This window comes from Aspergillus karnatakaensis (assembly GCF_047715665.1).
Source record: "Aspergillus karnatakaensis strain CBS 102800 unplaced genomic scaffold BJY04scaffold_56, whole genome shotgun sequence".
Lineage (NCBI taxonomy): Eukaryota > Fungi > Ascomycota > Eurotiomycetes > Eurotiales > Aspergillaceae > Aspergillus > Aspergillus karnatakaensis.
In genome coordinates, this window is record NW_027395768.1 from 1 (window position 1) to 254,100 (window position 254,100).

Here is a 254,100-nt window from a genome sequence, read left to right on the forward strand (position 1 = left end):
CCCTAACCCTAACCCTAACCCTAACCCTAACCCTAACCCTAACCCTAACCCTAACCCTAACCCTAACCCTAACCCTAACCCTAACCCTAACCCTAGAATCCTCGTAAAGCAAGATTCTGAACCTCAGCGTTAATCTATACTATTTCCGCGATCCTTAAAAACAGCCCTTATTTCCTTATTAGGTTCCCGAGTCTTGAATACGCTGATTCAACCAAGCCTATAAGAAACCCCTTTCTCACAGATACTTATAAAAGAAATTATATATATATACTATCTAGTAAACTAGGAACTAGTAGGGAAATAGTAAATAAAAGAGTATCCTTATTAAGTATACTACCTAGTATACCTTAGAAAGGTATATAAGATAATATATAATATAAAGAATATTTAAGGATACTTATTACTACTATATCTAGTCTTACTTATTCTTTATAATTAATAATCTATTATTATTTAAAGTTATCTTTAGAATAGTAATATACTTATATAAACTACTCTACAAGTATCTTATATATAAGATACTTAGCCTTGTCTACTTTAACTAAGCTTAACTTTAACTATAACTAGTCTTTATACTAGTTAGATATAAAGTTATTTAGAAAAAGGATTAAGTAAGTTAAGTTAAGTGTTGCGAGCTTATGAGAGGTTACTAGGGTTAGGAAGATGTAGAGAGGTCTGTTCTTCCGTAACAGTATAAAATATAAGGTATTTTAAATATTAAGAATAATATATGATCTAAATAAAGAAGGATATAATTTACTATTTTAAAAATATTAATATAACTTAAATAAATCTTAAATAATTTAAAGAAAATTTTTATCTTTACTAATTTTTAGGAAATATATATAGATAGTAAGTAGCCTTACCTTTTATCAAGAAAGACAGGCATATTATTTAAAGTTTTTAATATTTATATTAATCTTAAGACTAGTATCTTAAAGACTTTATAACTACTAAATAGATTATTATCATAGGATAATATATCTTATTATAAAGCTTATATAATTTTTAATATATTTCAAGAATAATCAATTCTTTTTATAAATTAGCTATTATACTTACCTAATTCAAACTTAATTAAGAATATATAAAATTAAATAAAAGAGATATTCAAGTATATTACTAGATTAAAATTAATAATCTTAACTATCTTTAAATAATTATTAAAAAAACTATAGTTTGTTATTAATATAGATATTCTAAAATACCTAATTAGTAAAATAATAATAAGGATCTAGGTAATATTAAATATAAAAAGTAATTATATAAACTTTTAAAAAATTACTAGCAAGGTTTAATACCTTAAAAATTATATTTTAAGACCTTATATATATATAACTACTTTATCTTTTTAAGTCTTGTTTTATATCTTTACTTAATTAATTATTATTTATTTTATTACCATTTTACCTGGTAAAATATAATAAGTAAAGATATTAAGCAGATTTATATTCTTACTTATATATGATATATTATATGGCCAGAGAGGGTACTTTTTAATTATAATTATACTTAATTTATAAGCTACATAACTTTAAAAATTTAGTATATTAGAATTAAATATTAAATCTAGTTATCAAAAAAATTAAAAGTAAAAAACTAGCTAGAATAAAAAAAAGTTAGATTATTTACTAAAGTTAATTAATTACTTCGTAACAAGAAAAAATAAAGCTGTAAAGAAATAGTACTATAACTCTGCCTGCCCTGTGGGATAGAGTTTATATCCTGTATCTGATACTATGCTAACTATTTATATAACCATGCCGAGCTGCAGCCCCGCGCGTAACAATACAAAAGAGAAACCCATGGTTGATAGCCGACATTTCATGTTTCACAGACTATGGCTTGGATAATACGACCCATGGAACCCAAATCCGATAGCAGAATCACACACAGCACGCCCAACCTCTAGCATAGTTCGTGCGTCCAAGCAGAGAAGATAACTTGTGCCTGTGTCTCCATTAAGAACAACACTCACAAGATAGCCCGCATCTTCGGCTTGTTCTTCGCCGTCGGGGATAAAGATGGCCTCTCCGGGGGTATGGCGGTCCTGCTCCCATAGCCAGGACTCTTGCGTTTCCAGGTCGATTTTTGCAATTGCATCAAAGAAGGATGACTAAAGTTGGTTGGTGAGCTCATCAGCGAGGTGTAAAGGAGGATTAATCTCATAGGCGGGATAACTCACTTTTCCCTGATTAACAATGTTATAGACATATCGGGTCTTTCTTGTCTTGAAATGCGGGTTGATCGTTGGCAGATCCCCGACACAGTCATCATCAATTCTCAACATTGGCTCTGCCTGTGGAAGACAGGTAGATCCAGATGTCCTCTCCTCGGTGGCCGTGTGGCTTACAGAAGGCAGACGATAGCGAACCAAGCTGGGGCGCGAGAGCTCACTGCCATAGTACCTCGTCACATTGGGACCGGTGGAGGCCATGGTATCATAGTATGCGCGCTGGATCATCTCGTCTGTGGGATACTGGATGATATCGCAAATAACGTCGGTGGACGCATCATGGCTCGTCTCCTGCCATGCGTTGACAGTATGGAAGCTGAAAAAGGCCGGACTCACGTAGGTAGCGACGACGCCTTTGCCGTGCAGCCGGTCCACGACATACCATCGAGCCTGCACATTGTGATCAAAATGCAAAGCGTCTGCTATGTTTCTCTCCCAGAGTAGTTTGAGCCCGCCGGCGCCATAGAGGGCGGGCCAGATACACAGAATCACATAGTCGGTGCTGAGGAAGAACGAGTGCAAGTAGGCAGCCTTGACATCGGGACCTGTGATGGTTGCGATGATCTCGGTCTGCCCAGTCTGTGCGGAGGTCCTGAAGATGCGGTACGTTGCGTATCTGCCAATGTCGAGATTGTAGTTGTATGCGTCTCCTGTTGCCGTATCGAACTCTGCGTGGGCGCAAGAGAGCGGCCCTTTGAGGTCGGAGTGCAGGTCGCTTTGGCGGGTTACTCCTATGGGCTCCAGTGTCTCGGGGTCGATCTTGAGGGAATATGACTTAGTCTCTATAGAGAAGTCTCTGAGAGGTGGGTAGTATCCTACATGTTTCAGCACATTGGCATCGGTCAACGAGGTGAGGCTGCGGAATCGAGAGCCATCAGGACGCGCTCGCAGAATTTCCGGCACACCAGGGGCCTAACGTGTTGTCCGGTCAGAGAGTCAGAAGTAAATTGACCAGTCGCTTGGAGAAAAGAAACAGCTAACATTAGCATGTAGAGTGACGCCGGCATTGACAAGCCCCGGGTCCTTGGAACTGAAAGGCGCATGGAATATCGACTTGACCTTCCGGAAGATGCTCTCACAGGGATCCCTCTTCTGCCCAAAGGTCATCCCCTTCAATGTGCCAGACTTTCGCGCTTCCTCAACAAGGGCGTCGACTTGCCCTCGTGAGTTGTATAGCACCTTACACGTCCCCGTAGTGAACTGGGGCACCAGCTCAAATCGGTGCACGAAGGAGAACCCGTCAAACCAGTGGCTAAGCTGGAAGTGGCTGCCCTTGACTTTGTACGTCCCGGGACCAATTCTGTACAACGTACCGGCGAGCTGGTTCGGAAGGGATCCAACGACCTGGAGCTCAACGGGGGTGCGCGTCTCGGCCATGGCTTCGAACTGGGGGAAGATAATATTGCTAGTCAGCTAGCGAACGCTCGCCAAGTGTCAGACAGGAGCCACCAACACCTGCATCATTCGGCCAGTCCCTGAAGGGTGCTCTGAGACCTTCTTGGTGCGCCATCTATGTCTGCGCGGGGGGTGTCAGGCAGAAAGTAGTGAAGATAATGTATAACGAGGCGAGTAAACTCAGAGAAGACTACACAAAAAGGTAAATACCAAGTAGTGCGACTCCAATAAGGATACCAACGATGTCCCTTCCCCACAAAGTCCTGTTGATTAGGATAAAACACGCCGGCTAACGTGCGCTCCAAACTCGGAGTCTTTCTCCATGGCAGCCAGGAGAGTTTGAACCCGTCGGTCGGCGACTTTTCTTTTGGCCTAGAAGCTGTCGGAATTATGGCGGGCATTGTTGATTTCTGGCGGCTGCTCCGCTAGGCAGGCAGAAAGATTCTTAGTGATTACTTCACACAGAGAAAGCCTTTCAAAGTATAGTGTATGGGAATCGTTTCCTTTTGTTCGCGTGTACTCCATGGCCTCATTGCTGGCTCTTGCAACGATGTCAAAGGATTCACAGATAGTCCAGGTTTCCAATCCAGACCCGGAGGTAGACCGGGTGACCAGGATCCCACTGGATCTCGGTCAATACAGGGTCGCAATTGCAATCACTGCGGCCTGTATCTTTACGGGAGCCGGGTTACTACCAGAGATCCTATATCTCATATTGCTCAAGGTTGCAGGGCTTGAACCTTGGATAGGTACGGAGTACTCCCTTCTCGGGACCGAGTGGAGGAGAGCTAAAAAGACGAGCCCTACAGTATTTACGATACTCGCATCCGCAATTGGCGTGTTCAGTGTCCTGACTCTGCTTCGCCGGACCTGGGCCCTCGTTCGCTCCGACTCTACCTGTCGACCGACTGGCAGCAAGCGGCACCATGTGAGTCAAGTTGTCATCTATGTCGCATTCAACTGGCTAATACAATCATCTGTCCGCGGGCATAGCTCGATTATTTCCAATGGAACTTTTTCACGGGGTTCTGTTACATCGCGGCCCTGATGATCGCGGCGATTAGCACGAGCCGGCGCGAGGACGACAGCGTCGCGGACACATCGACTCGACTCATCAGTCTGCCCGTGCCAATGCTGGTCCTTCAAGTTAGCAGCCAGTTGCTATGCGCTTGCGTGATGAACCGGATGCACGCCCGGTATCCGTTCCGCGTCTCGTCGATGGACAGAACAGCGCTGGTGCGACCGGGGGTCTACACCATCGTCGAGGACGTGCTCGCGGTGGACGGTGGGCAAGGAGAGGAATATCGCCGACTGCTCGATGCTCGATATTGCTCGAGCAGGGGGATTCGTGTTCTACTTGCGCGCCTCGACTTGGCTTGGGGCCTTTCTGGAGCGATCGTGGCGACGGGGCTCATCACTCTCATCGCGACTCTCGCAAGCAGGGATACGGTATTCCTCATTGGTGGGTCCATATATCCGGTGTTCTGGGGGGTATTTTGCTAATTCTCTGATTTTGCTTTCTTTCTAGGCTGGCTGGTACCCTGGGGTTGGGCCGGACTGCTGGCTGTGGCTACGCGATGGATGTGGAATATTGCGCTCATGCATGAAAAGGGTGAACACTATGGGAAGAGGTAGGGCGTGTGTCATATGAACATCGCCTTGGCTACCTGGGCTAGCACTTCTTGTAATGCGAGCAAGCTCATCATAAGATTCTGGGGAGGGGGTGCGGAGTCCCCGGCGGCGGTTCCTGGGAGTGGGAGAGCCCACGAATGGACAACTGAACTGAACCAGTGCTTGTGGCTAGATGAGGGGTCCCGAATGTAATTGGTAGCATGCAGCAAGGATCCCGGTCCTGTCTCGGTGATAAAATGGCCAATTGGTTAGGGTTATTCCGGCGGCACAGTCGGCTTGCATGCGGAGTGATTCCTGGGGTCAGGAAATCACCAAATCAGCACGCCAGGCGTTTCCAGGTGGGAAATGAACAGTCGGCCCCGTCATGCCCCTTTCGGGAAAGGTACCATTGGCCGCATAGACCGTCGAACAAGCCTTGCCTAGAAATTGGCTGGCGTTCCGGACCACCTGCCTTAGCGGCGCACCGATGGTTGCCCCGCGCTTGTTGGGATTTATTGAACGAACGTTTTCTACCCAATAGAGTCTCGCGCCAGGTGGTGGTGTTGGAGACCCCAGAGCGGTCATTCCGGGCAATGTTAGCGAGACCAGGTGCACTGCACCGCACTGCAGCGCGCATAAAAGGTCACACCACCGCATCCAGTGTTTCAGAGCGACAAAATTTAATACCACGATAGCAATGGCAGAAGAATCCGTCGAGGCTCAGTTGCGGTTGGCGTGTGAAGAATGCCACGCGCGCAAGATCCGTTGCGAACTGTCCGCAGCCACCAATGGAGGTCGCTGCAAAGCATGCGCGCTGAACCAACGACAATGTCTCTTTTCGCTTCGGAGCAGGACAGGGCGACCGCGAAAGCAGCCTCTCTCTATCTCCTCTAAACCCCACAAAGCGTCGCCTTCAACACGGCACCACCGTCCTGCCGCGGAAACTGGTCCATCTGACCCCCAGCAAGCCTCCCTGGCGCAGTTGGGCCCAGGGCAGCACATGGGCAAGAATTATCAGCAGCACACCACTGGCGGGCCCCTGCATGACAGTCAAGGGCGCATGTGGGGCCCTGACGACGCTGGGTGGAATAATGGATCTACATGGCAGGCACAGGAGCCAGGCCCTGGGCTTGCATCCCCTCCAGTATCCTTTGATACCTTTCTAGCACCTGATCTCCGCGGCTGGGATACTCTTGGCCAGTTGATCATGCATGGGACGGGTATCGATTCTCTGTCGGACCGCTCAATCGACCCGATCGTCCTGAATGAGACCGACGGAGACGGAGAACAAGGCTTCCTGGATGCGTTGAAACTGTATAGCGGACTGCACAACACCTGCAAGTCAACAACCCTCGATCTCCTCACCGAGGCCGACTGTTACAAGGTGCGAGTGATATGCAGACTCTTTGATGAGCTGAGTCAGGCGGCGCATGCACTCCAGGATAATACTTTGCATGCATCGCCGACGGTGCGCTCCGACATGTCCGAAGCCAAGATCATCGCGGTCGCACTCGGCGAGGCCATCCAGGTGTGCATCGATATCATCCAGCACAATTTCCAAATCCACCAATGTACTGCTACCACCAATCTCTCGGAGCAGCAGCAGCGTCGCCCTGCGAGGCCTGACTCCCGGAATAATCAAGTGACTAGAGTATGCATCTGCCTCGCCGACGTGGACGAGAAACAATTGGGCGTTCGACAGAACGGCCTTGAGCTCCTTATCTGTTTAGAATTCTCGCTGATTCGGTTCCACCATGTCATGTCCAAGGCCGAGTCCCTGGATGCTGGCCACCCAGAAGTCACCTGCGACGGTGGGATCAGTTCTGTCCCCAAAGTGGACACTGCACGCTCACAGGTCTCTGCACTACTGAAGCATTTTCGCAACCTTCAAGACTGATGGGTATAGTCCGTTGATTTGGATGTGGAGTTCGCAATCACTACTCCGTACTAAGTAGCATAGACATACAATGACAATGACAATCAATCCAGGCCGTCTCCCTGTACATTATCTCTCCTAGTTTCCTTCCTCAATCGCTCCGGAAGCAGTTTGCTCTCCTTAACAATCTTGCTGGCAAGTGCTGACAAGGGAGTCGGGCTCAGGATGTCAAAGACGGAGATTTCTGTCTGGAATTTGGTTGCCACCCAGGCTCTAATTTCAACGGCAATCAGCGAGTTCACTAGAAAGCAGTCAGAATCAAGCTTCCAAGTCGCTGTCCGGAACGAGTTTGAGCCTTACCGCCATACGTGTGCAAAGGCTGCGCACCATTGATATCTTCCACGGGAATCATTAGCATCCTCGCCATCCGAGAGACAATCATATCCTCCGCAATGCCCGCGGCAGTCTCTAGCGACTCCGCCTTACTAAATGCCTCCAGGCCAGCCTGAAGCGCCACATTGCCGTCTTCTACACCACCAGGCTTCCACAGCGTCGAGAACTTGGCATCCCGCGCCCAGGGAGCCCGTCGGAGGACATCGCTCATCTCCTGGCTCGCGCTCAGGCCAGTGATGATCCGCGCCGGCACCTGCTTCCCCTGGCCCTGGCCCTGGCCCTGAGACCGAGTACCCGCCACAATTGCAAGCCCCACAAGGTGATGGACCTCCCTCTCGGCAATCTGGAAAGCCGCAGTATGCGCCAGATCCGCTGCCTTGTCGGACTCGGCAATGTATCCGACGTCGTGGACGGCGCCAAGATCAATCGCCGTGGCGGGAAGGCCCTGCTGGCGCCGGAAGAGAGCCAGGGCGTCTTCGAATGCGTTTCCAGCCGCGTAGTTGGCCTGCCCTGGGTTGCCGATCACACCAGAGATTGAAGAGAGCATGATGAAGAAGTCGAGGTCCCGCGGGACTAGCTCGTGCAGGTTCCAGGAGCCCTGGATCTTGGGACGCGTGGCCGTGATCCAGTCCCCGTAGGACATTTGCTCGAAGACGCCATCCTGATAATTGCATCCGTGTTAGGAGACACATGGGCGCTTCAAAGGGGGGCAATGAAAGGAGGATGGACCTACCTTGAGAACCATCGAACATTGGATCAAACCCTTGACTGGGGGCATTTCAGCAGCACACTGTGCAAGCGTATTTTGGAGACTGGTCCTGTTCGATATATCACACGCATACGCCCTTGCATCGCAATCGTGCCGGTGCAGCTGATCTAGAAACATTTTCGCATCCTCCCTGGAGTCGCCTGATCGAGATATGAACGCAAGATGTCTGGCCCCATGCGACAGGAGCATATCGGCAATACTGCGACCAATCCCACCCAGTCCACCAGCTAAGAGATACGTCGCGTCGGGGTCAACCGTAAAGGGGGGTTCTACTCGGGGAACCACGGAAACTAGATCATCGTCTCGGGCCTGGACGACAATCTTTCCAGAGACCACACCGGATTGTAGGGCCCGGAATGCCTGCTCGACCTGCGGGTAGCTGTACACGGTCAGCGGGGCCAGCGGGTGGAAGCGCTTCGTGCGGAAGAGATGGAATATCTCGTCGAGCGCCCGCGAACATTCCATGTGGACGGGGCTACACTGGTGGTACATCTCGAGGTTGAATCCGATGTAGCTTACGCCGCGGAGGAAAGGTCCCATGTCAAGGCCGACGTTTTCCAGGATATCGCGTTTGCCGATCTCGACGAAGCGTCCGTGGTCTGCGACACAAGTCCACGACTGCCGGAGGAGCTCGCCGGAGGTCGAGTTTAGGACGACGTCGACGCCGCGTCCGGCGGTCATTCTTCTTAGCCCTTCGGCAAAGGTCACATCTCGCGAGTAGAAGATGTGGTCATGGGCCAGACCGTACTTATTGATGAGCAGGTCCTTCTTTGCCTGAGACCCGACGGTGGTGTAGATCTCGACGCCGAGGTGTTGGCAGATCTGGATCGCCGCTTGTCCGACGCCGCCAGCGCCGTAGTGGATCAGGGCTGTTTCGTGGCGGGTCAGGTTCGCCTTGTTGACGAGCGCGATCCACGCGGTCAAGAAGGATACTATGGCTGTGGTTCCCTCCTCGACAGTCATGTGGGATGGGACGTGCTGGATGATCGTTGATCGGATGCGGACGTGGCTGTTGAAACTCCCCTGGAGCATGCCCACAACTTTACGGCAGTCAGCGTTTCATCCATTGGTCTGCGGACCATGTAGTTATGGAATAACAAGATTACCTTTGTCACCCGGCTTGAACTGCGTAACCTGCGGCCCAACATTCGTGATGATTCCTCCAACCTCACAGCCCAGAGTGGGCGTAGGCACCTGACCCAGCGCGGCCATGATGTCCACAAAGTTGAGCCCTACAAATGGAATGGTCAGTATCAACGAGGTGCGAATGACCAGGGGGACAGACCGGTGCAGAGAACCTTCATCTCAACGTAGTCCGGCTTCAACTCCTCGCGAAACTCGTCGTCGTCCACAAACGCGAACGTGTTGAGCAAGCCCGGCTCCCGCAGGACCATTTTCAACGGCCGAGTCTCTTGGAAGAGAGGCTCCTGCCTCGCCTGCGGCACTCTGCTTTTCAGGTTGATTGCCGTGCTCAGCTCCTCATCTTCAAAGACTCGTGGCACGTATACGCAGCTGCCGTCCGCGGCGAATTCCCAGTCTCGGGTTTCGCGGTCAGAGGGTCTAGCTCCCAGGACGGTCCAGAACACTTCGTAGACGATGCTGGCAGCAAGCTCATTCTGTGATTTTGTGTGGAGGGATAGGTCGAGATTGCCAAGGCGCTTTGATGGATCCTCTGAGCGGACGGTGCGCAACAGTCCGCTGGCGACTCCAAAGGGGTGCGAGGCTGCTGCACTGGCCACTTGGCCCTGTCCGGTCACCCAGAGCACACCTGCGCTGTTCAGGATCAGGCTCCTGACCGTGACAAACTCGGGTTCGGACAGGGCTTCAAGCAGTGGGTTGTCAAGCTCGAGGAATGAGACTACAGCCTTTCCCGTGAGATGCTCTGGCACTGTGTCAAGGGTAGCATGGCTGACAGAGAAACAACCCTTGGTGAGCAAATCCCCAAACGTTTTGCTGAGCACATTACTCTCATTGGGACAGTCAGCTCTATGGAGAATGACCACCTCCGAGAAATCATATTCGGCGCTGAACGGCACAGAGGTAATCATCACCGAGACCTCTCGTATGTCCGGGTCCGCGGAATCGTGGACGATGTGCTCGATACCGGTGAAGCCTGATTCTCTTATCATCGAGTCCCATTCCCTCTCATCTCGGGGTGTATGCCACCATCTTGCATCAGACCCCAGAATAAAGGCTGTCCGCGGCTGATTGGCCGTTATGCCTGCAACCAGAAGCTTCCCATGTGGTTTCAACAGTTTCTTGACCCGTGCTAGCGCCACCGCAACATCCACTCGGGGCATCAGGTCGGTCATGATGATGTAGTCGTACGAGCCAGCCTCAAACCCTTGTTTCTCGGCGTCTTTTTCAATATTGAGCCGCTTCGAGTCAAACAAAGCCCATTCCTTGGACATGGCTTTGGCCTGGGAGAGTGCCTCGAACTCGAGCGCTGCCAGAGTATATGTAGTGAGGCGTGCGCATCCCGCTGATTTGGGTACGACGCGCCGCAAAACCGACGTTGCGCAGGTGATTGACCCGTCTCCAATCTCGAGTATGTGGCTATCGGGGTTGATGTCTGCCGCACGGTCGATGAACTCGGAAATCACAGAGTCAACAAAGGGTCGATTGACCGCGTCATCAAGAAAATTGGAAATAAGCTCAGACGTGACGAGGGGCTCGGCTTGTTTGCTGCGATCCAGTATCTGCGGTAGGATGCTTCCCATTGTATCGATCATGTGCATCACTGGGCAGAACTCGAGGGTCCGATATTCGCCAATGGATTCATCAAGTGGTCCAGCTGCGATTGTCTTCAGGCAGTCGATGTACCGTGCCTGTTCCCCCCCTAGTTCCGGAAGGGCCGAGGACACTTTCTGGGCGCACAGGATCGCAGCCCGATTCCAAGCTCTGGCCTCTTTCGAGATGGCTGGCAAAAGTTTTGGAAGGGAGTTCCAGAACCCTCCGGCTGTAATCCGAGAGGACAAAACATCCATCCGCCAGTCCATCCGTGTGCAGATGTTGCGAGGAGCATGGCGCAGCTGACTGGAGGCGAGCTCCGTGCAGACGAACCCCTTCAGGATAACCTTGGGCTCACCCCAGCCATCGTCCGATAGGACAACATTGCCGCTTTGCTGCAGCCGCACCTTGGGGTTCAGGGTGCTGTACCCGCTCATGCACGAACCAACAGGAGGAATCGAGGCCGAGACATACAGCGACTCGATCAAACTGGGCGCCATGGCAGGAGAATTGTCTTTTACCGTCCCAGAGCAGATCATCATCTGGAAGACCGCGTCTAGCAACGTCGGGTGGATAGGAAGCGGGTATTCGATGCCCTCGGGCATCCGGGCTGAGGTGGCCTTGATCTGCAGCTTGCCGTGCCCGAAACCGTCCCCCGTGTGGATCTGCGTGATGTTGCGGAAGGCAGGACCAAAGAAAAGCCCCAAGTTGGCCAGGCGGTCGTAGAGCCGACTGGCCGGTTGAGCCTTTGTGGGTTTCTGTAGGATCGCGGCGTGCTCGTCTCTGTAGGCCTTCCAGCTTTGGAGAACTTCAACGGTGTGGTCGACCTCGTTGGGGCTTCTGGCGAGGATGCTCCGTACAAGTCCCGTACAGTGCTCTATCGCGGCATTATCATGGGTCATGGACAGAATGCTGAATTGTGTCCAGTGGGTGGCTGTAGAGCCGCTGCTCCGGGTGCCGACATTATGCGGTCGGAATTGCATGACCGTTTCAACCACCGCGACAGACGAGGAAAACACCATTGGTCTGGAGAAGGTGACGTCCTGGAATTCGTAGCCCTGTATTGAGTGCGCGTGAGGTCCAGCCACCTGCTTGCACGCCTCCAGCACCATGGCGAGCATGGCGGCGCCGGGGAAGATGATGATTCCCTGGATTTGATGGTCCATAAGCCAGGGGATCTCTGCTGGACTGATAAAATTAGTCCAGCGCGGGGCAACGGTGCTATGGTCGTCTGTTGGGAGGCCCAGCAAGTCGGTCCGCGGGGTGGTCCTCATCCGCCTAATTCGTGTGTTTCGAGCCTCGTGCCAGTATCTTCGCTTGTGGTTGAACGGATAGCTAGGCAGATTGACCAGGGGTTTACACTCCGTCCATGGCGAGTAGCTGTTGGAGTTGACTCGCCCCAGGTCCAGGGGAAAGCCCAGGGCCCACAGCTTACCGGCTGCATCCAGTGCTGTCGTCGTCGCACTCTCTCCTCTCTTCAGGAGAGACATGTAGGTGACCGAGTTGACATTCACATTCGGAACATGTGCCACAATATCGCGCAATGGTCCCTGCAGGGCAGAATGGGGCCCTATTTCGACCAGAGCGTTCACACCCGGTGATCCCTTGCGTCGGATCTTGGTGCAATTCTGGCTCAGCAATGCCGTAACTGCATCGGAGAAGCGGACGGGGCTTAGAAGGTTCTTCAACCAGTACTCCGCATCGAGGCTGGAGAAAGGAATTTGAGCGCCAGAGACAGATGAGAAGAAGGCGACACCGCAAGTTGGAGTAGTGGGAGAGACATCCTTGATTGATGCCAGGTACTGATGCGCAATTACTTCCATATGCGGGGAATGGTACGCCGTTTGCACCTTCAGTTTCCTGCACCAGACATCGTCGCTCTGCAGCAGCCTCTCAACCTGCGCCACCGCACATGAGTCACCGGAGACGGTCACGCTCTGGGGACTGTTGATGCATGCCACTACAGCTGCTCCGTCCGTAAGCTTGTCTAAATAAGGTTGGACCCCGGACTGTGACAGGTTGACCGCCAACATGGCCCCCGGTCTATCAATCTGCTCGGAATGCAGGCCGCGAAAATAGGCGATCTTCCACGCTGCCTCTCTGCTGATCGCTCCGCAGGCGTAAGCTGCGCCTGGGGTGTGTTAGCTAGATACTCCATATCCGTGATCTCTGGGTGGTACGTACAGATCTCTCCACTTGAGTGACCGACAACGGCCTTTGGGCGCACCTGCCAGTGCTGCAGGAGGTCTACAAGGGCAACCTGTACAACGGTACACAGTATCTGGGAGAACCGGGGCTCATTGATGCGGCTCTTCTCCTCCGCCTGGTTGAGCTCGTCAAAAATGGAGAAATGGCTTCCAAGGGAAATTATATATTCATCCGCCCGTCGCAGGCTATCGCTGAAGACCTGCATCTGCTGCAGCTCCCGGCCCATCGCAAACCACTGCGCTCCCTGCCCAGTGAATACCCATGCACAGGAAGGAGCCTTGAGGGACCGAGTTACCCTTGGAGGCATGCTTTCCAGCGCCCTTCGGAGATCCTGCAGCGATTTCGCGACGGCGAATCCGCGATAGTCGAAGATTGTCCGCCTCTCAGCGAGCGTGTACGCAAGCTCGAGCCTATTGTGCACTATTGAATTGTGCCCCTCATCAGGCCCTTTTTGTTCTGGGTCAAGGCTTTCCCTGACAAAGTCCGCGTATGTCTGGACAATGCGGGTGACCCCGTCCTGTTCCGGGGCCGAAAACACATACACCTTTGGTGTGGCGGTTGACACATTATCCACAAGGTCAATAGAAATCCCGGAGTCTGGCGTTGATGGAAGCGAGCTCACATGGAGTCGTGTGTTGTGGTTTGCGGTAATGTTTCGCTCTGCTCGGTAATTCAATCAGCATATACGTTTCAATGGGCGTGAATATATATTTTTTCACAGACCAGCAAGATAGTGAAACGCGTCGTCCAGGATGGCATGTGCATTCGTGCCTCCATACCCAAACGAGTTGACGCTCGCCCGACGTAACCCCGGCGTTGGCCACGGCATAAGCTCAGTAGGGATGCAAATGTTCCATCTTTCCAGATCAAACCGCGGATTCGGCGCCTCATAGCCATGCACAGCGGGGATCCGACCCTGCTCGAGAACGAGAACCGCCTTGATGACACCGGCTATCCCCGAGGCGCCTTCCAAATGTCCAATGTTGCTCTTGACCGAACCGACAAGCAGTGGGGGGCACCCATCTGCTGCTCTTGCGACTCCAATGGTTTCGCCGATCGCGGACAGCTCGAGTGGGTCGCCAACAGGTGTGCCTGTCCCATGGGCCTCGAAATACGCCGTTTCAGAAAACCCGAGTCCGGCCGCCTTGTAGGTCGATCGGATGAGGCTTCTCTGGGCCTCCGAGCTAGGCACTGTGATTCCTGGTGTTTTCCCGTCTTGGTTTATTCCCGTGCCCTGCATTCGGTGGGAAATAGTTAGGAAATGCAAACCCAAGAGGTACGTATATCGGAGGCATACCCTGATAACTGCCCTTATAACATCATTGTTTCGAATGGCATCCGTCAGCGGCTTCAGGACTATGACTCCCATCCCCTCGCCCCGGCCGTAGCCATTGGCACTGCTATCAAAGCTGTGGCACTGCCCGTCAGGGCTCAGGAACCCCAGCGCCGACAATCCACGCCATACATCGGGCTGGATCATGAGATTGGTACCTGCAACGACGGCCTAGTGTTGACGAATATTAATTAGTACCTCTGCTGACTGAGACAGGGTTTGAGGCGATACCATCTTGCTTCCGCCGCTGCGAATCTCCTGACAAGCCAGGTGGAGGCCGACGAGGCTCGAGGAACAAGCCGTATCAATGAGGAGAGAAGGGCCGCGGAGGTCGTAGAACCACGACAGGCGGTTGGCGGTCATTGCGCCGCCACAGCCGGTCGACGCATACGGGGACATGTATGCATTTTCCCGCCCCGAGGTGACTTCGTAGTCCTTTGTGAAGCACCCTACCATCCTGTTCGCGTGTGCTTTATGCTTTAGTGTTCTGCTGCGTTTATGAATGGTGTATTAACGTACACCGCTGTTTGACTGCCTGTCACGGCCCGCAAGGGAATCCCAGCTACAAATGAGCATGTCAGCACCCATTATGTACCAGGATGCGAGATCGAATGTCTCCTCCGACTGACCATTTTCAAACGCTTCATATGTGACCTCCAACAGAATCCGATGCTGCGGATCCATCCCTTCAGCTTCAGCCGCAGTGATGGAGAAAAACGGCGCGTCAAAGGCCGCAATGTCGTCGTCGAGAAAGTGGCCCTTCTTGGTTGTAATCTGCCAAAGCCAGTTAGCACGGCGCATATCCAGCCCTGGGAAGCAGAAAATCTCTGCTTGACCACCGAACTCCACATCATTTGGGGATAAGCACTTACAGCGCCCTGCCGATCAGCCGATGGGTGATAGTACGCCTCTGGGTCAAATCGATCGACGGGGATCCGAGTCCTGGCCGACTCGCCGTTGCGCAGGATATCCCAGAATCCACTGGCAGATCGAGCCTCTCCAGGAAAGCGACAGCTCATCCCGATGATGGCAATTGGTGGCCATTTGTCGTCCATGTCTAGTGTGAGGAAGCTACCCCGAGTGATAGACGGGACTATTCGAGTTCTGCAAGGTGTGTCCCAGTCACAGTGGCGTGAGTGGCAATGCGATAGATACTGAATCAGGTAAGATACCGTCGGGATAGAGAGCTGATATCGTCAACGGGGCTATATAGACTGTCCATGAACAAGTGCTTAGGCCGTCTCCAGCTCCAGCATACGGCACAATCCTGCAATCTACTATCTTTATCCTCAGATCCCGCCAATATCCAGATCTCGCCCACCCCGCGTTAGCCTCAACACCAACCTTAGTAGGTTCCGAAGGAACCCCCTAGCGCCATCCAACCGCCCACTTTTCTCCGCTAGAAGAGTAGAAACGGCCCGCGAAAATAATGACCGAGCTTTGACACCAAGAGCCGCTTTTCCGAAGATATCTAACACCGGCAGGGGCAGGCTCAGGAATCTCTCCGCCCGGACTCAAATGTCGCCGCCATGCCCCGAGGCTCAGTGGCCAAAACAGGACCGCTGATCAGAGCGCCTCCACCGAGAGGTCATATTGATGGGGAAGCTACCGAGGCAGTGATCGGGTAAAAAAGAGCCCGAGAGCAAGAGGGTTATGTGTCTTGTGACGAATTGACACCAGTAATGTCTGATCCATCCAACAGGGGACCTCAAAGGGAGTCATGTCAAAGTGGCTTACCTTTGTAGAAACATAGGTAAAGGTCGATTTACCTAATACCAGCGAGGCGCTTCTCGTGAAAACTGAACTGCGGACCTCTTTTATGGCTTGGTTGTAGGCAGTGGCTATAAGGGCCTTCTATACCTCCTGTTGTTCTAACACTGGTATGCTGCCGGGCAACCAAGGGGACCCATACATGCTTACGCCGTATGGTCGTCGCTGTCACGAAGTGAATAATATACCAGCAGGGGCAGTTCGCGAAGGAAACATCTCATTTCGTAGCTGTCATTGTGGTGACATGCTACGAACAAGAAAATAAACTAGACAAATACAAAACCAATCCTTCAATTGCCGACACCGAGCAAGTGGAATCCTTTTAACAACCATCTAGCATCCACAGCAGGACACTTTCCCTTGTCACCATTCAAAATTGACCCTTCACGCAGCCCCATCACCCCTAGCCGCCTCGGTCCTTGCATACGCGTCCTCCAAATCCGCAAGCCGCTCCTTGATGGACTGGGGCTTTCGCTGATATGTGCACAGTGTCGCAACGAGGCAAGCCGCCGCAATCCCCGCACATATGCGCATGTCGGTATTGAAGGTGCTAACGTAGACCTGGCGAACGACAAGCTGCTCCCGCACAGGGAGCCGGTAGATCGCGGCGGGGGTCCGGTAGAACTCATACAGTTGTTCGGGGGTGAGGACGCCAGCGAGCGTGTGCTGGACGTTTGTGTTGAAGACGATGAAGCTTGAGGCGATGCCGATGCTGCCCCCGAAGATGCGCAGTTGAGCGACGATGCCTTGGGCGACGGCTATGAAGGGGGTGTAGGTTAGCTTTTTTTTCTTTCTTGATGTTTAGACGAGTATCAAGGTGATATTCAGTTGATCGCCGCAGTCTGATATACGCATTGGAAGACAAGAACACGGAATACATACCATGATCCTGAAACTCAACCTGCATCGTCGTAAGAAAGGTCATTGTCGAGAGACTCAACCCGATTCCGAAACCCAGCACCGATTCGAGTCCCCACTGCTTTGGTGCAGGGTCTACCGAGTCTGTCAAAGTCGAGAGCGAGGCACTCCCAATCAGCATGAAAATGCTCGCCAGATTCAACGTCCAGAAGGCATTGTTTCGCTTCGCAGACGCGGCCCCGCCGATGGCAGAGCCGACAGCTGTGCCTGCCATCAACGGGAGGAGCAGAATCCCAGATGCGACTGCGTCCTTCAGGTTGACAATTTGCGCGCGCAAAGGGATGTTGACGATGACCAGAAGCATGACAAAACCTGTTAGGATGGTGCTGCTATTGCGGGCCTGTCAGTGGGGTGCTATTTGATATTTCCAAGCAAACTCACACGAAGCCGGCAACCATGACACGGCTTGACAGTAGCCGAAACGGCAATTGAGGCCGAATCTGCTTGAATCTCGGTTTGGACGAGATGGCCCACTGCCAGTAGACGAGTGCTCCCCATGACAGGGCGGAGATGACGAGGACGATAATCACGGGAGCGCTACTCCACGCATAGGCTCTGATGGCGGCTTCATTCAAGATGAAGACAAACAGGACAGATCCGACAAGTATGAGGAGTGCGCCGATATAGTCAAGGTGGCGGAACCGAACATTCTTCGCGGAATGGAAATCGTTGGGCCACACGAGTAGCAGGGTGACCAGAGGAACAAACGCACATGGGCCGCTAGACAAAGTCATTAGATCTGCGTCTCTTGGGCTGTTGCAAGGACGTACTTTATCCAGAATCCCCAGCGCCAGGTACGGTAACTCGTCAGGGCGCCCCCGATGAGCGGCCCGCTAATCCCCGCAAGGGCGACAACCATGCCAATGATGCCAGATATCGCGGGGAGTAAGGGAGGGGGGCTGATCTCGGGATATATGATCATGGCCATGGCGTACAGCCCCGATCCGCCGATTCCCTGCATCGCACGGAAGCCGATGAGCTGGCTCATATTCTTCGACGCGGCGCATCCCATGGACGCGCCGAGGAAGATCAGGAAGCACATGCACAGGAGGAGTTTTCGGCCAATAACATCGGATAACCTTGCCATGATCACGGCACATCCTGGACTTGTGTTATTTGAAGATGTCTCGCGAAGAGCAAAGCAAGAAGTGGATATTTACCAACATAGGACAGGGTGTACGCCAGGACTATCCACGAGGAGGTCTTGAATCCATCGAATTCATCAGAAATGGTATATAGCATGGTCGATACAATGGTGGTATCCATCAAAGACAAGAACAGTCCGACGGCGATGCTGCGGGAATCCATGGTCAGTGCTCCTCCGTCACCGAGCTATCTTTCGGTCTCACCAAAGAAGAATAATCACTAGTCTCCATGTTGCAATTGTCGGGCGCGGAATCGCAAAGGATGGAGACGCCTCTTCGCTGGTAGCCGAACCCATGATGGTAGAACGATGTGGAAGGGAATTAAAACGGACAGATACAGGAGCATTATGGACAGTGGACGATATATCATGGCTGACGAAAATGATGGTGCCTAGACGAGGCCTCAGCCCAGCGCAAGTGCTTGAACTGCTAAGCTCCATGCCAGGGACAGCCATCTCGCTAACACGCAGCAGTGATTGGCGCCGTCGTGAGGGGAGAAAACCAACCGGCGAGTTTCTTCGGCCAGTTTTCGGCTGCGGCGCGACTGTGCCAGGTCCCAGGCTATCCTCATACGATCGTATTTCGCCTTTGACGTATCGGGGAGCCATTGCTAGATCCGCCGATGGATGTGTCGGAGTTCATGTGGCCGAGGAAGCCTCTACAGACCGACGACCAGGTACTCGTAGCTATACCATGTTTTGTACCATAAATAAGACAATACGCATCTGGAAAGGCAGCACATGGCTTGAAACCAATACTTCAGCGACAACCGAATCAACGATAAAACAGCAGAATGCTTGCAAGCCCACTGATTTTCCTGCTTCTGAGTGCCAGCACGTGGGCTACACCCCTGCAGAAGCGCGATGCAGCCACGGTTCTGATCGACTTGTACGGAATCAAAACCGACATCGCCGCCCTCAGCACCACTCTCGATGGCTTCGACGGGACCTTGGACGGAGCTGTCGACGTCGAATATGCCGAGATCGACCTGGAGGATGGTCTGAACCAGGCGATAAACGATGTCGTCGCCTCTAGCACCTTTGCGACTGCGAGCAGCACAAGAGTCACAAACTCTGTGACGGGCCTCAAGCCGGATATTCTTGCCATCCTTGACAAATTGGTCGATAATGTGCGTTCTTTACTTGGTTCTTCTCGTCGTTATGATGACTGACCGGCGACATAGAAGCCCGGCTTCACCTCTGCCGGAGTTGTCAGTGTTGTGAAGGCGAATCTACAGTCCCTTCAGAATCTTACCAATGTACTCTCCACAGGCGTCCAAGCCAAGGTTACCACTGCGGACAAGGCTGCCATTGCGTCAGAGACTGTGGAGGTTGATGCAGCGTATGCCAGTGCGGCTGCGGTCTTTTCCTGAGAGGAGGGGCATTATCTCCGATGACTTTGGCCTAGGAGAGTTGAACATTTGTATTCTCCTTTGAGGACGTGTCTACGCACGCTTTAGTGGATCATGTCATATAGCTAGAGCCATGAGTAGGAAGTTCAAGTGAGGTACCAGGTCCACTAGCATACTTTAATGATCTAGTCAAGATCGAACGAACAACAGACACTGCCATGGAACCCCCAATGAAATGAAACTCAGCAACTCCGAAAGCAACCCTGTCGCCAGATAGTTTACAAGTCTCCTCGCTATTAGAAGGTCTATCGTTAAACTCACATGGTCCTGCTTGTGAACCGTCAACCACAGATACTGCCTCTACATCGGTACTCATCAGCAGAGTGTAGAATATCGGTCCATTACGTACAAACACAATATATCAACATGTCCCTGATACTTCCAGCTGTCTAACTGTCACCGCATCTGCGCCATCCGCATAGCCCACTCAACAGCCTTGAGCACCGCCTGCACGTCATTCATCCGATGAGGGACCTTATGCACACCCTCAAACTCCACAACGCGAGTTAATTCCTTGCTGCAGAGCCTCGCCTGCAACTCACTATGCCGCCGTAGCGGGTCTGACCTGCCGATGATGTGGACCGTCGGAATGGGTATCCGCTGCGTGTTGACCAAGGGGTGATACACGCGCGGGAAGCCCTCCATGCCGCCGCGGGTATTCCATTGCGTCCGTGCTGCAAGATCGTGCTCTGCACCGTGGTCCACCAGCTGCCGGACGAGTGCGAATAGCTCTTTTACCAGCGCGGCCTTTTGGCCTGGCAGTAGTAGAATCGCGCGGTGGTTCTTGAGACGCGATAGCTTGTGCGTCGCGGTTCCTCTATTGCCGTCCTCGATGAAATCTCCTCGCTCCAGCTCCGCCATTGTTGTCTTATGTTTTTCACTCTCTTCGTCGTGCTTTACCCGTTTGTAGTATCGTGAATACTTGGCGACGAGATCCGCGTTAAACATCGGATCCGGCGAAATCGAGAGCACGGCGCAGAAGAAAATCGCAAAGCGAAAGGGCGGTGGACGGTCGGGATGACGTATCTCATGGTGGTAAAGGATAGAGAGAGCAAGCGAAGCTCCCTGGCTGAAGCCAATGACTCCGTCAAAGGGGCCATCGTCTTCAATGACGTCCTTGACGAGATCATGCGCGTCTCTCGCCTGTGACGAGGACAGCCCATCGTACCAATTATAAAAAGGGCCTGGCACATTACGAGGGACTTCTATGGTGACGAATAATAGAGGCAATGCGGTGAGCATCTCGTACCTAACTGATACTGGGCCCTGGTAACTGACTACGACGTACCTTTTGCGGGTCCGCATGATACGGGACCATCAAGAAAGACATAGTCGTGGGACTCGCCGATCATGGAACAGATCAAGGACATCTGCTTCTCGAATATCTCGGCCGATGCACCCCTAAGCCCAGGATGTCAGCGGATTCCAGTCCTAGGGAATAGACACAGAATGTACCACGGGTGGAGACAGAGGATCTTCATCTCGTCTGTATTCAATAGATCAGCGAGGATGAGGAGATTAGGCATGGTATATGAGATATTGTATTTAGGAGTTCAGACATGACGGCGTTCAGGAGTTGCCGGTCGCCCGGGGTCTTTAGGGCCCAATCGGCATGTATTAAAGGGCCCGAAAAGTCACCATTTTCATGTGAGCACGAGTTATCAGGGCAGTAAATACCTGGGCTAAGCCCTACTTCCTGACGTTCTCTCGGACGGCAAGCTGCTGTGCTTGCAGGGCTCGATCGAGATCTAGGATATCATAAGCGGGGGGATACTGCGGACTGATGCGTATATATATCTGCAATGACAACAAAACGACGCCTACTTTCTTGCAATAATAATATACTCCCGTACAACCCTGGCCCTCGCCCACCACCCCATAACCCACCCCATCATGCGCACAGCCCTCGTTATAACCGGTGACCCCCCCATTGCCTCCCACCTCTGCATATGCCCCCGCGTCCACGAATCAAACCCGGCAAAACAGTGCTCTGTGATATCAATCATCGTAATCTTGTCCCTCTCGTATCCACACTCAACAAGCATGCGAACGTAGGCATCCCGGGTCAAGATGTTTGCCCACGGGACCTGCAGTCCGAAGAACACTGCGCGGAGCTTCAGCCAATTGGTCCACGATATCGAGTCGGGGATGATAATATCCGTCGCCATGAGCGAAGCGCCGAGCTGGTTGCAGGCGTGGGAGAGAATGTGTTTGCGGGTCGGGGCAAAGTGGTACAGAGTGTCAATTGCAAGGAGCCATAGTGCATGGGTTTCCACACTAGATTTGTTGATTGGCTCGAGCGAGGAGACCTGCTTTAGTGTTTCGTGCAGGCTCTCCGGCCACGAGGATGGATTGGCCGCATCAGCGCAGTAGATGTGGTTGTCACCGTATTTCACGACAGGAGCCTTGTCAATATGACTCGTGCTCCCCAAGGCCTCAATACGCTTCACGGCCTCGGCAGCTTGGCAGCCGTTCAGGGTGATTCCGATATACACGTCGAGGGCGTCTGCAAAATGTTGTCGGAGGTATCGTACGGGTTCAGCACAGCCACAGCCTACCTCCAGGACGGAAAATCGCTGCTCGGTCCGGTGGGACGAAAGACCAGCTACGTTGAGCACCTCTTCCAAGAGGGCCTGACAGGCTTCGGGGAGCGAGTGTGGATTGTCCTATTGTAGTCATCGTCAGCGTCAAGGCACTACATAGGGTTGAATCTAGTGTAGGCCCCTCCACAGGCCTCCCAGGTCAATGGTGCAACTCCTACTAACCTTCCAAAACCCAACATTCATCCACATTGTCGGGGCCTCAAAGTCCAAATTGAGTACCTGCTGCTCCAATCCGTAATGGTCCTTCATCTCGAAACGCCCGAATCCGCCACTGCGACCAGCGGGACCAGATAGGCGCATCCGTTTCTTTCGTAGCTGTACCATTTGGCCCAGGAGTGGGTTCGTGGGGCAATTCCATATTGCTGGAACTGCGGAGAATGCGAGCACACTGGCAAGGAGGCCAAGAATGAAGCCGAGAGCAACATCATAGAAGGGATGGCCTTGAATGGTGGCGGTGGCCATGTCGAGGATATCTCGTAACGTAGGAGGCGTCGGGAGCGTGACTTCGATTGATAACGCCATCTGGTATCTACAGAGGTTGGATACAGACAGAGGGTTGGAAGGAATATGGGCAGGCGCATACTGGCTGCGTGTACTCTGTTGGTGCGAACGCCTCTATATTCAGAACGTCCTGGTTGTCTTCCCACGGCCTCGAATCTACGCTCATAGCACTGCGACAAAAGGGGATACACCCCTTACCTCGATCGACACACCTGCATCTGTCCCAATCCTTGATTTTCGTTACTCATGTTCTGCAGGCAGACCGCTAGATCTTAGATCTTGTGTGACGATCAACACATTGTCGATCGATCGGAAATGGTCCGATTTCACACCCAACTATATCCCGAATAGGAGAATGGCCTGTCGCACTCAGGTTTCCACGTACGTAATGGTACAGGTGAGATCAGTACTTTCTGCAGCCATTAAACGCATCGTATATCCACATCAGACTCACCGCTGGGCTGGCTCACAACGTGTGTGGAAGAGCGATGCTATTGGCGGGATAGACTGCCGAATGTTGACAGGCCTATAGTCTGCGTATGCACCTAAACACACTGGGAAATATATATTCTGCAAGGGAGGAGTTCCTATAGGAATTTGGCCAACTGGAAATACTCTGTGATTTTCCTTTTGCATCGTGTATCTTTCAATTTCACTGCATGCACCCTACCTGTAGTAACTTTCCCCAAAGAGTGTGTCTCAGCCCTGGCCGTGCAAGAGGCGTGTGGACGAAATGATGCCTTTATTGTCAGGTTATAGATGTTTGGACTGATGTTGACCTGGGCTGTGCTTTAGTGCAAGTACAGGCTAGAGCGCCTAGCAGGTTTTGTTAACAGGCTTTGTATCATTTTACATTAGAGATAGACACATGACAAGACATCCACGGTGATATTAAACCGTGGGAGACACTCTGGCACCCATAAAACCTTATGTATTAATGCTAAGAGAACCGAAACCCATCATTGAACAAACGCCTCATCAACAACTCGAATCCTCAACCTCATCCCACCAGCCGGCTTCGCACTCAGCGAGCCTCCGGGAAGCTTGATATCCGCAAAGTCCACCAGAGCGACCTCAAAGGCCCTGACAAAGACAGCCACGAGCGTCAAGAGCTCCGCCCTCGCAAACCCCTGCCCGATGCAATTCCGCGGGCCCTGCAAGAAGGTTAGAAGGGGCGGCTTGTTTGCTGCTGCTGCTGCTGTCGCCGCTGTAGTAGCAGCAGTATTGATGGTAGTACTACCGGCACCCGCCGTGATATTCGGTGTATGCACATCAATCCAGCGCTCGGGAACAAACGACTCTGCGGAAGGACCCCAGAGGTCCCGTGATCGGTTGACGGACCATGGGGCGATGATAAGCCGTGTGCCCTTGGGGACGGGCGTGCCCAGGATTGATGTGTCACGGATCGAAACGCGGACGGCGACGGGGGCCGATGGGTAGAGACGGAGAGTCTCGTTGACTACCCCGTTTAGGAGGGGGAGGGACTCGAGGATGGAGGGGAGGTTGTTGTTGTCAGACAAGAGTTCGGCGGATGGGAGGGCATTTCGGAGCTCGGCGCGGAGGTGCGTCTGGGTTTTGGGGTCCTTCGCTAGGAGGTATATAGCCCATGTGAGGGCGATGGCGACAGTTTCGTGGCTGCGCAAGTGGAGGATATCAGCAGAGACCTCAATGATCAGGGCAAAGAAACTCACCCAGCCGTCAGAAAAGTCAGTGTCTGATCAACAAGCGAGTCCTCAGTCATACTCTCCTGCTTCAGAAGCTGCGATAGGATATTGTCATTTGGTCTCTCGGTACAGGTGGCTTTACTTGTACTCCGAATGAAAGCCCTGCACACCTCGTGGACTTTGGCCGTGGCCGCGACGAAATCCCTCGAAATACCCGCTGGAACATAGTTCAACGCCCATTCCGGCCCGTAGACACTGACGCCAAAGAGCAGGGCATTCGAAAGCGTCGGAGCAAAGATGCGCTCGAAATTGCTGGCCAGCTCATTGTCAGGATTCTCAATCGTGTTGAACTCCCAGCCAAAGCCGGCCCGCCCGATAATGTCCAGACTCACTCTCTGCGCCCAGCTACAGACATCCGTCACCCCAGAGATCGAATTTGGACCAGCGTAGTCGCCATTGGGGTAATGCATCACCAACTCACGCGCAATCCCCCGCACAAGCCCCCGCGAATGCTCCCAGAAAAGCGGATACAGACCCCGAATAGACTTGACACCAAACCCCTGCGCCATATGCTTCCGCTGCATCTTGTGGACATGACCCTGGGCGGTAATTAGCCCGCTGCCGAGGATGCGGCGCAAGAATCCGCGGTCCCCTTCTGGCCACTCAAAGTCGTAGGCCCGTTGCACCAGGGTCTCGGTGAGCGCGGCGGTGCTCGTGAGGAGGAGCTGGTCGGAGCCAAAGAGGCCCTGCAGATGGAGTATCCCAGCATTGGACGTTTCGTTCATGAATCGAAGGTAGGAGTCCCCTCGGGGCATTTGAAATTCGGCGAGAGCGTGGCCGAGGAGCATGTTGCTTTTCTGAGGGGGGTTAGCAAAAGTGCGTGGTTAAGACAAACACCGGTTGACAGCAACGTACACGCGGCTTCGGAAGGCGGCGAAACGGACTGAACCATCGTGGGTAAATGGCAATGGAATAAACAGCATAGCAGACAAAGTTGCCCACGAGAGCGCAGAGAAAACACCATCTGACCGATGCGTTTTGCACAAGGACGACAGCCAATACGGCCTGGATAATCGCACCAGCGGGCAATATGTGCTTTGGAACAGAGACCATCATTCTTTCAGTTGACATAGTTAGATGGGCTTCACCAGGGCCCTGGGGTTGAGAGAAGGAGAAGAACTCATCAGGGTATGGTGGAGAGTGACCCTCTCATATTGGAAAGTAACAACGACATACCCCTTTCTCTCCCTGCTTTGCTCCATCATGAGCGAGTAGCTCCCCACAGGGCTCAATCATGCCGGTGGGAAATCCAACTATGTGGCCCCTTACTGTGTCTCGTTGTCATGAGGGAATCAATTGCATCAAGCAGGTCTGTCTTTTATCAGGCTTACCTGGATACATGTACTTTACAGACCTAGCATCAAAGTGCCTAGGACCTCTATCTTCAGGGCCGGTTCGAAGGAATCGCTATTCTCATATCAAAACAACCTAGTTAAAAACGACAAATAAACAGACACCCTCCCTCCTACAGCTCAAATTTGATGGTATAGTCATCTTGAATTTCCTCCTTTCTAAAATACCGCTCCCCGTGATAGCTGGTCATCCATTAGCAAAACAAGTTCAGGGAGATAGTCACAGAAGCTGCAGGAGGTTAGGTACAAACCTCCAGTTGATCAGCCCCATGGCAACGTCCTTGCAGCCATCGATAAAGACATCTGCCAAAAGCTTCCGCACCCCGTCGTTCTTACTCTCCTCATGCAAAAGCTGCTTCTCGACCGCACGGATGCCTCGAGCCTCGTCCTTCGCTAGCTGGACGCTCCATTCTATCGCTGTCGCGCAGTCAAGACCGTAGTTCATCATTAAGACTGGAACGAGGCCTTCAATCTGGCCATCTCTCTGAGGATAAGTGTGAGTTGATCATATCTCGGTGTAAAATGCGGTGGAATTGGGCATGAGAATTAATACTTACTGCCTCCTTTGGCATGGATAGTATATCGTTCGTACTGCCAATCTGTCAGTCTACTCGACAGTTACAAGGTCATAGAGTGGGATGCTTTCACTTACATATGGACAATGTATGAAGTATGTTTCCAGAGCTTCGCGAGATCCGGATTCCGCAGGTTTGACACAGAAGTGGTGGCGTTGTGGATGAAGCTTTCCATAGCATAGTCAATTATGGATTCGTCCTAATATTTCGGCTCTCAGATCACCGGGACGGTAGGCTACTCACAACAATGTAGCTATGACCGGATAGACCGCCGCTGTCAGGTCTCGACGGTGCCAGTACTGAGCGATTGTAGGTACAGTGTCCTGCGCGTAGATGGAATCGACCGTATCGACACTGTCAACAAATGGCAGCATGGTGGCCAGCAAAATTTCGCACACATCTTGACGGATTTTCTCGTTAAGCTATCATTCAGCAACATAGGCGATGGCGAGACAGGGAATTGCCATTTACGCACGTACCTCTGCTACAGCTGTCCCGGATGGCGTCACCTACTTCGTCCCAGCACAGCAGAGCCTTTTGCTGTGCCTCGGTGAACTCCGACAACTGCGGACGGCTACCCTTGCGCAAAAGAGCATGTTCGAAGTATTCTTTGCTCTTTTCCTGGTAGGCGACTCGGCTTTGAGTATCATGCGTCAAGGAGCCGCAATCAAATTCTGGAGTTCAGTCTGGTTGTCAGATTGCGCCTTGATGCCAATTGCCTATGAGAACTGGAACTCTGGGGGATGGGATATGGAGTGGTATCCTTACGGTCATCCCATATAAAGTACTTCGTTACCCCAAAGGAATATCATAAGCAGTTGCGGATGATATATAGTGAAACAAACGACATACCCAAGCAAAATACTTTGCAACCGTGCATAGCCTTTCGAATGGAGCATCTGCGCACACAATCGCCGCGAATCTGGTAAAGTTCGCTGCCTGGAGTTTCGCGCAGGTCCGCTGCTCATCGACCCATCTATATCTGTCAGAATCGTGTCATTTAGATTCCCATGGTGGCCGTACCTCTGAAGCCAAGGGTCCAGCACCTCCTCTCGAGCCTTCTGCCAGTCCGGATGGAATCGCGGCTCCCATTCCGTGAACAACTCATTCAGGTTTGGAATGGTTGCTTGCTCACCTCGTAGGGTCCTGCAAAAGTCCTGGTGAGGCAGGCTCAACTTCAGGGCTGCTGAGGTTGCTGAGGTTGCTGTCGAGGAAGTCGTCATGGTAGAGTTTAATGTTTCAAGTTTGATGGCAGAGGACTGGTTCCAGGCGATGGATGGTATACACATTTTGACTCTTGTGGTTGACCAGCTAGCACTACACTATAGCCATGTACTCTTGCCAACCGCTTGAATCATTCCTCCTCCCTTGCATGGCCGGAATCCTGGTAACGGTGGCGGCTGTCAGCCACACTTGCCCTTCTAGGAGAAAGAACAGGTCCCTTGGCTTCTATATTTTCTACGTCATTATGTGCTCAAGGAATGGCTAGTAAGCTTGCATGCTGACATCTTTTGTATTCAGAAATAGGGCCGCGGGTTGGTAGCGTAGTGTTTTATATAGAACTAATAACGCGTGTGTTCTTATTCTTAGCTTGTGTAATAAGATATTTCAAAGTTTTTAGGAGGCCAAAACCTACTTTAAACTCACACAAGCTTGTGAAGGATCTTATGATTTAGTTCAGCTTGCTCGAATACATACATTTATACTCTACGCTTTAGAAACCCTACAAATCCCATAAATTTGAATAAAGCATGATGCGCCCATTGTTGATCTCTAATCACACGTCAAGGAATGGTACTTTTGAGTTTTAATAATCTAGCAAATGGTACCTATTGAACTTGCGCGAATTGTGGCCCATTATTGCATACCTTGCATCTGCAGAGGAGTTGTCGGGCCTGTTCGGCTGAACCATGAAGTCGTTTGCAGCACCGGTCCTTTTACTTAACAACAGATGTAATATTGTTGCCTTTGAGGATCTCAGACAGAAATAGCGCTTGTGAGAGTAGGACGCAAGGGAGTGGAGTACATGCTACCAGGTGTTCTACCAAGCTCGTACGTCAGTGAATGCACACCGCTATCTTGATAGAATGTATACAGGTGGGTCATGATTGAGATCATGGATGTACGTTCAGTCGGATATGTAACAGTAAGTACTTAATATTCGATGACATGTGGGATGAATTGGTCCGCCAACGCACCTCGAATCTACCCTATATCACTCGCAAACGCTCCACTGAAGTTCAAGTTAACATCTGCTGCGAGGTTCGGGAAACAAGATGTTTATCCTAGCTGTGAGTCCTCTCCAAGCGAGTGAAAGAAAATACTAAAACCCTACCAGGCGTCCGCCCTGCTTCTGTGCTGGATCACCGCCAGGGCTTTCAGGGACCCCCTAAAACACATTGCTGCGGCTCCAGGGTCTAAGATCTTTCCGGTGAGTCCTCCGGATCATTCGTTCTCTTCTTTTATGGTAATAGCGCAACCAGATATGGGTGCTTTCGACTCTATCCAACAGACAGTGGCATCTAAGCCTGAATCGGCTCCATCGACGAAAGGGTACAGTAGAAAGACAGGTCTATCTGTTTCCAGAAGTTGCTAATCGTCACGTCAGGAAATGCCGTTCGAATCGGACCCCGCGAGGTCTCCTTCTCGACATCAACAGCCTACCACGCAATCTACGACCAGCCCGAAGAACGGTTCCCCAGCACCGGCTCCTATGGGGCACAAGCAATCTACCTCTTCCTTGGAATTGCCAACATCTTCACGGTCAACAACGAGGCTGCCCATCGCAAGCTCAGGAAAAACGTGCAGTCGGCTCTCGCCCGGGTGCGGCCGCAGGAGGATGCAATCAACATGCGGTTCCTTGAAGAGCTGGAGGCAAAAGTTGAAGCTGCGTGCGATAGTGGAGAGACGATTGATCTGTCCACAATGCTCAGCGAGATGACGTGGCAGATTGTCGGTGGGCGGTACTTTGTGAAGCCCATTGGCTTTGACGCGAAGCGTATGTCTCGGGAAGATTCAAGGTTGCTGGGAGTGCTATTGCTATTGACGCTAATCTGCTCTCGCAGGCAAGATTGACTATTACAAGGTGTTTGGCTCCTGGCTCGGCCCAGCGCTCGAAATCCTGCTCATGGGGATGAACACGCCCGTTCTGAACATCTTTATCATTCTCGTCATCAGAACATTTGCCAAGTTGACCTTTCTGCTCAATGCAGATGGCTTGAACCCCGACGAGGCAATCCGGCGGTAATTGCCCATTACTAATAGAACAGCTTGATGAACGAAAAATAGATGCTGACAGACAGGCACTACTAGGTTCGTCATCACCCAGGACAAGAGCCAGGACACAGTCGCCAACTATGTCACAGGCGACTTTCCTGGCAACCGGAGCTGCCAGGATCTCACCAGGAACGAGCTACTCATCAACATGGTGACGCTAGTGTAGGTCTGCATCGCATCATATTGGGTGCTCTCTCTCCGGGCTAACAGTTTACAACTTTCCTTGTAGTTTCGCAAACTATCTGACCCTCTCCGAGTTCCTCCCATCCTGCTTCGGTCTGATGCTGCGTGAAGGCGGCCAGCAGGAGGTCCTCCAGAAAGAAGTCGACTGTGCTTTCCAGAGCCTGGAGGACATGAACGAGAATTCACTGAAACAGCTCCCGTTCCTAAACGCCTGCATCAAGGAAGCCCTCCGCCTGGCGCCCACGATCAACGCTCGTTTCCTATCCCGCACATCGCCTGGCACAGAGATTGACGGCATTTATGTCCCCAGCGGGGTGAGCTACTCCACCTGTCTTATCCTTAAAATAACCCATAATACTAACCAGACCCTCTTCGCCCCCAAAACAGGTCAAAATCTCCGTCGATACCTACTCCATGCACCGCAACCCCGCCTACTGGAAGAACCCCGACAACTTCCACCCACAGCGCTGGTTGGCCGACCACGACCAGGACCTCAATGTGGCAAAGGATAACAACGAGACGACGGTCCAGACGACGACGGAGGGAGCCCCCGCAGCCTGGCGGCCCTTTTCAAGCGGACGGCACGTCTGCCCCGGGGCCGACTATGCCAATCGCGTGTCGCAGCTTGTCATCGCGAGGCTGGCGTACAAGTACTCGTTTCGGCTGGCGGATCCGGAGTTTATGTTTGAGGAGCGGGCCATGTCCGGCATGCTTTGGTCGTATCCAAAGGTTATTGTTTATGCGGAGAGGCGCAGGTGATGGATGCAGTGTGCATGGGCGGCGTATGCTGTTGTAGGGGTGCATGGTAAGTAAGAAAGGGCTTTCGGGATAGAAAGGGTATATGGGAAGGTCACATAACGAAGTCTAAAACACGTGGCTTAGGTTGTCAGTTAGTACCGTAGGTTTGATTATCTGCTCGATATATTGCATTGGATCATATTATACTAATGGCAAGCATTGCAAACCAAATCACCTTATACTCGATGGCTTCGGCCTGTCTACCATAACTCCAACTTTGAGCGTAACCCAGAATTAGTTTATTTCCTGCCAAGGTGGTGTATTTATCGTAAATATAAACTCTGACCACCAGCCCACCCACAATGTCAGGAGAGAGGCGCGGAAATCCAGGATCGAAGTAATGGAGAGAGAAAAAAAACCATCCGCTGTCTAGCAGCTTAAGCAATTGAGAAAATAAATACAATCATACCCTCTCACTCCCAGTATAAAGAAATGCATGCGGTTACCAGGCGAGCAGGCACCGTGGTAGATGGGCACTGCGTACCTCTTACTCTACTCCGGACAGAGTAACGCTCCAAGGTGCTGGTACCTCGGTAGGTAGGTAGCCTTGCTTGAAGCGTTCAGGCCAGGATCAGGTGTGAGATCACCAACTCCGAACATATGACATGTCTGGCGCCAAGGTCTCGCCATGTAACTAGATGATCGGATTGAAGCAGCGGTAAGAGGCGCCGGAGTCGGTGAAGCTGGATGGTGTTGCCGTTTACCACATTCAATCACCCCTGTGCCCGGCTTGCATGTGTTTATGTAATAGAATGATTCTTATTGGTTTGTAATGCCCGTGCCGTGCTGTGGGCAGGCTCTCATGCCAAGGTGATCTTGCGTTCATGTAGTGGGTTTAGGAATACCCTGTCATCAGTTGAAGCCCTGCGAGATCTTGAATTTCACACCTGCAGGGACGATCTATCATCCCTTGTTTGAGTCTGATTGCTTTATGCGATCACTCGAGTAATGTTTACTGCTCCACAGCCCTACGTCCCCAATGCAAGGGGGTATTATGCACACACGCAGGAATAAGGTGATGTAACTAATCTAGATCTGACAGACCATACTAAACGTATATGTCACTTACATTCCGGTGCACCCCTTGCCTGAAGCAGAAGCCGCCAGAAGCTGCAGGGATAGAATAGTCAACACAAGGGCGTCATAGGTGAGTAGCGTTGGTTATGCTAGTTGACTCGCAGACACGGCGAGGGGAGAGAGATCAATCTTGCGCCAGCAGTATTCTTGATATCTTCACTACTACTTTGACCTTGAAGACCCTTTGTGTCTTGCGTATGCCTCTATAATGGCGGCCGAAGAGCACCGGGTTTGTATCATCGTGGGAGCCGGATTTGGAGGTATCGTGCAGGCCTGTACCCTCCTCCGCGAGGATATCCTATTTCCCCACGAGATCCAGATCCTTGAGCGATCCGGTGGCTACGGCGGGGTATGGTGGAAGCACACCTACCCCGGTGCGGCGTGCGACATTGCCAGTGAGATTTACTCGATTAGCTGGGCTCCAAATCCTTGTAAGTGAGATTTTGCAAGCACACAAACTTGTGTCGGATGTTCCGTGCTAATATATGGATGGCTACGGCTGTATTGGCTACTAGTTTGGACTAGACGCCTCGCGGGACAACCTGAGATCCAGCAGTACCTGGAGAAAGTGGCGCTCGAGCACCATTTGGATACGTGTACCGCGTTCAATACCGATGTACTACAGGCAGAATGGGATGAGGAGCGCTTTCTCTGGATTGTTCGGACGAAGAACCTGGAGAATGGGATTGACAGAATGTGGACGTGCAGCATTGTGAGTCTCAGGCCCCTCCCCAGTTCATCCACCGTGGCTATAAATAAAGTGCTCAACCCAAGACTCAGCTGGTAAGCGCCGCAGGCCTATATAGTGTCCCCAGTAAGCCCGATATACCAGGGATTGATACCTTTACCGGACGACAATGGCACACAGTGGACTGGCCCAAGGAGGCCGATCTGAAAGGGAAAAAAGTAGGTATCATCGGGACAGGGCCGTCGGCCGCGCAGCTCATTCCACATATTGTCCAAGACGTCAGCCGGCTATACATCTACCAGCGCACCCCCACGTTTTGCGTGCCTCGCCTTAATCCCGAGACGAGTTCATTGAAGCGATGGGCTTTTGCGACGTTCCCGGTCCTCGGGAGGTTGGCGCGTTGGGTTAATGCGGAGATGGTTGGGCACTGCCTTTTTTCCTTTTCATCTTGGGGCTTGCCGTTGACAGCGTCTTTAGACCCGGTATATTCACTGGAACGCTGCGACAGAGGGAACCTGGCTGCAAAAGGCCGTGGTCGCCGTTGCGAACAACCATCTAAACCGGCAGGTGCATGTCGAGGAGATCAGAGACAAACTGAGACCGAAGGACAAGTTCGGGTGCAAACATGCCCTTGTGCTCAGTGACTATTACCCGGTCTTCAATGAGCCTCATGTTGAGCTCGTCACGGATCCCGTCACAGGATTGACCAACAACGGTATCACTTCTGTGGATACAGTTACTGGCATAGAGGAATCTCGAGAGGTTGATGTCCTGATCTGGGGTACTGGTGAGATAATACAATCCTTCATTCCAGACGTATTATTAATGCAAGACGTAGGATTCAGGACACAGGAATTGGGCGGCGCCTTTCCAGCACGCGGACGGAAGGGACTGTTGCTGGTGGAAAAGTACCAGTCGGATATGTCCTCGCTCTATGGTCTGATCATCTTTTCACCCTATCATGAGTATCTATCACTAACTTAACTCTTCCTACAGGCATCGCCGTCGACGACTTCCCCAACTTCTTCAACCTCCTCGGGCCGAACAGCCTCGGATTTGACATCCACTTTGTTGAGCTTCTGGAGACTCAAGCACGATACGTCGGCTCACTCGCGAAATATCTCCAGGCGAGACAGGCTGAGGCCGAAAAGAAGATGGACAAGTGTGATGGCCGCCGGTATGCTGTGATGGCAAAGGCAGATAGGCTACGGGAATGGACCCTGTCCCTCCGCGAAGGCCAGGCGAAGCATCCGGCGGCGATTGCCAGTTGCCGAAGTCACTACAAGGTAAGTGTGTTTCACAATCTTCACGGCTGAGATGGCTGATTCGTTGTACTTAGTCGAAAGATGGCCAAGTCCATTTCTATCCATATGGTTGGACGAAGTATAGGAAGCTGGTCTCGGAGGTTGATTTTGGCAGGGACTGGACGCTGCTCTCTACGAATAAGGATTGATATTATTGTTGCACAATCGAAGTAGAGTATTGCACTCAATGAGAGACAGTTCTTGCCTTTGCCGAACCCACTGCACCATGACATCGATTTGCATATCAATCCAAGCTGTGTGTGCAGGTCGTCCATACTTCGACTGCTAAAAGAGAGGATAACTGTACCAAGACATAGCCCTTGCTTGCATGGTCCAAGATCAGCATCAATATACGCACCATTTGTATGATTTTGCTCGTTCCCAGGACTCCATTCGTAGTATCAGGCTGCTCAATCCAAGTCTCGCATACACCGCTCTTTATCTGGCTCAGTTCAATCTTCTCTTTATGCAGTTACTTTGGTCGTGCCTATATAGGCCTTAGAGGCCGTACGTATTCCTTTTTTTTTATTCCATTGATTCTTCTATTCTCATAGAACTCCGTCCTCAACGATGGCGGCACCTATCCCGAAACAACAATCCTCGATTCATCCCCGACACGATATTATCCCCTCCGAATACCCATACATCTCCAACTCGGATTCTCGCTTAGCAGGTAATTTTCATCACAACCCCCAAAGGTGGGTAACAACGGAGACATTAGAAACTCCCCTCTTCTCAACCACCTTTCCACCCGCACCCGACGAAGCCACCGTCCGCCCTCTAGCCTGCGCGGCATGGGCACTTGTCCTGGCACAGTTCACTGGGAGGGATAATGCTTGCTTTGGGATATTGTCAGTGGGCTCGGACGGCGAACCCTTCGTAGAGACCTTTGTGGCAGACTGTGCGAGCACGTTGACTGTGGGGGAGTTGGTGGATTGTGCTAAGAAAGACCAGGCTTTTAATGATCAGGGGCAGGATACTACTGCGCTGCCGCTACGCAGCTACCTCTCCTTTAGCTCGGATCCTACTACAAACACAGGAGGCGCAGACTGGCCGGCGCCAGATGCAGGGGCGCTGCTTGTCATCTCGCTTGCGGTAAACAGTCGAACTGTCTCGCTCCGAGCTTGTTTTAACTCGCTGGTCGTAAAAGGTCAAGAGATTAGGAATGTTATGGGGGTGTTTGCGGAGGTTGGTGAATCTATGTACAGTGAGGATGACAGCTAAAATATACCAGGTTTTTCATCAAGTTGCCTCACCTGAGCTCCAGAACTCCGCACTTGGCGACCTGAATTTCCTCACACCCGAGGACAAATCATTGATAAATAGGTGGAATGAACAAGAATTGGAGCCGGTCAACAAACTCCTGCATATCCTGTTCGAAGAGGCCGCAGAAGCGAACACCAAGCGAGTGGCACTTTTGTTCCGCGGACAAGCAATCACGTATGCTGAGCTCGATACCTTGTCCAGCAAACTCGCATGTCGACTCAGACACGGCGGCGATCTCTTCGCCGAAGGCAATTTTATCCCCATCAGCATTGAAAAGTCCCCCGAGATGATCATCGCCATGATCGGTATCCTCAAGGCGGGCAAGGCCTTTGTTCCGTTAGACCAGGCATATCCCAAGGCGCGTCGGGGGTATATTCTGGCGTTGCTAGGTGCGAAGGGGGTCCTTGTTTCGGGGAGTGTGGACGATGCACCCCTGTTTGACTTCACCGTGGAGAAACTCGACGAAAGGGGACTATGTCAAAGTACCGATCATCATCATCAACAACACCCACAGAGCATGGATTCGACTCACCCCACATATGTGCTCTTCACATCCGGCAGTACCGGCGTTCCCAAGGGCGTTGTAGTCGAGCACCGAAACGTCAGCACGGCAATGACAGAACTAGGGCGACGATTCAACCTCAACCAGCAGACCAGAATGTTCCAATACACATCGCCGGCCTTTGACCCATCAATTCTCGAGGTCTTCGGCACACTCATCCACGGTGGCTGTGTCTGCATTCCCACAGAGACGCAGCGACTAAACGATATCCCCGGCGCAATCAACGAGATGCGGGTCAATACAGCGGTCTTTGTACCCAGTGTCTTAAAGCTCCTTCATCCGGAGCAGATTCCAACTGCCGAGAAGCTGATTATCGGTGGTGAGGCGCTGCCGCAGGCTCTTGTTGATCTCTGGGCGCCGCGGGTGCAGCTCATTAACGCCTACGGTCCGACGGAGACGTGTGTATGCTCCGTGGCGAATTTACGCGTGGGACCTGGGAAATATAGAGGGAGCATCGGGACTCCCATCGCCTGTCGTGCATGGGTGGTAGATCCGTGGAATCCTCGACGGCTGATGCATATCGGCGCGGTGGGTGAGTTGTGGATCCAGGGCCCCATCGTTGCGCGGGGGTACCTCAGAGATGAAGCGGCGACTAGGACGAGCTTTTTTGCTTCTCCAATGCCTTGGTCTGATAGTGGTAGCCCTGCTAATGGCTATCGGACCGGGGATCTGGTCCGACAGCTCCCAGACGGAGCCCTCGCTTTCCTGGGCCGCAAGGATAAGCAGATCAAGTTGGACGGGCATCGAATTGAGCCGGAAGAGGTCGAAGCAGTCATTCGCCTCACTGGGTTGGTTAGCAATGCTAGCGTGCAGCTCATCACAACAACTGACTCGTCGTCCCCCACTCTGGCGGCTTTCGTCGTGCCCGCTGGCGTGGAATGTAGCAATGACGACCGCTGCGAGCTTTCTAGACGCATTGAGAGCAATAGTAGTGTTACGAGTCGCCTTGGAGAAATCCTCAAGGCCCAGCTCCCTGCCCGAATGATCCCGCAGTACATGATCGCCGTCACTTGTATTCCACGACTGACATCAGGCAAGGTCGACCAGCGCCACTTAACCAAGCTGTTCGAGGACGAGATTCAGGATGGCCACCATCACACCGCGTGCAGGTCCAGATTTGAATGCAACTCGGCTCACCACGAGAACTCTGAAAGACACGCTGCCATGAGAGACCTCTGGTCGCAGGCCCTCGAGGTCCCTCCACACCACATCTGCGCTAACGCCAGATTCCTTCATCTCGGCGGCAACTCAATCAAGGCGATGAAGCTCGTCGCGGCAGCCCGCAGCAGTGGTCTGGTGCTGACGGTCAGTGACGTGCTCGGCAAGAGCTACACGCTCGATGAGATGGCTCGGACGATGAAGCCAGTGGAACCAGTCTCAGCAACGCCAGCAATGGTTGTAATTCAGGCCCCTCGTCAGCGGCGCAGCACCTATGCGCCAACCTGGATCCAGGCCGTTTCGGTGACTACCGTCGGGGCCTTTCCAGAAGGAAACTATACCCGCATCGTCGTTGACCTCCGTGGTCCCCTGGATCTGGCCCGTCTGTATAAGGCTTTTCAATGTTTAGTCGCGCGAAATGAGATCCTTCGCACGCAGTACAGCCTCAAAGACGGAGGTATAGAAGCCACCGTCCTAGATGCATCCGAAATATCGACACCATTGGTCCCCCTCGCCTCCCTCTCCGACGCAGTGCAGCACTGGGAATCCGCGCCAGCCACATCGTGCTTTGACCGGCAGCTTGTGGATTTCACCTATGTAACCCTAAGCGAAAGTTCAGCGCGTTTCGCACTCGGTCTGCAGCATAGCCAGTATGATGCGTGGACGGTGCCGTTGCTTCTCCGGCAGTTGCAGAGTCTCTACCAGCAACCTGGCAGCGATGAATTAGCCTCGCTCCGTCCTCCAGGTCCGCCATTCTCCGAGTACGCGACACGACTAGCCCGCGAAAGCCACAACCCCGAAGCGGAACGATTTTGGAAGAAGCTCCTAGAAGGCGTTTCCATGACCATCTTGAGTAACAAGGAGACTGATGGTGTCACGGGCGATGTCGATGCGGATGAGCCAGACGGGCACTTCCACCACTCCTTCCGTCTCCCTACCTCGAGATTCACGCCCGCGACGATAGTCTATACCGCATGGGCGCTCGTCCTGGCCCAACACACCCAGAAAACAACCAAAACAAGCAAGGTAATCTTCGGTGGCGCCGTGAGCGGGCGAAATATCGACATGGACGGGATCCTCGACGTCGTGGGCCCCTGCATCAACATGATCCCCTTCGCCGTGGACGCATTTGGCGGGAGCAGTAGGAGAAACCGCACATACCTCGCCGCCCTACAAACAGTCCAGGAGGCGATGCTCGCGACGGTCCCGTACGAGGCGATGCCGATGCCGGAGATCATTGCGCGGTGCACGAATTGGGATCCCGCGGGGGTGTTTGGGTCGATTGTCCAGCATCTGGACATTAGTTTTGATATTCCACTGCTGGCGCCGTCCAGCACGCTCGAGTGGAAGTTCGTGGAGACGAGGAAACACTATGGGCGGTGTCGCGCGACGGATATTTACATCTTTTCAAGCACTGGTACCGAGGGAGGTAAGAGGACGATGGAGGTGCAGTTCAAGTTCAACCCGTCGCGTGTTGCACCGTTATTGGCACAGGTGCTGTTTGATGACCTCTGCGGGCATATTGAGGCGATGGGGCGAGATCCGGCAAAGAAGATTTCCATTGGCTTGTGATTTGCTTCGATGATATATTCCTGCACTTTGCCATCGTTCTAAGACTGAGTGGGATCTGTAATATGCCTCTGCGAGCTAGTTCAATCCATGGTCAGAGCTATGCCGAAATATAAAGTCTAGGTCGTTGGATATATATTCCATTCCGCCCTATCTTCATCTTTCCTCCACGACGTATACTGGACTGGTATATGGGGTTTCGGTCCGTCACTCATGCTAGAAGTCCAGGTTCTGAGACGCACTCCCATATAACCACGGTTCAAGGCTTGGCTTTATGCAGGTGTATGACATGTGGGCCATTGCAGTCTGCTCTCATTGGTGTTGACCTGATTTTGATCAGTGGAGCCCGTGCAAATTTCACTTATAAGTACATTGCCGCCTGTCATCCGCCTGCAGATGGCAGTCCGTCATCGATTACCATACCTACAATGTCATCCTCTCGCCCTGATCAAGAGAATAACGCTCATGCACCTACAGCGGAGGCTCCCCCGATCCTTTTATCGCAGTTTTCCGAGCGATTCACGGGACAGCCCCAGGATGATTGGTCCGGGATTGCTGATCGCAAGCAGCGCAGGAAGGTCCAGAACCGCTTGAATCAGAGGGCTCTACGTAAGTCCACCAACTGCCTTCTTGAACTTGGCTGACACTGCTGCGAACAGGTCTGCGAAGAAAGCTAGACAAGGTTAACACCAACACGAGCAGGCTATCGCCTGAGGTGGAAGAAGAAGAAGAAGAACACTCGCAGATTAACCAACGGTCACATAATTGTAAAAATAAGAATAATAACATGGAGAGCATGACAACCCCATCTCTCCTAGCTGCAATCGGGCAAGCCCACATTCTAGGGCCCGAATCGACCAGAACAAAGCATCTCCTACACCATTTCGAAACCCTAGTCTACACGCAATACGCGCTCCCCTCCCCGCGGACCGACCTGCTCCTCCATTTAATGCAATTCAACTTCATGAAGGCCCTCGTGCAGAACATGGCTGTCCTCGGTCTTTCGTCGGAGCAAATGGTCGAAGACGATGCAATTTCGCCGTTCAACCTGTCGGGCCCGTGGCATGCTGATCGAGATTATCACAATCACCGAGACTTCGACGCCTCCCTGCCTCCTTGCCTCCGGGCCACGATCGTTCAGCGCACGGTGCCGCACCATCCATGGCTCGATTTGCTCCCTATCCCACAGATGAGAGATAACCTGATCCTAGCCGGCGAGTCGTATGATGAGCTGCAGCTGTGCCTGGACATGAAGGGGCATGGGCGCGTACATGCCGATCAGACGGGGATCATTGTTTGGAGTGATCCATGGGTTGCGGCGGGCTGGGAGGTGACGGAGTCGTTCGCTCGCAGCTGGGGATGGGTTCTGCGCGGATGTGAAGAGCTTGGTCGTTCTACCGATTACTGGAGGGCGCAAAGGAATGAGAGGCCGCTGTTTACAAGACGGTCCTGGCAGGGCACATGGTAGTTGAAAGATTTAATGTCAATAAATGGGCGGAATGACATGAATGATTCCACACCGTCTATTCACCGCCTCAATGCCCAACCATCGACTGGAAGATGGGAGCGAACCTATCACCAGTCGGCTTAGCCTCATCCACGATCTTGTGCATCTCCTCCAGCTCTTCCTCCGTCAGCACAATGTCCCGAGATGCCCAGTTTTCCTCTAACCGTGAAGCCTTTGTGGTTCCTGGAATAGTAATCAACCCCTGCGCAGCAACCCATGCGAGGGCGATTTGTGCAACCGTGCATCCCTTCCTGGTTGCCAGCTTCTTGATCTCGTCGACAATCGCTTTGTTCTTGTAGAAGTTCTCGCCTTGGAACTTGGGGACTAACGAACCCGAAGGGAATTAGCACATGTACAGAACCTTGAGCGGGTGCCAGGGCAAGCCCAACGTACCGGTGCGTCGAAAGTCAGTAGGCGCAAAGTCATCAGGCGACTTGAACTGGAAGTCATCGACCAGCCACCCGTGTCCCAGCGGGCTGAAAGCTACAAAGGCCACGCCTAGTTCCTTTGCTGTTTTGATCAGCCCAGTTGTCTCATGCAGTGTTTCAAATGCAGAGTACTCGGCTTGCACGGCGTCAATTTTGGCGACTAGAAAGGTATTCTTAATTAGCAGGCCTGTTTCTTACGTTTGGAGGGAGACGAACTGGCATGTGCCTTGCGCAAGGTCGCGGCAGAGCATTCAGATAGACCAATATACTTGGTTTTTCCCGTGCGACGGAGTTCATCCAGAGTGCCGATGGACTCTTCCAGAGGGGTGTCTATTCGAATCGTTATTAGGTTAGTGACCACCACCCTTAGGCGACAGGAAGGTTGATCTCCCTCCGAGATCTCCGTCATATACGTACTGGGATCAATGCGATGTAGGTAGTAAAGATCAGGGGCGAAACCAAGCCTGTCAATCGTCCCTTCGATATATTCCCTGATGTGAGCGGCCGAGTTGGTGACCTTGCGTTCTGGGCCAAAGACATCGAATCCACACTTGGAGGCAACTGCATGAAGGCGCGCACATAGGTAAGCCACTGGAGCGGACACAGCAAAGGACAAGTAAACGAATATCTCTCACCGAAAACCCTGTCGCGGACATTATGCTTCTTGATGAATTCACCAAGAATCCTTTCGTTCTCACCCTGCTTGTAGGCGACCGCGGTATCCCAGAAGGTGCATCCAAGCTCGATGGCTTTCAGGAGCACTGGCTCAGACTGCTCATAGTCAAAGTCCGTTCCCATGGAAGAATTTAGGCCCATCGCGCCGAACCCGGGGACGGGGACCTGCTTGTCGGCAAACTGGAGTGTCTTGACCATCTTGATTGAGTTTCTGGATCTTGATGAGTAGTCAGTTGGAGCAAAAATTCCCTTCTAGTGGAACGTCGTATCGTACGTCCAATATGTGCCTTGCTGAGAATTGAAGAGCGATGTTGCAATAACCCTTGAAGCCGAACGCGAAATCAGCAGCTGCATGCCGATTCTTATAGCAGTCACTAGCTCCCGAATTGCGGGTATTCACTCATGATTTTCACCTTCAACCAATTTCTATATACCTGGTAGTGGCGTCATACACCCGCATGCTCTCCACCATGATGGAGTCGAGATCAGCCAATTATGTATGTGTTGCTCCATGACCCACTTGTCAGCAACCTGCATTGCGCTTGCCCATTTTTAGTCTAGAGTATGGGGCTGGAAGGCTTTATTGGCTAGAGAGTGTGAATGCGGATGGACAAGCAAATACGGATGAGATGCAGTGTAGTGTAATGCTGACGCTGAGATTCTTTCTGAGAATAGATACAACCGGCGACGTCGGATCTCAAACTGACTGCCCCTCCGATACACATACAGCGGTGCCGGTTGGCTCTGCAGTAGGAATACCCTTGCTTGTTATCTAGCTGGTGTTGGCGGGCTGGGCGATCTGGGAACGGAGACAGAGGAGGGAAATCCTGAGTCAGATGAGTAGAAATCTTTCTCATGCTCAAACTCAGACACCGGTTAAAGAGGCCCCTGCTAAGAGATTATATGAGTTCGGATCAGCTCGTGAGCCAACGGAGTTGTTGAGTACTTGACGCGCAGATGTTGAATGGCAATCTTCGTCTTATCTTTTGAACACTTTCCAATCTTCCCCCCGTATAGTACATGGCCTATAGGTCTGTCGTGAATATAGCTGTGACTCGGTCGAGACAGGAGCAAGCATTATGATGTTCACACTTTGTGTTTCCTGTACTGCATATCTCCACTTGATCAGCAAGTAACCCTTACAATCGGCTCTGGCCCTTAAGCGTGACCCTTCCCTTGCTGGTGACAAATATTCCAACTGGCCAAAGACTTCATTCGACAAGCAGCGCAGCCGAAAGGCAGTTCAATTGAAGATCGGGGGCCTGTGAATGGTTAAAGCGTTGTACAACGCCAACTATCAGTGCTCGAAACAGCTGGCTGCATATTCTACAGCCATGGACCCTTGCAAACACCTTCACGCGCACACACTCATCCATTACCTTAGCCTCTGGTTAGAACATATAAAGCACTCGCTTTCCCACCCCTGCTTTTGTCCTCCTACTGTCCACCACCAGGAATGAACAACGACTCAAAATGCGCATTTCATCGATGCTCCTTACGCTAGCTGCGACCTATAACTGTGTTCGCGCCCAGGATGCTCCATTCAGCTGCGCATCCCAAAAGTACGTTGTGTTGTGACAAGCCACGTCAAGTCCGGTCTAGGACCAGTTCTAACTTGATCTTTGATAGCATTGTTGATGCGTGCGTCCAAGACAGCCAAATCCAACTTGATGCCTGCAGCCCACTGACTGGGCCTGTCGCTGCGATACGACCACCGGCATCATAGTGTAAGTCCTGCTCTTAGCGTCATCTTCCCGTAGATAGTACCCTTATATGACTTCACGCCACTTGATACAATCAAAATCTAATATCTTCCATTCAGCTGCTACCATCCGTGCCCTGACCATCCGGACCTCATCGTGCTGCAGCAGCAAAATGACGCCTACTGCAAGGCCGCTGGTACTTGACGAGCACGCGGAACTGTTTCGTAATCTCTACCGGGGCTAATACAGGCGCTGCGGTGGATACAACGGATTCGGACCATGCGTAGTGACAAGGTTAACAAGCATTCGCGTTGGAATTCGAGGTTGGCTTGCACTGGCTATTCCCAGGGGCTTTGGTGGGCTGGAAATGATATTTGATAGCCAATGTCGTGGAATTCGGAGGCCCGAGGCTTTGGGCTAGGTATATAGCGTGAGGAAATAGCGTTTTCACAGCTAGGGTGCTACTTATCTCGTCCTTTTGTGGCATCTATCACTGGAGCTTCTAGTAGTAGAACATAAAGCTTTGGTGGTGGAGTTAGGGATATCACCTCCCACATGCCTCAAGGATCCTAAAACGATCTCACACCCCGACTCCGGTTCCTCCACGGCACATGGTCATGATCTAACGGAGCCTTACGTGCATGGTTCCAAGGTGGTTGTTCGACACCACAGCTGAACGGGTATGCTTCTGTTATGAAGCGTGGGGGGCTTATCTCTCGCAGCCAGGTGGAAAGGAGAAGCCTCTGTCAAAAGCTCTAATACATTGTCCTAGAGCGTTGTAACAACCGCATAACTACCCCAGGGTTTAGAACCTCGCTTCACAAGTCTCGCAGAAAGTGATAGTTCTATTTCGAATTTCAGGGAGTCAAGCCGCAATTCACCAGAAAGAGAACCCTCGGTCCATAGAGTAGATGGAAAGGATATCAACCTCCCGGGGCATTAATGGGTAAACTTCCAATAATTCAATAGACCTTGGGCCAAGAAGCTCCTTTTACTTTGCCCCTGTCCATGGGAAATTCATGCAACCCAAGAATTTCGGGTTTAACAAACAATTGCCCTCGATCATCCCGCTTGAAACAGTATTAGTCTAGCCGTGGCTTATACAATGATAGCATTTCTCCGGGTGGCGGTCCCCTGTTGATAAGGTCCAGCTCTGCCACGTGTTGCAAGGCGCACCACTCGACTGAAGTCCATGATATATGAACAAAAGACCAGCATGCACATCCCTGGTTTGGCTTGCGAGATAATAGGGCAGGACACGAATCGTCACTCTCGCACGGGAAAGGACAGGGCAATAGGGAGATTGAACATTGAACAGGGTGTTTCTGAGATGTTGATCAACGGGTTCAGACACGGGTCAGGCGTACCTGATGCTGGTGGCCTGGCGAGCCGTCAATGTTGGTTAAGGCGTCCGAATGAGTCATTCAATAGGGGGCTGTTTCAGCACGCCATTCCTTAGCCCTAGCGTCTTTGGATCCACCACGATAAGGCGTGCGGTTGCCCACTTATGCCCCGGACTATTCATGGCGCAGCAGGCCTCGAAGGAAAAGAGTCATCGCCGAGGTGGGCTGACTGCACGATGCTCTGGTATATAAAGCTCTTCGATCTCAGCCAGATCGGCTGAAAGTTCAGTTTGGCACTCAAATATCCTTCTCGCAATGGCATCTTTAAATCTTCGACCCTGCAAGGTCATTATTGTCGGCAGTGGCTTTGCCGGCCTGGCTCTGGCCCTCATGCTGGATAGGACGGGCGTTGACTACGTCCTCCTTGAAGCGTATGATGAGATTGTCGCTCAGGCCAGCGCTGGTATTATCATGTTGCCAAACGGTCTGCGAATCCTCGACCAACTGGGATGCTACGAGAGCCTGCTTGAGCAAACTCAGGATGTGGCGAACACTATGGCCTTCTGGAATGCAGATGGAGAGACAATAGCATCGGCGGACGGCATGGCGAACATGTCCACCGAGCGGTACGGCTCCTCTCTTGCTCTGTAAACGACAATTAATGTTTCGCAGACACGGGTATCCAATGATATGGTTCGAGCGATCAACTGTGCTGCAGGCGATGTATGACCAGATCTCGGACAAATCAAAGCTCTTGCCACAGAAACGGGTCGAGACCATCCGCCAGCTGGAAGAATCTGTCGAGGTGGTCACAGTGGATGGATCAACGTATCGCGGAGACCTTGTCATAGGAGCCGATGGGACACATTCGCGCGTGCGGCAGGAAATGGTCCGCCAGGCAACAGAGCTCGGGGTCGGCGAGGAGTATGGGGATGGTCGTATGTTTGTGGATGTCCCACACAAACAGAATACTGACAGAGGCAGACATTGCTACCACCTACGCCTGCCTTTTCGGTGTGTGTCCGATTATCCCTGAACTTCCATCGGGCTTCTTGGGGTTCGGGCTGAACAAACACTTCTCCCTCCTCGTGGGCACTGGGGCGCCAAACAAGACATATTTTGCTCTTGCGCAAAACCTGGGGAAGTCGCTTAGAAACGACGAAGTCCCGCGATTCACCGAGGAGGATAAGCAACGGCTCGTACAAGAACACTGGCATGACAAGATCACTCCATCGCTTACGCTCGGCGACTTGTACAAGTGCCACCAACGCGTCATCCACACTCCCCTGCGCGAAGGGATCCACAAGAAATGGCACTTAGGTCGGATCATGACGATCGGAGATGCGAGCCACCACGTAAGTAGGAGAGTTTTCACCTGAAAACACGATGTTGCTAATGCGGATAGATGACGGTGGTGATCGGGCAAGGAGGCAACCAAGCGATCGAAAGCGCCGCTGCCCTGACAAACAGTCTCGTCCGCACCCTGTCTCGCCCTCGCGTAGATCGCCTGGCGACGGAGGAGATTCAAACCATATTTCAACAGGTGCAGGAACTCCGCGAGCCACGAGTCAGAATGGCGATGGAGATGTCAGCTCAACGCCAGCGACAGGACGCAATGGAGACCCCCGAGTTGGAGGATCTGATGGTGAACAAGTTTCCCAAGATGTTTCCCGGGGCGGTGGTAAAGCGATGGGAGTCAATCTATTGTCCGGCAGTGTCTCTACAGATGTTGAAGGTGCCAGTCAGACCCAGGGTGGTCCCATTTGATGACGAAAGGGAGAAGGATGGGCAGGGCAAGCTGTAACTCCAATCTCCAGTTGTAATCTCACCCTCGTGCGGCTGAGCAAATGCCATTCCTCTCGCGGCTAGATCAGGCGCACAACCAAGCTTTGATTGGCTTGTAAATTGGAGCAATCTCATTGGAAATGGGGACGGTCGGCCCAAAGGCTGTGTACTTAAACCATCCATTCCCCCTCTCCCTCTCTGCTCATTGCCTTCACGACTCTTCGTTCTTGACTATTCGGAAATGGAGTTGGTGATGGGTCTACCCTGGCTCCAGAGCGTGCTAGGGCTCAGCCTATACGGGATCCTCCCCGCGACGCTCCTCTATCTCATCAATGCCCTCTTCTTGCGCGCCCCCAAACCGACCGGCGTTGCTTACATCCGTGAACCGCCTGGGAAATCCAGCTTTAGCCTGAAGACGCGGCTGGCATATCTGACCGACTGCCAGTCTCTCTTCCACGAAGCCTACCACAACGTGCGTTTCTCCCCGTAGGCTGATCCGGACAAAACTAATCGGGTGGGCAGTACTTGAAAAAGGGCAAGGCTGTGTTTGTGCCTGGGTTTGGGTCGCGCGACGAGCTTCTACTCCCGCCCAGCTCCATGCGATGGGTGATGAAACAGCCCGAAACGGTGATGAATCCTAGTGAAGCCTTTGCCGAATTCGACCAAGCCGATTACAGTCTCGGTCACTCGAAATACATTTCCGATTCCTGGCAGGGACTGCTGGTTAAAACCGAGTTGAACCTGGTTCTAGAGAATATTGTGTCGGCGATGAACGATGAGCTGGGGGTGGCTTTTGACAAGCATTTTGGCACCGACCAAGACAACTGGAAGAGCATAGATTTGCTGGAGACCGCGCGGCAAGTGGTCGCTCAGGCGGCAAGTCGCTTCACCGTCGGACTGCCGTTGTGTAAGTTGGAATCTTCTCTGGACGACCAGGTTCGCTGACAGGACATGTGCAACGACAGGCCGCAATGAGCAGTATATCAAGGACAGCTTTGATGCAATCGACGGGTGTGTGATCAATGCAGGAGTAACAGGAGGGACTCCTCCCGTGCTACGTCCCATCTTCGGTCCCCTCGTTGGTCTCAAGGCCCGACTGGCGAACCGAAAGGTGCGTAAACATTTCGAGCCTCTCTACCGCGAACGCCTAGAGACCCTCAAGTACGCCAAAGACGACCCGAACCATGTCGAGCCACGAGATCATCTCCAGTTGATGCTGCGATATGCTCAGAAGGAGAGGCCTCATGAGCTGTATGACCTGGAAAACATCACGGCCCGACTGACTGCGACCAACGTTGGCTCGATGCATCAAACCAGTCTCCAAGTAACGAATCTTCTCCTCAATGTCCTCGCCTCCGACGCAGAGTATAATACCATCTCCCTCTTGCGGGAGGAGGTGGCTCAGGTCCTCGGCAACAGTACCGAGTGGACCAAGGCCAAGGTCTCTAAGATGGTCAAGGCCGATAGTGTTGCACGCGAGACCCTGCGCCTCCACTCCTTTGGAGGCAGAGCTGTATTCCGCAAGGTCCTGGTTGATGGCGTTGAAACAGACGCCGGAATCAAGTTGCCCAAGGGAACCGTCTTCTCCTTTCTGAGCCAACCCGCACAGCTCGACGAGGAGACGTACGAGGATCCTTTCAAATACGACCCGTTTCGATTCTCTCGCGTGCGCGAAGCTGCAACAGACCCGGCCAAGAGCAACACCCTTAGCTTCGTGAGCACGAGCGCAGACTTTCTTGCCTTTAGCCATGGCAAACACGCTTGCCCTGGGCGGTTCTTGGTCGATTTTGAGTTGAAGATGATCATGGCGTATGTTCTCACACACTATGATCTTAAGTTTCCCGAGGAGTACAACAACAAGCGACCGCCGAACCGGTGGATGGCGGAGGCACTGGCTCCTCCTGCTGGAGTCAGAATCCTTGCTAAGAGACGAAAAGCCTCTACATCATAATTGCCGTTTAGTATTATTTATTCTGTTAAAATAGATTGAGTCTCTTACCCGTTTGATGAAGAGGTTTTAATAATCGCAACAGCGGTAGTTCCCTTGACGGTGTGGGCCCCGAACCTTACCCCCAGGCAAATAGATTGCCAGACGGTCCCCAACCCCTGTCGCATTGTTATTCGAGGAGAGACCAGAAATTGCGTAAAAAAAGACAATCCAAAACAGCAACTTATCTGTCTCGAGTCTTTGATAGTGGAGTTGGAGTGGGTGTTTGTCAGAGATATATAAAGAGTGTGGTGAGGAAGAGAATAAACAGTCAAGGTCAAGCTCTGCTAGGGGGGTAAAGGACAATTTGTTTCGTGAACCCAGATGGATTTCTGGGCTTTAACTATACTCTGAATGGATCTTTGTCTGAGATGTCTCAGCATTGCGAGTCGAGATGTCTTTGTACTTGCGTGTATGATATATGCAAGCTCCTCAATGAAATGACAAGTTCTCGCTCTATAAGATGTTTTCTAGAACATACACTTAATCACTCTATTACCACCTGTCAACGGCAGCCATGCAATCGGCACTGCTACAAATGCCCATCCGAGCTCTGAGAGCCCATGAATGAAAGATTGCCAACATCTAGAGCTCCTACAGTCGCTGGTGACTCAGGAAGATTCGACCTCTTTCAGATGCTTCACACAGGTCCTCGATACAAGGTCTGCAGCCCGTTTACGCCTGAGTCGGCGCTTAGAGATGTGCTGACCACTGCCATCGATCGCCCTAATCGACCTGTCCTTCGTCACCTAATTGGAAGGATAATGTCTGACTGTGAGCTATCCTGGCATCGTACAAAGCTGCCAGATCATGCTCTTACAAGAGCAGTGGCTGGCGGGCATTCCGACATTCTGCAAGTGATACTCGGCGCCGACTTCGGCGTGATGCAGCCCGAGGACACAATTAAACACACAATCACGACCCCCAACATTGAAGGTGGGAGGAAGAAGGCCGCCATTTCCGGTCTGCTAAAGGACATGATGAGGGATAAGAAGCCTCACAGAGCTTTTTTTGGTAGATTGCATAAGTGCAAGGCAGATGATACGCAAGTGACATGCGCTCTTCAGAAGCAGCGAGCAGGAGCCCTCAGAGAGCTGCTAACGGTCTGCGAAACCGAACGAGCCCTCGGTATTCAATCGATGTGCCTTCCCCTCTGGCTGCAGTGTGTAGCGGGCTACTACTGGAGCTCACGAATTATTGATTTTGATGACAAGGCTGCCCTTACTGCTGAGAGATTCCTGGTGCTCTCTGGGGCGGAGTGCGTTAATTTCCTGTCCGAGGAGCTGCCCCCTGCGCTGCGATCAACTATCCTCCGCCGACTCGGACTGTCTGTTGTAAACCATGAGGCAAGGGATATCTGTCTCTCTACACGCGATGGAGGGAACTTTTGCGTGCACAGAGATATTCTCTGCTACTGGTCGTCACGTTTTACTCGCGTATCCGCCGACGCATCCATCGAGCACATTCCGTTAGAGGGCTCGATCTCGTCGCGCAGTTTGGAGATGATGGTGAACTATATGTACTCAGGAAGGTACACCTGCTACAAATGCGTCCCTCGAGGTGTTTGATGCTTCGAGACTGCTAGGCATTGACTACTTGGTCTATTATTTCAACTGTCTCGTCCCTAGACATGGCTATTGTGCTGACACCTACCCGAGGCTAGATGACTTTGGGTTCAAGTGGGAGTTGTGGTACTAGTTAATTCTTTCTCAATGCATTGATCTATGCTTGACCAAAGCTGTACTCGCTCTTGTCCTTCCCTGCAGAGGTTTCTATATCGGTCAGCTAATATCCTTCCTTTTGATGCCCCCCTCCTCCTTTCCAGGTATACGTATAATATGTCCTGCCATGAGTCATACCAAAATCAAACCCTATACCTAAAGTTCGGTGCTTTATCGCCCATGGCCGCCCACTCTTCTCTATCCCCGTCCTCGCTATCCTGCATGGCCTCCCGCTTGGCATTCAACCTCTTGCACGTAATATAGTAGATAACTATAGCCGCCAGACCTAACGCAGTAAAAGCCAAAACAAGCGAGTGGCCGAGGCGGTATCGGGGGGAATCAGAACTCCGATAGAAGTTGGAGGCAGCCGCGCCACCCATGGTGCCAAAGCCAATCTGGATTGCGATGCCGACGGCTCGTTTTGCGTCCGGTGCCCAGTTGTTTGACGATAGGGCCAACAGTCCGGGGATTGCTATTGCGTGTCAGAAAAAGGTGTAGTTAGAGGGAACTAGCGGGGGACGCACCTGGATACATCCCACAGGCGGCGATAAAGCAACCCGCATATATTAGTCCTGGAATGAAACGTGGAGGCGCGACAGCAATGATATACCCGATCAGAATCGTGATGTAACAGGCGATCGTAAAGAAGCTCCGCTGGGCGGTCTTGTCGGCGTAGTATCCGACCGCAATACAGCAGATCGTGGCAGCAGCATAGATGGGAATTGTCAAGAGTTGGGCAAGGGCGGCAGAGTAACCTAGGCCCCTGATGATGGTGGGAAGGAAGAGCGAGAGAGCATACACGGCGGTTGCCTAATACCGTCAGCTATCGATCTCCCATTGGGGGGTTGAAGACTTACCACTCCCCAGTAACCGAGACAGTGGAAGTACGTCTGTTCAAATGTGTCAGTCCGGCGAATTCCAGAATGACGGATGGCATACTAACCTGCCAGTCCAGGAGCGCGGCCTTAACCTGCTTCCAGTGGGAGTCTTTCTGTTCGCCTGATTGAGTTTGAGGTGTTTGACCAGCAGTGGTGTAGTGCAGGCTCGCAATCAGAGCATCTTTTTCATATTCTGTCAGAAAGGTGGCCGTTTTAGGGTCGTCCCAGATGAGCCAGAACGATGCTACAGCGGCGATGACCGTCAACAGGCCCTCGAGAATGAAGCTATTAGATGTCAGTAGCAGATCTAGAAGAGTGTAGTGGGATCATGAATCTTACATCCATCGCCATCCTTCCAGATTTCCAACTCCGTCCATTTTGACGATCAGATACGCGAGCAGGCCGGAGAATGCGCCTGCCATAGAGGCAGAGGCAAAGATCAATGCGAGTCGAAACTGTGCATTTGACCGTGGATACCTTTTCTCTTAGCGATTCGATCGTTCCTAGATGACTATCACATACCACAGCGAGACATAGAACGCCAATCCCGGAACTATGTCTGGTCAGTCGTGGTCTGAATGATGAACAGGTTAGAGCGCTCACAAAGTCCAGCTTCGGTCAGTCCTATCGCATCACTGTTGATAAGCATTCAGAACATGCAGATCAATAAGCACCGTACCGAGAAAGAATCGAGCAGCCAGGAGTCCCGAGTAGCCTTGTACAATCCCGGTGAGAGTCATGACGATTCCTACCCAAGGTTAGAACCTCCACCGGTCGCAATGCCAGTCCACGTACCCCACGCCATGACGATCGACGGTAACCATACGCTCGGCTTAAGACGAACCAGCAGCAAGTTGCAGACTGGTTCGAAAAAGGAGTATGGGAAGAAGAAGATCGTCAAGCACCTGCGACAGATGTTAGTTTGGTGGTACTCTACCGGGCGCATACCAACCAGTTGTACTGCTGTCCCATCAAACCAAGGTCTTCCGACAGTCCCTGAATGTTTGCATTTCCAATGCTCCCTGACATTTCAATTAGCCTCTGCCCCGATCCTGAAAAGAGATTGGAGGAAGCACCTCGGTCCAAGAAGCTCAATAGGTAGAGGAGCGCGAGGATGGGAATGACTCGAATGTCGACCTTTCGTAATATTCTGTTGAACTCCTCCTGCGGCACTGTACGAGCCAGCTCATCGTGGGCTTGCTGGGCTGAGATCTTTTCCAGTTGCTCGACCGGTGTGGACTCGCCGCTGTGGCGACCCTTGGATTCCATCACGAGGAATGTGCAGCTTAACAGAGATACAAGATCGCAAAGGTCCTGAGATGTAAGATAAAGCTCCCCCGGCCCGAGGAAGTGATGATGGATCCTGGAAGTTGGAGTAATAGAGTCTTGGAAGTGCGGAGAGGCTGGGGAAAAGGCGGGGATGCCGGAGGCCCTCCGATGAGTCCGATCACCTGCAGACTGCAGTACTTGTTCCGGGGAATGCTCCGGTGCCTTTTAGCATAAAAGGCATATCCTTTGTTCAGATAACGCGGGGCGGATAGATTAACCAAGATTATTTATATGACACGGCCCATGGCAATGGTGGCCTTGAACAAGATATATACATGATGTATAGAGAATGTAACAACAAAGTATCCTCCCCTCGATATATATTAATGCATTTGCAAGGGCTTTGAAAGAAAAACATCTAGAGGACGCGACACAGCCTACCATTTTCATGCGGAAGGCCGTTCTCAGTCACCACCTCCCACCGCTCGCTCCCAACCGCGGTCGCAGCATAGAAAACATCAAAGGGATCTAGCTTCCGCTTCAAAGCAAGGAGGCGAGGGTAATTCGAGCCGTAAAACTCTTGTTGGAAGTTGGGTTCCATACGGTCGGACTCTCCAAGATAGGCTCCTGCCCCAGGACTCACGTCTCTCCACCGCTGCATGTGCTTGTACGTGAAATCATGCCGGGCAGCCTTGATCTCCTCGGTGGTAGCATTGGCTGCCCAATTGACGCTGGAAAGGGCGTGCATCACGGCTTTTCGCCACGCAGGACCGACCGCGTTGTCAGGGTTTCCGCCTCGCTCGAGAGTCGGGGCCATGTTGAAGGCAATCAACACTAGGCCTGCGTCGGAGGATGCCTTGATGGCATCAAAGGTCTTATCGAGGATAGACTCACTCTCAAAGTTCTCCCTGGGGAACAGACGGGAGCCGGTGGCGACGTGCGTCTTCTGCACCACCTCAAGGGGGAAGGATTCGAGCCATGCGTCGTAAAAGTTATCGAAGTAGGTGGTAGTTGGGGTAAATGTGATATTGAGATCGTTAAGCTGTTGGAACCATGGCGCAAGAATGGCGTTGGTCTCCTCCAACGTCTTGTTGGGAGCAACAAATGGCTGCATGAGGAAGGTGAACTGACCGTTGGAGGGCAGGATGAAGAAGTAGGAGTAGATTCCGAGGTCGGAGTGCTCAATGAAATAGTCCAGGTAGGCTCGGACTCCCTTCCAGAAGTTGCTGTAGGTGATCTCGCCGCCCGTGGAAAAAGTAAAGGTCGAGGTTGTAACGGGGATGGTTGGGTACGCTTTGACGGTGACTGAGGTCACCACCCCAAAGGTGCTGCCCCCACCACCGCGAAGAGCCCAGAACAGTTCCTCGTTCTCCGTGAAGGAGGCCGTTCGAAAGCGTCCGTCTGGAGTGACAACTTCCATCGATAGAACCTGGTCGGCCGCCATGCCGTGGATGGAGCTGAGCGGCGAATGCCCGCCTCCTTGAACATAACCGCCTGTCATATGATTAGTATCTCGTAGAGTGAGTGGACTCTTCAAGTCTTACCCATTACGCCGACAGTCTAGAGCAATGATTAGTGTAAGTAATCAAAGAGGAACAAGCTCATGCCAACGTACCTGACCCTCTCCGCCAACAACCATCAGCCCGTGGTCCTGCGCAGCCTTGTAGATCTCATAGGCTGCAACGCCAGATCCCGCCTTGAAAGCAGGTCCAGTCCAATCCGTGCCCGGAGCGCTGTAGTTTTCAATGTGCTTAATTCCCTTGAGGTTGTGCGTCCAGATACTCAGGGACCCTGCACCACCCGACTTGCCGGAGAAGTCGTGGCCGGTGTTCTTCACGACCAGCCGGACACCCGTGTTGCGAGCAAAGTTAATGCCCAGCTGGATTTGAGCGACATTGGTGGCGTTGATGACATAGTGGGGAAAACCACCCATCGTGCACTTTGCATCGGGGTCAGTGGTGGGCTCGCATGTGAGACCCTGATACACCGGCGACAACATCTCAATCGGGTCATCCAAGCTGTGGCAGTGTTAATCATGACCATTTCGCAAAGGTAGAGCAGTACATACTGGAAATAAGAACCTGTCCACTGGGAGGTCAGGTACTCGCAGTCAGCGGCATCGTAACCAGGACCACTGTAACATGTCGATGCACGAGGAACACCCTTGATCAAGGCACCTCCAGTGACCATGTCCAACAAACCCCAGATAATCCTCGATGGCCACAGGAGGTCACCCGGAAAGACCTTGCAGAGAGAAAATGACCGCGGGGAATTATCGACCTGGCCATTGGGCGAGTCAAAGTCGAAAAGGGCAGCATCAGACTCATTCAGTTTCTGCAGATCGGCCGGCAGCAGCTGCACAGTCTCAAAGTCAAAGTACTCCTTTCCCTGGGAGGAAACAGTGCTGGCCAGACGCCCCGAAGGGTCACTGGCGGTGGTCGTGAGGCTCGTAGCGAGAACGAGAAATACGAATCTCATTTTGCCGTTCAAGCAGAGGCAGGACAGGGATCAGAGAACTTCGCTCGTGGTACCGAACGAGCGCGAGAGTCTCGCTAGATTTAAGTTAGGCAATATGATAAAAAGGGGAAAGATCTATGGCGGGCATCGAGATTGGAGATCCTTCGGGGTGGCTTTTGCTTAGAAAGGCCCCAATCATGTCTAAAGTGCTGGGACGAAGGTTTCAAGTGCCGTGTGGATTCAGGGCGCAGCCAATATAAAAACATCCATGCTGAACTACCCTGAACTACCAACCTTGATCCCCACTGAATTCATTTCCGTCCCCAAATCGCCTTCCCCCGGGGGGCTGCCTTGGATTCTTCCGTGAATCCACCTATCAAACTGGCCCGGTATCCGAATTACGGAGATTGGTTAGGAAGTTGTTGGAGTAAAGCCGGCGAGCCCGATTGGCTTCGGGACAACAAACTTCTACTATTATACTAGAGTCGAACCTTCTGAATTGCTCCGAAATATGCCCTCTCGGGCCATGTCGATCACTGCGAGTGCAACCTTCTAAAGACCAGCACAATGCACTGTTGACACCCACAGATACGCTTCAATCAGTCTGTCTGAGCGTTTTTGCTGCAGGATCATACCGGTTCGTTGCCTGATGCTTATTGTACCTCAGGGGAAGCCTCTATAATATCTGATACTCGCCCACCATGGCCGATAATGTGCAAACCGAAGCGCTCGCCATCATCCTGCTGTTCCCGATCCTCAGCACATTGGCGCTCATGCTGCGAGCGTACTCCCGATATATTATTAGACAATTTGGCTGGGGTGGGTTATTGCTCCTACTGTTCTTTGACGACCGTATGCTAAAGATTGTAGATGATGTTTTGATCATCATCGCATGGGTATGCCCCTCAGTCGCTCCCTTAGGCCTGTTCTGACCCAAATCTAGCTACTTGCAGTAGGGCAAGGATACACGGTGTATATATGTACGTTCTCCGTCGACTTTCCTGCTCAAGTACTAATGATCCGACCCTCTGTAGACACGAAACTCTCCTACTCCGGTTACCACAGCTGGGACATCCCCGAACAAACGATCGACGAGAAGATCAAAGTCCAGAAGTACAACCTCGCCAATCAATTACTGTACAACCCGATCCTCGCTATCGTGAAAGCATCCGTCATCCTGTTCATCTTCCGCCTCGAGGACCGTCGCCCCATCGTCCGCTGGAACCTTCACATCCTTTTCTGGGTCAATCTGGCGCTCTCACTTGCCATCTTCTTCGCCGACCTTCTCCAATGCACCCCCCTGCACTACATGTACGACTACCCGGCAATGGACCTAGCAGCGCAACAGGCCGCTGGCGCAGAGAACGGCATGAAGGACGGTAAACTAGTCAAGGGTGGAAGCTGCATTGACCAAGTTGGATTCTTCCTGGGATCTGGAGCGTTGACAATCGTGACGGACATATGGGTGCTGTGTATTCCGACGATTGTGGTGTGGCACCTGCAGATGAATCGCCGGAAGAAGATCGCCATCATTGCAGTATTGAGTATGGGTGTCATGTAAGTTTCGAGTAGTCTTCCTGCCAGATGCAACTCCCTAACTGTTCCCAGCGTCACTGCAATAGGCATTGCCCGCCTAGGCGTCTATGCGAATCGATTCCGACCCAACAACCCCGACCGCAGCTACAACATCGGCCATACGATTTCCAGCGCCGAAGTGAATGTCGCCATCATCACGGCGTCAGCGACTGCTCTCCCGCCTCTGATCAACCGCCTTGCACCCCGGCTCTGGTCCAGCATGGACCATACGACCGACCGCCAGCGACGAGCTGGCTGGACAGTATCATCAGCCAGCAAAAGCGGCACGCGCGGGACCCGTCGCGGACGGGAACGAGCTTCGTCCTACATCATGATGGGCAACGTCAAGGGCAACGAGGCGCCGCATGTCAGCCAGGAGCGCATCATAGTGGAGGATCGGTTCTCCATCACCTCGCGGAGGGATGGCGGAGATAGGGGTTCTTCGTGAGGGGGGACTGGTCGACTGGGGAAATCGAAAAACTATTTGTACATATTATCCCACTAATGCTCTTGATACCCTTCTTAATGAATTTATTTCCTTAGACATTTCTCATCACTTCTACCCGAGTACGCTTGGGCTGCGTTTCCCCCAAAGCACTCACTCGAGCCTTGTCAAGTCCCTCTCCTTTCTACTTGCAACACTACAAAGCCTTGTCAACATTGGTTGGCGTGGCGGGATCATAGCCGGTGGTCATAATAGCCTTATGGACCCTGATCGGTGTTACGGCAACCATGTCGGAAAGGCTTTTCAATGTCCTTGACATATCCGCCATGGATAACTTCACCGGCTTTGCCCCTGGAATCAGGAGCTTCATTGCCGGAGTTGCTAAGGCACTCTTCGAAGTTGGAAATTCCCTCACGGTGACAGACCCGATAGGCGGCTGACTTGGTGGTAGAGTGACTTTGACAATGGTAAATGGACCGTGACATGCACTGGTGATCACTCTTTGGCAACAGCATTTGCGTCAAGCACAGAGTACAAGCAAACGATGGCTGGTGCAATTCATTAGCCTCGATGGTGGGGAGCTCAGAAGCAGATCGAGTCTACTCACATCCATGTCCATCGGGGTAGAAGAGCACAACCAGCCAGAGCCCTCCACTGGGCGATCAATTTGCGCTAGGGGTCTCTTGCCTAAATCCTCCCGAGGTAAGTCCAAAGGTCGTCGCTAGCGGTCTTCTAACCTGGAGCCTGGACCCTCTGAATGTGAGGAATGTGCAACTAGAAAGCTCTATGCCTCCCTCGCGTCCGCTACGGGCCACTCATGAACGAAGCGCCTTGTCGAACCACCCTCGCCATTTGCTCCGCACTCTTCCCACCGGGCTGTATGTTCAGCAAGGGCATAACACGCAAGAACTGCTCGCCAATCCACTTATGCTGCCCAGGTCTGAGAAGATTCGCTTTGAGCGAGCCGCCGTCTTCTGCGAACAGCATCAACAGCCGACTGAGGGGGTTCATAATGTGCCAATGGCCTTGGGCGATGATATGGCGTCGATTTTGGTCCTCCTTGGACGCCGGCGATGGCGAGGATCTCATTCTCGATCTTCCAGGGTCTGGTGACGCGGGCTGGCCACAAGAGCCGGGAAGCAATATAGCCGAGTCCGTGAAGTCGCTCATGCCAGAGGGTTTGACCCGATTGCCGAGAAAAAATGGTACGCTGTAGCAAATGCCGTCTACCAGTTCTTGGAGCGTCTGGATATACTCGAGCATGGCGTCCTCCCTTTCGCGAACCTCCTGTTTTGTAAGAACCGATTGTCCAACGTCTAGTTCCAGGTTCAGCGAGCTCAGACCAATTCTGACGAGCAAAAGGCGCTGAACGCGCCATAGGTTCCAGATCTTTCCAATCAGGCAGGATGAGTACACTTCGCAGGTGGATTGATAGGTAATAATGGACGGGTCGAAGTCACGGCCACTGATGAGGCGCAGGGGTTGCCAATGGGCCGGGACGGTTTTTGCCCAAAGCAGGAGCTGATCGTCGATGCTCTTTGCCCCGGCTCTCCACGCTTTCAGATCTGGCTGTGGAGATGGCATAGTTCCAGTTCGCTCCAACAGTTGCCTGTAGCCCGCTTGGAACTCGGCAACAGAAGCGCCTATAGTATCAAGGGTGGCGCTGGGATTGTCTGGAATGCCGGCCATACCGCGGTCGGAAATCCAGGTGTACACCACACTATTCAGCGGTCGCTCCTGACGCATCGCCGAGGATATCTCGGAGTGGATTATAAAGTTGCGAACGTATCCGCTGGTTGTGGGATTCATGTAGTCGGAGGTCGTGAGTGGGAGCAAAGACATGGCTCCGTTGTGGTGAATCCGCGTTGCCCGCTGTCTGCTGTACACAGCGGCAAGGTTATCGTGCAGTTGCAGCGACAAGATAGCCAGCATAGTTGCCGGTTTACCGCGCTCGTCGCGATCCTGGAGAGTATCGCGGAGAGCGGCTACGGCCTGGTTGTAAAAGGAGTTTCGTCGCGAGGGGAAGTTGTTTCCTCGCCAGAGGGAGAGGATCTCCGAAGCCACCGCAGAGACAGCCAATGACAGAGGCGAGCTCTGCTTCTGCCAGGAGTAGACGGGGACCAGCATCTCGAAGTAGCCGCGTGCTGACTCGATGTCAGCCTCCATGCTGGCGTAGTGCTGAAGGAAGAATGGCACCGCCGTGTCGGGCTCGGCCACTGGTCGCAAGAACTTGAGCGACTCATCCTTGATCTTGAGCTTCGTCTTGTAGCCTCCGCATTCCAACTTCAGGCGCTGACAGTTGCGACAGCTGGGCTTCCCTTCGTCGCATTTGACGCGTCGTTGCTTGCAGGTGACGCAACCGTTGGAGGGGCCACGGTTCACCATACTCGATTCAGTGGTGCTTTTGCGACGAGGCGATGGACGGGATTCTTATGTGAGGTGGATTAGTGGCTGCCTACGCGCGTGTGGATGGTCTGGACAAAGGGGGAGATGGTGATGATGATGATGCCTTACGGGGATGACCTCATGCGACTTTTCTCATCAGGCGCCACAATTCTCTCGCGGGAGGCTTGGCATGGCCTTAATTTATCAACCAATCAGAGAGCTCGGTCGCAAAGATCCTCTCAATGCAGTCCAAGTATACTCCATGGAGAGGACAAGTATAAGTAGAGGCGATGTGACTGCCGACAGATCCAACATAACCCTAAACAACCTCATGATGAAGCTCTCGACTTGCATCTGCCCCTTGTTGGCCTCGTCAGTCTACTGTCGCTCCATGGCCAGAGCAACCAACACCACCAAGAGCGATCCCGACGATTATCCAACCTTCCAGCTCAGCAGTGACTCCAACTTCAACTTCAACTTTGTCATTGCCCTGGGTAATGCCGTGACCGGCGGGTCGGATATCGGTCCTGTTCTCGGTGTTGCCAAAGACGCCGCCCCAGGTGATCTCGACTCCTACAGCCAGGAGTGGTATAAGCTCGCCAACCAGACCAAGGCACAAGCAGAAGATCCAGACAATGCTTTTGATCCAGTCAATGTCAGAGACACCTGGTTTTCTGCCTCTCACTACTTCCGACGCGCTGACGAATACGTCCACGGCAACTGGAGCAATCCACTGATCAACACCCTGTGGAACGAACAAACCGCAGCATTCGACAAAGCCATAGCAGCGCTACCAAAGCCCGGAAAACGCATCCAACTCCCAGCCAAACAGGGCGGGTTTCTCGTCGAAGCCATCTGGTACGAAGCACCGGACAGCAAACACCAGAAACGACCAACCCTGATAATCGGAAATGGATTCGACGCCGCCCAAGAAGACTCCTACCACTACTTCGTTGCACCCGCCCTAGCTCGAGGGTGGAACTGCATCACATACGAAGGACCAGGTCAGCCAACCGTCGTCCGAAACCAAAGCCTCGGCTTCATCCCAGACTGGGAAAACGTCCTGATTCCCGTAGTCGACTACCTCTTTGCCGAAAAATCAGATGCCGTTGACACAGACCGGCTCGTCCTCGTCGGCAACTCCTTTGGCGGATATCTAGCAGCAAGAGCCGCAGCATTCGAGCCCCGTCTTGCAGCCGCAATCCTAATCGGCGGTGTCTGGGATGTCTACCCCGGTTTCTCAGCCCTGCTCCCACCGGAGCTGAAGCGACTATATGAGTCCGGAAACCACACTGAGTTCGACCATGCGCTTCTGTCCCTACGCGACGCGGATAAACTCCCCACCGAAGCCGCTTGGGGCATCGACTACGGCCTGTGGGCGTTCCAGACCCAATCACCCTCCGAGTTCTTCACCAAGATCAAAGAATATCACATCAGGGATATCGTCAATAAGATCAATATCCCCGTCTTCATTGGTGATGCAGAGTACGAAAATATCTTCCCGGGGCAGCCGCAGCAGGTGAAGGATGCCCTTGGGGATAGAGGGACGCTGCATGTTTTCAACGGGACCGCGGGGTATCATTGTCAGTCTGGGGCTATACAGGAGATGACGAGAACGTTGCATGCTTGGCTGCATAAGACTCTTCTTAAGCCGGAGGGTGGATATTGAAGCTGAGATTTCGATGTTTACATATTCTGGTTCTGGTGAGGTGCGTTGGGAAATTGCTGTAGAGGTGAGAAACTTGGGGGCGCTCATTGACGGAACAGTTTGCGTATTTGCACGTATAGCTTAAGTCTGTTGTCATTATTATCATTCTATGTACCATACTACTTGCTAAACATGTTGTATACGTCGTTCGAGAAGCTAAAGTCATAACTTGTTATCATTTACATATCCCCTGCTTCAGAGGATAATCTCGAATATATATAACGAGTTTGACTCCAAGCCTGTCAATCAAGCCCCAGCTCTTACTGGACAGTACATCTAGGATAACATCCTGACATCTGTCAATCAACCCATTACGGACCGTACGTTGCATTTCTCGAAACATTCATCCACGATCTTCCGTAGAAATATGAAACCAAACATGAAAGTACCGAAGCACGATCTCCATTGCGAATCAAATCACTCAGTGTCACAGTCCGAAAGAACAACCTCATCAATAAGCACATGGTTAGATGTAAACCCATCATGAAAAGCGCAAGATCCCACAATGTTCAGCACGTCGTCGCCCTGAGTCGGCTGGAAGAGCCCAGTGAGTCGAAGCCACTGGCCAGCATTCCAAAAGAGATCGGAAGCAATAGCACCAGCCTCGGGGTCTTTGCCAATGTAAGCTTCGACAGCGCAATGAGTGCTGCTAGGGATTGGCTCGTCGATGCGCACATAAAGGGTGAGGTTGTGGGGTGTTGTAGTGTCGAGGTCGTAGAGGTAGGTACGGACGGAGACTTCAGGGTTTTCGGTAGTGACTGAGAGGTCGCTTTCAAGCTGACAGATACTGCTGAGGGTATTTGGGCTATGAAGGAACTTACAGGAAGTTGTTACCAGCGTACGCGACGTTGGGGTTGGTAGTCACGTATGCGATGCTGGGGTCGGATGTGTGCCAGCCAGAAATGCTGGCTTCGAAGCCGGGGTTTGGAGTGAGAACGCAAGACATGTTGACTGCTTTGGGTAGGATGATCAAGATATCTGTAAGAGAGGCTTGGTGGTTGAGCTTTATGAGCTGAGAAGCAGTTGATGGGGATTTACTTTCAAGGGCAGGCTGGCAAGGGAGGTTTATATAGATTTCTCTGAGACGGTACGTTGTCTGTGAGTACTATCCGCTGCTGGATTAAACCTCACTAATGAAAGTCTCAGATTGAAGGAGAAACAAAACCTGCAGCCTGATGATGCCCTTGATCGGCCCCCACAGGAGATGCTACAAGCTACCACAAGTAGGATGCAAGGAACAAACAGACTGTATCACCATAAGCGGCATCAACCAACAATTATCGGAAAGCATTCTCTCGCCGCGGCTTCAATGCCCCCTCGTCATTGGTCTTCTGATGTGAGGTTTCATTGTAGGTATAGAGCACTTACCCCGTGGATAAGAGACCTTTCTGTGCCATGACACTAGGGTAGCTTGAGGTGAGTTGAACCTCGCACCCTAGGTCTTACACTAAATCCATCAAACAAACTCTGTTGCCTGAAGGATCACCAGGGATGGGGTTTGCTCACCAATAATCTACCGTTATTAACTGCCATGCGAAAGATCCTAATAGGCTCGGCTTGTCGGACGACAGAGTATCCGTAGCTGGGGAAGCAGGAGTCTGAGCCGAGTGCCCTAAATAGGGTCCTGTCATGGTCCGTGCTTGCGAGAAAGATCAGTTGTACGGGAGGTTTCCAAGGCCAACAGGCACCTGCCCGAGCTTGCGAGCTCCTGCAGTTACTATTCTGATTCCATTGTGTCTCGCGTAGGTATCAACATTCTCTCTTTGTTTTGACAGCAGTTAATTTGCTCCATTCCAGTACTCCAAATCCACAAACTGCTCCCAGCCAACGACAACCTCATCAATGTCAACAGCTTCCTCCAGCTGATAGCTCCACTCCACCCGATCAGACGTGTCAGAACCAGGCCCCGAGTTGCCATACTCAGCATAGAAAATATTCTCAAAGTTGGGCGCCTTATCCCAAGGATTCCACCCCTCAGAGTGCACAATATCCTCCAGCTCCGAATTCTGAAAGACCGTGCGCGCATGATCGCGCCACGGTCTACCCAGGAAAACACTACCCTCACGCACATCCACCCCCTCTGCAGCGGTGATCTGGGAGTTATTAATCACAAACCAACCCTCATCCTCCTCATCCCTCCCTGATGCTGTAATATACCCACCAGACACCCTCCTGTTGGCGATCTCACACTCTTCAAACCATAGAACACCCCCGCCATAAATGAAATCCACCGCCCCATCAACATACGAGTTCTTAAACAGCACCCGCCCCTCACGGTTAAACAGCGTATCTTGCCATCCGGTGAACGCAACGCCATAGAACCCGATCGCATCACTATTAATAGACACAGCATGCGAGGGCCCTTGATCGCCAGCCGTATTTTCAATCAGGAGATTATAAACAGAAACATTGTCGGACCAGATCCGCAGCGTGCCGCTACGTTCGTTGCTCCCCGCTGCTGAAGACGGCACGCCTGCGGAGAGGGTGACCTCGTTCGCGGCAAAGGATTGGTCGTCGGCGGTGTACCCGTAGATGGTGATCTTGCCCGCATAACCCTCTTCTATGACTGTTTGGCCGGTATAGTTGCCGGGTTGGATAAAGATTGTGGTCTCGGAGGTTGAGGAGGGGTCGATGGAGTCGATTGCTTGTTGGAGCTGTGTATGGATGTTAGTCTCTCGGTGAGCTAGCTGCACGTTTGAAAAGAGGACTAACAGAGGAGTAGTCCCCTCCAGATTGAGAGACGACTTTGGCGCCTGCGGGCGGCTCGGTGCGAGGGACGGCTTGGACGAGGCCAATGGCCAAAGTGCAGAGAGTCAACGCTCCTCTCAACATTGTGCTATAGTTGACAGTAATGATCCTGCTCGAGACTGAAGTTGCTACTTCGTCTTTACTATGAGAGGTCGTGGGCTCAGCAACGAAACAGTTCCGTTAAATATATCCTGCAGAATCGACCCACGTTGAAACAAATGCTACGGGCTATGCGCTTTTGTGGACGGAAAAATAACGACTACCCCACACGATCGCCCCGGACCAAACCCTGAAGAAGTCTGTTTAGGCGGAAATCAACGTGCAATTTACCCGCGGCTATTCTGGGGTAGATGTCTTCATGTACAGGGAAGATGGGGAATTCATCCTGCTGGCATGTCGTCCTAGTGACTCTTCAAATAGCCGACAGACAAAGGGTTCGTAGGACAAAGGAGTATACAGCCTGGACGGTGCTATAGATTTGTTACAGGCACTCCAATCCGGATTGCAATTGGCGTGAAAAAATATATCCCTGCTCAATCTGTTGCAACACCTAACACTATACTACCGCGATTCTCCTCGCTGGTCTGATCCCGCCACCATATAATGTGCCCAGCTAAGTACAAACATCAGCCCTGGGACCCGCACTGCCCTGCACAATCCCAGGCACATCATCAGTAGCATCCAGTGTATAATCATAAAACTCCGCCGGATCAAACGCGGTACCCTGATTCTCAGCGATCGTGCCGCTCGTCCCATCATACTCATTACCCTCCGCGGTGAGCGTCGCATCCCCATCAGCCGTAAGCGGGTCCTCACAGTCCTCAAAGTAAACATTCTCAACGCGCGCGTTGGTCGCACCGCGAATATAGTGCCCGTAGCTCCCACACCCGCGCAGGTAGTTGTTGTACAGGTGAGCGTGCAGCATGTTGTCTGCGCTGGGGTTGCGTTGGTTGGTCTCGTCAAAGTATACGTGGTGGATCGTGCCTTGCGTGATGATGTTGTCGGTCCAGCCGATGCCGAAGGCCTTGTTGACGCCTTTGATCCAGGTGTTGGAGACGGTCCAGTAGTCGGAGTCTTTGCGGAGGTCGATGCCGCCGTCGCCGATGACTTCAAGGATGCCTGTAATCTTTTTAGAAGAGTGATTACACTCACAGGGGTGGTACTGACAGTGGTCGATCCAGATGTTTGTTGAGGTATCAACCTGGATTCCATCCCAATCTTGCTCCTCGCCGCCGTCGGTATTACCTATAGAAGAGAACAGTCAGACCAAGGCACCATACAATATCAGATAGATGAACCCACCAATTCGTAGATTGCGAATAATAACATTGTGCCTGTTAATGATCCTGAAACCTCCGCCAGAAATCTCAGCATCGCCGCCAACCCCGATGATGGTCTTATCATCGGCAACATCAACCTCCTTTCCCTTAGGCGAGATGTCAATCGTGCCTGAGACCTTGATCACATATTTCTCGTCGGCGCCTGCATATTCTTCCAGATCTGCCTGATTGGTGACAGTCACGACAGTGCCTCCATTACCGCCAGTCGTGCCGCCGTTCAAGGAGGCAAACCCATCAGCGTTATCCTCGCATGCAGCCGATACGAGGCGCATAAGGTAGGGGGGAAAGATAGTAAGGAAAAAGAACAGCTTCATGTTGAGTTGGTTTTGCTTTGTCGTGTGTTGGTAGAGTAGGTGTCCTTTACAGTCCTGCGCGTCCTGGTATACAGCTAATGGGGGTCTTTATACGAGACACCCTGCCGAGCCAGGATGCTTCGTGTGGCGTTTCATGATGAAACCACCCACCCCTCCACCCCGGTGCTTTGCTAAATGCAGATGTCCGTGTCCCATTTGAATGGTAAAGACAGACATGTGAGCACCAAGACTGGGGCCCCGCATGTCGATCATTTTGGTCCACCCCTATTACCCGGTGCTGAAACAGGTTTCCACTAATTGGGTGAATATGCATGTCTCGCGTCAGAAGCGAACGGACCTGATATCAGCACTAAAGCTGACGTGCATGGCTGCAGAAATTGCCACAGCGCCTCAGATCCGGGGTAAACAGGCTATATCGTCTTGCGAATTTTATTCGAGGAAATACCCTTTACCTAGTGGCTGGCCTTGCGTGCCCCGTGTGCAGCTGGGGAGCATACCTTTCGGACCGAGGAATGCAGGGAACGGACGAGCTCCTGTGGGGCTTGAGTTAAGGGTCCATGGCCTAGCTGAATGCTATTAGAGAGCTCTAGCCAGCTTTCGTCACTTTAGACAAATTTTCCAATCGTAAGTAAAGATGTGGGCACTTGATAAAGTCAAGCAGGCGTCACATCATCAGGAGCCGGCCTGGCCTTCGAAGTCAACCGGATACGGATGCAGATGCGGATCAAGCTCAGTAGATGTTCGTCCCAGGAACTCTGTCCATAATAGCGATTGGTAGGCTCTCATTCTTTCTGTCTGAATTGCGACATTGTCTCCAAGTATGATATGCTTTCGCTGCGAAAACGGCTCTTGTAAATGCCTGTGTGCGGTTACCTCGAGAATGTTTATAGACGGGCCGATGTGCCACTCAACCCTACAGCACACTGCACATCTAGATAAAAATGACAGGCGACATCGAGCTACAGGAGGTCCCCTCGGCTGCGGCTGATCCTATTAAAGGACCGTCAGGTAGCGACTCCGAGTGGACAGCAAAGGAGGATCGAAAGATTGTTCGAGGGTATGTCCTACCTTAGGCTATGATAGACGCGTCTAGCTAACTTCTCAGGCTCGACTTCGCCCTGCTTCCCTTCTTGGTTGCTGCCTTTTTCATGCTCCAGATGGACCGTGGCAACTTGTCCAACAATCTCACTTCTACCATCACTGAGGATCTTGGAATCACGCGCGATGATATCAACGTGGGCTCGCAGCTCTTGCTTGCCGGCATTGTCATTTTCGACCTTCCCTCGAATATGCTAATGTACTATGTGCGTCTCACCTTCCACCTTCTATGCACTCTGTCTAACTCGCATCCCTCCCCTCAGTCCGGCCTCATTACTGGTTATCAATTCAGATCCTAGCATGGGGATTGGCCGCAGCCTTCCAGGCACTCATTTCAAATTATGCAGGTTTCTTAGGAACACGGTTCCTACTGGGATTCTTTGAAGCAGGGTTTGTCCCTGGTGGGATGTATCTGTTGACAACTTGGTAAAAGCGAACAGAGTATAGCACGAGGGTGGCATACTACTATACCGGAAACCTCATCGCCCAAGCCTTGAGTGGTCTGCTCGCAGCTGGTATACTTCGACTGGAGGGACACGGTGGGTGGGGAGGTTGGAGATGGCTTTGGCTAGGTATGCCCCTTTTCTTTTGTTTCAGCAGGGATGTAGTTGATGTGTTGGTAGTTGAGGGTTGTATGACCCTTGCAGTGGCCGCCCTGTTTCTATTGTTTCTTCCTCCCAGCATGACCGACTGCAAGCCTTTTATTGCCATGGGACGTTGGAGCTACTTCAACCAGCGCGAGCGCAACGTTCTAGCTCAACGACGGAGTGTTGATGGATCTACCTCCGAGACGACCAAGCGCAAGATCACCAGCAAAGACATCTTGCAGACATTCAGCAACTTCCGCCTCTGGATGCACGTTGCCATTACCATGCTCAGCACATGTGCCCTTCATGGTCTGACTCTCTACACACCCGCAATGATCAAGTCATTCAGCTTTACCTCGATTCAGTCCAATGCATTGACATCGGTCGCATACTTGGGGCTCTCGTTGTGGCCGTCGGTTTGGCGATGGCGAGTGACCGCACCGGACATCGAGGCCCTTTCGTTCTTGTATCTGCCTCCTGGTTGCTCATTACCTGGGGATGTCTGATGACAGTAGCGAATATCAACGACAAGTGGCATAAATACGCAGTCCTGATTTTATCCAATGTGTGTGGTGTCACTACGCAGTAAGCCTCCTCATACAAAGCATTGCAGGCTCGATTCTAACGCCCATTACCTAGCATTCTCAACACTGGTTGGCTGCTCGTCAACACCAAGTCGGATCAGTCACGGAGTCTGTCTAGCGCGTGAGTTCCTTCACGCCGGGTTATGCACCCTCAGCTAACAGGTATCCTAGAATGATTGTTATCGCCGCTAATTTAGGCGGATTATCTGGCGGCCAGATATACCGCGCCGACGACGCACCGGAGTACCAGCGTGCTATCCGCATGATGACGATCATTGGGGCTGCGGCGTGGGTGGTCACTGCGGCACTGGGACTGATCTACTATTTTGACGCGCGGAGGGCTCTCAAGGCTGCTCTTGAGGTGCGATAAGACGTGAACACATAGATAGACAGTATAGGCATGCAATGAATCAATGGTCCTCTTTGGTGCGATCATCGTGGCTTATGGCGCCATTTCCAATTGACCCACATCCCCTACTAAATACGGAGAGATCCGTCCCTCTTCCGTTCCATCCGTCCTGCACTCCAACAGCTATGGAGAGGCCTGCGAAGCGTGTGAGACAGGCATGCGAGACTTGCCGGTGGGTGGTCTGTGGCATGGTCGAGAGCAATGCTGATCTTATGCGGCTGCTAGACGCAAGAAGTCCCGGTGTTCCGGGGATAAGCCCGTTTGTTTGACTTGTGGGCGGGTTCGCCAGCAATGCTACTATGCGGATGAACGGAGTCTGTCGCCTCCTGTGGGAGGTGATCGCGATGCTCTTGGGGATAGTGTTGAGAATGCACCGGTTGAACCTTGGGTAGGTGCTGCTATATGCACCTGATAATGCGGTCGCAGTCTAACGATCCTTAAGCACCAGCGCGTTGATTCGCTCCAGTCTACGATGACGGACATTCTTAACCACTTGAAGTAAGTTATATGATATCTCTATATTGTCCAGCCTGATGCTAAGCCCCCCAGGAACCCTTCCACCCTACATAGGGTAGATCCAGCAGCTCAGACACCGCACATAACAACTCCGGCGTCACCGCTACTTCCTCCTTGGAAGGTAGTTGAGGATGTTACGGAACTGTATCTGACCTATTGTCACTCTCAGCCGCTGCCTCTCTTTGAGAGCGCTTCATTTATTGCCGGCATTCGGCAACCCAACCTGGAACTGATCTACTCCGTTCTCGCCCTAGCACTGCGCTTCTATAGCTATACAGATTCGCCGCTGCATCAGACCAGCCCCGAACGGTTTGCGGAAGAGGGGCGCATCGGCAGATTCTTCGCCGGCTGGCAGAAGGTACCGTGGAGCTCTCGACGTTACAGGCACTGTGTTTGCTATGTCTATATAATACCAATGGTATGGCCCCTTTACACCTACCGCGTCTCAACTGGCTAAGGCTATCTTTGACATACAGAGGGAAATTTCCAACTGGCCCGGGTACAGGGTGATTTGGTAGAGAGCCTCGCCCAAGCGGCTCAACTAAACTGCAGCGCCGGGCAGGGTGTGCTGGTGAAGAACGACGCTGCTGCTTCTGGAGTATTGTCTTGCTAAGACGGCTGTCTGGATCTAGAGACCATTTGGTTTCTATGAGATTTAAAACCACCTCAACCTTTCCGATTAGTTCTGATTCCCCATCCCCCCTCCTATGCCGAAGACAGCGGACATCGTGCTCAGCAATTTGAGTCTGCCCATAGTAATGCCCCAGGCAGCGGTATTGCTTCCGTGAATATCAGGCTTAGTGAGGTTTGGGCTAAAGCGCTCTCATACATTCATGATCTCGACAGCTCTACCGGCGACAGTCCCGCTCCCTCGTCGACAACGTCCAGGCATTCACACATCAGCGCCTCGCTACTAGATCTAGCCAACGAACTCCCGCAGTCGCATCGCTACAGAAGTCTGCGGCCTCGTGAACTAGATGCAGATGATCTCAACAGACAACGGGACTACTGGGCGCCCTGGTTCCTTAGCCGGTTTATGTACCACACTATCCTCTGTATTCTCAACCATCCTCTACTCCTCATGCTGCAGCTCCGAAACAGGGCTGTGATCCTAGAGTCATTTCTGTCTCAAACTATATCTGAGACCTCTCACCATACTGCTTGGCTTCTATTCTTCATTGACTTTTTTTAAACCAGGAGTTTCAAGATTACAGACCCCATCCTCGGATACTGTGCTGCTATTGTTGCCACTATCGAGCTCCAGCTAAGCTTCTCTGTCGACGATCAGATTTCTCGATCAAGGCAGCAGAATTTTGAAAAGTGTACCCGGTTCATTCGCCAATTGGGCGTTGAATGGCCTCGATTGCGAAGCTCGGTAAGCGGATTTTTCTTTCTCTTTATTCCTCTAATAAGCTGATGAATTATATCATATAGGCAAGAAATCTCGAGCGACTCGCACATGAAGTGTTTATATCACATCAGTCAAGACTGAGCTCAGAGCAGAACATTGACCTGCGCCTGTTCTTCGATATCTTACGCTACCTTTCGCCTCGCACTCCAGATTGACAAGAGGTCAACCACTTCGGCCCAACGCTTCGTGTTGAAGACAGTACCCTACCTACTAGCTCTGAGGTTTCCAGTCTCTCCAGCCTCCCACAACCCACTCGGGTCCCTTCTTCCACGAACGGTTCTGGTACTGCTAACAACTTCATCAGCGAAACGCAAACGGGGGGAGGCAATGGTCATGTTCATCTTGTACCGCAGCCCGATGTGAATGCTGGCTTTGATTATTTCCTACCTGCTGATCAGTTGTTTATGAATCACCTGAGGGAGGACGATGGACTCGCGGCGCAGTTTGGGCTTCTCGGTTCGCTTCAATTCTAGAGTCGTCATTGTTTAGACTAGATAGCCCCGATGTGAATAATGTACGAGGCCTCCTATGATGCTGCCGGTAAATAATCTTTTTGCGTCAGTCGGACTAGCTAGCAATAACACATAGTACCTGGGACTACCCTCTCTCGGCGGCCCGTACCAGACGACAGACGAAAGATACTATCTCGCCATTCATTCGAGGTATTATGCCATACATATCCACTTGCTTCTTTCCGTATCCGAGCCTACACTCAGTGTCGACTGTCTGTAAGCGTGCTCCATACCCACAGTCGACATCCGCATCCGCATCCGTCTCTCGCTGTCCAGCCCACGATCACGTCAAACTAGTCCAAGTGACACAATACGCATCAGGAAATGTAGATAGAGCTTAAAAGTAGCCGTTCGCGAACTGCGCACAGCCAGCTTGGCTACCCGAAATCTCACTGCTGAAATGAAATCCATCACGACTCTCACCCTCCTCAGCACCCTAACCACCCTAGCCAGTGCAGACTGGCAATTCCGCTCGCGGCCAGACCTCACCCCTCCAAAACTAAACATCACAATCCCTGCCACTGCCGATACAGCGCTAGGTTACATCTTCGTCGCCCCCTACCCGGGTTTCGATGGCGTCCGCGCAGGGCCCGAACAACCAGCCGCATACATCTTTACTGATGAAGGCGATCTCGTCTGGTCCAGTCTCGGTTACTTTACAGGCTGGGTGGGCAACTTCCAGCCTGTGCGGTATAAAGGCCGTCCTGTGCTGCAGGCGTTCCAGGGGACGTTGGATCCGTTCCACGGTCATGGATATGGTACTCCTGTATTACTAGATGATCACTACCAGCCTGTGACGCAGGTGCAGAGTTTGACGAATAGGTTAGTCAGTATTCACGAATTCAAGATCGTGAGCGAGATAACTGCCCTCGTGGAGGTTTATCAGCCCACGGCCGTGGATTTGAGCCCGTATGGCGGCCGCGACGACGAACAGCGGATTATCGATGGGATCTTCCAGGAGATCGATATCGAGACGGGCGAGTTACTTTTCGAGGGCCATACTCTCGACTGGGCTGGTCCGGATCGTAAGTCCCTTTCCAACACTTCGAGGAACCAACTATAGTTATGCTAACTATGTCAAAGACAGCGTAATCCCCCTCCGCTCCGGCTGCGCCTTCACAGGCCTCAACACCAGCGACGCCTGGGACTACTTCCACATCAACAGCGTCGACAAAGACGACGAAGAAAATTACCTCAGACGGCTCACTGATCTGGCAGGTCGGCGGCAAGTACTCGGATTTCACATACCCGGAGCCACTCGATTTCGGGTACCAGCACGACGCCCGGTTCCTCAATCGCTCATCAGATGGCACCATCGAGACGGTAACTTTCTTCGATAACTCCGCTCGCTCGGATCGCCAGCGCACTGGTGGCGTGGATCACCTGCACCCGCATTCCAGGGCGCGTATCTTGCAGTTGAACCACACGGACCAGACCGCAAGCGAGATTAGAACATTCATCCCTCCGGATTTGCTCTCCGTGCCGTCTCAGGGGAACGCGCAGGTTCTGGATAACGGTAATGTCTTTGTTAACTGGGGTCAAGCCGGTGCCGTGACGGAGTTCATTCCTGACGGGGCGCCGATCTTCCATGCGTACTTGGATTCGGGGGCTCTCGCGCCTGGTGTGCAGAGTTATCGTGGGCTTAGGGGGGAGTGGCATGGGTTTTCGAGGGAGAGGGTCGCTGTTGTTGCGTTGCGGGATGGGGAAGTTGTTACGGTATATGTCAGTTGGAATGGGGATACGGTTACGGAGGTGTGGGAGTTTTAATTTCTGTGTGATGGAGCTGCAGCCGGTAAGGGCGAGGGCGAGATTTCTCTGGGATCGGTGCAGAGGACCTTGTTTGAAACGAGTTTGACTGTTGCTGCGTCAGACTACAGTGTTCGGCTGGTGAAGGGGTCGTATTTGCAAAGGCGTTGGGTGCTTCCGGGGAGCTGCTCACAACTTCGGAGAAGGTTGAAATTGTGAAGGACGTGAAGAAGGGCGCGTATCAGGGTAGCAAACCGGGTCGTGAGGATCTCTAGGTCCGGCGGCAATCTAGTTAGTATCCATTGAGGCATATGCTGTACTTATTGATACATAAAACGAAACGATTGGGAAAGAACCATCCAGCGCAATCTATCGAGGATCAGTCGACAGCACGCCGAACAACCCATCCCTATACAGCACTGCAAGCTCCTCATGGCCTATATCCTTCTTCCCCAACATGACAGACACCAGACCCTCCTTGAACTCATCCTGCCATCCCCCCTCTCTACACTTCAATAGGGGATAAAGGGCCCTCCGCCCACACTCCCGCACACCGCGCAAAGAACACGAGACCGGATCAGTGAAAACAACCTCCCTCTGCACGCGGAGCCTGCTCAGCTCACAAACCCAGGCCCATCTATACAGAAACCTATCATCTAGCTCCAACCACTGCAACCGGGAACACGTCCGGAGCATCTCCCAGCACGTTGTCGATTCCGCGTTATCAAAGATACCGTCTTCCAGAAAAGCAGCCCGACTATTCACGAGCAGCGAAACCCGAGAGATCTTACACCGTGTCTCGACACTGACAGTTCCAATAGCATCCACAACAGCCGCGGGAGAATCAAAGGCGAACCAGTTATCGGTCCAGAAGATCTCGCTCGCCTCGAGATATATCGCGCGGTTAACGAGGAGGATGTCAAGATTTTGCCGCCGGGTGCAGAGGCATCCCCCTTTCGTCTGAGTCTTAGTTTTTGGTTGAGTTTGAGTTTTCACTATCTGTGAACCAGGCAAGGATAGAGATGAGGTCAGCCGTTTCAGCCAGCATGAGTCGCAGATATTGTGCTCCCAGGCTGTTTTCTAGGATGACGGTGTTGCCTGGTATGGAGCTGAGCAGATGTAGCAGCCTGATAGCTCGTTCAGGGTGCGCGGGTACCAGATTGTTGGGGTGTAGCGAGGGGACTCTGGGCAGGATTCTAGATGGTCTAGGTTGAACTTGCAGGGGCGGACGAGGATGAGACGGTAAATTTGACGGCGGAGTTCGAGGGGGAGGGTGAAGATGCTGGCCATGGTGAAGGCTTTGGGCGGTTGATGTTGATGGTGCGGCTGAAGAGATGCTTTTAATGGTGTTGTTGGCCAGACGACCTAAATTGCTTGGTGTTTGGGATTAATGAATGTCGCGCGGGTTCCTGGCTAGACCAAATATATTAATTGACTGTCTAGAAAATTAGTACCTCTATACCAAGTATTATCCAAGTGAAGTAAAGTAAAGTGAATAGAACCTGGTATCACAGAGGAAAAAAGAAAGAAGACTAAGCCACCATCCATATCCAGCAAATAACCTCTATACCGTAGTCGTAGCACCTGCATGCTCATGCTCATGCTCATACTCATGCTCATCCTTCTCCAAAACACCCTCATGACTCCCACCCTTGACCTTCGGGATTCCCCTCTCAGCGAGCACATCACTATGCAACCGATACGCCTTCTCCATCTCCCAGAAGAACGGGCTCGGCGTCGAAAACAATGCATCAATCGACTCAAGCGACCGGTTCTTAGTCTCCGGGTAGAAGAGATACACGATCGGGATCCAGAGAAGATTCAGGCCAGCAAGCAGGAAATAGCTTCGACTCTTTAGGCTGTCGAACATGATCGGGTTCACGAGCGTCGTCATCCCGACACCGATGGCCCAGCCCGTAATTCCGAACCCGTTGCCTTGTGCTCGGAGATCGGAGGGGAAGATCTCGGTGGGCACTAGGAAGGCGACGGTTCCCCAGGTCGAGGCGTAGCCAAGGTTGAAGAGGAAGAGCATCGCGACTGCGGCTGGAGCGTAGGAGGATGCGCTGGAGGGGTTATGGATTGAAGCCTCATACACGGAGCCAGCCTATATAAATAAGTAGCAGCTCACTGCAGGTTGCAGAGTTCGACTTACTATGATCTCGACGATGAAGAGACTCAAAGCACCAAGCATCAGACACATTCTTCGGCCGATGCGGTCCACGATGTGTGCGCTGATGATTGTGCCGATGATTCCGATTGTGTTCAATCCTCCGGCGAGGCCGTTCTGGGTGAGATCGCTGTACCCAGCTTGACTCAAAAGCACCGGGGAATACGCAGTAACAGCGGTAATACCTGTCCATGAACCCATGATCTGCAGCCAAACGCAGAGCCAGGCGCGACGACCAAGATTCGATCCTGGTCGGCCGCCTTTCCCAATCAGGATCTTGACGAACTGGATCGGCGAGCTTGGTCGGCTGTCTTGTGCCATGGCCACAATCTCCATGTACTCGCGGTCGATCTCCGCTTGGCTAGCTTTGTGGCTACGGATTCGTGTTAGAAGGTCTCGCGCTTCCTCGTTGCGTCCGACGGAGGCGTAGTAGCGGGGACTGTCTGGGAGCATCTTGATGAATAGAACCAAAAGAATAGCTGGGATGCATTGGAATGCGAGGAGGAACCGCCATCGAATGTCGGAGTAGCCGTTGTTGATGAAGGCGAGACCGAAGGACAGCCAGTATGCCACCGAGATCCCGAGATCTATACTATCAGTGTTTAGTTTTTCAGTCACGTAGGATTCGACATACAGTTGGCAATGAAAACGTAGCCCAAGAAGCCACCACGGTGTTCGGCGGAGGAAGTCTCGGACACCAGCACGGGAGTAATACCAGTCAAAGCTGTCTCAGTCAGTATCTAGTCCACACGTATGCAATACTAATGGTCACGCACCTCCAGTACCAACGCCAGTAACCACGCGAGCCACCAGCATGAAATCTGAGCTTGTAATCGCAGCCTGCAAAGCACCTCCAATGACGGCAAAGATGGATCCGATGAACAAGCCGTTAATACGGCCAATCCGATCAGCCAGCCAGCCACCGGCAAAGCAGCCAAAGATACAGCCGAGATAGTAAATACTAACAATGCCGCCTTGATGGGTGGTGTCGGTGACAGTCCCATCGGGTTCTCCGATGCCCACCTCGGTGACATAGTACGGCGACGCATTCACGCCACCCATGACCCCCTGGTCATAACCTTCGAAGAAAATACAGATAAGAGAGAAGACTTGAATGGCCACATTCAATTGCCGAGGCGACAAGCGCCGCCAGATGGTGGTGTAGCCCATGGTGCGCAACGAGCAAAGACGCGAAAGTCGATATTTCAATCACCAACCCGACCCGGCTGGCGGCGAAGAGATCATCTATTTATGAAAAATTCGACACGAGGAGATCCCACACTTTGGTGAGAAGGTGCCGTTGCAATAGCCGGGGCCAGTCCACTCATGCGCCGAGCAATTTGGAGAAAACGGGGGTATAGGTGAAACGCGACCGGGTGATGCAGGAGAACCGACGCGCTGGGTACGAAAAACCCGGGGGAGGAGACCTGCGTGGAGCCATTATTGCGACTCGGAGTCGGAGTGTGGGCAATGGGCATGGGGCAAGCGGCAAGGGGTGTTCGTTCTGCAGACTGCAGACGCTGCCGAAGACGGACTGCCGGAACCACTTAGACGTTTACCCTTGTATCCTGTTAACCGTTTAGACGTTTATCCCTGTATCCGATTGACCGTTCTGCCGTTTACGCGTCTTCACGGCCAATTCTTTTGCCCCCTCGTCCAATGATCGAGGCGCTGCACTCCATCGCGGGATTTCTCCGATGCCAGGTCATCAATCTGCTATACCGAGTTTGCGATATGCTCCTCGCTATTTAATCTCTGCGAGTTTGATTGTTCGATCGCAAAGTCACTCCTCCTCATTTAGACCGTAGTATCATGGCTACCAACGGCACTCTACCCAGCCATGGGCTGGACATCACAGTCCTGGGCTTGAACAGCGGAACTTCTATGGTAAGTCGCGCCGGAGAGATGTCCGAACTTAACTGATTGATGCAGGACGGCATTGATTGTGCTCTATGCCACTTCCGACAGGAGTCTCCCGAGGCGCCGATGCATTTTGAGCTGCTCAAGGTATGTAAAGAGAAGGATTCGTCGAGACTGCAATGCTAATCGAACGGTAGTATGGAGAAATCCCCCTGGAACAGACCATCAAGAAGCGCGTGATGAACATTATCTTGCACAACAAGACGTCGCCTTCAGAGTTGTCAGAGGTCAATGTCATCCTCGGAGAGACTTTCGCTGCGGCCGTTGAGCAATTCTGCAAAGATTACCAGGTCGACAAGTCCACCATCGATGTAATCGGCTCCCATGGGCAAACCATCTGGCTGCTGTCCATGCCCGAGGCCGGCGAAGTGCGCAGTGCTCTGACCATGGCCGAAGGCTCTTTCCTCGCCTCGCGCACGGGCATCACATCTGTAACCGATTTCCGAGTCAGTGACCAAGCTGCTGGCCGTCAAGGAGCGCCGCTGATCGCCTTCTTTGATGCACTGCTCCTCCACCACCCGACTAAGCTGCGCGCTTGCCAGAACATCGGCGGCATCGCCAATGTCTGCTTCATTCCTCCTGACTCCCACGGTGGAATCGATGCCTGCTATGACTTCGATACCGGCCCTGGCAATGTCTTCATCGACGCAGTCGTCCGCCACTACACCAACGGTGAGCGCGAGTACGACAAGGACGGCGAGATGGGCGCTCGCGGCTCTGTCGACCAGGAACTCGTCGACGACTTCCTCACCAATCACCCCTACTTCCGCCTCGACCCGCCCAAGACCACCGGGCGTGAAGTTTTCCGAGACACATTGGCCCACGAATTCATCCGCAAGGCTGAGAGCAAGGGCCTGTCCCCCGACGACGTAGTCGCGTCCATCACACGCGTGACAGCTCAGGCAATCGTAGAGCACTACCGGCGATACGCCCCTGATGGTCTCGAGATTGAAGAGATCTTCATGTGCGGCGGCGGCGCGTATAACCCCAACATCACCGCGTTCATCCAAAAGAACTACCCGAACGCGAAGATCATGATGCTCGATGAGGGTGGTGTGCCTGCGGGTGCGAAGGAGGCCATTACATTCGCTTGGCAGGGCATGGAGGCGATTGTTGGACGGTCGATTCCGGTTCCTACGCGGGTCGAGACGCGACAAGAGTACGTGTTGGGCAAGGTTTCGCCGGGCAAGAACTACCGCAAGGTCATGCGGCAGGGAGTGCTTTTTGGAGCTGGACGCGACCACCTGGCGCCAGTGAGCGAGATGATCAATTATATTGATGGGAAGGTGTATGATAATAAGTGGTAGATAGCATGAATAATGAAGTTATGACAGTGAAGACAGTGTGTCATTTTGTATCTGTTGCACATAGATTAAGAGGGGTAGAGATATATATTTAGGCTCTAAGCTTAAGACTTGGCCAAGGATCCTTCGCTGGTACCTTGAAATACTTAGGGAGTTCAGTCTCAAGACTCGTGCCTGCGACAATAGATTTCATTGTTATTCCTACTATATCAACTTCGATCCCTACCTCCTATGAAATCCTATCCTCTCTTCCCCAGACCCCTCATGATTCCTGTTCTCCGTATTTCGTACAGGGAGCCCCGTGGGCCTCCGAGCTCGGTCGCAAAACAATCCGCATTAGGAGTGCGTGTATTACATAAAGCCTTAACAGACTAACCTGAAATAGAAGAAACCCTTTCCCAAAGCGGACAGGCGAGAAACCGAGTGAAGTCATGAATCGCAGCCGATGCAACCCGAAACCTCAGCCAGCTCAGCTCAAGCTCGCCCCTTAAGCGAATGCTTCAGATCCTGCCATGTTGGAGACATCATAACATCACAATCATATACCTCTGAAAATGTCGCAGCGCCCGCGCAAATTCCAGCGCATCTCCAAAGCTTGTCTGCCATGAGCCCGACCCCTTCCCCACCTGGCGATTAAATGATGATAGTCTCCTGGCTAATACACCCCATAGGCGACTTTTGCAATCGCCGGAGCATCAAGTGCAACAAGAACAACGGCGAGTTGGCGCCGTGCCAGAACTGCGCCGACTTTGATGTCCCCTGTACTTATGATCGCCCCCAGCGCCGACGCGGGGCTCGCAAAAACGCCTCTCCAGCGGCCGCTCAGGCCGTTTTGCCGACACAGCCGCTGCCGGCACAGGATGAGGCTGGACGTGCTCTGTCCGGGTCGGTTGCCAGCACTGTCGGCCAGTCGCGCACGAGTAATGCTTCGTGGGTGGGACTCAATGGGGCTCAGCCTGCGATCCTGGCTGCTCCTAATGATGCTAACATGTTGACACCATGGAAAGCGTTTGCCGCTGCCTGCCAGGGGACTATTCGTGACTTGGCCCATGTCTACTTTGAGATCGTCTATCCTATGTACGTGTCACAATTGATGAGTCCATCTCACTAACAAGATCAGATTTCCCCTTTTCCACTGGCCTTCGTTCTCCAAAGCGTTGGAGAATATGGACTATCTACACGATGACGGTCTATTTGCTTCCACTATGGCACTGTGTGCCCTGGCCTCTGCTCGTGCTCGGGATGGAGCTCTATATTCATCCCGCTGGGGCTCCCAGCTACATACCAGTCCTCCTTCGGAAGTCTTCTGGGCGGCCGCAAAGGAGTCTATCCCTCGTGACTTGAATGCTGCAAAAGGCACCGAGTATATGCGGACTTCTGCTATATTGAGCATTGCTAGCATTCAGAATGGACAGATCCAATGTATGCAGCAATACCTGGGCATGTACCACACGTTGGCTGGAATGGACGGGCTGCATGACGAAAAGATGTGGCCGAAAGACTTGGATCCTATCACGGTTGAAATTAGGAGGCGATTGGTTTGAGATTTTCAGCATCCTACTGTGACTGTTCTAACTGCTGCAGTTCTGGTCTATTTATACTCTGGATGTGTACTCGTCCATCGTCTGGGGTCGAATCATCCGCCACCGAGAGGCCCAGTCCAACGTCCAATACCCAGACAAGGTCAAAGACGAGTTCATTGCAAAGAACGAGCTCGGCGTGTCGCCCACGTCTGTGGAGCAAAACGGCGTGCTCGCCCCAGCAGTCGATTGGATCGCAGGGTGGAACTTCACGACGGACATGTACCGCATTCTCGAACACGCCGTTGACAGCCAGCGGCGACGGACGCCACCGAACAATGGCTTAACCGATGTATGGACTATCTTCCGCCCGGCGCAGGCGACCGGGTCGTGGTTGATGGACCATGTCTTATCTATGTATGCGGCACTGCCGCCTGAGTTTCGAGAAACGAGACCGGTCACGGGAGATCTCGCGCATGATATCTTTGGGTTTCAGTCAGCTAATATCCAAGCTACCCTGCAATTGCTTCGGATGGTCCTTTCTTCGAACGAAGATCAAGGCGTGGATGAGAAGTGTGATGTCGCTGGGCAGGTGCTGAGTGTATTCTCTCAAACGCCGGTGGAGTATTTGAGAGCCATTTCCGCTCCTTTGGTATGATATCTCTGTACCATCTGCTGTTCTAGTGGGTTACTGACGTCGGTAGCTACACCACCTAGGTGGCATTGGTTATATCCTTGGCTCAGTCATGGAAGGGAGTCTCTCAGAGGTCTCCTACCAGCGAGTCCGCACCCTCTTGTAAGTTTTCATCTAAACAAACTCTCATCCCTGTCTAACATGGTAGATTGCAAATGGCCGACCTCCTCCACCGGCTAGAAACCGGGCACCGCCGCTCCCCTGGTGCCAGCGAACGCCTCAAGGCCCAGGTTAGTCGGATTGACGAATACATGAGCACGAAACAATTTACGAACACGCACCCTGCGCCTCAACAGCCCACAATGATTCTTAACCCGGAACCCGTTCAAGGAGAATTGGTCACCCCGGTGTATCACCAAGGCATAGGACCTATCCAAGGCCAACCCCCGATGGCTGGTCTACAAGATTCAATCGCACAATTTCAATTACCACCCGAACTACTAGACGACTGGCCTTGGCCATTCGATATGGGAGTGTCGGAGGGAGTCTTTCCACATGCATTTGTGAAGTGAATTCGCAGAATGGCCAGCCTAATAGAACGAATCTACGCCATGCATCAAACCGCCAACGAAAAGTCCGCAAAGAAATCCTGCCAAGTCGTCGGAAAATAAAACAGATTCAGCCCAGGGAAATCCCACTCGCTGACAAACTGCTCGGGCACAAACGAGGTCAATTCCGTCTGCGCGTCAAACAACTCCCAGAAGGGAGCCGAGTCTTCAACCGCCCCCAACCCGCTCTCCTGCAGCGTCCGACCGTACTTTTCTATGCTTAATCGCAAGATTTGCAGGTAGACATTTCCATTACTCGCTGCGTTACTCGTGGAGACGCTTTTTGTGAGGTCGTCGAGCAGTCTGTTTCCGTGGTTGAGCAGTTCCTCGTGCTCCTCTTTCCCCTCCGGTAACAGACGCGACAGTTTTAGCAAAAGCAGGAAACAGAACGCGCACTTGGCCCAGACAAAATCCATTGCGTATTTGAGTTTCGCGAGGTATGAGTCTGGCTCGATGGTGATGAGGCTGAGGTGTTTCCGCGCGCTGGCTTTGGCCATGAGCAGGATTTTACGCTCGACAGGGGACATTGCCCTGCCAGAATCAGCTTCTGGAGGTATAAAGATGATGGAAAATACGAACGCGACGTTCTCGACGCCCATGGAGCGAAGGGCTTTGCAGTGCAGCATCATCTCCGACCAGCACTTTTGGACCCTTAGAGCCGCTAGGAGAGGCGCTCGCTCGTCATCGTCGGGCGCCAGGGCATTCTCTGCGTCAATCAGCATTGGTCGAGTTGCAATATCCCTGTGGTGGGCTTCTACCTATAATTCGGTGCCAGTCACTGCCTCGTTAGCGATGCTGGCGCCGGACTTGAAGCGACTTACTCGAACCACAAATCCAGATCTAGCTTGGCTTCCTGCACAAAAGATGTTATGTCTGCTCTGGCCAAAGGGATCTTTCCGCCTAGTGTCTCGTTAATGTGGACTATATAGCGTTAGCCCGGTCTCCGATTTTGGTGCTGGGCCTAGGACCTCGAATGACATTCAACTGCACATATTAGCAAAGGACATCGAACAGCGACAGGCCATATACCTCCACCTGAGAAAACAGCCTGAGATCTAACACAGTCGATGACGGCTGATGCAGCAACTTCCGACACCGTCTTGCGTTTCCTGTCATGCGAATCCCCGGGGGTTTTCCGCCGTCGAGACTGAATCTGCGAACCATCAGCACGTTACACTCTCGTATCCCATATGCTAAAGACAAAAACATGTCTTACATATGCTCCAAAACCAACAGTCCAAACCAAGTCCGCGACTTGCGCATCAGAATATTCTCCTCTTCAATCCACCCCGGGATATCCGGCGTCCCCTCAACATCCTTCATAGTTAACTGATGCGTCAGCTCCTCGAAGGCCTCATCGAGACCTAAGTCGAGCGCCATTCGGGTTGCGAATGAGAGGATCAAGGAGCGCTCCGCAGAGTAGCAGGCTATGACGAGCAGCGCTTGCACGGACTCGAGACAGTTCAGCGCTTCGTTTTGGATCACCACGTTGATCCATTTCTTTAGCTCGGCTTGGAGGAGTTCCGAGAGTTGGGGACCGGATTCTGGAATGAGATGAGCTTTTGAGAGAAGATGGGGGTGGTCGGAGGCACGTACGGCCCTCGACGCGGCTTCCGATGGTGCAGATGGCATTCAGGAGAATGCTACTTCGGTATCGCACTGACTCGAATGTGTCGAATTTCGGATCAAAGACGGGGATATACCTGTCCTGCAGGACACCACAATATTAGACATAGACCTCAATAGTAATAGAGCTAAACAGCACAGCACATACACAGCCCTGGAAGAACCTATTCCCAAACCACATTAGCATAACACCCCCCAATAAACAAACAACGCCTTCGACTACTACGAAACACTCACGTCGTAAAACACTCCAGCGCATACTCAACCGTAATCATCCCCTTACTGATGAAATCCGAGATCGGCTCTTCGCGAACCTCAAACCCCGACCGCCGTTTCTTCGCCGGTCGGTATACCCCCTCTGCACCCTCAGCTGACCGCACTCTCGTCTGGACCGGAAGAGGAATTCCGCCTCTGCCTCCGGACACGGCGAGTCTCGGGTCTGACGGTAGGAGCCCCCCGGTGTTGGGTATGGCCTGGCACGCCTCAGGCGATCCGAGTGGGAGGGTCTCGCCGCTGAGCAATGGTTGACTCTGACTCTGGCTCTGACTCTGCAGCTGTGGTTGCGAGTGTACTCGGAGCATCTGCTTCATGTCCTCGAGCTGCTCGTTCAGGCGGCGGACTTCGGACTCGACTGACTCGAGGCGTCTGTATTATGTATTAGTAGGAGGGTAATGACCAGGTGTATTGGGGTACGTACTCCGTCGCGGGATCCTTGGGGATCTCGAAGAAGACGCATTGTTTCTTGAGTTTTTCGCATCTGTGCAATTTGTCAGTATATCTCGGTCTTTTCATCAACACGTAGAGATAAGTACCGTGTACAAGGCCGCTTCCCATCACATTTCACCTACAACAGTATTGATGAATGTGAGTACTGGATACGCGGAACGCCGTCAAGAACCGGGCCAGACCAACCTTGGATTGCCGACACGCGCTGCACGCTTTCTGGTCCTTGTTAGTTTGGATTCAGAGAAGGGTAAGAAGAACATACAGGGATGCGCTTCATAGACGGCGGCGCCGCCACAAGGTACGAGTCTTCAGACATGGAGGACATATTGATCTGGAACTAAGGAACTGGATCTGGGGAAATGGAAGCTGGAGGTCAAGCAAGGCTCAAGCAACCCCGGCTATTGAAGTTGGAGAGTTGGAGAAACGTGGGGTGGGGCGACTCGGATTACCCCCGGCTTGTTAAGTTGCGTATCCATTCTGCGTTTTTACGCTTTTACCAGGCTGCTTATTGGTCTGCGACTTCGAGTGGAGGATGGTGTCATTCGTGGGTTTAGTTGACTTGCTTGTTTTACCGTATCATGCCGTAGACAAGTTTCTTCACTGCCACGAGGGCATCTAAGAGCTACATACATACATAATTATAACCATGACCATAACCATAACCTACCCGCCCGTCAAAAGACTAGACTAGAAGACATACACGAAATCCTCATTCTCAAAGTCCGTCAGGTCCTTGAACGCGTTGTCGTCTGTCGTCTGGCCCGACTCGCCCTTCAGGTCGTCATCCTCGGGCTCGCCGACTTGCTGCATCGAGCGGTCGATGATCTTGGCGGGTTTGCCCATCGCCACGCGGCGCTTCTCGTGTTGTCTGTTTAGGTAGACGATGTACATCATGTTGAGACTGGAGTTGGTTAGATTCGTACTGCCTGCGAGGGGGAAGAGGGAGAGGGCTTACACGCAGAGCACGACGAGGACGCAGAACATTGCGAGGCTGGAGAGAGATAAACATGTTAGATTAGACCAAGTCGGGAGGGATGCGCGATCTTACTTGGAGAGGAGACCGCGGCGGTAGAGGGGTGCTTCCTCGGTGGTGTACAGGTTGGGACCGACGACCTGAAGGGTTAGTTAGCAGTTGCTCCAAAGATATGGTGGATGAGTACATACATTACCGGCGCACTGCCCAACAAGGAGAATACCGTTGATGACCTTCTTCTTGGTCTCACCGGCTGTGTTTCCCGCCGCCCAGGAGTAGATCATTGGTGCTGTGGATGTTAGTGACAGTCGCACGGGGAGTAATCGTCGAACATACTGATAGCAGGGTAGACAGAGATCTAAATCTGTTAGCACGATATTCCCTGATGAACACCAAAGAAGACTCACAATATAATAACCCGCAAGCAACGGCCCCTTGTGTGAGTCGCCACGAGGAATCTCCAATAGCATCACACAACCTGCGATAGCAGGAAGGCAGAGAAGCGCCACAACACCGCCCTTGGTCTTGTATCGGGTTGCGAGCCATGCGCCGCCTAGCGTCGCGATGAGCTGAATCGCGCCAAAGGGCATGTTGAAGAGCATGGTCTTGAGCTGGTCGAAGCCGAAGGACTCGATAATCAGAGGGCCGAAGGTTGTGATGCCGCCGCTGGGAATGCTGCAGGACGGACTGTAAGTGTCATTCTGTTGGATGTAAATTGAGTTGGACTTACGAGATGGAGAACATCAGGGCGAACCAGAAGAAGGACTTCAGGTCGAGGAAGGCTTCTTTGACGTGCGCCCATTTCCACTCGTGGGTCTCGATACCTTGTTGGTTCATGCGGAGTCTATAGCTGTGAGCGTCGTGTCGTGATTGATGGTAGATTTTAGGTTACCTCTCAATCGCCAGGAGCTTGTCTTCTTCGTTCAAGAACTTGGATTGCATCGGGGAGTCTGGGAGGAAGAACCTGGAGGTTGTTAGTTGCTGTCCGGGATGCTATATTCGGGTTTGTGATGCACTCACGCAACGACGAAGGAGAACGCAACCGTGATGACACCGAAGACGAGGAAAATGATCTGGTAGGGTGCGAGACTGGACTTGATGTGGCCGAGACCGAAAGCGATCAGACTGCCGAACTGTTCCACTTTGTCAGTGCTAGAAGTGTCATGTCTAAGAAAAAAGACTGACCATGTTGACCACACCGTTCATCGCGTACCACGAACTGAGACGCATGGGCTGTTCACGACGACGATACCACATCTGCGTGATGGCAATGAAGGCGGGAGCTTCCACTCGTTAGTTTGGGATATTACCACTGATGATTGACAGAAGACTCACGAATTCCAGCCTCAAACAAGCCCAAGAAGATACGGCAAGCCAACAGTCCGCCGAATGTCTTCGCTGGGGTCATACAAGCAAGGGAAATGCCCCAGAAGAAAACCATCACCGCAAGGAACTTGGCCAGACGGATCTTGACCAGGATATAAGCGATCGCCGGCTGAGCGACCAGCTGGACAAGATAGATACTCGAACCCAGCCAAGAGTACTCCTGACCCTTGAGGTTGGCATCCTCGATCAGCCCAAAGACGGATCCGTAGGACAGTGTTGACTTGTCGAGTTGCTGCAGGAAGTAGATACCAAGCAGGATAGGGAGGAGACGCAGATCGATTCGGCGAAGGACGCGTTTGTTGTTCTCGGGCGTGAGGATGGTCGAATGGCCCAAGTCTTCGATCAACTCGAGCGCCCTGTCCTTCTGTCCGGTGTGGACGTCGGCAGCAGGAGCCTCGGGCTGGGTGGGTGGAGGAGCATACTCGATGCGTTCGTCCGAGTTGGACTTGGGGACTGGGGCTGTAGGCTCCGACATATTGAGACTGCTCTTAAGATGTAGTTGTAGAACTGAAAGAGTTTTCACCAGGTAGGGCAGTGATAGGGGTAGATGTAGATATGCAGGTAGAAAGGCCAACAATCAGCCGTTGAGATACAGAGCAACAAGATGCATAGTCCGACGATCACGACTACTCCAGGAAGAGCGTTCAGAGGACGGGGGCTGGCAGGTTATATCCCTGAGGGAGGCGGGTGCAGTATAGAACCTGGGGCACCCCGCGGGGAAACTGAATTTCCACCGTCACGGACGAAGACAGCCATGTCCGACGGTCATCTGGTGTTGAAACCATGGCTTTACCTCATGGAGAAACCCCGGTCGAGTCAGTTGAAGCTAACAGCAGTCTAGCAGGAGGCAAACCTGAGTAAAACTGAAGCTGAACGGACGATCTCCGACAGCGCATCCAATGGAATGCTACCTCGACGGCACAGGACCCCACCGACGGCTAATGACAAGGTGGTAGTGTCGGTTCTCGGTCTGCAAAACCGTTGCTCAAGAGAATGCACCGGCCTTGGCTTTTTGTTGGCTGATGTCTTCAGTTGTGAAGAGTCGGAGATGCTGCCGAAACCCGATGGCAGGCAGAGTATACCCCCATTGCGACCCCTCAGTCTTCCCCTCAGGCGGGGTGGGGAGCTATTCAAATAAATACAGCTTCAATTCACCTAGCAAGCATTATCGCATTTAGAACACTTTCCTAGCTTCAATTCACATCACATTTCATCATGCCGCAAAAAGAGTACACCCCCAAGGGGTATCAACAGACACAGACCCAGGACTCCAATCCTGCTGTCTTTCTGAACTCCAACGCAAAGAAGGGTTCTTTCGATTTCTCCTTCGAAGCTGTTCGCGAGAACCTCTTTCGCGTCACCTTCACCTCCGCCGACCACCCTCTTCCTCCCTACCCCAGCGTCACCAAGCCGGAGACCAAGCTCGACGGTGTCGCAGTCTCAACAAGCAGCGGCTCGTCGCAAAAGTCCATTGAGGTTGGCGACGTCAAAGCTACCGTCGAGTGGGAGCACACTCCGGTGGTGTCTCTGTCATGGAAAGGCGACGACAAGCCCCTCTACCGCGACCTTGCCCTGCGCTCGTACGTCGCTGACGGCACTGGTATCGCACACTACACCGAGCATGACCGCAAGGCGCTGCACGTCGGCTTGGGCGAGAAGTCTGCTCCTATGGATCTCAGCAGTCGCCGATTCGAGCTCTCTGCCACCGACAGTTTCGGATACGATGTCTACAACACCGATCCTCTCTACAAGCACATCCCCCTTCTAATTAAGGCCGACGCCTCCGGCTGCGTCGCTGTCTTCTCCACCACACACGGCCGCGGTTCATGGAACGTCGGTTCGGAGGTCGATGGTCTCTGGGGCCACTTCAAGGTTTACCGTCAAGACTTTGGCGGTCTCGAGCAGTACCTCATTGTCGGCAAGACCCTTAAGGATGTTGTCCGATCCTACGCCGAGCTGGTCGGCTTCCCTCTGCTCGTTCCTCGCTGGGCCTATGGCTACATCTCCGGTGGCTACCGCTACAGCGCCATGGACAACCCTCCCGCCAACCAGGCCTTGATCGAATTCGCCGACAAGCTCAAGGAGCACGACATTCCCGTCTCTGCGCATCAGATGAGCTCCGGCTACTCCATCTCCGAGCACGAACCTAAGGTTCGCACCGTCTTCACATGGAACCGTTACCGATTCCCCGATCCCGAGAAGTGGATCGCAGAGTACCATTCTCGCGGTATCCGTATGATCACCAACATCAAGCCCTTCACCCTCGCCTCGCACCCCGACTTCCAGAAGCTCATTGACGGCAACGGTTTCTTCAAGGACCCCGAGACTGGTGAGCCCGGATACATGCGGCTGTGGAGTGCTGGAGGTGGTACTGGAGGTGATGGATGCCACGTCGACTTCACCTCTGCTGCTGCTTTCAAGTGGTGGTACGATGGTGTGCAGTTCCTCAAGAAGTCCGGCATCGACGGCATGTGGAACGACAACAACGAGTACACCCTCCCCAGTGACGACTGGCGCGTCGATCTCACCGAACCCACTGTCGCAGATGCTGCTAAGAAGCAGACCAAAGACAACACCGTCGGCCTCTGGGGTCGTGCTATGCACACTGAGCTCATGGGCAAGGCCTCTCACGATGCCCTTCGTGACTTGGAGCCCAACGTCCGTCCATTTGTTCTCACTCGCAGTGCTACTGCTGGTACTATGAGGTACTCTGCCAGCACATGGAGTGGTGACAACGTTACGAGCTGGGAGAGCATGAAGGGTGCCAACGCGCTGTCTCTCAACGCCGCCATGTCCCTGCTACAATGTGAAGGTCACGATATTGGTGGTTTCGAAGGTATGTCCAATCGTCTTCTACTCAGTTCACCTGTATAATCTAACATTCCTCTCCTAGGACCCCAACCCTCCCCCGAACTCCTCGTCCGATGGGTCCAAATTGGCACCTACTCCCCCCGCTTCGCAATCAACTGCTTCAAGACATCCCCCGACAACAACGAAGTCGGCGACGTCATCGAACCCTTCATGTACCCCGAAGTCACTCCCCAGGTCCGCGCCACAATCAAGCGTCGCTACGAGATCCTCCCCTACATCTACAACCTCGGTTTAGAGAGCCACTACCACGCTTCCCCACCCCAGCGCTGGGTCGGCTGGGGCTACGAGTCCGACCCCGAGGTCTGGACCAAAGCTCTCAAGCGTGGCGAGGAACAATTCTGGTTCGGCGAGACCATCCTCGTTGGCGGTGTGTATGAGCCCGGCGTCAAGGTCGGCAAGGTGTACCTCCCCCGCAAGGCGAACGATAAGTTCGACTACGGCTTCGTTAACATGAACGCCCCCTATACATACTACGCCTCTGGACAGTGGGTGGAGATTACCTCCGAGTGGAAGGAGAGCATCCCTCTCCTCGCTAAGATCGGCGGAGCCATCCCCATCGGAAAGTCCGTCCAGACACGCATCCCCGGCGATGAAACCGCCGCCTCGGTCGCCATCACTGAAATTGATGACTACCGTGGCGTCGAGATCTTCCCGCCGAAGAGCACCTCTCACGGCACCGTCTTCACCAACACCTGGAGGGAGGACGACGGTATCTCGGTCCAGCCCAAGGGCGCCACATACACGCTCACCTATGAGACGACCGAGGACCGGATCATCGTTGGCTTCGACAAGGATGAGTCTAGTGGATTCACTCCCGCCTGGAAGGATCTGGATATCATCCTGCACAATGGCGATGAGCGCCGCGTTATCGAGAGTACGGGCAAGACCGTGGAGTACAAGGGCACGGATTCGCGCGGTCGTGAGGTTTACACCCTTCGCTATTAGGTGGTGGATATGATATGGTTAGACTAGTGGATTGTTAGCATTTGCATGGTCTGGATGAAATAGATTGATAACGGCCGTCACGGGATCTGTGGCGTTGGGATAGAGGTTCTATAGATGTGTCAATGCAATGACTTTATGAATATGTTTTGTAATAGCCATACCTACCACTCGCTCTAGTAACGACTTTCTTCATTGTTGTAGAGCCATCTGCATGCTCACATGTTTGTGCCGGACATCGAACATGAGTCCACCGACGTGGCAAACTCTCGGGATTCTGGGTTGGGCCACCAAGTATCTTGAAGAGCCAGCCAGCAGACCATTGGTCTGTCTTAATGAAGTTCTTATTGAAGCGCGGACTAGCATGGGAATATCCTGTCTTGAGACTTTGCGCCTGCTCTGCCCGTCGATTCTGGTCTCACACGGCACTCCGGGTTCACCTCCACCAGTCCATCGTAAGATAATCAATCCCAATCAATAGCAAGCTTGCATTGACCTGATCGACATTCCTGTTACCCTTATCAATCTCCTCTCGATGTTGCTACGTTATCAATCAGTAACCTTTGCCACTACGGTCCGTATCCACTTGGGGTAGCCTTTGTGCCTATATAAAGGACATACAACCTCTCTCGATCAATGATTCATCCTCATCGATAACACTATACAGCGGGCAATCTCGTCGCATATCCCCCAGAACAATGAAGTCCACCTTCTTCCTCACCTTCCTCGCCCTCCCACTGGTTGTTCTTGCCGCACCAGGCAGTGTACGTACACCACGTATTAACCTTGAACTTCAAACAGATCTAACAGGACGTTTATCCAGAAAGCCGTCAATCGCAGCCCTGTCCGCCGGCAAGGAATCTGCGGTAGCGCTAGCTGCACCCCCGGGCCCTATGGCACCCCTTGTCCGGATGGTTGCTGGTGTGACACTTTGTATGCATGCCAACAGTACTAATTATGGATTTGTCATGCACATGAGAATGTCCGAAAGTAAGCTGGGCGTGGAAGGACTCGAGGCCTGTAAGCTCTAGGAGTTCTATCGTGCCTGAGAGATGGGATTAGTTGTTGGCTTCTACTGTTCAGAAGGTCATGGATTCTATCAATAAGTCATAGGGATTAGGGATATCTTTAGAGGTGACATGTAAAATTAGACGCTCTTCTGACCCCTAGAAACAACCTTCCAATTTCATCTCCACATCTCTCAAAAGGGCTGCCTAAATTCTTGGATAACAAAGAACCCTGGCGATCCTAGCCTGGCGCCAATCAATGCTTATTTTTGGTCGTCATGCGATGGATACGAGCGCCTGTATCTAAACAATGCGAGAACGTGTATCTTACCCATGCGAGATACGGTCACTTCCAATGCCTCCATGACTCCCTCGCAGAACCTCTCTTATACTGGGTAAAGTCCGTTGTTTGATACCTCTCTTCGTTTAGCCCAGGTAGCTGAGTTTGTTTCCCTCCTACTGGCTCAGCTTCAATGTTTTGTCTTCAAGCGCCATGGACCCTACATTCAGGGAATCTCGTATTCTGGTTACCACTGCTATATAATCCGCACAGCACCTTCAACATAACAATGTAGACAGCACTTCCATCTCATATCGATTTCACTAAATCCAATATGCCCGAGTGCATCGCCCCCGAGGAATCGGGCTGGACATTCTGCCCCAACCTCCCAGCCGCCGCCCTCTTCACCTCGGTCTACGGATGCTGCTTCTTCCTGCATCTCTATCTGACCTGGAAAACCCAGAAGGTACGTCCTATTCGCGATCTCCATCAAACCAACCCCTCTAACCCCACTACCAAACAGAAATTCTGCTGGGTCATCACCATCGGCAGCGCTTGGCTAACCATCGGCTTCGGCCTGCGCGCCAAAGCCGCCCACCACATCTCCGGCATCGGCGACTTCATCCCACAGAGCATCATCATCTTCCTCGGCCCGCTCTGGCTCAACGGCTTCGTGTACATGGTCATGGCGCGCATGGTGCATATGCTGCTTACGAGCCAGAGGGTGTATAAGATTAGTGCGCGGCGGATCAGCCTGATCTTCGTGACGCTGGACGTGGTGGCGTTCTTCGTCCAGGCGAGTAGCAGCGGGCCGATGGCAAGTAAGGAGAAGGAGACGGCGGATATGGGGGTTTATATCAGTGCGTCCTGAATTTCTATTTGGGGGCTTGAACTTGAACTGACTTGTTATGTTGGCAGTGATGGCCGGCGTCGCGATCCAACAATCCTTCATCACCTTCTTCATCGTGCTATCCGCACGCTTCCACTACAAACTCCTCCTTGGAACCCGTGGCACAAACCGGTACAGCTTGGACGAGCATCTCGTCGCGGGCACACCGCACACGCCGACTGAACCCAACAATAGGGACGGCAACGGCAATGCCATCGTGAAACCAATCATCCACACCCTCCCCTGGAAACGCCTCCTCTACGCGCTGTACCTGACTCTCGTGCTGATCACGATCCGGAATATCTTCCGGCTGATTGAGTTCTCGGATGGGGTGCATGGGTATATTGCTGTTCATGAGGCGTTCTTCTATTCGCTGGATGCGCTGCCGATTTTCGCGGGTTTGATTGTTATGGCGGTTGTGCATCCTTCGGTTGTGTTGAAGGGGAGTGAGAGTGAGTTTCCGAAGAGGGAGAAGAAGGGTAAGGAGGGAGGGAGAAGGAGGAGACATAGGAGTCGGAGCCATGGGAGGAACAAGGAGAGGGGGAATGGGGGTGAGCAGGTTTGATTCCTGAGTCGGTGTGGACGTGTAGATAGTACCTAAGATATCGGCTTGGGTTTCTCTTTTGTTGTCTTTTGAATCTTTCTCGTCGGGTTGGATAGTTGTGGTGTTGCCTTTGTCAACTGCTGTCGGAAATTGAGTATTCGAGTTAGGCCGGTTGTTCATACACCTGCATACAAATATAGTCTCCTACAACCTCAGCAGTAACCCCTCAGAACGGACTCTTATAGTTCCTAAACGCATCCAAAGACTGCGCCCCCGCAAGAATACTCTCCAGCAGCGTCCCATAATCCCACCCCATCGCCGTCGCCGCAATGGCCGTCAAGCTCGCCTGATCCTCTCTCCCCGGCCGCCCAGGCCCCGTCATATTCTGCACAAGTCAGTCGTCAGTAGACAGTCTCACATCCATCTCCAAAGACAGAACTTACCGGCTTCATATTGATATCAAACAACGCAAACTCCCCTTCCTCCCTAAACCTGCGCACATCAATCCTAATCGGCGCCGTAGCCCCAATCAACGCCGCAACCCCCTCACATTCACGCATGATCTTCCCATACGCCGGGTCTTGCAGTTCATCTTCCGTAACGACCCTCGAGTTTGCCGTTACCGCAACAACACCATTATAAGGCGCGATCCCATCCGCGTGGTTGAATCTCGTCACGGGGACCATACTCCAGTGCCGTGGGTGCGCGGCCGTCGGAGGCATAACCGTGATCGTTGCCTCTTCGCCAGCGAGAAACTGCTCGAGCATGACGAGCGGGGATTCATCGAACAGAGTCCTAACGTGCACGTGGAGAGAGGGTTCGTCGCGGCAGACTTTCACGCCGTGGCTTCCTCGGCCGCGGACGGGTTTGCCGACGATGGGGTACGATTTAATCTGGGAGATGATTTCGGAGATGTTTTCTGGAGTAACGAGCCAGGAGCTCGGGAGAGTGAATTCTCCCAGTTGCCGGAGTTTATCGTTAAGGTAGGCCTTGTCGTCGAAGTTCTCGACTAGAGCGGGGGGTTGCCCGACGATATGGATCTGCTTTGCAAACGGTGTTAATTTCGGGGATGTCTGGAGTGGATGAGAATTGAAGAGGATTGTATTCGCCCAGAGATGCGTGGCGCCTTGTTGAACGGCCGAGTAGATGCCCTCTTCTGTGTCCGGGAAGGCCCAGCCGGCGTCTGAGGAGACGGGCGCTGACGCGTCGGACTTGATGACTTTGATTCCCTGTTGTTGCAGCGTGTAGGCGATGTCAGCGCCGGAGTCTTGGTAGCCTGGGATTGTTAGTTCGCGTATTGTAAACTCTTTAGAGGGGAGGGATACCCCCTGGCTTGCGAGGTTTCTTGACACCATTGATGACCGGGGGGTCGATGGCCTGGTATAGCACTGCCACGGTCGCATTTGTGCGGATCTGCTTGCTGCCCGGGGTTGAAGGGCGCAGGGCCCTGGGGACGCCAAGTCTCGAAGCAAGCATATTGTGATGATGGTATCTGAAGAGAGAAAAGAGCGTTGTTGCGTGTTACGTAGAAAAGCGTTGCTGGTAAAAGGCTCGGTTGGCTGCCGATGAACGGAGCTCCAGTCCGATCCTCGCTTTGCGCGATTGTGTCTCCATCGGCAGAAGCTTAGCTCTGACAGTGCGGAGTAGTCCGGATGACATCAGACGATTCGATAAAAAAGACTTTGAAATATGTTGTTTGGTTTAGTTGTCAAGGTTTGACCATTTTGGGTGTGTCGGTATTTTGTTGGTGTTGTCGCACCAATATATATTTTACCTGCCACATGATTCACCACCCTGCTCATCTACCCCACGCTTGCTATAAAGCAACATGGGATTGTACCCTACGGTAGGACGCGATATCACCAAGTGACTCATTCAGACAAGAAGGACATAGAATATGCATTACATATATACAAGATCTACCCCCAATAACGATCAACAACCCTCCTCACCCGCTCCACACCAGCAGCAATCTGCTCTTTCTATAACCACAGTTAGCATCGCCTACTGACAATCTATGCACTTGAACAGGACTTACTGTCGGCGTCGCAAACGAGAACCTGAAATGAACCGTCCCCGCCTCCGCCCCCCGCGCAGCAGTGCTCACCTTATCCGCCCCCTGCCACGGATGATAATACGACCCAGGCGTCAAAAGCACCAACTCTGTCGCCCACGCCGTCCACAGCTCGGTCGCAAACGCCTGCTCGGGGTCTTCTGTTGATGCCCCCTGGATTTCAGAAAAGCGCCGTACATCGTGGAAGTAGAATTTCGCCCACACGAACATTCCGGCGCCGGGGTCGACGAAGCTAAACACGGGGCGGAGATCACCATTCGCACTCTTCAAACATGCAACTAGCCCATCGGCTTTAGGGACTGGTGACTCCGCGGCGGGAAGGACTGTGAAATGCGCGCCAAAGGCATCGAGGAGCCAGTCCCGACGGACCTGGTACTGGAACTGTAACCGCTGTAACCAGTCTAGATACCCATCTACACCCCATTTCTTCAACAAACCAAGAACGAAAGCTTGACTTAGCCCAGCAGGGTCCTGTGTCTCGACCTCTGTCGCGCGGAGAAGACGTTCGGTGAACATGGGGTTCGCGATGAAATAGCCGAGACGGAGACCCGGGAAGAGGGTTTTGGAGAAGGATTCGAGCCGGATGACGCGGCCTTGTGTGTCCATGGAGAGGAAGGAGGGGATAAGTGTTTTCAGGAAGTCGGGGGTTGATTTGGAGACGAAGGTTGGCGGGGTTGAGGGGTTGTAGCTGGGGTATTGGAGGAAGTAGTAGGGGTCGTCTTCGACGAGGATGATATCTGAGGAGGTTAGATAGTTGAAAACACTGGGGCAAATGGAGACATACCGAACTCGACACAAACGTTGTAGATGTCTTTCCGTCTTTGGCGTGAGATTGTGGTTCCTGTTGGATTTGACCCGACAGAAACAAGATAGAGCCTGGAGCGGTCAGTTTGCATTTGGAAACACAGAGAGGAACTGGGATTCTCTTACACTCTAGGCCTCCTCGCCCCTTTTACCCCCTCGTCCCAGTTTTGCAACAATTCCCTGAGAAGAGTGGCTGAGATCCCCTCAGCATCTGCTGAAACAGGCACGGCTTTGATACCCAGCGGAATCCACAAAGCCTGAGCAGACGGATACGTGTACTCTTCAACAATCACAAAATCGTCATCTTCACAGAGCATGCCCACGACCTTAGCCCAGGCATTGGTATTTCCCGGATGCAGGAGGCATTCGTACTCAAACGGCGGTGCGTGGACCTTCTCCGTTAGCTCTCGGGAGAGCTCAATCAATGCTTTATTTCCAGTTCCAGAGCCTAAATGGATTAGCAAATGGTCTGTGTTCGCGAGTACCTGGGGATGCGTACCATATTGCAAAAACTGGGTTAAATCTAGATCCTTGGGATCTGAGCCTCGACCTAGAGTGACGCTCAACAGGTCATCTGAAGCTGCGGTGGAGCCATCCGTGATGGATGCCGACGGCGGAAGACAACTGAACGTCGCTTGCTCAAGAGGAAAGGTTGATGGATGAGGGAGGCCTAGTCAAAGAGTCAGATCAGACAAATCTAAAAGGATCAACAAACTCAACATACCTCCAGCTAAACTAATCATGCCATCCTGTCCCATAAACTTGATAATGTCTTTCAGCGGGGAAGGATGGCGCGCTTTGCTCTTCCTGTTAATGTGGTGCGACAGGTCGACTGGTGCGGAAGTCCCGTTCGGCGCCATCTTGCTTCCCAGGAATGATCTAGATTAGTAGCCAAGGCAATAGAACGAACGCGATAAGCAATTCATCCCTGCTCAGACAGAGAAATCGAAGACACCTTGTATGTGGCATTTCCCGGCCCGAGATCCGGCCGTGGATGAGGAAGGTCTCCAAATAGTGGACCACAAAGCTGCACTAGCTGCAGATAGCACGCAATCTGTTACGTTTAGCTTTCACTTTCATTTCTATACCCCACTGCCGAGATGTAGTCGCTGTGTGATTTCGCCAGGAGAAAGTCCTGATCACCACACCTATCTGTGGAAAGGACACGCAAAATGGGCAACACACTCTCATACCACGAAACCGTATGCGAAGTGTCACTAGGCAACAAGGGGAGCATCTCCGGAGTGCAACTCGACGACAAATCCCGCCGGTACGCGGGTGTCCCGTACGCTCTCCCGCCGACAGGCGAGTATCGCTGGCGCAAACCCCGCACGCTTCCAGAAACATACACCTACTCCAGCACTGATGGAAAATCATATGACGCGACGAAGTTCAAAGCCGTCTGTCCGCAAAAGGCATACCATGTCGGCGGTGCCGAGGGTGGAGAGGGGGCATACAGTGAAGACTGTCTCTTCGTGAATATTTGGACACCTGTGCGAAAGGATGGCGACGACAGAAAATGGCCGATTATGCTCTGGCTGCATGGCGGGTGGTTTCAGATGGGCGATCCATCGCAGGAGGCCGGGATGGATCCGACGGAATTAATATCAACCGGAGGATTGAATGCGATTGTTGTTGCGATTGGGTATCGACTGAATGTCTTTGGTTTTCTGTCTGGTCCGGATCTTTTCGAGGAGAGTGATGGAGGAGCAGCTGGGAATTTCGGCCTTTGGGACCAGCGGGTTGCTGCTGAGTGGGTGTGGGAGAATATTGGCTATTTCGGTGGTGATCGAGAGAATATCACCCTCGCTGGACGGAGTGCTGGCGCTTATTCCGTGGAGGCGCAGATGCTTCATGAGTTTCGAAAACCCGATGAGAGGAAGACGTTGTTTCGGCGGTTTTTCATGGACTCGAATGCGATTCCGGCTCAGCCGAAGTCGCTCAGCGATACGAAGGGGCAGTTTGACGAGCTTTGCGAGTATTTTGGCATTGAGGGAACCCTACCGGGCAAGGAAAAACTGTCGAGACTCCGGCAGAAGACCGCGCAGGAGCTTGTGCAGGCCATTCCCAAATTGAAGAACCACACATTTCGGCCAGTCACCGATGATATCTTCATTCATTCTGGAATGGTTGAATATCTGAAAAGCAAGACCTTCGCCGACGAGTTCAAAGCAAGGAAAGCTAGACTATTGATTGGAGAGGTCCTCAACGAAGAAACTCTTTACTCAACTTACAACAGCCCGACAGAGCCCACGCTTGAGTCTCTCCGCACGCAAGTGTCGAATTACTACGCACCGGAGGTCACAGACCGCGCATTAAAGCGGTATAAGCTGCCAGAGTCGGATTGTCTGGAAGAATGGCAGAAACTGTTTGGTAAGTATACGATCTGTCATGATAGACCTCATGCTGACCAATAAACAGGCCAAATAATCTCCGACGGCCAAGTCCGAGCACCGTCAAGGGCTCTGGTGAATAATCTCGTCGCAAACGGCGTGGATCTGAGGGACATCTGGCGGTATCAGATTGCCTACCGACTATCCTTCATTGACGAAACAGTAGCGCCAATGTCCTTTGGTGTAGCACATGCAATGGATAAGCCTTTCTGGAAGTAAGTCTCTAAACTTATCCATTGCGCCGGCAAAGACTAATGAACCTTCTAGTTTCTCAATATGCTACGGACCAACGCTGCAGGAGAGGATGCTGATGAAGAGCTGGATCCGGAACCTGGTTGCGTTCGTGAACGACGAGAAAGATTTCGAGTTTGGTACTAAGACTATTGATGAGATGAAGGTTATTACGCCGAAGGGTGCTATTGAGGTTGAGAGGGACCAGCGGTGGGAGGAGCTTTTGGAGATTGGGGAGACATTTGCGAGTAGTCGTACATAGAGATCGAATTGAATCAAGATCGTTGAACAACTAGTCACATTGGGCATTCCTCAACAGTTCAGTATATGGATAGCTCAAGGGACTATGCGTTGAACTATGCATGGCAGTATTTGGTTATCTAATCAGCCTGGCATTGAAGCACAGGTGGAAGAATCGTTATGAAGACCGTTTTGTATTATGTTCAAACAGAACTATATAGCTCAGAAAGCCGCGTCATGAGCAAAAGAGAGTCTTTCATCATCTGTGGACAGTGTGGACAAACTCCTTGGTAATTATGTCTAGTACTTGTACTTGAAGTGAATATTCTCGCGATCCGTCATATCAGCCTCCGCATTCAACTTTCCAAGACGCTCACTTTCCTCCTCTGAGATCCCTTGCTCGGCGATGATCTTCGCGCGCCTTTTGTTCTCCCAGATATCTAACCCAGATCAGTACTGTCCGGCATAAAGGATGCTACAAAACTCACAATAGAACCGCCAAGCACCCATTGAACAGAACTCGACAAAGTACAGAACACCACACGCGGTAATGCCTCGGACATACTTCGGGGCATCTGACGCGACAAACATCTGTGCGCCAACAGCATTTCCGACACAGTACGCGATGAAAAGAATAGTCGAGACGACAGTCTTCTTAGTTCGGCCTGCGATGTTGGAAGGGAGGAAGGTCCAGATCACTGTATATTTGTTAGCACGCCATAATATTGGAAGGTAGCTATCAACCCACTCAATCCTGGCAAGGTGCCAAAGACCTGCATGATGTACATCCCCCACCGCGTCCACTGCATCCTGTCGGTTGGGAGCTGCGAGAGCGCTATCATTCCAGTGAAGGCTGGAACAAGGGAAAACATCATAAAGAAGACTAAGGATGTTAGACTTGGTTGGAACTCGGCGAGGTACACTTAGACTTACAGCGTAGGTTGGGAGTCTTCAGCGTAACAAAGCCGACTATCAAGAACCAACAGATACTGATAGAATAGTACGGGGTAGACCCCTTGAGTAACGTCTCAAGCGAGCTGAATCCGAACGATTGCCAGATCAGCTTGGAAAAGGTCGTGTTGGCGCCATTGGGCAGGGCATTGATGATGGTGACGAAGAAAAAGAAATAAGTCTGCGGGTCTGTTGGGTGTTAGCAGTGGTGGCGGGCGGATAGAGGGCGAAGGGATGTACCAGCGAAGGTAGACCAGACTTGATCCCACTTGAACTCGGACCTCTTCTCACGATCGGAACCGGTTTGGTTGGCCATGACACGGGCAATGGCTGCGCGCTTCTCCTCCTCACTCAGCCATCGGACTTCTCGTGGCGTCCCCAGGATGAACCATGTAAAAATCCCGCAGGTGATAGTCAAGGCGCCGAGGAAGAATGAAATCGCTTTCCACTAGAGCCATAATTTAGCGCGATCCACTGTAGGAGTTAGAGAAATACCCACTGCAGCAAGACCATCTGGATTCTTCTGGGCATGCAGCCCAATGCCGTACATACTCAGACCCGTGATGATGTTCATTCCGGCGTTAGACGTTCCCCAGATGAGAGAGCGGAGGGTGTGCTCCTGGGACGTATACCAAGAACCAGTGATCAACATAAAGGTCGGCGAGATAGTACACTCCAACGCACCCTGCAGCGTGCGCAGGACCATAAGATGGGCAAAGTTCTTTGCAAAAGCAATACATAGGACGACCACGCCCCACGAAATCATGACGATGGAGAGGAACCTCCCTGTATGAAACTTCTGGATCAACCAGTTTCCGGGAAACTCGCACACCATGTATGATAGGTAGAAGACGGTGCTCAACCAGTTGAATTGGTCGCCGACTAGGTTTGTGTCCTCTCGAATGCCAAAGACAGCCTGCACGCTGAGGGAGGTCTTGTCGGCCTGCTGCGTGCCGTAACAGAACCACATGAGCGGTAGCAGCCATAGATCGATCTTCCAACGTAGTCTCCGTAGGTAGCGATCGGAGTATTCAGGGGCAATATCGAGGACGCCGGCGTCGACATCGTCGATTTTGTCGGCGGCGGCCAGTTCGATGGTGTTCTTGTCGTCGGGAGCGAGTTCTTTGGTAGTTTGCGACATGATGGATGATTGTCAAGATTGTTGTCCCTTCAGACCTAGGAGGATAGACTCGAACTTGTATATGGAGTGCTAGTGGCAAACGATCTATCGTGGTTTGCGGGAGTATCACGGCCGGCTCTCATCCCGCCGCCGGGGGCTGATAGAGGTTACTCCACATTCCTGATAACCCCAGAGATAACCTGCCATTGACATCGTGGCGGATATCACTTTTGAGTCCGACTAGATAAGCCGGACTTATATTTGATACCCACAGACACAAGCCAGCCTGTAGGAGATGATATCATGGCTTCAAGCCTCGTAGCACCTACAGTCCGTGGAGAGAATGATAGCTCAATTACTCAATGCTTAGGTTGGCTGCAAGGATTTCCCTCTTCGCTCTAGCTGTATCTGTCTTCCTTTTGTCTGTGAGCATTTACTTCCTGTCTCGTCTTCTCCGATTTCCCAAAATGCAGCAATCCCACAAATATGGGTCGTAGTCGATGCCAACCGACATACGTTCGGAGGGACCTGGAGAAAGGGATGAACGACTCTTCACTAGAAGGCTTTCGGTTGGTACCGTGGTTCAAATGCAATGCCCTGCTGGAAAGATGATCACAACTGCGGGCTAGTAGTTTATGGCAGTAGAGGCGATGCGATGCAAGTTGTGCATCTCCTTGGTCAAGCATCTTTGCGGAACTCCTTTGGTATAAATCCTCCAGAGGAATTTGAATGTCCGTTGAAGCGCGCATAGGGCTTCTGTACGGCGCTCTTGCAGGGGCAAGCGTCGCAGTCTTGCATTCTCTTAGGATTATTATCGCTGACCGAAATGTAAGCATGGAGCGAGAAGCAGCCCAAGACGTAGACGAAGCTGTCAAGAGATCTCGTCTTGAATGCCCCATAGCAACATTGATGCAGCAGAGCAGCACTCTGTGCGCCGATGATCTGGAGCCCTGAAATCCCCTGCGATGGCAAAGGCTTCGCCAGGGTAGAGCCTACCATCTCTCAATCAGGCTAGTCGCATTGTTGGTCTGGAGAATGCTCAGGTGCACACGCCATGTGGAACAGACGCCCGAAAGACGGATCGCCAGGGCAATAAAGTATCAGACTGAGAATAATGTTCTTCCTGTGATAGTCACATACGACGTGATAACCCCGCTGGTGCCAGCGTATAATCCTAGCCGGTTGTTGTAGGACAGCGTCGCTTCGAGAGAATAGACCTGGGGTGAGCCGTCTGTATGGATGTTTTGTGCAAATCGAAGTCTCTGCTGTGGCAACCTTTAATCTCGGAGGATTTAGTATCTGCACACAAGCTTACTAGACAATACATATATATGCCCAGCCCAGTGGACGATGATTCAGAGATGGAGCCGCTTGTGACCAATGCAGGGGTAATCATCTAACTTCACAGCGCTGCATAATTGAGCCACACCGGCATAGCTCAAACCGGGAGTACTAACAAGACAGTTAATGCAATTATCGCTCTGTCAGAGAGGGTTCGACCTTGACCAATCCGTCGCTGGCTTGCGATGCGGCTGAAGTGCCTCACCGCAAACTCCGACGCCAACCGGACTTCCGCGGCCCTGGAAGAGGGTAGCCCTTCTGGTTCTCTGAAGGATACGTACCCTTAGTTGGCCAATTTCTCGTGCAGCCATGGGACGACATGACCAGACCATAGCCGAGACTCGAGCGCAGGATCAATACGAGGGGTGAGACACCTCGTCAAAATCACACGTTCACACCCCGTAGTCTAGCCACACAATCAGTCCAGTTTACATCGCAGTGTGTACCTAAAATGGAGAAGAGTTAATTGCAAGTCCAGCCCTGCAAAATGCCCGTGGAAGCCCGGGGCGACCCTTTCGGCACGGAATCAGCCATAAGCACGAGATGAATGTGATTACCACCCAAGGCCAACCCCGCAGGGCTCTTAATTACAGACCCTTGAGAAAGCGAGCGAGGAAAGCGAGCGACAGGCGGCCATTCGTCGGGGTTTTGGCTGCGCAGGATCGAGCCCTGGTCGTCACAAGAGTTGATTGGCCCAGCGACCTGCGTGTCTCAGAGCTAGTGAACAGTAATACTGATTAGCCTATGCGATATTATTAAATGCCCAGGCCGACAGCTTCATGGATACGTGGGCTGTCCGGCTGTCTCGTGTTCGAGAGTCTTTCTCCCTTTTACACTGATTTGGGTCTGTGACGTGTTCTTCACGCTGGATGATGTTCTGGCGAGGACCGAGTTGGGAGTGACCAGCAACAGAACCCCGCGATACCTGTTTATTCCTCTATTCGAACAGTCATGGACAGCATGTTAAGCCCGCGGAAAGTTCATTCCAGCCCAGGGCGAGGATACGATCTCGAGAAGTTCCCTACAATCGAGACGACCGAGTGGCGACGACCGAACAAGAAGCGACGACGGCGAACGATTGCTTCGCAGATCTTGTTCTGTGTTCTTGGGCTATGGGCGCTATACCTCTTCTTCAGCCCTACAGAGATATCGCAGCAAAAGATCCTCGTGAAGAATCCGCTGGAAACGACAGCCGACCCGGTCGTGTCTGGTGGCGAAGAGCAACATCCGCTTGCACAAAATATCACGCAATCAGAAGTTACATCAGACGTTGAAGATGCTAAAGACGAGAAGAACGATGCGACGACACAACTCCAGCCCGTGAAGCCAACAACCAAGCTGCCAGGATGGCACAACACGGACCTTGTGACATCACTGAACCAGTTATTCTCGACTCTCCCCGACGAACTCCAGGTGGAGAACCTCCTGCGACCGATCGAAACAACCGGCGAAGCAAGACTACGCGAGTTGGGTCTGAGGAGTCGATACTACAAAAGCATGTTCGACGCCTGGGAGCGGGTGCACCTGGTGTCAGGAGAAGATGACAACGCGCTCTACATCCGCGACGAGATTATCCAATACCTGCAACAGCACACGGATGTATCAAAAGAACTAGGGATGAGCGTGACAGAGGCAATGCGCTCGTACGAGACATACCGGTCGACATTTACTGAGCTGTCGGCACTCCTGTTCCCGTGGACAGCACCATACTACCCCGACCACACCCACCTACACGCCCAATTCTACGGCGCCGGACGTGGCATCGTCTTTCTGGCAGGAGACGACCAAGCCCCGTTCCTACTCACGTCGATCCCTGTTATTCGAGACCTCGGCTGCAACCTCCCGATTGAAGTCTTCTACCTCGGCGACCGCGACCTCAGCGAGAGTGTGCGTGCTGAGCTAGAAGCCCTCCCCGGAGTGACAGCGCGCGACATCAGCCAGATGGTCAACGACAAAGGCTGGAAGCTCGCAGGGTGGGCGGGCAAGCCGTTCGCGATCCTCTTCGCCAGTTTCCGCGAGGTGATCTTCATCGACGCGGACTCGTTATTCTTCCAAAACCCGCAGTCGCTGTTTGCCGATGAGGCGTACCATGAGACCGGGGCGCTTTTCTTCAAGGATCGGATCATCATGCCGCAGTCGAAGCGGAAGTGGTTGCAGGATGTGCTACCGAAGCCGATCTCGGAGAAGGTTCTTGAGAGTCGGTTCTGGACTGGTGCGAGCGGGCATATGCAGGAGTCGGGGGTTGTGGTGGTGGATAAGTGGAGGCATTTCGTGGCGCTGCTGTTGGTGACGAGGATGAATGGGCCGGATCGCGATGGGAATGCGGGGAAGAATATCGTGGGGGTTTATGATATGGTATACGGTAAGAGTCCTGGATCTAGATGATGAAAGGCAGCCACTGACAGGATGCAGGAGATAAAGAGACCTTCTGGCTGGGATGGGAACTCGCCGGGGACACCGACTACGCCTTCCACGACGGCGACGCGGGTATCATGGGGATCTTAGAGAAGGCTGGCAGTGAATATCTCGCCAGCTCAGATACCAACAGCGAAGATGCAGAGGGCGCGAATATCGACGAGAGAGAACCAGACAACTACACCATCTGCGCACCGCAACTGCTCCATCTCGACCGCGACGGGCGTCCCCTGTGGTTCAATGGCTGGCTACTACCGAATAAATATAACAAGAAGGCACGAGAACCGACCAAGTTCGAAGCGTTCTTGCGGGAACCGAGAGAGGCGAGGGAGCCTGATGCGTGGCAGTTGCATGAGCACAATATCTGCTGCTTGACATCAGAGTACAAGTCGGAGTTCACGAGGGATGAGATGGAGGTGATGGATCGCATTATTGCCAGCGGGAGGAAGGTTGGCGCGTTGGCGAAGGAGAAATCATAACAATCATGTTAGATACCCAGACAGGAATGAGCAATATAGATTGTGTGGTAAGCCCTGTGTAACTAGCTGCTTGGCAGCTGCATGTTTCAGCCTTTGGCGTCATTCGCAGAACTCGTAGCCTGACAACGAAACCTCTCTCAGCAAAAACAACACACCATGACCTCGGAAAAGCCTGCCCTATCGAAGGGCTCTATCGAGTACGTCCTACTTAAGCCCAAGCATGCTTGCAGCCGTAATTAATCCACTCTAGAATCATCACCAACGACCCAGGAAACGCCTACAAGAGGCTAGCCACAGCCCCGATCCTGCAATGCCTGCAGATAAAAGAGATGCACAGCGACAGTCCCTCAGCGCACCAAAGATATGACGTGGTATTTGGTGACGGGGTGCACTTCGTCCACACACTCCCCATCCGATCCGTCCTCCCGCTTGTCAAGGAGGGCAAGCTCGTCAAGGGCTGCATCTGCCGCATCAACGAAGTCTATCCGCACATCCTTAGGGAGAAACCGTAAGTCCGAACAGACTCTATCATCTGTTATATCTAACCGGACAGAATCTGGGTCATCCACCATCTACATGTGTTGGAATATCTCGGCATTCATGAAAGGATTGGAATCATCGACCCCAAGACCGCCCAGGTGCCCATCACGTCGTGGAAAGCCAAGTACGCGTGGTCCATCCCGTTTACCCCGGGGTACGGATTGCCGTACGAGCTGCCAATCGCAAAATTCCCACCGGAAATTGTCAGCATCATTGTGTCGTATCTTGAGCCAGCGGATAAACTGAAGCTCGCGCGGACGTGCAAGCAGCTTCACTCCCTCGTCGGAACATCGCTGTACTCCGTCGTCAGGTTAAATGGCAAGGAAGCACTGGCTAAGTTTGAGAGAGCCGTGCAACCGAAACCGGCTCTATGCGCGAGTGTTCGCTATCTCAGGTTTGAAGGGGACCTCTGCGGCTGTGGCGAGGGGTCTGAGGATGTGTACACTTACCCCGACTTTAATCTGTTCCCGCGACTACGCGAGCTGGAGTTTGAGCCAGAAAACGAGGTTATCAAGGAGTGTCCGTTGATCCTGCCGGTGCTGTATGAGATTGTCAACAGCAGCATGATGCAGTCGCTTAGAAAGGGTACGCAGCTTCACGGGAAGTATTTGTTTCAAATATACTAACCTGTGCGGCTAGTAAATATCGCATTGAAGTACTATCAAAAACGGCTTCTATCTGAGAAAGCCTCAGACCAACTGTTTAAGTCATTTTTCGCGCTGTGCTCCGCCCCATTGATCGAGGACATCAAGTTTTTCTACGTCCCACGCGAAACAACAGAGCGATACCAAAACACCCGCTTTGATGTAGCATTGCAGGATCCGCCAAAGATCACCAAGACGAAATGCACCAGGCTAAACAGCCTGACAGTCCACTTCAACGGCCTCCCTCTCTCATGGCTATCGACTGTCCTCAAACTCCCCGAAAACCTCCAGACGCTCTCGCTCGGCATCTCCCACCGCTACGACCATGGTAGGTCGGCAATGGCACTCGAGAAGGCTATCGCACCCGTCGCCAGCACACTTACAGGCCTGCGACTCCTAGCATGCGACGAAAACCCAGGCGAGACACCGGCGTCCACAGGTGTACGCTTCAGCAGCGCGGGTTTGACACAGTTTCCCAGCCTGCGCATCGTCGAGCTCCCGAGCACCTTTCTTGTACACTCGCAAGGGTTCAGCGAGAGCAACCCCTGGTTCCCACCATCGATGACAACATTAAGTATCCTCGACACGCAGATCCGCGAGCGACTACCGCCGAAATCGCTCGGCGACGCTCCAGAACTAGAAAACAGACCATATTTTAGATTCGACACATGGACGGCAAATTGCTTAGCGGGGGTATGTAAAGTGCTGCACACAATCCCGCTGTTGGATACCTTGACGGTGATCAGGGAGAGCCATAAGGATGTGACGACGGATCGTCCATTCAATGCGCAGCGACCGCCGATTTTTCTGCTAGGGAAGGAGCTGCAGGCGCTTGTCGATCGGGGGGTGCGGATGTTTTTGGAGATGGGCTCGTATGATTTGGAGGTGGAGGTGAAGGTGATGAATGATCCGAGGATGGATCCTTAGACGAGGGAGCGCTCATGATACATCAGCCTCGGTTAGGTAGCTACATGAAGGCAGACATATTATGATTATCCGCCCTTATATTCTTTCCAATAGCACTCAACTACCGGGATATATGGGGCTTTATGAGAGCTGTCGCATTTGTCGGGGTTGGCGGGGTTGGCGGGTTTTCAGTTGGCGGAGACAAAAGCACAGCGCCGCAGTACTCCGCACCTCGGGAGGAGTGATATCTTGCTATTTTGTGACTTATAATAAAAAGCACCAATTGCTGTACGGAGGTCCGGAGTCCGAGGCTTCGTCCGATGGAGATAGAGCGGGATTGCGGGATCCTTCAGGTACTGCGAGGGGGTCGATTGGTCCTTTTTGCGAGGGGCTGGACTCTTGCAGCCATTTCTCACAAAGGTTGCTACCTACGCCGACTGTTTTTGTACGGGGTACCTCTCCGCGATAAAAGCCTCGTATTCCTGCCCCAACCCTCCAAATTCTTCAACAACTACACACTATACTGTACCAACATGTCCTCCCACATTCCCAGCATCCTGCAACCCATCATCGCCCTCAACGGGTGGACCTTCGTGATGGAAATCTGGATGTACGCGACGCGCATCCCCGTCTTCGCCAAACTGAAAGAAGCCGGCGATCCCACCACCACCCGCGCCGAGCTCGACACCAAGACCCCTCCCTCCGTCCGCTGGAAGGCCGACAACTACAACCACCTCTTCGAGCAACCGACCCAATTCTACGCCGTCGCGCTGGCACTCGCGATCGCCCGAAAGGGCGAAGATAACCCCGTCGACACGAAGCTGGCGTGGGCGTATGTGGGGATCCGCGTGCTGCACAGTTTCATCCAGAGCACGAACAACAAGGTCATGGCGCGGTTTATGGTCTTCCTGGTTAGCTCGAGCGTTTTAGCCGTTTTGACAGGGAGGGCGGCGACTTTGGTTTTCTGATGGGAGGGATTGATGGAGTTACATGCCTATCGGCGTTCATAGTATATATCAGAGTCATGAAGGCATAATACGATCAAGTCAAAGCTCAAACACGGTGCTCCTCCTCCATCTCCCTCGACAGCTGTTCAACCTTCCGGACCGCAACAACCTTGGCGAAATACTTCTCTCCCCGCCCAAGCGCACTATTCACCTCACTCGGATGGATCCAGTTCAGCGTAAGAAGCACAATAAACATCAGCAGCGCGTCAAAGACATAGATAAACACCTCCTGCCGCATCATATACGAGTCGTACCCCATGAGATACTCGACGACGCGAATCACCGACCGAACAAGAATCAGCACGCTGGTAAAGCACAGCGCTAGCATATGACGGCGCCAAATCCTCGTAAGCTCCGGCGAGACCACAACGCGTCTGCGCGCCATGCGAACCTCAAAAACGATTGCCGTGACAACGAAAAACGCGAAGAAGATGATCTGCACGAATAAACCGCCAACAATAATCTTCTCGCCGGTGTCGGCGCTCGTCTCGTCCTTGACCATGATTCCCGCGCCGGAGGCCTGCATGAGGAAGGATAGAACGTCTCCAGTTACGAAGAGTTTCGTCAGGAATTTGAGTCGGATGATGGAGCATTTCTCGGCGTCGAGCATGGCGATGATCCGGCCGAGAATCATGTATATGCTAGCGGCTAGGAAGGCGGGGGCGATCAGGATAAGGGCGCTTTGCATCACGTAGGGGCCCTTGGTGAAGTCGGGGGCTTCGACTGAGGAGAGGACGCGGCCGATGTAGCCGATTGTTTCCACTATATTGGTATGTTAGAGAGGATAATATGGTGCGAGGCGTCAGACGTACAGGCACCGCCAATGGCGAAGGGGATCATGAACCATGTCTTCGTTCGGATAAGCTGATACAGGTGTAGGATAGTACAGACGCCAAAGAGACCGGCGAAGATGCCTCCGGCTGCAGCGGAGGGGGTGTAGTAGTAGAAAGTAAACTCCATCTTGTTGGCTCGGGGGTGGTAGGTTGAATTGATAGACAAGTTTCTCCTCTGAGAGTTTCGCGCCAGTCTTCAGATCAATCTCGAATTACCACCTCAGCACAGGACAAGAGGGTCTTTAAATAGAAGATCCTTACAAGACCCTGGCCATGGAGAATTCGAAAATTGCTACTACAGCCCTCTACCATGTATTGCCAGTCAGGCAACCCCATTTACTAACTAGTATGAGTGGGTCTCGTTCTCGTACCGATAACTCCTTGCAGGGAGTGCTCCAGAATGCCAGCTGGGCGGAGGCTTGATTGGAAGCTTATTGGATCCACTTCTCTTTTTCTCTTGCATTACCTCTTTCGGATGCTGCACCGTTTCACCCTGTTGTCTGGTTGCTCATACGCCGTATCCCACCCCTATTGCAGTTACTGTCAGGTCCAGCCTATTTTAGGCGTGTGGCCATACACCCTAATCTCAAAAATTAGTCTAACATGTTGTTTCGAAGCTCCACTTAGACGTGAAGGAAGAAAATAAACATGGGCATCGTGGGGGCATATATATACGGTGGCCGCAGACATTGCCATCTCAGCCATAACGACCTCAGCTTCACCCAGCACCTCCATCAATCACAATGGCTTACCAGTACTACCACTACAACCCCTCTCAGGGCGCCGCCATCCCCTTCGCTGCCCTCTTCGCTCTCACAACAGTCCTGCACATCTGGCAGATGATCCGCGCACGAACGTGGTACATGACTCCATTCATCGTCGGAGGTGTCTGTAAGTCCCACACTGTCCCTCAAACTCTCAGAGAATTCCATCTTCTAACCACGATGACCTCAAGTCGAAGCAATCGGCTACCTCTGCAGATTCATCAGCGCAACCGAAACCCCAGACTGGACCATGAAACCATTCATCGGACAGAGCGTGCTCATCCTCCTCGGACCCGCCCTCTTCGCAGCCTCAATCTACATGCTCCTCGGACGAATCATCCGGATCCTAAACGCCGCGTCCCTCTCGCCGATCCGCCCGACCTGGCTCACAAAGATATTTGTCGCCGGCGACGTCATCTCCTTCCTGCTCCAGAGCGGTGGTATGTCTCTCCTCTCCTGCCACGACTCTCAATGGAAAGTCCACAGCGTTAACAAATTGCAGGCGGCGGAATGCAAGCAAGCGCCAAAGACGCCGAAAAGGCCGACATGGGCGAGAAGATGATCCTGGGCGGCCTGTTCGTGCAAATCCTCTTCTTCGGCGTGTTCATCGTCGTCTCGATAATCTTCCACCGCCGGATGCTCTCAACGCCCATGCACCACTCCGGCACCAGCATCCCCTGGAGCAAGTACCTGAAGATTCTGTACGTGGTCAGCGTGCTGATTATGGTCCGGTCCGTGTTCCGGGTTGCAGAGTATGCGCAGGGCAAGGGCGGGTACTTGCAGAGCAAGGAGGTGTTTATCTATGCGTTGGACGCGGCGTTGATGCTGGCTTGCTGTGTGATTTTGAATATTTGGCATCCCGGGAATATTGTGAATGGGCGAGTGGAGGCGTATAAGCAGCCGGAGGATTTGGAGATGTTGGCGGGTCATCAGAGGTCGAATTTCTGAGCTTTGTTGTGTGGGATGGGGTTGATTTGGAGGTCGTAATTGTTTTCAGGGTATGTGATCATAACGGGTAGTGCATATAGAGTGTATAATATGGTTGACTTGTATTTGTCTCGTGATTGAGAACACGCTTATGCCCGATATAACGCTGCGCCTAGACTTAGTCAATATACAGACGCTGGAATCTCCACAGCTACCCGCATCGATTCTTCAGGCATGCTGCCAGATCTCAAGGAACCATAGCTTCTTTTTGTCTCTAGGTCTTGGTATCGTACCGGAATACCATTCGCTTCAGTGTTTGCAGTTTGAATGGAACAAAAGATACTCGAGGATATGCGTAATCGGGGTACACAAACAAGGCACGAGGGCCGACATCATTCCACTAAGAGTTTGTTAGGAGTACTTGCTCACTACCGGGAGATGACGGAGATCAATAATCGGAATGAAATCACTCGACGGCCAGGGGTCCAAAGAGGTCAGGGTCAAAGCCACAAGCCCCTGCCACAAATTTGAATTCACGATCATTGCGACAGGCACTCAATGCAGAATACTCTGTAGCGTATACTTTTTGAAACTCGCCATTTCCAGCTCAGTCATCCTGGTCCCGCACATAATTGAATATACAAAGAAGGGCAGCCCTGACACCAGGAACGGCGCCGGTGCGCTCTAGATAGTTGCGTGTAACAGGGGGCCACTCAACATCCTGGTCGACAGCTTGTAGTATATTCTCAATCGAGGGGGCGGTATTCGACTCGAGACACTCGCGCATGCGGGAAAAGATATTTTCATATCCTTGGCGCAAGGACTTGTTCGTTTTTTGAACTTGTTTTGCACGTCGTCAGCCACATATCTTATCCAGATATCATTGAACAGGACCCATAGCCGGCCATCATCGATGTTCCACGATAGAAAATCATGTAGCTCTCTGGCTTCGTAGAGCAAGGCTAGCTTCATTCGGGGCGAGAGGAACCCTCCAATACACTGACCACAGGTGCACCCAAATTTCAAGCGAGAGGTAGAGAGCCCCGGGTCTTCATGAGTAGGAGTCAAATCAAGCAAGGTGAGGCACTCCACCGCGGCAGAAGGAATCCCCGGAAGCTGTCTGAGACATGCACATTCATCATGGGGAATTGCCGTTTCGTTCGGAGATCTTCCAGGAAACCTTTGAGCACGTCTAAGGGAGAATCGCCGTGAAGATCACGGACCGTTTTCCATGAAGCTGCAGCATCGACATGAGCTATGAGGCATCTTACGCTTTTAGGTTTCAGATGAAGCGCAAGGGCGTGCAGAAGAGTCCTGTGAGTTCGGTCCACCTGACTGAAGTCGATGTCATCCTCAGTAGCAGCCCACTTGAGGTACTCTACGCACTCCAGATCAGAGAGTGTGGTTGCAGCATGGTGTAGTGGGAAATTCTTCCGCAGCGCTGACAGAGCTCTTTCCTCGATCAGATGTTTCATCTCGAATCGACTGAAATGATCGCTCGTTACTGGTTCATCCTCCTCGTCGTCTAAGGGCTCCTCCTGCGGATCGAAGTCCTTGTCGGATGGGATCAATTTCGTTGAATGGTTGGCGTCAAACAAATATCCGAAACAGGATGAGGATCCGATCCGTCGAAAGCCGAGAGACCTGAAGAATGAAATGGCGGTGTTGACAGCTTGATGATTGATCTCAATTATCTGAGCCTTGGATTTGCCGACGTGCTGAGGCTCAACATCGCTCGTAAGCCACCCTGACCGTAGAATCGCATGGACTGTGCTCAATTTTCGGTACTGTGCAATGGAGCCATAGTTCAAAGCTACCAGTTCGGGAGACGTATCCTCCAATGCCTTTGAGCTATCCTCCGAATATTTCTTCTCGTCGACGAAGAGCTGCCTCACCATCGCGCGACCTAAACCTTTCCTCCGCCACTCCCTGTCGGTGATATGAACATGTTCGATTATCAAGAGTGGCCCGTCGTCAAGCTCGGAGCCCCACGCTCCTGTTCCTCGGTGAACAGGGTGCGACTTGAACTTCTCTTGGAGGAAGCCATACCGGGTAAAAAGTATCCAAGCAATCTGTTCTAGGTCATGGCTGGGTTCGTCCATTTTGCCCCAAAAGTCCGCTGTAATCAGGCCCCGGTATATGAATCGGGCAAGGGCGTAACCGATCGGCTTTCCTTCGTGCGTGCATTCGGCGGTTATTATGTTTTCCCACCTGGTTTCACGTGAAGTCCTGATGGCGATTCTGACAACCCGGTTTGTGCCGCCGTCAGGGGAGAATTCTGTTCCAAGCACGGGAGCTTTGGAGTTGCAGTCAGACTCGGATTTCTCATCCCAGGCGTCCTCGAAGCTATCGAATTCGGCGATCTCGTCGTCAGTGTCGTCACCTGTGGATTCATCATTAGACGCGTGCGTGGCGAAGTCGTCTTTTATTATCTGAGCACGGGGACGATTGCCCTCTGGAGTGGAGGTCACTTCATCGGCATCTCGTTTCCTCTTCGTCCCGGTAGTTTCACGAGTGTTATCCATCGCTTCGGAAGAGGTGGATATCGACGTGGCCGTATGCCCCAAGGAATGGAGGTGCTAATTGAGAAAATGAGAGCTGAGGAAAAGGCCTTTGTAATGTGAGCGCTTGCCATCGTGAGTAAAGAGTCCCGGAATGGCAACGACGAACCTAGACCTTCAGTAGAACAATCACAACAGAGGAAAACCGTTAAGGCGGGCAAGGAAGTTGAGGTTGAAGCTAGAGGCGGGCGCCGTATCTAGTAGGTAGTTCTCATCACCAAGGGATCTGAGGTCTAAACGGCCTTACCAGACGACAACCGGGGCAATAAAGAATGAAGACGAACGGTAGATAGGTTGTAAAGACCAGGGAGGATAAAGCTCGATGAACTAACGCCGGTGGGCGTCGTCAAAGAGCTCTGATTCGACTAATGGAGTGTTGTGGTGGAGAGTGGAACCTGTAAGCGAGAAACTACCCATCTATCTACGGGTGGCACGTGACCCTTCACTTGGCTTTCACTTTTCCATCATTCTAGCTTCCTTGATTCATTCTCGATATCTCTTATGATAGCTAGACATAATTGGGCTTACTGCACTATCTGAGTGCTGTTCGCCAGGCAGTCGGCTTTTTCAGCTTTCTGTAAGCGTCATATTCTGATCAGGGAGAGAAGAATAGGAAGAAGAAGACAAGTCGTCATCATCTTGTTCATCTTTCCATCAAGTCTGGGGGCTGATGGTTCGAGAAAGCAATCTGACTCACGCAAATCTTCCTTGCTCCTATGGCTGTTCTGCTTCTCTTCGAAGGCGACAGTATGTCCCCTTTGTCTGCACCAATCTGCAGCAACTTAGACAGCCACCACCGATGATGAACAGTAGCTTATCCTGACGAGGTGAGCTACATGCATAATACGAGTTAAATGCAGCTTATAGATTAGTGGATTCATCTGGAGGCAATATAAATAACATATCTGATCTGAGTACGCCAGCGCGATTGATACGGACCACATGCTAAACCAACAACCTAGTAGAGTATCATGGAATGTGTTCATACGCATTGATAGGCGCTATGAATTGATGTGCTTTCTCTAGAACTAACTTGACTCATGTCGGCAACGGAGATTGACAATACAAATAATACTATTCGTATGCCATCAATCCACTATATAGCAGCTCTGTGACGGCCTTGAGCCGGATAGTCCAAGTCCGTCTGGGAAATTACCATCAAGCAGCGCCCCTAACGTATGAAAAAGTGCCCATATGTCATGTTCTTCGCCGGAAGGTCCGAGACTTCTATTTCCGGATTCGACGCGACGTGATGCCGCTCTTTGTTCAGTGAATGCTCCCAGACGCATCCGGGAGTAACCGGGACGATGCTGGGTGATTATGCTAAAAACAGAACTTCTTGGATAGTTTCTGGATGTCAACGTTGAACTAGATTTAGCGGACGCCCACGGGAGTGAGGACGCCCCAGGGATTCAGGATTTAGAGGCCCAGGCCCCTAGGCAGGGCCTCTAGGGATGGAGGGATACAGGGGGGACCCGCGGTGGCCCGCTACGACACTGCAGATAGACCACGAAGCTTACAAGGCGCGCAGCCACGACGACAGTCAGAGCCGCCACGACAGCTAGAAACGACCACGCGGAGATCAGGTGCTGGAGACGCTTATTAGAAAGCCTAAAGGAGAGTTCTGGGGGGGTCTAAGCCCCGGAACTAGGTAAGCGCGTAGATTGAAGGACTATGAACGTGGGGGAAGCTTAGAGGGAACGCTGGGGCCTAAGGGGGCTGACTCCGGGGGTAAAAGCCTATATCAAGGCCTAGATTGGAGCTTGGTGCATGCTCATTTGACATTTCTTATGTATGGGACGCGGGATTGTTTATATCTGTATTTAACGGCGTTTTGGCCTCAAGTTCCCCTTCGTTTAACGAAGGCCTGCATAGCCAGATCACCATATTCAGGCTGCATCGGGTATGAACTTGAATTGAATTGAATTGAATTGAACGATGCTGGGTGATCTTTGAGTCCTCCGTGGGTCATCCCTGATTATTCCCCACGTAATTTTCATGTGACCCAGCAGTCCTTTAGCGCCTTGAAATTTGCATACCGCTCGAGTAAAACATGCAATGCCAAGCTCGGTACGTCTGCTTGCGACAACTGGCCCTTTCCTTTATTAGGTCAAATAGATTGGTCCTCACGCCCAGTTCAACTTACAACAATTGACTGGAGCCTACACGTATCATGGCCAGTATATAGCAAGGAGAGCGAAGACGATAATTTGGATTTTGAGGGTAGATTGCCTGCATACTAAAGCAAAGATAGAGATTGAGGTTGGTCGTTGCTGCTGTTTTAGCTGGTGAAGAATCTGACGAGCCTGGAAGAATACTGGCAGGATACCAAGGATGGTCACAAGCATGTATCCTAGCCAGACGGGTATCAGGAAAGTTTCAACCAGGTATCGCCATATGCCTGTTTGCTGGTTCCATCGAGGAAGAAGGAGATTTCTAGCCAAGGTGGCAAGTCCAAATTGGCAATTTACTGCGGGATTATGGAACGATACGAGCTTTCAGAAAGACGACGAGGTGGAAAGGTGGGAAAGAGGAAAGAGGAGGGAAGAAGAAGAGCAGGACTTTCGTGTAATTCTGACTGACCTATTATAGCGTAACTCGGGATATAACTTAAGACTTGCTTTCTGTCCATTCTGACAATCTCTAGACTAGGGTCCAGCTGTCAGATTACCCCATCTAATTTGGTTGCTTGGCTTCGTGTGATATTCGGGCCTTGGTCTTCGCTGGTGGCTTGGTAGCGCTAGAATCACCATTTGTGACCGGAAGACGCACTAGTCACGAAGGATACAATAGACCTACACAGTCACTGCTCGATGGATGACTTATTACTGGCGCCCGGGGGTCAGTTTGGTGTGATAGAAGTGGGACTTACCCGGCCCTACTATGGTTTACAGGGCTTGCCCTTAGAAACACCGCACTCAACTTCCGAGGGGCTGATTGTTGGTCTTAGCCTGTATATCGTACGTTGAACGCGAGGCTACCCAGTCAACACATCGATAATGATTAGTCCCCAGCTGGCATCGATCTTAGTTGAGAAGTATCGGCACCGTAGCTTGCTAGGTATCATACATATATTGTTTTTGCCTCATCTTTCGTCTCCCGGGCCTTGACGCCCCAAGGTACGAAAGAGAGATGGGATAATGTGTCTGTTCGACATATGCTATATCCTAGGACATCAATAGCAGGAGATGAAGCTAATGCCATGAAATACTCGCACGGTAGATACTTCAGGACTGAACGAACAATCCACATAAAATGCATAAACTTTTGTATGTTTCTCTTTCTATTCAACTAAATCTCAAGTGCTTGAATAGCTTCATCACAATGTGCAGACCGCGTTCTGGGGATCATATTTCTCCCGGCATCCTAATTGACCCCTGTCTAGAACGTGGTTCTTTCCTACACCCACGCATATGAAGGTAGACATCTCAGACACAAATCTCAGGCTCCCTAGCCGAGCACCACCTCCCTAGCCGCCTTATTGCTTCACAAACCGCACCCAACAAACATGCTCTTCTACCCGCGGAAACGTCTCATCATAGAAGACTTCATACCTCGCCGTTACGCCCGGTGAAACACCCCGGAACCCAGGCGCGATTTCCGTCTTGTATGTCCCATACACACTCGCCAGCAGCGTGGTCATCTCCGCCATGGCCAGACTACAGTAAATCCCACGAATTAGCCAGCCTCATTACTATAGTTACAGCGCCGCGCAAAAGCATAAAATGGATAAGTATGAATAAACTCACTGCATCCCAATGCACATCCTCCCGCCACTCGAAAAAGCCCAGAAACCCCGTTTCATCGCAGCGAGTTCCTCCACAGACCCGGTCATCCATCGGTCTGGGTTAAAGCGCAGGGGATCCGCAAATACCGCGCTGTTGCGGTGCAGCGTGTACGGGCTGATACTCACCACTGTGCCGCGGGGGATTCGATACCCGTCGATCACCTGGTCTGTGTCTGCGACCCGGGGCTCTGTGCCTGGGAGCGGGGCGAATAGGCGTAAGGTCTCTTTGAGCACGGCGTCGAGGTAGGGGAGTTTATCGGCGATGAGGGCATTGATGATTTTGTTGTCGCTGTTGTCGCTGTTGTTGTTGTTGTTGTTGTTGTCGTCGTCTAGCGAGAGCGAGCGGATTTCAGCGCGCAGTTTTTCCTGGAAGGGGTGGTTTTCGGCCTGTGACAGGGCGAAGATCGCCCACATCAGTGTGTCGCTTGTTGTGTCGATTCCGGCGAGGAGGTGGTCGGCGCATTCTGCGGCGACGTCGAGGTGGTCCATACTCGTGGACCCTCCACCTCCTCCCTTGTGGGTTTCCGAGCGGGTTGCTGTAAGGAGGCGCTCGGCGATGGACTCGTTAGCAACAGCAGCAGTATCAACGGGATCAGTCCCCGGCGAAGATACAGACTGGTGAGTCTGCTCTACGGCATCGAGTGCATGCGCGCGGATTTCAGAGTATGTCGCTGGTTTAGACATGGGAAGGAGGTTTAACGACACGAGGATATCCTCGAGAATCCCAGTCCGCGAGTACATCCAGTTCGTCAGCGTGGGAAAGTGGACTGTAAACCAGGAGAGCCTCCGGCGGGCGGGGTCGAGGATATCATTCAGCAATGCCCGGTGTCTGGTTGAAGTCAAGGCCCCCGTTGCACCCTGGGTACCCCGCCCGTAGAGGAACCTAGTGATTGTATCGAGGGAGAAGTAGTGCAAGGACGCAAAAATCTCCAAACAGCCGCTTTTGTCTGCTTCTCGTTCGATGAGAGCCATGAATTGCTGCACTTTTTCCTCGACCATGCGGGCGTTGCGTGGGGAGAGGATCGAGGTTTTGGAGTATGCGTGGTTAAGAAGCCTCTTCCTATCTGTGTGGTGTTAGCTGAGCAAGCTATGTAGGTATATAGGAAAAGTAGATACCCCGATGCTCCTTCGACGAAGCAAAACTAAACATGACCTGCCGGCCGTACGCATCGAACATGCGATAGAACGAGTCGCGCTGGAAAACCGTGCCCGCCCCGTAGATCGTCCGCAACGCGGACAGGGTGTTGAATGAGACTTCGGTCGGTCCAATACGGACGGCACCACCGTATTTCTCATGTACAGTGAGTAGGCACCGGGTGCGTGTTCCTTGGTAGTCTTCATAGGCGAGACGTCATTTTGTCGTCGCAAATGATTTGGGGCCTGGGATGTGGGCGAGGGGGGTGCGGAAGAGGGTTGCGTGTATTCTGGTAATGAGGTAGAAAACGGTGAGGAAGACGGCCAGGGTTGCCGACTTGATGGTGAGGCTGTCCATGACTTGCTACTGTGTGAGAGTTAGGGGTGATACTGATGCTGATGTATTATAGTTCTCTAAGGGCACTGAATATCTCCAAATCCCCACCCAGCATTAAATGGCAACCGTCAGCGAGCTGATAAGCACACAATAGTCACGATAAAGAACAGCCCTACTTCTAACGTAAATCTAATACCCATCTTTACATCGGCACGACCTTCAACAAGACCCTCTCAAACCTCCCCACCGGCTCCGCATCCTCCACCAATTTCTCATGCGCCTCAATCTCACTCCTCGCCCCCCCCAGCCCCAAATCCACCTCCGTAGGCTTCATATACCGCGTCTTCTTAACAACCTTCCACCCCACAAACATCACCACGTAAAATGCTAGCATCGCATAATCGAGGAAGAAATACCGCACGCTCCAGTTATTCGGCATGTCCACGAAGAGATCGAACCCGAGTAGGAGTGTAAGCAGTGCAGTGCTTGTGACGGCGATGTACGAGGTGTATGGTTGGAATCGGCCCTTGTAGGGGAGCGTGTTGCGGTCGATTCCTTGGGCGCGTAGGGCGCGGTAGAAGTGGATGTAGGTTAAGCTGACGGAGAAGTGGTTGAGCAGTTGGTTTGCGGTTATTAGGGTGATCAGGCTGTCATAATTACTTAGATTATTGGTTTAGGGTGTGTTTGAGAGATGCACTTACTAGTTCATCACTTTGGCTGAGCTCTCTGAAACCTGCAGTAACCCAAGCAGACAAACAGACAACGAGACGAAGAGAGCCCGGATGCTAATAATATCACCTGTCAGTTCTTCAGCTGAACCTGAGAAAGATGGAAAGAGGCAACCCACGGAATCCCATTCCTCGTAACATACGCCAAGACCCTCGGCGCCTTACCATCAACCGCCATACCATACAGCGTCCGCGTCGCCGAAAACAGCAACGCATTGCCAGCACTCACCAGCGAGATCATAATCCCTGCATTCACCACGCTCCCTAGCCCCGCAATCCCCAATCGCTGCATGGAGATGACGTACGGAGACGCCGCACCAGTCGAGACACCTTCGCCCAACAGATGTGCGAGCGTGGCGTCGTCGTATGGGATGACTATGCCGATGCACAGCGCGCCGCCGATGAAGAAGAGGAGCACGCGGACGAGGAAGGTTTTGTAGGCCCGGCGGATCACCGCGCGCGGGTTTTTGGTTTCGGCCGCGACCATGCTGAGGTATTCGGGGCTATGGACATGTATAATTATGAGCAAGCGTCACGTTTTGATAGTATTCTGGGTAGGTGATGGAATGGACTCACCCGCAAATCGTGAACCCGGCTTGCACCATCGCTGCGACAACGCCGCAGAAACCCCCGCTCGGCCCGCTAACGAGGTGCTCAGCAAAAGCGCCAGGGTGGTTCCAGTACCTGAATCCATAGGTATCATGCTGTGGGTTTCCCCCAACCATGGTGATGAAGGTGTAGAATGTGAGGCCGAGGGCGAGCAGGACCTTGAAGATTCCAATGTAGAACTCTGCGGCGCCGAACCAGCTCACGGAGATGACGTTGAGGATGCTGGTTGGACAGTTAGTGTGGTTATTGTTTGTGACTGGGCTGTCGAGACAAACAGGTATATGACCATCATGATGACTACCACGGCAGCGGCGGGCATCACGTCCGTCCAGTATCCGATCATCAAGCTGAGTGCGACGATCTCGAATGGGACGAGGAGGGCCCTGCGTAGACAGCGAGTTAGTGTAAGAATCCTTTGTAATTTCAGGTCCACGGACATGTTCAGGAAGTAGTTCCAGCCCATGGCGAAGCCGAGCGCCTCATCCACCCACTTCGAAGCAAAAGTAATGACTGCACTCGGCACGGGCATGAATGTGACCATCTCTCCTGGAGACAGTCAGTATGAATGTGAAACGAAAGGAAGGATGCATCAGCGCCCACCATAACACTCATTAACGCAGAGGATGCATGAGCCCCAGATGGCAAAGCCAAGGAATAGTCCTGCCGGGCCGGCCTTGGGAAGGGCACTTCCAGTGCTCACAAATATATCTGGGGCTAGGTGTCAGTATTTTCTCCACCCTTTCCGTAGTCAGCAACGTACTTGTGCCGATAGCAGCGGAGAGCGCAAAGAGCTGTACTTCTTTGACCCCGAGCTTCCGCTGGAGACGCCCTGGTTCGGAACCGATGGGGTGAGCTGAGCCTTGCTCTTGATCTATGCTGCTGCTGCTGTTGATGTCATGGGTCTTCTCGGGGATAGACATGGTGCCAACAGATAAATCAATGGGTGTAACATCTTCCATAAACTATCCTTGACCATGTACATTTATATACAGAGGTGATAATCATCCTCGCTGACGGTTGCCATTCCTGTTATCAGACCCGAAATTAACCTTATCTGTTATCTCTCTAGTTATCCACCACTCATAACCCTCCTCCCACTCCGCGCCAAAACCGCCATCCACCGCGGGCTCGCCTCCTCCCCCCTTCCCTCCTCCCAAACTTCCTGCACAATATCCCACAGAATCGCAATACTGCCAATACAATACCGCTGCACACCCACCCACCACGTCCTCCACAGGGGCCGTTCACTCGGCTCCGCCTCACACGCAGCAATAAATCCGGGCCAGACAATCGGCGCCATAGCCTTCCAGCCAACTTCGGTGCCGCACGAGGACTTGAGAGCCTCTGCGGCTAGAAGGTTTGTTACGCAGATGCGGTTGTAGTGGTGGAGGCGGCGGAGGAGGAGGAGGGTGTCACGGGGTGGATGGATGTAAGGATTAGTATATCTATTTTGACTGCTAAGCCAGGCTGTTCGAGTGTAGAAGTAGATTACGAGAGATGCGTGGAATGCGAGGATGTGGCAGGTGACGAGGGAGAGGGTTTCGTGGTCGCCTTCTTGGACGGAGGCGAGGGGTTCGTCGGTCATCGACCAGGATGTTAAGGCTTCGTGGAGAGTTGCGATGGTTTGTTCGAGAGAAGTGGGGAGGGAGAGGGTAGGGTGGTGGGTGTTGTGATGGGCGAGGTGTTGCGAGAGGATGATGGTGATGTCCATGTAGCGGGCTAGAGTTGCGGTGATGCCGTACGTGAACTCTAGGTTGTGAGTATCGGTGTTGAAAGGGGAGGTTTCTAGCAGATGGTCAAATGAGGCTTCATCCGTCCACGGTTTCGGCGGAAGGTATGGATCTGTTGAGCGGGAGAGCGTGCTCATGAACGCGGAGATCGTTAGGAGCTGCCCAGTTCGCGAGGAACCTAGGGTCTCGCCCTTGTCTATCTGTAATATGGATTGCAGCTTCTGACAGCCGTCAAGGTGAATCCAGAAATCAGTCATGCTGCCTTCCATCAGCTGGTCCGTTGTTAGTTGATGTTTTCCTTTCCTTCAGGTGCTGCTCTTACATCAATTGAGGCCATCGACAGCATGGCTGACATGGTTGTGTGGGAATCGGCCACCATCTCTAATTCTCCAAGCGATCGCTGAAGTCCTTCGATCGCTTTCAGCCGGTGTATTCGTCCCAGTCTGCAATAGCGTGGCTGACCTGGCCGATGGCGATGCATATGAAAGGCCGAAACCGCCAGCAGGGCGTGAAACAATGCCGTGCCTGCCTGCGAGGGTGTTCCAGTGGCACCAACAAACAGTCCTGCTGCCACTGCCTCTATTGCCTTTGGGACATACAACGAGCGGTACGGGTTATGCGTGTGGTGCGCTGGCTGTAGAAGATCTGCAACGACGTGGACGTAGTGGTGCATTAACTCTGCCGTGGCCGAGTTGACGTACATCGAGAGTCCCTCGGTGAGCACCACAGCGTGATCCATTTGTAGCAGCGAGTCCGCTTGGGTGTCGTCCGCCTCGCTAGGGTAGTTTATGGTGTATTCCTCCTGCGCTCGATCCACGGTGAATGCCGAAAAAGCACCGGCGGTCCCAGCGCCAACTCCATCTACGATCTCCTCTAGCTCATCGAGCATCCGATCGATCTCATCTAGATCAATGCGTGCAGGTAAGTGCGGGTCCTGTATTAGCATGGCCTTTCGCTTGACGGCGCATGGCCGCTCAGAGTCCTCGTCCATCCAGTACAGATCGACATCGTACCCCTCACATGTCTCCCCGCACCGGCGGCATCGGGGCCGATAATTATCGCACTTGACCTTGCGTCGACGGCAGGTCCAGCAGCTAGAGCTGTTAGTAATGGAAATTGACAATGCAGGGATCGGGGCGGAGAATACCCAGCGAATGTTTTAGTTTTGGTGACTCTGCGGGGCGGCATTGTTGGTCTGGAGGAGAAGTAGAGTAGCCGTCAGCGAGAAAGAGGCTCAGTGGCGCTTGATAAGAGGCTCATAAATATTTTACCCCAACGCTAGAGAGATACGAGCAAAGATAAGCCTAATGGAAGGAGTCAGCGAGCGGCTGCTAACTAGTGTGTGGGGATTTATGGTCCGATACCGTTGGAGTAACGATATTAGTGAATCTTAACAAATAATGTATATATAATAGACAGTAGTATTATGATCTTCATCTCGCAAAGTCTTCCTTGTTCATTTAGCATCCACCATGAAGGTCTACACCCCATTACTCCTGGCCCTGGGCCAAACTGCCTACACTTTGAACGTCGGGCCTGACTACCATCATGCAATTGAAGGTCATTACACCTACCAATTTCTACAATGAAAAAAAAAGATTACTCACCCCTCTAGATCTCGACAAAGACCTCCCTTTCTCCCAACCCGTCACCTTCGCCCATCTAGAATGGCAGCGTTGTCTCGCGTCCACACACACCACAGTATGCATGCTCCCCCACACGACCAACCACAATTCTAACAACACACCCAAACAGCCCCTCGACATCGCTATCCTTGGCTTTCCCTACGACACCAGCGCCTCCTACCGCCCCGGCGCCCGTTTCGGACCCCGTGGCATCCGCGCAGGCTCGTCCCGCGAAAAAAAGGGCCGCAGCTACAACACCGTCTACGGCGTTGACCCTTTCGAAGAAGACCTCACCATCGTCGACTGCGGCGACATCCCCGTCACCCCCTTCGACGCAGCCCACGCCTTCAAGCAGATGGAGCAGGGGTACAGACAAGTCCTGCACCACGGGACGCCAGGCAACAGCACAAAGCAAGCGGAAGCGGGAGGGTGGACACACCCGCGCATCATAAGCTTAGGCGGAGACCACTCAATCGTCCTGCCTATCCTGCGCTCGCTCAAGGCAGTCTACGGGCCCATCTCGGTCATCCATCTCGACTCACATCTGGACACGTGGGATCCGTATGAGGGATACACGGGGATTGCGTCGGAGCAGAGCGCCATCACGCACGGGACCTTTTTTTGGCATGCGGCGCGCGAGGGGTGTATTAATAAGGGGGCGAGTGTGCATGGCGGGTTGCGGACGAAACTGTTCGGCCCCAAGGATTATGAGATTGATGAGACGGTTGTGGGGTTTCATCGCATAGAGGCGCATGAGATAGATGTTATTGGCGTGGAGGGGATTATCAAGCGGACTGTTGATGTTGTTGGTTATGAGAACCCGGTGTATCTCTCGATTGATATTGATGGTGCGTTGCGTATGCTTCTTTTTATCTCACCATGATATAGGACTGCTGTGCTAACGAGTGTGTATAGTCCTTGATCCGAGTATTGCGCCTGCGACGGGGACGCCCGAGTCTGGCGGGTGGACTACGCGCGAGCTGAAGCGGTATATCAAGGGTCTGGAAGGGCTGAATCTTGTCGGAGCTGATGTCGTCGAGGTGAGTCCGCCGTATGACTCGGCTGCTGAAACGACATCCGTTGCTGCAGCAGATTTGATCATTGATATACTGGCGGCTATGGTTAAGAACAAGAAGGGAATATCGAAGCCTGCAGCTGCGCCGGTGAAGGATGAACTGTGATTGGTCATAAGCAAGCTGTTCCGGCGTTCGGTGAAGTTAAAGCATAAAATGGTGGAAGAAATATTGTGTATATCAACACCATTCAGTTTATGTCCAAGGATATCTCTGCCATAGCCCAGTGTATTCTTGGTGAGGAACATTGAAGTCTGAATGTTGAAATCACTATAAAATTAGACGTTTATTATGAATCATACCACGGCCAAACCTACATCCTCTAGCCTTACAAAGTGTGTCATATCATACTAGCCAAACTAGACATATTAACCCCGGCCGCTCATTCTACCATAGTAATGTGCAGACTTAAAAGTGGGGGGATGAGGTGTTACAGATATATTAATATTAGGCACATGTCTCATACCGCCGATCTTCCTCCATGCCCTCGAGCTCCACGGGCAAGTTCTACATACAACAGTCTCGCACAAATGTTCATGAGCAGTGTAAAAAGGTCTCGGATCCTGGACTCCCCGTTAGTCTCAGGCAGCAGGGTCATCTAGCTCTAACACCCTCAAAATCACCAGGAAGTAATATCCGAGGCCTGTAAAGTTAACCAGAGTCAGTCCGGGGGTAATGGATATCTTAACTAAGCGGAGTTCACGACCCACCGTCAAGCAATCAGCATCGCTCCACCCATGCTCCATAGTCCCAGGCACCCCAATTCTATAAAGAGAGAGTAGCGGGTCTAGTTGATCTTAAAATACCCAGGATCCCTCCAATCCTGCATAAGATCCTTAACCAGAGCCTCCATCTGCCCCCGCTTCCGTGGTGATTTCCTCTGCCTTTCCCTGTTATAGCGAGCCCACTGATGTTCGAACCGTTTCATAGTGCTACCGGTTTCAGTTTGTCTGCTGATCTGAAAAGGGTTCTAGTGTAATGGTATGTCTGTGACTCTGTAGACCCCTGAAAGCGTTTTCCAACATGCTCTGTAGGCCCACCACATTCTATAGACCATACTAGCTGCAATTTTGCAATTAATATATAGGCATAGAAAATCGGCCTATTTCAATGTGTATTCCACATATCCCCTGAATCATTACATGTATTGCCCTCCGCATCGTCGCAATGACATACCAACTCTACAACGACAAACCATCCATGCTCCCGGCCATAGTCTTCGGCATCCTCTTCGCGATAACCACACTGGTACACATCTGGCAAGCAATCCGCACTCGCAGCTGGTTTCTAACCCCGATTATCCTCGGCGGACTTTGTATGCTTCAATCCATCCCAGGCCCAAATCAGCTCTAACGAGAATGTCACAAACACCAGTCGAAGTCGCCGGCTACTTCTGTCGCGTCCTCAGCGGAACAGAACGGGACGATTGGACGACAGACCCAGCAGCCGCACAGAGCGTTCTTATCGTCCTAGGGCCCTTGCTCTTCACAGCCTCAATCATCCTATTATTCAACCGCATCGTCCACGCTCTGAAAGCGAGCTCCGTATCTATCATCCGTCCAAACTGGTTAACGAGAATATTCCTCGCTGGCGTGATTGTCTCATTCATCATCCAAGGCGGAGGTACATGCACAAATCTTGAACCTCAAAAATCCAGAGCCCCAAATCAAATAGAACAAAATCAGCTAACCAACTCCTCCTCAAACAGGCGGAATCATGCTCCTCCAATCCGAAGACTCCGAACGCGCCAGCCTGGGTTCGCGAATAATATTCCTCGGCCTCCTCGTCCAGATCCTCTTCCTGCTTCTATACATCATCCCGACCAGCATCTTCCATCGCCGAATGCTAAGAACACCTCTTCACCAGTCGAATACCGAGATCACGATCCCATGGCAGAAATACATGACACTCCTCCACTCTACCGTTGGACTCATTCTCGTCCGGACCGTATTTCGAGCCGTGGAGTTCGGGCAGGGTGCTGATGGCGCGTTGAGGAATAAGGAGGCATTTATATATATATTTGACGGAATCTTGATGCTTGCAGGTTGGATCATATTCAATATCTGGCATCCAGGGATGATGTTCAATGCATGGGGGCGCGCCGTGGCATTTCAGAGGGCAGCGGTAGGGGAGCTGGAGATGGGTGTCGTTGAGAGGGGGAGTGTAGCACGAGGATAAGTCTGATGGTAGGGGTCTCGGGGCAGGAACAAATCACAGGAGTGTATCATGAACATAGAACAAAAGTCAAAATCTATTCTAAACAAGCGCAACAGAGCCCGAACCTTATTCAGTAAGAAAGCCACATAAATAGACAGTCCGCTGCAGAGACGAAGTACCGAGCAAATTGATCTGCCCTTTCTAATGTAAATACCCAAACATTCTATCATTCCTCAATAAACCGACCAAAAGAACAAACCGTACGTCTACATCTGTCATGGCCGGAAGCCTTACTTCCTTGCACCCCCCGGCAAAACCATGTGCTGCTTATAATACCTCCTCTCCTTAATACACACAAAGGAAATATACCCTGTCAAGGGACTGTATCACCAGCGAGATTAGCACCCAAGTATCCCACCAGACCAAGACCAAAGTCAAACTTACCAAAGAACAATAGCAAGAATAATAATAATCGCCCCGAGGGCCTTACTAGACGTACTCGTCGACCCCATCGCGCCCAGGATCGATATAATGAACAGGGCGAACCAGAAGACCGTATCAATGATATTGAGGACAACGTAGACTTTGGTATTCCCCCATCTTTTCAGCTTGTTGACGTGGGTTGTTGTGATCTGGTAGGTCATGAAGACGGCGGATTTGACGCACTGCAATGCGGTAGTGGGAATGTTAGCGAACCCATGTTTCCCTAAAGGGGGTCTTGATGGTAGAGGGAGGGCAAGGCAGGGGAGAGTGCGTACCACGACGATGCCCCATGTGTTTGTTCGGCCGCGGGGGGTTCCGCTGTCTGCGACTCGGGCGATGGCGAGGATGAATGTTATGAGGATTAGAGAGCCGATGACGATATGGAGGCGGAGTTTTGTGCGGGGGATTTCCTCAGGGGAGACATTGAGCTTGCTGAGCATGGTGCAGTGGCGTGTTCAGAGATCTAGAAAAACAAGTAATAGAAGGGTCCTAAGAACGTCTTAGAGAGTACCGTAGTAATGGGTGATATAGATCCTCCCGGTCGAGGAGGGGTGGGTGCTATTTATGTCTTAGTCTACGGCAATGGCAACAATTAACTCCTTCATCACATTCTGCCTATCCACTGGGCATACATAGTTTCCACCGGACCAAGAATCTAAAAATGCAATACTATATGCCCATTGGCTCGTTTAATCACTTCATCGCTTTCGTACCGATTACCCGATTGGGATATCTATACCGTTGCCGGGGCTCTGCGGATCGACGCTGGAGACATAAATTGCCCCCAGGCACCAGCGATGAGCTGAGTGCTACATTGGCTTTCCACACTAAATCGTGATTTTACTATCCCCACAGACGATTGCTCTAAGTGTTACAGAAACAATAGTCAAAACCCCCTGGTGGGTCCTCCAGCAAAGCCAAGATGACGACTGTCATTTTGAGTGACTATCTACTATACACATTCAAACACGACCTTCAAAGCCTCACGTCGACATAGGTGTATAAAACGTATCTTCGCCAAAAACCTCCTCAATCGGCCACGCAATATGCGGTTTCCAGCTTTCGTCCAGCAACCCAACAATATCTCTCAGAACAGAGCGCCCCCAGTACTGCAGGAAACAGTTCCCGCGCGCCAGATGAAGAAACGCACAATAATGAGCATGCACAACGAGCGCAAACGGCTCCTTGTCCTGCAGATACGCAAGATACTCCGGCGAGACTCGGATTGCCCACCCAGCAACAATGGTCATGGAGTTTGGCTGCGCAAAGGCGTGCCCAGAAAGACCGCTCATGGCGGAGATAACATGGGCATAAGTTGCGGCGTCGTGGTCGCCCTGGTGCAGCAGTTCACTATTGAGGCGATCGAGGTGGTCGAGGGACTGTTTCACGTGGTCGGGCACCTCGACGGCGGGAGTACCCGGGGTGAAGAGTGGCGCGAAATTGCTCTGCCGCAGGAAAGAGTATGACTGACTCGTTATCTGCTGCACGCCTCGACAGAGCACGAAGACGTTATTCAAAGCCTCAAGTGATGGGCGATCGACATCTGATACCTCTGTCAAGGCGGCACCAAAGGCATAAGCGACGACCAGGGCGGATAATCCCATCAATGCCCGGGCGTTGTCGGATGTGACGCAGGAAAGGCCCTCGCGCAATGCCTGCAGCGCCTGTCCTTTATGCGCGGTCGCCAATTCGAGCCAAGAAGCTTGATCCTGTGTCGGTTCCGAGAGGGCAAGATGCAATGCCGAGAGGGCGAGGATTCCGTGCATAAGGGAAGGGATTTTGAGGGCTTCTTCGACAAGGTAGATCTGCCAGACTATCCTAGTCTCTGTATCTCGAGAGAAGTACTGACATGTCTCATGCTGCCAGTTAACAAGGAGTTTGAGCTGAGTAATGTCCAGCGCGGGATTCAGAGGTGTCGATGGTTGGGCACCACCAAGGGTATCCAGCAGACGAAATGGTGAACCTGGTATGTAGGATACATCTTCTTTATCCTGCTGACGAGGCCTTCTGCGCCGTCGTGTCCGCTGGACAGGAGGCTCATCCACGGCCCAGATATACGAGGCGTCTGTGACGTACTCGCACGGCTCCTCACGCTGGCTGCAGTTGCCGCAGACAGGTCTGATCTCATCACACTGCGCATGTTGTCAGCTTACTCGCCACTAATCAAGAAGCGAGGAACACACCTTCACCCTCCGCGCCTTGCACGCCTTGCAACCATGGCGCGACTTCTTATGGGTTCGACGCGTGGGCATTGCGGAGACTCGTACTCGTAGGCATCGCAGGGTGTTTTTCTTGCCACCAGAATCTCAATTATGGTTCAACAGTACGGATAAAGGAAACAGAGACCCTTAATCACATGGTTGAAGGTCCAGGCAACCTTATTCTTTGCAGGGTGGTCTTGCATGTCGTGACGCGAAAACCTTGACGCGCCAAGACAGCTTGGAGTGGTTAAGGGTACGAGTACGAGCGGGAGTTGACCAGAGTCAAGCAATTCTAAGCCGTTGATCCAAGCATGCCAATTTCTTCTATTTACATCTATAGCTAACAGACAGGCAACCAAGTTACTAATAATAAGTTGTCCCGTTCGCATACATCGATGAGCCGGTGACGGGTTCCTTGACGATTCCTGCATCCACCAACTCGTTGACCAGGTTGAACATCATGAGGTCACACCCGTGGGGTGCGATAAAGTCGATCGCGACGGGGAGGTACTCTTCCTGCAGCGTGATCGTCGAGTTGTATCGAGCCTCGCCGACTACATTCGTGGTTAGTTACGGTCGCATCCTTTGTTATCAGAGACAGAAGTGTTTACCTGGAACAACCATATCAGGAACACCGGCTATGTTTCCGATGCGAGAGGTGCCGAATCCAGCTGGAATGCCAGGCATGCTATGACAAACCTAGTTAGACGATAACTCTCAAAAGACTGCAAGAGAGCACTTACTCGCGGTACACATTCCGGTAAGTTGGCGTCGCTGCCGCACCGACATACAGGATCAGACTGTCAGAGCAGGTCTCCTCATCGAATACCTGAACTGTGCTGTTCCACCATGCCGTGAAAATATCCTTCTTCTCGAGCTCTGCATCCAGCTGCGACATCGGGTAGGACATCCCCCAACTCCAGCGGGAGAGAGGAACGGGGTCAATGAACGGTCTGCGACCACCATTTGCGGCGGCATAGTCCTTATAGAACTGCTCACCAACCATAGGGAACTGCTGCTGCGTAATGAGGATTGGGTACGTCAGATTGAGCAAAGTATTCAGCGTCTCGTTCGCCGACACGGCGGATGGCTTCGTGCTCTCCCACAGAGCATTATAGTCAAGAGCCGACACATTACCGCCGATGAAATCCGACAGCTTCTTCACAAAGTCCAGCACAATTCCATCTGCTTCCGTCTCCGCAGTCTCCGGAAACCCAAGCGTCTTGATGCTCTTCGGGTACTTGGTATACGACTTCAAGCCCGCCCCCGCATAGAGCACCTCCGAAGCAGCCTGCCAGAGCTTCGCATCCCTCGTCAAAAACCCGGCAGTATCAAGCACCGGCGACATGGGCATTGCGCCATCCAGCGACACCAAATCCCACGACGGCCGATTCCCAAAACACCCGTTCACCTGTGACGGATTCCGAATCGAACCGCCCGTATCACTGCCAATCGCGATATCCAACCACGGATACGCACCAATCCCGGACCCCGGACCGGAAGAAGACGAGCTCGGATCCTGGTATCCATCGCCACGCGCATTGAAAGGGGAATGATAGTCAACCCAATCAGCCGTGGCAGTCTCGCCGTTCGCAAACTGGCTTGTCTTCATCTTGCCGACGATGATCGCGCCCGCGTCAATTAGCGACTGGATTGCCGGACCAGTGGCGTTAGCCGGTGGGTAGAGGTCGTAGTAAGCGCGGTTTCCGCAGCCGGTCTTGACGCCCTTGATGTCGAAGAGGTCTTTGACGCCGAGACGGACGCCCGCGAGAGGCTTCTCCGCTGTTTTTGTGTAGTAGAGACGGGACGGGACGCCGATTGTTACGGAGTGGTAACCTTGGAGGTTGGCGGAGAGGACATCGTAGTAGCCGTCGCCGGTTGCAATGAGACCGTCTGTGAAGGAGCCCATCACGTCGGAGTACAGCAGGTACGCTTCGTAGACGTCGCCGGTTTTAGAGTCTAGGAAGTATGGCCCGGGAGGGATGTCTTTGGTGCATTTTACTGCGTTCTTTGAGCCGAATGGGGCGGCATGGCCGAGCAGCTGGCTGTTCCAGAGTGAGGGAAGTGAGAAGTCTAAGGTTGGTTTCTTGTGGGTGCCGTTGTAGGTCACGTAAATGTCTGAACTCATTAGCTACACGACGTGTGTTGGAGAATAAATAGGTAGGGATCTGTCATACTCTGCAAGAATCCCTTGGTAAAAACATCATCGAGACTCTCATACCCATCCACCAGAGTCTCGATATCAGAGGTAGTCAACCTCGCCGAATCACTCTGCAGGACAGTAAGAGGCACCAGCCCATCATCACCCTTCAGCAATCCACTCCTCAACGAAATCGTCGCCACACTCTCCGGAGGAACAAAATAAGTATTTTCTCCCACCGCGATCGTTTGACCCTTGGAAGAGACGACAGCAACCGCCCCGGAGATCAGGGCCAGGCCCGCAGCCAGCGTGCACGAGGCAAAAGAACGCATTGCTTTTTCTGCACGCAAGTGACAACGTCGGACCCGTACCTGACGATCCTACCATTTTATAGGCGTCTCCTTATCTAGCGATCGGCAAACTCAGGAGAGCCGAGCTATCCACCGATGACGGAGTGATAAGCACTCAGGCGCGCCGCAGCGCGCAGCGCTAGCGGTAACCGCCGGGATGTTGTGGAGAATTGGAGGTTTGATTTGAGATAACGGCTGTAAACATTGGAGTAATTCTTACAAACGACTACAATAGAGATTACGAGGACAGTCTATCGCTTTCTGGTGGTAGAGAATATGGTGGACTAGTTTAACCAACCCGCTAGCCTTTGGTACAGCTCGTTTAACAAACAATATTCTGCACTGGGCACTACGGGTCATTCTGTGACACTGCGACTCCTCGAGTAATTCAATGTTAACCAATACCTCTGTTTTCTTTAGATATGGAGAAAACTATTGGCATTTTCCTAGCTGGAAGCAAGGAATTGTGACCATAGTGTAGCTACGACTTGTGATACGAGCAATGTATATATATATTTCAGCGGGGTTGGTGCAAGCCCTCGAAGCAGTGCTGTGTTGAGTGCGGTCGAGCTACTTAAGACTCATGAATGCATATTGGACACCTCTGTCGACCAGGTGATTCCACGAACGGTTGCAATTGCCGACATTCACAAGCTTTATCTCATGTGCCCTTCCACCCCCGAAATTCTGTGTCCAAAATACTGCACTCTGAAGAAATGAGATTGCATATCACGATATTGGAGATAATATTCTGGTCTCATCAGACAAAAAGAATAACCAACATCCCAGTGGATGAAAACGTAGATTCGCGTTTGAGTCGGGTGGGCAACGAGTCAAGTGGGATCATGACCCATTCACCATCACATCGGGACGAGCTGTTGTCGGCGCCTGTGAGCAGACTGCCAAAATGCCATTTGCAGCTGCCAGCACACATTCATTTTATCAATTGGGCCCAATCCTCTTATCTCGCTGAGATATCCTAACCATAAACTCAGACTGTAAAAAGAGGCCATTCCTGTTGACGCTCTGCCACGGTTGCGAAGGATCAATTAGCACAATGTCGTACCGGAGAAAGATCTTTGGTCCCAGTTAGCCTCAACCCATGTATCTAACCAGAAAATAGAAACAAACCTCAGCAATTGCCTTCGAAATCTCAATCATAGCCACCTGCTTTCCAAGACAGGCATACCGTCCGGACCCAAAAACGAGCTCCATCGTACGGTTCATCTCAAGTAAATACTCCCCTTCAGCCTCTAACCACCGCTCAGGACGGAAGAGGTCCGCGTCAGACCCAAAAACATCAGGATTGCGATGGACACCCCAGGCCGAGTACCCGATCTGGGTTCCTTCGGGGATAAACATCCCGTGCAGGGTATCGCCCCCGGGGGGTACGACTTTTTGCATTAGTCCCATGACAGGGGGCCAGATGCGGAGACTCTCTTGCACGCAGGCTTGAAGATAAGGGAGTGCCTGCGCTTGTTCGTACGTGATGACTGGTCTTGAAATCCGACCCCGTTGAGCAGCATGATCGAGCTCATCGCGGAGCTTTGCAGAGGCAAGAGGGTTTGTGATGAGAAACAGGGTAGATGTGCGGATAGTCGTTGCGGTTGTATCAGACCCAGCGAAACTGGCAGCATATGAGCAGAGGTACTAGAGCGTAGACGGAAACTTACATCTGAAGGACTGTCTCCTGCTGTGCTTCTTCCTGCGTCAAGCCATGGGCGATGAATGAACCCAGCATATCGCGTCGCTCTTTTTTATCGGGTCCAAATCGTGCGGCGACGATCCTCTTCGCGACCCTGTCAACAGCTTAGCTTCATTCCTCTACTGGTAAGAAGACTCCATACCCCATCAGTAACCCGGCCCCTGTCTTATCCTGCGGTGTTGGCATTGCCATCTGACTGATCGCTGGGAGCCGCGTGATCCTCTCCAAGATTGGCAGTGTCGAAAACCACTCGAATACAGGAAGCATGGCTGTTTGGTTCGCGATATAGCCATGCAGATCCTCGTTATTCTCCAAGAAGCCCATCGCCTTGCCGAATGCGACCGCAGTGATGATGTCCAGAGTGAGGAATTGACACAGGCGCGCGAAGTCGACTGGTCGGTAATCTGCTGAGGTGGATGTATACTCTCTCCAGATCAGGCTGAAGAAGCTCGTGAGCTGTTCGTCGATGCTCTGTTCTAGGTGTTCGTTTTCCTTGCCTGAGTACTAGGGCAAAACTCATCAGCGACACCCAAAAACCGAAATGTGAGATAAGAACTCACTCCTGGAACTAGTTTATTTCGCAGTTCAACATGTCGCTGTTCGTCGCGCTCGCAGAACACATGGTTCAGTTTGTGACTAAAAGCTGTTGCGTTGTACCAGTCCGACCGAGTATACGGCGAGCGCACGGCACTCATCTTGCGGATAACATGTGGGTCGTCCGTTACCAGATCGTTGGGTCCGATTCGAGTAAGGTGGCCTATGAATATTGGAAGAGCGCAATGGTGGTTTCTAGATAGGCGTCATACCATATTTCTTGCATGCTTCAGCGACGTCGAGATGCATGCGGCCATCCAGGGTGGACCGCATCATCCACAACTTCGAGACAGACCCGACCCATGGCCCTGGGAACCGTCTCAGTCGCAGATATGATCGAATTGACAGTATCAACCATACTGCCAGAAGTATGGCAATCGCAGTGGCGAAAGTGCACCCTGCCATTGCGGGGGACAAGGTTCGTCTGGGCAATAGCCAACAGGTTTTCAGACAATGAATAAAGGCACTGTTAAACCAAGGGAAAAAGCAAAGGAGCATCACATGATAACATGCCATTCCTATTTCTGCTAGCCTCGTGTGAAAATTAGCTTCGTTTCTCGTCAACTCTCTGGCAAGCAAACCCCGCTGTGGCTCCTCAGCTCCAACACTCCGAGCCGTGCCGTCCCGGTCCACAAACGTCTCGTCCTCTTTTCCTTTTGACTGACCTGTCAAGAGCAGAACGGGCAACATGGCAGACGGCGAGCACGAGCAGTATATCGAGGTTGAGGTAGGCGACCCAGTGCCGTGGGCCTGGGTGAAGACTGATCACCGACCAGGATGACGCCGATTCGGCGCTCGGATCGCAAATGTCAGCCCCCACTCTCCTCGCTGATTACCTGCCTCTGCTGACACTGCCAGTGCGAGTGAGACTTCGTCGTTGAACAGCTTGGTACTGCAGTTTGAATATGAGAATGGGCGGTATAAACTCACCCCCTAGCTATCTATACTATATTGACCTATATCGGCATGCAGGAGGTACCACTCCTATCAGTCTGGCCGTAAGTGGAGACCGACGATCGCGTACTTGCTCCGCTAACAACTGCAGACTATGCTTTTCCAAATGACGAAGTATGTCGAATCCACTTAGCCGGAGGCCGCCTGTCTAACTGACCAGGATGAACTCGCCCGTATGGACCTGGAGCATCACATCTTCCTGATGCTCCTCGACGGAGAGCTCCATTTGACGCCGCTCAAGAACCCACAGCGCATTCTGGATCTAGGAACCGGCACCGGAATCTGGGCCATTGATATCGCCGACAAATTTCCCTCGGCCAGTGTCATCGGAACGGACCTTTCGCCAGTTCAGCCATCTTTGTATGTCCCGGAGGGAGATCAACAAAACAAAGCATACTAACAGGGATAGTGTCCCACCGAACCTGGAATTCCAAGTCGACAACTTCGAAGACGACTGGACCTTCCGCCCGGACTCGTTCGACTATATCCACTCAAGATTGCTTCTAGCCAGCGTTTCGGACTACCCGAAGCTTCTCCGTCAAGCACTAAGGTATATTCTCTCGTGCTTAATGATAGTTTTCTTTTTTTAACCAATCGCAGTGCCCTCAAACCAGGCGGTTACCTCGAAATGCAAGATATCGACCCCGGCTTCGAATGCGATGACGACTCAATCCCAGACGACAGCAGCGCTCTTCAATGGTCGACCCTATTCTTCGAAGGGTGCAAGAAGATCGGCCATGCTATCCCCGCACCACAGGAGTACAGGACCCTCTTCCAGGAAGCCGGGTTCGAGGATGTCAGGGTGAAGATTGTGAAGCGGCCAACGAATGTGTGGCCTAAGGAGAAGGAGATGAAGCGACTTGGTTTGGTATAGTATTCTATTTAGCGAAGTGATGGGTCGCTGACAGTGTGTAGTATACCTTGACGAATCATCTAAACGGCTTACATGCCTTCACCATCGGGCTCTTCACGAGAGTTCTGGGCTGGTCAGCCCCCGAGGTTGAGGTTTTGATTGCACAGTGTCGGTCGGAATGGAAGGATAGCTCTATTCATGCCTATCAGCGAGTGTATGTTGTTCACGGGTCATGTCCTGGTCAATACTAACCACTGAGCAGGGTGTTTGTCTACGGGAGGAAGCCAGATCCTGTATGACGTGGTCTCAATTTTTGATTTCTATATGATACTTTGCGCATTCTATACTTGTTGCTCTCCTCTTACTCTGGTGGATATATATCCAAGCGCGTTGTTAGTTCATGCTTGTATTCGGGACTGTAGCGAACAGCGTACATAACATGAAATCCAACCTCCGATGCCATTCTACCGCCCGTTCTGTTCGAAACTAGCTCGGAGCGGAATGGCTTTCGTTCGTCATGCAATCTATTTGGCAATGTCGATATTATTGACCGCTGTAGAACCCCGATGTGATTTTCATTTACTCATCCTTATGAAGTCTCCTGAAGCAAGGCCGTTGCCCGTATGTTTTTACAGGTGAGGTTTTATATGGCTTTCTTTCGAAGCTTCCATCGAACAGCATGGGCTCGTATATATAGATATAGTACTACGCTTCCTACTCGGCATCGTAGATACCTACTCCAAGGTTGGCTAAATGGACTCAAGGAAGTGCCCTACGGTTCCATATCCTGCCTATTCTTCTAGTCAACCTCTACGTCACGTACTCCTAAAAGCCCGCACTCGAATTTATGGCTCTGCAATGACAAAGTGCGCTTTATGGGGTATAATGCGTAGAAAAAAAAGAGCTAAGACTGAACAAATAACAGCACAGAAAACATCCAAAGCACGACCCATCGCCCCTCTTCCCGTACGGGCCGAGTCTATCCCCGACTCAAAAACAGCAAATGTGAGAAAGAACTCAATCCAACATAACCAAAGCCTGATAAACAGATATCCAATCCGCCTCCTTCCTACTCACCGGCACCGTCACCTTCAGCGCAGAACGCCCACCGAGAATATCACCCGCCTTCCTCTCCAACATCCCCTTCGTCTTCAGCAGCACAAGCGCATTCCAATCCTCCGCATGAATCGCCCCATTCTTCGCCGTGAGAAACGGGATGGAACGATAGACCCCAAAGGAAGTAAAATGCACCCACCGGTCATCCCCCGCAGGGGAATTCCAGTCCCGCCAATCCGAAAAGTTCGGCTGATTCCGGATATTCCGCTCCCGATACCCGCGAGGATCAATGTACGCCTGCACCCGTGTTCTTATGCACTCCCGCCACTCGTGCCTCGGGCTTACTGCGAGCTCTAGCACCTGAATGCGGATCCGCCATGTCACCGTCGGCACCCAGTAGCCGGCTGAGACTTCATACGTGGAACAGCCCTGATCGTGTAGGTAGCGAGCGATGTCGCCGACGACTTGGATGATTGCCGAGCCGATGGTACTATCTGGGTCGTGCCGGTAGCGGTGCGACTCGGTGCCAATGTGCTCGACTTTGATGATTCTCGGGATCGGCGAGATGAGGGTGCATGTTACCCCTTGTGGATCGATCTTGAGCGGCCCCGTGAACTCGGTGCCCGTCCATTTACTTTCGGCAGGGAGGTGCGTTATATTCAGAATAGACGGGGGCATGGCGGGCGATGGTTCTAGTCTATAGCGATAATGATGCCAAGACGTTGGCTGTGATTCTGCTCTAATATATAAGGAAACAGGGGGCACAGCGAGGGGGTGGTACGGCGCAGAATGAGCGGATGGCCTAGTATTTCTATGGATTTCGAGGCTGTACATCTCGAGAAAGGACTCGAGCGGCATAAAGCAAAGGAAGAAAGCCCCTGGCATGGTGGTTGAGTTTACAATGGAGGGCACGATGGAGCCTGGATCGGCAAAAGGGTGGTTTTGAGGCACGGCATTGTGAGACGCGGGTATAAAGGTGCTTTGTTGGGGACAATGACACTATGCCCGTCGAAAATGAGCTCCTGGGATGTGACAAGAGAAGAAGGGTTCTTTGTGGATTAGGCTGAGATCTTTAAAGACGTAAGGAGCCGTGGTTTCTTTGTTTTATGTATGGTTTCAAGTCAGTTCTACGCGTCTAGCTGAAGTGTATGATACATCGAAGTCAACAGAATAATGGGCTGCCATATATATCGAGGAATACACTCGAGGTACAGAGCAGCAAAAGCCATTCGTTGAGCCTGTTTATCAATGAATTGATGAATTCCTGATACCCCTGGAGGCTTGATATAGTTTTGATAAGATACTCAACAAAGCAAACAATCCTTAGGGTTATCTCCAAGAAGTCTATAGTATAGGAGATTTCAACAAGTTATGCCACCCTGTCGTTCCATCTGGAGTAGTATTGGATATGGTTCCTACTCGGCTTGACATTAATTGTCCGGGTATGTGAGCAGAGGCAGCGGCGATCCTTGCTACTCCAAGAGTAATGGCGGTTATACCCACAGTACAGAGGCCCAGCCGAAATAGAGGGGGGTTGACGCATGCAAGAACGGGCGTGATATAGGAAAGGTACGAACCTCGCGATGGTACCAGGACACGTCAATCATCTTAGGTGTCCCTCCCTTTGTCTGGCATTGCGAGTAGGTATTGGTGGTTGTCCAGTGACTCAGTTTACCTCTGTCTTTACGAATGGCGCCGCCCGGAGTGAAACCATCAGCCCATGGTACCCCAAGGCATTCTGCTATTGCGATTTTCCAGGGTTGCAAAAAATAGACACCGCCAAAGAAGAGGGAACAGTGGACGGACCTGGTACACCTGTTGGTTTGCGTTGACGCGGCACTCCGCGCAACTGAATACCAGCTTCAGGGTTGAGGCGGCTATTGCATCCTCATTTATTATTGGGCTTGGGCCTCTCAAAGCTGCAGCCGGCCTGTTATGCAGCCCCTGCCTTCGGCGGCTATTGGGCCCTTCTGTATGGTTGGGATTGCTGCAGCCTCGTCTTGGCCATCGTCGTCTTACAGATCCAGCCTTGCCGCTGTTACTCCTCTCAACCCCTCCTTGGTAACATGATCATCAATTGCTTCACAGTCTAGAATCACACCATGGATCCCGGCAGTCTCGTTGGGATAGTTGGGGTTGCAGTCGAGCTTTTCAACCTCTCGCTCGCTGGGTACAAACTTCTTTCCGATCTCTCCAGCGTCGGACGAGACGCCAGCTTTATGACAAGGAAGCTGAAAGTTGAAGAGTACCGCCTACAGTACTGGGGAGAGCAAAGTGGCCTAACGCAGAAAAATATCGATCACTTTCTGTCCAACAGAGCGCTCCTAGCGGCGGTGATCGATACCCTCAGCTGTATTGCTGACATTTCCACCAATGTGCGGAACCTTGAGAAACTATACGGCTTACAAGGTACCCAGCGCGCAGCATCGCCACCGCCCACGAGCGCAGCTTCGAGTTTGTCGGAGCCTGTACACGATATTCTGGGTCTCTCGCTTGTGACCAGCAATGTAGACAGAGCAAAATGTGTGGCTCAGCGACTCGAGAACTCCCTGTCTTTCATGCGTAAATTTCGTTGGGCAATCAGGGACAGGACTCGCCTCCAAAATCTCGTCTCCGAGTTGATTCATTTCAACAACACCTTGGTTCACTTACTTCCCCCGCAGAAGGCGTCCATGTTGCTCAGATACACCAGCTCAGCATACTCGGATCCGACGATGCACAACGCTCAGAGATACGGAGGAGGCAGTGCGCCCGGAGTATCCTGATCTTGCTGCCTCGGCGGGGATGAAGGCCCTCTCTATCAAGCTCGAGGCGAAGTACGACCGGGACCCTGAGCTAAGGAGGGAAATTCCGATCACCCCATTAGCCACGCACACGCAGTGCGGACAATTGTCCCTCGGAACGTATAAACCATCTTATGACGCAGCGAGTCATCGACCAGTTCTTGTTAGCTGGAAGCAGAATGGTCGGTTCGACGATGTCCCGGGCACCGAGCAGCGCCGGATCGTCCATGGACGCGTCGAGAATCTCGCTCGCCTCCTCCACACTGGAAAGGCCGAGGAATTGAGGATGCTCCAGTGCTACGGTTACGTTTGGAACAGTGACAGAGTGGGCTTTCTATTTGGGCTCCCGCATGGCGGAGACCCCACCCAGCTTCCTGTTACATTAAACAGCCTTTTGCAATCTTCAACTTCCTCCAAATCATCAGTATCCAGCACCGCCTGCAGCAACAAGACCACTCGCCAGTCAAGACCGGATCTCGGAGACCGCTTCACCCTCGCCGCTTTGTTGGCAGGGTCCATGTTCCGTCTCCACCGCAGCAACTGGCTGCATAAGGGATGGTCGAGCCACCACATCCTTTTCTTCCATAGCAAAGAAACCTCCATTAGTTCCCCATACGTTATTGGGCTAGATTATACACGATGGGACTCGGCAGTCGAAGTCTCCGAACACCCGCTCTCAGGCCCAGGATACGATCTCTACCGCCACCCCGAAGTCCAGAGTTTCTCTCCGACGCGCTTTGAGAGAAAGCACGATCTTTATAGGTACTTCTTACTTATACTGCCTCCCAACTTACGTTTTGTATACACTAATACTCCACACACAGCCTCGGTCTTGTTCTTTTCGAAATCGGGTATTGGGCACCACTACGATCCTATACAAGGTCCAAGGATACTGCCTCGTCGTTTTCTGCATGGCTTATGCAGAGCCCATTCAGTGGCTTGGGGTTCCGGATGGGTGCTAAATATCAGAATGTCGTGCGGAAGTGCCTTCAGGGTCCGTCAGAGGAAGATCTGGTGAGGTATGAGTATTCGGACACGGAAGGCCAACCGTATCTGAAATGGTTCTACTGGGAGATTTTGAGTGAGTTGGAGAGTTGTCGGGCGTAGATGGGCTCTTCTTTTTTGATCATGGCACTTTGCATTAGGTTTTGTAAGAGCGGATTGATTACATCGGGCAAGTCTCGCGTTGTAGCTGCGTTAAGTCACCATGAGGTGAATGCGTGTTTCTCTGAATTCTCGAGGTTATTTTAACCTAAACATGGGTACTAGAGCTCTGCCCCTGTTTACAGTACTCGTGTATCGCTCCCCGTGCCCTTGGAGGGCCCCGTTTCGGCCTACCTTGTCGGGTGATGTCGGCGCGGTAATACGCAAGGGAAAGTTATCACTAGATAAGGAAATAGGATCCTTTATTCGAGTCGGTTGGCTCCGAGTCAAGTTTTACCACGTGTTGCTAATGGTGATGCTCGCTTGCGGTATGGGAGTTCCATGGTGTTCCAACCCGACCTCCACACCATGGAACCTGAAGTCTTCTTAGCATTCATGGGTAATGACTTGCGACCGGTCTGCTTCCAAGCCATATTGATGCATGGTAGGAAATGCCGTTATTACATCCTGGACCGAGGGGTTAAAGTGTTACTGTCGTTGTTGTCCCAAGCTGGGCCATGTTGCGCCTTCCACCCCGGTCATGATCACAGCAGTGATAGATTAAAACATCAGTATGTACCCACCCCTCAATTGTTTCAGAGCAGTCATCTGACCCCCCTGAGCCCTCTTTCTTGCTTGAAGGTAACAGGGGAAGCTTCCCGGGTTGCCGCCTCCGCCCCTGATATGCGGCCTCCGTTCCCAAAGCGGACAGGTGTGAAGAAAGTTCCCCGTAGATGGCAGGGTTCTCTCCGTGGGGAAACAAGGTTAGTCCTGCACGACAACTCTTCATATACCCCGCGTGGCGCCACAAGCTGGAGTAGTGTCCAGTCGCGTGGGATTTCCATACTCTTCACGAGCTTTTCATCTATGCTCACGAATCATGCATGACCCCGAGTACTTGGCGGTGCCCGACTGTACTGTAGATTTCTCAACACCACGGCTGTTTCTCCGTGTTTCTGTATAGGACAGAGCGCAAGCTCTCTCGATCCTTCTGTGATGGGAACTGCAGGTAACATGGATGAATGGAAAGCCAACCTGACACATGCCCCCACCTCGGTACTCGGACAGGTATAAAAGCTACCAGAGACTCCAGCCATAACAGCCCTCGGACCAGACAGAGCAGAGCATTCACCCAAAATGAAGAGCACAACCCTCCTCACCCTTCTGGCGGCTGCCACGCGCACCGCCGCCCACGGCTACGTCTCCAACCTCGTCATCAACGGCGTCTCCTTCCGCGGATGGCACCCCGGTAGCGATCCCTATAGCCCTAACCCGCCCATCGGTGTCGGCTGGGAAACCCCCAACCTCTCCAACGGCTTCGTGACACCCGAAGAAGCGTCCACCGACTCCATCATTTGCCACATCAACGCCACCAATCCGCGCGGCTACGCTACCGTCGCAGCAGGCGACCGTATTTACATCCAGTGGCAACCCCTACCCTGGCCAGAATCACATCACGGCCCCGTGGTAGACTACCTCGCCAACTGCGGCGCAAGCTGCGAGACTGTCAACAAGCAGGACCTCAGGTTCTTCAAGATCAGCGGCCCCGGCCTGATCGACGGGTCGAGCCCACCTGGGTTCTGGGCCGATGATCAACTCATTGCAAATGGCAACGGATGGCTCGTTGAGATCCCAGAGAGCATCGCACCGGGCAACTATGTCCTCCGCCACGAGATCATTGCACTACACGGCGCGAACAGCCATAACGGTGCCCAACTGTACCCGCAGTGCTTCAACCTGCGCATCACCGGCTCAGGCAATGTTTCTCCCTCCGGCGTTGCTGGGCCGGACCTTTACACGCCAACTGACCCAGGAATCCTAGTCAACATCTACCAGGTCCTAACCAGCTACATCGTCCCTGGCCCGCCGATTATTCCTCAGGGTGTGTCGATCGTGCAATCTGTATCCCAGATCACTGCTACCGGTACCCCGACCCCAGGCGGCGGCGGTCCTGCTCCGACCACGTCGAACCCCGGTGTCACAACCACCAGAACCTCGACAACTCTGACGACAACTACTAGCAGGGTCACGACGACCACGACTACCACTACTACAACCCAAGGTGGAGGTACCCCTACCCAGACACTCTGGGGCCAGTGCGGAGGTACCGGATATGCTGGCCCGACTGCCTGCCCTGCGGCTGCTACCTGCACGACCTTGAACCCATTCTACTCCCAGTGTGTTCCTCGCTGAGAGCTACCCAATGATAAATATCATGTACCTAGTCAGGCTGTTAGCTAGTTATGGTGTGTGGATTGGTGGAATGTGACTCGGGTGCACGACGTTGTCCTGCCAATTTATAACTATATTTGACGTCATACCCACGCACGCATCACGACTGTGGTAATTTAGAGCTCCCACCTAGAGGTACCCAAGTTGAAATACCATGTAGATAACACAAAGCTTACTCCTGACTTCATCCGAGTAGAATCTTCGCACCGTACCACGAAATGCAGCACATCACCATCGACCCAGCCAAAGTGCAAGCCCCAACGCGGGACGAAGGCGCTCTCTCAGCCCTATCGCCATCTCTCCCCAGGGCGAAGGACAGTAAATCCCACCCATCCAAACCAGGCGGGGAGAATGCATCGATATATTTCATTGGGACGGCGACCACGATAATGTAAGCTAGCCAATCCAGGCCTGAACGGCTCGCACCTATGCTAAGGCGACACGACTAGAGAATGGCAAGGCGTCCGAATCATGACAGACGTGGGTTCACTGATCAACCCGCACCTACGATCCGATCCAAACTGACAGGTGCAGCCGAATTTCCTACACGCAGGAGACCACGTCCATCTCGGCCCTGGCGTATCTGGGACTCGAAAAACGAACCCGGCAGTGGATCTGCATGACCTGCCGCGTATTGACCTGGTGCTGTTGTCGCATTATCATGGGTCTGTCCTCATTTACCACCTCGATTCTGTAAGAATAAGAAGGAGACTGATGGTAATAGTGACCACTTTGACCAACACGTCGAAGCCTCGCTACGCCGGAACCTCCCGATCGTAACAACCAGCCATGCAAAGAATATACTGACTTCAAAGGGCGCTGACTCATTCACGAACATTTACGATCTTGAGCCGTTTCAGCAGATGATGATTAGTATCAAGACTGACTCTAATACACCGGACCACGCGTCACCGGGGTTGCGCGTCACAGGAATGCCAGGGAAGCATATCCCCGTCGCGAAGCCGTTGGAGAAGTTAAACGAGTTGGTTGGCGCTGTATGTCTTTTACATATTTGTTTTCTCATGAGAGAAGATGCGCGCATGCTAATAGCATGGTCTAGATCCCCCCCACAAACGGCTGGATGCTCGAACTCGGCCATGGCCAAAACGGCACGGACTTCACGGTCGGCTACCGCATCTACATCTCCGGCGACACACTGCTAGTCGACGACCTGAAGGAAATCCCCAAGCGGTACGGCGAAGAAAACATCGACCTGATGCTGATCCATCTCGGCGGAACGACCGTGCCGCATCCCTCATTATCGCCATTCACGCTAATGGTGACGATGGACGCGAAGCAGGGCGTTGAGCTCATGCGTCTCGTCAAACCAGACGTCACAATCCCAATCCATTACGACGACTACGACGTGTTTGCGAGTTCGCTAGATGATTTCAAGACGGAGGTTGAGGGGGCCGGGTTAGGTGGTGGCGTTGTATACCTGGACCGCGGTGAGGAGTATCGGTTTAAGGTGAGGGATCAGTAAGCTCGGGATTAATATAAATCTGCATACTGTGTCAGGGATTAGCGCCGCATGAGTCTGTGGCTAGACATTTATCAAGAATCCGGAGCAGACGAACCCTGGTCTGGGATGCATGGCGCATGGTGCAGCTGCAGGCTGTCAAAGCCGCAGAGTAAGTATGACGTAGTGGACCAGCGCCTCGGATGATCAACCGACGGCCTGGCATGCACTGCGTTCATTTTCATGGAATCAGGACAAGGCTGAGTACGCTAGGCATTGCATGCCGCCAATAGCAGTGTCGGGATAGGCAGACAACTCCACATTGCTGTCAAGGGTGAGGGTATTCAGGTGAAATTGGAGCTGATAAGGCGTGGCGGTCACACAACCAGCTCCATCTCGCCTTGTTTGTATCATCAGGAATTTAAGGAACACTGCTTCTTTCCTTCTGCAGTTGCGTGGTTTTTTTTCTCACCTACAACTCCCTAAACTTTACTACGATCAGTCAACAACATATACACATCTATCACATCTAGCTTGAGAGAGCTCTCGCTACCAACCAAACATCTCTCCCTCAACTCCCCAAACTAATTCAGCAACATGGCAACCACAACCCCCACGAAACATCCCCACCCCGCCCTCTCCGCCAACAAAGTCCCAACAATCCAATCCCTCAACCCCAGCATGAAACGCTCCATCTCCTACAACATCTCAAACCCCTCATCCTCCTGCTCCTCCGCACTCGATACCGAAACCTCCCCTCAAGACCTCAAAAAGGACTCCCCCACCGGCTCGAAAGTCGACCAAGCCAGCGCAGACAACATGCTCAAAGCCTCGCTCACGGGATTCCTGAACGCAGACGATATCAAGGGCGCTGGTGCCGGCGATGCGCGGGGCCGGAAAGTCCAGGAGCTGTTGATGGAGACACAACGGGATCTGAGGAAGCAGAGACGGGAGTCCCTGGATCAGAAAATGGCGCAGAGGAAGAGGATGAGTTTGGAGGTTATTGAGCAGGGGATGAAGTCTTGAGTGGTTATTGAGATTTTTTGCTGGTGGTGGTTGTTGGGAAGACGTCTTGTTGGAGGGGGTAGTCTACATCGGGGATGGGGATCTCGTCACCTGCAAGTCGCATGGCGTCTTTTATTTCAAGCAGTTCTGTGTTATCGGCGCTGGTTGGGAATTGTGGGAGTCATGTGTTTTAAAGTTTGTTGTTTTCGAGCGCGGGCCTGCAGTGGCGAATACTTTAGCAAAGCGAGCAAGCGAACAGCAATTCACATGGTTTTACGCACCGGCTTTTAGAACATCTGTGTTTAGTTCTCACATTAAGCAATACCTTAATAGTCTCAAATCAGAGCCCTGACAGTTGAAACGGCTGTTTGTTGTGATTTCGCCATGACCGTCGACAGTGACGTCCGTATGAGGGCAGTCATCGCCCAAATAGGAAACAAGCTCTTACCACCGCATGAAGTCATAATCCCAGCATATATAACACGTCCTCCCTGTCCATCAATCACCTGAATGCTATATCATAGACAAAGAACCACTACACAAATACAAGATGACTGTCCCAACTCTCGCCATCCGCCGCTCCCTCCTCGCCCGCCCGCGGGTCTTCGCCGGTCAGTCACCCCTAGCTGGTCAACACCACCCCAACTAACACCTACCCACCAGCCATTCCTCGTAGATTCGCCAGCAACTCCTCACCTAACGCCTCCAATGCCAAAAACCCCGTCTCATCCGGCGGCGCGTCACAATCAATCAACGTATCCCGCGGCAAGGAAGCACGGTCGTCCGACACTGCAGACACACGCTCCGTTCAGTCTCCGATTTCATCACAGGACGGCCCAACAAGCGAGCAGCACGCCGGCGAAGAGCAGACAGAGGCAGACAGCCTGATCAAGAATGACCCCAAGGAGTCAACGGAGACGAAGAGGAAGAATGTGGAGAAGGCAGGGAAGAGGAAGCTTGGGCCGGAAGATAATCAGTGAGTGGTCAATGAAATGTATGAGTCTTGATCTTCTGTATGTTACTTAGAGAAATATGCATTCATCGCTTTTTCGATCGTCTCTCGTGTGCGCTGCTGGCTAGTCTGCGGTGGTAAGATATCCAGTGCCCACGAAGCCTTGGTCTCAGTCGCAACATCCTACGCCGTCTGGCCGTTGTTATTCTCCTGGCTCGCTAGCCGTGGAACGCGTTCCAGGAGATCGTTCACAATCTTCCGAAACTCTGCCTTGGCATGCTTGTTCTTCCCTGGGGCCGGGTTCTGAACCAGCAAGTGAAGAACAGTATTCCCCTTCTTGTCAACAGCCGTAACATCAGCGCCCCTTTCAACGAGGGTCATAACCCTCGTCATATCATTCTCTTTATACTCCACCTTGATCATGCGGTCGTCGTACTCCGGCAGCATGGAGGCATCAAACGCATAGGAAGTCGCCCCAATTTCGCTATCCGCCGCAGCCAAAAGCAATGTCCTACCCTTTGGGTCCCGGCGCTCAAGGTCCAAGCCAGTAAGGTCTAGAAACGGCTGGATGATACCACCCGTCGCGAAGATGTCATGTAGAATGAGCGTTCCGTAACCGCAGGGCGCGAAGGGATCTGCGCCTAAACGAAGTAAGAGCCTTGTCATCTCGGCCGCGCGGTCGCGCGAGTGCCGGTCATTGAACGCCGGCAGGGAGATGTAGTACAGTGCATGGACATCAGGACCCGGGCCAGTGCATTCGAGGCGCGCTGTATGCCAGTGTGATAGTGTGTGTGAGAGGACGGTGGTGTTGACGTTGACGCCGGCCTGTTGGAACAATACCACTGCCTCGGCATTAAAGCAGTCCAGGGCACTAAAAAGCTCCATCGGATGGTGAGATGAAGGACGCGCTCCATGTTGTAAAAGTATCTCGACAAGATTAGTATTGTGTGCTGCGGCGGCAAGAGGCGCATAGCCGCAGTCGGCAGGGATATTTGGATCCGCGCCACCCTCTAGTAGAGCCGTGACGATCCGTACCTGACAGTATCCGCCCGTGTGGCCTGTTTGTACGGATAGTAGGAGCGGGGTCTTTCCTTCTGCGTCGCGCGCGTTGGGGTCCGCGCCGTGCTGAAGGAGATACTTGATGGCGGCTTCGTGCCACCAGTGGCCGCCTTTGGCGAGGTAGTGGAGGATCGTGTCGCCGGGTTTATAGCGACGCTCGGCGGCAACTTTGGAGCTGTGAAGGACTCTGGGCTGAATCGTCGTGTCTGCAGTGATTATCCCGTTCGCGTCCGCGCCGAACTTCTCAACGATGACCTTGATGACCTCTAGATTGGGAAGTTGGCGCTGCGCGGCTGCGAGGAGGTATGGGGTTAGACGCTGTCCGAGGACAGACTTTCCACCATTAATCCACCCCGGTCTGGACATAAGGGCACCGATGCGTGAGAAGAGTTGGTGGTATCCATGCTGCGCTAGGCTGACTAGGATTTCTGCGAGCGCCTTTTCATTCCAGGAGCTGCCATCGGCTGTGGTCTGTTCCGCAACCCGCTCCAAAGCCTCTACAACTTCGTCATAGTGCCGATGCAAAATGAGATACAACAAGTCGAACGTCTGAACCGACTTCTGGAACCGCTCATCGAGAAGTGCTGGGAGATGTTGGGTCGTTAGTCGCTTGTAAGCGCCGTCGATGAACACCTCCTCCCTCCACAAGGGGCGCCCCTGCTCATTCGCTATATTTTCAACCTCTAGGGCTACTTCGTCGGACCCATTGAGTCTTGCTGTGGCGAGCGGGTTGGGGGAGAATTGTGCGCCGGTCTCGAAATTGGTCCCGTGCGCAAGGAGAAGGCGCATAATCGGGACGATAGCAACGGTATCATGTTCAGACTGGATTTCAGACCAAATGCGCCTTTTGAGCTGGTTAGAATTATCAGGCTGTCTAGGTCGTGTGTTATCCGAGCGAAGCACGCCACCGGCGATAAATGTGCTGAAGACATTCTGTTGCTCGTCCTGAAAGGGCCAGAGCTTCTCTTCCTGCGTGAAACGTGAGCACGCATCGAATAACGTTTCCCCCTTGCCGTAGGGCTTATCGTCAGGAAGGTTGTCGTGGAAATTGACCTCCGCGCCGGCGCCTAAGAGGAGTGCGACGGACTCGATCCGGCCAGATTGACACGCGTCATGGAGAGGCGTCCGGCCTTTCTTGCACCGGGCGTTGACCATGGCCGACCTCTTCGAGTGGCAGTAGTGATCGAGTAGGAGCCCGATAATGTTACTCTGTCGCGCAGTCGCGGCAATATGGAGCAGGTTGCGACCTTCTTTAGTCGTGGCTAATATGTCTGCACCACATGAAATCAACTTGGCAACTAAATGTTCTGATATAGTCGCCGCAAGGTGTATTGGCAAGACCCCATCGCCGTCCGGTATATTGACACCCTGGCACAAGCCAGCATCGAGAACCAGGTCGAGTGCAGTCACCGCTGGTACCACAGTCGGCGCGAAGTTATGTTGCGAAACTTGGCTGCAGAGCATATGCAATGGAGTCCGACCCTTGTGGTTCCGCATGATGGGAGACACATCCTTCTCAAGCAACCTCTTCATAAGCAGTATTCCGCAATCAGTGGATATAGTTGCAAGAACTGACGCGAGACGGTGGATGAAGCTATCACCCTTGAAATTGCGTAGCGCCGGATCCGCTCCGTGGAGGAGTAGAAAATCGATAACCTCGAATTTAATCTCGTAGGGTCCAACGCAGTAATGCAAAACGCCATTGCCTTCGTAGTCTTGTGCATTGATATTCGCACCAGCAGCAACAAGGTCTGGAATAAACCATTCGTAGTTGGAGCCCAGACCATGAGACATGGTCCGAGCTAGAGGAGTGCGCCCTGTATTATCCTTGGCTTCGAGGTCCGCGCCTGCTGAATATAGGACCTCTAGTGCTTTATTGGAGTTCCTAATCCATGAGGCGACGAGCGTATGCAGCGGTTGGCAGCCATCTTTGTTTATTGCGTCGGGTCGAAGACCAATCTCGAGCAGTCCGGAGATGATCTGGGGGTTTGCGCGACCTCTACATGCAGCATGGAGCAGCGTATTTCCCCCTGCGTCCCTAACCTCCCAGTCAGTCACATAGCGTTTGAACACTGAGAGGTCTCCAAAATGATCGAACTGAGCATATGCATGTAGCGGTGTCTGTCCATCATCGGTCCGGGCAATGTCCAAACGCGCGCCGTTTTCCATGAGCATCTTGAATAGTTCAGAGTTATTCGCAATGTCCGTGAGATGATGCATCGGCGTCGCTCCATCCCGATCTCTCGCGTTCGGGTCAGCGCCAAGCTGCAGGAGAATCGCAGCTAGGTACCCGAGCCTCCTTTCAGAACAGTTATGCAGGATGGTCTTCCCGCTATTGTCTGTTTGGTTAACATCACACCCAGCATCAAGCAGCAAAGTAGCCGAAGACATCAATCGTTCGTCGCGCTCAGCCTCAGCACATTTACTTCTCATCGCCTGGAGTATTAAGGCAAACCATGGAGAAGCGCTAGAATACCCCATCGGGCCCCTCCAATCTGCAGACTTGACCGTCACATCTGCCCCATGATCGACTAGAAGCCTTATTATCGAAGATTCACCTCTTACAACTGCAAGAGCTAAAGCGGTATCGCCCGAAGGGGCAGCATTGACATCGACGTTCGGAGTTTCGAGCAGAGCTGCGACAGCATCAACACTGACATTGGTGTTCTTGCACACTAGGCAAAGGGTTTTCGTGAGAGTTTTCTCGTCTGTCTCGGCGGCGATTTTGCGCACGGCGTTGAGGTCGGCTGCTTCGCATGCGATCTCGAGATCTGACTTGTGAACTTGGCCCCGTGGTGGATTTCCAAATGGCATAGAGAAGGTCGGAAGATTGGAAAACATGGTGAGGGATAGAGGACGGATGAATGGATCATTTGGATTCTTGACTTGGCGCACAGAGCTGGAAAGGGGAGCGTCTGGATTTTAAGTTCTGAGATCTTAGTGGGGACGAGCAAATAAGGGTTCAAATCTAATGCCCTTTGAGGATTAGTGGAATCGACTTGGAGTGCCGTGCCTGGACTAGTGTAGGCTGCTGTGGCCTTGTTAGCGTTGGTGCCTTGGTCAAGAAAGAGGCGAGGACAATGACAGAGGTAGATGTGCTTGCTACCCTTAGGCGACGACCCTGAGTCCCATGTCGATGGAGCAAAAGTGGACTACACGTCGTACAGAAAACCCATAGATAAAAGCCATTAAGCCAAGTGAAATGTTAATACATAGCCAAGGTATAGACACGCTGAACGCCATGAACGCCATGAACGCCATGAAACGGGCAACTAGATATCCTTGCCCCGCAGCGCCTCTTCAAGAAGGGCCACCACCTCGGGACGCTTTAGCTCGACTGCCCATCCCAAGGGTGTTCGATTTGTGGCATCTTTGATATTTGGATCAGCTCCCCTCTCGAGCAAATACTTCACCGCCAGAACATTTCCCACCTGCGCCGCCTGATGCAGGGCCGTACCAAGTCCCATAAAGAAATAGAGGCGCCATGAATTATAGTGGTTTTCATACTGCTTACCGTTGAGCGGGGCACCACGCTCAAGAAGTAATTCCAACACCTCGACCACCTCGGTCTTGCGATTGATCGCGTGATGGAGAGGCTCACCTCTGTGGACATCTGCGCCACGTTCAAAGAAGAGTTGGATCGTGCTCCACGAGGCATCCTCGACAGCGCATGACAGTGGGGTGAGATCGATTTCACATTGTTTATTAGGGTCTGCACCATGATCGAGCAGCCAGCGGGCCATCTCCTCATCTTTCACCGCGTATCTGTGGTAGGGTCAGTAATCGCTGTCTCCATAAAGACATAAGACACACCCTAGAACCGTAGGTTTTGTTATATCATCTGGTTCATTGATATCCCATCCATGCTGGAGGAATAGTTCGAGGACATGATACGACCGAGAATGCACTGCCGCTCGGGCGTACATGAAACTAATTGGCTTTCCATGTGAGAGGAATGTGGATACGATCTCGGCCACATCCTCCCCGACAGCCTGCCACAATACGTCGTTGAGGTCGCGAATGTTGATCCCAAGCGGAAGCCAGTCGTTGAATATCGCTTGGAACTGGCGGATATCCTTTGCCGAGCAGGCGGTCTGCAATGCTTCAATGGTTGACAGCGGCGTTTGCCGTTCTGTCCTGCGCCGGGACTCAACTATAGGCGCCGTCGAGGGGGGTGGAATAATAAGCTCGTCCGACATGGCTTGCCTTCAGTATGTTAAGTCAGTTGATGATATCCACAATGCCAGAGGCTCATTCGATGGAAAGCAGAGTGGTGGTGGAGATGGGGGATCAGTGGACGCCGGGGGCAAGGGAGGTGACCGGGTACGAGCGAAGACGCACGTGCCAGCAACTTAGTCATCCAGCACAGATGCGCCTTCCTGATTGGGCCATCTAAGGGAGGGGTATGCAGTTGCTTTTCTCGCCGTCGACACGAACCTGAGCTCCCTTCGCCTCTAGGGAGTATAGCTGTCTCCTAATCCAGGACCGTCGCTGCTTGCCTGTCTTGCTTCAGTGACTGACTCGCGTCTCGTTGTAGCATTCCGTGCATCTATAGTACCAAGCTGTACTTGATACGCCCAATCGCCTTCCTTGGGGTCTATACCGGAGTCCGTTCAATAATGTCAACCACACCTCCATCTAGCAAACTCGATATATTACAGGATGACGGGGAGGCCGTTCTTGTCTCCATGGGCGAAGTCAGATTTGTCGCTTTCAACACCGGTATTAAGGCCATCGGCACCCGCAACCTGGGGTCCTGTTCTGTTGTCGTTATTGCCTCGAAGGACGGTGCCCTCCTTGCCCACATCCCACCCCGACCCAATAGTCACGACCCAGACCCTTACGCCGGTGACAATAACGTGCGACGAATGATGACGGAGATCGAGTCGCTGCATAAACGCTGTAAGGCCGCGGGGTATTTTGCAGATGGTGACGGGGTTATTGTTTGCGCGTGGTATAATGGGAGGGTAGCTCTGATGGATCAAGTACAGATCATGCGGCAAGGTCTAGGGGCCATGGGTTATAACAATCCAATCATGCGCTCGTATGATGTCCTCGGTAACAGGGACCGTCCGGGCCAGGGATCAGTCCACGTTGACTCAACTGAGCGAACAACACAGGGAAAGCCTATAATATATATCGAGGATCGCCCTATATGAGCACAACTAGGTCACTACTGCTGCGAAAACGGCGTTTTTGGGTCGGCTCCAAAACAACCTACTGGGTTAACACTTGCTTCGAGGATGCCGGCGGTAGCACATAGGACAATGATGGTGTCTACAAAACCAGACTGAAATAGCAAGTGAACAGCTTCGCATGGCTCTCCGGCTATATAAAGAGGTGCTAGATTGGATATCAGATTCCTATAGATACGCACTCATAAAACCTCAAGTTACTTATCCCCACAACCCGACTGCCCCCACTCCTAACCCTAATTTAGGAGGAGACACCCCTACAGCAAAAAATCACTAACCCCCGTATACCAATCCCTGCCCGTCCACCGATACCCATCAATTTCATATTGCTTCATCATCTTATGCATCTGCCTCATAACCCCCCGCTGAGACAAATTCGTCCAATTCCCATTCTTTGTCTGCTGCATAATCCAATGCGCCCACTCCTCATTCCACCCCCTCGCCCACTTCCCCGGGTTTGCTTTATGGATGGCAGCGTGTACATCAGGGGGAAGATACTTGCCCACTTTATGGATGTTGATACCCATTGCTTTGAAGAAGGCGGCGAGGTCGCCTTCTTTGGCGAAGACGTGGTGCCAGTCGTGGTTTGGGGGGCGGGCCGCCTTAGCGGCTTTCGCGGTTGGTTTGGCTGCCTTTGCTGTGGTGGCTGCAGCTGCTTTTCCGGTGGTTGCTGTGGCCGTTGTTGTTGCTGTTGCGGTGGTAGCTTCTGTTGCGACTTCAGTTGCGACTTTTGTGGCCACCTGGGGGCTGGCGTGGGCGGCGGTTTCGGCAATCGCTTCTGGTGCGGCTTCAACTGCTACCTTCTCAATGGCTTCCGGAGCGGCGTGTGTTGCTAACTCGGACGTTGATGCTGCTTCGGACAGTACCTTTGGTGCAGCACTGGTAGCTGCCTCCTCCGCAGCTGGGGCAGCATGCGACGCGACCTCTGTGACAACGTCCGGAGCACTGTGCTCAGCTATCTCAGAGGCACCCTCTATTAACACTGACGTAGTAGCCTTCCTTGTTAGCGAGATAGCCACGCCTGGTCCAATACCGGCCGCAAGATCCGTGACCATTCCAATGCGTTCAGCTGTCTGCTCACTGGCACCCAGAGCCTTTGCCCCCTCCGTTGCAATCATCTGTGTTGCTGTTTTCTGCACTTCCCCCGTCCATAATGTCTCCAACCCTGTCGCCACCGTATCCGCCCCATGAACTATTGCGACAGCCCCCAGTACCTGTGTGACGCCAGTTGGAGCGGCCATGCCTGCTGCACCAGCAACTACCTCCAACGCACCACCAATGAGTTGCAGAGCACCAATACCCCGATTGAGCCATTTCGACTCCGCGCCGTTGGGATCACTTAATATGACTGGGTTGCACCGGACATACACAAACACATTCAACCCGTCTGTCAGCCCGCTTGGGTCGGCGTTGATCCAGCGAGAAATAGAGGGTGCGTAGTACCGTGAACCGTAATAATATAAGCCACTCTCATCATCCTGTTCTTTCCCATTGTATCGGTAGCGCTTCGGTGCCTCGAGCTGCAGCGACTGGGCGGAGAAAGAGCTCTGTCCGTACGGCGTAAACTCTTCGTAAGACAGGAGCTGGGCATTTTGATCAAGTTCAAGGCTGACGGAATTTAGATGATTGGAGAACTGGTACCGGTGCTGTATTCGGGGTGTCTTTTTTGGCAGATCACCTTTGACGATGGTTTCAATTATCGCAACTCGGTTCGTGTCATCCATTATGTGGATTGCCTGCCGCTCTGTTTTAGGTACGAAGCTGTCGCATCCATACTGCCGAAATATTTCAAAGTCACCGAGGTAGAGTCGTTCTTTGCTCTTTTTGCCAGGAGAACTCTCGGTTACCTTTCGCACTCGGGTGCCTTTGGCGTCATAGGTGTAGTATGTCGTCTCACCTGAGGAATCTCCCTCACATCGTTGCCGTGCGGTTGCCTGAAGCTGGTCCTTGTAGTTCCACCTCATGACCTGGAGCTGCGGCATAGAAGTCATATTTCCATGCTTACCAGCACCACCGTCGTAGGCGTATTTCTCGCTAACAGACCCCACCATTATATGGGAGAGTCGATTCCCCACTTGATTGGGATTGAGCTGGCTGGGCTCGTTGTAAAAATACTTCCTCGTCCACGAAGCATCCGGATCGCTACCGCTGCTTTTGTGTGTCACCTCTAGGAAATTCCCAACGCTATCGTATATATAGCACTCTGTGTAGTGTTGCATAGCTGTTCCATCCCCTGGCAGGTAATGCCGCGTGCAATGGTCTCGCACGGACGCGTGGTCAACTGGATGCTTTACCTGCCCAGCATGCTCCCTTCCTGTTGCCGAGATCAGTCGATAGGTCGCATCGTATGTAAACTCGGCTTTCGGATCCACTACCTGATTGCGGAAGAAGACGCGCTGCTGAGCCTTGTCTTGGATACTCGTGATGTTGCCGATCGAATCATATGTGTATTGCAGATGCTGAATCGCGTCTGGGCCCTTCTTACCTGGTCTTGTTGAGACCAATGTGTCTAAGCGGAAAGTCAATGGGTCGTAAGTGTACTCCGTCGTGGTCGAATTCCCGTATACAATCTCCTGCCGCTGGCCTTTAGCGTTGTATGTGATTGAGTCGACGAAGACGGTGTCTTGAGCATTGATGGAGAGGTTTCCATCAATCTTAGCTAAGAGGCCTGCTTCGTTGTATCCATATCGCACCAATGAGCCATCCGGCAGCATGAGCTGGACAGGCCGGTTAAGCGCATCAAATTGCGTCTCCCGAGTGTGGACCTCATCTTCAAGTGCAACCTCCTGAGACCAGTCCAAGTTATCTTTATACGCGGCGGCTAGCTGGCGAGAACTACGACGAAGGTTTCCCTTGAAATCATACTCGTCACTAGAATTGACGCCGGACTGGTCGTAGATCCTGACTAGTCGTCCCCGGGAGTTTGTACGCTCAGGGTGCTCTTGCGTCTCCCCGTACACCATTCTCTCCACGACCTTCTGGTCCGGGGTCCCTGGCGATAAGATCGACATGGTCGGCCTCCTCAGCGCATCGTATTCGGTCATCATGTGCCCACCTTTACTATCCCAAACATGGATTGGGCGGCCGGTAATATCCTTCAGAGTCCACCGCTCCCCCGAGTCCATACTCGCGTTGTGAATCTGGTTCCCGAGCATATCATGCCGGGAGCGGAGACCCGTACGGCCCAGCGGGTCGATCACTTCAAGCTGGTTTCCTTGAATGTCAAACATTACGGATGCTGTGTACTTGCCATAGCTTCCGTTATCCGATACAGTCACAAAAGATCTTCCAAGCGGATCCATATGCGTGATGCATGGTGTCTTTGCATGCACTGCTGCCTTCTGCGCGGCGGATTTTTCGTCCCGGCCTAGGGCGCCAGAGATGCGTGCTTCGTACCATGTAGGGAAGAACTCAGATTTAGGAACTTGCGCGATGAAGGTTGATATGTCAGGATCGCGGTCGGGGCGATCGAGAATTGTGTCGTTGACGTCGTAGCTTATGTGAGCCCAGGGTTTGTAGATGGACTTGGTGTATGTGTGGTTAGGATTCAGCACAGCCACAACTCTCCTGAGGGGGTCATATATAATTGTCGGACTAACCCCAATCTTGCAGTCTTGGACAAAATGATGAGTGGAGTCAAAGAACGGCTCATACTTCTTAACGGCATCTCCCTTATTGTTGTACACCGTCCAGCCACTGCCGACCCACCTTGCGACTGCGGGCTTCTTGGGGTCAGGCTCAGCCTGAAACTTGGATTGGATGATGCGGTTGAAGCCATCATAGTACTTGATCCGCACTTGTCTCTTGGAAGCTAGGTCAGATGAACCATTTCCATGCTCTTCGCGGGAGATCGTGGCCTCATAGATAGGACGGTGCTCGGCATTCGACACACTATTCCGGTAGCGGTTCGGGTCATAGATTGTTCTCGTTGAGGCTGGACCAAGTAGCTTTGCTGCCAAGAGGTCGCTTGGGTCGGAGAAGAACTGATTCAATTCTCTCTGGCTGAGGTACGGTTGGAAGCCGTTGAGCGAGTCGCCGACCCCCTTCTCGCAATCCTTACCCATCATGGCGGTGCCAACCACGAAGCCCAGTTCATCAAAGGCACACTGCGTACGGTTTCCATTCGGGTCAACTAGAAGGTGCGCTTGCATTACGCGGTAATCGATTTTCGATTGCGCAACGTTGCCCACGGCATCAACGCTCTTCGTCATGATCAGGTCGTGCGGATCAAATTCCGCTATAGAGGAGTTGTTGAAGGGATCTGTCTGTCGATGGAGAAGGAAGAAATGCTCTCGTGCCATCTGGACCTCTTGGTCGGGGCCAGCCTTGACTGACGGATGGAAATACAATCGGCTGGTTGGTATCCACCATCTTCCATCGTTGAGTAGATCCACGTAGCCCCCCGAGCTGAGGCCTTGACCCTCTAGTATCACCTCTGGATTAGGAAGTAGGCTCTCGGAGTCTCTGTTGAATGCCGAGTTCAAGATCCCATCCGTGAGTGCTAGTTGGTAGCCCTGGCCTGCAAGAGCAAGTGTCCCTATTTTACCATGTGGGAGCAGCGTTGTCAGGTCATCGCTGCGATACAGGATCACACTTTCCGCTATTAGCCTCCGATATGAAAGCTTTTCGTTGTCTCGGGTCTCATACGGTATTTCGTCCAGTGAGTCCATTATTGTGTCAGCAAATGAGGATGATGTATACAGACCATTGTGCGGCCTGCTGACTATCTGTACCTCGTAGGTGCGATTACCGCTAGTCCGCGGTAGTAGGTAATGGTCATCCTCCTCGAGTATCGGGCAGGTGAAGGTGTTTTCGTGATACGTTATCAGAGTTCTCTGCTGAATATCTCGATCTCTCAACGACAAATCCGTGGCAGGGGAATGCCTCCCATATGTAATTTTAGCTTCTTTCAGCACGTTGCCCCAATGATCTATTTCAAGAGCAAGACTGTGTTGAGTGCGGCTGTCTGACGACTCCCGTTCGGTGTTCACTGTAACATTCTCCTTGGGAAAGATGGAGAATACTCGGTGACCATGCATATCGCCGTCTGTTTGCTTGGCTATAACAGTATAGCTATTCTCGGTCACCGTGTATGGGAGAGGGGTCTGTGAACTGTCATCATCGGCGTATACTTCCGATCGAATGATTTGGCCCTTCATCGCCCGGTATGCCTCTCGTAGTTGAGGTTTGGAAAGGGCAGCTGGCATCGCACAGTGCCCTAGCAGCCTGGTTGTGCCACTTGAGTTTTTACAGCCCTTGAGCTGCGACATGTCGAAAAATTCCGGCGCGATTAATTCACTGAAATCACGGTACTCCGGAAGCGATCCTACATGAAACCATGTTTTTGTGTGTGTAGGATGGGTAGAGTGGAGGCGAGTGTCTCTGGTGTCTTGCGGATCCTGATCCGAAGAAAAATATATTTCTGCGTCCCACTCCTCCACCATGCCAAACCCTCGAAATTCCCGATCAACCCCGTCATAATAGCCGTGGTGGTATGCATAGCGGGTAGTGAAAATATTACGACTGATACGGTCAATGGTGGTTTGTTTCTGCACGCAGTGGACGGGAAAGGGTAGTCGGGTGAGCCAGGGGTGGCCGTTCTCAGCATCATCAAGGTAGAACTTAGTCGAAGGGGCGTACTCAAATTCAGTTTCCGCACCCAAGTTGTTGATGACGTGAGTCAGAAGGTATGGCTTGATCTCAGGCATGAGGTTGATGTATTTAAATCTGCCCGTAGGTCGGGAAGGCAACGAAGTTGACCAGACCAAACAAATGGTTCCAGTTCCCAAAAGGTCTACAGCATCAATATTGGACAGGCGGTCAATCGGGAGCGACGCGACGAGATTAATGGGCGCATCAAGTTCATTCCCAGCTAAGTTTCGGTACACGTCGATGCCGTCGGGGCGTAAATACAGAATATCAGTGTAGCCAGACCCATCTACGTCTGCAAGTCGTATCCGATCCTGGTTAAATTTGTCGCTGTGGTCGAAGATCGGTGAGTTTCCCATGCGCACCTGGGCCCCGAAGCAACCGTAACCCAGATTGGGCCAGTAGCAGACCTGACTGTGGCGAATGCGAACAATGTCACTCAGGCCGTCGCCAGTCATGTCCGCCAGATATATGGTCTGCTCGAGATCAGAGAAGATGATTTGCGGACCATCATTCTCATTCAACGCCCTGGGGACGGTACGTCCTTCCGAGTATCCAATTTCACCCTCAGACTGATACCAGGTCAATGCCCGGTCACTTGTAATAAGTATATCAGGGAATCCATCTCCCGTCAAATCAATGAATCTCGTGTCGGGATCAGTTAGATCAATATTTGAAAAGCGAGGAAAAGGTCGAAAAGAGATCCAATCCGGGTCCTCACCAATCTTGGCCGAGCGCTTGCTGAAGCCCCAGCAGGCATCGCGCGTCTGGACGAAATCCACAAGTCCGTCTCCTTGGACATCCGTGAACATCACCCCACCGTCGCCTGGGTTGAGTGCTGGCTGTCGCTGCACAAGCTCCACAGGTCCCAGCCTGGGGACAACAAGCGAGCCAGGGGCTCCGGTATTTGCACTGCGATTCCGCATGAAAAACCAACCATTTCCTTGTCGTGTTAGAATTCCGGGTAGACCTTCGCCGTCGAGGTCCAGCCAGCGATAGGCTGATCCATCCGCATTTTCTGGTGAGTTTTGAAGCGATTCAACCTTCACAGGGACACCTCGTAGGCCCGCCATGTCTTTCGTGATTGGCGACTCGGAGTAAGTAAGCTCAAGTGGTGGGAGGGATGCACAGCGGTATTGATCCGCTCCCTCCTCTATGGCATAGCCAAAGTACTGGACGCTCTTCAGATGTGTCATAGACGGTCGGTGGTCGTACGTCAGTTGGGTTGCGCCCACTAGATAGTCTTGACGCCCAAGCTCATCGGGGAAATGATGAAACATCAGCACGCGCTGGCAGATTCGGTAGGTGCGAACATCAAATCCGGGACGCCGTGTTGAAAATGGGTCTTGACGACATATCCAAGGTCTGCTCTCGTGAGTCTGTGGCGTTCCAGAACAGTGCTCACCATAGTCAAAGATGATGGAGAACATCCAATCCTGATTCGGAAGGTTGGATGCAGAGTATGCCGTCCACGTTTCTAAATCTCGATTTTGTCTTCTGTTCCCATAATTGATCTCCTTGATGTATAAATTTGCCTTCCGCTGAAGATCGGTTCTGTTGACTTCATGAGTTGCATGTACATCGACGCCATCTGAGCTCTCTCGCTTGTAGCGATACACCATTGCATTTCCTCTCGTATCGTACGTTTCCGATATCAACCACGAAAAGACGCGGTTCGGACGCTCGGGGTCAAAGATCTGCGAATCCGGACATGCTCCGAAGATAGAGGTGACATTGTCAGGGGTGATAGTTCGCCAGTGTGTGCGACCGTCCTTGTGAGTCCAGCGCTCTATACGTAGAAAGGATTTGTCTATACGAGGCATATAACGCCGAATGATGTAGCCGTTTCTGTAGTGCTCGTACTTGCGGCTACCGTTGTTCAACACAGGCACCAGATCCTCACTTCCGGAAAGAAGGAAGACATCTGACTCGTCCTCATCACGGTAAAGAGGTAAGCCGCGATCAGTCTTCAGTGAGATACTTAGCGGAGACAGGCTCCACCCTAGCCCAAAAGGCCCGTTTCCGGCACCTGAATCATAGGTGAGGGAGAGCGATGGGTCGATGCCCCCGCGACCAGCGGTGGTCTTGATCGGTATCCAAAGGGAAACATTGCCAGTCGATGGATTCACTTTCAACTTCTCTCCCATTCCTTTAGCGGAACCTCCGCCTTGTGGCAGTGACAAAGTTGGCCATGGTGTGTTGTTGCTGGAAGAAGAGGGTGCGTTGGTTGAAGACCCCGTGACCGGGATCGCGTCGTTGGTCGGAAGACCCGTCGTTTTTGTTGATCCCTGCGACTCCATTGTCACTTGTCGATGCGAAAATTTTCCCTCAGCAGTGTGAGACTTCGAGGGGCCTTTCTGAATTTGCAGCCATGATCCTCGGGACTTAACATCGTTCATTCCTCCCAAACCAGTCGGTTAATTGAACCGACTACAAGTTTGAGGCTTCCCAGCTGAAAAGCCTAACAAGCCACACGCGGGGGAGGACCCTACCAACAAGGCTCTGTCTGAGGAAATGAAACAAGCAATTCGAACTCAGTGTCTTCAAAGACAAGATGATCCGACTAACGGGTCCAATGATCGACCCTGCCAGATAAGCTGTCGATCAGCTCGGCTACAAGCTCCTGGTCTGACGCGCCACTGTATGATCTAGACAACCGCCTCCTCGTATCCGAGCTGACAGTTTTGCTTTCTGTAGCAGGTATCAATTAGCTGAAGCCGATGATGCAGCCACATCCCAAGGTGGAAATGACTTGAAGTGCTGGTGATGATCCACCGACCACGCCTAGGCCGAGGGGCTCAGCTCCACGAGCAGTGGACACCAAGGCATGGTCTTTCGGAGCGATCGCAGAAGGTGAACCGTACTAATCTCTACTCATCTCTCGTGGTCTTGTTGATTCTTCTCCTTCCTACACAGGTCTCCTCTATCTTCATAATTGCATATCCATCACAGGTGGCAGCAACATGGCTACCGAAGCGCTGGTCCTTCGACTACTCCCGGCAAAGCCCACTGATGCATCCACTTTCCGCAGCACTCTTGCAAACCTGAAAATTGAGGTGTATGACTTGTCCATCGGTGATAGCAAAACTGGGACCCTTATCGGCCTTGCGGAAGGGTTATTGAATATCACCGCGACCGAGGTAGAGATCATCGACGACAATCCCAACATTCGTCGCCTCAGAGATGGGATCTGGCAGCACTGGAGACCGGATCCATTGCAGCATCCGAGCCTGCCGATAGACACAACCAATGTGACTTGGTTCTCCATTGCGTCGGCGATAGTTCTGGTCAACAGGCCGACTCACCTCGAGTACGGCACTTACGATCTGAGTCTCAGAATTAGCAGAAATGGCAGCATGGCTCTATCAACCAAGATCGAGTACAACGCAGCTCCAGTGGTCAACCTCAGATTTGATGCCCCACTGACAGGCCGTCAGCTGGATGCGTTTGAAGTTGCGAGTGCTGCCTATGTGGTGCTTCCTGCAGTGGACCTTTCCAACCTTGACCCGAATCAAGCTGCTATTCCTGACATCGAGAGCTCTATGCGTCCTTGGAAATTTACGATTTTGCTCGACGCGGTCAATGCAGTACTCACGCGCGATAGGCCAGCTGGCAGTAATGCGGATGACTTGAAGCTTGAAAACAGACAGCAGCCTTTGACAGTGGCCGAGAGTAAGCATGTTGCTGCCGAAATTGTCTGGAACCGCATCATCTATCCACCTCCGCAGCCCCCCTCGATTGAAAAGCTTCGCACCTGGTATACCACGGCTGACCAGACATCCCCGGCAAATGATGAACCTGGGAGAAAACAATTCGAGGGGGAGGTCGCTGCATACGGTGCCAACCAAAATAGTGAGGTTCAACGAGTTGCCAATTTTGTCTTCGCAGCATCAGCCGGCGTCATTGCCGAACGCTTGACCAGAAATGCCACCAAGTTGGGCTTCAATTTCCCATTTGGACGAACAAGCCCTATATCCTCGGCTGATTCACCAGAGGCAGCGTCATATCGCGTCGGGCTGACATGGCCGAATTCCACGGCAGGGTTTGTCGTGCCGGCGGCCTTTTTCTACGCACTAGGATGCAAGCTTCCTGCAGAAATCAGACCGGATGATCGATGGTCGACCGCTGTGTCAAGCAATGAGGAGCAGAATATCACACTCCTCCAAACGGCAGTCGAATCTGGCATTATTGGTGACACCGCTACGCCATTGACGGACGAGACGCAGACCCCTCTCGGTGTTAACATCTACCAAGCGGCTCGACGCCTGTTTGCCCTGGGTGCGTACGACAAATCCTTACCCGGGCTGGTCATGAATCCTGGCATGGACAGAGTATCTGCACTCCTGACCGATTGGCTTCAATTTTCGCAGCCGACAGATGGTCTCATGCTGGAGTTCTGGGAGGGATCCTCTGGAGCGATTCACGCTCATGGCTCTGCATATGTGGTGCTCCTGCTTTGCCTCATAACCCTTGGGTCGAAATCACTTATAGACGCCATCACGGTGCCCAGACCCACCGGGCTGGAGGTGAAAAGTGTTGAAGATCTGAGCGTCATCACCCAGGCTGAGTGGAAAGCCTTCTTTCACTCCCATACCAACCTCCTGCCGGAGTTTACGATGCCGGGAACAACAGAGGAGAGAACAAGGGCAATGATTCGGCGCATCCAAGCATTCTTCCACCTGGCTCCAGAGACAGGAGTTTCGAGCCCATTAATCCCGCCCAATAAGGCACCAGTTTTTGAGGTTACAGGAAACGACATCTTGTCCGAATTTATTGCGCTCTATGAAAACGACTTTGGCGAGTTTACCTTTGGGCAAGTACTAGACGATAGCCAGATCAGCTCAATAACCACTCAGATCTTCCCGGCGGATAGGCTGGCTCAGACAAGGCTGCAAAATGTTGTCACGACAATAAATGATCTAACAAGGGTAACAGAAGACACAGGTGATGGTAGATTCACCCTTATAGAAAGTCTGTACGCCAGAGGTTTTACATCGGCTCAGTCGATTAGCCGTCTCTCGCTTGACGCCCTCCGACGTGCATTGATTGGGACCATTGCGTATGCTAGCGCATCCAAGATACGATCAAATGCCGTGAGGATTGCTGGTGATCATCAAAGCAGGAAGCCAGTGGTTGAACCGTTTACTCCGATAAATGGTGACGGTAATCTCGTTAATTGCATTCCTCCCGAGCATCTGTCACCGTTGGGAAAAATAGCATATCTCCACGAACTTATGAATATCCCAACAGTCTACGGAAATCTTGCACAAGCTATCTCTTCCCGTCGCGGAAATCTCGATGGCCTTCTCGCCTCTGAAGCAAACCTAGAAACAGAAATACCACTCATTGACATCGCGAACGAGAATCTTGAAGCTTTGGCAAGTCAACGGGCATCCACCTCACCTGCCGTGGGCCGTATCTTTGATACCACTCATCCAGCGCCCATCGCACATCCCGCTCTGCCAGAACATTCCTCGCCTGCACCTGAAGTTAAGTCATCGGCAGCCTACGAAAGACTACGCAATTCATTTGATGCAGCGGACCTCCCATACTCCCAGCCTCTGGACGTATCTAGATCTTATCTCAAGACAATGGGCACATCACGCTTTCAAGTGATGCGCACCTTCCGGGAGGACACCACTGAGTTTCCTCTTCCTATTCCACCGAACCAGCGGCCAATTGACTTTGAGAAGCACCGCTGGAGGTTTCCGGTCGAGTTCAATATCGCATTAGAGTACTTACAGATCTCGAAAGAAGAGTTTGATATGCTGTATAGTGGGAAGTTGCTATCTGTTCAGGATCTACAGCATATCCTGGGATTTGAGTGTCCTCCGCCTGAGGATGGAACTGAAGAGCCACCAGTGGAACCGCCTGTTGAAGAGCCGCCTGTTGAAGAGCCGCCTGTTGAAGAGCCGCCTGTTGAAGAGCCGCCTGTTGAAGAGCCGCCTGTTGAAGAGCCGCCTGTTGAAGAGCCGCCTGTTGAAGAACCTCCCACTGACTATGAACCACATGGCTGTACCCCGCTGAACACCCCAGCTCCGGGGTGGATCGCTGGTCGGGACTATGCTGTGGGCGATTTCGTTCGCTTCGAGGGTAGACTCTACAACTGCCGACAAGGGCATAGTTCATTGTCAGACTGGATTCCTACCCGTGTTCCAGCACTTTGGGTGACGCCGCTCCCTTGTGGAATCACCGAGTGGCATTGGCAAACTGAGTATGCTGTTGGAAGTATTGTCAAATATGATAGTCGGAGCTATACCTGCCAACAGGCACATATCTCCGATGCGCCGAACTGGAATCCTGGGAACACACCTGCACTGTGGATCGTTCAATCCACATCCCTTAAGTCCGTACTTACGACAGTACCATCAGCACGCGCTAGTTTCCTCACAGCAAACTCACCAAATGACAGCTGCTCTGGCTCTGAGTGGACAATGGAGGTTTCCAGGTTGGACCGGTTCCTCTTGCAAACCGGGTTGACGTATTGCGGGTTTCTCCAGCTTATCCAAAGTGGCATTGCTCTGACACATGTCTCCGAACGGCAGTCGTCGCATGCAACCTATCCTGACTGTGAGCCCTGTTGCCTGAAGGGGTTTCGGGTACTATATGACACTGATGATGCTATCCCGGAGCTACGGAAGCTCGTAATTTTCATACGACTCAGGCGTTCTCTAGAACGTGCATTCCCCGGCATGTTTACCATTGAGCTATTAGCAGAGATTACTCATACTTTGCCACTATTTGCTGAGCCATCTGGTGCAGTTTCGCCCGAATTTGTCCGACAATTGGCCTCCCTCATCATGTCGCACTGCCATTTCCATATACCGCTGCAAAGCTTGCTCCACCTTTATAAAGTCGATGGCCCAGCCGATATTGGCAACTTGGGTAGAATACTCGATTCCTTGGAGGCTAGGCTAGTCGTGGGGAAAGGCTGCAGAAAGCGTGGTGCGGACTTCCAGAAGGTCCTAGTTTCTAACCTGGACGCTCTTGCGGAGTTGGCTGGTTTCCTTCCACCAGCCACATGGTTCGACTGCCCTACAAACACAGTCCGCTTTCTCGAGGTTTTGACCTATATCTACGAGTCGAACGTCAGTGTTGGCGAGATAGCGTACCTCTTCAGGCCCGAACCCCATCTCCAAGCGGACGATCCCTTTCCTATGCAAGACCCACAGGAGGCTGCAAATGATCCACTGGCACTCCCTGAAGACAGCCAGTTTAGCCTCTGGAAGTTGCGAAATAAACTACTCGACGTCGGATCAACTGATAGCTCACATTGTGAGTGGTCATTGCAGAGCATGATCTCTACCCTAGATAACCTGGGGATTGCCGGTCGCGAGCCACTCCATGCTCTTGCAGAGCACTTCTTTCCGTGCGCTCTACAGGGTCATCAGATACAAGTGAGCCCACTGAAGTCTTTTCGAGTTCCACTGGTGGGAATTGATCCACGGGGGTGGGAGTCTTTGACTTGCGGCCCCTTAAAGTACATGGGAGAATATTTATACCTCTCACTGCCGCTCCGGGATGGAGAATTGGTAGAGCAGCTGCGTCATCTGAGAGCGCTCGCACCACTTGAACAGCAAGCCGTACAGGCTTTGTATTTTCAGCCTCGCACTATACTCTCCCCGCTTGCACTCCTATTTGAGGATTTTGACCAGGCCGTGGAATCCTTAGTGGCTGGTGAGTCGGAAAATGACCGCTGGGTCTTCTTCCAATCCCAATTCGCGAAATTCAGCTCCCGTTGTGAGATTATTGTACAGCATCTAGCGGACCACGTTGTGTTTACGACTGACCACCGGTCATCCGGGAAGGGGGACAGGGCACTTGCAGTTGAGATATTGTGCAGCATTATGGCTGATGAGAACGGATTCGATGATCGCACAACCAGCTGGGAAGACATAGAGACGACGAGCACGCCTCCGCATGTCATGAAATGGGATGCAAACTTGTCTGCCACATCCTTTGCATCGCTTCTTGGCCTCATTGGAACTGGACTTCTCCAAGAGTACTTTGTTGGCTCGAATCTCGTATGGCGCGATTTACGCTCGACTACCAGTTTCTTTGGCAGCACTGCACGCAACAAGTTCAACTGGCCTGTACCAACCATACTCCCGGCATTACACGTACCACCATCACTACAGGGCAACACGACTATCACTGTTCGCAACGGTCTTGCTATCAGGGATACAGACGATTTGCTTCTGGGTGGTCCCACACCATTCACCGTGGTCAGCCGAGGGTCGTTGCTCATTGAGCGCGCCGGTCATTATGCATTCATCGCCGTGCATCCCTTCCCCTACAATGGTCATCCAGAACATGACCACGAGACGGGTCACCAGTACCATGTTGCATTAGAGCGAGGCCAGCGAGAATGGACAGTTTGTCAACAGGGCTGCGAGAGTACACCGGCGCCAGTGTGTGATAAGGTCTGGCTTCGAAGAGGGACATACCAGATTACCATTTCATTTGCCCAATTGAAGCCCCGTTTTGATGACGAGCATCCGCAGCCTATCAGGACTGGACTAGAGATGCAATACAAAGGTCCTGATACAGGTGACATCTTCATGTCCATCCCCCGAGACAAGCTGTTCTGCACCTTCAAAACAGGCCCCCTTCTTGAAGGTGTCATCTTTCCCGGCAAAGATGAGCTAACCCCTGCTGCGTATCTCTCCAGGCGTTACTATAGCACGCTGCGAGATATTAGAAGGACGTACCAGCGTGCCTTCAAGGCTTTCTTGTTTTTTAAACGAGTCGATCTGTGTGCATTGCCAGTGCCTGGCCACCACGATGCAACCGAAGTCAGGTATATCCTCTCGCATCCCCAACGGTTCAGTGGCTTCTCCTACTACCAACAGGTTCCAGCTAGGCGGTTCCTGACTCACCGCGCAAGTCTGGATCTTAACTTTATACCAGTCATCGACCCATACCACCCACCAAATACTTCACCAGGGATAGATTACGACAGCCGGGCGTACCCTACCCCACATCGCCAGGCTGCAATGTTTGACTGGTTTGAACGACTGTCACAATATAGTCGTTTGCGTAAATTGTACATGGCCTTACATCGGCCGAAACCGCTGTGGCTGCTATTCCGGGAGGCGGACAGCTACCTCTTGTCGAACCCAAATCAACTACTGTTACATCTTGGGGTCGATGTTAGTGCTGCAACTGCTGCTCTAGCTTACTACACCGCGACGAACAGTGGCAAGCGCCTCGAAGCAAGCGACCTCATTGATGAGCGCTGGACATTTAGAGTGTGGCAGGCAGGTTATTGGTTGAAGCAGGTGAGGGCCACATTTCACACGACACTCATCGACACCGCACTGCCCTTCTCCTGGGCGTCGGATGATCCGAGTAAGCCCATCACCGGGGGGTCTTCATCCGGGAACACCGACCTTATTTTACTGGTTGCAAACTCGCTCGACGACGTAAGGGACAGTCGGGTGCGAGTTCCAGATGGTCTCGCTGACCTCAATGCTCTCAATAATGGACTGCGTCTTCGCGCTCGCTCCGCGTTGGTCGAATTTCTTTGCCGTCGCCGCCGTGTATCCTTGCAGGCGGTCTCAATCGGAGAATACGCCACCAACGCAGCAGATCTGAGTAACATTCTGCTCCTCGACGTGGATAGCACTGTCAAGGAAACTGTGACGCGGATTCAGAGCCTCATTGACTCCGTTCAAACTCTGGTTCAGCGAGCAATTCTAGGACTTGAACCACATGTCACACTTCCACAGAATTTCCTAGGGAGGTGGAATCAGCAATACGCGACGTACAATTGCTGGAAATCTTGGAAGAAGCAAATAATTTATGCAGAAAACTGGGTCCATTGGCAGGATCTGCGGCAGGCAAAGCAATCGGAGGGCGTTCGCTTGCTGGCTGAGAAACTGTCAAGAAGTACTCAGACGCTCACGCAGCCTGCTGAGTCGGCATACATTCCGACCGTTTCTGCAGGAGCCGCACATCGTCCAGGTGTCATATCGGTCCAGACGAGAGAACGCCTTGGTATAGCTACTGCTACCACTTTCCCTGATGAGGGAGTCAGTCTTGTGGGAACCCCGAGCTTTAGCGGACGGCCATCACTGGTTGCACCCTTTCGACAGCGGCAACTTGCTGCAGCGTCATCCATATCTGTCACGCACCTAGCAAATAATGATGCTGCTACACACAGTCCTCTCGCAGAGGAGGGGCTAACCGGCAGCAATATCCCGCTCTGGCTCCGTGCGGCGATCCGCATGGGTACGCACTTCATCCGTGTGCCAGCATCAGGTCCTCCTCCAGGCCTACCTTTCCCCACTCCTTGGCTCGTGGAAACAGGTGATATGCCTTGCTGTGCAACCACAGATGATGGACCATTCGTGGACGAATATTGGTTTTGGATTGCGGATGCTACCCACTTCAGGGATATCCACGACCGCCAGGATGCTGATGTCGGGTCAGGCGGCCCTCTAGACACGCAGTCACACTGGGACAGCCCTGCCGAGCTGCCGAAATTACTGCAGTGGGAAGATCATCCTTCGGTGTATCTGTACTGGACTCGATTCCGCTATGATCAATACGAGCCTCCGCGCTGCTCCGACGAGTCTCTACAAGTTAGTCCCATGGCTCATGCCGTTCCGCGACTCCGGTTCAACAAACGACAAGACGACTCTTTCTTCTTTGCAGTCACTGCTGCTGTACCACGGCCTGGCTTTCCGGATAGCACGAAAGAGTCGAATGTCGGGTTCCGATATGACTTGGTCACGGACAAAGCAATCCTCATTCCCGAGCTCCAAGTGGAACCAGGTGACAGCGACCCTGGGAGCGAACCTGACGACCCATCCACCGCCTATCCGGCTCCATTGACATCTTATCCATGGTTCATTTACTTTGCCCCTGGTGCACCGACAATCCCGGCTACCGACGATGCGACAGTGCTCTTCATGGCCGAAGCGTTGCGCTCTAGGTGTTGCTTCGAAGAAGCTCTTAATTGGTGTGACAAGCTCTACAATCCACTCAAGGGGAACAATGAATGGGAAGCTTGCGAGCCAGACTCCTCAAGTACTCCTGATGTTGCTATTGTATTGCATTCGGTCAGGCGCGACACGTCGTGTTGCTCCCAGACAAGCCATGACCCGCACGTTATCCGGGAAAGGGCAGCGACGCTGCTGTACTTGGATATACTACTTGAGTACTGCGACTCTAGGATTGCCCACTCCACAAAAGAAGGATTTCAGCAGGCCCGTGTGATTCTTAATGCCATGGAGAGGATCTTGGGACGAGCCCCTCAGACAATCAACGCATCAGATTATGCTGGGTCTCCACAGCGCCTTCTATCGTTTGTGGCTTCCCCGGCGCCGTTGAACAGTCGGCTCCTGCAGTTATATGACAGCGTCGGTGACCGCAAGCTGCATCTTCAGAGTCTCATAGCCAACTCATACAAACCAAATCTTTGTCAGAGTAGTACGGATGCATGGTTACGCCTCGAAAGCGACAGCCTTTGTCCGGGTTTGGTGGGTCCTAGGTGTTACAATAATAGCTCGCACTATCGGTTTGCATATCTTTTACCTCGAGCCCTTGAGGCTGTCGGGTTCCTTCGTGACCTCGGCACGAACCTGATGTCCGCTTTCGAGAAAGGCGATGCTGAGTACCTTGCGTCTCTACGAATTACTCACGACACCCAGATACAGGCACTCGCACTCGACGTTCGACAGAACACATGGCGAGAATCTGACTGGCAGGTTCAGTCGCTAGAAAAAACCATGGAGGGCGCTCAAACCCGGCTACGGTACTTTCAGAACCTCCTCAAACACGGTCTTAACAGTAAAGAGAAACAGCACCAGACCGACACCAATCTTTCCAACAAGTTTAGGACTTCCTCGACGGAGTCCGATCTGGTGTCCCAGTTCACGTCGATGATTCCTGATTTCCTGTTCGGTAAGGCTGGTGTTGCTGGTACACCGTTAAGCTTTCAGCAGCTTCCTGTGGGTACCAAATTGGCCGGATACTATAGCACAGCTGCTCGTATACTCGGCACATTCGCTGAGTTGAACCTTGGCCAGGCAGGGTTAAATCTTACTGAGGCTGGCTGGGAGCGCCGCGAGCAGGAGTGGCAACATACCATTGACACGACAAGCATCGAGATTGAACAGGTCAAGAGACAAATCCTATCGGCCAAGCGACGGTGCGCAATGAATTTGAAGGAAGTCAATAATCATCAACGACAAATCGAACAGTCTGGAGAGGTTCACGACTTTGTGCGAGATAAGTTTTCGAAGCAAGATTTGTACCTGTTTCTCCAGGCGGAGACGGCTCGTCTTTACCATCAGGCTCACCAGCTTGCCACTGCTGCGACAAGGGATGCACTATCCGCGTATCTCTATGAGCGTGGTGACTTTGAGCAGTCTGATCCATGGGCAAATGAGCTGGTCTCCACTGCTACTGCAGCCACGATTCTGAATGGTGGAGACTGGCAGTCGCTGCGAGAGGGTCTTATGGTGGGAGAGCGACTAGAGCTTGCACTACGCACATTAGATCGAAAGTACATTCAGCGGAATGCAAGGGAGTATGAGCTCACCAGGCATATTTCACTGCGACTGCTCTTTCCTCTTAGCTTTCTACAACTCAAACTCACAGGGCGCTGTGTTATCACTATACCGGAGTGGCTGTTGGATCTTGATTACCCAGGCCACTATATGCGCCGCATCAAAGCTGTTAGCATCACTATTCCCTGTGTCACCGGTCCATATGGCGGGGTTCATTGCCGGCTACGTTTACTCTCCAGTAGCACTCGGGTCAGTCCGTCACTCCATGCCCCGTCCAAATTGTGCTGCAAACAGGCTCCGAATGACAGCGATCTGAGAACCTGCTATTCCATCGTTGATGCAGATGATTCTCGAGCTATACGACGGTATCACCACAAGCTAAGACCCGATCAAGGCGGTATGTTTGAGATCGCGACATCTTCGGGGCAAGGAGATAGCGGCATGTTTGAGCCGAATCTCCGATCTGATGAGCGCTATTTACCCTTCGAGTTTTGTGGCGTTGCAGACTCCGCCTGGAGCATCGAACTCCCGCAGGAGAACAACCAGTTCGATCTACATACGCTCAGCGATGCTGTCTTGCACATCAATTACACCTCCAGAGATGGCGGTGACGCCCTACGACAGGCAGCGACGGAGAGTGCCCGGCATCGCCTACCTGACAACGGTGTTCTGTATCTCGATGCAAAGGATGACCTTTCCGATGCGTGGTATGACTGCTTCGCTCGTCAATCGTCGCCACAAAAGCAGGTCTCCCGTCACTCGGCCGCAGGTTCTCATAGCGTCGTGAAACCTGAGCGCTACGGTTGCTGTCGCTCCCCTCATAACAGAAGACACTTTACTTTATCATTCTCTAGGGCTCTTTTCCCGTTCATACCGTCTTCCCGCAACAGTCAGATTGAAATATCCCGAATTGACATTTTCATTGAGACCATTCCCGGTCAACCGTTTTACAGCCCTTGTTTCAGTGAGTTGGAAACATCACAGTCGTCCTCTAAAAGACCTACATCGGGTGGTAGAATCATCGACGTTGTTTTTGCCGCTCCACCTTCACACAAAGCCCAGCACAAAGACATTCCTTGTCTTGTCCGTTGTGAATGGGAAGATGATGTTTATCATGGCATCCTTGATTTGCGGGATTCGACTCAGAGGCAAGGCAGTGGGCATGGGTCTCGCCCTTGTGTGATTTCGGGCAGGAACGACATCTCTCTTGGTACTTTATGTTTTCCGCAAACTCTCCATGACCATGATTTGGCCAACCTATCGCAGAGCGAGGTGGAGACGGCTGACAACGCAGAGGCCGACATTCATGTTCAGAAGATATATTTCCTTGTGCGATATGATGTGATCAGCGAGGTTAGTCACGACAACCATTAGAGAACATCGTGAAATCCCACAAGCGTTGGAGCATTGGCTCGCCTCAAGCCCCACTGGTATTTCGGAGTCTGTTCACATCTTCTTGCAGTCGTTCCTACCAGAATTCAGGAATGTTCGGATAAGCGGCATGGTGCAGTAAGGGCAGGAATCAATAGCAACCAGTGTGCCCTTACCGTCGAAATAACCCACCATTTGGGCACATGTCGCCAAAGAGATCGTTGCAGGAAAGCTCCTTATTTTCTATGTGTTGATCTAGCCCCACGTTCCATGCTGCAATCATCAGAAACAAGCACATGCAACCTGTTGCACCATGCGTGCCATTTCAACCCCGCGGGCGAAATGCGGGGCGCGAGGCAGCAGACAAGATTCCTGGCAGCAGTGTCGACGGCCTACCCGTGCCATACCTGAGAGACCTCGGCCCTCCACATACCGAGTTGCAGATGCTACTTACCAAGATTTATGATGTAATCTCCCCACAGTCCATTCGCGCAGAGCGCTTTAGAGTATCCCAGAGACCTGTGCCCTACATTTTGCTCCACATTCTGCAGCTGCACAAGTTGGGGTAATGCCCGTGCCCCGCTTCCACCAGCTAGCGTCATCCTCCTCTTCATGGGGCCAAGCCTAGAGACGGCTCGTTCACCAGATAGGCAGTTACTTGGCTTCCGAGTCAAGACGGTGGTCTGCGGGGTCCGGAAAACCCGAATTAACCAGAGCGGACGCCAGGGCCCTGCAGTCCCCAGACCAACACAATCAGTCTTCAGTCGACATAAGCATTATCTAAGCGGAAGGAGCTACCCGTCTTACAGCAGAACGGAAGTCAATCCCATGGCGCATTACTGCCTGGATTGGCCTCTTCCTTGCTCACCGGGGATGTCGCGTACACATGCCGCTCACGACTGCCAGCTCCGTTGTCCTAGCGGGGCTTCTCTGGATACACTTGAGTAGATGGGCTGAATTCGGAAGATCTTCACTGAATACACAGTCACTACGGGTAAATATCGGAGCAGTGTCCTCGGCACTGTGGGGAGATTCTTCAGGCCCGGATAATGCGGAGGTGATGGTTGTTTGCTACTCTCGCGGGGTGGTTCTTGGAGAGTAGGGCCAGGCAAGATTGCAATGTGCGAGATTGGGGTATAAATGAGTCATGTGTAGCCCAAGTCTGCAGTTCATAGGATCGGTACAAAATACTTACTACCTGTGGCCATGTATGTTCGCTCGGCGGCCGTTGCACTGGCACTTATTGCCCGAGGACTCTCTGCTTCAGTCTCCATTTCTAGCGACGATGCTCCCATCTACAAAGATGCCTCCTACCCGATCGACACCCGGGTTGACGACCTCCTCTCCCGCATGACTCTTGAAGAAAAAGCTGGCCAACTCTTCCAAGCCATGTTCTACGAAGCCCCGCTTGACCAAGTAGTCAGCGGAAACAGCACAGGCGCCATGCTCGCAAAGCACCTAACGCACTTCAACCTAGCAACAGGCATCACGAACGCAACCGCGACAGCCATATTCCTAAACCTCGTTCAGGACCGCGCCCTCTCAACCCGCCTTGGCATCCCCGTAACAATCTCCTCAGACCCTCGCCACTCCTTCACCGACAACATCGGCACTGGCTTCCAAGCAGGCGTGTTCTCCCAATGGCCCGAAACCACCGGGCTCGCCGCCCTCCGCGACGCAGCCCTCGTCCAAGCCTTTGCCTCCGTCGCTCGAGCAGAATACCTCGCCGTCGGCCTCCGCGCCGCCCTCCACCCTCAAGTCGACCTCGCCACTGAACCCCGCTGGTCCCGCATCAGCGGCACCTGGGGGGAATCCAGCGCGCTGACTAGCGAGCTCGTCGCCGCGTATATAACGGGCTTCCAAGGGCCTAACGGGACGCTGGGCGCTGGGTCTGTAAAGACGGTGACGAAGCACTTCCCCGGCGGCGGGGCGATGGAAAACGGCGAAGACAGCCACTTCTTCTACGGGAAGAACGCGACGTATCCCGGTGGGAATTTTGACGAACATCTAGAGCCCTTCATTGCTGCGATTGATGCTGGTGCGACGAATATGATGCCGTATTACTCGCGGCCGATCGGGACGGAGTTCGATCCTGTTGGGTTTGGGTTTAATAAGCAGATTGTTACCGACCTTTTGAAAAACCAGTTGGGATTTCAGGGGATCGTCGTTAGTGACTGGGGCCTTGTCACGGATGGGTATATTGGGAACCAGTATATGCCTGCGCGGGCGTGGGGGGTTGAGCACCTGAGTGAGCTGGAAAGAGTTGCGATGGTGCTCGAGGCGGGTGTCGATCAGTTCGGTGGAGAAGATAGGCCAGAGCTAGTTGTACAGCTTGTGCGGGAGGGAGTTGTATCCGAATCGCGGATCGACGAGTCTGTTCGGCGGCTGTTGAAGGAGAAGTTCGTGCTGGGTTTATTTGAGAATCCGTTCGTTGATGTCAGCGCCGCGAATGCAGTTGTCGGGAACGAGGAGTTCGTCAAGCTTGGACGAGACGCGCAGCGCAGGTCGTATACGCTTCTTACGAACAAACGGGATATTCTCCCGTTGAAGAAGCCAGGACGGAAAACAAAATTCTACATTGAGGGCTTCGACCCTGCGTTCCTTACGGCGAGGAATTATACCGTTGTTGATACACCGGAGCAGGCAGACTACGCGCTCTTGCGCTTCGCAGCCCCGTACGAGCCGCGGAATGGGACATTCGAATCAGCGTTCCACGCCGGGTCTCTGGCTTTTAACCAGACGGAGCAAGCACGACAGGCGAGGATCTACAGGGCCGTCCCTTCGATCGTGGATGTCAGGCTCGATCGTCCGGCCGTGATTCCGGAGATTGTTGACCGGGCCGCTGCTGTCTTTGGGAGTTATGGAAGTGACAGCAATGCGTTCCTCGATGTTGTCTTTGGCCTTGCAGCGCCGGAGGGGAAGTTACCGTTTGATCTGCCGAGATCGATGAAGGCTGTCGAGAGGCAGTTTGAAGATGTGCCGTTTGATACGAAGAATCCGGTGTTTAGATTCGGGGACGGGTTGAGATATAAGCGTTCATAGTTTGGAATGATGATAAGGAGTATTGTTCTGGGGATATAGCAATGTTCATACTATCTCCGAGTGCGATTTCGGTTCTCTGCTAGACACAGAAAGTAGAATACAAGCTCCGATGAAAATAACCGGAACCCCCCTCATTTGATCTCAAAGCCTATTCCTTAATCTCTTTTTTATGAAACACATCTACAGCCATTAGCACACCCCCTTCTCATATATCATGACAAAGGAATAACCCATACCTTGAACCTCCGGCATCCAACTCGCCCTCTCCTTACAAAAGAATTCCCCCTTCGGCGGAAGAACCTCCGGATCATCCAACGAGCCAACAACCAGATACCGGAATTTATCCTTCACGGCATCCTACACAGCCAGTCAGTCAGTCAGCCGTCCCCATTTAATTCTCTTTTACAAGCGAGTATAAATGAGAAAAAAAAAACAAGAAGGGGGAAACATACCCCGTATTCACAAATAAAACTCCCACAATTGTCACAGAACTCGCGATGGACGCCGTTGTCCGCGACATGCTCTTTCGTCTTCCCCGATGTCAGGGAGAGAGAGTCGAGTGGGATTTTGGCGGTTAGGCCGTAGTTTGTGCCAAATGCTTTCTTCTCCTCGTTAATACATTTCGACATCACAAAAGGATATGGGGATGTGGGGAGGGTGGGGTAGGGTAATGTAGGGAAGGCACACCTTGCAGTTCTTACAATGACACAACGACGTTCGCGCGTCGTTGGGTGAGTCTAGGGTGAGGTTGTAGGTGATTTTGCGGCATGTGCAGGAGCCTGTGTAGGTGGGCATCTTTAATTGCGACGAAAGGGAGAAAAGGCGGTTGTTAGTTATTTGGTTGGATGGGAGTTTGAGGTGGAGAGATCGAGATCTGGATGTGAGTGCTGGGATTGGTTGGAGGGTTTGGATTCGGAGTAGGCGGTTCATGAAGAGGAGTCGAATTGAGGACCTTGTTGGGCTGGTGAAGACTGGGGGGTATATAAAGGGTCGAAGGAGGTGGTGGTGCAGGTGGTGAGGGTGTGATGCTGTTTACTATGAAGGGGGTCGTAAGGGTGACGTCATAGAAGCTCTCTAGACACGCAGTACCATGAAGCTTGTTCGTACCGCAGCATTTGCGCGAAATTCATTATTATTATATTTAAGCTAGTTGTAATGCGTAAGTACTATCCCTTCGAGTGATTTGTCGTTTTGATATATGATGCGAGCATAAGAAAAGCGTGCGGACGAAGTCGGAACCCTGGAGCCCTGGCTGGTCGCACCTGCCGTATTGATGAAATTCATGCGAACGAAAGGAGAAGGTGCGGAACAAATAGTTTGAGAAGGAGCTACCGAGGGCATCGCTCCTTCCTTGTCACGGAGGTGACTATGCGAGGAAGGTGTGAGCACCAAACAGGAAGCTGCGAGCAAGGCCTTTGCTCTTTCCTCGAGGACATACTTCAACTGCGCTGGAATCCGCCCATAAATGGACGGAGGGTATCGGGCAAAGGATAAGGGAGCAGTGACTACTCCCTCCAAACAAGAATGCCGCTCTCGTACAGCCCGGTGACGATTCCGACGTTCTGCTTAGCGTCCTTTGCGGCCGTCGCACTCGAGCCAAACTCGCCCTTGGAGACATACAAGTTCTCCAGTCCCTTCTCTTCCGTCCAGCGAGCCACCCATGAGGGGGCTGTGGATTTCCAACACTCTTCCGGGACGACGCCATCAGCATCGATACATTCGCGTCGAGCGTGGACCAGCTTGTCCAGAGATGGCGGGTGCGGGTGACCGGCAATTAGAATCGAACCATCCTTCTCAGTTGACAGATTGTCCGGCATGAAAGGCGTCTTGATGGCGCCAACCTGCTCGAGGGTGTTGTCCTCGGATCGCTTGTAGAGGCGAACCTGCGCAGCAGCGGTAACAGCCACGGCAACCGTGGTCTCGTTCACCAAGGTAATCCCGTTAACGAACGGCCCAGTCGCAACAGATTTGACCTTGATAGGTTCAGTCGCAAGATTCACATAGGCTACGGTGCCGCCGGGGATACCGCCGTAGGTCTCGATCAGCGCCAAGGGCGCCCAGTTCTTGCGAAGGATAAAGTGATCGTTCGTAACATAAAACTCAGTTCCACTGAGCGCGATAATCGAGTTCGGAGTCGGAATCAGCGGGTGGATGATTGTGCGTGCGTGCGTCGCGACAGGCTTGTCGGAAATTGACAAATCCAGGGTGAAAATGTCGACGCGCGACCCCTCAATGTGATGGTTACACACAAACAAGGTTGACGTGTCACGGTGGTACTCAACGCCCAGCGGGTGGAAGCTGAAGGGCTCAGGGTAGTCGGCAAACTCGATGGGAACGATGGCCTCGTCAGAGTCCTCGGAGACGTCGTAGCGGTAGATCCAGAGCTTTCCGTTGGGAATGACTTCGCGCTTTGGGTGGAAAGTTCCCATGACAGTGTTCCAAAGGTCGCGGCCGGGGTCGCAACTCAGGATCGCGAAGGAATCCTCTTCAATAATGATTCCATCTTCACAATTACGAAGCTTGCCAGCGAATTTGAGCGATGAGGTTGAGAACGCGTTAACTTCTTGCAGGTTCTCAGGTTTGTTTTTGAAGATCAGGGAGAGCGCGGTGTAGCGGCCTTCCCAGTATGGGAACGACCACGACACGAAGGCGGCAAACTGCGACGGTCAGAGTGATCATTCATCCCGGAAGAGTCACCTACAAATGCCAGTCGCGATAGAATTCCAAAAGGGCCAGCCATGTTGATGATTCCGGAGAGAGAGGTGAGAGAGTGAGAAAAACTCCGTGGAGCTTTAAGGCCAACAGTGACCCCACCGCTTGGGTTTGTTCTTTCTGGTTGTACCACCCGATTACTGATCAGGAATTCTTCAACATCAAGCTTTACACGATTTTACGCCGGCTTCTAGAAGCATTTAACTGCAGGCTTTTCTTAAGCTTCATTGCTACATCTCATGCTATGCCCACCCTGCTCTAGTCCGATCAGCAGCAAGATGGCGCAGAATGTCTCCAAAAAAGGATCTACTTCTTGGCCCCCATCCTGTAGGTAAATAAAGAGCATTCCCTCCCCAGGATCCTGTGCAGCCATCAGAAATCCTCCATCTCCACCATCTTACACAATATCAAAACCATCATGCTCCCCCACTTCACCCTCCACCACCTCCCGCCCCTCTTCGTCGCAACAGCAACAACACTCGGCGGCACAATCCCCTTCTTCGCCCCCGAGCGCGCAACCCTCGATTTCGGCCTCCCGCAGCGGATTGCAATCTCCAAGCCCGCGCAATCCGTCATGATCCTGCAAGGCGGACGCATTACAGCGCTGGGCCTTGCGCTGTGGACATTCTACATCCAGGGGAAATTGGAGGAGTTCGATACGATCTTGGCGATTCTCGGGTATGTGGGGTTGGTGGATGGGTATGTTTGTTGGAAGGAGGGGGTTCCTGGGAAGGCGGTTTTTCGGACGGTGTCTGGGTTGGTTATTGCTGCTTGGGGGTTTGCGGGGCTGACTAGTCGGTAATTGGGGAATGAATGGTCTGTTATGTTGGGTGCTGCTGTTTACTTATGTGTTGAGGAATGTCACGACATATATAGCAGCTCAGACATGTTGGCATTCATCCAGTACCAGAGGACGTTTGGTGTTTATTGTCTCTTCAAGTACGCTTCTGACCCACGGTGGCAAAATGAATTCGAGCCGCTAGATATCGCCAAGACGATCCTCGTTCTTTAAGTGATCCTGCTGCATCGAGGTGGTTGCTTCGAGCGCAGTACGCCTGTAGGCATCAGAGGTCAATCACCTCTCGCTACATGTTCATCTACAGCCCGAGTATTCCAGTCAAACGCCATTTGTTATGTATAATATATAGTCCGAGCAGCGGTCAAACCCTCAATAGGCGTAAAACCTTGTTGAATTGAAATATACTCGGCTACACAGGCCTTTTACTCTGTTGGTCGCACTGTATCTGGACTGACGAGTGCATGGAAAGTTTACATGTGGGACTTGGGACGGCGATGCCAATTCAGTCAATACAGGCACCGAGGTATATCAATTGGGTATGTAGTTTAGGCCAACAGTGGACACGGCTCCGTTTGTCGGGTTGTTTACATTCGTCGTCTTGAAGCAGATTACCAGCGACGCTGCCCGAACAGTCGATGCGTTGATGAGAATTGTAAGTCTCGTACATAACAAAATCATAGATGGCAAGAATCTAAGCATTCGCCGAAGAAATCATCCTTCAACACTCTTTATGTAAAACGTGGTCTTTCTTGCATGGGTGTATTGGAAAGAGCCAGACACAGTTGAGGTCACAGTTGCATGGTTTGGTACGTTTTTCATCAACTACTAGACGGCATGCTCTGCTAGCTGCTGGCGCTGGTCATTGGGATTACGCCGGTTGCAATATATCGTCGCCCTCATCAGGATCGGTGGATACAGGCAGCCAGACACGCCTAGTCACGGCAAAATGTCCTTCAGAGGATTCCTGCTCAGCTTGGTATTTGCGGAACCTTTGGGCTGCATCATAGGTTGTCAATGGTCTTAGAGTTGGCTCGAAAATTTGGCGTAGTTCTTGCCGTTGCTGAGCCGATATGAGTCCTCCGCGCTCCATCATCCAGTCGATGGCATCCTCCAGTGGCTTGGAAAAGGACCCAAGCCACCACCGGCCAAGCAGGGTTTTGAGTGAGATTTCGGTCCCAGAGTCTTGTACATACGCCTCGATCATAGGATTGGAGCTCAGCGCATAAAAGGAATTTTGAAAGATTTCCGTATATGACTGATCTCCGACCCAGCGGTAGCACTTTGATTGCCAAAGCCGTTGTGCATCCCGTTCAAGAGTAATCTTTACTCTTGGATCAGCGCCCAGGAGTATTAGGTGGGCTATCACAGGCAAAGCACGGGGGTGGAAGTATTTGAGTCCGTAGCAGCCGAACATACAGCACAGGATAAACTCCCAGCACGAAACAGCCTGCCCCGGCATGACCTGATTCACCAGAAGATCCCGCTGGCAATAGCCCTCCAGAATACTCAATATCCCGGCTATCCGCGCATACTTGCCATCGCAATGTAATAATTCATGGGTCAATATGGCCAGATGGGTCACTGCGTCAACATTGCTGGAAAAGTGGCTTTTAGCTGTGTAGTAAATGTATGGAGGTATCCCCGCAAATGCAGTCATCAAAGCAAGCCTCTCACTCCACGAAAGTCGGAATGAAAAGAGACCAATCCCTACCAGTGTGTGGAGGTAGGTTTCATAACCCATATGCTCATCACTGCTGTAGGACTCGAGGGTCGTAACTAGCCTGTCGAGGTAGTGCCAAAATCTCGATTGGGACGTGTTACTCATTTTCAAACCCTTCAATTGCAACACTTGCCAGAATTCATCGTGGAACCGTGGATAGACCATGTGTATGTAGCGTAAGGGGAACTTGGTTTCATATTCATCCCCTGCCAGTTCTAGGTATCGTAAATCCAGTGGTCCTTTCCTTATGTGCGCAAGGAACGTCTGCCACAGCGCGTCTGTAACATCAAAGCCGGATAAATGCAAGTCCATCTTGCATTGAACCTCGTCACTAGTGATAAACTCCGCAACTGATCGGTGCGTGAACTTAATGGTACTGTCGAAAAATCTCGGTCTCATTTTGAAGCGAATGATTATCGGGCAGATGTCCAGCAGACCTTTCAGTTTTCCGTAAACCTTTCTATGGAATTTGTCTAGTCGAGACTGTACATCCTGGTCTGAAAGGGGCTCACACACTGAGCACATAGCAAAGTCGGAATCCCTCAGATATTCCTCCAGGAAGGTGAATCGGATCAATGGCCAGTCCTTAGGGCACTGGCATACTACTGTCAGGATTGCATAGATTTCTCTGCGGTCAGTCTTGTGGATGCCATTAAACAGTTGCCAAAACATATCGTTGAGCTCTGTGGGTAGCGCATCGACCTTTGCTTTCAGTTGTTCTAGAGTGTCGCCACTAAGTAGCCCTTCTTCTATATCTCGAAGTATCAAGGTTACCCATAAGAATACACCAGCAGATTTCTCAACGATATCCTCTTCTAACATGCAACATTCCCAGTATAATGTCGGTGGGGAGCGACATGATATCAGTTGTTGAAAGCGATCATTGTTGCTGAACATGTTCTTCACAACGTTTGAGATGTCATAGCGAGTCAGCTCGTGTAGCCGGATTTTGGGCAAACCTTTGAATAGATCTTCAAAGACAATCCATTCTCGGCTCGACACACATATCTTGACATCCTGGGATTGTCGGCTGGTCCACCGTACCAGCAAGTGTACCATGTCCGAAAGGCTTCCCTCGAACTCATCAAGTCCGTCAACAAAAACCGCGATCTTATGAGCGGAGTAGGCCTCGTTGTTGACCAGAGCAAGAAAAGCTTGATATATTTGATCATGATCAGTAAGGCCGATATGTGAGTCGACAAGCGTAGCATCCCATTGCTGCGGGAGCACGCTTGGGATGAGCTCAGGGGCTTGTGACAGTATCGAGTATAGAATGCCACGAACCAACCCTTCAATGTCTTCTGTAAATTTGTTCCTGGCTTCCAGAAAAAGAATTTAGCTAGCACGAGGCGTTTTGTCTTCGCCCACTCAGTTAGGTACTCCCTGGTCTTTTCGTGACGGCAGATATATTTCATCAGCGTTGACTTTCCCGATCCTGGTTTTCCAGAAATGTGGAAAATCCCACTACCTTGCTGCAGCCACTCTATGAATGTATCGCGAGCATTGGTCAGTTCTGGTCTTTCATCAATTGAGGTAGAAGGTCGTGCTAAACTGGCTGTGTCGTGGGAATGTGTGCTGTCGGCCCTTGAGGCGCTATGTGAGGATCTCACGGAGTCATGGTCCGAGTCATTTCCTAAGGCACTATCAAGCGTTGGCATGCTAAGCAAACTCGCCTGACTTGAACTTTGTGGGACTCTCCGTGGAATATCACCCGAGGAAGTGATGGAATTTGCCACGCTCTCTGTTTCCGACACATCTCCATGAGACTCACTGGAAGCTTCCAGGGAGCCATAGTCATAAGAGGCGCCATAGTCATAAGAAGGGTCGCCAAATAGCCAACCAAACGTCGCGCTGTCTGCCTCGGCAATATCCTCAAATCTTTCGTTCACCACGTCAAACATCAATGCGTCAAGAATACGATTCTCACGAACCCTCACTGCAGCGCGAGTCGAGAGGTCGAGGACTTTCCGGATATTCTCGACGGTCGAGGGATCTAGGCATCTAGCCTCGATTGCTGATCGAAGGGCACCAACATTATCGTGGAGCGAAGTGAGCTCACGCTGGCTTGACTTTCCGTAGTCGACCAGCTTCTCTAGTCGATCATGAAAGTCGAACCTGGCCCTGAATCAACTCAAACTCTCGCTGACAAAGACTCGCACGTATGCAATGATGCAAACCTACCTCGTCCTACTTGCCAACAGCAGGTTCAGCTCCTGTCGCAATTGTCCAAGACGTTCCTTCAATTCGTCCTTCTTCTCTTTCTTCCGCCAATCTCTCCATGCAGCCTTCATGCTGCTGGCTTTCGAATATGGTTTCTGAGCCTTCGTGGCTTCGACCAACTTGTGCAACTCGTCGGATACCGCCAGGCACTTTGCGGCGAGTTCAGTAAACTCGGCATCAACGACGTTATTTGCAGCGTGCTGATTCTGCAACCCTTCGACCACACCATTCAGCCGCAGTGCCATTGGCCCAAGGCTCTCATTTTCAGCCGTAGCGCCCGAGACTGAGCCTTGGATTTCGCGAGCCTTGCCGAGGATTTTGAAACCGAAATCGATAAAGGTGATGATGTTCCCCGCAACGCCCATCGCCGCAAATGGGTCCATTGTGACTGGTGAAGCTCAACCGCTTTTGTCAGAGTGAAAGCTCGAATAGTAAGTTTTGATGAACCGCTAGCGCAAGGCAATCTAATGGAAAGATTTTGATTGAGATTGAGCTGGAGAAAGGTGGGGTGGGCTGTGCTTACGTGCTGAGGCTGGAAGGTGCCATCGATCATGTGAGCTCCTGCAAGCTGCATGCATCCCCGTATCAGATTGCTTGGATCGGCCGCGGGCCTCGTAGGAAATGATTGGTTGAGATATCCAGCTCAGGTACTTGCTACCTGGTTAAGAAAAGTAAGGCCCGGGATTTCAGTATACTGCATTGCCCTGGATTGCACCTCAAGCAATGGAAATGAGCAATTACCGTGTCAACCCCGACTCTTCCTACTAGTTATGCCATCAGGCGTTGTAGAGCCGTAGCAGCAAATAGGTAACCCATATCTCTGAAGCTGTATAGCCGTCTAAATGTATACTTGACACCGCAATCCTAAGAGATTGTCCATTTGCGGAGGATCTGGTTTTTCGGTATACAGGTAAGGCTCGATTTTCCATCAGGGGATATGTCTTGTCAAGTATCTGGGTTTCACCAAACTGCAAGACATCTCCACTAGATTACTTCGCCGTTTGGTAAGTCTCTTGTTTTGACGGATGTTGAATTTAATAAGGCCGAGTCCATAGGCGGATGAAAGCAATTATATCCGCTCGTCTGCTAGAGATTTGGAAAGAATTTCGACCCTCAGATCGCGACATTAATGCTTAATGCTTATACTAGTTAGTGCGGGGTGGAGAAGAGTCAATAGATACTCTTTTCCCACTCAATTCATGGCGGTACCGCTGTGCTATAGAGGCTGTGATGTCGATGCCAGCTCGCAGCATAAGTATGCCTTTGAAAACCCCTTGTAACAGAAAGTCTCTTTCAATGGTTTTATACGAGCGTAGAAATTCTCGTTTATTAGTTCCGAATTTACGCTACCTATCCAAATAGGTAGTGCTCAGTATATGCCCCACTCGTCAATCATGCAGTGTGCGATATTGAAGGGATCATTCAAAACGGCAGACATAGCCAAAGCCCGTGGACAGAATCCGAAAGTTTTTCCTTCTTGACAAGTGGCTCTTCTTTTTTCTGGTAAAGAGTCGACACTCATGAACTTGTTGCTCTGCGAAAATAGAGTGGACCCTCCTACTATCTAGTGGGGTATCTTAATGGGTCTCAGCCAAGAGGAAGCTAGCTTGAGCATAGAGAAACACGGTGTGGTTTTACCCACCACCACCACCACCACCGAATCCACAGCACCGTCCTCCTACCAAACCCCCACCATGCCAACTCTGTCATCACTGCCTCATGAATTATTCCTACATATCCTCTACTATGTCTTTGGCGGCCAACCCGATCGGGACCTTTTCTTCTACGGCCACGTATCTCCAGAATTGCGCCTGGTCAATTGGCACTGGAAAAAAGTGACAACCCCTCTGCTGTACTCACGCTTTGAGTTCACCGGCCATGCCCGCAAAGTAGACAGCTTGGGCCGGTTCTTGCGCGTGCTTATGGAGAACTCGGCACACGCAGTCCATGTCTGACATCTCACTCTAACGGCACAGGACAAACCTAAAAATCCAATCGAAAACGCCAACATCTTCAACCATGACCGCGAATTACTGGAAGCAATTAAACAGGAGTTTTCTCGGGCTGGATTCACAAGTCTAGGCGACCCGGTGGCTGATCTATTGTGCGGAAACATCCAATCATTGTTAGCTTTGTTGCTCTTGCACACCCCTTCCCTCATCAGCCTACAACTACATGTCGCTCAGGAGGATGTTTACCTAGATGCTATTCTAGCGATGGCAATGGGGCGTGATGGATTAGACAACGAAACTCATTTCCCAAGACCATTACAATCACTACGAACACTCTATGTTGCCACCGCCGAGGAGACTCATGCAGACCATGACTTCGATGCCAGTATTACCGGTCCCGCACAAATTACCGGTCCAGCGCAAATGAACCAGCGCCGACCATACCTATATCTACCAAACCTTGAGGAATTTTAACTCATTGATGCCCAAGTCGACTCCAACTTGGAATCTCTCCACCCCATATCCACCCAGCTACGCCATCTCAGCATCGTTTATATGATCCCCGCCACCAACTTTCGTCCTATATTGCAAGACACCACCAAACTAACCCACCTGTCTCTGAAACTTAAATTCAGGGACGACGACCTCGACCTCGTCGCACTCCAAGACCTTTGGGGCGCAATCCTTCCCTTCCGCAACCAATTACAATACCTCGATCTCTACGAGAGAGAACCTTCTGTGGCTGGATGGGTATTACCAGCATACAATCACCACTCCTTCTGCCCCCCACTGCACCAATTCACAGACCTCCGACAGCTCTGCATCACGCCTGTCCTGCTTTGCGGTCACCAATGCGAGCATCCGTCAGCCCGAAAGTTTCTCTCCCACATCCCATCAAGCCTCGAATCACTCACGTTCTACGCGAACGCTCGCACAGAAATTCTCAGCTCGATTGACCAGCTCGGCGCAGAACTCCTCGCACTTCCTCAAAATAAGCCACAGCTACTGCCCAACCTTAATCTCATGGTCTTCGGTACAACAAGAATTTCAAGGGTACTAGACGATGCATCATACGATGAGTTGGTAAGGCTCTGTCTAGAGAAGAACATACTCTTCAGTGACTCTTCTCCTGGTGACCTGTTCTTCGGTGGGGCTATGACACATTTCTTTCAAACGACGCACGATATTGCATATGAGAAGGAGGAGTATGCCGCTTGGTTAGCGGAGGCGAACCCCAGGGCTCTGATACCCAGCGGGCTGACCGTGTTTGGCTATAAGGGGAGGTTGGACGAGAATTGGTCAAAGCTCGAGCCAGGGGTTATATTACTGTAGCCTCTTACTCTTCGTTACACTGGTGAACAGGGCCTTTATATCAATCCTGCGCATGATTCATCCTTTTTTCGGTTTCACACTGATCTACCCTCACTTTCTGTCAATACTTGGTACGAGGCTTGATAGTCAATAGAGGCATAGCATCTCTTGCACGAACCGCAACCCCGTCCTGGCGATGGGTATGAAGCAGGATGCTCGATTTATGTATTAATAGCGGTACTTGCCCTGCTCTGATCCAAAGGCTATTCCGCAGCCTTGTGTACCTGGGTCCCGGCTATCTTAACCTTTCCGGCTGATTGGTAGCCCTCCCACAGACGCCACAGCTCTCGTACTCCAATCGCCTTATCTAAGTAGACAGGGTACCGATTCCTGTCCTCGCTACTATCACGCCCCTCGTGAACCTTTCCCTGCGGCTGAAAGTGGGGGAAGTCGTTACCCCGAGCCTCCCAGGCTACCAACTAATTGCCCAGATGGCTTTTCTCCGTTTTCAATCTACCCTGATCTGTGATGCTCATTAGTCCACTCACACTCTATATAGTATTTATTCCAAAGAGCAATGGAACTGGATACACTAATGGTGGGATTAGACCCTAGTGTCGACATCCACTTCAAGCCAGGCCCCTGCGTTGTTGCAGAGATGAAGCGGTATCCCGTACGAAGCTCTCGCACCAATATAACCCTGCTGCCTAGGTACCTAACAAACCCTTTGCAGTCCGGGAAATACAGCGAGTACACAACGAGGACTCTCGACCCTACGAGCTTAGAAGACTGGATCGAGGAAAAGGTGTCAACATCACCCCAGCTGGCAACTACAGTGCTAAAGGGTCAACGCAGGGCGCATTCGCAGGCGACTCTCAACCCTGCGGGAGTGTGCGGTGGATGTACGTGCATCTTCCCTTGCCATAAAACTATCCAGCCAGAGCGAGATTGCTAAGCCAGTCTAGCTTTGCATCCACTCAAGCCACAGAGCCCGACGCAAAGGGTAACTACCTCTCCGCAAGTGAAACCCTAGACATCGCTATGAGCCAGGAATGCTTCGCCCGCCTGTCTACACGCTACCACTTCACCGATCTCCTAGATACATGGCGCTACCGCGCAACAAGCGGGCACGCGAGCCGCCGGATCTTTTACGATGATCAAGGCAATATTACCTCCATCAGTCTGCCTCTCCATCTCCATCTCCCACATCCCATCCCATCCCACCATAGACTAACCAAAAAGGAAAACAGCCATAACCCTTTCCCTCCGTCTAACCGGCAGTTTCACCACCCTAATAGCCACCCACCACAACCTCTTAACAACGCAAACCACCGCTCTATCCCTGCGTATCACCCCCACCGGCCGCACCCTCCTCCTCCACTCCCTCCACGCCCACAGGGATTTACTCGGCCACGCCCTCCTAATTCCCACCCTCGCCCTTGAAACAACCCTCTCCTCAAACCTCCTCTTCATGCAAAAGATCCAGCACGACCTCAGCCTCGTCGAAAAGGCAACAGGGCAGCACGCGTGGCTGAACATCCCCGCCGCCGAGGCGCCCGCTGCAGATAGTGAGCTGTCAAGGTTGGGACATGCGGTTAGGATAGATTTGGCGGTTGCGATGAGGAGGGTTGAGGGGGTGGAGGGGTTTCTTGCTATGGTGAGGGGGGTTTTGGAAGAATGTGAGGGGGAGGTTGGGAGGGGGCTTAGGGAGGGGTTTGAGAGGGTTGTTGAGAGGGTTGTTGGGAGTCGGTATGCGCAGATGCATGCGTATAGCCAGTGGGTGACGGATTTGGAGCAGGTGGTGAGGTTTCGGATGGTGGATTTGCGGTATTATGAGCGCAGGGCGGAGAATCAGATTACGGCGGTACGGTCCCCTGTTCCTGTACATTTGAATCTGCATTTGCATGTAGATCGCCTGAATGCGTCCAGGTGCTGACGACTGCTGACGACTGTAGATCTACGGGCTCCTAGCGCAACGCGATAACATGGTCGGAATCTCAGTCGCGATGGAGTCGAAGCGCGACGGGTCGGCGTTGAAGTCACTCACTGTGCTCACGGCAATATTCTTTCCAGCCACCTACATCGCCGTGAGTTGGCCCTTTCGTACTTCATACATATGCAGCTCAGCTCTAATGTTCGGATCAGACACTCTTCAGTCTTCCTACCTTTGACGGAATGCCAATCTGGGTGTACTGGGTTGTTGTGGCCGCATTGACGCTCGTGATCTTCGGCTATTGGTCCTGGTGGACGGGGTATCGAGAGTGCCAGGCTCTGGGGGAAACGATACGCGGGGGGGATGCAGGTGAGGGAGTTATTGATATAGATACGGGGCGTGCTTTTGCGTCCTCTGGTTTGAACCCTGACTCAATGGCCACCTCCCGATTTTTGAACACTTTACGGCAGATGAGAGTGCAGAGGAAGGGTATTCGTCATTCATAGACTGGTGTCGCCGCCAGAAATGTAGCTTAACAAGCAGCCTCAGCGAGCAGCATGCCGGATCCCATGAGGGACTCCATAGAAAGCACGCAAGGCATAGTCAACTCGAGATACCAGGGCAGGATGCGAATAATTCAAGGCCATGTTTCACTCAAGTAGCGCGACCAATCCAGTGAGAGCGAGCGCACTGGCGCGAAAAATTTCAAGCAGAGGCTATTGTCAACCAGCAATACCACGCGAGCGTACCCCCTCCTGCTCCTCTCCCTCCTGAGCGTTTTCCCTCACATCCTGCCCCGCATAGCTCCCAGAACAGAAGTTATACTCATCATCCCACTCCTGCTTCGCGGCGAGTAGCGGTCCCCATTGCCGTCTGATATTGGCAAGACGCGTCTTCAGCTTGTGGAGTCTTGTAGGACGGGTCTCACTCTCGTCGGCTCGGTGGGCCGGATTGTGGGGGCGGTGCATTGCGGATGCGGTTTAAAAGGGTTCACGGTGAAATGGGGGCGTCTAAGGATCGGGTGCCTGCTGTCAGTCACGTAGAAGAGCTGGAGGAGAGTCAATTAGTAGTCCCCTCGGGGATGAGATCGGATGAAATGCGCGGTGCGTGCGCCATGGCTGTTCGCGTAACTGGCAGAGCGTGTTTACTTGCGGTTCTTCTCCAGGCAAGCATTCGATAGGAATATGTGTGCTTTGCAGATAAGGCTTCACAAATAGCCATGGACAAAGACGACGAACGTGTGCTCGAGTATTGGAAGAGTCACGGTTGTTGTGGGGGAGAGATGACGACACCATTTGTTGACCGCCAAGCCTCTTGTCCATATCTTGGCTTGGCGTCTTGGCACAACCGTGTTCCAAGATTCCCGAATTCGGACTGACCCGGGCACGGGCAGGGCTCGGCATCAACATTCCCTAGAGACTCGAGATCCTTTGAATCTCTCAAACCGGGGTCGGCGATGGAAGGGATCCGTCTATAAATTGTCATTCTGAATGCTCGCAGTATCGCATCCTGCGTTTGTACTGACTCTATCGCGCTGGGCACTGTAAGTAGACTGACAAACTCAAGATATATATATCCGCAATAAACTACTCCCACCCCACAAACAACAACATCATTACAACAACGACACCTAACCCCCAAAACATACAACACACGTGTGATAATACGACTTAACAGATCATCAATCTAGTTTTCCGAGTTGAAGGTGTGTAGAATCACCAATCACTTACTAGGGCTCATTCTGTTACTTGGAGACTCCGGCAGCAATAAGGAGGAGAATAAGCTGATCGGAATGCCAGGTTCACTTGACTAGGATTTACTACAATCAGGCTCTTTGTAGTCATAGACCTGAAACTTCATGTTAATACTCGAGAGCCTTGTTTGTAGATTTCAACAATCGGTCACTCATGTCTCTTTGGACAGGGCTGGGCTGCAGGCGCGAGGGAAGGATGCCCTGTGTAGAAAACCAAATCAATGGCCAAGTCTACAAATGCCCAACCAATCAATCAAGACTCATTGACAAATAAAATCATATTAAGTAATCTCGACCAAAGCCGACAGAATAATAAAGAAGGACTAAAGTATAAACATTAAAATTACGTCCATCCCATCGCATCACATCCCCCCATCAAACCCACACCCAGGATAAATAGATATATCTAGTTCCCCTTCAGAAGCAACTGCTTCTCCTTCTTAATCCCCCTCACAACCTCAATATCGATCTTCAGCACATTCGCCACCGTCTCCGCAGGCGTCAGGGCAAGCCACTGCGCAAGCGAGATGTCAGCGACGCGGTCGCTCTTGTAGAATTCGAGCCAAACGAGGGGTTCGTCTTCGGAGGTGTTTTCGATGTAGTGACCTATAGAAACAAACAACGTTAGCATAATGGATGTGGGGAATGTATAAGGGAATGTGGAAAGGAGAGAAAGGACGTACCGCTGTTATCAGGGAAGACGGCAGTGTCACCGGCGTGGAAGTCGAATGTGCGGGCTTTGCTGTCGCCGATGAAGACGGTTGCGCGGGCGGAGCCTTTGTGGAAGTAGAGCCATTCCTCGGCCTGATGCTCTTGGTTAGCAATCGTTCATGGTCATGCGGACGTGAGTGAGGACATACGTTAGGGTGCCAGTGTAGCTCACGGAGACCCTTAGGCTCGAGCTCGACAATGGTAGCAGCGATAGTGGTAGAGATGGGGAAGTTCTTCGAGTCAATGCGACGGAAGGTACCGCCTTGTCCTGGGACTGGCTCAGAGGGGTGGTCGTAGGTGTGGTAGACGTAGGAGCTGTTGCCGGTTAGGGTACCGTGGGGGCCGGTGTGGGCTTCCTCAGGGATGGTGCCGTTGAGGATGTAGGGGAATTTCTCGGGGACTGTGTCGAAGACGGAGGGGTCGACGCCGAAGTTCTTGGCTAGGACGTCGCGAGGGGTATGTTTGATCCAGTCGTCGACCATGAAAGTGGTACTGATTTGTTAGTACTAATGTTATGGTTATGACTGGAGAGAAAGGAAGACGTACCCGACTTTCTCGAAATCACCATCATCGAAGACCAGGAGGTACTCGTTCTCGTCGCTCAGACCCTGGACGTTGTGGGCGACACCCTTGGGGAAGTACCAGATGTCTCCGGTCTCAAGCTTCTCGGTTGTCCACTTCCCGTTCTCGTCGACGGCGTTGAGGAGGAGGGAGCCTTCGTAGACGAAACCCCATTCAGCCTGGTTGAGTTAGATGATATCCGCTCAGGGACTGGCTGTACATACGACACGGTGCCAGTGGAGCTCACGGATGGCTCCCTTGGACAAGTGCTGCTGAGCACCAGAGATGTCACGGCTCTGAGGCAGGTCCTGAATGACTTGCTCGCGAACCCAACCACCGGGGAAGAGTCTGGTCTTGGAGTCGGAGAAACTCCACTTCAGATTGGGCACGATGCCATTGTCGGTAGACTGCGCACCGAGGTTGTCGGGGTTCTGCTTGTCGCGGTAGACATCGGTGCCACCTAGAATAGTCAGTACAGACAAGATCACTCGAGTTGAGAGACAAACCGAGAAGAGGAGCACCCTTGCCCTTGCCGTCAATGGGCTGACCGTCGTCAAAGCCTCCTGAGCGCTTGACTGGTGAAGGAGAGGCGAGGATGGCAGGGACTGCCGCGAGCAGCAAGAAGAGTTTGGAGTACATGGTGAGTCCCGAGTTACGGAAAGATGGACACAACTCTGAGAGATTGAGTGCTGACAGCAAGGTTCAATGGCGGATGGTTGGTATATACGCAAGTGTACCTGGCAGAGTGCATGAAGAGTGGTGACTGCAAGTATGGCAACATCTGCAAATAAGGTGACGATTTTGTGATATGCAAACCCCGAAAATTGATCGACATGGAGAGAGTGCGAGGGTTGGATTCATTGTCCAGGAACAGGAAGGCGGCAAAGTGAGGTCATGACAAATGGCTGAAAAATGGGACGATCAGGCTGAGGGACGAGGGGTAGTCAGTGACACTAGAGTGGCTGAATAGTGGTGAGTGGTGGTGAACCCTTGCGTGAACTCCTGGATGTCATCATGAATGCCAAGCATGTCGTTATACAAGCCTTGCGCTCCATCCTGCCGATCACCACCCGGAGCTTAGCAAGGGCCTTGGCAGCGCGGATGGTGTGATTGTTCCATGCTTCTTGTAAATCTTTATTGAACTTTGTTTCGATCGTGGGGTGCTGGTTCCTGCGCCTGCAAAGCATTGACTGGCTGTGATCCCTGATCGCTCGCACGACATGCTTCTTCTTGACTAGCGTGGAGAGACAGCACGTAAGGCGTATGCTGTTAGCTTTAGGACCCCGATTAAATGCCGAAAGCCTCTTGCAGCCCAGTCGAGACCCGCGCGGCACTGTACAGGTCAGCGCGAGGGCTTGGGAGGCTTGTCCGCCCACCACTGCAACTAAGCCTGCATAAGCCCTTCCAACGAACCTCCAAGCGGCAGATGGTTCCTCAGTTCTGGATCTGGTGATTTCATGGCGCTTTCCGCGGTGACCATTGGGTTCAGCCCGTCGTCTTGACCTGTTGACAGTGTATTGTCCTTTCGATTGATCTGTCTCGCGATATTGCATGACCCCCATCCTACTGCAGTGTAGCTCGTATTCGTCATGGACCACGTCTTATGACCATCCTCATGAAGCCCAGTTGTGATCTTTTGCTAGTTCAGTCCTAGCCTGCGGAGCTCCTGTTGCCAGCCCTCATAGCGCTCCGTGCCGCCTCTGGTGAGCCTAGCCTCTGTCACGACATCGCAGGCTGATCAAAGCCCTGCTGATCGGATGTAGTTCGTCCCCGGAACTCATGCCCGTCCCAATGACTGGTCGTGTGGGGGATTGCGCGATCACGGCGTTCGCGGAGGTTCTGCACTATGCCCATCACATTTACTCGCAGGCAAGGTGATGGGTGCATGTTTTCCTATTCGGGAAGACCCGCGAGTCGATCAATATCTCGTGGGATACATCGAGAGGAGTCATCGCGGCATGGCAGAAACTATCGAGTTTGCGTGCTCTGCTACAGAGATGTCGACGGCGAAGCTCAGGAGAGGAAGTTCAAACTGGGGACAGGAAGATGAAAGGTTTATAAAGGGTCTCCTCCTCCGATAATCTGCTCAAATCTTCTCAGAGATCATCAGACTCGGGTCCATCCACTCCTTCATTCGATCTTTTCTATTCATTGTACAGCTCAGTCGCTCATTGGACTGCTTCAAGATGAAGACCACTTCTCTGATCCAGTTGATCTCCTCCGCCTCCCTCGGGCAGGCCCTCTCCATCTCCCTTCCTCCTCTGATCCCGCATATTCCCGGAGTCACCGAGGCCCTCAACAACATCGTCCCTCCCCTGCCCATCCTGCAGGTTCCCACTGCTGCCCTTGACAGCCCTCCCTTTGAGGCTTCCGATATCAAGCCCAAGAAGATCGGTTACTTCTGGACCGGTGCCGGCGACAAGCAGCACAAAGATTTTCTTGCCACCTACTCCCTGGACGACGACACCTTCGGCACCCTTCTCTGGGTTACTGATGTCCCCTCCAGTGGCAACGACCCCCATCATCTCGGCCCCTCCCTCGACGGAAAGACCTTGATTGGTGGTGGATTGCTTTCCCTGCTCAAGACCCAGGACACAGCCTTCTACTTCGACACATCGAACCCCTACCGCCCTAAGTTCCTCAAGAGTAACCGGGCCATCCTGTCCTCTATTGCTGATGAGATCCGTGCTAAGCCTGATGGCGGCTTCTACATCACCTACATGGGTTCAGCCGTTGGTACCAGCCCCGGCCGTCTCGTCGAGACCGACGCCGAGTTCAACATCATCCACGAATGGCCTGAGGATGTCGACGGTCTGCTCAACATTCTCGGAGAGCAGTTCTCCCCTCACGGTCTCTCCATCGACTGGGAGCGCAAGCTCATCCTGACTTCCGACTTTGTCGAGCCTATCTCCATCCTGAAGCCTAGCACTGGTATCCGCCGTGCTAACACTCTCCGTCTGTGGGATCTTGACACCAAGCACATCCTCAACACCATCACCATTCCCGAGGTAGGCTCTCTCTATCATCTCTCAATTAAACTTCACTAACAAGAACAGGGTGGCGGTATCCAAGACGTCAAGTTCATCCCCGGAAACCCCGAAGGCGCTGCCCTCGCAACAGCCGTCCACCTCGGCCAAGTCTGGATCATCTACCCCGAGCGCGAGGACGCCAACGGCAAGAAGGGCGTTACTGAGCTTCTATACGACCTCGGCCCTAAGGCCCGTGACACTGTCGCTATCTAGTACGTCCTCCTCACAACCCTTCCTTCTCAATGATCCATACTAACAACCCACCCCCCAGCACCGACATCACCCAAGACGGCAAATACATCTACCTCACCCTCACAACCGCAAACCACATCGCCGCCCTCGACATCTCCGACCTCAACAACGTCAAGCGTCTGGACGACCCCGAAGAGGACCAGCCCACTATCGGCCCCCACTACATTAAGGTCACCCCCGACCAGAAGCACATCGTCGTGACCGACTACTTCGTGCAGACCGGCGAGATTGGCCTTATCAACACACCGGCTGACTTCAACGCTCTCTACATCGACATTGAGGAAGATGGAAGCCTCAACTTCAACAGGAGCATTGACTTTACTCGCGAATTTGCCAACCGTGGTGGTGCGAAGCCGCATAGTGTTGTTGTGTTTGATCTGAGTGATCCTGAGAACCCGCTTTACTACTAGATTGGTGTCTGGGTGGTGAGTGGGATATCTGGTGAGGGTGGGGATGAGGTTGACTGATGGAATGGAATTAGTGGCTATATATAATTGGGAGAGGTGGTTTGCTTCTTGGACAGTCTCTTGTACTTACTTAATTCCCTCATTTTCCTAGAGGATAATATCGAGGCAGTCTAGCACATAATTAAGCAATGTTTGATTCGATACAGATTAGCTCCCTAGTTCTTTTCTTTGGTATCTAGAAAGTCGAAGTGTTCATAGTGCTTTCTTTGACCGACTGTATGCTGGTCTATGGTAATGTCGTCTATTCTATTCTATACATCTCATCACTCAAAATAACACACTAGGGTATATCAGACACAAAAGAACCGCTCTCATGAACCATATCAAACCATCAAACCATCACAACAAACCATATAAAACACCTAACTCCGCCACGAAGCCCGAATCTCCCGATAAATATCCACCCCCTCCGGCAACAGCCCATTCCCGGACCGATCATCCTCCGGCCACGCCTCCCTCTCCCTCTCCCCCTCTCCGTCCCCCCCTCTCACCCCAACACTAACCCTCGCCTTCTCCGGCTTGACAACGCCCTCCCCCATCCCCTCCAAAACCACCGTTCTACTCCCACCAGGACTAATCTCCGAAAGCCGAAACTTCTGGTTCTTTATCTGTGACTGCGACGTCCTCCCCACCCCGCTCCTTGTAATCGTGTATCCATCCCCATCTGAATTCTGCCCCGATGGCTCCTTGAATGCGCGCGGGAGGATAGTTGCAAAGATATACCGCAGCACGGGGAGGTTCGCGGCTATCACGGCAGCCTGCTGCTCGACCATGCTCCAGAGAAGCGGGCCGGAGAGGGTCGCTGTTGCGTCGGCGAAGTCGATGGACACTAGGCTTTGGACGCGGATGATGGAGACTACTGTTACACTTCAGAGTATGGATTAGTGTCTCGCCAAACCAACCTCACGACAAGGGGCTTGAAGAAATAAGATAGAGGGAAGGGAAAGACATAGGTATAGGGATAGGGATAGGGATAACATACAAAAGCCCCAACCCAAACGTCGCAACAAGAACCACCTTCCGTCCAATCGGCAACTGCAATTTCAGGACATAAGGCACCGGGAGAACCATAACCATTAAATCGGTCACGATATTGATGACCCCGATAGCGATATACGCGGCGATGCGATCGGCGCATTTCCCGCCGCCCGCGCGGAACGGGTTGTAGTTGTATTCGATTGGGTGGCAGAGGAGGAAGGATTCGAAGATCGTGCAGAGGCCCCAGCCCCAGACGATGATGAAGGTGATGTAGATGGCGATGCGGAGGGATTTCTTTGTTCCGAAGATGCGGTAGTAGAGGGCCATGAAGGAGGTTTTGACGAGGGCGCCGCCGAAGCCGTAGAGGCATTGGAGAGGGATTAGGGACTGGATAAGGATTGTCTTGTTAGGGAGGTTGGAGTGGATGGAGAGAGAGGAGGGGTGGTTACCTTGAGGGCATATTCGCGGGCTTCTTGGGTGACTTCATGCATGTGTAGACCGACGCCGCCTTTGATGACGGCTGAGATGGGTGTTAGTGTGGTGTCTAATATTCGAAGCGTTGAGCTTACTTGTGACAGCGAGGATCGTGGATGGAATGAAGATGAGCTGGTGGTTCTGTCAGTATTATTTCCGGAGTTGGCCCCTCGCTTGATGCTCTGAATACTCACAGTAGCTAGCATGATAAGATAATCATCTAGCCCAAGAGGAAGACTGCGGATGCGCCTCGCCAGAACCCTCAAGACAACCGTAACAAGGGCGAAAGCCTGTAGCACGAGGCCAACAATGACCACCGCCCGGCCAGCAGTGGTCCCCATACCATTCCCACCCATACCGAAGTCAATATTACTGCAGCAACACGCAAAGAGAAACAACCATGATGCAAAGGATTCAAATCTGCAGGAGAGTGATCGACGCGATGACAGTTGACTTATAAGAGCAACACATCGTCACAAAAACTCCGACTTGCCCTGCCACTGTCAAGGAAAACAGCCCCCACACGGGCCCTTCCTTAGACTCCCCCCCATGCCGCCGTTTCGATCCACCCTGCAGGTTTTCGTCAAGCTAGGGCCAGCCTACGGGCTGCACGTGGATAAGGTCATGCAATAAGGTTGGCACTCGCAGCTCCAATCTTCTGCAGCACAAGACGGCCCCAATCTAGTGGCGCGCTACGAGCCGCTCGTCCGGTCTCCGACTGTAATCCCTTCCCGGATTCCTCTTTCTCCTGCTTGGCTTGGGGATCATGGCGTTAGGCTGACTCCAGAGTGACGGGTACGTCAGTTGGAATGAGGTCATTGAGTCATGGTGCCGACTCCGTCGACAGGTACCTTGAAGAAGGAGCTATAGCTATCGCGGGCGCTGCTGTGAGCTACCATATGGCGGCAGCTAAGGACGCCACCGCGATCTGAAGCCACGATGCCTTTAACCCCTGTCCACACTGATTGATGCAGTGGTCTGATTTGTGAGGAAGGCCAATCTTCCAAGGAGCTTCGGCGTCCCCGAGCCCGAGGGTAAGGTTGAGCCACCTTTTGATCCTTCAATCCTCGATTCCGATCCGCTCTTCCTAGCTTTTATTTATTAACGATGTTCTAGGCAGTAATATGACGTCGCTCGTTAGAGGGACATGCACTTAGACTTTATTCCTACTAGCAAGCTTCATATAGAGTTCTTAACCTTAACTATAATTTTAGATAATATTAAGTTTCTTAAGCTTCTTCTGCTACTTCTAAGGCGTCTGGAACTTCTGCTGTTTGAGGGCTGTCGATAACCCACTCGTCAAGCCAAGGAAGCTATTCACGAGAAAATAAGAGAGAGGTACCTATAGTTATAGCTACATCTAACAGAGCCACTAGACTTGCGACATCGACACCACATGGCTGCTAGAAGTTCTTTACAACGAAGACCGACAGATCTCAAAGCTCATTTAAATAAGACTTTTTGTAAGAACCGATGCAGACAAGCCCTTTACCCAACTGCACCAGGCGCCAGTAACCCCAAATCTTCACTCGTGCCCTAGGCCCCATCAGGGCGTTTGGGCTGGAGCAGTACAGATACCGCATTGCTGATAGCAGCACTGTGTAAATAGACAGTCTCCTTGCCCCCTTAACGGCGACTCGAGCGATTAGGTATCTCAAATCAACAACCTTAATAGCCGCAGCGGAAGCCGCGATCAGGAGTGCTGCGCTGACCCTCGCAACCAGGCTTATGAGAGGCATTATATCAAAGAGAAAAACCGAGTGACATTTATCTGACGCACATTAGTCACCTTAAGAATGTTTGTTACCCGTGTATGTATACTGTTGATCTAACTAGAGCTGGTGTCAAGTTTCAGCGGCGTCATACAGTCGAACCCGAGGAACCCGACGAGGGGCTAGACTATGTGCGTTTAGTTCTTACCAATGCAACGGTCAGGATATTGTCAATGACATGGGCATATTAGGACAGGTCGGAAAATTCCAGCACTCTTGCTGGTCATGAATTCCTGGATGGGGCTGGTGAGACAAGGTGCCGTCCGAGCCCTTGAGTAGGCGCACAAGCAGAATATGCTTTAGGATTCTCAGGTCGATATTGCCATTTAGTTATACTTTCTTTTTGTTCATTGCTCAAAGACGTTTTCGGACTCCTGCTTGAAAGAATCTGAAGAGCGGCGAGCGATCTGAAATCAATTCTAAGGCGGCCCAACGAAGCAAAGGAACAATTCAATCGACGAGTACAAAACAAGCAAGCTATTATTAGGATGTCTGGATAGTCGGGTATTTGCACACCCTGTGATGTTACAGTGCGGCTATCCCATAGAGGCTGAGCGGTATGTCTTTCAAGATCTACATACCGTCCGACTTAGGTCCACCCCTGTCCAGCGGTATTCTCTCTTTTAAACTACTCAAGTCTGTTCATGTTTACACAATATATTATCCATGAGCCTAAAGCCTATTTAATAGCCGTCAATGAACCAGCTGTCAATCGAATATTCAAACCCTACTCGTTCGTCTGTTTCTTCAGCTGAATTTGTGATTATCTATCATTTATTGCCAAGTTTAAGCCCCAAGTCACTTGGGCAATCCGAGGATAGTGAGATCACAAGTGATTGGTCTCCGCAAATCTAGGCACTATAGAAGTGAGCTAAATACGAGACAACACATCTGACACCAGTTCTAAGACATTGAGAGTCTGGAAGCAGTGGTAGGCTATTCGATTACCATTCAACCTCATCCTGATAAGCGCTCTGGAATGATTATCCTATGTAGTATCCGGTGAGGTTCAATCTCTCCTTTCCAAAATATAAATACAGCTACATCGCTCCGGTGGATTGCTGCTTCATCACTCAACAAACAAGCCTCGTTCCAACAACAAAATCAAAACCTCCAAGACAATCGAATCTTCTTCAAACCAGCAAAATGCTAGTCAAATCCATCTTTCTGACCGCCGGTCTCCTCGCCTCTCTCGGCCTCACCAGCCCCGTCCCTGAGGCCACCGTCGAAATCAACACCGCCGACACCGACAACACGACCTCCACCCTCACCGAACGCGCGACCGGAGTCTGGCTCAACGTCTACGGCGCCGGCTCCTGTGCCTCCGGCTGGCGACCCGAGCCCAAATCCGGCTGGGTCTGGGGCGGGCAGTGCAAGAACATTGACCCGTTCACGTACGGGGCGCGCGCCGGTGACAGCGCAGAAGGCTGGGACAGCCGGTGCACATTCAAGTTCTGGGAGCAGGCCGACTGCAAGGGGAAGGCGACTGTTCATCACGTTAGTGACTATCGTGACGGGGAGGGGTATAGGTGTATGGCGACGGCGAATAAGCGCGATGGAACGTTTTATTTGAATAATGGGGCGGCGAGTGTTTTGATGACTTGCTAGGGTGGGAGGTTGTTAGTCAGGATGCGCTTTGGAGGGGGTGGAATTGAGATTGTGCAATTCACGAAGATAGAGAGAGGAAGGGGAGTAGGAGACAGGGGAAGACAGGGCAGAGGCGGTGGTTGGGGGTACGCTACGTTATAATATAGAGAGATTTCATGCGTAGAACTGGCTAGCTAGTTGAATACGATCCCGCTCATTCTTCTCTCAGCTTGCATTTACGAGGCTTTGTACGGTCCTCCGTAAAGTTAGGTTTCTCACAAAACAAGGATAGTAAGTGGATTAAATCTACTCAGAGCCTTACGATATCAGTACAATCTGTCTCGAAATCGGTAACATGTATATGGGTGCTAGAGCGTCCGTCAAACAGACGACGGATTTATACCAGGAGCTTCTTACTCTTTTTTTTTTGGAAGAAGCCATGTAATTAGGCCGATGGTGCTGCCTCCTGGGCCAAAGGATTGTTACGGACGTATATAAAGCAAGTGGTCTTACTAGTCAAAAATGTGCGAGTCTTGATGGTACACTGCAAATCGTGTGGAGCCTGCCCTAGATCTCGAGCGCCCTCATACCGTCAGATAAAGGTGTACTATATCGCATGGCAGTTCTTTCCAGATTTCCCGCAAAGCGCTTGAAGGCATTAGTGTGCTCAGCAGACTTCCATTGCCACCTGGAATTCTCTAAGCATTTGAATGACAAGTTGAGATCGAGTAGAAAAGCATGTAAATGCCTATGCAAGTCACGCGAAAGATTTCCTCGGAGTGCTTCAGGTTCGATCAAGAGACTCGTAGCCTCGTAGAACCCGCGTGGATCGGTTAGGCTCTCATTCTGTTTCAAATCGATATCTGCATAGAAGATCTGGCTCCAGGAACATAAGATGTCATCTTTCACACTCTCCCCGACGCGCCGAGCCGCGTTCCGTTCCACTTTGCTGTGCTTTTCCACCTCGGTGAGAAACAGCGATGCGTCTGCGCATATCCAGGTCAGGTTACTGTGAACAAGATCATCCACCCCGATAGATTCCTTGAAATATCCCAGTTTCGATATACTCTCGCGAAGATGATTGACGATAGTCTTCCATTGATCCTCGTCGATCTTGGGTTTAGCGAGGCGTTTTTGCTTGTAGTTCGTCTCTATTATGCTTGCGTCAACCAATGTAACTCCCAGTACAAGACCACCAATAACTGGTCCAAGTTCAAGGAACTGCTTACGTTCTTTCGACAGGTTTCTGACAACTTTTGCGCAGTCTTGCCGTAGCTCCCATATCCAGCTTTCCTCAATTCCCGCCCCTAGACAATGCGTAAAGGCCTGCACAAACTCCACTAGGAGCAGTCGACGAAAGCAGCTGTACGTCCGATGATAATTCACAGCATAACTTGGGTGGAACGCGTTTATTCTTTTTGTCGACCCGCCCCTGAGCACGAATTCCAGCTCATCGTGAACCCTCCCAACTCCTCTGCTGCTCAACTCCCTGACGATCGCATTCCTGTTGTCAGCGGGTACCCTATAACAGGAGAGGACAACATCAGGCTTCTTAGCCTCCACCATTTCCTGAAAGACATTCTGTGCTAATAGGAGAGTATTGGCATCGCCCGTACCATCAGCACAGTACGGTAGCGTGTCAAATACGCTCACGTCATCGATGTCCATACGCCCCCCAGTCGCCGTCTGAATCAGGTCTCTGACCGAATCTGTCGTGGCACAATCTTTTAGATCTGCCACAAAGCCCTTGTCAAATGCCTGCTTGCTATATGGCTGCAAGAGGGCCACCAGGACTCCTCCTGTTGTCCCTGGCTTCGCGAGCTCCAGTCCGTGGTGGATCCTGGACCTTTCAAGTGGTCTCTCGCCACAGGTTGATGACTCTCCCCATTTCTTTAAAATATTAAGGTGGTCGCTAGATTCAGCATATAATGGAAGATGTAAATCCTTGATGATGGTCACAAGTCTGTGGTCAACTGGGATGCCGAGACACTCCATCTCAGTGGCGGAACTGCTTGGTGCGGCTAACTCGATGGGTTGGAGATTTGTACAGTGATTGTCTGGGCGGGCCGATGTGCCCACTCATCTGCGGATTGGGGATGACTTATATTATACGTTATTCAAGGCGCATTCGAGACTGACTGCAAGGCTTCGTGGCTGTGGCTTTGACCTTCTGTGCACAAAAAAGCCTTGCTGCGGTGTGTCCTATCCTTGCACACCGAGCCTACGGCCGACTGGCTAGAATTCGATGACCTCGCATGTGAACCAGCTACGAGTTCAGGGTAGTTTAGCTACATAGGATATTACGTGGCTCCAGAAGCGCTACCATCAGACCTCGCAATATCGACGAGTCACGAATGAGTCACAGTCACATTTTGGGCAATGGCTCTATCTTGGATATCGTCACTGAGCCTTGCAGCTAAAAGACTTCGGTCTTTTTCCTGCGGGTAGAGAAATTCAAAGTAGCACACACAAAGGGCATAAACGATCAGTAATTTGCTAGCTTTCGCATTTGCTAACTTGAATTTCTCTCAAGTTTATCCTTGTTTGCATTAGTACTCATTCTCCCATTCAAACCGTCTTCTGCCTAACCGGACAACAACCATCATGTATTTCAATGTCAGACCAGGTTCGAGACGCACTGTCTTGGGATCTCGAGCCTTCAACAAGGCTCTGGAGAGTGAGGCTCCGAGGGTGGGGTCCCGCGCTGGCCCGCCCCGTTCCACCCCCACCACCTGTCGTGGCATGCCACGTCGGGTAAACATGTGCATATAGGCTAACACAATAGGTTTGAGCGCATTTGAGCGCATTCCAATTTCTGGCTACCTGATTCTAGCCCGGCTCGGTGAATAATCCATTATTATAGGTTGCTTTGCTTTTGCCCGGAAAAATTCAATTCAATCGCATAACAAAGGTTTGTTTCCAGCCGACTTCTTTTGTGCGAGTTCTGACCAGTCTCAGCCTAACTTACTATCTATGTCTGTTACCACCGAAATCTGCGCAGTTCCTACCGGGCAGCGATGTTGGTAACTTACTCAAAAGCTCAGTTGTGTGAAAGGGCGCAGAAGTAACGTCTCCATCTTCCTGACCAAAGAAATGGTCATGCGCATCGTACCAGAGACAGGGCAATGGAGGTTTAAGAAGACCATATTTTCTTGGTTGACAAACTGCCACAGCCAAATCTACTACTAGAATTTCACTACGCTGAGTTTAAAATCATGTATGGCCGAGCGCGCATCGTAGTATAAACTGAGGGACAGTGACACTGACGATCATACAGAAATTTGGGCAGCAGGCCACCCTTGAAACTCAACACAGGTTCCCTGCCTAAACAGCTAACACAATGATAGGTGAGTTGGCTTCCTGCGTCTTTGATGTAATATGGATGACAGGCCTATTCCGACTCTGCTTGTAGCTGGCGTAAGAATGACTGGAAAATTCCCCAACCTGTTTATACAGAATCCAAATCGCGTCCTGTCCATAACAGCTGTGCTGAGCGCCTATCTAGTCTAGTACCTTGCACAATCTTCCCCTCAGCCACCAGCACGGTCACACGCTATACAGAGCCCTAAAGGCTGATCAGTACCATCCCCATCCAGCTGCTCAATACTTTTTACCGCCATACAAATCTCGAGTATGTCCATGCCTGAATCAAAGCTCGCAAAGTCTTCACGACTGTACTCTGTATCATGTGGAGAGTTCCCCGGTCATACATCCCGTGTCGTACTCCAACAGCAACAGGATAATTCCCTGCGCACCAGCCGAGAACACCGACATCGTATTGAACTTAGACCCATCGGTCCACTTATTAAGGGGATATAGCCCGGTGACGCCAAGAGTATCGTGGAAGGTCACCATGGCATCGAGTAGGAGCACTGTGGGGGGTCCTGATTGGATGCTAAGAAGGTCCAGGAGTCTGACGCAGGAAAATGCATGTAAAAAGGCGATTTAACTTGACGACGAGACGCCGTGGATGAAATCAATTAACCATGATACATCATGATCGCGCGGCAATCTAGGCAGTTGGGCGAGATCGACGGGCACGGGGAGCGGTTCTCGGAAGAACCCCACGGTCTGTAGATCATCGGTATCGGGGCTGAAGTATGGAGCGTGGAGAACGACTGTCGAACCTAACTCATCCCCCCAGGTTTGATTTAGAGCTATAGCCAAAATGTAATGTATGGTCCACCCCGAGATGCCTGGAAGATACCGAGGTCCCCGCGCCCATACCAAGCTGTACGGGTTCGGCCACAAATTTCTTCCAAATTGCAAAGAGCAGGGTCTAGATAACTAGCCATATGGTATTTGACTCCGATGTTACCGAGACTACGAGGTGTGTTGGCAGGGCAGCGGCTGGGCGCAGTATGCATGATATTGAGCTGTAAGCATGGTATGATTGGACGATGGTTACTAGGATCAGCTTCGAAGCGCGATGAAGGCGGCGTTTGGCCTCCTTGCCACGACAAGGCTTTTTCAGCCTCGCAACCCCTCTTACCAGCCGCAAGGTAATCCGAAGAGAAAACGCGTCCAGCAGCTTCAACTCGCAAATAATTGACAAAACCTGAAACTCCAAGGCATATGCGTCGTGATAATGGCCGCAAAGCATAGTATAACCCAAAGCGCGTTCCAGGCGGCGATGGACGAGTTCAAAACGCAACTCGACAATGACAAGCTTTACGCCGAGATCCTCTCTGTCAAATCGATCGACGAAGTCTACGATCTCACCGATAAGCTCCAAGCAGAACAAGGCAAAAAGGGTCAACTCAGACATCTTGCGAAGCTTGAACCGTACCTGAACCGTCTCCGAGAATACTCAGGTGTTATCGAGGTCTTTTTGCAGGTCCAGCCTGATATTATGGCGTTGATCTGGGGCCCGATTAAGCTGCTCTTGCAGTGGACCAGTGTTCTGACGCAGTCGTTTGATGCTATCGTGAGTGCTACTGCGGATATAGGGTTGCTGTTGCCCGAATTCCAGGAAGTTGCGGTTCTCTTCTCACAGAATACTCAACTTTATGACGTTCTGGTGCTGTTCTTCAAGGACATTCTCGACTTTTATCAGATCGGATTGAAGTTCTTTGCAATGCCCCGTACGTATAACCGTTTTTGGAGACTGTTTTAACGATCTTCCAAGCTAACTCTCAGATGTTGCGACACGACAGGATGGAAATATTTCTTCGAGTCACTATGGCCACGAAAGCGAGATCATATTAATCTAATCAAAACACACCTCGAAAGACACACACTACTCATGCGAAACGAAGTACGTCTGGAGCATATCAGGGAAGAACACGCGGCGCGACTAAAGGCTTTGGAACATTTCAAGAACGCGGAACGTTCTCATCGGTTGCAACATTACCATATTGTTAAGACAGACGTTAATCCCCAGGCTTACGATGACAAACTTTACCAGTACCACAGCCGCATCTGCAAAGGAACCGGGGTTTGGTTGCTACAGGACAATGTCTTCAAAGAATGGTTGAAAGGAGCAAAAGGAGCACCACGCGTGCTGTGGCTAGAAGGGATTCCCGGGGCTGGTCTGTACCCAGGTACTATTTCACCTTATATTGCTAACTGTGCTACAGGGAAATCATTCCTTGCAAGCACCGTAGTGGATAAAGCCCGGGCAATTAGCCTCACTGGTTTCGCGTTTTTGAGTTACAGCAGCAGCCCTTCAGCACTTAATGTTCTGCACTCTCTTATGTTCCAATTGGCCGGCCAGAACGAAGCCCTTCAAGACGTCATCTGCCATTCAGTTCACGAAAATACCAAGAGTGATATTGCTTTGGCGGCCGGTTTGCTCAAATCACTGCTGGATTGTGCTGGTGTTGTTTATCTTATCATTGATGGCATGGATGAAATAGACGCCAATGAGCGTCGCATTCTCCTGCATCATCTCCTTGTCCTGACCCGAGACTCTCCCGAGACGCGGTTATTCATTAGTAGCAGGAGGGAGGAGGATATCGCGGCAATGGTCAAGGGAGTTGCAGAAAGCATCCGAGTGAATGAACGGAACGAAGAATGTATTAAAGTATTCGCAGATGCCCAACTCCGGCAGCTGTTCGAACCTCGTCACTTTTCTCCAGGAGTCCAAGACGAAATCAAGCGTTTATTGTCGGGGCTGGCGTCCAAAGCGAGTGGTACAGGAATCCATGCACCTCCATACAGATTCTGAGCCTACTGACAGCAGTTTCTAGGAATGTTCCTATATGCTAAGGTGGTTTTAAATGGAATTGATCTGCTTGACGATCTTGCAGAGATCCATGCTTATCTGAGCGTGCTGCCAGAGGATTTGCATGACGCGTATGTAATATCCACACCAGACTCGGGTCTGAGCTAAGGATATATTATGCAGATATGCTCGAATAGTAGCACGAATTGATAAATTACGACCACCTCTACGCGATAAAGCGCGAACAATGCTTGGCTGGGTGGGCTGCTCACCGAGGCCTTTGACCATGCAGGAACTTGTGCATGCTTTGGCCATCCAGACAGGGAGCGTCGAACCCACCAGAATTACATCCGCGCCACCAAACCTGGGCAAGTTGTGCGGACCTATTGTCGAGGTAGTGGATGGTCATGTACAATTTGTTCATTTCACTGTCAAAGAGTAAGCTTCCCAGTAGTGAGAATCCGAAGATCGCTAACCTTCAAAGGTATCTCTTCAGTCCCTCAATAGTAGGACATATCGATCTGGCAGGCGCAACACTCGATCTGGTTAGCCGGTGCATTTACTTTCTCTGCCAAAGCCACTACGACGTCGCCAATTTGACTGAAGACAGCTATTTCACCAGTCTCGTGTTGAACGGGAGCTATAATCTGCATCACTTCGCTACCACCCAATGGTTCACACTCATCCAGATGTACTCGCGCTTGGTACAGGATGGCACTATATCGGATCAGGTCCTGAAGCTCCTGAGATTCCTGATGTCCGAACGTGAAAACCTGGAATATGCAGCGGAGCGGGAAATGCTTGTGGAACCGGCCGATCTACGGCCATTCCGACAAGAGGATTCTCATTCTGATGTCTATCAATTTCTTCTCAACTCCCTGCAATTCTATGAAAAGTGCTCGCGCAATGGGTACCATGTATCAAAAGGTATGACCCTCTATCTGGAGTCTGTGGTGCGAGGCCTGATCGAGTCAGATAAATCATGGTTAGACTTGGATCCCCTTACGGTTCAGAATGTGTCCATCAAAATATACGAGAAGTTACCTAGCATTATCTGCGCGGCCAACGGGCACGAAGCGCAGTGCTGCTGTGATGCCATCTACCAATGTTTTGGTAAGAGGCCATTCAAATGCGGCTTCTTGAATTGCCCATTCCAGCGCCACGGTTTCGAGACACTCGCCCAGCTTGTCAAACATGAAAAAGAGCATACTCGAGTGTGGAAATGCGATGTTTCCGGCTGTGAGTACGAAAAAACAGGCTTCATTTCCGAGCGGATGCGAGATCAGCACTTGCAGAAGGCTCACAGGGACAAAGCACCCGCAGATAGTGCTGCGCAGGGCAACTTGATAACAACCGGAGCGGGTGAAATACTACTTGACCTGGTTAGGAAAGATGAAATCGCGACAGCTGCTATATTGCTTGCGAACACCAAAGACCTGGGACTCACCGACGAACAAATACACACAGTTGGACAGGTCGGTTCTATTGCTATGGTGGAGCTGCTTCAAAAATATCTTGAAGCAGATCGTCTTTTTGATTCGCCTCTATGGATGGGAGCTATTGAGGGGAAAAATACTGATATTCTTAACTGGCTGTTAAGGACGCACGCTGTCTCCCAGAATATGAAAGCGTTTGAAAATGGGGCAACTGTCAAGAGCTTCATGACCAGCGCCTCCCCGGACATATACACATTGGCAAAGCAATATACTGAGTTGAGATTCAAGCGGGGCAACCTGAAGGCATTTTTGTTGTTTGGAGAAGGTCTCATAGCAGCTACTTCCAGGATACCGGAAAAGGATGACATTCTGATTTCGCTATGGGAGCTATCGAGATCGAGACCGGGATTAACACAGCCGAAATCATCTATAATTTCACAAGCTCTATCCAGTGTCGCGAGAACGACCTGCTCTATTCCTCTGGCGCGAGTCCTTCTCAGATATGGGGCCGACCTTGAACAGAAATCTAATAGTGTAGTTTCACCACTACAGTGGGCTGCGCGAAAGTCATCGGCCGAGAATGCCGAGTTAATAAAGTTCCTCCTTTTTGCCGGTGCGAATCCAGAAGTGGTCGCGCGTGGGACCAACAAGAAGGTGTCAGACGAAAAAGGTGCACGCGAATTATCCCGCTGGCTTGGAGTTTCTTGGAGTGAGTTAGTGGCACAGGCAGTGGAATATAGGAAGGGGCTTGATGCGTGATTCACGAAGACATGGAATGCTGTCTCGTTCTACGAGTATTTTGTCAGTAAAGCCCACATGACACCAAGTATGATTTTCGACAATGTCTATACTACTGTTTACATTTCAACTACCATTTGCTCAAGCTCTATCGGCTCAGGGCAGCATATGCTCTTTATTTGTCTGACGCCGAGAATCTGCTGCAGCTTCTAGAATTCAGTCAGTATAATTAGACTTAGATGGCAGCTCTCGAACTCCTTACCTCGCATCGCTGGCGGTCAAGATCCATTTGCGAGTCGGCAGCAGAGCTCAATGATTGATTTATCATTTGTTTCTTGTCTTCCTGCACCCAGCGAACATACTGCAATTGAGTTAGTTTGATCAAACTTGACCTAAGCGGTCACGACTTGTACGTACATCTTCAATAGAGTTTTCTGTGTGGTACCTAGTAACCGTCACATCGCACGATTGTCCAATCCGATGAATACGATCCACTGCTTGTGCTTCAATCATTGGGTTCCAATGGGGCTCGAGAAGGTGAATGTACCGCGCTGCGGTAAGGTCAACACTAATATCACCATGTCAGCTGCGGCATCGTTCATAGGCGACGGCGTGAGGGAACAGTTACCCTTCAGCGGCGCTTCCAATACTGGCAAGCATTACTGTGCAGCAATCATGTTGGTCAAATCTCTGGATCTCTGAGTAGCGGTTCTGGAGGCTGGATTGGCCGTCAATGCGCGTATACTGATAGCCGCTCCGTTGAAGAGCTTCGGCGACAAGGTCAAGCATCTTAGTCCATTGACTGAAGACAACACTATTCGGGTTAGTTGTGTTTGATAACAGGCCTGGATACTTGGGGAGGGTTGCTTCTTACCTCTTTCCGGGCTTCAATGTGCTGTCTCGTCCTCGGTGTTGCTCCTTCTCCAGGTTCCTCAATAGCGCTTGGACTTTTGCCGACTGGGCAGGCTGAAAGCCTTTCAGTCTGCTGCTCTCAGATCCTTCGAGACCTTTGGTAGGATTCTGAAAGCCGCCTGGCCCATCATCCCTGCGGCTGCTAGTTGATGATGTCCAGTGGCTGAATCCATGCTGCGCAGGTAGGCTCCGCGGTTTCTGGTCGCGCTGGTAAACTCGCCATGCGGCAACGGCTGAATCAGGAAGAAGCTGTTCCCCGTGGTTGCATATAAGTCTGAGAATGTTAATGATCGCCAACGTGTTCTGCTTCTGCTCCTCGATGCCAGCACCCTGAATCTGGCTTGCGGCCTTTGACGCCTTAGCCTTGAAAAACTCATACAAGTCTCTATCTTCCCCCGTGAGCTGCACAGTTTCACTCCTTTCCATCTTCCTCGGGAGTTCAACCGCTGACTTCACCATTGCTTTCGTACGGCGGAAGGATGTGGCCGCAACCAGATATTGCAGGATCTGAACGGTATCCTTCTGATTCGTCCCCATAGGCGCTTTAATCCAATGATCAAACCCGCGCTTATCTCCAAATATAGGCACCCGAAGGAAGCTAAGGAGAGAGCCATAATCGTCTAGCGAGTTTTGAATTGGTGTGCCGGTTAGACACCATCGAAAGTGTGATCTCATTGTTGCGGCAGCGTGGAAACACTTTGAAGAACGGTTCCGAATGCGATGGGCTAAACGTTTTTAGTCAATTTTAATAAAACATAAATAGAGTCTTGATTCGTTTATGTCGCATACTCACCTTCATCAAGCACGACGCGGTGCCAGTTGACGGTATGCAAGCCTCTTCCTGCGTTCACATCGCTTTGTAACGTCTCATACGTGGTGATGATAATATCATAACCCTGTGAGAGGACCTGCTGTGTCGCTTGTCGCTTGGGTCCGTGGTAAACCAGGTATCGCACTTGTCCCGGTTTGATATGCCTAGAGCCTTGTCAGGTTTTTCGTTGGATTTACCAATGGAGCACCTCGGTCACAGACCTATTGATTTGCGTCTCCCAACCGGGTATTGCTTTACAAGTTAGCTTCAGGCTTGTAATCGCAATCAGTGCTCAACTTACTGGTCTTGGGTGCGACTATGAGAGTCGCTCGGGGATAGTCCGCAGCAACCTGCCCTTTGTCTAGTCCGTCAAGTGATGAACAGACAAGTGCTAGGAGACTCAATGTCTTTCCTAAACCCATATCCTGCCTAGAATTAGCATGCGTCTGACAAAACAATCAAAGGGTCCACGCACATCGGCAAGAACCCCGCCGTATAGAGGGGCCGGTTCAGCCTCAATCCTGCCCGTAATAATGTGTCGGTACCTAGCAAAGTATTCACAGTCAAAACGCCGACCTCATATTGAAAGGATCGCTCCTCTTACCGGTACCCCTTGCTGTCGTCTTTCGTACGCCGCCACAACGAGGGAAATTTCAGATCGTCCAGGCTGCCAGATTCTCTTTCCAACATCATCGATAGAGCTACCAATTGATGTCTAATAGTATCCAAATCAGTACTAACTGGCGTGTAAGACAAAGATTACGTACTCCTTCAAAGGGGTTGCTAGCCTCGGGCTCGACGTGGCTTCCTGTGCGGTGCCAGCAGCTGTTCGGTTGGCAGAGTCGAAGATCCGCATGAACCTGCTCTTATCAGACCCTGACAACGAGTCCGGGCACTTGGAATGCCCTTTTTCGCTTTCGTCGGATAAATCTAAATCCTCCAGCCGCGGCATCACACCCCCAGGCCTCACAAGGTAATGCGGGTTGTAATAGGATATTTCTGAGGTATACTCCACTGTGGACGGGTGTTGCAGGAAGAGCTTCGCCTCTGAAAGGCAAGCACTAACGTGCTCCATGTCAGCGAGTAAGCCATAGACGACTATCCGTACTGTATGTTCATCTATAAGGCTGGATTCTGTTTTTACGCCTTTTTTGGGCTTGGCCTTGGGCTTGCAATTTCCGGCAAAGAGTGTCGCAACGAGCCTTACTGTATATTTTGCAAGAAGTGTCACCAGGCCCGGCTCGCAGACGATTCCAGCATACTTCTCCGTATCTGCAAACGACAGTTGGAGGACATTCCCAAACGGCTTGACTTGAACTCGGGCTGAATTGCTTCCGTTTTCTCCTTCAAAGCTTGAGGTTGCGGGTGCGATGATCTGGCTGCGTTAGCATGCATGGACCTAGAAAACCATGGGAGTACTGTACTTCTCCAAAGCAGGTATAGCCCTCGCCGTGTTCCGGATCACTGTCCTCTATTTCGTTCTCATCCGCGTGGTCTTCGGCGCTAGGATATTTTGACTTCTGCGCCTCATCGGAGCTGTTCCAGATGCTATCCGCACGCTGAACTTGCAGTTCGGGGATCTCGGCATCAAAAATCGTGCCCGTTGGCGTAGTGGCAAACGAATCTTCGGCTGGGGTGCTTGAGCCGTGTGCTGTCCCTGGGCTCATAGAAGGCACATTTGTCTCAAACTCAGACAATTGGCCTGCCCATGCCTGGCTCCAATCCTCTTGCTCTAACAGCACAGTTGGACTTACACAGCTGCCAATTGGAATACCTACTAGAGGTTAGGTACCGGTCAATACAAGTAAAAGATTGATCAAGGCTCACCGCTAGACGATATGAAATCCGCCTGCTGGTGCCAGTCAGGATACCAATCCAGTCCCGACTGATCGCTCTGGTAGCTCGCGGACATCATCGGTTCGCCGTAGGCAATCCCCATACAAGATGTATCGGTGATATCCATCTGGTCATAGCCTACCATAGACATATCCGCACTCACGTATAAACCAGGTGCCGAGACTGGTGTCCGAGGTACGCCCGGTTGATCTGAAGGACCCTGCACCACAATCATTGGCACTTCCTGCGAGCTTCCATAATTAGCGGAAGGCTCTTGAGCATGATCGTGAAGAACAGGTCCCGCAAACTGGTAACTATCTCCGCCCGCAAGAACAGGCCAGACACTCCAGACATCCTGACCGGCGTGCTTGCCGTCAAGGCACAAGCGCTTGCTTGCATCGCCATCCGCGAGATTATCTTCGAGCCCACCAGACGCTAAGCGCTTTGTGCCGTTCATTGATCTTGATCGAATAACACGTTTTTGATGGATTCATCGAAGAAAGAGCGCTGACGATTTGAAGAAAGAGCGCTGACGATCTGAAGAAATCGTGAGCAGCAGAAGTTGATCGCTGTACAGCCTTGTGAAACCCTGCTTCCATTCACCGCCACTTCGGCGAGGCTGACCCTTAGGCTGCCCTTGGCTTCAGCCTATCAGACCAAGTTGTCTTCGAATGCCTGTTGCTTCGACTTTGCTTCTTTCCGGGCTGTGTTTCTACTGCGCCACTTTCCGGCGGAGTTGGGGATCCAAGTAGGCAGGCCACGGTACATCCGAACTGCCTAGGTCTTTACAGTAAGAAGTGAACACACTTGACGTCTGATAGAAATTCCGAGGCGAACAGGTATATTAGGGTGACGAAAGTTTGTCATGCTAAGTGAACACTGTCATGGTCCAGGCTGCGTGAACCTCTGCTTGGCTATACAATAGACTTAGCACGTTATCCATATATAAATAAGGTAACAATAGACTTTGTTTCTTTATACTTTATACTTCTTCTTTATTTAAACTTAATCGGATTTATTTTATCACAGTAATCACCGCCCGATACTGCACATTTCATACAAGGCAGGTCACTGCAACATACATACTCCTACGCTTTTGCCATGATATATGTCCAGGTGTGTTTCCAGATGAAGTGCAAGGTTTATTCTAGTAGATATAGCATCCTTGATTGAATATAAGGCTAGTTAGTATGGTAAGCTTATATTAGATTAATTATTACCCATTGCCTAGGCAGTTATCACGCAGCAGTGTAACCATGCTTATTGTAGGGATTGGCCAGCTGACATCTTGCACCACTTGGGGAAGGTCTCTACGTTGGGCAGCTTAAGCACGAGACCAGGCCGCTGGCACCTCTGAAACTCTTTAAAACTTTACCCCACTATACATTAGCTATCACTTTCCAGCCGTCAATGCTGCATGACTTGAACCATCTAGACTATTTTAAATTCGATGTCTTCAAGCCCCGACCCTATAATCACCTGCGCTGAGAATATTGCTATATCGTCCCTGCTCCATAGTATTCCAGTGGCACCGTCGCGGAACAATCCTGAGTACCTACCCACTCATCAACGACTCTATATTCTACCTATCGACACAGAGCGCAAACTAGCTGGGACGCTAGCGTTTCTCGCCCACCGGAAGAACGAACCTAATCATATTCCTGCAGTATGCCTGGAAGAAGAGCCGGACTCGGAAACATTGAAGGTAATCTTGGCCGTGAACAAGGCCAGCAAAGAGGATGGCAATAATTCAATCCTGTGCATTATGCAAGGTTTTGAAAGCATCTTTGCAATTCTCGCAACAGTATCTACTAGTGAGTAGCAAGGACTTACTGTTACAAGACGCTGAACCAATCAGGGTCATCCCGCAAAACGAGCGTTGAGCCTGATATTCTAGCAAAGATAGTTTCTATGTGCTCGCCGCGCATCCTCGACCGGATGCGTTTACTGTCTTCAGGGAAAAAAGCAGCCAAACGGCCCTTTAAAGACACTCTTCCAGATGCTGTGATGGCTGTTCGGAGCATTACGCAGCAGAAGCTCGGACAAGCGGGTTTGGTGGACGCTGCTGGACAGTTTGCAATGAGAACAAAGGAGGTAGAAAAACTGATCACTTCCTGGTCTCAATACCAGGTCGACACACAATTGTTGAAGATTGTGGAAGGGGTTTACCGGCTACAGCAGATCGAAAAGCTTCCTAGTTTGATTCGTATGATACCTAATCGAGACATGGAACCATCATCAAGAGAAAGCTTGCTGAATATCATTAGCAAGGTTTCCAGATACTATGAGAGCGCTCGGTTCCTCTATCGCACTGCCAAAAAGTACCCCTTGGTCCGAAAAATGAGGGCAGTCTCTGCTGACCTTCCTGCGGCAGCGTATTCCGCATCGTTGCTCACTGGATACAAGCCAGATTTACGGTCTAAAATCAAGGATTTAGGCCCGCAAGTCAGTCAGCAAAAGCTTCTGACGGAAATCTCCGCAGGGTTGAACCTATCTCAACAGGAGGCCATCAAAAAGTATTCCCGCCAGGTTCTCCACACCCTGAAGGAAGGGAAAATCCACGCTGAGATTCAATTGATCTCCTACTGCGAACTGAGGCGGCCAAAAAGATATCCACGGATCATTTATTCCAGCAAGGATGCGTGCTTTCTCTGTAACATGTTTCTTCAGGAGTATCGGAAGATATACACCCCACGATCTCATGGACGACTTTACCCAGGTTGGAAGTTACCAAATTTGCCACAGCTTGCAGACCTGGAGCGACGGTTTTGCCAAACTATTGGGAATCACGTCAGTGAGGCCTGTGCTCGGATTTTCTTAAAAAAGCAGAAAAAGCTTCATCCATTTCCGAATGAAAGTACCTTGTTCACCCTCCCACTATCTATAACGACATTAAGAGACTCCACGGGGTCTGAGATTGTTGTGGCTACAGAGCCTAAGCAGGTCATGGGCGGGAATGGATCCATAGTCCCTATTCCCAGTGAAGGGGGAGTCAAGATCGACAACAGTGATATAAACACAGATAAATCAGCTGATGTGGGTAACGAGACGCCGTCGAATGATAGCACCGCATCCCAACACGACGCAGCTCTAGAAGAGCTAACATACTGCACTCTCGTTGAAACATTAAGGCACTCTGGACAACTTGCTCCAGAAGGAATATCTCCAGTCTTTAAAGCTGGCTCTCTGCATCCCTTAGAGATCCAAATCGAGCATGCCACAGGTTCGAGGAATATTCAATATCAGATTGAGTGGATTAGCGGCGAGGAAGTTAATAAAGTTCAGGAAAAAGGTTACATGCCTCTTGTGGTTGATGCGGAGCGCCTTGAGAGTATAGTCCACGTGCACGAGCAAAACATGCTATACCTCACCACCAAGGGTGCAGTTGTGAGAATCAGCTGGATCAGTTGCGGCGAAGGCCTTTCTCGTGGCGGCTGAATATCAAAACCATTTCCTGCACTCAATGAACGCGTAGTTGCTCCAGACGGAGTTTCCTGCGCTAAGATGGTATTCTTCATCGTTTGGTTAAGTGGTGGCTTCGGTATCTTTTATACGTGGAGCAGTGCCGGCGTTCCAAGGGAAGATCAGGGCGCTTGTCGCTCTTGACTTGTGGTTTTCAGGCTGAACTGTCATGATGAGGCATGGTGTGAGTGTCTTTTTCAATGTGACGAGTCTGAAACAAATAGATGATCCGCAGGAAGGTGTCTCTAGACATCGTCGACTGAACCCAGGAGACAAGTGACAGCCGTAATACGCAACACATAGGTGATCGATGGCACATATACAGTCATCTATCTTCACAAATCCCATCTCGCTGCAGCGATCCACGATAGCGGTGATATCATAGTCTTTAGCTTTGTTTCAGATATATCCTCGAGCCCCGAAGATCAAGTTCTCCCTGGAAAGCTTAGATGTTCTTGCCTCGGCATCTTACGCTGGAGTGGGCGACGTAGAAAGATCTTCCGGCGGCCTGACCAACAGACCGAAAGGTTTGAGAGGGACAGATTCCACGCACATCCAAAAAACATTGTCGTGTTTTGTCGAAAGTGCTCTAATGTCAACCCATCTTGGATGCGATACGGTTGCCCCGGTATTCGAGCTTGTCCATGGTTAATACCTCAGACGCATATGTTGTGAATTTATGATGGTTTGTTGACAACGCATCAGGGCTCACGAAATCGTAAGCTCCTGGTCAAGGATATTTTATTTCTCGGTTCGTCCATAGACCGACGCTGGCCTTGGTTGTTGTGTTTGGAGCCCATCTGCGGTCAATGGGGTATGTCTCGCGATAGATCACCCTTCGGGCGTAACCCGGCCTTTTTTCATTCGCAATCATGTACTCATTCTTTCACTGGAGTGTCAATGCGGGGAGTTCCGGGTTGCCGGCTCAGGGGAGATGAAAGATAATTCGGTTGAGAAAGGCTTATTCCCGCGCCGCCCATATCTGCGTCCAATGTGTGCGTTTTGCTTTGTTTTTCGTATTTCGTATATCCGGACATTGACTGGAACGATGGTTAGGGCATCCCGCTCGCTTCGATCGTCCGTCGATCCACAGAAAAAGAAACCATCAATTCTCTGAGCAACAGTAAGGTGGTAGAGCCTGTTGGCTTTGCCGGCACGCAATGGCTACTGCCAGCAATGATGAATCCGTCTTGCTAGAAGCCCAGGTCGTTGTTTTTAACCCCGGTTGATCACCTTCAAAATGGGCAATATGAGCCATGGTACAGAAGGGTAGCCCCCGTTCAACCACCAGAATCAAACAACCAGGTTAGCAGCCCTATCACGTCACAATAGCATCAAGCTAAGGTTCTGAGACGAAGGTTAAGCGCGCACGCCGCACTGACGATATCTTCATTCACGGGCGCATCGAATCGATCGGGCATGGCGATCGTTAACTGGCCACGTATAAAATAGCTCAAGCATAGACCAGAATAGTAGGATAGCACATCCTCCATTGTGGAGTAGACCCTGTCGAATAATTGATCTGTTGGCAGGATGTAGTGTGATTGAAGCCAAGCTCAATAGTTAAGTATATAACTTTTGCCGTAGTCTGCCGCAGCATCCAGGTAACGCCCAACTTTCCAATTAATCCTCCAATCGCATCTGACTCGGTTGAAATAGATGAACAGAACCCGGTCGAGTCGAATAGTCGGGACAAAGGAAGCAGAACCCTGTTCAAGAGACGGAAGACGCGGGAAGGCGACCCGTAAAACTCGCGTGCTCCGCCAGCCGTCGAAATTGCACAAGCACAACTGCTGATGATCCTTGCTGCTTTCCGTCTGGTGGTCGCCGTCACTTGGAGGTTGGCTCTGTGATGAATGCCGGTCTTACGACGTTTTTCCTGAACTGGATGCTGCGGTTAACTCAATCATCCTCTTCGACCCATGCCTGTAATATAGAGCAGTCTCTGGGAGACAGCGCCGTACCTTCCATGTAGGCTCCAGCAGCGTGGTCCTAAGATCCAAAGAACTGGTTCAGGCGCGTTCATTTCGACATCCAAACACTTTGGTGGGCCTGTCGATCGCTCTCTTAGCGTCATCCAACCCAGCAAACTCCAAAGAGTCCAGGCTTCAAGGCACAATCAACGATCATTCCCCGACTGGTGTAGAGAGCACATATACTGTTTTTGAACAATGCTCTTGTCGGCCCTTGGGCACACCTGCGCCGCCGATAATTATCAATATGGTATTGTTTCTCGTCGACTCCACGAGAGAGTGATACGGACGACACGCCCAGCAACAAATTCACAAGACACCTGTTGACCGTCTGAGGCCTGAGAGCCGGCCGCCGCTGGAGAGGGAATAAAATCCGGGGATTCCCACCTCCTGACTCTTCGCCAGGATTTCCACCCCAGCCGAGGGCCGGGCGAAAATCACCCATCACTAGTTCGTCTTGTTGCGGGGTTGGCCCACGCTATTTGGCTAATTTTCGCCCCATTTCTGCTCAAAATGGAATTATCCCTGGCGTCGACCCGCCCTTGGGAACGTGCCTGGCAGCTTGCAAGTCCGTGCTGACTCCTGGCTTTCATAAAATCTTATCCTGCCCCAGAGTTGGGCTTGCGGACGCCGTTTTTTCTCGGCTTGCACCTCACGCAACCTTGTGCACCGTTTGTGTCTCTGTACTATGTATATACAGATGCTGCGACTCTAATGGTTCGATTGAGATGCCGCTCTAGTGTCCGTTGGTGACCCTCGCCAGCCCCTATCTCGCACCGGCTTGAGAATGTCGTCCAACGGCTCTTTCGCCACGTGCCCTGATCCATTCATCGCAGAGCTGTCAATTGGCGACAATGGCGGATGTGCGTGCGACCTCAACTTTTTGCTCAAACTTGTCCTGACCTGATAGTCCTCCCCGGCCGTTGGTGCACACCGTATACTGTCGACGACGAGACCCTGTCATGCTGCTTCCCATGCCCATTCACAGACTACAGATACCCAAATGGTACCTCTACCACCTCGATCTGTGACTCATGCTGAAAGAGTCAGGAACCGCCGCCGAAATCGTCCCTTGGATCGGCCTCGCCGTGCTCATCCTAATGGTCATCTCTGCACTAACCTACATCCTCCTCCCAACAAGCGAAACGCAACGGCACTACCTCACCTCCAGCCCCCTAGCTGGCTTCATCTTCATGTCCGTAGCCTTCATAATCCCGCTCGGCCCATCGGACCACTACTGCCACGACGCAATCACCCCAAACTACTGGCTCTCAGACACCACCTGCGCGGTCTCAGGCTCCTTCCTGCACTACGGCGTCTGGGTTCTTATCATCGGATGTCGGTCCTCTGTCACTCCACAAGACGCATTTCAGTCCCCCCCGCTAACACAAAGAAACAGGCTTCTTCCGCTCCCTCTCCCTCTACCTGCAACTCCACTGGGACGTCGAACCAGCCACGCGCTTCCGCACAATCGCCCTACTCACTATCTTCGGCGGCTCCCTCGCCCTCCTAGCCCTCATGCTCGGCGTCTCCGGCGTCTCCTACCAAGTCGGCAGCATGTGCTACATCAGCTACGCCAACAGCATACCCTCCTTCTGGGGCCCGCTAATCGGGGTCGCGTTCATCTCATTCCTAATCCAGATATTCATCATGGGGTACTGTATCCGCGGGGTTATCACCAGGGGAGGGACGGCGAGGTTTTCGATTTTGATCTTTAAGCGACATGGTAGAGAAAGTAGCCAGGATACGCAAGGAGACCTGCCACGGCCTTCCGTGCCGGTTCGGCATACATCAACGAAAATCTGGCGGATCATGCAGCTCCAGTGGCGGGCGATCGCGATCGCATGCCTTATCTTGCTATATGTGGTGTACGTCGCACAGGCGGTTTTACGATGGGGTGCGCCGAGCCAGTACTCCGACGAAGAGCTCTCCCCCTGGGTTACGTGCCTGATCAACAAGAAGGGTGATAAAGAGGCTTGTGGGCATGAAGCGAGCCGGATCGGGCCGAACCAGGCGACTGCTGTTTCGGCTCTTGCGCTGTTAGCTGTATGTGCCACCTCTCTCTCGGTTTCTCTTTGTCGGGATTGTTTAGAATACTAACAAATGATATCCAGTCCGGCGGCTTCTGGGGCATGATCTGCACAGTGCGGCGCTCCATGGTGATTGCATGGTACGACTGGTTACTAGACCGGAAAGACGATATTGTCGATTGTCTCTTCTATCGGGATGAAGACAGCAGGCGTGAGCGATCAAGTGATCTAGAGCGTGTGTCCAGCGACGCGTACTCGCTGTCAGCTATCACTACGCCAACGACGCTAGAGGATGTCGATAAGCTATATGGGACGAGAAAGTACCATGTTCCGAAGAATAGTTTCTCGGTGCCGGCGCGGAATCGCGATCGAAGGGCCAGTACGATTGGAGGGAGCACGATCGCGCCTAGTACGATTGCGCCGAGTGTTTTAGGGGCGAGCACGATTGCACCGAGTACCATTACGCCGAGTATCTTTGCTGGGGCGGGGGGGACGGTCATGACGACGGTTACGGCGGCGGCTGGGGATGCGAAGGAGGTGAGATCGAGACCGTCTAGTACTTACTACGCTTGAAGGAGCGTATGAAGGCTGATGAGGGGTGTCAGCTCATGCCAGTACCCCGGCTGGGGCTCGGGGTGTGACGCCGCAGCACGCGCTGCTACGACGAAACGGACGAATCTATACTAATAAAACCCCAAACTCCAATACTAATGTTCATGTACATATTCATAACCAAAATAATATACACAATCCAATTGTTTTTAATTGCCGCAAATCACTTCGGAATCCTAAACGGATGCGCCTCAGTATTAAACACAAACTCATCCAACCCAACCACACTCTCGTCCCCAAAAATTAAAAACAGATACTTCAACGTCTCCGCCATCCAAAAACTCTCCATACTATCATCCCTCTCAACCTCCCCATTCTCATTAACACCCATGACATCCCTTAGCGCCGCATTCCCAAACTCCGTGCGCGTCTGCGCCTCAATCGCCGAATACATCTCCCACGCTGCATCCGCGTACTTCTCCTCCCCGGTAACCCGATACATATAGAACACCGACTCAATCGCTTCAGGACGGAGGATATACCGTTTATCACGGACAGCGAGGAAAATATGTTCCAGCCGCTCGTCCCACATACACTCATTCAGATTCGGGCAGGCCGTGAGAGAGAACATCTCCGGCATGATTCCCAGCGGAGAATTCTTGTAGATCCAGATACACCCGTCTGTGATCTTCCGTGCTGTCGAGAGGTAGCTTTCATTGCTGAAGAGCTTTCCCGCAAGGGCGTACATTCCGCCCGCAAAGCAGGAGAGGTGCTCGCTGCGCGTTTCAAGACCTACACTTGCTGTCGTTGCGTGCGCGACTCCGGAGACTAGGATATCTGCGTGGTCGGGGACCATCGGTCGGAAAAGAAGCGTTTCTGCGCCTGCGGCGAGAGCGCCCTCTGCGAGTCGCTTGTACTGCGGGGCGCGGCCGACGCCGGAGAGGAGCTGGTATGTTTTGGGCAGATACTCGTACGCGGAGTCGGCCATGCCGCCGAAGGTGAAAGTCGAGCCCTTTGTCAGATCTGGGGCTAGGGCGTCGATGCCGACGGGCCAGAGACCCGGAACGCGGGTTTGGGATTGTTGGGCGTCGAGGGTATCTGTGATGCGGGAGATGGCGTCGAAGTAGCGCATGTCGCCGGTGAGTTGGGAGAGGCGGGTGAGTTCAAGACTGGCGGAGGCGATTTCGGCGATGATGGCTTGTGACGCGGGGAATTGCTCTTCGCCGCCGGCGGCTTTGTGGGGGTTCCAGCGGGTGATGGGCATGCGAGTGGGTGTGTCGAAGCTGGCGTAGATCATGTCGCCGATTTGGATGGCTTTGTCGAGGAGACGGGTGTCTTTGCAGCCGGAGAGGTCGTAGGCCGAGAGGAAGCCGCCGAGATAGCGGATTGTGGTTTCGAAGAGGTTGATTGTGGGTTGGGAGGAGGAGTGTGGGGAGAAATCGACGTCGAGGAGGGCTTCAACGGCGCGCTCGAATTCTTCGTGTAGCCCCATTATGAGGAGGGTGTCGAGGTTGTCGACGAGGGTGGCGCCCCAGCCGCCGAAGGTGTTGCGCCAGCTGCCGGAGAGGGGGGTGAGTTCGTCGGCTTTCCAGGCGCGTTGTTCATAGGAGCGCCAGCCGCGAAGGAAGGTTTCTTTGATTGCATTTTGGCGCTGGGAGCGGATTTGGTCGGCTTCGGGGGTTCGAGGGGGAAAGGTGGTTTGGATTTTGGGCAGCGCGGCGGGCTGTTCGGTGGAGAGCGGGATGGGGTCGGAGACGGGGTATTTCACCGGGATGTCACGCCAGGAGAAGGCGGTTTCGGGGACTGTGAGATTGTAGGGGGGATTCGGTGGTGATAGAGGGCAGGTGTGTGTCGTGAAACCGCTGGATGTTGCTGGGGGATAGATGGAGGAGGATGGCGCGAGCGAGGAGGGTCGGTGAACGAGGACAAGCAGGAGGAGGAAAGCGGTTGTTATGGCGAGCAGGGAGGTCCAGCGTTTATTGAGTGTGATGGCCATGGTGAGGGGCCCTATTGCGGGTGGCGATGAGTGGTATAAACGGGTTGCATCGAACTGGTGAGGTTGAAGCAATTCTGCAGATATTCCAGGGAGACTGAAGAATGCAAGAAAAAGGGAGATTCAGCTAAGGCCAGCGCATGTGGCAGTGAGGAGGGTCTTTGCATGACTAGTGCTTCACTAAGCCCTTGGTTCGCGGGGTATTGGCTGAAAATGTAGTAAACTAGGCCGATTTGATCTGGAATGTAATTAATCCAAGACCCTGCGGGCCTTACGAGTGGCTCATTCATCCCTGGCCCACCGTCCCTGATCCAGAATCTCGGTGCCTGGTGCTGTGCTCGCGTGGCTGGAAATATCATCAATCAATTCAAGGCTGACAGAGTCAATGTACGCAGTAACTACTCTTTAAACTGATAATCACATCATTGCTACTTGAACCAATACCCATTCAACCCCTCCACCGTCCTCGCACCCACATTATGATGCCGGTTCTCCTCCCACACCTTCCCTCCCTCCCCGTACTGATTCGACAGATGGCCAAGGAAGAAATCGAGATTTTCCTTACACTGGGGAAACTCGTTCTTAAAGAAGTCAAATAGTTCCTGCACGGTCGCTTTCTTCGGCGCGTGCGTGATCTTCTCCCCGAATAGATCGAGATACTTCCTCGTATGCGCGAGATCTTCTTTCGCATTCAACTCCCATCCCTTCTCCATATGGCCGGGAATCAGTTTCTCTGGTTGCAGAGCGCTAATCAAGTCGAGGGTTTTTCTCCATGATTCCAACAACGCGGGGGTTTCGACTTCTTCGACCCTAAACAGCCATTAACCCCATGATTTTTCTCGTAGTATTGTGGGCAAGAGTGAAGGGATAACATACCAAACATGCGTACTCCTCCCATAAACCGCATCCCCAACAACCACCGTCCTCTCACTCGGCATCCAAAACAGCGTATGGTCCACACTATCCCCCTGCACAGGCCCCAACAGCACAACCGGACTCTCAGGATTGCCATTCAGCACAAAGAAACTAAACTCGAATGGCTCCGGTCTTCTTGGTGCAGCATGTACATTCTCAGCCCCAAAAACAGAGGGCCAATACTTGACTTTATCATCATATTCTCTGTTTATACCCGCAAGGACATACGGAGCCGCGTAGAACTTCGCGTCGGGGTACGCCTCGAAGATGGAATTCGCGGCGAAGAAGTGGTCCGGGTGGTGGTGGGTTACGAAGACGGCTTTTAAGGGTTTTGATGTGGTGTTTCTGATCCAGGCTGCGACGGCCTCTCCGTCGGGTTTGAGGAAGGGTGGGTCGATGAGGATTGCTTCGGAGGACCCCACTATGAGCGTTGTGATGCTGGAGAGGCCCTTTGGGGAGGAGGGTAGGTGGTATGTTTCGAGGGGCATGACGTAGTCTTGTTGCAATATAGAATACGGTCATGAACTCTTGAGGTCTGTGAAGTATTTTTGGTGTCAGTTATATATACCTGCCGTGCTCGTGAGCAACCCCGGGAAACCCCCGTTGATCGTTCGTCGGTTCGCGCGGGGTAAGCTGATCTTCAGATTGGAAAACCAATAACGATTCAAATCAGTCAAATAATGGAGATCCCGGGGAGTGGTTCGTGGATCCGAGTGCGAGCTGTAGACTTGGTTCGGATCCCCCGCGGTATAAAAGCCGCTGTTGCCACTGCAAGGGGTGCAAGTTATGAAGAACACCTATCCCCTCATTCTCGTGCTCGCTCACCAAAGTGCTTGCTAATCTGATACAAAATGTCTCAATATACTAAAGACCTCATTCCCGGTTCGCTCAAAGACAAAGTAATCGTCCTAACAGGTTCGTCTCCATGTCCACTTGATCGAACAGAATGCTAAAACTCGACAGGCGGCGCAAACGGCATCGGTGCAGCTTTCGTCGAGCATGCCATCTCACATGGCGCATTTGTGTGCTTCGGTGATCTCGCGACAGAGGCCGGCGAAGCGCTCGCAAAAAAAGTAGCCGGGAACTCTTCACCCCCACGGGCAGTCTTCGTGCGAACAGACGTAACGAGCTACGACTCCGTCCTCGCCCTCTTTGACAAGGCCTTGGAGACATACGGACGTATCGACCACGCTATCGCAGGCGCAGGAATCACCGAGCTCGGCAACGTCTTTGACCCGGCGCTGGATATGCAGAGTATCCGACAGGTAGGCCCGCCCTTCCCTTTCTTCCCCTGGACGTCGACCATCCCAAATATCAGAAAGAGAGAAAAAGCTAAATATGGGAGAACAGCCCCCAACAACAAAAGTCCTAGACGTGAACCTCCTCGGGTGCATCTACGTGTCAAGAATCGCATCCGTCTACCTCCGACAAAATCCCCCCTCCACTTCAACTCCTGACCGCTCCATCCTCCTCATCGCTTCGGTCGCAGCCTTCAAAGAATCGCCCGGGCTATTCATCTACCAAGCCGCCAAACATGGCGTGCTGGGCCTCATGCGCTCCCTACGTCTCTACTCACCCACCGCACACGGAATTAGGGTAAACTGTATCTGCCCATGGATGACGAAGACGGCGATGGTGAAGGGTGTCCAGGATTCGTGGTTTGAGGCGGGTTTGCCGGTGAATGAGCCGATTGATGTGGCGAAGGTTATGGGGAGGGTCATTGGGGATGGGGAACTAAATGGCACGAGTATGTATGTCGAGGGAGGGAGGGCCTGGGAGATCGAGGCAAATATCGATAGACTTGAGAGGCAGTGGCTGGGTGACGAGCCGAGTAGGAGTTTGGAGAAGGGGCAGGCGGTCTTGGGGAGTGGGATGGGGTGGACGAGTAAGTGAGGGTTATATACTCTGCTATATCACCATATATTACCAAAACATGGGTCAACTAGGCAGGGCCTGCTGCAAGTAAACACCTCTACTCTCCAGCTTCGTTTCCGAAATGTCGCCACCAGAGAAACCAGGTTTTATCAAGGTATCGCCCCTGGCTAACGTATGGCTTATCGCAACAGCGTCCCCCTTTTAATCATCCCGCGATGAGAAGGGAGAAGCTAAGCATCCTGCTTCGCTGTTACATAGCCAACCTCTATGTACCCCGACGCTCGAAAGCGCCAGCCCTCACGCCAAGGAACAATAACACGGTACCCTTCCTCCTCCGTTCCCACACCGTCAACATAGTCACCACTATCTAGCTCAAAGATGCGTACTGCGCCCCGGTTGGTAATGACGTCTACCACAATTGCAACTGTCCTCGGCGGGGGTAATAATCATGACGGCTCTGGGCGGAGCCGTCCAACTTATATGGTCGGATATATCAGGCTATATCTAATGAAAGTCAGCCTCCTATATCTAGGACAGAATAGCTAAGTAACGACGTACCTCTTTTCTGCAGGTCTCTAGGATTGCATCATGTCGAGTACTCTGTATGCGTATTGTCTTTATAGCGTGATCCATGATTGATGCCAGTTCACGAGCGGGGCTAGTGGAGATGTTATCTGGCTGCTGCTAGATTTGTTTCGCATAACCAACAACCATGTCTCGATGATGGGTTGACTAGATGTAACACGGAGCCAGCGCTAATTACCTACCAAGTAAATGAACCGACGAGGAAGTACCCCGGGAAGGAGAGACGCTTGCAAAGAGACACAGTGAGTATGGAAGAGGGGTATCGAGACAACTAATCCATCTACACGTGATTTCAAAACCTAAAGACATTAGTTGGACGCAATATAGTTCTAGGTAGATGCCCATCAAGCACCTCCTGGGGTAGTGGTGCGGAGTAGCCCCTCGAAAGCATCATGGGCCTGCACGCACAGTCCTCACAGGAAAGTCTATTCCAGTCTTTAGTAAGGCGCTGAAGGCGCCTACGACTAAAGACCAGCGCGCATCAATTCCGCGATCGACACGGAGAATCCCCAGCTCTCGCTCAAACCCCGCATTTCCTTAAATCAAGCTCTGAACGTGGGGGATTTCCGGTTTATCCTGGGGAGGATCATGCTGGGAAGTCGGTTGATTATTCCGGACTTTACGTCACGGTCACAGTACGTGAAATTACCCCTTTCGCCTTTGCCGATATACTGGATGTGTATCGGCCCGCTTGGGGGCTTCTACTGAGTATGGCTGGGCAGGACGTAGAGGTCTAATAAGTCAGTGCAGCAATAGGCCAACCATTACTACTGCTGCAGGTCTAAAAAAAAGCAAAGCATCATTGTCTCAGTTTATTCAGAAGTGAGCTCCGGTTATGCAAGATCCTGCCTGATAATATCCGCTGCCTTCTCTGCAACCGCAAAAACCGTGGCCTGGATATTTCCCCTCGGGACAAGCGGAAATACACTAGCATCAACAACACGCACATTCTTTGTCCCGTATACCTTGAGCCTACAATCAACAACACCCCCGTCCTCCCTCGGCATCATCGCGCAAGTGCCACTAACGTGATACATAGAAAGCACGAGCTCCTTACACAGTTTCTCTGCTTGTTCAACACTACTAATATCCTCAGGCGTATGCAGACGCTGCCCGTTCGGTTTGAGCAGCGCGGCCATCGGCTCAGTCTCAGGAATCTTCTCCATCCATTTGCTATGTCGCGCTTGGAGTTCAAGATCAGCCGGGTGGCGGAGGATGGCAGAGTCGATAGTCGGCGCGGCTGTTGGGTCGGCTGAGGAAATATGCACGGCGCCGCGGGAGAGGGGGTAGCTCAGCAGTGAGACAATACTAATAAAGAAACCAGGATGGCTCATGCTAAAGATATCTCTCGGGTTTGAACCCGCTCGCGGGAGGAGTTGGAAGGGAGCGAGGATATATTGGGCTGTTGGCTCGGAGGGGTCGCTGAGGAGGTCTTTCAGGATGCTGTATTGCTTTCGATAGGTGCGAGGTAGGCTCTGGTCCTGGAGCGATACATCGATCTTGTGCAGAAATTGCTCTCGCTCGTTCTCGGAAAAGTCGAGGCAGGGCATGAATGCAGAGACTAACCCGACCATGCCCAGCGGCCCTGACCCGTCCTTCTGGTATGCGGCCATTGCGGCGGCTGCTACGGCAGGATCGCGTGCCATGTCGCCGGAGGGAAGATCGTCTGCGACCTCGTATCCGAATGACACGATACCGTGGTCCTGCAGGTTTTCGCCCACTCCGGGGAGATTATGTAAAGGCTCGATACCATGTGAGCGAAGGAGATTACTGTTTCCGATGCCCGATAGCTCAAGGACCTGCGGCGACTGTGTGGCACCAGCTGCCAGGATGACCTCTCGGGCTGCAAATATGGTATGTCTCTCGCCATCTTTAACAAGCTCAACACCAGTCGCGGTCAAATCCCCTGCTGAGAGTTCGAAAACCATTTTTTCAACCAGGGCGCCCGTAACGACCCTTAGGTTCGGCCTCTGCAACACCACGGGAGTCAAATACGCAACACCAGCATGACTCCTCGTATGCGTCGACGGATCAACCAAACCCGGTGTAACAAACGGCCCAGTCCCCGCGCCATTAATCGGATCATCCTTTTGCGGCCACCCCAGCGCCTCGAAAGCTCGCGGCCAAGCACCATGATACGGCAGGTACTGCTCGCCAAACGATATTTGGACCGGACCATCGCTACCCTGGTCTTCCCTCTCCGAGTTCATACCCCCAAAGAACTGCCGGACCGAGTCCGACGGGGGATTCCCCGTGTGGAACTTCCGGATATACGGCGCGAAGTCGTCCCACCCCCAGCCTGGATTGCCGAGTGCTTCCCAGGCGTTCATCCCCACGCGCGAAGGGTAGACGACCATTCCGAGGTTTATTGCTGAAGATCCACCGAGAGTGCGGCCTTTGTTTGCGAGGAGTGTGCGGCCATTGAGTTGTTCCTGCACGGTTAGCTACAGCCACAACGGGCCGCGGCGCATATTGAGGCGTACCTGAGGGGTTGAGCGGAAATCCCAGTCAAAGTCTGGATCCTCGTACGTGGTCGTAGCTAAGCCGGGGATTTGAATGCGAGGGTCGTTCAAGCGGTTTGTTCCTGCTTCTAGTACCAGCACTCGTATGGTGGCATCTTCACTCAGCCGGTTGGCGACGACAAGGCCGGATGTTCCGCCTCCGACGATGATGAAGTCGAACTTTGCGTCTTGAAGGCCGGAGGCCGATTCGGTATCAATTGGCGACATTTTGGAGAAGTACGCTGTGGAAAAGGTGAGGAAGCTGTAGGTGCCTGGGTTGCGGCGGGGGGTATGGGTTTATCTCAGTCTGCCCCTCACACAGGGGAGCTCAGTCGGATCGCGGATGCTGCGTGCAAGTTCCAGCCCAGGCTACGACTGCATCTCCGGTCGCTTTCGGTATAGTACCAGCAGGGATCATGCATCGTGCCTTGGAGGCGTCGCGCCGTCGTTTGGCCTTCCTTTAGCGTTTACCTCTCATCGCTTTGTTATCGCTTACAGCAGCGTATCATGCTGTGGGCACTAGCTGTTAAGCTTTTTCTTCGATCGAGATATAGTCATCCCTTCGTCGTCTTATACCCAGTCCTACCTGCCGATGTTATGAGATTACCTTTCTGGACGTTCACGTCGTCAAGCTGGGAGATTACACGAGGCGCTAGCCCTGTAACTGCGGCACGTAGTGCGTCGCCAACACTCACAACACCGCGCGATAGGATACCACACAGTCGGGATACGGCCGCAAAGGTGCTGTGCCAGTGTGCCTACCGCGATGTCACACTAATATGCGCAACGATCAAGGGTTCGATCCTGCGGGATTCGTATGCACGCCCTCGACGCCCCTTTGTGGGACTCGAATCTCATCGCCTCGGTTGTCTGATCATTCTTTCCAGCGCTCTGTCCTGTCCGACTTCCTACTCCCCATCACCGACTTAGAAGACACCTTTACCTCTGCTGCCTCAGGCTCGAATATCATGCACTGAATGCCATGGGCAAGTACGGTTTGAGGTCTGCCGCTGGTCGCGAGCCTAGTTGTTGTGAGCCTCGCTCTGCAGGCACTATTCATCACGGCGGTAGTTCTTCGAGTGGTTTCGAGGAGAATACGCAAGATTGCACTGGGGCTAGATGACTACCTCATGTTGGCGGCCATTGTACGTGTTTCTCCCTGCGGCCTGCTCTGTACTTTGCTGATTGATTATCTAGTGGTTCGTCATTCCGTCGACGATGTTGGTGATTACAAGTACGCTTGTCGGCTCAATCTGAGATGCGGGACTGACAGAGTTGGGATTTTAGCGGTGACGCACGGGGGCGTCGGATTACATGTTACTGAGGTCCACCCCGACGATCTAGTATACACCATCAAGGTATGGTAATCTCTGATGCCCTGTGTAGAAGGGAGAGTACTAATGCCGCAGAACTAGATGATCATTCCCCTGCAATCCTTCTACGGCGTCGGCCTCGCACTTATAAAAAACATCCTTAATGGTACTTTACTACCGCCTCTTTGGAACCAAGAAGAGCATGCGAATCGCCATCTACACAACCCGGGGGATAGTCTGGGCTTGGGGATTCAGTATTGTCCTCGAGTCCTTCCTCCTATGCAAACCAATCGAATTCAACTACAACCCATTTCTCCCAGGAGGAGGCACCTGCGGCGACCGTAATGCTGCTTTCGTCGCAGCCGGTTTATTAAACATGGTGACCGATTTTATGGTCATGCTCCTCCCAATACCATACATCTGGAAGCTGCAGCTCCCGATGGGGCGCAAAGTTGGGCTCATTATAACATTCTCACTTGGACTATTGTATACCAACCTTATGTCTCCCTGGAGTGGGGTTGTAGCACATGCTGACACTGAACCCTCTACCCACAGTGTGAGCGCCATCAGCATAGTTCGCGTCTTCAGCATCATCAGTATTGACTTTGCCAACGCAACATTCACCCTTCCTATGCCTCTAATGTGGAGTATCGTCGAGGAGCAGCTCGCCGTCGTCGCCGCCAACCTTCCGATACTGCGCCATGTCTTCGCCACCATCCTCCCGCATTCTTGAATGGGGTCGTCCCGGCGGAAACCAAGTGGGCCGACGGATGATTACATTGATACCCCCGAAGGGCAGAAATTCAGCCTCACGCGCATGGATAAGGGCGTGAGTAAGAGCGTTGTCTCTTCCAAGGTGCGCCCTACGCGGGATGAATTGGAGACGAGGTGGAGTGATGAACGATCGGAGACGAGTTTGGTCCCAAATAGGGTGGAGACGAGTGGGATTCAGGTATCAAGAGAGTTCAGGGTTAGTTAATGACGGGGGGTCCAGCTAATTGAAGTTCTGCTGGCAAACTAGAACTTCCCCATGGAGTTTCGTAATTCGCTGCTTACAAGTAGCCCTAGAGATATGCACATGTGGATCCCATCACCTTTGGTGTGGTCCACTGGAAGTTGTATTTTGTGTAGTTCCAAGGCAGGGTTATCTCTTGCTTGCTTATTTTCGCGTTTTCTTCGGAAGGCCCGGGATGCAGGATCGTGGTTCTTGCGGTTGTATCTGATGGGCCAGAGGCGAGTGGAGGCAGGCTCGGAGGGGCTAAGGAGAGGGGTAAGAAATCAAGTATAGTGGTAGTTAAGCATGTTGCTACAGATATATCCCTATCTATCTTTATTTCAAAAGCGTGATATCTACACCCTAGTGTCAGCCATCCACCCAGTGGAGCAGGACAGTACTACCAATCCATAGCCTTAAACTTGGTACAGGCAGTTACCGGCACTCCATCACATTAACACCAGCACACACACAACCCCAGCCAACCCTAACAAACCTCCACTCCACTTAACTCTGTTGGACGCGCCCTGCCCTAGCCCCGCGACTCCATCTCTCTCCCCAAACCCTAGCGTTGCATTCCACTCGGGCAATCGTCCCCCCAGCAGCAACCCATCCGACCGCTCAGCGTCAATCGTACCCCTGAATGTCAACTCCGCCCGCCCAGAAATCCTACTACTCCCCCGCGTGATATAGGCAGTAAACGTCCCAGCAAACCGGACCACCGCTGCCTCTTCGTTAAACTCTCCAGAAACCGAAGGGAGCGTCATCAGATCGTCAGTAACCCAGTCATACACGAGGTCGCGGCTTCCCTCGATATCGTCCGGCAGGAGGAAGTTGGCGTTGTAAAGCATGTCCGTACTGGACGAGTCGCAGACGTCAGTGACGTTGAAGACGAACTCGTGCTCCCAATTTGAGCCGTTGGTGCTTGCGCGGCCGGAGAAGCCGTACGCAGGATTCGTGGTTCCTGGTGTAGACATGTTGAAAAGCCAGCGCGGGCCGGTGTCCCAGCTATATAGTTTATCATCTCCTGTTAGCGTGTAACTTGGTGCACGGCAGGGAAAGACCCTCGCTAAGACAGACATACCCTGTCTCCGAGTAGAATCGAAAAGCCTCGTCGGTTGTATAGTTGTCGGAACGGGGCACGCGCAGGTCAAACGGCTTAGGCCAGGCTCTGAGATCGAGGATAAACGGGTTTACGTGCGGCGCCGATCTCGGGGGCTGCATCTTGATGCCTGTCATGGCATTCATCTCGACTTCAAATGTCTTGTTCTCGAACTCATCGCAGATATATGCGGCGGCGGCGTTTTCGTAACTGTTCGGGGGGTCGTATACGGGGTGGACTGTTATTGTGACGGTGCCGTTATAGTACCTAGTGGATTTGTAGGTTAGTATATTTTATTCTTTCCTTGGTACCTATGATCAACTCACGATCCAATAGAGCTGTAGTAGTCATAGTTTAGCCCGGTGACGTTGGTCGGTCGTTCGGCAGCGCCCTCAGTGTAGCCGCCGACGCGGGCAACGCCCGGTTGGAAGAGGGCAGCCAAGGCCAACAGCAAAGGCCAGTGCATTTTGCGCGGCAGAATTGGAGAAAGTTCCAGTTCGAGCTCGAGAAGGGGAAAGCCGGGCGTTTTAAGGTGTGGCCGTGGGTCTTGCCAAGGCTAATACGAGGTCGAGTCATGAGAGGATAGAGCTAAGATATAAAGTCGATGCTCTATTGGAGGGGGATTTCTTGGGTTGAGGCTTTGTGCTTGGCGGGGTGCTACTTAGTTGCTTCTAAACTATCGTATTCTCTATTGTATTGTCAGCCTAATGATCGGTCAATCTGGCTTAACAGTCGACGATCTTTCTCCCAGTCTGTTGGCTTCTCCGAGCATAAACCTCACGCCCGGGCTGCAATACGGGTTGGCTCGCGTTCAGTGGCCAATGAGACTAGCCACCCGGCTCGGATTTGCGACTGCGACTGACTGCGACTGCGATATTCGCACCCGTATGGTGATCCTCAATCCACATACAGACCTTCGAAAGTACTGCGACCAGGAGACACAACTGCGAAGCAGGCCACAGAGGTCCCGAGTCACAATAAGAAAGGCTCAAATCCCATCTCCTTTCGTTCATTCACAACTTCCAAGTGTCTACGGGGCGCGTCCGGTATAAGACCAATCCTCTTGACTTCACACGTACCCAATATACCAACATTATCCTCACGATGGAACGTGGACACGGCGAGACCATGCCCAAACGCTTGCGCTATTTCACATGACCAGAAAAAGGTGGGCAGACCTCCTTCTCAGCTAGTGTCATCTGAAACTCACGAGATTTCGAACAGTGTCTTCCTACCGACCGCACATGGCCCCTGCAACAATGCGCTCACTGTGCCAGTACAATAATCCTTGCTCGCCGAGTATGACAGCGACTCAAGAAAGACAGTGGCATGAGAACCCCCAGCCCGGAGGCTCTCTATCGGCTCGTTCAAGTGCGAACCAAACTGCAGCTCGAGTGGGTGTGAATGGAGATCGATCAGTAACATGGGAGACGCCACCAAACAAGCAGGACGACCTCTTCTTCAATAAGCCAAGTGTGCAGTGTATTTCTCGGCATTACTGAAAGGCGAATGAGAAACCCTTGACGCCCAGATATCAATGCCGGGACCAGGTTCACGTAATGGCTTCTTAACAATCTTTACGAGGATCTCTAACCTTGACGGCAACGCTTTCTATCGCTAATATCTATCGACAGAAATGGCTGGTGGAGATTAACGCCACTTGACTGCTTACCCTCGGTGTGGGTATGATTGTGAAAGAAGGGCGAGGCAAATTGCCAACTCTGAAGCCCGTGCAACTTAATACAAGGACACGATCCGGTACGAGATTCAGGAACCCATAGCAATCAAGTCCCGGGCTGATAAAACCCATGGTCTTCCATTAGTTGACGCGCTGATGGCCTATCCCGAGGATCTAGCCTCATCATACGCAGCACAGAGTCCTTATCCTCTCGAGGAATCTCCTCGGTAGTGGTAAGTTGAAAAGGCCGCAGCGTCTCAGGGGGGCTATTTGCATAACCCAAGCAAGAACCGCTAACCGTTGTTGGTCCGCAATCTGTTCGTACGACTCTGGAAAGGGGCCGAAGCATCTATGGTGCTTAATAAGGATCTCGAGATCGTACTCTTCATGTTCCGGGGGAACATCCGGCTTGAAAATGTAAAATCCGGATCCGTATAGCAGGCTGATGAGCCGTTTTGCTTACGAAACCGTTAGTGTTCGGTCCAAGATGATCCGCTGCAGGATTGAAACTTGCCGTAGCACCAAAGGACCAAATATCTGTTGCAGTACACCATCTCATTTGCAGCTGAGCCTCAGGGCTTCTGAAAACAGGAGTGCCGATGGGGTCGCCGCGCTACGCGTGGACGGAGTCTGTCTGAACGGTGCTGCCGAAGTCGGCGAGCTGAACATCTCTGAAACCAGTATCAACGTGACTGTGGCTCACTAGGATGTTGCTGAGTTTGATATCTGTGACCGGTCAGTGTTAGCAAACCTTAGAAGCAGGAAGGTAGAGATTAGTATGTACATATCGCTCGTCATGCAAAACGGCAAGTGCTTCGAGCACCTTTCGCAAGACTAACGCCACCTCAGAATCAGCAAGTCGTTGTTTGTTTGATGCGCTGCGAACAACGTCATCAAGGTATTTCAAAATAAGTGTCGGAGGCGAATTAGCATCTTCGATGTGCTCAATGAGTGGGCGGATAGAGGAGAGTCCCGTCCGGCCTTTCAAAACCTGACCAAGGAGGAGGGCTGGCGGCATCGCAGAGAATATCAAGCATTTAATGGATGAAGAAGACGAAACGACGTCGAATGGATGGTTGCAGGGGTGGTGGTAGGATGACATATTACCCCTGATGCAAGCGAACAGTTTATCGCGCTCGCTAAATGATAAATCAAGAACCCCTACGAGTCCCCGGGCTGCCCCATCCCTTGCAGGGTAGGATCCATAATAATCAAGGCCTGGGGCCGTCTTACGAATTCGCCACACAGCTGGGCTGACCCCGGGTCACAGCGTCGAGCCCCTGGCGCTTGCAGGCGCATATGGGTCAGGCCGATTGGTGGCCTGGAGATCAAGTCGAGTTGCGTTCAAGGGCATCTACCCACTCGGAGCTACTGTCAGCCTATATATAGACCCGACCTGCTAGCCTGCCCATTCGGTTGAACATGCTCCTCCGCTACCCTCACCATGCAGCCGTCCCAACGTTACTCGCTGGACCTTCAATCCCCCTTCGCCGGACCGGCTGGCCTGTACTCACTCCCATCTCACCGGCATAACACAAAATAGACGTACTAAATTTGTGCGAAACCCCCTAGCTTCGTTTGCCTGCTTGTTCCCGCCTCGTACATCCCGCAACTCATCGACATCGCCAAGAGCCACCAAGCAGCACACTCTGCAATCTCCGGCTGGTATATTATTCTGCTCTCGATCAGCGCGACCGCACACCTCGCTGCTCGCTTAGATAGTATTCATAGCTTTTCAGTATGGCAGTGTGTCCGCCACGGTGAAATAAAAGGGCTTAAGGGTGTTTACGTCCTGGTCAGGTATATCCAGCTATTCGTGCGCTGGGTAGCTGCTATGATTCTGCTCGCATTCTACGTCGCGTTTTGTACGGGAGCTTCCTCTCGACAGGAGGGTTACGCCAGCACAGCTGCACCCTCCAACACCGCCATCCTCGCCATCGTTCTCTCCCACGCCGTCATCACCCTTCCATCTGCTCTCTACCACCTCCACAAGAACACCGACGAAGACGGCCCCTTTAACGACATCGTTATTTGCCTTCTCCAGGCATCCTTGCAAACCTTTCTCCAAATAACTGGCATTCTGACCTCGCTGATGGCATTTATCCCGCAAATCCATCTCATGCTCACACGGCCTCGCGATGGTCGTTCCTCTAACCAGGACAGCCCGAGTACAATCAGCCTTGGATTCCAAGCCATCGCTTTTACCCTCCTTGCTGTCTCGCAGGGATGGAGGACGAGGCCCCCGCACCGGAGGGCAGATCCAGAGAGCTGGTGGGTTAGGCTTTATTTTTCCGAGGCGGGCTTGCGGCTGGATGGGTGTCGCTCGCTGTGTCGCAGCTGGTTGTTTTAGGTGTTGCTCTCTGGCTTGGTAGTGACGCGGGTTATATTGCGCTGTATATGCTGTATCAAGATCGATAAGCCTGCTAGATCGCGTACCTTGGGACTCTCTAGGGCGAAAGCATGGCTTAAACACCTCGCTTATTGTTACTAATGTCCCAAAGTCTTCCACTATCATTACGGAGTATCAGGATTAGGTATGATCATGGCAGGAGCTAGTGTCAACTCCGGTTTGCCCAGCCTCTAACGGCGAGACGGAATGTGCTGGAGCACTGAAGTACTGGAGCGGAAGACTGCCCTATCCCTACCTACCAGGATGGATAAACATAGGCAAGCCTGGGATAGGCGAGCAGACCCGACTGTGGGCGCGGGGCGGGGTGGGCGTCCGGGCTCCTCTCCCTAATTCCCCGCGGGAGAATCCGTCCTCTGTACAATCCCCCGCGGCGATTCAGTTACTCCAATCTCCCATTATCATGCATATAACAGCATCTATCCCCTGCACATTGACTCAAATAAATCAACCCGCTCGCAAAATGTCCCCGCAAACCACCTACCACAACCCCATAATCCCCGGCTTCTCCCCCGACCCCTCCATCATCCTCGTCGACGGAATCTTCTACCTCACAACCTCCACCTTCCACATCTTCCCCGGCCTACCAATCTACGCCTCGCGCGACCTCAGAAAATGGACACACATAGCCAACGCAATATCCCGGCCTTCCCAAATCGACCTTTCTAGAGCAGCAATGAGCAAGATGCCCCTAGACACAGGCAAATCCATGGTCGGGGCCGGCGGGCTGTTCGCACCGACGATTCGATATAACAAGGGGCGGTTCTACATAATCTGCACGAACGCCATCGTCGGATCGGCAACAAAGAGTGGAGCAGGATCAGGAACAGGATCAGAATCTGAAACCGAGAATTTCTCACTCCAGAACTTTATAATCCACACCGACGACATCATAAACAGCCACTGGAGCGACCCAATCTTCATCGACAATTTCCACGGCATCGACCCAAGCCTGTTCTTCGATAATGACAATGGAAAAGTCTATTTCCAAGGCTGCTACAACATCAACCGCCTCACGCAACCCAGCTGCACAATTAAGCAATTCGAAATCGATATCACCACGGGCGCCCGCCTCTCCGAGGAAACGGAGATCTGGGACGGCCATGCAAGATACGATACTGAGGGTCCCCATATATATGAGGTTGATGGATGGTATTACCTCCTCGTTGCAGAGGGCGGGACGTTCGAGCATCACATGCTGTGTATTGCTAGATCCAAAGATATCTGGGGGCCGTATGAGGATTATGAAGCTAATCCAATATTATCTGCTGATGGGACGGGGGAGTATATACAGAATGCGGGGCATGGGGAGCTATTTCAGGATGGGGAAGGGGGTTGGTGGGCTGTTGGGTTGGGGGTTAGGGATGAGGGTTGGGGAACAGGAGATAAGCTTGGTACTGGAGAGTTTGTGTCAGTGCTTGGACGGGAGTCGTTTCTTGCGCGGGTTGAGTGGCCGAGGGGCGGTTGGCCGAGGGTTCAGGAGGGTGGGTTTAGGATGGAGTTTGAGAGTGATGTTGTAGGGGTGGGGGAGGGTGGTGAAGAGGATGGCTTCACGGCGCCAGCGAATGTGAGTGATGTGTATATCCGGTATCCGGATCTGGGAAAGTACACGATTCCTGAGGATGGGAGGGGTGCAATCTTATTGGTTCCTAGCACCACAGGGTTCTCTGAGACACAGGGGACCTGTACGTTTCTTGGCCGGCGGCAGCGCTCTCACACTACTGTTGCAATTGCAACTCTTGATATCCCGACCCTCTCGCGAGGAATATTTGCCGGGCTAGCGCTATACAAAGATAACCTCCGCCATGCATCCCTCTCATACAACCCCACCGACCGCAAGGCCTCACTGATTGTCAAAACTCTGGACGGCGAGAGATCAGCCAGCGACGCAATGCCTATCGATCAGGATGTCAAAAGCCTACAGTTCAAGATCGTCTCTCAGCCAACGGGATGGACCTTCTCCGTATCTCCAACCGGGGGGAACTCCTGGACGGAGCTAGGTCGCGTGTCGGCGGTTGAATTTTCAGCTCGGGAGATGACAGGCCCGATATTAGGTATTTTCGCGAGAGCTGCAGCAGAGGCAGAGACACGGCAAGACGCTGTGGTGTTTTCGAGCTTCAAGATCGAAATTTAGTACCGGTAGTCGTATAGCTTACCACTACATGTTTGTGGCATCAGACTGACGTTAGTGGATTGCAAAGCAGAGTAGAGCGTTGCGTGTCTTCACAGAAGCCCATCGCATACTCGGTGAGGTCACTCATTTTTCTAATCCCGCGTATGAAGTAGATCCAATAGAAAATGGCATTCGGCAGTCACTATCTCAGCAATCTGGGCAGGAAACCTAAACACGAACTTTTGATGCAACTACCATGACAGAGGACAGAAGAACATGGAGAAACTAGAAAGTGCAAAACCCTCGCTGACATCTAGGTTGTTATAGGGTTACAATAGCTGTAATCAACAAGCACCTCACAGGTCGGCTCGCCGCAGCACGTATCAACCATACAAGCACTTCCAGACGGACAGTCCGCGTTCGTGTTGCAGACATCCCCGCACTGACTGAAGGCGAAGCAGTAGGACTCACCGTCTGTGCCTAGGGCGCAGGGGCACCCGAAGGTTGATAGATCAGGGCATGGGTTGAACACGAGATTATTGCATGTTGTTCCTGCGCAGGTAGGCCCGGGGGGGGAGGAGGTGATTGTTTCGGTAACCGTGACTTCAACCGTGGATGTCTCTGGTGGGGCTGTAGAGGTTGTCTGCGGGATGCCAAGGCACGAGCACGCTGAGCCGTAGATCCCGGCGAAGGTGCAGGGGCCTGGGGAGAGGTAGGTTGGCACGGCGGTTGGGGAGATGGTGACCTGGCGGTGGAGGAGGCGTTTTACGGTGTCGCCGCCGCCGCCGGTGACTGTTATGGTTTCGGTGACGGTGTTGGTAATGGTCCTGTAGAGGTCGGTAAAATTTTGCCAACGAGATGCTGCGAGCGTGACTTACGTTGGTGTGGGTGTTACTATTACTGCCTGGTAGCTGGAACAGTCGGCGAGGCGGGACTCCCTGGGAGGGTTGTTCCCGTTGTTGATTCGGTTGATGCATGCATTGGTTCGACCAGTGGGACACTCTTTGGGTTCATCGGCGGAGCAAAGCCAGGCCAGATACAGGAGGGAAGCGAGAAGGAGCTGCATGGCGAATGTTGCGTATGTGTGAGATGTGATCAGGTTGTTGAGACGTGATAGCGGTTATGGCTCTTGCGCGGGGGTGAGTGAGCCTTTATACCTCTAGGTTAACTTCCCTCTCCGACGTGCTGGTCATGAGCCTGAAGACTCGGGCTATAGTCTTCTCAAGTGATACAAACTGCAGTTCGAGACCAATGCAGTGATAGTGTCATGCAAGTCAGATCTGCCTGAACTCTGAGCCGTCCACTGCTGAATGGCTATGGAGCCGAGGAATCCAGTTCAGTCTTTCTCGAGTGATACGAGCTGCATTTTGGGACCAATGCAGTGGGTATGTCATGCAGGTCAGATTCGGGGGCATATTGAGCTACCTCAGCATTCGGCAACTTGGGACAACTGCATTGGATGGTGCTGTCTCCTGGAGGATCTGTGTAACATGATGCCATCCCCGCAATATGACAATCAACAGGTCAGATGAGCTTGGAGATCGTCTTTACGCAAATCTTATCCCGATTCTCAGCCACAAACAGCCATTGTGATGGGATAATCGCCGATTTCCGATCACAGGGTCAATCGCGGAGGGTTTCAATGGAGCTCTTCAAGAGGAATATCGTATCGCTTCAACATACCTTGTTTGCATGTTCCCTATCATTCAAAGGAGCGCAATTAACCCTGGCACCATCGGAAGACCAGGAGTGTGGTCTGATCAATGCACAGAATTGTGTCAAGAAAAGCAATTTCTATCGACCAGTTTTAGAGCTATAGGCCTCAACCAGACTACATGGTAACCACCAACCGTCCCTTCAAATGAGGATCCATATACTTCTCCGGTAGGTTCGTTGCTTCTTCCAATGTCATAGTCGTAACATGCGAACGCACCCCTTTCTCTGCCACTAGCTTCATCATATCCGTCACCATTCGCTGATTGGCAACCAGACTGCCCTTCACGCTCAACTGCTTGAAGATCAAGTCAAACGCACTGAACTTGAATCCTTCCGTCGGGAGACCTAGCGGCACGCAGACACCCTTGGTCCGGAGGAGTTTCAAGCTCCACTCTGTTGCCTCCACACTATCAGTGCAGACCAGAACAGCTGCAAGTCCCCCATCACCTGCGAATCTCACAGTCTCATCAACCGCGTTGGGAGAGTTATAGTCAACTATCTTGCCAGGTCGTAGATGCTCAGGAAGTTCCGCCGCAAGCTGCCGTCCCTCAGGCCGATTATCAATAGCCACAGTAGGATGCCCAAGTCCCGCCAGGAACTGCAGCGCCAGAGCACCCAGTCCACCAATCCCAATAACACCAACAGGTAGACCAGGCTCGACATGCGTTTCATCAATCCCGCCCCAAACCGTCGCCTGTGCCAGCGTTAGCTCATAAACACCACAGTAGGGGTAAGGATACTGACACCAGCACACATCGACGGCGCCGCCTGCTCAAACTCCACCCCGTCAGGAATCAACACACTAGTCGCCGCATCTGCAACAACAAACTCCGCAAACCCGCCGTCGGCATTAATCCCCGCCATTTCCTTATTCTCGCAGAAGCGCGCATCAGGCTGGTCTGGCTGGTGGGGGTCTCGCGCAACCTTACAACCAATGCAAGCATTACAGGCGTGTCGGAAATTCAACATACCGACGCGCTGCCCCTTTTTCCAGCCGGCTTTTGCGGCTTGCGCGCCTACTTCGACGATTGTGCCGACTGGTTCGTGCGAGGGGGTTAGTGGGGTCGGGGAGTTGTAGACGCCTTCGTAGACTTGGTAGTCTGTGTGGCAGAAGCTGGCGGCGGCGGTTTTGAGGAGGAGGTCGGTTGGTTGGTAGCTTGGGATGGGGATTTCTTGGAGTTCGTAGTTTGTATTATACTGAAAGCGTGTGAGCGTTGTATCTACCTGCGTATAACAAGGCGCACCTTGACGAGCCGTAAGGCTTTCATAGTTTTTGGAGCCATGATCGGGGTGAATAGAGTGCTAAGGGTAGGACCTTGTGGGAATCTGAATCTAACAAGTTCCTCAATTCCAGAGCTGTGAATTTATGGGGATCGTGAGGGGATTCCCGGTTGCATGGCTATGACGTGGACGGCTCCAGTTTCTCCAAATTGGGGTATCTTTATTTCAAAGCAGCCAGCGCAGTCCCGGGTAATTCTTAGCGTCTCTTATTCCAGGCATGAGTTTCTCTGGAACCTACCCCGTGAATTTTAGCAAGCACTGGTGTCTGCCCTTTTTCTGGGGTCATGATTTCTTCGTGCCGATCGAGCGAGGGAGACTGGGACTCGTGGCTGTCGACCAAGCCCCGCGTCGCGAGCTGGAAAATATGATAATTTCATAGCCAGGTCACTGATATAAAGGCTGATATAAAGAGCGGTTTGCGACCTCGCTAGTAGGCATGCGAAGCTTGTGGCTCGAAGGGGGTAAATATCTTGCCATACGGGAAAGATATATATTACCCGACAGGCTCCCTTCCCCACCCACATTGAACGACGCATACAGCGGGCTATAAAAGCACATTTTAGAGCATTTTCTAGATGATTCTGAGAAACACACTGGGAGGATACAGAGAGATGAATGTCACAGATAATTCCATCAAAGGATGGCACAACCCATCCTGAGCGTGGATTATGTTGTGTGGTGTCTCTCGAACATGCATTAACGATCTATAGGGCTTCTTATCTGGCAGTTGTGGGGATGAGGAGCATTGAATTTGCCGGTAGCTGTATAAACAAGTAGTGTCTAGATAAACATTAGCAGACCGAAATCAGAGGGCAGAATGAGACGTGGACTCGCCGTATCCCCGAAGTGTCTGAGTATGTGAAGGCTACGGCGCCCTACAAGACCCGCGCTCCGACTCACATACACATCGAACCCTATCGCCGACAAGGATAGCTCCTCGGGCACCTGGAGTAGATATGCCGTTCACTCCAGAATTGCGCAACAGTCGCGGAAATTTCGTGACCCCGGTGACTCAGCGAGAGGACACCCGAGTGGTCCTGGGTTCCTTTCTCCTGAGCTCGTCATCTACAACGGTGATTGCGCCTAGCGGCTGTCCCCCATCCACCCTCGATCTGATTGACCAACAATTACGCCGATCCCCGCCATCATCTCGTGCTAGTGAGATTTCCTATAGCTTAATGCCCCTCGTACCTAATCTCCAAGCAGAATGGCGCAACCGTTGCCTTGTTATCGCCGAAAGCCGATGATTCGCGGCGATCGGTGTTCCACATGCATTACCCCAAGCCATGAGGGCACATCGCGACACAACGTCTATATAAAACCTGCCCTGTCCCTTCAATCCATCCGCTGCTTCAGAGCCACACCAATTGAGAGATCCCCAGGCAATAAATAACATGACTGTCCCCATCCCCACTAAGAACGGCCAGAACGGTCAGAATGGCCACTCCCACCCTCGCCAGCACTCCTCCGGCTCCCTCGAAAGCTTCAAACAAACCGTCCTAACCCCCGTAATCGGAAACGAATTCCCCAAAGACTCCATCAACATCGTCGACGACATCCTCAACGCCCCCAACGCCGACGAGCGCATCCGCGATCTCGCAATCCTGAGTATTACCCCTCCACCATCTACCACACCATATAGGAACGAGCTAACAACAACAGTCGCCGAACGCGGCGTCGTCTTCTTCCGCGCCCAAGACAACCTAACCAACGACCTGCAAAAACAACTAATCCTCAAACTCGGCTACCTCACTGGCCGGCCCAGTTCTCACGGGCTCCACATCCACCCCGTCGTCAACGACGCCCGCGAATTCGGCGACCCCGACCCCCAAATCTCAACAATCAGCTCCCTCGAACACAAAAAACTCTACAAAGGCGCCTACGGCAAACAAGCCGCCGTGTGGCACAGCGACATCAGCTTCGAAAAAGCCCCCTCTGACTTCTCCGCTCTGCGCTTGACACTCCTCCCCGAGACAGGCGGCGACACGCTCTGGGCGAGTGGGTATGAGCTATACGACCGGATTAGTAAGCCCTACAGGCAATTTCTGGAGACGCTGACGGCGACGCACTCGGGGGATGGGTTCCATCGGGCGGCGAAGGCGGGGGGGTTTAGTCTTTACGAGGAGGCGAGGGGGTCGCCCTTGAATGTGGGTGGGGAGTTGAGCAGTGAGCATCCGGTTGTGCGGACGAATCCGGTGACGGGGTGGAAGAGTATTTTTCCTGTTGGTGTGTATACCTTTGCCTTTTGCTGGTTGAGTGTTGGGGACGGATGTACTGATGATGAGGGTTTAGGCACATTCCCGAAAGTCGTGAATGGGTTGACGACGCGCGAGAGCGAGAACCTGCTGAAGTATTTCCATGATCTGATTACCTACGGGCATGACCTGCAGGTGCGGTTTAAGTGGGCGCAGCCTAATGATATTGGTATGTTATTTCTTTCACATTTGGTATACAGCTAGAAGCTGACTGCTGTAGCAATCTGGGACAACCGCAGTGTCTTCCACACCGCAACCTTCGACTACGATGGCATTGGCGAGCGCAGCGGCAACCGCGCCGTTGGGATCGGCGAGGCGCCGTACTTCGACCCAAGCAGTAAATCGCGAAGGGAGGATCTGGGGATTGAGGATCAGATTAACCCAGTGCATTGGTGATTGATATCTGCGAAAGACACGAATGTGCGAGCGATATAATGAGAAATGATAATTTACCTGGATAGCAAGTGATTGATAACTTATTCACTGCGTATCCCTACCTGACAATGTCCTGTCTGGCATAGGCAACGTCTACCCATTAGGTCCTGCAATGTGAAACAAGACGGTGTTAATACGAGCTTGTCAGCCTTTCACGTGCGGGGATAGCTAGAATCAAGAATCTGCAACTGTCAAACATGTTGCTGAAGGAGGGAGATTGGATAGAATGGTGCCGCCTTAGCTAAAATTCCAGTTAAGTGCTGGGCATCCATCTGATGCTGTACAAGTATCAGCATGGTCAATTAACATTTACCGACTCCACTGGGTTGCTCGTGTCCTCCAGCCACCGTCACCGGAGATACGGTGGCTCTAGGAGAGCACGGAATACTCTGTTTCGATACTAAAGGTCCTGGAGAGTGTGCTGGAATTGTTGGTCGTTTCATTATGTATGCTAGACTGCTGGTGGTTCCTGGCGCCATGCAGGTAATGCTCACAGCAGGGAGTCCTCAGCCATCAACTGCCGTGACAAGGAAAGATGAGGAAAAACCCGCTCAACGGACAAGATGGCTCAAAGGGGCGGACAGAGTTTCCGAGGAAATAGTATCGCTTAAGGCAGAAAGTGTACGAGGATGTCCATAACTAAACCATGAACGATACTGCTGGAAATAGTAATCTAATGTATCCCATGGTTAAGCGTGATCAAACGTGCCAGTGAACGGGAAGTGTCATAGGTAACCGGCCGAGAGCCGACAAGGAATGAAATATAAACACCCTACTCGATTAAACGCAGTTACGTTGTACCACCCATATTCATCCCGCCATACTCGACCCCCCTGCCAAAGATCCGGCCACAGCAGCCAAACCTAACAAACCCTAAATAAACCTCAAGTACCATCCATCCCCCATCCCCACCTGTCGCCAACTGCACCACCACAGGATACCATCTCTTCCACTGACATCGCAACTAGTATTTCCTCTGGCTATGCCCAGTCCCCGAAAGAGTAGGACCCAAGTACCCCGTCTTCTTCGCAGCGGACGATACGGCGGCCGTCGCAGCCCCCTGCGCGACCTTCTGGACTTTGGCGTCGGTAGCCCGCTTAACCGCCTGCTCACAGATCCAGCATTTGGCGGTGGCGGGGATCGTTCCGTTGACTTGGCTGGATGGAATATTTGTCAGAAATGTGTTTTTCTATTGTTTCAGTGGGAAGTTGAGGGTGGTGAGGTGGTGCAGGAAGAGGGGGGCGACGTACTGTACACACATGATTCCTGATTAAGGGGAGCTGGTAATGGTAGGGGTTTGATTGGTGAAGTGATCTTGGATAGATTGGATGTTCCTGATAGAAAGGTGAGAATGGATGCGGGTGTAAGGAGCAGGGGCGTAGAAGAAGGGATGCTCTGCGATTTATATCTACGAAGCTGGGTGGCATATATTGATAGCCTCATCGTGTTAGTTCGTGCCCGGCAGCCCAGGCAGATTAATGATTCCATGGGAGAGCGTGGCTGCGAATCAGCAACTGAGTTTCAAGACGCTGTGTGATAGGATACACAGCCTCGTGGGCCTGGTCATGTAGGAGCTCCTGATAGGTCTAGGGCCGATGGGTCCGAGATGTATAACATTTTCAGCTGCAGGTCTGCAGTGGCTGACGGGGTTTCGAAGATAGCAGGTCTTGGTCATTTGAGACACAATCTCCACGCCATTAAGAAACTGGGAGGCGTGGAGGAGATAAGGTTGGGTTGACCATGAGGCTGAGTCGGTCTTTTTTATTGATGATAACCTATCGAGCCTTGCTACAAAGAGTATGGTCCCTGTTAGTGAGATTTCAGAGCGTCGCTGGTCCTGCCAGGTGTCGAGCATAGTTAACCTTCTCAAGTGCCTTCCAGTGATCAGCCGTAGCCTTGTAGCCTCGCATCACGCCCGTTTTAGACAAGTCCATGCTGTCATTCTAGCCATGTTACAGGTTTTGGACTCGGCCCTGCTAGACATGGGTAGAGTGGTTGATCTTGGTGAAGCTGATCAGGCCCAGCAACCTAGGCGGACACTTATCAGTCTTCCTATATCTGCGAAACGGAACCATAATTCTTCTCGGGATGGAGTGTATATCTCATCCATTATACTTTAGACATCCTTCTCTAGATATTACAGAGATGTGGGGCTGAACAAAGAAGTTTAATTAGGCTAAAACTTAATATAGATCCGTAATCTAGATTTTCCTGAACTAGTTTATTTTCTCTCTTCTTATTCATTTCCAGATAATCGCCGCGCCTAGCTTGCGAAGCTACCGTCAGCGAAAGCAGTGATTCCTTTTTAGGGTATACTACCACGTCCACACCTGCATTACGTAGTATTGCCGCCCCCCCACCACCAGTCATGGCTTTACTAGGTCAAGTCTGGATAGCTCAGAATACGGCTATGCAATCGAAGTTTAAGCATGTGATTAATACCGGTATACCTAATCACCCAGCACCTAAAGGGGACATACCCACTGCTAGGTAACAGCCAGTCAACGAAGCGAGCTAACTACTGCACAGCCCCGAAGCCAAAGTCAAACCCTCAACCCAAACGACTCCCCCATATGCAACCCAAACGCATCCCCCGCCCAGAAATCCTCCACAAACAGCCCCAGCGCCCTCCCATCAACCGTCTCCGGCGTCCTCGGCGTCTCCACCCCATTGCCACCCCCATGTCCATGTCCATTCCCATTTCCACGACTCGCCTGCGGACTCGGAATCAAAAACCCCGGCGTCGGCGGATCCGTCAGCGCGCGATCAAGCGTATACGTTGTCTCCGGAATAAACGCCGACCCAGATCCAGACGCATGTCGACTCTTCTCCGCAAACGCAGAATGCGGCCCCGCCGCGGCAACAAGCATCTGGCTCTGACTATCACTAACATAATCCATAACCCGGTTGATCGTTGTTTCAAGAGCATCACGGTATTTCCGCACGGAGGGATGGCGCTCGGCCATGACGAAGAGCGCGGAGGAGCAGGCGCGCAGGTCGTTGGAGACGTGGATTGTCCACAGGCGAGGGGAGCGGAAGAGGCAGAGACTGTTTGTTCAAAGCGTGAGTATATCCAACCTAGATTTTATCGGGGTATTGCAAGGGTGAGGAAGATTGGAGGGAGGGAAATATACCAAATCGTTAACCCCGCCATGAACACCGTATTAATCAACAAAAATGAATACCAGGTTGAGTCGCGCTGCCGCAGGCGCTTGAAATACTGGCACATTTGGCCGGAGGCATAGAGGCATTCTCTTGCGAGTGGGTCGTCGGGTGGTAGGATGCCTAATATCGGATGGAGGAGTGTCCGTCGCGCACTGTGGATGTGCATATTGATGAAATCGTCCTCGTATGCTGACAACGCGGGCAGGTTCTTCTGGTACTCATCCAAAGATGCTAAAAGCGGCTGGACTTCAGGAAGGAGGGCCGGGAGGTCACGGTCTAGTCTGTAGACTCTCGCTCTCGTTCTGGCAGATATTCGTGACAGACCAATGCAGGTGATGCAACAGCGGATGTTCGGCCCGTTCCATTGCTCCAGTGGGCTTTTGGGATGTCGGAATAGATCGTCTGGTGCGTCGGCTGTGAGGCTGTCGTCGATGTCAGCTGGCGGGTCTGCGTCGATTTCTTCGTCGGCGATGCTGAATGGTCGACCGAGCGACCATGCAACGGCTCGTTCGTTGAGGTATACGCTCCAGAATAATCTCCGTCGGCGCTGGGCATCGTACGGTCGTAGTCTCCGGTAAGACGCTTCGCGGTGGAGTCCAAAGTCCACGCAGATCCGCATCGCAAGACCCATCATGTACCAGACGCTGGAGCTCGCTGCGGATTGGAGGTTATACATAGCCAGAAGCATGAGTGCTTCGATGCTGGAGATGGAGAGTGATTCCTGGAGTGACGGCTGGAATTGCATCGCCGTGACGAAGTAGTTCCGTGGTGGGGTGGAGTCGTACATCTCTGTCATTTTGAGGATCGCGGCGCCGATAGCGTAGACCATGAAGATTTTGAACCTGGCGAACTGTTCTTCTGTGCTCGGGCCCGGTGGTTGGTGCCGGTTTGCGTGGAGGTCGTAGATCTCTGATCGACAGAGGAAGGGGAGGCGCATGTGCATGCTTTTGAAGTATGCGTCTAGGATTCTGGCCCCGATGATATCGTCTGGTACGCCTGCTGGGCCTGTTGTCTCGTTCTCGCTGGAAGGAGGGATGAATTCGTGTGTTTCGTTTGCGGGGATAGTATTCCAGACTGCACCAGGGACGATGCGGCCGATATTTTCGGCGATGGCTAGGCCAGACGAGGGGCCGAGATAGTTACCTTCTACTTTGTTGGCGTAGCCGTGGCCTTGGATGAGGAAGTGCATTACGGCGCCGTGGTTGTCAGGGTCTGTTGAGGTGGAGCTTACGGGTGTTGTTTGGGTTTCGGTTGCGGTTTGGGGGCGGGACTGGTCTGCATGTCTTGATTCATGGTCTGGATGGTTCGTCCGGTGTGGACTTTGGTGGTGATGTTGAAGTTGGCCTTGGCTATGCTCTCGTTCTCCAGACTCTGACCCATCACCACCCTCTGTTAAAGCGGCTAACTGAGCTTCCAACGTCTCAATCCTTTGTGCCAAAGCGCCCTTCGACATGCCATGATGCCACGAAGGTACACTATCACTCCGTACACAAGGTTGGTTCGCGAGTTCGCAGTTTGCGCAGACTGGCGCGCCAACGCATCGCTGCTTTCGTCGATGGCAGCGGCGACACGACTTAGGGATGCGCTTGCGGATCCGCGTTGCCTCCTCCATGGGTCTGGGGTGGTTAGCTGAGGGGCATTGGATGGTGAAAATTGGGTATGGACGTTGCTGGGTCGTCTCGAACGGATCTCCGAGGAGAGAAAGACGTCCTGTTCCCCGCAGTGTTATTGCCATTGGGGATGTCGCAATTCGTCAGATGGAAGGTGATTGGAGATCACGCCATACTATCGCGAGATGGGAAATGGACTGTCGGAGTTGGCTCGGCAGCTACGATAGCAATCATCTGGTCAAGATCCGAATGTCGATTTAAGCTCCATTATATATCTGTAGTTTCTGATGCTACCTAATCTGTCGATCTAATCTTCTGTCTTTCCTTGCACTTTCTAGGGCCCAACCACCCATGCCCTAACCTTCCATCTACAACGTGAACCTAAATCCAGGGGTATTAAAGATCACCCCTCCATCCCTCTGCTTCCTATTCGTCCTCCCCATCGTAAACGTCGTAATCCCGACCGAGATAACCGTGATACCCGCCGCGATAAAGCACGTCCACAGTCCGGGCCTGTATCGTATCAACATCAGCATCAGCACGAGTCCTAACTAAAGGAAAGGGAAACAAACCTATACTCCGGCGCATCCCTATCCCGAAACACCAAACCCCCAATAACACCCCCCACACCACCAGCCCCCACAATCAAGGCACTCCCAAACGCCCTCCTCCACTGCCCCGTGATATTATTCGTCTGGTACGTGATCGCAGCAGGGATATTCGCATTACAGGAGCCAGTCAGAATAAACGCGCCAAAATACCGCACGCCGTTCTGCTTCGCGTAGCCGAGAAGCGCGACACCGACGATTTGCAGGACGGCGTTGATGACGACGACGATACCGCGCGATTTATACTTGTCGCTGAAGTAACTTTCTGTTAGGCCGAGAACGGTGCCGAAGAGGAAGCACTAGTCATCCATGTCAGTAATTAAATATTTATGCAGATGGGGGTGTCTGGTACGCACGGGTGCAGTCAGTGTCTGAGCCTCCGCAACGTCAAAACCCAGCCCTTGCATGAGCACAATGGGCAGGAAATACGAAACCGCATATCTACCCCCAAATTATTAGCACCCACCCCATCCATATATCCTACCAGCGGGTAGGCACTCACATAACAATAGCAGTCATCAGAAAATTAACCGCAAGCAACCACCCCTGCCACTCCAGCGCATAGCCGAGATACTCCTTAAGGTTAAACGGCGTGAGATGCGCATCACCACGATCCTTCTCCACCCGATCAATCATGATATCAATCTCCTCATTCGTAAGGAACCATTTCGTGCGGCGCGCGTCTTCCGGAAAATCCACAATCAGAACGAACCCCATCAATCCCACGGCGACCGTGAGCACGCCTTCGATTATGAAGATCCAGCGCCAGCCAGCGTGGCCTTGGAGGCCATCCATTTGTTGTAGCTGGAATCTCATCAGTATATTTCACCGTGTAAGAGTTAGGGAACGGGAAGACACACGCCGTAAGCAAGGATCCCCCCAAACGAACTAATCGCACTCCCCAGGAGATAAAACAACCCGATCCGTTTTCCCGTCTCATGTCTGACATACCAACTACTAATCAGGAACACGGCGGCAGGGAATAGACCTGCTTCGAAGAGACCGAGGATCACACGTAGTGCGGCAAGATGCTGCCAGTCGTTGACGAGGCCCATTCCTACCATGACCAGGCCCCATGCGACGGTTATGAAGCCCATGAAGATGCGCGGGCCGATTTTGCGGGCGAGGACGGTCATGAGGGGTTGGAAGACGGTGTATGTGGGGAAGAAGACGGCGACGATGGTGGACTATGATGCAAAAGTGGGTTGTTAGTGAGGTTTGAGTGCGGCGGGAGGTAGGGTTGGATGCACGTAGTTTGTCCCAGTGAGGTCGATTTCGGCGCCCATTCCTGCCACAACACTAGTTATAGGCCGGTCAGCATAACGCAGTCCGGTAGACCGGATGTGACGACGCACGCATTTGCGAGATTAACCCGGTCAATCTGGCAGACCGTATACATAACAGCCACGACCACACAGAGTCGAATGTCGACCTTGCGTTTGATTGCTTTCACCCTCGCCTCGTCATACTGGAGAGCCGAGTCGGAGTTGTTCGACGATAGCCCCCTCTCAATATGCTTCAGGTCCGACTCGGACTTGATTTCGGTTTCGACGCCCATTGTGCGCTATTTCAAAATAGTGGTGTTAGGGGTAGAGCAGTGAGTGTGCACTTGGGTGGTAGAGACTATTCTCAAGTGACGAAAGGCTTTTATATAAACGCAAGATAACCTTGGCGCTGTCTCAGCCCTCTCGCATCCCTTCGCTTCCTTCAGGCTGGATCATCACCCCAGACCCCAGCTCTTCGGTTCGAGACATGCGGGGGAGGGGCTCTGTCATACTCTCTGACTAGCTAACACCCACAAGCTGGAGCTAACCTCACTCTAGCAAATAGAAGAGCTCCCTCAAGCTCCACAGAAGAAAGGTATGACAGGTAGCTGCCTTGGCGGGAGAAGGTTGGGGTGTTGATTGACTGGTGTCAGCCCTTGGGTGGCTAGATCCTTGCGGGGTAAGACCAGTCCTATGCTTATCTGACTGGCACTCGTTCTCGGGCAGGGGTAGCAGAAGCGAGAGGCTAATTGCGTTGGTCTTTCGGTCCGAGTGCTGTTGGAGTTTGTCGTCTCTGTATATTGTGCTGGGATTGAAGTGACCTGAGTTGAACCAGGTTATCAAGTCCAAGACGTTGCACCATCCCGGCATGTCCCGTAACTGAATTAGATCTGGTCGCAGGTTATGTGAGGAGAGGTAGAATAACCCCAGACACCCCGCGCCCGTCGCATAAAGTCCCCAACCCAAGGTCGGTGGAGATTAAGGACTCCACAACAAGACTTTACTTCTGTGCAAAACTGATAAACCAGAGCCGGCAATGCTTCAGTTCAACAGAAGGCAGGCTCTCTGGGCTATCAAGCCCAGACAGCAAAGGATGCCGTTACCGAGGAACTTCGGCCCGAGGAGCAGCCACGCGATCTTCTCACTGCGCCAGTTGACCAACACGACAATCTCGCTTTACAGAGAGGTTTCGACCCTCCGTTCTGCGGAGTTTTGGTTTGAAAGGTGCATGAAGCCCAAGTGGCCATTCTAGCCAGGTAAAACAGTCCATGCAGTATGTCAGCTTTCTAGCTCTATCTACACAAAGCAGGCGCCGACGCGGGAGAAGGAGACACTGAGTTAATCAAATTCGGCAAGAGTGACTAGATCAGGTATTGGGCCAGGGTAAATGACTATATTTAGCAAAAAGCGGCGTCTCAGGATTTAGGTCTAGGGTACTCCAGCCTCTACCAAAACAACATACAGCTGAGTCCCCTGATCCTCATCCTTGGTCGAGATATCGTGAGGAATAGATATTTTGACGTCTGTGCGGATCCCGTCAACCAGATCATGATGCCCAGGACATATCGCTCACTAACTCTTCAGATCACTATGCATTTCTCCCGCATTGGAGAAACCTGGTCAATGGATTTCCCTTTTGCCCCATTTGGCCAATGTGACAAATATATGTCGTGTCCGAGACAAGGTAAGACTGTTCGAAACTAAGCCTTGACATCGGATCTAGGTGCTGGTTTCTGTGCAGCGTGATTGGTAGTGGGTCCTTTATCCCAAGTTCCTAGACGCTCCCAAGTCGCGCGGCTCAACTATAGGTGCCCGGCTGAACGGAGAATTGCCGACAAACCTTCAGTTGTAAGTAACGTCGGGTGGCACTGTATGATAAGAAGTAGCGTCAAGACCGGAACATAAGTAGCCTCTGGTATCCATGACAAGATGTTGTCCGCTTGACGCTATAACTAGGCATACCGCGGGATTACAGGGGTTTTCGTCTACCCCAGATTCTACACTAGAATAGCCTTCAAGACTACAGGGCTGTCTTGGTTCTGAGCTCTATTCCTTTTCAACTGAACCTCGTACGTCAACGCGCGCAATGCAGATGTAGGTTTATTTTGCCGATTCATTACCCTAGCGGGACACTGTGAGTGTACTGGGCAGCTAAGTAAGGTACCCCATCCACCTAAGCATAACAAGCCCACCAAAGCACTCTACCCGACCTAGCCCGCCCACTCTTCCAGAAACGCCTTCATACCAGCAGCGGCAGTAAGAGCAGAGTATTCCTGCCAACTCTTGTTCTTGTGACTGTCGGCATAGTCACATACCCCCTTGATGACCAAAGCAGGGAAGACATTGCAGACGCCGGAAGCCTCCATCTCAAAGGCAAGAAGGCCATGCTGGTCGGCGATCCTGTCGCGATGGAGTCCCGATTTCATGACTGTGTCTCCTGACCCGACTGGGCCGATGTGCACTTCCGGGAGCGGAGCCTCGTGCTTGAGGGCAAATTCCAAGCGCTTGCGCTTGACGAGAAACTTCTTGTCACATTTGAGGCTGTCGCATGGGAGAGTCTGTGCTTTGGCGCATATTCGAACTGTCTCTCCTTCGTCACCATCGCACGAGTTGCATGCAGAGGGCTCGCGATGTTCGTGGCGATATTCAGGTTGAAAAAGCTCGTCTTGATCATAGCCGGGGTATTTGACAGGTTCAGGGGCAAGGCCGCTACACTGAACCCTAACATACTGAGATATTTTCGCGGCGAATGCTGTGCGCCCACGAGTGGACTTGAGCTTTGATAGTATGCTCTGAAACTCCCTTGGTGGCTGACGACGAACTTCATGGCCTGATCGAGTTTCAAAAGTCCCGGGGTACTGCCGACCAAGGTCATATTGTACGATATCATCACTAATGATAACGTCGCCTAGTATAAGCTCATTATGTCCATCGCCACGCGGTAGTCCACCGAAGATACCAACAACAAGAGCTAGTTTAATCCCTGGATAGCTTGACCGAGCGCATGAGGCTGCCTGGCATGCAGACCTCTTACCCATGCCAGCCATGTGCACAAGAACCACGTTATGGTCACCAATCCTGCCCAGAGTGTATGTATTTTCGTCTTTATCGGCCTTTCCATACATTGGCTGAGCCCAGGTCTCGGTGAATAGGTAGCTCACAGCGTTAGCCTCCTTTGGCAAGGCGCAGAACACCGCTACCGTGAAATGCTCACGGCTGGTTGGGCGTGAAATTGGACTCTTTTCTTGTTCAGCCGACATCATATATGTCGGCTGAGTTGGCTGACTTGGCTCCTAGCGCCCCCAGTCAAGCCGGTATACCTCGTATAGGTCTTGCAGCGGTGAGACTACCGTATCGAAAATGCACGTTCGCCGGGTCTGTTCCATCTTCCGCCGAAGAAACTGCAACTTAGCCCCCTGATCCTTATCCTGTCTCGACAAATCTTGAGATATAGTTGACCTGATTGCAATTCTTGGAGCCGTGGTGCGCGCAGACGGGGACCGCTCCCGTATTTGTGATTCATTTGTATCAATCGTTGTACGGGTTCTCGCAGGCTCTATGACAAGGTGCTGTCAGAAGCACTTCCCGCAGGATACAAGAATGTTAGCAGTAGAACATACAAATTCTGGTTTGATTGCGACCATTCTTCTTGTTACTATCGGAAGCTCCTGGATTTAATCTGTTTCCGACTTGAGGCCTCATGCCTTCATGATTTGGGAAAGCCGATTTCCAAGAAGGCGACCCATCCTCTTTCGGAGAATGAGGGTCTTGTATAGCCTCCCCGACGTCGTAGTAGTACTCCTCTTCTACAGTATCATCTGTATGTCTGGATCGTCCCGTATCATCCATGGAACGCAGTTCGCGCGCAGTGCCTGCGATGTGTTTCTTGGCATACCCAGCGCGAGCCCAGCGACTCACGGTATTATCACTATCCTCAACCTCAATATCGGATGCGAGAGAACGATGCCAGGCTCGAGGTCGGTACTTATGGGCAGATATGGTAGGAGGTCGAATTAGCCTTTTATCTGAGAGATCATCGGATACTGATCTGGCCTCATCAGATGTGCGACGAAACACTCGTGACGGCGATCGTACATATCGACTCTTATGACGCTGGATATTATGTCGAAGGTGATCCAGTTGGTCCCTTAGTTCACTAACTCCTGGCGGATAACTTGGTGAGAATCGATCGTCTGGGTATGGCGATCGATCCGAGTCGGGTTTGGGGTCCGGATGACCGGTAAGGCTAAGATCGATCGCACCTAACTGTTAGCTTGCTCACCACCCATTGTATGCTGGCTCACAGTAAAAAACGAAGGAGTTACGTTATTGCGAGAACCGAGCCTTTATGTTTTGTGTTCGGGGAATGGTTCAAATACAGACAACCGGATAGCGCGATGGGATGAGTGGGGTGTTTTACGCGGATATCCATGAGGCTCGCACAAACTGAGATGAGTAATAAGCTGCCTGGGTGTCAGGTGATATGTCTATCGCCTTGCCCACTGTACGGCTTCGGGGTGGTATAACTAGTTACGCCAGTGATGCGTGGGGCCTGTATTCAGCCGGCCAATGAACACTTGGGGTTACGCGCTGACCATGCGGCTGCAGGTAGGTAACGAATAGATATATTCCGATATGATTGGATACAATTTTCGTCGTCCCTTGTTCACTGTTCTGGTCGAAGACCTTGGGAGCAAGCCCAGTCGGCATCGGAGAAACCTCGACTGGTGTCAAGATGCTGTTCGAAATCTTCGACAACTTTGATGACCCTTTCAAAGTGCTTATACTGCAGTCGTTCGAGGCGGAACTGTGCTAACTGTACTGCTGTTTTGACAGCGTTTCGTATCTGTCGCCCATTCAGGTTGACTGTTGCAAGGTCACCGATCTTACTCTTTAGCTCGTCGATGTTTGCTTCCGGCATAGTCTTGCTGAGACCCTTGATGAAATTGTGCCATATCTCATATCGGTCATGGAGTCCCAAGGCGGGGTAGTGTATTGCAAGCTGGAATCGTGATTTGAATGCACCATCGAAAGTCCCCACGCGATTTGATGTCAGGATGAGTATTCCGTCGTAGTACTCCAAGGCGCGCAGGAACACGGAGACGAGGGCATTTCGTTCTAGATCAGTCTCCCGGCGTTCTTCGAGAAACACGTCAGCTTCATCAAGAAGAACAACACAACCCCAGATAGTGCCAATTAAAAGCACAGCGTCTAGATACTTTTCAACTTCCTCTGCGTTAGTACCAATATCTCCACATGTCACCCTATACAGCGGCTTTCTGGTCAATTCTGCGACAGACTCGGCTGTGAGTGTCTTGCCTGTGCCTGGGCCGCCATGAAGGAGGATAATCAACGCGTTCCCCTTGCCCTCGATGATGTCAGTCGCTTTCGTCGACGCTGTGTGGACAGTAACCAAAGCTTTAATTAATTCTTTCTTGTCGTGTTGCATTACAAGCAGATCGAATGCCTTATCGTTCCACTCAATATCCTTGATTCTGTCGACCAGGAGTGTTTCTATACCGTGTCAGATACTGAGCGCCACCGATGCAGTGGGGTGGGATTGTCCGGATGCTTACTCCATTTCTTGTCGTTGAAAGCAAACCCTTTGATTTCGTGCGGCAGCAATAGTATGAATTTATCGTTAGGAGGTTCTTCAGCATCCATGGCCTCACTACCCAGCTCATGCTCCGGCTGGTGGGTTACGTCTTCGGATACTGCATGCATGCGCTGATGGGCCCTGAGATCAACCATATACCGCGGATTGACCTACTATAGTAAGTTGATCACTCTTGACGTAAGTAGGTTGCTGGATGTTTACCGTCTAAAACCCCTGCGGCCCGTTCGGTGCATCGTAGGAGACATACCGCCCTTTACGGCATTTCCAGATTATTTCGCCCCTGTTTGTGAGCTGTCGGACCAGCTCAGGCGAGGCGTATCGCAAGGGATACACTGCCAGGTCCTGAATTGGAATTACGTCATCAGCGGCATGGGGCCACAATAAGATGAGTTGATCCTTCTTCTTGCGAAACTTGCCATCAACCTTCCAGTACCAAACATTCAGAGTCAGCGGGCATGTGCTGCTCTTGGGTGGGTATTCAATGATATATGCCCGAGGCTGGCTGTCCACGTGGGTCACCATGAGTTCATCGGCACTGCATAATTTGGCAACGTGTTCTTGACTTATGCTGCCATCGGAAATCAGCTGATCGGCTTCTTGATAATCTTGCTCCCAGGATCCCCTCATATATTTCATCAGTTCGTCCAGCAGTCGGCGTTGAACTGTCGATAGACCCAAGTTGCGTTCTATCTTATGTTGATCATAGGCGTAGAGGAGATGTTTCAACATGGCCATATTTCCAGAGTGCTCGAGGTTCGTGACATGCTCGTACTTCAAGCCTGTCACAGCAATAATCGCCTCGATTAACGTGTCGGAAGTGATTTCCAGTGTCTCATATGAGGCGGGCGGCTCCTGGCGATGCCGTTGGAGACTGAAGAAATATGGCAGGACCGAGTTGGGCAGCATAGGATCATTGGGCCTTGGCAGCGGTTCGAACAGCGGTGCAAGCTGTTGCTGGTATTTATCACAGTCGAAAAACTTGTTGACAAGGAAGTTCACACCTGGTTGTTGTTGTAGGAGCCCTGGTAGATCGTCAACCATCTCTTGTCCCCTCAATTGGCTGTACTTGCTATCCCCTTCGAATAGGTTAGGAAGATCGAAATACACCGTACTCGACCGGTGACGCTTGTGAATGCCTTTGCCAGAACACTCGACGTGGTAAAGGACAGTATATCCACCGAGAGCCCGAGTATCGCGGTGCGGGTTTGCCGGTTGAACCGGGAATGGGTCTCTTCTGGCTGCTCGTGCTGGCACACTTCCCTCGGATCCAGAACCGCCGTCGTCACTCGTGACAGCGGGTGGCTGGTCTTGACGAAGAGATGCGTCGAGGGGATTGTAATCATCCAAGGCAGAGACTGATTCAGGAGCGAGTGGAGGGAAATTTGGCAGACCAGCGGGTCGTCTTGTTCGTC

At 52.1% G+C, this 254,100-nt stretch overlaps 103 protein-coding genes across 103 annotated transcripts in view; 49 read left to right on the forward strand and 54 right to left on the reverse strand.

Moving 5' to 3' along the window:
• Positions 1-1,831: 1,831 nt before the first annotated feature.
• BJY04DRAFT_230639 (carotenoid oxygenase family protein) lies at positions 1,832-3,746 on the reverse strand (the record flags this gene model as incomplete). Its single annotated transcript, XM_073719332.1, has 5 exons — positions 1,832-2,116; positions 2,186-2,995; positions 3,056-3,148; positions 3,218-3,622; positions 3,690-3,746. 5 exons carry the CDS (start codon positions 3,744-3,746, stop codon positions 1,832-1,834), a joined length of 1,650 nt encoding a protein of 549 aa, XP_073567157.1.
• A 435-nt stretch (positions 3,747-4,181) lies between these two features.
• Positions 4,182-5,266, forward strand: BJY04DRAFT_230640 (uncharacterized protein; the record flags this gene model as incomplete). Its single annotated transcript, XM_073719333.1, has 4 exons — positions 4,182-4,380; positions 4,441-4,559; positions 4,625-5,093; positions 5,160-5,266. The coding sequence occupies 4 exons, from the start codon at positions 4,182-4,184 to the stop codon at positions 5,264-5,266; spliced, it is 894 nt and encodes a 297-aa protein (XP_073567158.1).
• A 664-nt stretch (positions 5,267-5,930) lies between these two features.
• Positions 5,931-7,241, forward strand: BJY04DRAFT_198238 (Zn(II)2Cys6 transcription factor domain-containing protein). Its single transcript, XM_073712584.1, has one exon. It carries the CDS (start codon positions 5,940-5,942, stop codon positions 7,137-7,139), a length of 1,200 nt encoding a protein of 399 aa, XP_073567159.1. The 5' UTR covers positions 5,931-5,939; the 3' UTR covers positions 7,140-7,241.
• On the reverse strand, positions 7,223-15,606 carry BJY04DRAFT_222095 (type I polyketide synthase; the record flags this gene model as incomplete). The annotated part of the gene is made up of 12 exons (XM_073717296.1): positions 7,223-7,419; positions 7,479-8,172; positions 8,245-9,320; positions 9,387-9,512; positions 9,566-13,141; positions 13,195-13,878; positions 13,942-14,452; positions 14,516-14,722; positions 14,783-15,008; positions 15,071-15,113; positions 15,181-15,325; positions 15,424-15,606. The coding sequence occupies 12 exons, from the start codon at positions 15,604-15,606 to the stop codon at positions 7,223-7,225; spliced, it is 7,668 nt and encodes a 2,555-aa protein (XP_073567160.1).
• Positions 15,607-16,491: 885 nt separating this feature from the next.
• Positions 16,492-18,701, reverse strand: BJY04DRAFT_230644 (MFS general substrate transporter). Its single transcript, XM_073719334.1, has 6 exons — positions 18,589-18,701; positions 18,400-18,533; positions 18,010-18,340; positions 17,621-17,959; positions 17,204-17,568; positions 16,492-17,079 (listed from the first exon to the last, which is right to left on the reverse strand). The coding sequence occupies exons 1-6, from the start codon at positions 18,678-18,680 to the stop codon at positions 16,706-16,708; spliced, it is 1,635 nt and encodes a 544-aa protein (XP_073567161.1). The 5' UTR covers positions 18,681-18,701; the 3' UTR covers positions 16,492-16,705.
• A 476-nt stretch (positions 18,702-19,177) lies between these two features.
• BJY04DRAFT_222097 (cell wall mannoprotein 1 family protein) lies at positions 19,178-19,756 on the forward strand (the record flags this gene model as incomplete). The annotated part of the gene is made up of 2 exons (XM_073717297.1): positions 19,178-19,513; positions 19,568-19,756. 2 exons carry the CDS (start codon positions 19,178-19,180, stop codon positions 19,754-19,756), a joined length of 525 nt encoding a protein of 174 aa, XP_073567162.1.
• A 435-nt stretch (positions 19,757-20,191) lies between these two features.
• BJY04DRAFT_209954 (serine hydrolase-domain-containing protein) lies at positions 20,192-21,276 on the reverse strand (the record flags this gene model as incomplete). Its single annotated transcript, XM_073714190.1, has 3 exons — positions 20,192-21,000; positions 21,084-21,196; positions 21,251-21,276. The coding sequence occupies 3 exons, from the start codon at positions 21,274-21,276 to the stop codon at positions 20,192-20,194; spliced, it is 948 nt and encodes a 315-aa protein (XP_073567163.1).
• Positions 21,277-21,615: 339 nt separating this feature from the next.
• On the reverse strand, positions 21,616-22,920 carry BJY04DRAFT_222099 (SAM-dependent methyltransferase; the record flags this gene model as incomplete). Its single annotated transcript, XM_073717298.1, has 2 exons — positions 21,616-22,461; positions 22,561-22,920. 2 exons carry the CDS (start codon positions 22,918-22,920, stop codon positions 21,616-21,618), a joined length of 1,206 nt encoding a protein of 401 aa, XP_073567164.1.
• Positions 22,921-23,858: 938 nt separating this feature from the next.
• BJY04DRAFT_222100 (cytochrome P450) lies at positions 23,859-25,694 on the reverse strand (the record flags this gene model as incomplete). The annotated part of the gene is made up of 3 exons (XM_073717299.1): positions 23,859-24,534; positions 24,591-25,420; positions 25,479-25,694. 3 exons carry the CDS (start codon positions 25,692-25,694, stop codon positions 23,859-23,861), a joined length of 1,722 nt encoding a protein of 573 aa, XP_073567165.1.
• A 394-nt stretch (positions 25,695-26,088) lies between these two features.
• Positions 26,089-27,839, reverse strand: BJY04DRAFT_222101 (terpene synthase family protein; the record flags this gene model as incomplete). Its single annotated transcript, XM_073717300.1, has 7 exons — positions 26,089-26,158; positions 26,227-26,459; positions 26,533-26,566; positions 26,628-26,717; positions 26,794-26,972; positions 27,403-27,526; positions 27,574-27,839. 7 exons carry the CDS (start codon positions 27,837-27,839, stop codon positions 26,089-26,091), a joined length of 996 nt encoding a protein of 331 aa, XP_073567166.1.
• A 987-nt stretch (positions 27,840-28,826) lies between these two features.
• BJY04DRAFT_209956 (cytochrome P450) lies at positions 28,827-30,768 on the forward strand (the record flags this gene model as incomplete). Its single annotated transcript, XM_073714191.1, has 7 exons — positions 28,827-28,841; positions 28,889-28,981; positions 29,137-29,548; positions 29,616-29,793; positions 29,863-29,988; positions 30,056-30,323; positions 30,397-30,768. 7 exons carry the CDS (start codon positions 28,827-28,829, stop codon positions 30,766-30,768), a joined length of 1,464 nt encoding a protein of 487 aa, XP_073567167.1.
• Positions 30,769-32,092: 1,324 nt separating this feature from the next.
• BJY04DRAFT_209957 (flavin-containing monooxygenase) lies at positions 32,093-34,025 on the forward strand (the record flags this gene model as incomplete). The annotated part of the gene is made up of 7 exons (XM_073714192.1): positions 32,093-32,315; positions 32,400-32,596; positions 32,665-32,976; positions 33,050-33,359; positions 33,411-33,509; positions 33,569-33,858; positions 33,912-34,025. 7 exons carry the CDS (start codon positions 32,093-32,095, stop codon positions 34,023-34,025), a joined length of 1,545 nt encoding a protein of 514 aa, XP_073567168.1.
• Positions 34,026-35,440: 1,415 nt separating this feature from the next.
• Positions 35,441-38,434, forward strand: BJY04DRAFT_230650 (uncharacterized protein; the record flags this gene model as incomplete). The annotated part of the gene is made up of 2 exons (XM_073719335.1): positions 35,441-35,447; positions 35,763-38,434. The coding sequence occupies 2 exons, from the start codon at positions 35,441-35,443 to the stop codon at positions 38,432-38,434; spliced, it is 2,679 nt and encodes an 892-aa protein (XP_073567169.1).
• A 425-nt stretch (positions 38,435-38,859) lies between these two features.
• Positions 38,860-39,899, forward strand: BJY04DRAFT_209959 (bZIP transcription factor; the record flags this gene model as incomplete). Its single annotated transcript, XM_073714193.1, has 2 exons — positions 38,860-39,040; positions 39,091-39,899. 2 exons carry the CDS (start codon positions 38,860-38,862, stop codon positions 39,897-39,899), a joined length of 990 nt encoding a protein of 329 aa, XP_073567170.1.
• BJY04DRAFT_230653 (NADP-dependent oxidoreductase domain-containing protein) lies at positions 39,803-41,239 on the reverse strand (the record flags this gene model as incomplete). Its single annotated transcript, XM_073719336.1, has 5 exons — positions 39,803-40,262; positions 40,332-40,526; positions 40,583-40,696; positions 40,784-40,927; positions 41,002-41,239. 5 exons carry the CDS (start codon positions 41,237-41,239, stop codon positions 39,967-39,969), a joined length of 987 nt encoding a protein of 328 aa, XP_073567171.1. The 3' UTR covers positions 39,803-39,966.
• A 3,000-nt stretch (positions 41,240-44,239) lies between these two features.
• Positions 44,240-46,079, forward strand: BJY04DRAFT_198250 (FAD-dependent oxidoreductase). Its single transcript, XM_073712585.1, has 4 exons — positions 44,240-44,713; positions 44,760-45,025; positions 45,072-45,442; positions 45,493-46,079. The coding sequence occupies exons 1-4, from the start codon at positions 44,403-44,405 to the stop codon at positions 45,889-45,891; spliced, it is 1,347 nt and encodes a 448-aa protein (XP_073567172.1). The 5' UTR covers positions 44,240-44,402; the 3' UTR covers positions 45,892-46,079.
• BJY04DRAFT_198254 (cytochrome P450) lies at positions 46,080-48,448 on the forward strand. Its single transcript, XM_073712586.1, has 3 exons — positions 46,080-46,344; positions 46,395-46,779; positions 46,838-48,448. Exons 1-3 carry the CDS (start codon positions 46,114-46,116, stop codon positions 47,821-47,823), a joined length of 1,602 nt encoding a protein of 533 aa, XP_073567173.1. The 5' UTR covers positions 46,080-46,113; the 3' UTR covers positions 47,824-48,448.
• Positions 48,449-48,623: 175 nt separating this feature from the next.
• BJY04DRAFT_222109 (BTB/POZ domain-containing protein) lies at positions 48,624-49,427 on the forward strand (the record flags this gene model as incomplete). The annotated part of the gene is made up of 1 exon (XM_073717301.1): positions 48,624-49,427. The coding sequence occupies one exon, from the start codon at positions 48,624-48,626 to the stop codon at positions 49,425-49,427; it is 804 nt and encodes a 267-aa protein (XP_073567174.1).
• A 296-nt stretch (positions 49,428-49,723) lies between these two features.
• Positions 49,724-51,727, reverse strand: BJY04DRAFT_230661 (major facilitator superfamily domain-containing protein; the record flags this gene model as incomplete). Its single annotated transcript, XM_073719337.1, has 11 exons — positions 49,724-50,052; positions 50,105-50,390; positions 50,438-50,470; positions 50,524-50,743; positions 50,798-50,935; positions 50,981-51,011; positions 51,062-51,082; positions 51,138-51,206; positions 51,254-51,363; positions 51,411-51,480; positions 51,535-51,727. The coding sequence occupies 11 exons, from the start codon at positions 51,725-51,727 to the stop codon at positions 49,724-49,726; spliced, it is 1,500 nt and encodes a 499-aa protein (XP_073567175.1).
• Positions 51,728-52,145: 418 nt separating this feature from the next.
• BJY04DRAFT_230663 (uncharacterized protein) lies at positions 52,146-54,312 on the reverse strand (the record flags this gene model as incomplete). The annotated part of the gene is made up of 3 exons (XM_073719338.1): positions 53,796-54,312; positions 53,339-53,745; positions 52,146-53,221 (listed from the first exon to the last, which is right to left on the reverse strand). Exons 1-3 carry the CDS (start codon positions 54,203-54,205, stop codon positions 52,146-52,148), a joined length of 1,893 nt encoding a protein of 630 aa, XP_073567176.1. The 5' UTR covers positions 54,206-54,312.
• Positions 54,313-54,733: 421 nt separating this feature from the next.
• On the forward strand, positions 54,734-56,764 carry BJY04DRAFT_230667 (uncharacterized protein). Its single transcript, XM_073719339.1, has 5 exons — positions 54,734-55,003; positions 55,055-55,080; positions 55,128-55,164; positions 55,219-55,741; positions 55,793-56,764. Exons 1-5 carry the CDS (start codon positions 54,886-54,888, stop codon positions 56,205-56,207), a joined length of 1,119 nt encoding a protein of 372 aa, XP_073567177.1. The 5' UTR covers positions 54,734-54,885; the 3' UTR covers positions 56,208-56,764.
• Positions 56,735-58,691, reverse strand: BJY04DRAFT_128513 (Zn(II)2Cys6 transcription factor domain-containing protein). Its single transcript, XM_073708444.1, has 2 exons — positions 56,812-58,691; positions 56,735-56,752 (listed from the first exon to the last, which is right to left on the reverse strand). The coding sequence occupies exon 1, from the start codon at positions 58,587-58,589 to the stop codon at positions 57,009-57,011; it is 1,581 nt and encodes a 526-aa protein (XP_073567178.1). The 5' UTR covers positions 58,590-58,691; the 3' UTR covers positions 56,735-56,752; positions 56,812-57,008.
• A 231-nt stretch (positions 58,692-58,922) lies between these two features.
• Positions 58,923-60,483, forward strand: BJY04DRAFT_230671 (alpha/beta hydrolase family protein; the record flags this gene model as incomplete). The annotated part of the gene is made up of 1 exon (XM_073719340.1): positions 58,923-60,483. A coding segment is annotated over one exon (1,336 nt), but the record flags the coding sequence as incomplete, so codon positions are not given.
• A 231-nt stretch (positions 60,484-60,714) lies between these two features.
• On the reverse strand, positions 60,715-61,243 carry BJY04DRAFT_222116 (uncharacterized protein; the record flags this gene model as incomplete). Its single annotated transcript, XM_073717302.1, has 2 exons — positions 60,715-61,066; positions 61,119-61,243. The coding sequence occupies 2 exons, from the start codon at positions 61,241-61,243 to the stop codon at positions 60,715-60,717; spliced, it is 477 nt and encodes a 158-aa protein (XP_073567180.1).
• An 832-nt stretch (positions 61,244-62,075) lies between these two features.
• Positions 62,076-63,129, reverse strand: BJY04DRAFT_222117 (pectin lyase fold/virulence factor; the record flags this gene model as incomplete). The annotated part of the gene is made up of 2 exons (XM_073717303.1): positions 62,076-62,951; positions 63,010-63,129. The coding sequence occupies 2 exons, from the start codon at positions 63,127-63,129 to the stop codon at positions 62,076-62,078; spliced, it is 996 nt and encodes a 331-aa protein (XP_073567181.1).
• A 529-nt stretch (positions 63,130-63,658) lies between these two features.
• Positions 63,659-64,657, reverse strand: BJY04DRAFT_222118 (pectate lyase family protein; the record flags this gene model as incomplete). The annotated part of the gene is made up of 3 exons (XM_073717304.1): positions 63,659-64,164; positions 64,213-64,290; positions 64,348-64,657. The coding sequence occupies 3 exons, from the start codon at positions 64,655-64,657 to the stop codon at positions 63,659-63,661; spliced, it is 894 nt and encodes a 297-aa protein (XP_073567182.1).
• A 983-nt stretch (positions 64,658-65,640) lies between these two features.
• Positions 65,641-66,096, forward strand: BJY04DRAFT_222119 (uncharacterized protein; the record flags this gene model as incomplete). The annotated part of the gene is made up of 2 exons (XM_073717305.1): positions 65,641-65,756; positions 65,805-66,096. The coding sequence occupies 2 exons, from the start codon at positions 65,641-65,643 to the stop codon at positions 66,094-66,096; spliced, it is 408 nt and encodes a 135-aa protein (XP_073567183.1).
• Positions 66,097-66,479: 383 nt separating this feature from the next.
• Positions 66,480-67,338, forward strand: BJY04DRAFT_222120 (MFS general substrate transporter; the record flags this gene model as incomplete). The annotated part of the gene is made up of 4 exons (XM_073717306.1): positions 66,480-66,693; positions 66,750-66,969; positions 67,024-67,089; positions 67,140-67,338. 4 exons carry the CDS (start codon positions 66,480-66,482, stop codon positions 67,336-67,338), a joined length of 699 nt encoding a protein of 232 aa, XP_073567184.1.
• A 164-nt stretch (positions 67,339-67,502) lies between these two features.
• On the forward strand, positions 67,503-68,865 carry BJY04DRAFT_222121 (Zn(II)2Cys6 transcription factor domain-containing protein; the record flags this gene model as incomplete). Its single annotated transcript, XM_073717307.1, has 5 exons — positions 67,503-67,549; positions 67,603-67,765; positions 67,826-67,875; positions 67,927-68,251; positions 68,755-68,865. 5 exons carry the CDS (start codon positions 67,503-67,505, stop codon positions 68,863-68,865), a joined length of 696 nt encoding a protein of 231 aa, XP_073567185.1.
• A 1,351-nt stretch (positions 68,866-70,216) lies between these two features.
• On the forward strand, positions 70,217-71,583 carry BJY04DRAFT_222122 (ASST-domain-containing protein; the record flags this gene model as incomplete). Its single annotated transcript, XM_073717308.1, has 3 exons — positions 70,217-70,841; positions 70,900-70,982; positions 71,035-71,583. The coding sequence occupies 3 exons, from the start codon at positions 70,217-70,219 to the stop codon at positions 71,581-71,583; spliced, it is 1,257 nt and encodes a 418-aa protein (XP_073567186.1).
• Positions 71,584-71,993: 410 nt separating this feature from the next.
• BJY04DRAFT_198261 (uncharacterized protein) lies at positions 71,994-72,855 on the reverse strand (the record flags this gene model as incomplete). The annotated part of the gene is made up of 1 exon (XM_073712587.1): positions 71,994-72,855. The coding sequence occupies one exon, from the start codon at positions 72,850-72,852 to the stop codon at positions 72,643-72,645; it is 210 nt and encodes a 69-aa protein (XP_073567187.1). The 3' UTR covers positions 71,994-72,642.
• A 116-nt stretch (positions 72,856-72,971) lies between these two features.
• Positions 72,972-75,143, reverse strand: BJY04DRAFT_230676 (putative MFS sugar transporter). The gene is made up of 4 exons (XM_073719341.1): positions 74,506-75,143; positions 74,364-74,453; positions 73,715-74,316; positions 72,972-73,666 (listed from the first exon to the last, which is right to left on the reverse strand). The coding sequence occupies exons 1-4, from the start codon at positions 74,897-74,899 to the stop codon at positions 73,127-73,129; spliced, it is 1,626 nt and encodes a 541-aa protein (XP_073567188.1). The 5' UTR covers positions 74,900-75,143; the 3' UTR covers positions 72,972-73,126.
• A 270-nt stretch (positions 75,144-75,413) lies between these two features.
• On the forward strand, positions 75,414-76,981 carry BJY04DRAFT_198264 (UPF0075 domain protein). The gene is made up of 3 exons (XM_073712588.1): positions 75,414-75,616; positions 75,662-75,736; positions 75,787-76,981. Exons 1-3 carry the CDS (start codon positions 75,542-75,544, stop codon positions 76,954-76,956), a joined length of 1,320 nt encoding a protein of 439 aa, XP_073567189.1. The 5' UTR covers positions 75,414-75,541; the 3' UTR covers positions 76,957-76,981.
• Positions 76,982-77,507: 526 nt separating this feature from the next.
• On the forward strand, positions 77,508-79,701 carry BJY04DRAFT_230678 (putative C6 transcription factor; the record flags this gene model as incomplete). The annotated part of the gene is made up of 6 exons (XM_073719342.1): positions 77,508-77,550; positions 77,625-78,030; positions 78,074-78,491; positions 78,538-79,125; positions 79,178-79,269; positions 79,316-79,701. 6 exons carry the CDS (start codon positions 77,508-77,510, stop codon positions 79,677-79,679), a joined length of 1,911 nt encoding a protein of 636 aa, XP_073567190.1. The 3' UTR covers positions 79,680-79,701.
• A 22-nt stretch (positions 79,702-79,723) lies between these two features.
• On the reverse strand, positions 79,724-82,392 carry BJY04DRAFT_222127 (putative C6 transcription factor; the record flags this gene model as incomplete). The annotated part of the gene is made up of 14 exons (XM_073717309.1): positions 79,724-80,246; positions 80,295-80,421; positions 80,474-80,493; positions 80,537-80,636; positions 80,684-80,699; positions 80,745-80,868; positions 80,932-81,259; positions 81,312-81,423; positions 81,490-81,505; positions 81,579-81,986; positions 82,039-82,098; positions 82,154-82,185; positions 82,254-82,283; positions 82,330-82,392. 14 exons carry the CDS (start codon positions 82,390-82,392, stop codon positions 79,724-79,726), a joined length of 1,959 nt encoding a protein of 652 aa, XP_073567191.1.
• A 201-nt stretch (positions 82,393-82,593) lies between these two features.
• On the reverse strand, positions 82,594-85,039 carry BJY04DRAFT_230682 (putative MFS transporter). Its single transcript, XM_073719343.1, has 11 exons — positions 84,376-85,039; positions 84,226-84,323; positions 84,061-84,173; positions 83,933-84,004; positions 83,771-83,884; positions 83,448-83,715; positions 83,377-83,398; positions 83,232-83,329; positions 83,116-83,180; positions 83,023-83,058; positions 82,594-82,968 (listed from the first exon to the last, which is right to left on the reverse strand). The coding sequence occupies exons 1-11, from the start codon at positions 84,899-84,901 to the stop codon at positions 82,755-82,757; spliced, it is 1,626 nt and encodes a 541-aa protein (XP_073567192.1). The 5' UTR covers positions 84,902-85,039; the 3' UTR covers positions 82,594-82,754.
• Positions 85,040-85,641: 602 nt separating this feature from the next.
• BJY04DRAFT_230684 (putative alpha-glucosidase) lies at positions 85,642-88,242 on the forward strand (the record flags this gene model as incomplete). The annotated part of the gene is made up of 2 exons (XM_073719344.1): positions 85,642-87,262; positions 87,320-88,242. 2 exons carry the CDS (start codon positions 85,642-85,644, stop codon positions 88,240-88,242), a joined length of 2,544 nt encoding a protein of 847 aa, XP_073567193.1.
• Positions 88,243-89,523: 1,281 nt separating this feature from the next.
• BJY04DRAFT_230687 (RTA1 domain-containing protein) lies at positions 89,524-91,082 on the forward strand. Its single transcript, XM_073719345.1, has 3 exons — positions 89,524-89,992; positions 90,050-90,386; positions 90,445-91,082. The coding sequence occupies exons 1-3, from the start codon at positions 89,861-89,863 to the stop codon at positions 90,978-90,980; spliced, it is 1,005 nt and encodes a 334-aa protein (XP_073567194.1). The 5' UTR covers positions 89,524-89,860; the 3' UTR covers positions 90,981-91,082.
• Positions 90,561-92,457, reverse strand: BJY04DRAFT_198272 (uncharacterized protein). The gene is made up of 3 exons (XM_073712590.1): positions 92,285-92,457; positions 91,403-92,235; positions 90,561-91,344 (listed from the first exon to the last, which is right to left on the reverse strand). The coding sequence occupies exons 1-3, from the start codon at positions 92,433-92,435 to the stop codon at positions 91,186-91,188; spliced, it is 1,143 nt and encodes a 380-aa protein (XP_073567195.1). The 5' UTR covers positions 92,436-92,457; the 3' UTR covers positions 90,561-91,185.
• Positions 92,458-92,463: 6 nt separating this feature from the next.
• On the forward strand, positions 92,464-92,858 carry BJY04DRAFT_128609 (uncharacterized protein). Its single transcript, XM_073708445.1, has one exon. It carries the CDS (start codon positions 92,612-92,614, stop codon positions 92,807-92,809), a length of 198 nt encoding a protein of 65 aa, XP_073567197.1. The 5' UTR covers positions 92,464-92,611; the 3' UTR covers positions 92,810-92,858.
• On the reverse strand, positions 92,464-94,788 carry BJY04DRAFT_198273 (pyridoxal phosphate-dependent transferase). The gene is made up of 6 exons (XM_073712591.1): positions 94,562-94,788; positions 94,337-94,507; positions 93,964-94,285; positions 93,818-93,909; positions 92,998-93,770; positions 92,464-92,941 (listed from the first exon to the last, which is right to left on the reverse strand). The coding sequence occupies exons 1-6, from the start codon at positions 94,695-94,697 to the stop codon at positions 92,879-92,881; spliced, it is 1,557 nt and encodes a 518-aa protein (XP_073567196.1). The 5' UTR covers positions 94,698-94,788; the 3' UTR covers positions 92,464-92,878.
• A 148-nt stretch (positions 94,789-94,936) lies between these two features.
• Positions 94,937-96,723, forward strand: BJY04DRAFT_230689 (Alpha/Beta hydrolase protein; the record flags this gene model as incomplete). The annotated part of the gene is made up of 3 exons (XM_073719346.1): positions 94,937-96,210; positions 96,259-96,445; positions 96,498-96,723. Exons 1-3 carry the CDS (start codon positions 95,010-95,012, stop codon positions 96,721-96,723), a joined length of 1,614 nt encoding a protein of 537 aa, XP_073567198.1. The 5' UTR covers positions 94,937-95,009.
• Positions 96,724-96,887: 164 nt separating this feature from the next.
• On the reverse strand, positions 96,888-98,981 carry BJY04DRAFT_128618 (major facilitator superfamily domain-containing protein). Its single transcript, XM_073708447.1, has 6 exons — positions 98,152-98,981; positions 97,893-98,100; positions 97,635-97,841; positions 97,450-97,584; positions 97,190-97,399; positions 96,888-97,141 (listed from the first exon to the last, which is right to left on the reverse strand). The coding sequence occupies exons 1-6, from the start codon at positions 98,791-98,793 to the stop codon at positions 97,002-97,004; spliced, it is 1,542 nt and encodes a 513-aa protein (XP_073567199.1). The 5' UTR covers positions 98,794-98,981; the 3' UTR covers positions 96,888-97,001.
• Positions 98,982-99,771, reverse strand: BJY04DRAFT_128617 (uncharacterized protein). The gene has a single exon (XM_073708446.1). It carries the CDS (start codon positions 99,669-99,671, stop codon positions 99,171-99,173), a length of 501 nt encoding a protein of 166 aa, XP_073567200.1. The 5' UTR covers positions 99,672-99,771; the 3' UTR covers positions 98,982-99,170.
• A 1,148-nt stretch (positions 99,772-100,919) lies between these two features.
• BJY04DRAFT_198279 (putative alpha-1,3-mannosyltransferase) lies at positions 100,920-103,055 on the forward strand. Its single transcript, XM_073712592.1, has 2 exons — positions 100,920-102,475; positions 102,526-103,055. The coding sequence occupies exons 1-2, from the start codon at positions 101,065-101,067 to the stop codon at positions 103,005-103,007; spliced, it is 1,893 nt and encodes a 630-aa protein (XP_073567201.1). The 5' UTR covers positions 100,920-101,064; the 3' UTR covers positions 103,008-103,055.
• A 107-nt stretch (positions 103,056-103,162) lies between these two features.
• On the forward strand, positions 103,163-105,294 carry BJY04DRAFT_128637 (uncharacterized protein). Its single transcript, XM_073708448.1, has 3 exons — positions 103,163-103,515; positions 103,561-104,132; positions 104,187-105,294. Exons 1-3 carry the CDS (start codon positions 103,337-103,339, stop codon positions 105,116-105,118), a joined length of 1,683 nt encoding a protein of 560 aa, XP_073567202.1. The 5' UTR covers positions 103,163-103,336; the 3' UTR covers positions 105,119-105,294.
• A 336-nt stretch (positions 105,295-105,630) lies between these two features.
• On the forward strand, positions 105,631-106,065 carry BJY04DRAFT_222137 (MAPEG family protein; the record flags this gene model as incomplete). Its single annotated transcript, XM_073717310.1, has 1 exon — positions 105,631-106,065. The coding sequence occupies one exon, from the start codon at positions 105,631-105,633 to the stop codon at positions 106,063-106,065; it is 435 nt and encodes a 144-aa protein (XP_073567203.1).
• A 65-nt stretch (positions 106,066-106,130) lies between these two features.
• BJY04DRAFT_198284 (RTA1 domain-containing protein) lies at positions 106,131-107,125 on the reverse strand. The gene is made up of 2 exons (XM_073712593.1): positions 106,917-107,125; positions 106,131-106,866 (listed from the first exon to the last, which is right to left on the reverse strand). Exons 1-2 carry the CDS (start codon positions 107,062-107,064, stop codon positions 106,151-106,153), a joined length of 864 nt encoding a protein of 287 aa, XP_073567204.1. The 5' UTR covers positions 107,065-107,125; the 3' UTR covers positions 106,131-106,150.
• Positions 107,126-107,680: 555 nt separating this feature from the next.
• Positions 107,681-108,649, forward strand: BJY04DRAFT_230691 (RTA1 domain-containing protein; the record flags this gene model as incomplete). The annotated part of the gene is made up of 3 exons (XM_073719347.1): positions 107,681-107,828; positions 107,893-108,141; positions 108,204-108,649. 3 exons carry the CDS (start codon positions 107,681-107,683, stop codon positions 108,647-108,649), a joined length of 843 nt encoding a protein of 280 aa, XP_073567205.1.
• Positions 108,650-109,094: 445 nt separating this feature from the next.
• Positions 109,095-111,153, reverse strand: BJY04DRAFT_209984 (uncharacterized protein; the record flags this gene model as incomplete). Its single annotated transcript, XM_073714194.1, has 5 exons — positions 109,095-109,220; positions 109,257-109,451; positions 109,481-109,677; positions 109,716-111,011; positions 111,075-111,153. The coding sequence occupies 5 exons, from the start codon at positions 111,151-111,153 to the stop codon at positions 109,095-109,097; spliced, it is 1,893 nt and encodes a 630-aa protein (XP_073567206.1).
• A 3,781-nt stretch (positions 111,154-114,934) lies between these two features.
• BJY04DRAFT_230694 (amino acid permease-domain-containing protein) lies at positions 114,935-118,325 on the reverse strand (the record flags this gene model as incomplete). Its single annotated transcript, XM_073719348.1, has 8 exons — positions 114,935-116,036; positions 116,164-116,311; positions 116,502-116,506; positions 116,687-117,094; positions 117,149-117,232; positions 117,295-117,678; positions 117,752-118,006; positions 118,060-118,325. The coding sequence occupies 8 exons, from the start codon at positions 118,323-118,325 to the stop codon at positions 114,935-114,937; spliced, it is 2,652 nt and encodes an 883-aa protein (XP_073567207.1).
• A 528-nt stretch (positions 118,326-118,853) lies between these two features.
• On the reverse strand, positions 118,854-120,702 carry BJY04DRAFT_222142 (Zn(II)2Cys6 transcription factor; the record flags this gene model as incomplete). Its single annotated transcript, XM_073717311.1, has 3 exons — positions 118,854-119,786; positions 119,837-120,608; positions 120,662-120,702. 3 exons carry the CDS (start codon positions 120,700-120,702, stop codon positions 118,854-118,856), a joined length of 1,746 nt encoding a protein of 581 aa, XP_073567208.1.
• A 284-nt stretch (positions 120,703-120,986) lies between these two features.
• BJY04DRAFT_230700 (agmatinase) lies at positions 120,987-122,494 on the forward strand (the record flags this gene model as incomplete). The annotated part of the gene is made up of 4 exons (XM_073719350.1): positions 120,987-121,074; positions 121,130-121,215; positions 121,270-121,987; positions 122,055-122,494. 4 exons carry the CDS (start codon positions 120,987-120,989, stop codon positions 122,318-122,320), a joined length of 1,158 nt encoding a protein of 385 aa, XP_073567209.1. The 3' UTR covers positions 122,321-122,494.
• An 885-nt stretch (positions 122,495-123,379) lies between these two features.
• Positions 123,380-124,390, forward strand: BJY04DRAFT_222144 (RTA1 domain-containing protein; the record flags this gene model as incomplete). Its single annotated transcript, XM_073717312.1, has 3 exons — positions 123,380-123,527; positions 123,587-123,835; positions 123,921-124,390. The coding sequence occupies 3 exons, from the start codon at positions 123,380-123,382 to the stop codon at positions 124,388-124,390; spliced, it is 867 nt and encodes a 288-aa protein (XP_073567210.1).
• A 419-nt stretch (positions 124,391-124,809) lies between these two features.
• BJY04DRAFT_222145 (uncharacterized protein) lies at positions 124,810-125,292 on the reverse strand (the record flags this gene model as incomplete). The annotated part of the gene is made up of 2 exons (XM_073717313.1): positions 124,810-125,034; positions 125,128-125,292. The coding sequence occupies 2 exons, from the start codon at positions 125,290-125,292 to the stop codon at positions 124,810-124,812; spliced, it is 390 nt and encodes a 129-aa protein (XP_073567211.1).
• A 487-nt stretch (positions 125,293-125,779) lies between these two features.
• On the reverse strand, positions 125,780-127,264 carry BJY04DRAFT_128669 (Zn(II)2Cys6 transcription factor domain-containing protein). Its single transcript, XM_073708449.1, has 2 exons — positions 127,036-127,264; positions 125,780-126,984 (listed from the first exon to the last, which is right to left on the reverse strand). The coding sequence occupies exons 1-2, from the start codon at positions 127,102-127,104 to the stop codon at positions 125,836-125,838; spliced, it is 1,218 nt and encodes a 405-aa protein (XP_073567212.1). The 5' UTR covers positions 127,105-127,264; the 3' UTR covers positions 125,780-125,835.
• Positions 127,265-127,404: 140 nt separating this feature from the next.
• BJY04DRAFT_230704 (amidase signature domain-containing protein) lies at positions 127,405-129,526 on the reverse strand (the record flags this gene model as incomplete). Its single annotated transcript, XM_073719351.1, has 4 exons — positions 127,405-127,607; positions 127,665-127,741; positions 127,797-129,171; positions 129,231-129,526. Coding segments are annotated over 4 exons (1,939 nt in total), but the record flags the coding sequence as incomplete, so codon positions are not given.
• A 580-nt stretch (positions 129,527-130,106) lies between these two features.
• Positions 130,107-132,272, reverse strand: BJY04DRAFT_128675 (cytochrome P450). The gene is made up of 6 exons (XM_073708450.1): positions 132,055-132,272; positions 131,809-132,005; positions 131,391-131,752; positions 131,217-131,342; positions 130,675-131,170; positions 130,107-130,620 (listed from the first exon to the last, which is right to left on the reverse strand). The coding sequence occupies exons 1-6, from the start codon at positions 132,245-132,247 to the stop codon at positions 130,486-130,488; spliced, it is 1,509 nt and encodes a 502-aa protein (XP_073567214.1). The 5' UTR covers positions 132,248-132,272; the 3' UTR covers positions 130,107-130,485.
• Positions 132,273-132,430: 158 nt separating this feature from the next.
• Positions 132,431-134,137, forward strand: BJY04DRAFT_198296 (class I SAM-dependent methyltransferase). The gene is made up of 10 exons (XM_073712594.1): positions 132,431-132,569; positions 132,619-132,650; positions 132,701-132,760; positions 132,815-132,840; positions 132,888-132,910; positions 132,957-133,156; positions 133,206-133,346; positions 133,397-133,664; positions 133,712-133,863; positions 133,912-134,137. The coding sequence occupies exons 1-10, from the start codon at positions 132,531-132,533 to the stop codon at positions 133,946-133,948; spliced, it is 978 nt and encodes a 325-aa protein (XP_073567215.1). The 5' UTR covers positions 132,431-132,530; the 3' UTR covers positions 133,949-134,137.
• Positions 134,138-134,666: 529 nt separating this feature from the next.
• BJY04DRAFT_222150 (uncharacterized protein) lies at positions 134,667-135,590 on the reverse strand (the record flags this gene model as incomplete). Its single annotated transcript, XM_073717314.1, has 1 exon — positions 134,667-135,590. The coding sequence occupies one exon, from the start codon at positions 135,588-135,590 to the stop codon at positions 134,667-134,669; it is 924 nt and encodes a 307-aa protein (XP_073567216.1).
• Positions 135,591-136,807: 1,217 nt separating this feature from the next.
• Positions 136,808-138,595, forward strand: BJY04DRAFT_222151 (prion-inhibition and propagation-domain-containing protein; the record flags this gene model as incomplete). Its single annotated transcript, XM_073717315.1, has 3 exons — positions 136,808-137,347; positions 137,403-138,250; positions 138,313-138,595. The coding sequence occupies 3 exons, from the start codon at positions 136,808-136,810 to the stop codon at positions 138,593-138,595; spliced, it is 1,671 nt and encodes a 556-aa protein (XP_073567217.1).
• BJY04DRAFT_128716 (uncharacterized protein) lies at positions 138,578-139,118 on the forward strand. Its single transcript, XM_073708451.1, has one exon. The coding sequence runs from the start codon at positions 138,705-138,707 to the stop codon at positions 139,020-139,022; it is 318 nt and encodes a 105-aa protein (XP_073567218.1). The 5' UTR covers positions 138,578-138,704; the 3' UTR covers positions 139,023-139,118.
• A 590-nt stretch (positions 139,119-139,708) lies between these two features.
• Positions 139,709-140,896, forward strand: BJY04DRAFT_230708 (putative endo-1,4-beta-glucanase). Its single transcript, XM_073719352.1, has one exon. The coding sequence runs from the start codon at positions 139,769-139,771 to the stop codon at positions 140,822-140,824; it is 1,056 nt and encodes a 351-aa protein (XP_073567219.1). The 5' UTR covers positions 139,709-139,768; the 3' UTR covers positions 140,825-140,896.
• Positions 140,897-141,081: 185 nt separating this feature from the next.
• On the forward strand, positions 141,082-142,346 carry BJY04DRAFT_209993 (MBL fold metallo-hydrolase; the record flags this gene model as incomplete). Its single annotated transcript, XM_073714195.1, has 5 exons — positions 141,082-141,254; positions 141,313-141,343; positions 141,398-141,528; positions 141,588-141,858; positions 141,924-142,346. 5 exons carry the CDS (start codon positions 141,082-141,084, stop codon positions 142,344-142,346), a joined length of 1,029 nt encoding a protein of 342 aa, XP_073567220.1.
• Positions 142,347-142,781: 435 nt separating this feature from the next.
• BJY04DRAFT_198307 (uncharacterized protein) lies at positions 142,782-143,851 on the forward strand. Its single transcript, XM_073712595.1, has one exon. The coding sequence runs from the start codon at positions 142,920-142,922 to the stop codon at positions 143,346-143,348; it is 429 nt and encodes a 142-aa protein (XP_073567221.1). The 5' UTR covers positions 142,782-142,919; the 3' UTR covers positions 143,349-143,851.
• BJY04DRAFT_128741 (uncharacterized protein) lies at positions 143,614-144,385 on the forward strand. Its single transcript, XM_073708452.1, has 2 exons — positions 143,614-143,938; positions 143,991-144,385. Exons 1-2 carry the CDS (start codon positions 143,878-143,880, stop codon positions 144,305-144,307), a joined length of 378 nt encoding a protein of 125 aa, XP_073567222.1. The 5' UTR covers positions 143,614-143,877; the 3' UTR covers positions 144,308-144,385.
• Positions 143,852-146,677, reverse strand: BJY04DRAFT_198309 (ankyrin repeat-containing domain protein). The gene is made up of 2 exons (XM_073712596.1): positions 143,991-146,677; positions 143,852-143,938 (listed from the first exon to the last, which is right to left on the reverse strand). Exon 1 carries the CDS (start codon positions 146,491-146,493, stop codon positions 144,463-144,465), a length of 2,031 nt encoding a protein of 676 aa, XP_073567223.1. The 5' UTR covers positions 146,494-146,677; the 3' UTR covers positions 143,852-143,938; positions 143,991-144,462.
• Positions 146,678-148,394: 1,717 nt separating this feature from the next.
• Positions 148,395-149,747, reverse strand: BJY04DRAFT_128750 (ankyrin repeat domain-containing protein). Its single transcript, XM_073708453.1, has 2 exons — positions 149,152-149,747; positions 148,395-149,103 (listed from the first exon to the last, which is right to left on the reverse strand). Exons 1-2 carry the CDS (start codon positions 149,535-149,537, stop codon positions 148,611-148,613), a joined length of 879 nt encoding a protein of 292 aa, XP_073567224.1. The 5' UTR covers positions 149,538-149,747; the 3' UTR covers positions 148,395-148,610.
• Positions 149,748-149,957: 210 nt separating this feature from the next.
• On the forward strand, positions 149,958-150,497 carry BJY04DRAFT_222158 (uncharacterized protein; the record flags this gene model as incomplete). The annotated part of the gene is made up of 1 exon (XM_073717316.1): positions 149,958-150,497. One exon carries the CDS (start codon positions 149,958-149,960, stop codon positions 150,495-150,497), a length of 540 nt encoding a protein of 179 aa, XP_073567225.1.
• Positions 150,498-150,790: 293 nt separating this feature from the next.
• On the reverse strand, positions 150,791-158,482 carry BJY04DRAFT_222159 (uncharacterized protein; the record flags this gene model as incomplete). The annotated part of the gene is made up of 1 exon (XM_073717317.1): positions 150,791-158,482. The coding sequence occupies one exon, from the start codon at positions 158,480-158,482 to the stop codon at positions 150,791-150,793; it is 7,692 nt and encodes a 2,563-aa protein (XP_073567226.1).
• Positions 158,483-164,478: 5,996 nt separating this feature from the next.
• On the reverse strand, positions 164,479-164,755 carry BJY04DRAFT_198318 (uncharacterized protein). The gene has a single exon (XM_073712597.1). It carries the CDS (start codon positions 164,749-164,751, stop codon positions 164,563-164,565), a length of 189 nt encoding a protein of 62 aa, XP_073567227.1. The 5' UTR covers positions 164,752-164,755; the 3' UTR covers positions 164,479-164,562.
• A 6,184-nt stretch (positions 164,756-170,939) lies between these two features.
• BJY04DRAFT_230716 (glycoside hydrolase family 3 protein) lies at positions 170,940-173,113 on the forward strand (the record flags this gene model as incomplete). Its single annotated transcript, XM_073719353.1, has 1 exon — positions 170,940-173,113. Exon 1 carries the CDS (start codon positions 171,278-171,280, stop codon positions 173,111-173,113), a length of 1,836 nt encoding a protein of 611 aa, XP_073567228.1. The 5' UTR covers positions 170,940-171,277.
• Positions 173,023-174,102, reverse strand: BJY04DRAFT_198322 (GFA family protein). The gene is made up of 4 exons (XM_073712598.1): positions 173,801-174,102; positions 173,566-173,715; positions 173,350-173,470; positions 173,023-173,293 (listed from the first exon to the last, which is right to left on the reverse strand). Exons 1-4 carry the CDS (start codon positions 174,041-174,043, stop codon positions 173,262-173,264), a joined length of 546 nt encoding a protein of 181 aa, XP_073567229.1. The 5' UTR covers positions 174,044-174,102; the 3' UTR covers positions 173,023-173,261.
• Positions 174,103-174,230: 128 nt separating this feature from the next.
• Positions 174,231-175,904, reverse strand: BJY04DRAFT_198324 (uncharacterized protein). Its single transcript, XM_073712599.1, has 2 exons — positions 175,815-175,904; positions 174,231-175,770 (listed from the first exon to the last, which is right to left on the reverse strand). The coding sequence occupies exons 1-2, from the start codon at positions 175,851-175,853 to the stop codon at positions 174,619-174,621; spliced, it is 1,191 nt and encodes a 396-aa protein (XP_073567230.1). The 5' UTR covers positions 175,854-175,904; the 3' UTR covers positions 174,231-174,618.
• A 74-nt stretch (positions 175,905-175,978) lies between these two features.
• Positions 175,979-176,998, forward strand: BJY04DRAFT_198326 (DUF4267 domain-containing protein). The gene has a single exon (XM_073712600.1). It carries the CDS (start codon positions 176,244-176,246, stop codon positions 176,625-176,627), a length of 384 nt encoding a protein of 127 aa, XP_073567231.1. The 5' UTR covers positions 175,979-176,243; the 3' UTR covers positions 176,628-176,998.
• A 494-nt stretch (positions 176,999-177,492) lies between these two features.
• Positions 177,493-180,947, reverse strand: BJY04DRAFT_222165 (uncharacterized protein; the record flags this gene model as incomplete). The annotated part of the gene is made up of 3 exons (XM_073717318.1): positions 177,493-179,575; positions 179,629-180,459; positions 180,526-180,947. The coding sequence occupies 3 exons, from the start codon at positions 180,945-180,947 to the stop codon at positions 177,493-177,495; spliced, it is 3,336 nt and encodes a 1,111-aa protein (XP_073567232.1).
• A 3,457-nt stretch (positions 180,948-184,404) lies between these two features.
• BJY04DRAFT_222167 (uncharacterized protein) lies at positions 184,405-186,266 on the forward strand (the record flags this gene model as incomplete). Its single annotated transcript, XM_073717319.1, has 7 exons — positions 184,405-184,500; positions 184,561-184,632; positions 184,683-184,729; positions 184,793-185,007; positions 185,078-185,733; positions 185,783-185,914; positions 185,973-186,266. The coding sequence occupies 7 exons, from the start codon at positions 184,405-184,407 to the stop codon at positions 186,264-186,266; spliced, it is 1,512 nt and encodes a 503-aa protein (XP_073567233.1).
• A 1,653-nt stretch (positions 186,267-187,919) lies between these two features.
• BJY04DRAFT_209997 (RmlC-like cupin domain-containing protein) lies at positions 187,920-189,424 on the reverse strand (the record flags this gene model as incomplete). The annotated part of the gene is made up of 6 exons (XM_073714196.1): positions 187,920-188,119; positions 188,197-188,317; positions 188,374-188,716; positions 188,771-188,964; positions 189,010-189,245; positions 189,292-189,424. The coding sequence occupies 6 exons, from the start codon at positions 189,422-189,424 to the stop codon at positions 187,920-187,922; spliced, it is 1,227 nt and encodes a 408-aa protein (XP_073567234.1).
• A 1,476-nt stretch (positions 189,425-190,900) lies between these two features.
• On the forward strand, positions 190,901-192,648 carry BJY04DRAFT_230729 (uncharacterized protein). The gene is made up of 3 exons (XM_073719354.1): positions 190,901-191,793; positions 191,842-192,026; positions 192,086-192,648. The coding sequence occupies exons 1-3, from the start codon at positions 190,972-190,974 to the stop codon at positions 192,474-192,476; spliced, it is 1,398 nt and encodes a 465-aa protein (XP_073567235.1). The 5' UTR covers positions 190,901-190,971; the 3' UTR covers positions 192,477-192,648.
• A 247-nt stretch (positions 192,649-192,895) lies between these two features.
• On the reverse strand, positions 192,896-194,341 carry BJY04DRAFT_222170 (uncharacterized protein; the record flags this gene model as incomplete). Its single annotated transcript, XM_073717320.1, has 5 exons — positions 192,896-193,400; positions 193,516-193,898; positions 193,961-194,031; positions 194,081-194,117; positions 194,180-194,341. The coding sequence occupies 5 exons, from the start codon at positions 194,339-194,341 to the stop codon at positions 192,896-192,898; spliced, it is 1,158 nt and encodes a 385-aa protein (XP_073567236.1).
• Positions 194,342-196,846: 2,505 nt separating this feature from the next.
• BJY04DRAFT_230731 (uncharacterized protein) lies at positions 196,847-197,365 on the forward strand (the record flags this gene model as incomplete). Its single annotated transcript, XM_073719355.1, has 1 exon — positions 196,847-197,365. The coding sequence occupies exon 1, from the start codon at positions 196,904-196,906 to the stop codon at positions 197,363-197,365; it is 462 nt and encodes a 153-aa protein (XP_073567237.1). The 5' UTR covers positions 196,847-196,903.
• Positions 197,366-197,791: 426 nt separating this feature from the next.
• On the reverse strand, positions 197,792-199,406 carry BJY04DRAFT_128866 (uncharacterized protein). Its single transcript, XM_073708454.1, has 2 exons — positions 198,574-199,406; positions 197,792-198,495 (listed from the first exon to the last, which is right to left on the reverse strand). The coding sequence occupies exons 1-2, from the start codon at positions 199,337-199,339 to the stop codon at positions 197,912-197,914; spliced, it is 1,350 nt and encodes a 449-aa protein (XP_073567238.1). The 5' UTR covers positions 199,340-199,406; the 3' UTR covers positions 197,792-197,911.
• Positions 199,407-201,825: 2,419 nt separating this feature from the next.
• BJY04DRAFT_198337 (uncharacterized protein) lies at positions 201,826-206,326 on the forward strand. The gene is made up of 8 exons (XM_073712601.1): positions 201,826-202,428; positions 202,501-202,875; positions 202,924-203,478; positions 203,536-203,641; positions 203,694-203,948; positions 203,995-204,437; positions 204,486-205,893; positions 205,947-206,326. The coding sequence occupies exons 1-7, from the start codon at positions 201,933-201,935 to the stop codon at positions 205,703-205,705; spliced, it is 3,450 nt and encodes a 1,149-aa protein (XP_073567239.1). The 5' UTR covers positions 201,826-201,932; the 3' UTR covers positions 205,706-205,893; positions 205,947-206,326.
• BJY04DRAFT_222174 (DEAD/DEAH box helicase) lies at positions 205,804-209,700 on the reverse strand (the record flags this gene model as incomplete). The annotated part of the gene is made up of 13 exons (XM_073717321.1): positions 205,804-205,893; positions 205,947-206,045; positions 206,102-206,252; positions 206,313-206,498; positions 206,559-207,321; positions 207,390-207,571; positions 207,629-207,659; positions 207,709-207,832; positions 207,883-207,952; positions 208,012-208,122; positions 208,175-208,782; positions 208,832-209,181; positions 209,235-209,700. The coding sequence occupies 13 exons, from the start codon at positions 209,698-209,700 to the stop codon at positions 205,804-205,806; spliced, it is 3,231 nt and encodes a 1,076-aa protein (XP_073567240.1).
• A 993-nt stretch (positions 209,701-210,693) lies between these two features.
• Positions 210,694-212,681, forward strand: BJY04DRAFT_222175 (nucleic acid/nucleotide deaminase domain-containing protein; the record flags this gene model as incomplete). The annotated part of the gene is made up of 2 exons (XM_073717322.1): positions 210,694-211,057; positions 211,102-212,681. The coding sequence occupies 2 exons, from the start codon at positions 210,694-210,696 to the stop codon at positions 212,679-212,681; spliced, it is 1,944 nt and encodes a 647-aa protein (XP_073567241.1).
• A 2,784-nt stretch (positions 212,682-215,465) lies between these two features.
• On the forward strand, positions 215,466-217,281 carry BJY04DRAFT_222176 (uncharacterized protein; the record flags this gene model as incomplete). Its single annotated transcript, XM_073717323.1, has 5 exons — positions 215,466-215,541; positions 215,589-215,684; positions 215,729-216,016; positions 216,078-216,724; positions 216,793-217,281. The coding sequence occupies 5 exons, from the start codon at positions 215,466-215,468 to the stop codon at positions 217,279-217,281; spliced, it is 1,596 nt and encodes a 531-aa protein (XP_073567242.1).
• A 195-nt stretch (positions 217,282-217,476) lies between these two features.
• Positions 217,477-219,297, reverse strand: BJY04DRAFT_230741 (glycoside hydrolase family 47 protein). The gene has a single exon (XM_073719356.1). It carries the CDS (start codon positions 219,254-219,256, stop codon positions 217,484-217,486), a length of 1,773 nt encoding a protein of 590 aa, XP_073567243.1. The 5' UTR covers positions 219,257-219,297; the 3' UTR covers positions 217,477-217,483.
• Positions 219,298-219,681: 384 nt separating this feature from the next.
• Positions 219,682-220,799, reverse strand: BJY04DRAFT_230744 (MBL fold metallo-hydrolase; the record flags this gene model as incomplete). The annotated part of the gene is made up of 2 exons (XM_073719357.1): positions 220,130-220,799; positions 219,682-220,063 (listed from the first exon to the last, which is right to left on the reverse strand). The coding sequence occupies exons 1-2, from the start codon at positions 220,654-220,656 to the stop codon at positions 219,682-219,684; spliced, it is 909 nt and encodes a 302-aa protein (XP_073567244.1). The 5' UTR covers positions 220,657-220,799.
• A 220-nt stretch (positions 220,800-221,019) lies between these two features.
• BJY04DRAFT_230746 (putative 3-hydroxyacyl-CoA dehydrogenase) lies at positions 221,020-222,061 on the forward strand (the record flags this gene model as incomplete). The annotated part of the gene is made up of 3 exons (XM_073719358.1): positions 221,020-221,083; positions 221,132-221,433; positions 221,519-222,061. 3 exons carry the CDS (start codon positions 221,020-221,022, stop codon positions 222,059-222,061), a joined length of 909 nt encoding a protein of 302 aa, XP_073567245.1.
• Positions 222,062-223,420: 1,359 nt separating this feature from the next.
• BJY04DRAFT_198343 (GMC family oxidoreductase) lies at positions 223,421-224,953 on the reverse strand. The gene has a single exon (XM_073712602.1). The coding sequence runs from the start codon at positions 224,836-224,838 to the stop codon at positions 223,462-223,464; it is 1,377 nt and encodes a 458-aa protein (XP_073567246.1). The 5' UTR covers positions 224,839-224,953; the 3' UTR covers positions 223,421-223,461.
• A 95-nt stretch (positions 224,954-225,048) lies between these two features.
• BJY04DRAFT_198344 (uncharacterized protein) lies at positions 225,049-225,385 on the reverse strand. The gene has a single exon (XM_073712603.1). The coding sequence runs from the start codon at positions 225,355-225,357 to the stop codon at positions 225,073-225,075; it is 285 nt and encodes a 94-aa protein (XP_073567247.1). The 5' UTR covers positions 225,358-225,385; the 3' UTR covers positions 225,049-225,072.
• Positions 225,386-226,259: 874 nt separating this feature from the next.
• Positions 226,260-227,175, forward strand: BJY04DRAFT_222181 (uncharacterized protein; the record flags this gene model as incomplete). Its single annotated transcript, XM_073717325.1, has 6 exons — positions 226,260-226,274; positions 226,327-226,363; positions 226,417-226,487; positions 226,545-226,608; positions 226,679-226,928; positions 226,998-227,175. The coding sequence occupies 6 exons, from the start codon at positions 226,260-226,262 to the stop codon at positions 227,173-227,175; spliced, it is 615 nt and encodes a 204-aa protein (XP_073567248.1).
• A 710-nt stretch (positions 227,176-227,885) lies between these two features.
• BJY04DRAFT_222182 (uncharacterized protein) lies at positions 227,886-229,004 on the reverse strand (the record flags this gene model as incomplete). Its single annotated transcript, XM_073717326.1, has 3 exons — positions 227,886-228,444; positions 228,521-228,805; positions 228,865-229,004. The coding sequence occupies 3 exons, from the start codon at positions 229,002-229,004 to the stop codon at positions 227,886-227,888; spliced, it is 984 nt and encodes a 327-aa protein (XP_073567249.1).
• Positions 229,005-231,660: 2,656 nt separating this feature from the next.
• Positions 231,661-232,566, forward strand: BJY04DRAFT_222183 (uncharacterized protein; the record flags this gene model as incomplete). The annotated part of the gene is made up of 2 exons (XM_073717327.1): positions 231,661-231,722; positions 231,789-232,566. The coding sequence occupies 2 exons, from the start codon at positions 231,661-231,663 to the stop codon at positions 232,564-232,566; spliced, it is 840 nt and encodes a 279-aa protein (XP_073567250.1).
• A 520-nt stretch (positions 232,567-233,086) lies between these two features.
• On the forward strand, positions 233,087-234,757 carry BJY04DRAFT_222184 (glycosyl hydrolase; the record flags this gene model as incomplete). The annotated part of the gene is made up of 1 exon (XM_073717328.1): positions 233,087-234,757. The coding sequence occupies one exon, from the start codon at positions 233,087-233,089 to the stop codon at positions 234,755-234,757; it is 1,671 nt and encodes a 556-aa protein (XP_073567251.1).
• Positions 234,758-235,049: 292 nt separating this feature from the next.
• Positions 235,050-235,802, reverse strand: BJY04DRAFT_222185 (uncharacterized protein; the record flags this gene model as incomplete). The annotated part of the gene is made up of 2 exons (XM_073717329.1): positions 235,050-235,563; positions 235,615-235,802. The coding sequence occupies 2 exons, from the start codon at positions 235,800-235,802 to the stop codon at positions 235,050-235,052; spliced, it is 702 nt and encodes a 233-aa protein (XP_073567252.1).
• Positions 235,803-236,430: 628 nt separating this feature from the next.
• BJY04DRAFT_198357 (chaperonin 10-like protein) lies at positions 236,431-237,801 on the reverse strand. Its single transcript, XM_073712604.1, has 3 exons — positions 237,697-237,801; positions 237,197-237,649; positions 236,431-237,146 (listed from the first exon to the last, which is right to left on the reverse strand). Exons 1-3 carry the CDS (start codon positions 237,733-237,735, stop codon positions 236,568-236,570), a joined length of 1,071 nt encoding a protein of 356 aa, XP_073567253.1. The 5' UTR covers positions 237,736-237,801; the 3' UTR covers positions 236,431-236,567.
• A 1,326-nt stretch (positions 237,802-239,127) lies between these two features.
• BJY04DRAFT_230755 (TauD/TfdA dioxygenase family protein) lies at positions 239,128-240,384 on the forward strand (the record flags this gene model as incomplete). The annotated part of the gene is made up of 4 exons (XM_073719359.1): positions 239,128-239,341; positions 239,396-239,959; positions 240,026-240,157; positions 240,209-240,384. The coding sequence occupies 4 exons, from the start codon at positions 239,128-239,130 to the stop codon at positions 240,382-240,384; spliced, it is 1,086 nt and encodes a 361-aa protein (XP_073567254.1).
• A 2,582-nt stretch (positions 240,385-242,966) lies between these two features.
• On the reverse strand, positions 242,967-245,200 carry BJY04DRAFT_222188 (transcription factor domain-containing protein; the record flags this gene model as incomplete). The annotated part of the gene is made up of 2 exons (XM_073717330.1): positions 242,967-243,471; positions 243,558-245,200. 2 exons carry the CDS (start codon positions 245,198-245,200, stop codon positions 242,967-242,969), a joined length of 2,148 nt encoding a protein of 715 aa, XP_073567255.1.
• A 366-nt stretch (positions 245,201-245,566) lies between these two features.
• On the reverse strand, positions 245,567-247,364 carry BJY04DRAFT_222189 (major facilitator superfamily domain-containing protein; the record flags this gene model as incomplete). Its single annotated transcript, XM_073717331.1, has 7 exons — positions 245,567-245,711; positions 245,771-246,105; positions 246,163-246,247; positions 246,309-246,610; positions 246,667-246,993; positions 247,057-247,105; positions 247,162-247,364. 7 exons carry the CDS (start codon positions 247,362-247,364, stop codon positions 245,567-245,569), a joined length of 1,446 nt encoding a protein of 481 aa, XP_073567256.1.
• Positions 247,365-248,802: 1,438 nt separating this feature from the next.
• Positions 248,803-250,632, reverse strand: BJY04DRAFT_129005 (5'-methylthioadenosine/S-adenosylhomocysteine nucleosidase family protein). Its single transcript, XM_073708455.1, has one exon. The coding sequence runs from the start codon at positions 250,332-250,334 to the stop codon at positions 249,282-249,284; it is 1,053 nt and encodes a 350-aa protein (XP_073567257.1). The 5' UTR covers positions 250,335-250,632; the 3' UTR covers positions 248,803-249,281.
• A 1,105-nt stretch (positions 250,633-251,737) lies between these two features.
• Positions 251,738-252,847, reverse strand: BJY04DRAFT_230756 (ATP-binding protein; the record flags this gene model as incomplete). The annotated part of the gene is made up of 2 exons (XM_073719360.1): positions 252,648-252,847; positions 251,738-252,585 (listed from the first exon to the last, which is right to left on the reverse strand). Exons 1-2 carry the CDS (start codon positions 252,820-252,822, stop codon positions 251,738-251,740), a joined length of 1,023 nt encoding a protein of 340 aa, XP_073567258.1. The 5' UTR covers positions 252,823-252,847.
• The window catches only part of BJY04DRAFT_129057 (uncharacterized protein), a 1,352-nt gene continuing 99 nt past the window's right edge, over positions 252,848-254,100 (reverse strand). The window contains exon 1 of the mRNA XM_073708456.1: positions 252,848-254,100. This exon is cut by the window's right edge and continues 99 nt beyond it. Coding sequence (XP_073567259.1) covers positions 252,893-254,100 — 1,208 coding nt within the window. The 3' untranslated portion in view covers positions 252,848-252,892.

Coding starts and splice junctions, on each gene's coding strand:
- BJY04DRAFT_198238 (XM_073712584.1), top strand. CDS start 5,940: ATGGCAGAAGAATCCGTCGAGGCTCAGTTGCGGTTGGCGTGTGAAGAA.
- BJY04DRAFT_230644 (XM_073719334.1), bottom strand. CDS start 18,680: ATGGGTTCGGCTACCAGCGAAGAGGCGTCTCCATCCTTTGCGATTCCG. Junction 18,341..18,399: donor GTACACCCTGTCCTATGTTG/GTAAATATCCAC, acceptor ACACAAGTCCAG/GATGTGCCGTGATCATGGCA. Junction 17,080..17,203: donor GGTTGAGTTTCAGGATCATG/GTATGTATTCCG, acceptor CCCCCTTCATAG/CCGTCGCCCAAGGCATCGTC.
- BJY04DRAFT_198250 (XM_073712585.1), top strand. CDS start 44,403: ATGGCATCTTTAAATCTTCGACCCTGCAAGGTCATTATTGTCGGCAGT. Junction 44,714..44,759: donor GCGAACATGTCCACCGAGCG/GTACGGCTCCTC, acceptor AATGTTTCGCAG/ACACGGGTATCCAATGATAT. Junction 45,026..45,071: donor CGAGGAGTATGGGGATGGTC/GTATGTTTGTGG, acceptor TGACAGAGGCAG/ACATTGCTACCACCTACGCC.
- BJY04DRAFT_198254 (XM_073712586.1), top strand. CDS start 46,114: ATGGAGTTGGTGATGGGTCTACCCTGGCTCCAGAGCGTGCTAGGGCTC. Junction 46,345..46,394: donor TCCACGAAGCCTACCACAAC/GTGCGTTTCTCC, acceptor TCGGGTGGGCAG/TACTTGAAAAAGGGCAAGGC. Junction 46,780..46,837: donor CACCGTCGGACTGCCGTTGT/GTAAGTTGGAAT, acceptor GTGCAACGACAG/GCCGCAATGAGCAGTATATC.
- BJY04DRAFT_230667 (XM_073719339.1), top strand. CDS start 54,886: ATGGCCGATAATGTGCAAACCGAAGCGCTCGCCATCATCCTGCTGTTC. Junction 55,165..55,218: donor AGGATACACGGTGTATATAT/GTACGTTCTCCG, acceptor GACCCTCTGTAG/ACACGAAACTCTCCTACTCC. Junction 55,742..55,792: donor GTATTGAGTATGGGTGTCAT/GTAAGTTTCGAG, acceptor AACTGTTCCCAG/CGTCACTGCAATAGGCATTG.
- BJY04DRAFT_128513 (XM_073708444.1), bottom strand. CDS start 58,589: ATGGTGAACCGTGGCCCCTCCAACGGTTGCGTCACCTGCAAGCAACGA.
- BJY04DRAFT_230676 (XM_073719341.1), bottom strand. CDS start 74,899: ATGGGCTACACCACCATCTGGCGGCGCTTGTCGCCTCGGCAATTGAAT. Junction 74,454..74,505: donor TACTGGCGTTGGTACTGGAG/GTGCGTGACCAT, acceptor TGACTGAGACAG/CTTTGACTGGTATTACTCCC. Junction 73,667..73,714: donor TCTTCATCGTCGAGATCATA/GTAAGTCGAACT, acceptor TTATTTATATAG/GCTGGCTCCGTGTATGAGGC.
- BJY04DRAFT_198264 (XM_073712588.1), top strand. CDS start 75,542: ATGGCTACCAACGGCACTCTACCCAGCCATGGGCTGGACATCACAGTC. Junction 75,617..75,661: donor TGAACAGCGGAACTTCTATG/GTAAGTCGCGCC, acceptor TGATTGATGCAG/GACGGCATTGATTGTGCTCT. Junction 75,737..75,786: donor TGCATTTTGAGCTGCTCAAG/GTATGTAAAGAG, acceptor ATCGAACGGTAG/TATGGAGAAATCCCCCTGGA.
- BJY04DRAFT_230682 (XM_073719343.1), bottom strand. CDS start 84,901: ATGTCGGAGCCTACAGCCCCAGTCCCCAAGTCCAACTCGGACGAACGC. Junction 83,716..83,770: donor GCCCTGATGTTCTCCATCTC/GTAAGTCCAACT, acceptor TCCGTCCTGCAG/CATTCCCAGCGGCGGCATCA. Junction 83,399..83,447: donor TGCTTGCGGGTTATTATATT/GTGAGTCTTCTT, acceptor TAACAGATTTAG/ATCTCTGTCTACCCTGCTAT.
- BJY04DRAFT_230687 (XM_073719345.1), top strand. CDS start 89,861: ATGCCCGAGTGCATCGCCCCCGAGGAATCGGGCTGGACATTCTGCCCC. Junction 89,993..90,049: donor TGACCTGGAAAACCCAGAAG/GTACGTCCTATT, acceptor ACTACCAAACAG/AAATTCTGCTGGGTCATCAC. Junction 90,387..90,444: donor GGATATGGGGGTTTATATCA/GTGCGTCCTGAA, acceptor TTATGTTGGCAG/TGATGGCCGGCGTCGCGATC.
- BJY04DRAFT_198272 (XM_073712590.1), bottom strand. CDS start 92,435: ATGCTTGCTTCGAGACTTGGCGTCCCCAGGGCCCTGCGCCCTTCAACC. Junction 92,236..92,284: donor GAAACCTCGCAAGCCAGGGG/GTATCCCTCCCC, acceptor TAACAATCCCAG/GCTACCAAGACTCCGGCGCT. Junction 91,345..91,402: donor TTGATATCAATATGAAGCCG/GTAAGTTCTGTC, acceptor TGACTTGTGCAG/AATATGACGGGGCCTGGGCG.
- BJY04DRAFT_128609 (XM_073708445.1), top strand. CDS start 92,612: ATGACATCAGACGATTCGATAAAAAAGACTTTGAAATATGTTGTTTGG.
- BJY04DRAFT_198273 (XM_073712591.1), bottom strand. CDS start 94,697: ATGGCGCCGAACGGGACTTCCGCACCAGTCGACCTGTCGCACCACATT. Junction 94,286..94,336: donor AACCCAGTTTTTGCAATATG/GTACGCATCCCC, acceptor TAATCCATTTAG/GCTCTGGAACTGGAAATAAA. Junction 92,942..92,997: donor TCTCGTTTGCGACGCCGACA/GTAAGTCCTGTT, acceptor CTGTGGTTATAG/AAAGAGCAGATTGCTGCTGG.
- BJY04DRAFT_128618 (XM_073708447.1), bottom strand. CDS start 98,793: ATGTCGCAAACTACCAAAGAACTCGCTCCCGACGACAAGAACACCATC. Junction 97,585..97,634: donor GAAGACTCCCAACCTACGCT/GTAAGTCTAAGT, acceptor TAACATCCTTAG/TCTTCTTTATGATGTTTTCC. Junction 97,142..97,189: donor GGGTGCTTGGCGGTTCTATT/GTGAGTTTTGTA, acceptor GATCTGGGTTAG/ATATCTGGGAGAACAAAAGG.
- BJY04DRAFT_128617 (XM_073708446.1), bottom strand. CDS start 99,671: ATGGGGCATTCAAGACGAGATCTCTTGACAGCTTCGTCTACGTCTTGG.
- BJY04DRAFT_198279 (XM_073712592.1), top strand. CDS start 101,065: ATGGACAGCATGTTAAGCCCGCGGAAAGTTCATTCCAGCCCAGGGCGA. Junction 102,476..102,525: donor GGTTTATGATATGGTATACG/GTAAGAGTCCTG, acceptor GACAGGATGCAG/GAGATAAAGAGACCTTCTGG.
- BJY04DRAFT_128637 (XM_073708448.1), top strand. CDS start 103,337: ATGCACAGCGACAGTCCCTCAGCGCACCAAAGATATGACGTGGTATTT. Junction 103,516..103,560: donor CACATCCTTAGGGAGAAACC/GTAAGTCCGAAC, acceptor CTAACCGGACAG/AATCTGGGTCATCCACCATC. Junction 104,133..104,186: donor GATGCAGTCGCTTAGAAAGG/GTACGCAGCTTC, acceptor CTGTGCGGCTAG/TAAATATCGCATTGAAGTAC.
- BJY04DRAFT_198284 (XM_073712593.1), bottom strand. CDS start 107,064: ATGGAGTTTACTTTCTACTACTACACCCCCTCCGCTGCAGCCGGAGGC. Junction 106,867..106,916: donor CTTCGCCATTGGCGGTGCCT/GTACGTCTGACG, acceptor ATACCAATATAG/TGGAAACAATCGGCTACATC.
- BJY04DRAFT_128669 (XM_073708449.1), bottom strand. CDS start 127,104: ATGCCCACGCGTCGAACCCATAAGAAGTCGCGCCATGGTTGCAAGGCG. Junction 126,985..127,035: donor GCAAGGCGCGGAGGGTGAAG/GTGTGTTCCTCG, acceptor CAACATGCGCAG/TGTGATGAGATCAGACCTGT.
- BJY04DRAFT_128675 (XM_073708450.1), bottom strand. CDS start 132,247: ATGGCAGGGTGCACTTTCGCCACTGCGATTGCCATACTTCTGGCAGTA. Junction 132,006..132,054: donor TGAAGCATGCAAGAAATATG/GTATGACGCCTA, acceptor CAATATTCATAG/GCCACCTTACTCGAATCGGA. Junction 131,753..131,808: donor GAAATAAACTAGTTCCAGGA/GTGAGTTCTTAT, acceptor GTTTTGCCCTAG/TACTCAGGCAAGGAAAACGA.
- BJY04DRAFT_198296 (XM_073712594.1), top strand. CDS start 132,531: ATGGCAGACGGCGAGCACGAGCAGTATATCGAGGTTGAG. Junction 132,570..132,618: donor AGCAGTATATCGAGGTTGAG/GTAGGCGACCCA, acceptor ATCACCGACCAG/GATGACGCCGATTCGGCGCT. Junction 132,911..132,956: donor ATGCTTTTCCAAATGACGAA/GTATGTCGAATC, acceptor CTAACTGACCAG/GATGAACTCGCCCGTATGGA.
- BJY04DRAFT_128716 (XM_073708451.1), top strand. CDS start 138,705: ATGCGTGTTTCTCTGAATTCTCGAGGTTATTTTAACCTAAACATGGGT.
- BJY04DRAFT_230708 (XM_073719352.1), top strand. CDS start 139,769: ATGAAGAGCACAACCCTCCTCACCCTTCTGGCGGCTGCCACGCGCACC.
- BJY04DRAFT_198307 (XM_073712595.1), top strand. CDS start 142,920: ATGGCAACCACAACCCCCACGAAACATCCCCACCCCGCCCTCTCCGCC.
- BJY04DRAFT_128741 (XM_073708452.1), top strand. CDS start 143,878: ATGACTGTCCCAACTCTCGCCATCCGCCGCTCCCTCCTCGCCCGCCCG. Junction 143,939..143,990: donor CCGCCCGCGGGTCTTCGCCG/GTCAGTCACCCC, acceptor CCTACCCACCAG/CCATTCCTCGTAGATTCGCC.
- BJY04DRAFT_198309 (XM_073712596.1), bottom strand. CDS start 146,493: ATGGTCAACGCCCGGTGCAAGAAAGGCCGGACGCCTCTCCATGACGCG.
- BJY04DRAFT_128750 (XM_073708453.1), bottom strand. CDS start 149,537: ATGTCGGACGAGCTTATTATTCCACCCCCCTCGACGGCGCCTATAGTT. Junction 149,104..149,151: donor ACAAAACCTACGGTTCTAGG/GTGTGTCTTATG, acceptor ACCCTACCACAG/ATACGCGGTGAAAGATGAGG.
- BJY04DRAFT_198318 (XM_073712597.1), bottom strand. CDS start 164,751: ATGGACATGAAGATGTCACCTGTATCAGGACCTTTGTATTGCATCTCT.
- BJY04DRAFT_198322 (XM_073712598.1), bottom strand. CDS start 174,043: ATGAACCGCCTACTCCGAATCCAAACCCTCCAACCAATCCCAGCACTC. Junction 173,716..173,800: donor GTCATTGTAAGAACTGCAAG/GTGTGCCTTCCC, acceptor AACGAGGAGAAG/AAAGCATTTGGCACAAACTA. Junction 173,471..173,565: donor GTTTTATTTGTGAATACGGG/GTATGTTTCCCC, acceptor CTGGCTGTGTAG/GATGCCGTGAAGGATAAATT.
- BJY04DRAFT_198324 (XM_073712599.1), bottom strand. CDS start 175,853: ATGGCTGGCCCTTTTGGAATTCTATCGCGACTGGCATTT. Junction 175,771..175,814: donor TTCTATCGCGACTGGCATTT/GTAGGTGACTCT, acceptor TGACCGTCGCAG/TTTGCCGCCTTCGTGTCGTG.
- BJY04DRAFT_198326 (XM_073712600.1), top strand. CDS start 176,244: ATGCTCCCCCACTTCACCCTCCACCACCTCCCGCCCCTCTTCGTCGCA.
- BJY04DRAFT_230729 (XM_073719354.1), top strand. CDS start 190,972: ATGAAGACCACTTCTCTGATCCAGTTGATCTCCTCCGCCTCCCTCGGG. Junction 191,794..191,841: donor ACACCATCACCATTCCCGAG/GTAGGCTCTCTC, acceptor TAACAAGAACAG/GGTGGCGGTATCCAAGACGT. Junction 192,027..192,085: donor CGTGACACTGTCGCTATCTA/GTACGTCCTCCT, acceptor CCCACCCCCCAG/CACCGACATCACCCAAGACG.
- BJY04DRAFT_128866 (XM_073708454.1), bottom strand. CDS start 199,339: ATGGAGTGTCTCGGCATCCCAGTTGACCACAGACTTGTGACCATCATC. Junction 198,496..198,573: donor CAGAAACCTGTCGAAAGAAC/GTAAGCAGTTCC, acceptor CAAGCATAATAG/AGACGAACTACAAGCAAAAA.
- BJY04DRAFT_198337 (XM_073712601.1), top strand. CDS start 201,933: ATGGCCGCAAAGCATAGTATAACCCAAAGCGCGTTCCAGGCGGCGATG. Junction 202,876..202,923: donor AGAAGGGATTCCCGGGGCTG/GTCTGTACCCAG, acceptor ACTGTGCTACAG/GGAAATCATTCCTTGCAAGC. Junction 203,949..203,994: donor GTTCATTTCACTGTCAAAGA/GTAAGCTTCCCA, acceptor TAACCTTCAAAG/GTATCTCTTCAGTCCCTCAA.
- BJY04DRAFT_230741 (XM_073719356.1), bottom strand. CDS start 219,256: ATGGCCATCACACTCAATAAACGCTGGACCTCCCTGCTCGCCATAACA.
- BJY04DRAFT_198343 (XM_073712602.1), bottom strand. CDS start 224,838: ATGAACTCGGAGAGGGAAGACCAGGGTAGCGATGGTCCGGTCCAAATA.
- BJY04DRAFT_198344 (XM_073712603.1), bottom strand. CDS start 225,357: ATGTCGCCAATTGATACCGAATCGGCCTCCGGCCTTCAAGACGCAAAG.
- BJY04DRAFT_198357 (XM_073712604.1), bottom strand. CDS start 237,735: ATGGCTCCAAAAACTATGAAAGCCTTACGGCTCGTCAAG. Junction 237,650..237,696: donor AAGCCTTACGGCTCGTCAAG/GTGCGCCTTGTT, acceptor ACACGCTTTCAG/TATAATACAAACTACGAACT. Junction 237,147..237,196: donor CGCCGTCGATGTGTGCTGGT/GTCAGTATCCTT, acceptor ACGCTGGCACAG/GCGACGGTTTGGGGCGGGAT.
- BJY04DRAFT_129005 (XM_073708455.1), bottom strand. CDS start 250,334: ATGATGTCGGCTGAACAAGAAAAGAGTCCAATTTCACGCCCAACCAGC.